A 232,245-nucleotide genomic window follows, 5' to 3' on the forward strand; every position below is an offset into this window, starting at 1 on the left:
AGAGAGAGAGAGAGAGAGAGAGAGTTTTAAAGTCAAACCGACCAAAGGGGGAGAGAGAGTTTTATGATCGGTAGTACTGTTATTAAAGCAGAATAATGACTTAGATTAACTGTAAATATATTAAAATATTTTAATTACCACTTGTTGGTTCGTCATTGGTTTAATTTCTATTCCACATTAATTTTCGTGTGCCGGTACGTGAATGGCTTAACGTTCATGTGATTGGCGTAGGTAACCAAGTGTTTCTAGTGCTCTACTTTCTTCATTAAAACCATCTTTCATGTTTAAATCATAAGTGTGTATTATATTGATTTAATCAATTTGAAGAAAATTAGAAACTAAAAAAAAGAAAACACTCAACTTGCTAATATGAAAAGGTGATTGTGAATAGCCACAAAAGGTATAGAACTACATTTTGTAGCGGATGCACTCGGGGATGTGAGGAGTTCATGCACTCGGTCAATACACAGCTGCCTGTAGTAAATCTTAACTTCAAAGGGCATATATATATATATATATATATATATATATATATATATATATATATATATATATATATATATATATATATATGACATAAAGCCTCGTTTCCTTTTAATGAAAAATATATACATCTCGTGGTATATCAAGTAAGAAATGATGTATTCACCTGAATAGCATCCATAAAGTTGAGGCGAAAGCGCATGAATATTTGTCTGATCGTCTGTTACATTAACTAAGTTTTGTGTATAATATCCGGCACATGAACAGATTCATTTTCACACACACACACACACACACATCTATATATATATATATATATATATATATATATATATATATATATATATATATATATATATACAGGTTGATTCCGTTTATTCGGATCTCATTGACAGAGAAATTCTATCAGCCAATAATGCTCATGTAAATCGAGGAGATCAACAACTTGAACAAAGAGTTCCGTCAGCGCCAAACGATTACGAGATTGCATTTGAACGCGGTAATCAAAGAAGCAGTTTGGAACATCCATATAGTAGAGTTTCCGTAGATTGTAGCCAATCAAACTGAGCGCAACGAGACGACAACTTAAGAGGGAAAACATGATTACTTTCTTCTTGCCTTAAATGAGGCTGCCGTGGAAAATGCTACAGAAGTAAGCGAAATAATAATGATCGAGGAAAATCACGACTATTTTGTTCCTGCACCACATGAACATGATGGGGAAGATGACACTGAAAGAAACGAAATGGGAATGGGAGAGAAAAATCACGACTACTTTACTCTTGAACGACATGAACATGATGGGGATTTGCACTGAAGAAAATAAACTAGGATCACGTCTGTTTTGTTCCTTAATCACACGAATATGATGGGGCAATGGAATAAGAAAGATGGAGTGAAATGATCATCGCGTCTTATTTAAAGGAACAAAAATAACCACAAAAAAATCCAAGCGCTAACTGTACTAATAGAGAGCATGAGAACTTTGTAGTTGAATCACATACATTGTACTTGAGATAAACCTGTTGTTAGGCAGTCTTAGACAAACATTACATACAATCAGAGATGTAGACACTTATTGTTACTACTACGGCTACTATTATTACTATTTTTAATTGTTATCGGTGCTAAATTGGTCGACCTTGAGTATCATAATGCTATCCACGTCGCAAACAATATTGAGGAAAATCTAAACCTCTGAAAACAAGAAACAAAACAATAAAAAGTGGAATAAATATGAATAGACAGCCATTGATTTGTGTATCTTACATATCCTGACTAATTAGATCAATTATGAATGCTTATGCTCATCTCCTTCAGTTAATTATGACATAGGAGAGAGAACTCATTTTTGTATCTTTTTTTAAATATCTGCAAGATCATAATTATGTGCTAATATATTGTATTCTGAGTTATTAATAATATTATGCAAAACTAAATTTTTCATAGTTAACTATGCTCAATTATTTTTAAACTTTCACTGGCATAGTAATCCTGGCTGTTTTCTTTGGTGCAAGTAGGTCTTTTTGTGTAGTGCTGCAATTTAATATTTATAGGTCTCCATTTGCAAGATAGGATTCATTGTATTGAACTCGGACTTTTCTTTACAACTTAGAAATTTGGAATAGGGTCAAATAATGTCTTAACGAATAATGCCTTATAATGTCATCAATAGTAATGTCCTATAATGTCATCATTAATAATGTCCTATGATGTCATCATTAATAATGTCCAATAATGTCATCATTAATAATATCATATAATATCATCATCAATAATGTCCTATAATGTCATCATTAATTATGTCCTATAATTTCATCATTAACAATGTCCAATAATGTCATCATTAATGTCATCATTAATAATATCCTATAAAGTCATCATTAATAATGTCCTATAATATCATCATTAATAATGTCCAATAATGTCATCATCAATAATTTCCTATAATGTCATCATTAATAATGTGCAATAATGTCATCATCAATAATTTCCTATAATGTCATCATTAATAATGTCCTATAATGTCATCATTAATAATTTCCTATAATGACAGCATTAATAATACCCTATAATATCATCATTAAAATGTCAATTAATGTCATCATTGTAACATTTAATTTTTCATAGCCCTCATTTAACCACATGGCTTTAACAAGATTTTAATTACAATTTGCAAACATTGCAATCAAGACCTTTCGATTCCAGAAGCTGCTTGTCCTAACTGCAACATTTTATTTCCAAATTAACCCGTATATTGATAGAACTTTATAATTTGTTTGTACAATGTTTTATTAGGTTAAGGGTGAAATATAAAAGTGTAGAATCTCTATACACTTTATGTTCGTTTTATACCTATTGATCATTAATTGCTTTACTACAGTAATATGTACATTACCTGTCATAATTTTCTGGTGTATATTTAGTTACATCATTTTATGGAATGTTACATTTTTGGAAGGTCCTACACATTGGAATAACATGAGACTATCTGAGGACAAGGGGAAATGTACAAACGTACACCTAATATCTAACACGAAATTAAGAGTGACCATCACCAACTCTACAAACCAGACAAAGTAGAATGTAATAGAAATAGATTAAAAATAAACGAATTTAAATCCCTTATAAATATGTTATGTATATTTAATCTGCATTGTTTGTTTGTAAGATATTTTATTGTTTATTTGAGATGCTGTGGGTTATATAAAGTTATATTTTGTGTATGACCTAGTGCAAAATCAAGTTCATTGTGTACCTGACCTGAATAAAATTTTCTTTCTTAAATTCAGTAAATGCGTACCTAATGTTTTCTCCTTTAGCATGGGTTAACTATTAGGATTATTATTTTTGCCAGAGTCAAGAACATTGTGTTTATTCTGTTCGTTATTATAATTTTAGAAATAGACATTAATTATAACTAAGATTTTATCTTGTAAACATTTGGAACCTTCCAGAATTAAATTTTAAATTATATAATATTTGTTTTAGAAAATGCTAATTGTGGCCTGAAGTAAAGTAGAGGTCTTACTTATCTAAAATTATTTATTCACGGTGTAAGATCTTAAGGAGAATCATTGTTGTGTCCAATATTTTGATCAGGCTAAAAGTTGTTTATTCGTGCTGTAAGATATTGAGGCAGACTCATTGTTGTGTCCACTACTAATTCGCTTAGGCTGGAATTTATTTATTCAAATTATTTATTTACTAGAAACACAAAGTGCGCATCATCTAAAATTATATTCTTGTAAAGAGACATTAACTGGGAATTATAGTGAAATTCAGCTAAGGATATATTCTTGGATTGTATTATTGCGATTAAACAAAAGACTGTTGTCACACCACTACACTATCGACCACCACAGGCACATCAACACGTCCATCGTTGGAGTTATTTATTTTGGATTATCCCGAAAGATTATTCAGAACTTTGAATATTAGGAATTGTGTTAGAAATTCTGGGATTAGTTGGGATTTAACTCTCACTACCGTAAGATCTTGCTACATTTTTCACATTTTACAAAGCTTGTTGCTTCTCACTCTTTTATATAACTTATTCTAAGATCACAGAGTCGTAGTTAATAAACTACCTTTCTCTTTCTCTCTACTTCCTTATTATGCCCTGTTTTGACACACACACACACACACACACACACAAACACACACACACACACACACACACACACACACACAGTGTTCACACCCACTTGCTGATTGTTTGGACTGCTTTATGAACTTGCAAATTTAGCTCCTCAAAATGCCTGAACACAACAGTTTTAAAGCGTTCGGAGCAGCATTCTAGGCTGCTAGGAACTTAAAGGGTGGCTGGAGGAGCAGCAGAGAGCGCGAACAGACTCTAACTGGTTCTCTCTCCGTTTCGCAAAATAAGCCTTCCTGGAAATCGCAAAAACAATTCGCGATTGTCTCAGTATCCGGTATAAGACAACCTTGTCAACGAACTTAATAAACTCTAATTGACTTACCCAGCCTATCTCTGATAAGTTTTTCTGATCGCGAAAAATCGCATCGATAGCGTCGGTGTCAAGTTGGAGGCAGTTTCCTCTCTGCTGTTATAAATTTATCCAAAAATTATATCAAGTCCGATTCGATATCTTGTTCTGGGATCATGTAAATTTATTGTTATATATCCGTGTGAAGTAGCTTGCGCTCGTGAAAAAAAAGTTTCTAAATTTATTTATATATATGTCACCGCCAAACCAAGTCTGATGAATATTTCGCAAGGTATGAGTATCGACTCCATTAAACACAACTATAATCACAACTATAATATTACAGTTATCTCTGATCACCATTGGTATTTGTGTGTATCGCTGAGTAACATAAATCACATCAGTGTTTTTATGTCTACCTCGAGAAAAAGTCCTAGCTGGATTTGATTGTTTGTCCAGCATCACATCATCATATCCAACCAAATTATTCATAAATCCGTCTAAATCATGAACAGTCGGCGCTTCATCAATATCAGTTATATATTATTATATATTCAATGACGTCATAACGCTCATTCAACTATTTTGCATTTTCATTAAAATCCTTTAGCATATCATAACATCTTTGGTCTACAGACGAAGCTACCAAATACAACTTATCCCATTTCAACCATCTCATTATCAAATTAAGTAACACTTGCGTCTTACCACTTCCAGATGGACCTATGCTAATCATTCGGATAGAATTTGGTAGCGCTGCATGATGCTTGACCGGTTCTCGTTTTCTTGTCGCTGAGAAATCAATTATATTCATGTTATATATAAAATAAGTATGGATCTATATTGTGTGAAATGTAGGACGCGTACCCCAACAGGTGATCTAACAACTATTACAACAAAAAGTAACAGATCAGCGGTTACGGGTAAATGTGAACGATGTGGTACAAAGAAATTTAAATTTATTTCCGCACTTTCAAAGTCAAATAATATTTTTAAAAAAACGAGGAGGTGATATTGCAGCAAAATTAACAAAGTTACCAGGGACTCCGTGGGCTAAATACCCAGGAGAAAAACACCTCCCAGGATATAATTATTGTGGCCCTGGAACCCGACTTGATATCAGACTTGACAACCAAGACCAACCAAAACTAGGTGAATATCCGATAAACGCTATTGATAAAGCGTGACATGCTCATGATGTAGCTTATAAAAGTAAAGATCTGCAGCACAGATACATATCAGATGTGAAATTAATTACGCGCTAAATTCCATTACGAATAAATCTGTGAAGGAATCATTGGCTAATTGGTTAGTAAGATCCGCAATGAAAGGTAAATTAGCGCTAGGTGCTGGTAATTAATTATAAATGGAATCGATTTATTATTCCCCAAGAGGATATTGGAAAGGTAGAGCAGCGATTAGTAAACTCGCCGAAGCAGCAAAAGTTACACGTGCCACCGCTGAAGCATGGTTAGCACGACAAGCAATATGGCAAATTTACCTACCACCGCCTAAACGAATTCACTTTGCACATTTTGATGTTGGAGTTCCTAATGAAGTTCATCAAGTTGATATATTATTTTTACCACATGATACTATACGCCTTAGCACGTATAAATACGCGTTAACTGTCGTTGATGTTGTAAGTAGATATAAGAAAGCAGAGCCGTTGTCAACAAAGACAGCAACTGAAGTTGCTTCTGCGTTTGAACGAATTTATCAACGTGGACACGTGCAATGGCCACAGCTGTTACAAGCTGATCCTGGTAAAGAATTTCAGGGTGCAGTATCATCGCTAATGAAGCAACATCACGTCACCATCAGACGAGGACATACTGCAATTCATCGTGATCAGGCAATTGTTGAACGATTTAATCGAACACTTGCTGAGCTGTTATTTGGATATCAGTACGCGAAGGAAATAACTCGAACAACTGCGTTGAAACCCGTTAATGCAATCAAAAACGTACGTATAACAATAAAACATCGTGATTTTTCAAAACAACCGGTGCTGGGCAATGTGAGTGTAAGATATTTATATGAACCTGGTGAACTTGAAGGTGGTAAAGAAAAAAAGAGCAACTGATCCTGTCTGGAGTATCACAACACACAATATATCTAACATAGTAAGATCCTCGGGTAGACCTGCAATCTACAGATAAGATTCAACTGCTCCTCAACGTGGATTTACACGTGAACAATTACAAGTAATTCCCGAAGACACACGAATACCACCGCGATCACTTAACTAGCACCCCTACGTCGATTACATTCAAGACAGGTCAGCATCACATTTTCTCGTGTATGACCGCGACTACTATCTTTTCTATCCACGGTAAATTGTCTTGAATCATTTTTCAGATACCGCCATAACATTAAGCAATTGCAACTCTCGCAGTGATTATTCTGCTGCTGTTTCAGCGTGTTAATAAATTCAGCATCGATATCAAATTACCGATTTTTTTTCGTCACTTTGTTTATAACCGGCTAATTTGTTTCTTATTATATCGTTGTCAATATCAGCATTAATGGTTTCTGACGCGTCCATGACAATTCTCCGCAACTGAGAAATTCTTCTGACTCGAGACACTGCGAGATAAACTAAATTTGACCATTCGATATAATCATCAACGATCCAAACAATTGTATCAGAGATAGTTAATCCTTGAGATGAGTGGATTGTCATCGCGTATCCTAGCGTCCACGGAGATTTGTCAGCGCGTATCGCATCCTCAACAACATTGACAGGAACCAAAACAATATCATTTAATACCTGATTCTGTTTCTAGGGTTGTCCTGGTATATCAACGTTGATATTCTGTAGTCGTGTATTGGCTGGTCTATAACACAATGGTACACGTAACACTGAGAATTTTTCTTTATGCGTTTCAAACTCCCGTTGAAGTGTGCCTCTGACTATCTTTTTACTTGCCATTATCAAATCGTTGGGTCTCCACCTTTCCCAAAAGTCGTTCAAAGAAGTTTCTGGAATTATTTTACGCACTATTTCACACTGAATTTTATTCGGTTGTAGTCTGTTTAATTTTTTTTTAACTCTTTTAATTCTTCATCAAGAGATCTGTGATCATCAGTTATCTCCGAGTAATAATCTACAAAATCCTTTAGCCAATGATGTGGAGATGGTCCAACAAACGGAGGTGGTTGACCATGATCGCCGCACATTATCACAGCTGTATTTATTGTTAATAACCAATCAGGAAATGTTTTTAATATTTCCAAAGACACCGTGCATATCTCGTCCCAAATAATGATTCCAGGAATATATTTCTCTCCCATTCGGCCAGAAGTCCATATGCCACCGCTGTATTTGAAAAAGCTGTGATAAGTACAAGAATTAACTCCTCGTTGTTTCATCTCCCTGGTAAGTCTATGTGTTGGTGTTAACACAATCATGACATCGTGTTTCTGCCGAAATAATTCGATCACTCGAGTCGTCTTACCAGAACACCCGGTCCGTTCAAATAGACTGTCTTGTGCAAGGATACTAGATCATACACGGATGGCGCCAACGACAATTTGATATCTGATCGCTGTGATAACTATCTTTAATCGTAACATCTGCGGATAAATCATAATCATGTAACGTTTCTTCTTGTATTCCCCACGAACCCCATGATGCATCAGTACTCGTAAAACGATCCAGTAATTCTAAATATTTTTTTTCAAGTAAAATGAATCCGTGGCAACTCTGACCGCGGTGTCGGGGAATCTATTTATCATCGATAATAAATTTATAGAAACATAAGCAAGCATTGATAATCTTAAATGAGTATATTGCGGAGATTCTCCATCAGTGTAACTAACAATTGTTCCTAACCTTTTTCCATTAGACAAGTAAACATCTTGTCGATCACAAAGTATATCTTTCGCTGTTGCATCAGCGACCACGAATTTATATTTGGCGGGATCCATAATCAGTCTTGCACAATGTCGTTGATGATCAAATGCAGCGCCTAGAGTAAACTTACTGATTATTCTTCTACCTAGATCTTTCGCGGTTCTTTCACTGTTACCAAGTTTAATCCTGAGAATATTAGGAGCATCATCAACGATGACATCAATAGGAGTATTTGGACATTCACGCTTATATTCTTCGATTACCTCATCGAGACTGATACGTTCCGGTGTTGGTAACCACACTTCTGTGTGTTTCCGATATGATATAATTGCCTCACTAACCGTCAACGATATTAATATTTTACTGTCAAGCATATATCGTAATAACACTATTGGCACCCAGCGTCGCTCCGAGAAATGTCTGCCAAGCCATACATAACAGCACGGATGAAGACCTTTAGCGAATTCGAAAGACAACACATGAGCGAATCCAGTAGATGAAAATCAGATAACGATCCGTTTATGGCAACTCTCGTCATCTCGTTCATGGGATGTCCAAATCTTTTAAAATACCTAGAGCATTCTCCATAACCAAGAAAACTGCCAGGATAACACGCGATCATGTCAACGGATATCATACCGTCACGCTCACACTTGGTATTCCACAAACCGCCATGCCCGTATTCGACACAACTAGCTTGAATATTCTCGAGAAATCGATTTCGTGTTGGTTTCCACAAATTTTTCTCTCTGGCAAAATGAGTCGCGACTGACGGAACTGTGAAACAATTTTTTTAATAATTGCTCGGTGTTTTCTGTTGAAATTTTCATTTCCTCGTGAAGAGATTCTTGACGATATAAATCCCCGTTGGGTTTTACAAATTGATCATAGTCTACTTCGGGAAGACTCTTAAATAACCACACCGATACAGGATCAGTTTTACTTAACGCGTGAATAAAATCAAACATGTTTTTCTCGGATATTTTCCGACGGGTAAAATCTTACAGTTCGATCTCGTGGAAATATTGTTACTGAGCTAGACCACGCGTGCGCATTATGATCAATAATTTCAATAGGAGCTCCTCGATTTATTCGGCGATCCATATAAAATCTCTCCGGTTAACGTTTGTACTCTCATTGGAAATTTGAATTTACCTGATAACTCGGCAACATTATTTATTGTAGCTCCGGTATCATTGACCGATTCAGCACACTTCGCTATTTTTTCACGTCGCTGATCAGTCAGACCATTTCCACGTTCGGCTACACAATTCAACTTTGAAAATCTCATTGGTGTAAAATCGTTAATGTTGGGTTTATCATTTAGCTGATAAATTCCATAAATAACCGCGATTATCCAGTGTCTCACCAATTGTACGCTGATGACACCCAAATATACAAATATAGCCACCCAAATGAAGTTGATGCTACCATCCAAGGTGTAGAGGTGCATTTCTGATGTGAAATCATGGATGACATGTAACAAGCTGCAGATGAATGATGATAAAACTGAGGCCATTCTGATCATAACACAAAGACTTCCTCATTCACATCCTTTACCTCAAACAATGACTATCAACAACACCAACATTAAATTCCCACAATCAGTACGAAACCTATGTGTTACTTTGGACAGTACTGTCACATTGCACCAACATGTCATGAACATATGCAAGGCTGCATATCTTGAGCTTAATTCGCATCATCTCAATTCGCAAATATCTTTCAGTTGATGCCACTAACACACTTGGTTTTTCATTAGTACTTTCAAGACTGGACTATTGTAACTCAATTCTGTCTGGTTCATCTCAATATCTGCTCCAGAAACTTCAGAAAGTTCAAAACACAGCTGCTCAGATCATACTTAGAGTACCACTATCAGAGCTCGCGTCCCCGCTGCTCTGTACCCTAAACTGGCTATCCATTCGATCCAGAATCAAACACAAAATTTGTTCTCTGTGCTACGTTTCACTGTCGGACTCTAGTCCAACATACCTATCCGACCTCACCCATGTGTACACACCAGCAAGATACTTACGCTCCTCTTCTGACAATCGTATACTCATTATTCCCACTGAAAAGAAAATCATATGGACAGCGTTCTTTTGCATTCCAGGGCCCAGCAACGTGGAATGAATTGCCCACTGAACTTAGACACAAAGACACAGTGATCACATTCAAGAGCTCTCTCAAAACTCACTTATTTCGACTGCAAGAAAACAAACTTAAAGACCGAATGTTTCCTACCTTAAATATTCTCAGCATGTTTTTTAATGTTTACTAATTTCATGGTGTTTGTTTTTGTAATCATATCATTATATATTTTATCTTATAGATGTTGTCTAATGTTGTAAAGCGCTTAGAGGTTCTAAAGATTATTCGCTATACAAAGTCCTCATTATTGTTATTGTTATTACAGGATATGCTCGCGAGTAATATGGTTTGTCAATACCATTCAGCGTTCCTGGCTTGGAAGTTTTACTTAACAAATCGTTTTTTCCACCAGCATGGACACTCATTGTAACAAATCTTGTGTAAATGAATTTTGTGGACAACATTCGCCTAGTGTAAAGAGAGGCAGTCTTGTTCCACAAAAGTGTTTAAGATGTGGTGTCGGAGTTAGAGGTAAAACACAGATTTGCGCGCTTTGTGGTAGTAAACGGTATAGAGAGTTAAAACGTTATTATGACAAGAAAAATAACACCCTTGACTCTGTCAAAGTCATCAATAAGGTTATAAGAACCTTGAAGACTATATAACCAGATTTAAAGATAAGTTATAATTTAGACAAATAATATGATATATAAAATGGAGGAAGAAGAATTTGTCAGGCATCCTATCATTAAGAATCATGAAGCATCTCGTGATGGTGTAGTAAGACACTGTCGGCTGAAGAAACCAGTTGGTGCTGTTGATAGTTCCGGTTATCTTAGATTTAGTGTTGATGTGAAGAAAAGGTATCTCTGTCATCGATTCGTATTTGAGGTTTATCACGGAGAGATCAAAGATGGTCTTGTGATCGATCATATTGACGGAAATAAATTTAATAATAATTTATTTAACCTTCATGCATTAGAAAGAGACCGATTAAATATGTCAATATTGAAACCGGCGAAGAGATAATATATCAATCAATGAACGCGACTGGCAAATATTTTGGTATTAACCCACGTTCAGTCCAACGTGTTGCAGAGAAAATAATCAAATTATCTTTTCATACCGGTTTGGAAACTGGATTTCGTTTTCTTATGTCTCAGTGGTGTTAGATAAAGATAACGGAGATAACTCCGCCCCGATTGTGTACAAGTCGATGATGGAGTTACCTCCCTTGATTTCAGAAGTTTGCGCAACACTCACTATTTTATATTATATATTATCCAGAAAATGAATAAATTTTCAAAGTAGAGCTAAATTCAAGTTGTATTAATTTTTAAAAGTAATTGTATTATTTTTTAAAATCCAAAAGTAATTGTATTATTTTCTTGCAATCCAAAAGAAACTATATAATAATTTCTGAATCATATATTAATAACAAGGCTCCGTGTCGCAGTGGTAGAGTGTCTAATTCTTGTTGTCGACGCAGGCGATATTTCAAGATTTTATATATAATTGGGGGTTCACCCCAAGCTCGAAACTGAACAGAAAAAAATTACACTCTCCCCACGTCGCCACCACGGCGTGGTGCTGTTTTTTCATCCCCGGGGTTGATTTCTGGGGGGAGTGTGCACATATATAATGAATTATGAAAATATCAATGATGTAATTTCTGCTATTAAAAAATTAGAACACGACGGTATAATTATATCCGATGAATTAAATCCTGAAAAACTTATTTCTGATTTTGAAACACTACAAGGGCGAAACCAGGGAGGAACATACATGCTGCCATCTCAGTATAGATTTATAAAGAAGATTCAGACGGCTATGTGTCAATCGCTGGCTACAATAGAAGAAGAGTGAGTGAAAGAATTTGTCAGTCTCTCTCGTGTAATCGAAAAAATTAGATCATAATTATCTTGTGAATATGAAGCAAAGAAGATAATTAATTCTCGCGTGGGGCAACTAAGAAAGTTTCTGTCTAATGAAAACGGAAGTTAGACATATTCGTGGTAATAAAAGTAAAAGTAGTAGGTCAGATTTCAGTAAAATATTATATTTTTTTGGCTTTTCACTAAGAATTGTTGGATTTACACGATTTTGACTACCTAAATACCCTTCCGAATTAACAAATCAGTTGATTTACACGATTTTGACTACCTTATTACTTTCCGAATTAACAAATCAGTCGATTTACACGATTTTGACTACCTAAATACCCTTCAGGAATGAAAAATTAGCATGATTTTCAGTAAAAAAATATATTTCTTATAATATTTTTGTACACCGACAGATTTTAGGAAAATATTATATATTTTTTCTCCACTGAAATGTTAGATTCACGCGATTTTGACTACCTAAATACCCTTCAGAATTAACAAATCAGTCTATTTACACGAATTTGACTACCTTATTACTTTCCGAATTAACAAATGAGCCTGATTTTCAGTAAAAAATAAATTTCTTGTGAAATTGTTGACTTTATCAAGAACGGAGAATTATTTCCTTGAAAATCATATATTTTCACGATTGTAATCGTAGATTTTTACGATTTCACAAGTAAATTAATATTTACAGTCTTATACCTCAAATCCAGCAAGTGGCCGGACTGGTCATTTAGCTTGAAATTTATTCTTTATAACAGACGAGTATGACATCGTAGATAGACCAGATTGATCGGTTCTTGTACAGAAATCAGAAATCAGAAATCCGGGTGGTTCTCTCGGTGTAAACGAATAAAGAATAAATCACTGCTGCGCTTGATTTGACATTGTTGTGTCCGTGCTGTAACTTCCATCAATTACATTACACACAAGATTGACCGCGACCACCTGTGTTATATTTACGATTTCCGGGGATACATGTCGTCCTTCTCCTTGTGGATTATTGTTGTATCGGAGAAATAGTTGTTTCTTTGTACCGTGTAAGTATATCAGAAAAGAACTCATCGATGATATCGTTGACTGATTTTTTGTATAACTCGGCTGCGTTATACCCGGGAAATTTAAATGTCGGTGGTTCAGCTTCTGTTATCGTATATACGTTTAAAAATTGTTGTTTGTGGTATATCTTAGGATTAATTGTTGTCCGAATTACTCGCTGGTGAATATATTCCATATCGGATACAAGCTGACTTAGTATTTCTATTTCTTTAATGATTTCGCTGTTTTCAGATTCTTGGAAGCTTTGACGTAGTCGCTGTAGTTGTCGCTTATGTTCTTGATTAATGATTTTAAAATACTCAATCATTTGTTCTAGGCGAATAAAATTAGAAAAACGTCCAGCGCGGGTAGTTCATAATCAAAATACCACGTCATATTGTCCTTATTGGTGAATCTAAAATCACTACCCAAAGTTGAAGTTTTTATGTTAATTAAATGTTGTTTGTACGATGGTGTAACATCGTGGTATGATTGTTTGTTCGTGGTAAAATTAGACTTCGCTGGTTCTGGTGTTGGTGTTACTTTAGGTGGAGCAACCTCAGGCCATGCTAACACTGTTCTGATCGATGACTGATATATATCAACGACGTAATCTGGTGCATTTATCTCGATGGCCGCGGATAGTTTTGGTTCATGAGCGGTTATTGCTATTTTGGGTTCTTTTTATCTGTGATTTTTTTATTCCACGCGCTAATTCCTCATTGATTTCTTCGAGTTGATAGCATCCGGTTGGTATTCCAACAACGTTCCAGTCGGGAGTACCATCTGGTCGGTTTTTATTTGCAAACACAAACGAATTATTCGCTGGTAATCCACCAAATAATTTTGATCTGATATTTGGCCAACTATGGTATGCTCGCAACTGTGCTAACGCGATCTCGCTTACCGGAATCGCAGTTGGAAAATTAATACTAAATTCAGGCTTGGTTGAGCTTACTGTTATCATTGTTGTTTTTGCCGGAGTTGTATATGCGGCTATCTGCTGAAGTAGTTCTGTCATTATTTATTTCTTCTTTTCTCAAATGGTGTTTTTCTCTCACTGCGTACGTATTTTAGGAAAGAACTCATCAATGATATCGTTGGTGGATTTTCTTAACTCCGTTGCCTTATACCCGGGAAGTTTAAAATTTGGTAGTTCAACTTCTGTTATCGAATACGCGTTTAAAATTCGTTGTTTGTGGTCCATCTTTTCAGTATTAATTACTGAATGAATTGCTCTCTGGTCAATATATTCCATGTCGGATACGAGTTGATTTAATATTTCAATTTGTTTAATGATTTCGATGCGATCAGAAATATATTCCTGAAAGCACTGCCGTAGTCGTCGTAGTTGTGTTTTATGTTGTTGATTAATTCCTGTAAAGAAACCAATAATTTCACTTAGAATAGTGATAACAAGATAAGATTCATCGGATTGTTTATAAAAACGCCAAAAAAAAAACCCCAAAAAAAACACGATCATTGCTGTATAATTCAAAATCACTACCCGACGTTACATTTTTTATATCGAGTAATCGTCGTTTGTAATACGGGTTAACATCGTGGTATGATTGATTGTCGGTGATGAAATCAAATCTTTTATGTTACGGCGTTTCAGACCCCTCCAACGATGACTGATCGTGGTCGGAGGAGTCTATCTCGATGACCAAAGTTGAAATTTCACGCTTGTTGTTGAAGCTTATTGATACTATTGTTCTTGATGGAGTCAGTTCTGTCATTATTTTTTTCTTCTTTTGAATGGTGGTTTATTACTTCATCGTATATCTTAACCATTAACGCGAATTCGGAATCTGATATTTGATCGTCGCTGAGGCTTGATGATAACAACGACGATAATTTCGAATATGCGCCCGTGGCTGTTTTTAATTTTACAACTGCGTCGTTGAGTTTTGTGCTCCTGCACGTGGATATCTTTTTCGCGATAATATTAAAAACACCTGCGATTGCAGCCGATGATGAAACGCATGTTGTTACTGCTATTGCAGTTGTTACTGGTGTCAGCGCTGATAATACTACCCGGGTGTACGCAACTAATAAACTATAGCATCCAACGCGATTACACGCCGCTTGTATTTTTTTTTAACTTTTGTTGTATACCGGTCAGTGATGGTTCTTAACTCTGACTGCCATTCCATTCGCGTACTTGACCGAATCTATATTGTTGAACATTCGTTGACGCTGCCATTATTATTTTACGCAGTAACCAATTGAGGTGTTTCAGCTACAAATTCTAGACACCACCAGTAAGATGTTGCGTTTAATTTCTTATCAGCTGCTTCCAGTATAAATGTTTCTTCGGTTCGGCTATTTAATATGAGAGACACAACCCCGGAAAACTTATCGGTTGAATGCCGCCAGGGATACGTTGTAAATATCTCAAATTTTGCAGCACTGAACACGGACAGTCTATACACACCAGTGACTGTTGCGGTATGTTTGATAGTATTATTTTGTTTTGACCGTATTGTGAATCCAGATGATACTGTGTATACGATTTAATTTTTCTAAAGTTTCTACGGAGATTTGTAAACATATTGACGTGAACATCATACTCGGCCCGCAACATGGATAATTTACCATCTACGGTGCTGTGGTTAACGTCAACATATTTTTTCGTCGCGGCATCGTCATCAGATGTTGCATCTGTTACGGCTACTATTTTATTTCGGTTCATGTTGAGTTCACCTGTCATTGTGTCACCGGTATTTTTTAAGCGATTAGCAACACTTCTTGCAATTTCATCTCTAATGGTTGTAAACGATATACTTGAATCCCTGATTTTTCCGCTGTCAGTAAACACAGGAATGTTATCCGTGACCGCACCGAGTACTCGTCAAACTATGTCATTCCATTTGATATTGCTGGTTTTTAGCTTGCCATATCGGTCCTGAAAAATAACAACCTCATTTGGGTCTATCCCGGACAATGTTAAAAGATTATCGATTTCATCTTTGGTCGCATAATTTGAGAAATCTACGTCGTCCCGTTTTTTACTTTGACTTGTGCTGAGAGATCTTCCGTAAATATCAACCATTATTATCATAGGGATTGTTTAAAATGTTAAATTTATCCGCAGTATACTCGTGCACGACTTTGTGAGGTGGTTTGGGTGATTTCGATAACTCTTCAAGTACATTAATTACTTCACGGCCACATATTGGTGGATCGGTTAATGTTTGTGTTGGTAGCGTTGAGTACCAAACTGGAATTTGAAATGGAGTACTTTGTAAGTATTTTAGAAATTCAACTGGCGGTGCTAACTGATATGAATCGAAATAAACAATTCCACGTGGATCAATCGCGTAAGCAACCCAATGAGTTCCTGGACCATCGCTGTTATCAAGATTGATAATTCCAGTTTCGCTGGTATTCGGCTGGCTCGGTAACTGATCTCGCATAAAAACACCTCTGAATTTTTTATATTTAATTGTTTAGCAGCATCGAGTAAATCAAAATTTGACATCTGTGCGAGACGCGCTGCGCCTGTTAAAAACGTTTTGGGTACCATGAGGGCGGAGTTCCTGGAAGTCTTAGACCCGCTCCGTATTGTTCAACTGGTAGTCTTAGATGACCCGGCTGAGGCATATTGGACCTTTTTGAGCGCCTTGGTGGTTTTTGTGTCCGTGGTGATCTTTTTTTTTTAAGCTTTCCTTGTGTAAAATTCCCCTTCCAGTTGCTTTCTTTAATGTCATTCCAGCAGCGGTTCCAACAGCACCTAACGCTGCTGATTTTGCGACTGCTGGTACAGCAGGAGCAATTAATGCTGGTATTGCTGCGAGAAGTGGAAATATACCACCGCTTTTAACCATGTCTTTGATGGCACTTGGTGCGAATCAAGTTGAACTCCGGTTTTCGCTTTTTGCGCCTTATTGAAATGTTTTAGTTGAGCTTTAGTCAACGATAACATGTTTGGACCACTACTAGCAATTTGATCTCGCTTTAATGTTATTTTTACTCAGCATACGCTCGCGGTTTTTGATTGTAATTTTTTCACCTCACCGGGAGTCAGAGTGACATTATCTAACATTTTTATTATAACACGGTTGGTCTAATTGTCTACATGCTTTACACTGGTGCATCAATAACTCTCATTCGTCCACCAACACCTTCAAGTAACATTGATTTGTCGCTGAGTATAACAGCAACCGCTCTGTAAAGACCATATTTAATTGGTGGACCATCTTCAATTTTAGGTAATGCATTTACGCGAGCTCGAAAATGTATATGAACGACAGATTGCTTAACTAAATCAAGATGTTCCAGCGAAAAGTAATAATTCGGGTACAGAGTTGTAAAATCTAACTGTGATATTTGCAAACCAGTATCAATATTTTGATCACGTCCCATAAATGTCATCAAACGATGATATACACGTGCTACATAATTTTGATCAAAATTCAATAATATATCTTCAGATGGTTGTTGATAGATTTCTTTCTTGATTGTTTACTCGCGCAACATCTTGAAGAGCAATGAAGATATGCCTTGGTGCAGAAACACCTTGCTGTGATGCTATATGCCATGTAAATAAACCCAAGATTTCACTTTGAACACTATCGGTCGTTGTTGTTAACCATGATAATATCGATTTACCGCCTTGATCCATAAAATAAAGTATCCGCTGTTCTTCAGCGTGTGATGGAGTCATTCCCGGCATCCAAAACGAAAGTTTAAATAATATTACTTTACCAGCAGTGCCATCTTCTCGCCAGATAGCACCATTATCTTCTTTTCGATGAAGAACAATTGTATGTTTGGCTCCAAAAATAACCTTTCTGACATTTCTGCAAAACCCAAAGATGTGGGACAATGGAATTACACATGAAATTCTTCTACGATTAGTTTTCAGCATTGATTGACGTATTCCAAAACCTAAATTGCAATTTGGATTAGCACCATGAACCAACGGCCACACATCGGCGTCAACGTTGTTGATATTGTTTCTTGGTCGTCTTATATTATGCGGTCTCCCATCAGGATAGTCAGCATTATCCTTGGCGAACATCGTAGTCGGACCAGCTGATCTAGTATAATCATCTGAATATCTTGCTAGACCATAATCGTTGTAGCAACGTCAACATTATCTTGGATTGTCTCAATTTCTTTTCCATCGATCATATATGTAGCACTTTTGAATAACGCCATGATGCCATCGTTAACAAAGCCAACTCTGACATCAGCTCCTTATTCTGTATTAGCGACAACGTCTGTTACAAGTTCACCTGTGACTTCAATAAATGCTTCAGCGGGCAAGAAATATCTATTTGTATCCTGAACTCGTAATTTGGCGATACTGCTTCATAAGAATAATACTGATAATCACGCACAGACTCATCCTTAAGTACTGGTGCATCCATGTCAAACGCTGTGTCTGATATACGCTTAAACATTTTATTATAATTTGTTATCGTCTAACACGAAGACCACTTCCTGATATCAGACTTGTATTTATTTGTTCAGCCCCTTGATTCATCAAGGCTGCTAGTTTTTGATTTGCGGCTTGATTTATTACTTTACTAACATTTGCGGGCATCACTTCAGTGCTTGGTAATTTCACTGGTTGTGGTTGGACCGCTTTCGGTCTGCGTATTAATCGTGCTAGTCTGTCCTTGATTGCCAAGAACGCTTTACTGACAACATTACCAACAGCAAAAGGAGCTTTATCACGAACAGCGTCAATAGCTTTCATTGATAATTGTTTTGTGATCGGTATTGCTTTGGGGGCTATCCTTCTGAATAAACCCTGAACAACATCACCGAGTCCATCTCCGTAAGTTGCTTAATAGGTTGGTAATCGCGAGTTTATCACCCTAACCGCTACAGGTCCACGATGAGCATTATGTATAATCATCTTATTTTTATTCATTTATATAATCGCGATAACAACTAGTCACTATGATACTCATCAACGATTTCATCAATGAGTTCCGGATAAACATTAACGTCCATGATACCGCCTTGAAATAATAGTCGAAAAATATCAGCTGCATCATTGGTTATTTCCGGAGAATTATTTCCAGCTCGTTTACCCCCAATCAGAATTTCTAACCGTTGCACGTCATCGAGAATATTATTAGGACAAGAAATAAGACCACTTCCCAAACCACTACCAGTAACACCAGTGTCAGGCTCATCGTAAAATTTTTCTTCTGTAGGTTCTCCATATTTACGAAATTCTTCCACCATTTCTTCTTCTTGCTGCTGTATTTTTTTCTGTCACCGTCCTCGTTTTTCTTTTTGTTCTCGCCTTTGTTCTTGTTTTTGTTTCTGTTCTTGCATCATTTCATATATTTATTTACTCCTGATAAATATGTGGTATAAAATATTTCTCGTTTGTTTATCCGATCAACATTTCGATTTTTTTTATACACCCAATCAATCCATGTATCACGACTTACACCTTTATCATATTTAGGTTTTAAAAAATTTATTCTTGAATCATAACTTTTAGCAGCAAACGCACCAAAATCGACTATGTCATCAGGTTTCATTGGTTGAATTCTTTTTATTGCTTGTATACCGCCTTCAGTAAATTTCTCCATAAAACCAGTCCCTTCTTTTCCCTCCTTTGGTTCTTCACCAGCAGCACCTTTAGGTTGAGGCGGTTGAGGTTGTGCGACGGTTATTTTAGTTGGAAGCTCCTGTAAAATTTGTTCTGTTCGTTTTAATACTGGAAGAATACCCTTCTTCCTCTACTCCTCATCCTTAACATCTCCCCATATGGCTTTTTCAGTAACCGCTGTAACAGGCTTAAATAATTGTTCAGTACCCGTAGCAAATTCAACTTGTGCTTCTTGACGTTCTTGAAGTTTTTGTCTTGCAGAACCACGAACAGGAAGAAATTTTTTGGTTGCTTCTAGTCGCTCTCGAGCTAAACTAGTGGTATATGCTTCTCCAATGTTTGCCATTATTGATATAATGATCATTTAATTTATAGCAGCAGAGAGGGTGCTGCCTCCAACTTGGCACCGACGCGATCACTGCGATTTTTCGCGATTAGAAAAACTTATCAGTTATAGTCTGGGTAAGTCAATTAGAGTTTATTAAGTTCGTTGACAAGGTTGTCTTATTCCGGATACCGAGAAAATCGCGATTTTTTTTGCGATTTCCAGGAAGGCTGATTTAGCAAACCGGAGAGTGAACCAATTAGAGTCTGTTCGCCCTCTCTGCTGCTGGAGGTGTCAATTTTGTCTCTGAGAGGAGAGTATGGGCGTTACAGGGGAACAGGATTTTATATATGTTTATAAGGGATGTAAAATGTATCGTTAATGCCCTATCTTTAAAGTCCTACTCTGTGTGGTCAGTACATGTATGTCTGTCGGTCAGTGGCATTGGTTAGCACGAGGAAGATTTAACATTACATTTCCCGTTAGATGCCAATGAGACCCACAGTTTATACTCCCGTTAGATACTAGTGTGCCATCTCCATGTTAAATTCTCATTAGAGGCTATATAGCCACACCACGTAAAATTCCCACTGAGACTAGAAAAGCTCCACCATGTTAAATTTCCACTGAGACTAAAAGTCCCATCACGTTAAATTTCCACTGAGACTGGAATGTCCGTCCATGTTAAATTCATACTGAAAATAGAAAGCCCCACCTCGTTAAACTAATACTAAGAATGCCCCACCACGTTAAATTAACACCGAGACTAGAAAGCCTCGCCATGTTGTATCCCCACTGAGACTATAAAGCCCCACCACGTTAAATTCCCACTGAGACTATAAAGCCCCACCACGTTAAATTCCCACTGAGACTAGAAAGCCCGACCATGTTAAATTCCAACTGAAGCCATGAGAAATACATTGTCAAATTCCAGTTAGAGGCTACAGTGTCAGTTTCTTTTTATATAAAAAATTAATCCTTCATTTTACTCTCTCTCTCTCTCTCTCTCTCTCTGTTTGACATAAAAGTCTATCGAAAGTGTACGATTCACAACTTCCATGTAATTCAAGTTTAGCCTTTTTTAAACTTTGAAAAGAGTCACTTTGCATTCTTTAGACCTATATAATTTATTTTCATTTTGTAATAAACTGACTACTGAAAAATCAAAGCTGCATCATAATGACATTAACATAACAACACAGTTTCTGCCCATATATTTATCAACCAAACAGACAGGGCAGTCACATGACACTGGAGATCTTTCTGACAACATTCGCTGACAGTTAAATGGTATAAACTGAAAATATTTCTCGTTGAACAGCCACAGTTTCACTCCTCACGTGAAATGTAGCAATGCAATGTAAATAGACGACAGTCCGCGCTGGCAAATCTTTAACATTTGTTAAAACTAATAAATGAAAGTTTACCTGACTTGATACTCGGTATTTTTGAAATACAACTAACTACAAGTGAGCATCCTAAATGTAGGTCAGTCAAAATTTCTAATACATCCCTCGAACTTCATACAGAATTTATGAAAGGAAAAATCTATGACTATTTTAGAATAGGATTTCACTTAGCCGCTATAAAGTCACACAGAAAGGAGGATAAAGTTAACTTCCCCTTGAAGCCATATTGACGAAAAAAATGAAGCCTAACGGTTAATTTCCGTTGGACACCATCAACCCACATACGATTTCAAAACAGAATTCCCGTTTGACGCAATAAACCAAAAGAAGTAGTGACCTAATTTTAATGTCCTCTTGTTGGAATAAAGACGATAAAATGAGGCATAATGTTAATTTGCCGCTTAGTGATACAACCCACAGATACTATTCAACACATGACTCCCGTTTGAAGCTATAAACCAACGAAGATGGCGGCCTGATGTTTTTTTCCCATTGTCTCCCGAGTGCCATTAAAAATTGGAGGCCTAAGTTTAATTTCTTATTGACCCTCAATCATTGTCTTATTCTATTATTTTTATTATAATAATTATTATTATTATTATTATTATTATTATTATTATTATTATTAAAATTATCATTGTTATTATTAGTAGTAAAGAAGTTACAGTAAGAACTATCACAGAGGTAACACTATTCAATACTTTGAAAAAGTCGGCCCAAGATCCTGTACAGTGATATTTGCACATTAAGGGAGATAATCGTTGTACAATATATGGGTTCTATTATATTGCTTATTTCCCATTATTCTTGTTCAGGGCATAAATATCAATTTTGATCAATTAAACCATTGAAAAAAATATACAAGTAGAATTTTCCAATTTGTATTAGCATACGGCGTATTTAGTCTCCGGTAAACTATATTTAAACCAAATAGTACATTTAAATTTCAATTATGAAAGCACTATGTACCTAATGTATACATTTTAAGTCATTTAATACATTAGGAGGTACCTATCGTCTTCATTTTAAGATTGCATGAAATGTCTTACAGTGCTCACAGTTTCATTACATGTAAATGTATAAATTATAAATGTGTGTATGTATATATGCTGAAAAGTGGCGTTAAGCCCACAACAACAATTACTGAATTCAAGAATATATTTAATGCAAGAGGCTCGCCGTTTGATTGATTTTAAAAATCAGTTGACAATGGCCCTAGCCATATTAGGTTATTATTGTTTGATATTGTTTAATTTGAAATTTCCATACAACAAAAATATATGATACAGATACAGTCATTTATATCATCAATGCAAGATCTTTATACATTTCTTATTTATACAGAGTGTCCAACAAATTCTCACAACTTTTAGTAGCTACTCTATTTGACTAAAATGACGGTGTAGTGTACCTCTTTTGTTACTTTGTAAATCAAACCCCCAAATCTGTTCTATTGCTCATGGATGATTTGTAGGTATGTGGTGAACTGTTCATTAAAATATACAATTTTGCTGAATGCAGACCTTTCTGGTACACTACTGCCTTCAGTTTAAGCCACTTACAGGTATTTGGTAACAGCCATATCTAGCGCGAAATTCAAAGTGGCCACATATCATCCGGTTGTGCTAATCCACATGGATTTATAAGTTGTCAAATGTAGGATTTGACCTGGAAATATTAAGTACACATCGCACAACCGAAGGTAACACACCAGTCGCGAGAAATATCGTAAGTGTATACCGAAGTGTGCATATGAGAATATTTGCAAATAGTTGCACATTTTAAAGTATAGGCGTATATCAGCCCTTAAGATTCCAGTACGGATCATGATCGGTGTGGGGCTGATTGACCAGCCTACTTTTTTGTTTTTGTCGTTTGTTGTTTTGGATTCAATGCCATTTCTCGGCGCAAGATGGGTTATACGTGGCTGCCAGTAGAACCTGTAAAGCCACCGATAAAAATCACCGACGTACGGGAAGCTACTGGCAAGCTTTATCACATACCAACATTCTAAAATTCCGTTACCGAAATCGACTGCAGATCAGCGAATCAAGTGTGCTAGCAATAATGGCAGGGGTAAGTACTACAAGGACCAAAAATGGTTCACCTCAAAACGTCTCCAGTTTTTGATATAAGCTGGATAAGTTGTAAAAATAGAGTTTAAGTTCACAAATTGATTAATGCTCCTTTACAAAATGTATATGGTTTATAATATTATCGAATAACTGCACATCTCTAAGACGGAGATGGATATTGTTTAGCGCCAAAAACGAAAAAAAAATATTTCTATATATTTAAAAAAGGTGCATACGAAATATCTGTCATAAGTGTTTAAGCTTATAAAAGTATGGTTTTATTTACTTAGACTTGGTGTATTTCTGACAAGTGTATACATTTTACATATATAAAAGCTAGAAGCTATGAGGTACCAATTATTTAGTGTGAAGATGTTGGATCTGTACAATTTTCATTTTGAGCCAAAGTCACTTTTCTGCCATTATTAGTGACAAATATCTTTCCCCATCAGTGTTTGAAAGATAATAAGCAAATAAGTTGATCTCTTGCTTTCAGTAGAGGAGCGGCCATTTTATTTTTAAAGGGGAAGTAAATAGATCTTTAAAGACCGAGTATAAGAGAATCCTAATCGTCTGAAGTCATATGGGTTTGTTTACACTTTTTCAAGAAGTCATTGCATGTTCTATTCAGTAGTGAAACTAATACAAGTTAGTTATTAAAATGTTATTAAATTAGAGTTATCCCTCCTTATAGTTCCTTAGTATTGTCACTGATCTTTGTGCATAGACCTTCTGGCGTCTGCCTTGTCTACGGCAAATATAATCATATCGCTACTGGACTTTGGACACAAAATTGCAATTCTGATGGAAAAGCACTAATTTTATGGAGTATAAGTGTGAAGGATCTTTCATAAGAGCGGTTTTCAAATTACATTGATATAATTATTTGGATAATTTCTAACTTTCGCGAACCTTGTCGTGCAAAACATGTACACACTGAGATCGTTATGTTTCATTTTAAAATTGGCACAAAAGTATGATTTTATTTATAAATGATGTTTTATTTGTGGACTGCTCTTATGTCCTTCACAGCAAATATGGCTTGCTATTGCTTTCGAGCTGTCCACACAAAACTTTATAGATAACCAAAGGCTTAATGTTTCAATTTTAATAACAGCTTGGATTGAGCTTCTTAGCTCTGTTTGCCTAAATGGCCAGTTTTCTAGGGATAAGGGTTTCCTGATCAGTACTCATCTCCTCCAGATGTGTTCTTTTCCTTTCTTCCCCTTAACAGTTTCTGTTTCGTGCGACCCCGGCCCTGAGGTCTTAAATTTTAATTTCTTGTTAAATTTGTATAGTTTTATATGTTATTGTGTTTCTAATGTGGGTTAAATGGGCTTAAAGAATCAAATATTTCTTCAGTTGTAATTTGTTTACTATCTGTTTTAGAGTGAGTGGTGGTGTATATGCATCGCTCTCTTTTTCTCTCTATCTACCGTTTTGTTTGGCTTTTGTTTGTTTATTTGTTGCTTGCTTTTTATGTTTTCTTTTTTGTATTGGATATATTAGTTATTCACATTCTCGTTATGTAGATTCTCGCATTATAGTCTATAGTTTCATTCTGGGTTTTAGGCACACTCTGTGACTGTCTTATGTGGCGGTCTGCTTTAGTCCTACTTCCTCTTGGGTTTGGGTACTTGTTTTTGTTCCTTTAAATGGTGGTGTTTCTCACGTAAGATATTGTTTCTGAATTTCTATTTCTTTATTGTTTCCTTTTCCTTACGTATTGCCCCTGTTTGTGTTTATTCCCTTAAGATATTGTTTCTGAATTTCTATTTCTTTATTGTTTCCTTTTCCTTACGTATTGCCCCTGTTTGTGTTTATTCCCTTTCTTGCTGTTGACGTTGCTGTACTTTATTTGTTTATGCAGGCACGCTGATTTCCTTTGTTTGTGATGTCATTTCTGGCTACTTACGTTGCTATACTTCTTGCTGTCTGCTGGATTCCTGTTTTTCTCCATGCGGTTGATGTTTTCTTTTGTTAGGGTACAATGTCTAGGGTCATGCATTGTTTGTCCATACTTGATGCGTTGGGGCCATCCATATATGACGTCTCGCATCGAGAGGGAAGTGTCCGACTTGTGTGACGATGTGTGATGATGGGAGGTAGGGGAGTTTTGAGAAATGTGACGTCACAAAACAACACCAGCGCCATCTACCTGAGACAATGTTGAGAGTAGAGAACTTTGAGAATTAAATTCATGAGATGAGATGTCTATAGTTTTATTCCTTAGATTTTAAGTGTTTTTCATATCCATCATCTTTCACTTTAGTATATGTTTCCAGAGGACAAAACATCTTTTTTTTGAAAATTGTTGGTGCCGGGGGTTCAAAGCTCTGTGGTATCATATAAGAGGGGGTCTAAATTAGTTTTATGACGCGATGTGACGAGGATGGAGGAGGGTACAGTATTCACCAAAATTGCATGACGTCAAATATAGTAGGCCACATTGTCTTTTAAATATGAAGCCATTAAATTTAGTCCGTGACCTACATGTGCTATGCTCATTTGGTACATATAGAGTGCGAGTTTCCTTTTCAAGATTTCTTCATCCCGTTTCCATATTGGCACTGTTTATTAAATTTCTTAGCCAACGAAACATATCAAGATTAGTAAACGTGTGCTTCAACTCTTTGAATCTGCGATAAAATTGAAACTGTAATGGTTTTACTACGAAATATTTGCATTTTTTGAAAATTCTCAATTTTAATTTATGTACACGTGATTATCTTTTGTATCTTATATGTTGTTACGTAAGGTTGTGCTCATAACAGGATGAGTAATAAGTGCACGTATTTTAATGTTTAATTTATTAACAAGATGTATATGCAATCTATATGCAGGTGACGTGTATATAAGATGGAATATTTGTTATGGACAAAGTGTATTGTACTAATGATGAATAATAACTTGCTTTCTTGTTTTGCACGCAGTGAAGGCCATTGCTAGTTTTGTACATAATATACGCCATTGCTAGTTTTGCATACAGTGTAGACCATTGCTAGTTTTATACACAGTGTACGCCATTGCTAGTTTTGTACACAGTGTACGCCGTTGCTAGTTTTGTACACAGTGTACGCCATTGCTAGTTTAGACATTGATGGCTAAGCTTCTCTGCTTATTATTAGATATGGTGTTGAATAAAAAAGCGGGGAGCGAGAGAGGATGATGAAGAGAATGACTTTAATTGTAGTTTTTCTAACTGTCATTGAATGCTTTAAAGTGCAAATGAAAAATGTACTGGTCTAAGGATCATTGATATTAATCAGTTGTTATGTATATGTGATTTCATTATATCTGATTTAATATATATTTATTTGAATTTAATTGTCTGTCAGTTTTTAAAAAATTTCTTCATCAAATAATATTGTAATGCAAATGTATTCACTAGAAATGATTCTTTTACAGAAAATAGTTTCACCTTGACTGTTATATTTATAGACACCAGGTGTTGATCCAGATCCTGACCTTGATTACAAATCTGTAGCAACCACGTAAATAAGTTTTATTTTAAAATGATTGGTTGATGTCGAGGTCATGATGGGACTCCGTGTTTAAGATGTAAACATTTTTTTGATATCTTTTATTTTTTAGAGTAAATTTATTGGTTTTCGTCAGGGCCACGCTTGGTAGAAGTGATCTTTAACAAGTACCTAATTTCTATAAGCTTCCAGAACATGATACGTAACTCCCTGTTTACGTTTTAAAAGTCGATATAACCTATGGTTTGGAGAATTATTCTCAGTAGAAGCTGGGCTGTTAAACTTGAAATTGTATGTTGTGCTGTTTGGAGTTATTTCAAATTACTTGGATTGGAGTTATTTCAAATTATTTGGATTCAGAAAATTTAATTCTTTTTTTCTGGAAAATACATGTTCTCTTAATCAAAGACAGTTTTCATAGAAATTTATTTTGGTTTCCAAAACTGGAGTGATAATTCTTGTTTCTACAAGGAACTATAGACTTCAAAACTACAGGTTAGACCATATGTCATCGTTTTCCATTTTGGATTCTTCGTCGGGATTCGAATTTGAAATCAGTAGAACATTTTGATATTAGGACTACTAAAATTTTATTCGTGGATTATTCCTGGATTATTTTTGGATTTGATTCTATAAAGCCGTAAGTTCATATTTGTTCTCCATTTTTACAAACTTTTTCCAGGCAAATAAATTATTGTATTTTTTCCTCACAGCTAGTTGTTTTCACTGTTTCTTGTGCTACTGTTTATTCGATCCTAAACATGTGACATAAGAAAATATGGTAACATTTGTATATTTGGGTAATTGTTCATATTCGCCACATTGTTTTATTTGCAGCATCCATTTTTATGGCCTTCTGCTGGCTTGTTTGCCAGACTAGATACTGTATTTATGCCTGGAGGTTAGACCAAACAGATTAAATTAACAATAAGTCAGTTTTTCTGTTTGTAGTGGTCCGGTAATTCTTTCTGTTTCCTTTTATAGTATGTCTTGTCATTGTCGGTTTACTTGAAGGATGGATCTTTCTTATGATCATGGTCGTGATTGTAGCACTCGGCATTATCATTCTGCTTGCCATTCTGAAAACAACTCTAAATATCATCAAGACGATTTTGCTTGCGTACAAATCCCTGTCAGTTACATGCTTTGCTGTGATATGGTATGGTTTGGATTGTTTTGAATATTATGCACAAGTCATACTATTCTTCAATTCATGTTCAAACCATGGATATATAAATGTATAAGATTTTCTTCGGACCGACAGGATTACAAAAAAAAAAAGAAATGATATTTAGTTCATTAATTAGTTTAGTTTAGAAATGACTTCTTTCATTGTCAAAACAATGTAACGTCTATCAATTTATTTTAATGCATTTGATTTCAATCACATTGGTCGTGAGATCAGTACAAATGAAAGCTGCTGAACTAAACTATTAATCTGCTTCACAAGTAGGCGATAATATTTCCTAAACGTATACTCTGATGTCTAACTGATAGATTCGAAAATGATATTTAATGGCACCCTGCCTGCAACAGTTGAAGATGAAACTGGTGGTATGGGGTAAAACACTAATAAATAAAGCCCTGATCATTTCGTAGCTAGTTTAATCTACCGAGCAATCGCGTCCTTAGAAACACCCCAAATATGATGTGATTGAAAGCTAATACGCGAGTTGTGATCATTAAAAAGTCTGAGGGAGTTAGCCTTATGTAAACATTCCTTCAGAGCCGACATAAGACAAAGTCTACCTAGTATGTATTCACAAAGACAAATTTCTTTTTAGTGTCTACTTGGTATTGTAGTTTGCATTTATGTTTTAAAAAGTGAATCACCTATTCTGATTTTAATATTAGTATCTGTAAGAAAAAATGTCCAGTATTTACCAGGTGTAGAGTTTGACATTGTGTACAGTTATCAATGCCAACAACATGACTTAAAATACTTAAAAGAAAAAGAACTCTTTGGATCAGCTCACCAAGTATGTTAAAACATATTTGCATCCCAAATGGAACTGTGTCTAGAAAAAGCGCGCTGAAAATGGAAGACCCATTTCATAAAAGGTGTCACACGAGACAGTGTATCCACTGGATATCAATTGTTGTAAGTAACAAATGTGGACAAGGGAGGGCGAACTGAATTTAAAGCATTATATCCCAACCATTCTTGGTACATTTCAGTAGATAATTGTAATACAATATGTACAGGTACTTTTTATTGAATTACACTGTTGTTTATCATAAAATGAAAGCCATTATTGCAAACAGGTCAACATTCGTTTTGACATTAGGTCAATAGGCGAATTCTTTACAATGAGTGCCCTGTCTCCATAGCAACCAAATGTAAGTCTAACAATAAGTCAGTTCATCTATTTGTACTGAGATATCTTTTCATCGTGTGTTTCTTAGGCTCATTGATTTTCTTTATCATCATAACGATGCTTGTGACACTCAAAACGTATACCTTTGTTCGTCATTCTGAAGCGTGAACGGTTCTAAATATTCAGTTAATTTTGCATGCATAAAATGACATTGCTGACGTTGCTGACGTGAGCAATAAAATAGTAAAGAAACACAATATAGTATACAAGCGGGGCACGAATTCGACGCATACATGTCAGTGAAATGATCCCCACTGATTTGAATTGAATGTAAATTTATTCAGTGTACTCAGTTTGAAACTGTGTTACAAAGAGACCTGTCTATTCAGCTTTGATTCAGCGATAGCAGTACGGTCTTACAGGTAGCTTGTGCGGTACATTGGTTACGGATTTCACGCATTTCTACTGATGGGCAGAGCATAGGCATTCAAGAAATGCCCTGATTTGAGAGCTAAGAAATGTTAATCTAACAATAAATCAGTTCATCTCTTTGCAGTGATCCCATATTTCGGTCTGTTACATTTACAAGATTTATCTTTTCACAATGTTTCCTTTGGCTTTTGAGTTTATCTAACATCACAGTGATGTTTCTGGCACTCAAAGGGTTCATCGTTCTGAAACTTGAGCGGCTAAATCTATCCAGTTAATTGTGCCGACGTAAGCAACAAAACAGCAAAGCGTGGCAATGTAGTATACAAATGGAACATACACTCAACCCATACATGTCAGTGAAATAATCAACAGGGGACTGAACTGTCTGTAATCTAATTCAATGAACTCCGTCTGAAACGGTTTGCATATTCAGCTATGGTTTGTCAACCAAAAGAATGATCAAGGTCGGAGTTAGCTGTAAAAGTAAGTTTATTCTTGTTACATCCAATATGATTTCCTAAATACTGGACCATTTTAGGACATATGTGTGCTGTCTGCTTCTATCCTCTGTATTATACATATTCAAACAATGATCACAATAAGAAAGTATTTTCTACTTTATTGAATATTTTGTTTACAGCAGTTACATACTTTATTTTCTGTTAAGGCGAAGAATGTGAATTTGTAAATAAATGATCTCTAGATGCTGTATGCTCTGATTTGTCATGAGAGAGAGAGCAAAGTCATCGTAAACTCCGGTTATGAATTAATTCGAATTTTTATTTCGTCCACTTTCCATAACGGACATAAAAAGCATCAGGGGAATTTGAAGAGGTTCACATATTCATTCACATTTCCACTTTCTTAAAGTTCACCCCAACGATGGGCCCCAAGTAGTCTAACGCGCTCGCCGTTACGGATCATTGCCATCTCACCTCTGTTTTGCGTGTGCTCTAGTTTCAGGTTCGGTCAATGTGGGTATGTGAGAAAGCTTGCCAGTAGCTTCTCGTGGGTCGGTGGTTCTTTCTGGGGTTTTCCCGGGTTCTTCCTCCACCATTTATACTGGCCGCCATGTATAGCCTATCTTGTGCTGAAATATGGCGTTAAAACCTACAACAACAACAACACCCCAACGCGATTGCCTCCATAACACAAATGGAGGTCTAAAAGCTGTATTATAATATGAATACTTAGTTGAGGTACGTACCTGTACTTTATTTATATGAAGGACGTACCTGTACTGTATTTATTTGAAGGACGTTTACTGTATTTATATGAAGGACTTAACTGTACTGTATGTATATGAAGGACGTAAAATGTGCTGTATTTATATGAAGACCGTACCTGTACTGTATTTATATGAAGGACGTACATGTACTGTATGTATATGAAGGACGTAAAATGTGCTGTATTTATATCAAGGCCGTACCTGTACTGTATTTATATGAAGGACGTACATGTACTGTGCTATATGTATTTAATTTACGCATGAACTTTATCCGTAAATGAAGGTTGGAGTTTGAGCCTTCCTGACTAATATAATGTTTTAAAAAAACGTAGACGTACGATATAATATGACGGCATGTGTTCTGCTCGACTCCCTTGATTTAGTGGCGATTTTCTCGAAGTCAGCTTGTGGAATTTTCTTTAAACTTTTTCTGCTGTTAGAAAGGGGCCTTATTTCGATAATGTATAAGAGGCGTTGAAATCAAAATCCTTTAAATAAGGGTTCCATGAGTACAAACAATTGCTACAGTGTATTATCATTTGCGTGTTTTTCATAGGCGGTACCCCGTAAGGTGCCCATTATTTCGTTGTTTGGTCTCCACGAAATTCGTCAGGACTTCTTTCGCAGATGGACTCTATCACCTAGAGATAAAATATCAGTGGAGGGTCCATGTCAAAAGTCTTTAAACTCGTCAACTGAGTTGCTGGATCGTCGTTTGGATCACCAGGTCGCCGATTGGGCCACTGAGTTGGTCGCAGAGGGTCGACAGGGTCGTGGAGTCGTCGACTGGGTCGTTGAGTCACCGACTATTCGCTGACAGGGTCGCTAAGTCGCCGACTGGGTCTCCGAGTGAGTCGCAGAATCGTCGACAGTATTGCCGACTGTGTCGCAGAGTCGCTGGTTGGGTCGCTGAGTAAGTCGCAGAGTCACCGACTGGGTCGTCTGTGAGTTGCAGAGTCATCGACTGGGTGTCCTGTGGTCGCCGGGTCGCCGACTGGGTCTCAGGAATGCCGACTGGGTCGCAGAGTCGTCGACTGGATCGCAGTGTCGCCGACTGTGTCGATGACTATGTCGCAGAGTCACTGACAGCTTCGCCAGCTTGGTCGCAGAGTAGCCGAATGGATCTAAAGACTTGGTCGCACAGTCGCCTGCAAGGTCGCAGAATCGATGACTGTGTCGCTGATTTGGACGCAGAGTCGCCGACTGGGCCCCCGAGTGAGTGCAGAATCGTAAACTGTGTTGCTGATTGTGTCGCCGGCAAGGTTGGGGTCGCGCGTCGTTACTCGATCAAGAACGACACACAGAGACGAACAGTACGAAATGATGAGACAAGAGATATCATCAGTTAAATATATATTGTCGCAAGATTTCCAAGTTTCTTGGACGAGCCTTGTAGCGTCTGTATCGTGGTGGACGAAAGTCCTTGCCCTTACACTTTTTAAATTCACCAGCCTGGCCCTTTCCTGTTCGGCGAACTACGACCAAGTGTGCATGCTCCGGCGTGTGGTTATACTGCTTCACTTGCAAGAGGACGTCTTTACACAATACCGCTTCATAACACACCACCGTCGCAGAAGCAAGTGGCACGTATATATATATATATATATATATATATATATATATATATATATATATATATATATATATATATATATATATATAATGGCGAAATCACGTTACCCAAACTAAGACGCAGGACGGCATTACAAAGCCCGCTAACATTTTAAAGTAAATATATACTTTAACTAAACTAAAATTAGCTTATCTGAAACGAAATTGACTTCTTGGATCGCCTCTACCTCGACATAAATCTAGATACCACCGGCGAAACGTTGAAAACAAAATCATCTAAGTAGTTGTCAAATTAAAAATGATTGATCCAATCGATCCACATTATGCATGTTTTGTTCATACCTAGTACACACAGGGTACCCCTTATTTCCCTGGTTGTTGTAGACGAAATTCGTCAGAACGGCCTTCGCGGGCGATTCTATCCCCTAGAGAGAAAATGCCAAAGAAGGATCCATTTCAAAACTCTTTCAAGAGGGTACGTAATATCTCAACTGTGTAGGTAAGATATACATTACGGCATACATTTTACCAATACCCCTTGATCTAGCCGAAAAGTTCTCGAAATTGACTTGTCGAATTTTCTTTACAATTTTCCAACTGTTGGAACATGTTCAAATCTAGATACCGCCGATGAAGCTTTGGAATAAAACTTCTCTAAATATGTGTCATATTAGTATAAATATTGATCGAGTCGATTCTAATTGTGAGTATTTTTCATACCCAGTACCCATAGGGTGGCCCTTCGCGGGTCGAGTCTGTCCCTTGACATAAATTCTCAAAGAAAGGTACATGTCAAAACTCTTTTAAGACGGGACTTAATAGCCTGGGTGTACGCAAGATACAGTCTCCGTACAACATGTGTTGTACTCAGTCCCCTCTGTATAGCAGCGAGTTTCTTCAAATTAACTCGATGAATGTTTTCTTCGAACTTCTCTACTGCTGTAACAGGTCCCTTGCTAGATACTTTCCAGTAGGCGTCAAAATAATTTATTGTTGCTCAAATAGATGTATATTATGCTTGTATTTCATACCCGGTATCCTTAGAATGCCCGTTATTTTAATGATTCCTCTCCGTGATATTCGTCAGGACTTGCTTCCTAGGTCCAATAGAGATGAAATGTCATTGAAGGGTCCATGTCGGAACTCTTTAAGGAGGGGAGGTAATGTCCCAACATTATACGTAAAATATAATCTTCTTACGGTATGTGTTCGACCCGAACCCCTTTATCTAGCCGCGAATTTCTCGAAATCGGCTAGACGATGAGTTTTGGAAACTTTACATTTTGCTAGGACGAGTCCCTCATTAGATACTTTCCAAGAGAAGTCGAAATCTATCTTATGATCAGGAGTACAATTAGTACAGATGATTGATCTATTAACATTTTCGTATTGTTCATACAAGATACCCATAGTGCGCCCTTATTGCGTCGTTTTCTCTCTACGAGAGGACGTCCTTCGTTTGGTGGACTTTATACACTAGGGTTAAAATATCAAAGAAGAGTCCAAGTAAAAACTGAATAAAGAGGGGACGTAATGGCTCAAATGGAAACGTAAGATATAATCTTACAGCATGTGTAGAGCTCTAATTGCTTTATCAAGCCTATTTTTTCTAGAAATAGGCTGGAAAAAGCGTTTTCTAATATTTCCTACTCTTAGAACGATCACTATTTTCGCAATCTCCTAGAGGCGTTGAACTCAAAATCCGCTAAGTAGGAGTACAATTAGTACAAACTATTGATACAATCTATTAACATTTGTATGATTTTTTACCCTGTATCCATTGCGCGCCCCTTATTTCGCTGATTACTGCCGACAAAGTTCGACCGATCGTCCATCGTGGGTGGAATCTATACACTAGAGATACAATATCAAAGAACGTTGTTTGTCAAAACTCTAAAATGGTCGACGCATTGCCAAAATATAAACGTAAGGTATCATCTTCTTACGGCATATATTGAACCAGACTTCCTTCACCTAGCCGCTGTTATCTCGAAATCGGCTCTAAGAATCTTTATAAAAGTTTTCATTTTGCTAGGACAGGTACCTATTTAGATACTCCCAAGAGATGCTGAAATCAAAATCCTCTAAGTAGGAGTACAATTAGTACAAATTATAGAAACAATCTATTAATACGTTCGTGTTGTTCATACTCGACACTCACTGGGAGCCCCTTATATCGCTCTTCCTTGTCAGGACTTCCTTCTTTTGTGGACTTTATCCTCTAGAGACAACATATCACTCGAACTCCTGTCTCTAGCCACGAAATCTCGAAATTGGCTCGAAGATTTTTCTTCAAACATTTCATACTGTTAGACCGGGTCCCGATTTAGATACTGTCCAAGAAACATTGAAAACAAAATCCTCTGGAGTACAATTATTAGACTATTGATACAATCAATTAACTTCTGCGTTTTTTCATGCATGATTCGTATAGCTAACTCCACGTTATATCGCTGACTCCTCTCGACGAAATTCGTCAGAACTTCCTTCGTGGATGTACTCTATCCCCTAGAGATAGAATATTATAGACGGGTCCATGTCAAAACTCTAAAGAGGGTACGTAATGACCCAATTGTTTTCATAAGAAACAATCTTCTTACGGTATGTGTTCTTCCCGACCTCGTTCATCTAGTCGCGAATGTCTTGAAATGAGCTCAACGAGTTTGCTTCAAATTTTTCGTACTGTAAGAACAGGTCCCTAACTAGATAATGTGAAAGAGGCGTCGAAATCAAAATCCTCTAAATAGAAACTCAATTAGTACAAATCATTGATACAAATATATTAAGAATTGAGATTTCTTTCATATCCAATGCCCACAGGACGCCAATTATTTCTATGTTTTCTCTCAACGAAATTCGTCAGGACTTCTATCGTGGATGGATTCTATCTTAGGAGATAATATATCGAAGAAAGGGCTCATGTTAAAGCTCTTAAGAGGGGACGTAATAGCCCAAATGAATACGCTAGATATCATCTTCTTACGGCATGTAATGTACCTGACCTCCTTCATCTAGTCGAAATTGGCTCGACGAAGTTTCTTTTAATTATTACTACTTTTAGAACGGATGACTAATTAGACGCTGTCCAAGAGAAGTTGAAATCAAAATCCTCTAAGTTGGACGGATGACTAATTCGACGCTCTCCAGGAGCAGTTGAAATCAAAATCCTCTAAGTTGGTGTACAATTAGTAAAAACTATATTTTACCACCTATTAATATTTGCTTGTTTTTCATACCCGGGACATATAAGGCGCAATTTAATTCGCTGTTTCCTCTTAACGAAATTCGTCAAGATATCCTTCTTAGGTGGACTCTATACCCTACAGATAGAATATCAAAGAAGGGTCCGTGTCAAAACAGTACAAAGCGGTGACGTAATGACCCAGTAGTAAACGTAAGATTTAATCTTTAGGCATGTGTTCTGCTCGACTTCTTTTATCCAGCCGTTAATTTCTTGAAATCGGCTCGACGAGTTTTCTTCAAAACTTTCTAACTGTTAGAACAGATTGCTAATTTGATACTGTTCAAGACACGTTGAAATCAAAATCCTCTAAGTTGGAGTACAATCAGTACAAACTAGTGATACAATCTATTAACGTTTGCATGTTTTTCATACCAGGTACTTATAACGTTCACCCCGATTTCGTTCCTATCTTTTGACGAATTCGTCAGGAGTCCCTTCGTGGATGGACTCTATTCCCTAGAGATCAAATATCAAAGAATGGTCCATGTCAGAACTCTTAATAGGGGACGTAATGTCCCAATAATATATGTATGATCTCATCTTCTGACGGCAAGTGTTGTATTCGACTTCCCCTATTTAGCCGAAAGTTTCTCAAAATCGTCTCGACGAGTTTTCTTCAAACTTTTCCTGCTGTTAGAAAGGTTCTCCGTTTAAATACCTATCAAGAGACATTGACATCAAAATCGTCTAAGTTGGAGTACTCTTACTACAAACTAGTGATATAATCTATTAACATTCGCGCGTATTTCATACACGGGAGATATAGGGCGCCCTTTATTGCGCTGTTTCCTTTCAAAGAAATACATCGATACTTCCGTCGTTGGTGGTCGCTATCCCCTAGAAATAAAATATGAAAGAGGGGTCCATATCGAAACTCAATGAAAAAGTAACTTAATGGCCCAGATGTAAACGTATGATATAATCTTACAGCATGTGTTCTGCTCAACTTCCTTTATCTAGCCGCTAGTTTCTTGAAATTGGCTCTACTTTGTTTTTCAACCCTTGATTACTAGAACGGGTCCCTAATTAAATACTGTCTGAGAGACGTTGAAATCAAAATCCTCCAAGTTGGATAACAATCAGTACAAATTAGTGATATAATATATTGTCATTTGAGTGGTTTTCATAACCGGTACCCATCGGACACCCCTTAACTGGTCGTTTCCTCTTGACGAAATTCATCAGGACCTCCATCGTGTATGGATCTATCCCACAGAGATAAAACATCAAAGACTGATCCATGTCAAAACTCTTAAGATGGGATGTAATAGCACAACTGATTAGATATAATGTAATCTTCTGACGGCATGTGTTGTGCTCGACCATTTCTCTCCGACTGCGTATTTCTCGAAATTGGATCGAAGAAATTTCTTTACACCTTTTCTACAGTATAACATTGAAATCAAAATCCTTCAAGTTGGAGCACAATCAGTACAAACTGGTGATACAGTCTATTAACATTTGCATAGTTTTCATTCCCAGTACCCTAGGGCGCCTCTTTTTTCGCTGTTTCCTTTCGACAAAATTCATCAGGACTTCCTTTGTGGGTGGTTTCGATTCCTGAGATATAAAATTTCAAAGAAGTGTCTATGTCAAAACTCAATGAAAAGGTGACGTAGTGTCCCAAATGTAACGTAATATATAATGGACTAAATCCCCTATAGATAAAATGTCAAAGAAGGGTATATATATCAAACTCTATAAAGAAGGGACTTGATGGCCCAAATATATCCCTAAAATACAATTTTCATATGGAATGTGTTGTACTCGACCACCTTTATGTTGCCGCGTCTTTCTCGAAATCGACGCGACAAATTTATTAATTTAATTTTTTTTACTTACTTTTAGCACGGGTACCTGACCATGTACTGTCCAACAGGCGTTGAAATCAAAATGCTCTAATTAGAGGTTCAATTAGTACAAACTCACGAATCAGTCTATTAATCTGTTTTTCATACCCGGTAACCATCGGACACCCTTTATATCGCGGTTTAATATCGACGAAATTCGTCAGGACTTCCATCCAGAGTTGAATCTTTCACCTAGAGATAAAATATCAAAGTAGGTTCCATGTCAAAACTGTATAAAGATATAATGTTCTTACGGCACGTGTCTTACGCGACCTCCATCTAGCCGTAGATTTCTCGAAATCGGATCGAGGAATTTTTAAAATAACTTTTTCTACCGGTAGAACGTGAACCTATTTAGATACTATGTAAGAGACGTTGAAATCAAAGTCTTCTTAACAGGTGTTCAGTTAGTATAAATTATCGATACAATCTATTAACACTTGCGTGTTGTTGTTTTTCTTTTTTTTTTTCGAGTGGTGGGAGGCGATGGTTAATACCAGGTACCCTTAGGTCATTGCTTATTTGGATATTTCCTCTCGACGAAATTCGTCTGGGCATTTTTCGTGGATGGACCTCTATCTTCTAGAGATAAAATGTCAGTACCCACGAATATAGTCCCAGTAGATTTTTAGATCATTTTTTCCTCTCATTTAGGTGGTGATACAAGGCATTCTTTGCATTGATTTAAAGGTAATTGTTTACTATTTATTATGATTTGGAAAGTTCAGTACTGAGAAACAAATGTAGAGACTATATATAGCGAAAATAATTGTTTTACCCGGGTCCAGTTGCAATACTCTCGCGTGCCTCAAATATTTAATCGCTAAAATGGCGAGACTACAGTCGCAGTATTTAAAGTGTAACTGTGACCAACTCATGAACTGCTAACATAGTGAGTACACAAATACTGGTTTGATAGTTGTCTTAGGAGTCCTGTGTTAAATGACCGCGAAATAATCCTTCTTAAAATGACAAGATTACGAAGAAATGCAATTATATTTATTTGATTAATTATTGTAATTTGCACATGATTTTTTCCATTGTATTAACAATACCATTTTGTGATTTTCCTTGATGCATTTGATTTTGCTGCCAGTCACACTAGATGTCAGAGTATTGGAATGAAAACCTGCCGAACTCAAACTATCCTCTTTTTTCATTCATAACTTACAATATTCCCTAAAAGGTACACTGATGACCAAAAAACATATTTGAAAATGATATTCAATAGCATCCTGCCTGCAAGAGATGAAAAGAGAAGTAGACCTGGTGTAGGGGTGATCAACTGATAAATCATGTTCTGAACGTTGCAAGTTTAGTATAGCAAGCAATCGAGACCTTAGAAACACCATTACAATGTAGTTCAAAAGATGTAGACAGGTCATGCAGATAACATGTTCTTATGGAGTTAGCCGTATATACAAACTTATAAAATGTTGTGATGATTACGATATCTACTGAAGTTAGTCCTGTACGATGTCTGCTGGAGTTATTCCTGTAAGATGTCTGCTGGAGTTAGTCCTGTACGATGTCTGCTGAAGTTATTCCTGTAGATGTCTGCTAGAGTTAGTCCTGTACGATGTCTGCTGGAGTTATTCCTGTACGATGTCTGCTGGAGTTAGTCATGTACAATGTCTGCTGGAGTTCGTCTTGTGTAAGCATTCCTTCAGAACTGTCACAATATGAAAGTCTACAATCTTATATGTAAGTACCAAGAAAATTTTAGACCTTGAGTCTACATAGTCTTGTAGTTTTAAGTACATCACATTTTATAATCTTAATATCAGTATTAGTAAGAAAACCATGTCTGATATTTATCAGGTGTAGCGCTTGACATTTCTCTGAAATTAGCAATGCCATCAATGTGACTGATTTAAGAGTCAAATCCTTTAGAGTTAAAAGACGCCTTTGGAAAAGCTCACTAAACGTGCATTATTAGATGCCTAGTGAAACAGTGTCAAGGAAAAATACTGATAATTCACAAAACGTTTCAAAAGGGAACATATCCACAATGGGGATCAATTCTAACAAGTCATAAAAGTGAACAACATTGAGGGGAGTGAATTTAAAGAACTAAATTCCAACCCATCTAAGGATAGTTCAGTAAAGAAATGTAACACAAGATTTATAAGTGCTTTGATTGTTGCTGATTATTATTTATTAACAGCTACTTTTGCAAATACGTCTATGTTTTTTATTGCTGGAGTCTTGCCATTATAAGGGTGGAATTTCTGAAACGTCGCTTGCGGTGCCTTGACTGCGGCGGGAGTCCCTGGCAAGATGAAAGCTTCCAATCTCATCTTGTCTAATGAGTGACTTCTGTAGACGTTCTGAGGCAAGAGCGGTATTTACTTTGTTTTGGAAATAATAAATGATTGAAGACTTATTAATCTCAGCAGTTTGGGAAATCAAGACTGATTCGTCCCGAGCACTGATCAAGCCTTGCCGTGTTCAAGTTTGTGAATCACATTTCCCAGCAGACTGAAAGGAGGAAAAATATAACCATAAAGCTTTGTTTAACTTGGCAGAAAAGCATCCACAGAAGGTATCATTATTGTTAATAGGTCCATTAGCTAGGTCTTATGTGACCTGTTTAGGCTCGAATAAACAGTAACACAAGAAAAAGTGAAAACAACAAGCTTTGAAAAATATAACAAATAGCTTATTTCCTTGGAAAAATATTGGAAAAATGAAAAAAATATGAGAACTTACGGTTTCCAGAATCAAATTAAAAAATAATAAAACAATAATCCACGAATAAAATTTTTGAAATCCTTATATTGAAATGTTCCAATGATTCCAAGTTCGAGTTTCGACAAAGAATCCAAGATGGAAGACGACGACGTATGCTGTAGCCTGTACTGTGTTGACGTCTACCGTTCCTTGTAGAAATATAATAATTAATCCTCTGGTCTTGGAAATCCAAATAAAATTTTCAATAAAAGTCCTTGTTTAAGAGTTCTGTATGAATACAATAATATTTCCATGGAAACGAATTAATCTTTTAGAGTCCAAGTAATCAGAAGAAGAATTAACATATAACTCAAAAACTAAAAATTAAATACTTCAATACTGGTCACAACAGGAAGATTACAACTTGACATCAAGTGTTTAAAGGCCCGGACTCTGATCTCTCTCTCTCTCTATCTTTCTCTCTCTCTCTCTCTCTCTCTCTCTCTCTCTCTCTCTCTCTCTCTAAACATCACTATTAATACTAACTATTTCGCTATTTCGGAAACGCCTAATTGCGAAATAGAGGATCACATGATCATGCTTACATGTAAAAGTCACATAGCTCCTGTATGTCCTTGATAAGAACCAATAATTTTACTCCGAGAAAATGTTGTTTACTTGACCCTGAATCAAGGTCAGGAACTAAGTCAAAAATAGAAACAAGTGTTTTTATTATTAGGTGTTTATGGAAAAATTCAGGTCAAACTGAACTTTCAGGAAAATATCAAATTCCTTTGAAACAAAATTATATTACATTGACATCTAAAGAAAATAAAAAGATTCCAAAACTCACAAGCAATCAAATCAAATCAAACACAAATTAAATCAAATATAAATTAAATCAAATATATGTAACAAAGGTTGAAATTTATTGAAGCATCACTTTAATAAGTGTATTAGATAAACTATACAGCGGTGTTCTACACACAGTATATATACACAGCATGAACAAACCTTTTTCTTGCTACTGTTATTTCTTTTTTCAATTTCGTTTTCTGTTCAGAAGGCTAATTTCTATCTTGGTTACATTTCTTATCAAGTAGGACTGGCATACTTTATCACTACAAACATTTAATGTTACTGTGTCTACGTTACAGCAGATTTACCCCCCTACAATAATAAATAGATCAGCTAGAGATAAGAAACGTCGCGAAGGCCGTTTAGCCAAATGAGATATGCAAATTATACCTGAGGATGCGTGCAAGATACTTTATAAGGAGTCGAAGATTAGACGGATTAATTAGACAGCTTAATTGGTAAACTAGAGAACTACCATTGATAAACTTTGTTACAATATGCTTATGATGGATAGTTTTAGGAGGATCTGGAATACATGGATGAACACATTAAACAAAACCAAGCAAACGAACAAGAAAAGAGTCTATTATTCGGTTAATTTCCGCAATCAGAATTTTAATGTTGAGGTCTACATTAATTTTGTTGTTATTTTTCTGCTGCTGTTACTGTAGTTAGTGAGTTAACAGCTCTTAGGCAATATATTTGTAACTAGCTGTAATATTGTATTTTACATGCTGAGTAAGGTTCCAAAAAATCCATGCAGAGTGCTGACAATAAGAGCACTGCATAGGCGTTGTATTTAGGTATTGGAAACAGTAATTAACTTAATGTCGGTACTTTGTTCTAACATGCTGTTATTATAACTGCTAAATATTGCAAAATAGTTACAAAAATAATTTCATTTTTAGGTGATCACCTTTTCACTGTTATTAATTGAAGGGCAAGTTTACAAAATATCACCTCACGGTCTATAGACTCTGCTTCTGGGACGGAGGGGGTACTCAGATCAAGACAGCACCACTTACTACTCCCAAAGGAAGGTCAAAATGTATTGATCTTTATCTTCACTGCGCGATTGTCCGTTAGTCTGCGTGCTCTGCTCTCGTGAGTTCGGCTTGTTCCGTATATGATCTACACACATCGACTGTGTCATGCTGTTGTGAGTTGCACATTTAATTTTTCGTATTGTTCGCATACGATTTTATTTTACAACTGACTTCATGGTAAGTGTTTGTTCATACACCTTTGTCACACTACTGTAAGTTAGCAGTACAATTTAAATTAGTCACATGTTGGTGTTCTTCTTGTTTCCCATTATGGGATAGTTAATATCCATATATATGTTTTATGTAGTGACTTATCTATATACAGCAATGTGGTTTTTCATTTATTTTGAAAAGAAAATCTATTCAAATAAGACTTGAACTGCACACTTTAACATCCGAAATCTTAGAGTTCTTCTATTAGATTACAGACCTCGTCTGCTAACATTCAGATTTCCTTCGTCCTGACCGACAATATTTGTCTGCTTTGCAGTGCTCTGCCCTTTCGCATTACACAAGCAATATCTCTTTAATACATTTTACTCCAGTAATAGCTCCGTACGCTTCCAACTAAAGGTCTCACTGGATAGTTTCTTATTTTGACAACCCACCCCTAACGTTTAAGGTAGAATGCATGAACCTAATTATCACAAGCCTAGCATTTATAAATTCACACATAAGCTAAATCTGTAATCTGGTTTAGATTTACTTTGAGTTAGACTTGGAAATGGGTTGGCTTGTTGGTGACTGCCTGTCATAGTTAGATGAGCATCGGAGATCAAATGCGTAACTTGGGCTGCAAATGAGCAGCCGACTTGGCTTACGTATTTACGTGTGTCTGCTACAGAGGTAAATATCTAAAAATCTAGATGGTTGAGGGGTGATGAAAAGTATGCTAATTTGTTATAGTACTAGTGAACGTTATTCATGCATAAGGCACATACTGATTCTTTTAGCTGCATTGTCACAGGAAAATATTTAAAATAGTTATATCTTTTCAAAAATGAATGTAAAATTTAGGGGTTGGTGGCAGTGTTGATTCAGTACAAAAACCACCAGTTGCATCAGCAATTAACCTGATTACTGCAGTCAAAATCTCAGATGTATGCTTTCTACAAAAATCATTAGTTTGTTTTTATTTGTAACTTCAGTGTAAAAATTTTCTGTAAATGGTGGGGGTGTGATTTGGATTTTTAACGTAGCTTTTAACACTTTTTCAGTCATATCGCTACGATGTCTGCAGTGTGGTAGTTTATAGTGATGTCTAGCACTGGGGCATCATGCCGCAGACATGTAGCATGATGTCCCACCCAGTCACATTATCCTGACACCTGGCCGACCAGCCATAACACTAACCTCTTAATGCTGTGCGCCAAGCGAGGCAGCTGTTAGTACCATTTTTATAAGTCTTTGGTATGACTCGGCCGGGGATCGAACCCACGACCTCCCGCATCCGAGGTGGACGCTCGAACCACTAAGCCACCGGAGCGGTTCTGTAATTGGTCATTGTTGGATGAAAATTCAGCAGAACAACTGTCCAGTGAGAGCTTAAGAACCAGTGTCATTTTTTTTTCGGTCTTGTCAAATGTCAGTCACTGTGCCAAAAATCATTTCCTTATTACCTCCATATCTTGAATCTGACATAGTTAGGTATTTCGAACATACACTTCATATAGATTTGATAGCACTTAATCATAGTAGAAGAAAGGAGTTAACTCAACAGTTTTAATATTACCAGGTATTGCTCCTGATCCATTCTCCTACTGAACAACAAAAGCCTTATAAGTTTCATGCAAGGTGGTTTAATTGTAGGATTTCGCATACGTATTCAGTTTATCAACATTTTCTGTACATACTTAGTATATTTTCCTAATTTTATGATGATTGCCTTAATTTAATGCTCTTACATCCATATCTACTCATGATCTAATGTTTCAATACATAAATTTCATCTTATTTACAGAAATTTAAGTTATAATGACCTATATATAAGAAGTTCAGGGTTTTATTTTCTTGTAGGTATCAAGGTGTATGGGAGCATTCCTGCCGAAGTGATATTGCTAACAGCAGGACAACATCATACATTTATGGGGAGTCAGACACACCTATTGTTGTGGAGCTTTCACAGGAACAAATATATCTGCACCAGTTTCATTGAAGTTTTTGGTGAGTTATGTTAAATGGATGTCCCTTTTTACATTGTGTTTTTTCTCCTCCCCTTTTTTCTTTGCCTGATTTTCTATTTGCTTTAGATTCGATTCTATGCAGGTGACAATCACTAGCAAAACAAACTTCTAAATAGCAGCAACGTCAACAACATTATGTGCCAGCCAGTATGAAAATGATTTAAAGGTGACCTTCTTAGTGTTCTTAAAATACATTATCCATGCATATTGTTTTATCAACAGATGGGATGATTCTGGGTATAGAATTTCATTGTTTAAGTTTCCCAACTGATGTGGTTTAGTTTACAAAGATTGGTCCATAAATTTGATGTTACCTGATGAGTTGCCTCCTTTCAGTCTACCTTGGATTTCTATATTCTATAATAGATTTGACCTTCTTCATGAAATCAGTGAGAGAGTTCTGGTCAGTTTATATATGCAGTGCATCGTTATTATTCTTTCAAGTACTTAGCATGTACATTCTGCAGTTATTTTACAAGAAATTCAGCTTGGCTTCTTTTACATCTTTTATTCACTACTATTTCAGATAGCATCAAGAGTTGTATTATTTGTGCTGTCAGATGTTTCTGATATCACCAGGCACTAACAAGACAGGGTGTATTAGATATGAAAAATGATGAAACTGACATAGTATAAGGAAATTGTATGTTTCAGAGGGGAAAGTAATACATGAAGTATGAAGCTGTCTCATAGCTGTTGCTCTGTTTGATAGCTTTTGGTCATCAATAAATTCAATAAATCATAGGAAACAAAAAATTTGAATTTTAAACTTCTTAAGGTTGCGTTTTATTTAGAATTGGCCAAAGTTATGAAAGTAAGAAGATATTCCTTTAATCAGACTGCTATTTGAATTCTTAAGGTCTCACTCGATAGTTTCATATTTTGACACCCCCTAATTTTTAAGGTAGAAGGCATGAACCTAATTATCACAAGACTAGCATTTATAAATTCACACACAAGTTAAATCTGTAATGTGGTTTAGATTGACTTTGAGTTAGGCTTGTAAATGGGTTGGCTTGTTGGTGACTGCCTGCCACAATTAGACGAGCATTGGATATCAAATGCGTAACTCGGGCTGCAAATGAGCAGCCAACATGGCTTACGTATTTACGTGTGTCTGCTACAGAGGTAAATATCTAAAAATCTAGATGGTTGAGGGGTGATGAAAAGTATGCTAATTTGTTATAGTACTAGTGAACTTTATTCATGCATAAGGCACATACTGATTCTTTTAGCTGCCTTGCCAATGGAAAATATTCAAAAAAGCTATTTCTTGTCAAAAATGAATGTACAATTTAGGGGTTGGTGGCAGTGTTGGTTAACCAGCAGTTGCATCAGGAATTTACCTGGTTACTGCAGTCAAAATCTCACATGTATTCTTTCTACAAAACTCATTTATTTGTATCTTCAGTGTAAAATTATTCTCATTTTTCTGTAATTGGTCATTATTGGATGAAAATTCACCAAACTGTCCAGTGAGACCTTAAGAACCTGTGTCATTTCTTCAGTCTTGTCAAATGTCATTCACTGTGCCATACATCATTTCCTTATTACCTCCATATCTTGAATCTGACATAGTTAGGTATTCCAAACATACACTTCATATAGATTTGATAGCACTTAATCATAGTAGAAGAAGGGAAGTAACTCAACAGTTTTAATATGACCAGGTATTGCTCCTGATCCATTCTCGTAATGAACAACAAAAGCTATCCTATCTGTACACAAGCTGAAATTTACATACGGTACAGATTTTCACTCGTTCGTATTTGAACTACCTCAGATGTTTATGCGATTTTACAGTCAATAACAAATACCGCCCATTTTTATCCATCGGCCTTGCATCTGTCGTGTCTAAGACAAAGAGAAGCAGATCAGTATTGACATTGGAACTCAACATTTTAACACAGGTAGAAAAGCATTATTTCACAGAATATAGATATATTGGATCTTATATGTGTGCTCTTTTTGAATGAAAAGTGTAATACAAGTTGGATAATTTGTAATGTTTGCTAGTTGTGGCGGGCAAAGTTTAAAATTCATCTACCAAGCTTAACGAATTTAATTTTAAGTTAACACAAGATACGACTTTATTTATTAAACGATTTAAATTTAAACCGGCTGCTAGACCCTTCGGCTTCTTATCTCCCCTATCTGTTTAGGCCAAGTTAATATACACGTATACCTATTAACATAGAGAAATCATTGGGTTAAGAAATTAGAGAGGGTTCATTTTACGAAACTAATGCTTGATGTCCTAAGGTTTCCTGAATGCTATACATCATAACCTCTGTTCCTAGATATGTGCCAATTACTCGGATTGAGACATCTTCCCAACACCGGCCCTCCATTATCAACAATTCTGTTATCCCTTTTCAATATTAACAGGTCATATTCCTTTAACTACTTCCTACTTCTACTGATTCCGCCGCCAGGAAATATAGTGCCTATATTCAAACTTTCCTCGAGAATTGATCACTGAAATGATGAGACTATATGGGTAAATTTGAGAAACAAGCAAAACGATGACATATTGCATTCATTGATACAGGTTTGGATAAATTGGTATTGCATTCTATTAAAATTCCTATCATAGTTTTGTTAATGTCTTAGAAGCCACATATACTTAGACAAGGAGTATCCAGCCCACGGGCTGCATGCGGCCATGTCTTTCACCTTGTGCAGCCAACGACCAGTAGACCGTCATTTTGAAAACTTGCATTTTAATTAATATGCAAAAGTAGTGATAAGGAACTGTTCTTGCTCATACTGCCCATGTTTTGGTTGAGAGCCACAAAAAGTTAGATGCTCTTGCTTAGATCATGGATATATACATGCATACATTCCTGCTTAGATCGACAGGATTGTGGACACTGATATTTATTTATTGAATCATTTCACTTCAGAAAGTCCTTCTTTCATTGTAATAACGATATAATTTCTGAATTCAATTTTACTGTGGGTTTGACCAAAAGGCGGATCTAATCCATCAGCATGTGCAGGATACCGCATTCACCTCCAACTGACAGTCGACAAGGAAAAGGTGACTAATAACTTCCTCAAATTAGCGTCCAAGGGAAATGTTACGAGAGAGAGAGAGAGAGAGAGAGAGAGAGAGAGAGCACACTGCGCGTTTTGATATTGTTAAATTGTTATCTAAAGTGACTACCTTGGTCAAGAATTAAATATAATGAAACGGTTAAAAATAACTTTTTGAGCTGGATGGTGTTTAGATAAGTCTGCATATATATTTTTAATATGCTCAAGACCGATAAGCAGGAAGAAGGGGTTGTTTTACTTACTGTTAATTCATATATAAACATTTGCATTTTTATGTAATTTTTCTGCCCAAACGTGCCACAGCCAGATAAACAGTGGCTGTTGGGGTTTTGACAAATGGTATAACCCGACTCTCGGGCCCTTCTAACCTACGATCAGTTTCCTCCTGTTCTAGAAGTGAAGTGTCAATCGGGCTCATTTGCCTGAGAAACTTCGATCGCACTGATCAAATGTGGCATTTTATTTTGAAGTTGTTGAAAGACTAATAAAGTATTAATATGTATCCCCATGTACCCTTACGAAGATTGTCTACTTTCCATAATTCTATTGAGAGGTGTAAACTTTATGTACAAAGCAAAGCATGTGACCTATGAATGGGGAACAGATTGTCTAATTTATCAATAATTTGTCATCACTTGACTTTATAATCGGTATACATCAATATGATATCATTTTGGTTAGTAGGTAAATTTCTACGGAATTCGCCACACGCCGTTGTTGGCGATAGTAATACTGTCTTGTATGTAGCTTGTCCCAGACTTTGTTTACGGATTTCGCGCATTTCTACAAATTGCCGAAACATAGTCAATAGGCGAATTCTTTCCAAGAAGTGCCCTGACTTTAAAGTAAATAAACGTTATTCTAACAACAAGTCATATCATCTCTTTATAGTGATCCCGTACTTATTTCTGTTCCATTTGCACGATTTATAGCTTGTTCCTTTGGCACATTGATTTCCTTTATCATCATAGCGATATTTCTTGGACTCAATACGTACACCTTTGTTCGTCTTTTTGAAACGTGAGAGGTTAAAATATCTAAGTACAGCATCAAACACGTCTGCAGACGAATATCAGGTACACAAAAGGTATGAATGACTCCAGAAATCGGAATGAAAATGAATGCTTAACATTTTACCTTATATACACCGTATATTACGAACGTACTTCGCAATAGACCCAATGTGACAGCATAAAGTACTGCTTTTGATAAATTAAGTATATTCATGTGACCTCACACAGCCAACGGAAAACCACATAATTTTCTCGAAACTTCCATACCTATTCAGTTACCGAGAAACTACGTCATAGGCGCCATTTTAAGTCTTATAATTACGATTATTATTCCTAATTGTCAACACGTACGTAATAATCTATTTATAAATCCTACGCAAGTTGCGTTCTTAACAGATTCAAATTACGTCCACAATTTATAACAACAAAAAAATAGTCTATACACATTACATCCATGAATAAGAATTATAAAAATCAAATAAATCATATACAGTAGAACCTGTCTTGAAAGACCACCCCTTCTGCCAACAGTTACTTTACTGACCTTTCTAACCATAAGCTACCTATGGTTAGAAAGGTCAGGAAAGTAACTGTTGCATAAAGCAAAAGTGTTAAGGTGCTAATGTTGTTTATCAATACCTTACACATACATTTAGCAAATCAGGTATGATACAAATAATCGGAAATGCTTTTATTAGTGTATAACTCACGAATGTGCTTATACGTTTCCACAAGAGCCTTGCAAAGATGTTGGCATTCTATAAATCTAATTCTTCTTATGCAGTAAGTCGCGTATTTTGGGAGAAATATTTAAATCCATTTTACCACTGAGTGAAGTGGTTTTCAAATCTCAGTTACATATAAAACTCTTAAAGTTAAAGTAGCATGGCAAGTAAAAAGAGGCAATAACAATGAAAGTAACATGATATACTAGGATCCCAATTCCAATGTGGCATAACGAAATGATTGTTTCTACAATGGTAGATATATACTTCTATGAATATTTAAACACATATTTATTGAAGGCAAATCGTAGAAATCGCTGGCTCTTCCTACATAATCATCAATGCTCATTCTGATCGTAACTTGAGAATGACGTTCTTTTTTTGTCCTGTTCGATTAAATAAAACACGGAATTATATTGCAATATTACCGTTGATTGGTTGAAACTTTTACTTTCAGCACTTTACATTGACTGTGGAAAAAGGACGTGAAGTTAGAGTGAAACTATTTTTGTGGCTGCCAGCATTAGTTTGCATATTTTTTCTACTATGTGTGTTTTTGGTGTTAGTCAATAATTAAGACAATCTTAAAGAAATATTTATTTTTATTCAAAAAAAGGTGTGATAGAATTATAGTAAAAAAATATAAGATTATATGTATCTGTTTTTTACTGTCCTTTTTATATGCAACTTTACAAAAGATGTACAACTTAAAAAGGAAATAGTTTAACTGTGAATGAATGTATATAATGTAAAGTATAGCTTTATCAGCAGATATTCAAGCTAGAAGTAAGGCTTCTAAAATCTTCAAGCTTCCAAGTCATGTATTCTGGTAAAAAAAACTTGTGGAGGAGAGAACTGCCATGGCTTTAGATTGGTAAGAATATTATTCATTGATAATTTTATTAGTATGCATGGATCGCGCTGCTGAAATGTATCATTTGTCCGAGATTTTTCCGTATGGCGGTGGAGTCATTTTGCCAATATATCCTCTTAAAAAATGACCATCTTTGATGATTCTGGCTTTTTCTATTTTATAAGCATTTTGGGCTATCTTCATTCTGCTTACAACGGGTGCTTGTCTTCGAAGTGTATTTGTGGTCCTTCGGCGGGCACATGAATATCCTATACTATTAGTGTAGATACGCTGGATTTAGTGAATATGTATGAGTATTCAATTGCAGACTGATATTATGAATCAAGCAGTATATGGCATGATAATTTGATCCCCGGTTTCACTTGTCAAGGATCGACATTTTAGATACATTTATGGCAATTGAAAAAGATTTGTTTACGTATCCTGATTTATTCGGCAATGTAATTGCTGATGAGCTGGATGCATATATTGACACCCAAAAACTGAGAAAAACACACAATGAAAGTCAAGTAAAATATCACAGTAGTATGTCCATCAATTAGTTCATAGTGAATGATCAAGTTCTTTGTGACATTTGATAGCTACTAAACAGCTGAGACAATTCCGATCGGTGATATCATCAATGCTGAATGTTAGTGTAGTGATGCAAAAGCAATGAGTGGAAAAGATTTGTTATTATTATTTAGTCTGTTTTATTTAGATCACATATCTGAATGGAGTCGAGCTTAGGGATGTCCCGAACGAATGTTGTTTAGTACGTTGTCTACATTCCAAGTATTTAATCAATGATATTTACAATACTTATTTTTCTCAGTGGAGTACATATTTACCAGCTCCTACTCGTCAAAACCAGATTGGAAACTTTCTTCAAAGTTAGTACAGGCCTATTGTGATGTACCAATACGACCGCTAAATAAAGCTTGAATTCAACCATACTATAAATGGAATGACAATTCAGCAGCCTTTGTGATGGCTCGATACACGTGCCAGTCGCAATCACCAGATATGGAGATATTTTGTTAACATGTGACATCACTTGGCAAACAATGATTATAGACATTTGTCGGAGGTACCTCATGTACAGTTAATATAGTGTATAATGGTTCTTGTCTTATTTAAATGTTTGCTTTTTTCAGATACGGTAACAGAGGAGAGTGGATCTTGCCATATGCCCGCATCCATTTCGGGCGTTTGCGCAAATTGAGTTGCAAACTGTTTCTAGATTTGTATTCTGGTGCACAGCTAATTGAAGAGACTGCGTATCAAATGACCAGAAAGAAATACGTGATGAGAGATCGTGATAGTGGTTTATATCTTCAAAAAGCTGTATAAACGTATCAAATTAGAAGCATGGAAACAGAATCCCTGAATTGGTTCAGATTTGCAAAATGCTTAGTTACAGTAGGAACTGACGTCCTCCACAGACTGCTGAAGTTCAATATTCAGACATGTTGTTTCAGTGAATATCATAAAGTGTGGCTGGATAAAGTCAACGTCCATGGTCGGTCTAATGATCTGAAGCTGTTGTGGGATTCATTTGACCAGCAATATAGGGGACTTGATGCTTCAAGTCAGCAGGTTCTTCAATCGCTCCTTGTCAAATGGAAAAGCAATTGTGGGCAAACAAAGATGGAAATAAGACAACAACTTTCAGTTCTGAAAGAATGGGAAGATGAATTACACGATTTTATGGCTAACAATACAAGCCAGCAGAATACAATAAATAAATGGTCTAGTGAAATACAAAGCCTTGCCGCATTGAATGCTTCCCTATGGTCGTTAATAAAACAATGGACTAAGGACTTTATCAACCTTTGTCAAGTGAATCAACTTGAGCTTGTGCGTCTCACAGAACGGCATCATGAACACGCAAACAGGTTTTTGGCAGATTTCCTAAAAGAGCTTGAATTTTGCATCAGACAATTGCCCGGGGAATTTGATACGGTTTTAAAGATATTTCAACAAAAGGAAGTGAAATTATTTCATGTTCTGCAAACAGAAGCACATGCCTTTTTTATTTCTTGGCAGCCAAAGATCGATCAGCTTTTAGATATGTGGATTACATTCACTGTGAGTAGTCCACATCAGCAGACCTTACACAATTTGGTGACAGATGTTAAGAACATTCTACCTAGGGTACACCAAATGTGCCAAACAGAGTTACAAAACATATCTCTAACATGGCACTCAGATCTAAAAAAAATGTTGTCGGAATGGAACAGTCAGTTGCTGCAAGTCGGTGCATCCACCGATGATTTGCAGGATCTAGTAAAGACATGGTACAGTGATCTTCAGGCGTTTCCTCTTGCATCTGATCAACAGATACGAGATTTTTTTGACACAAAGAGACATGATTTGCACAAATTGAAGTCACGCCAAATTATTACTAATCCACAATGGTCATTGTTGTATCCCACTCATGGTCACACTGATCTACAAACCTTAGATATAACGATTTTGTCCACTCTACACAGAAATGTTTTTCCAATCTGTCCACCTGAATATGGTTGGAGTGGTCAAGTATTTGAAACAGACCATTCATTGGGAGCAGATTTGATGAGACTGAGAAATTTTAGAAATGATTACTTTGGACATATTTCTGTTCCCACTCTGACAACCTGTGAGTTTGAGAAGCTGTGGACGATATTGGAGGCCAGTCTACAAAGACTTTCAACAGCTCTTGATGACGAATTCAAAGAAAATGTCAACCAGAAAATAGCTCAGTTAAAATCCTGTCCGTTTGATTCTACTGAAAACATAAAACTTCAACTTGAGCTCACGAAGCATATCCAAGGTGATATATTAGATTCAGTGGGAGAATGTCGCATTGATATCCAGACCATGCACAAGGAAGTTAAAAATTTGCCTCAAAAGGAGGCTTTCAAGGTGCAGATTGAGCCGATAAAAGGTAGTACCTCCTTTTAATTGTTCTAATATTTTCAAATGTGGTGTTTTAAATATGTTCCGAAGTTCGATGACAACTTATTTTAGTAATGCAAAAGTTTATAGACTTGTCAAGTTTATTTTTATTTAAATAAAGTCTTTCACATTAGATATTTGCAATGTTACTTGAAGTATGTGGTTGGTTTAAGTTGCTGTCACTTTCAACATTGATGGAAGTTTAACAAGGGAAGAAGTACCAATTCAAAAATACATTTATGAAATAAAATGATTTGAATCTCAATTTTGATTGAAATATCTAAAAACCACCATTTCGGAAAGCATATAGTCATGTTTATTCTCCCCTACTTGTGACGGAAGGAAGGAACAAGAGAATATATATCCAAGAATTATTGTTATGCAAAACATGGCAACACAAGACATTAAATCTACTAAGAGGACAAACAGTGTTATCCCAACACTGAACGGAGTTTTAAATTGCTATTAACTTGCAAGCAAATATGTATATCTAGAATCTATTTATGTAGTAGTACCATAAATCCCTTTCTTTTGGACTTTTATGAATTTGTCATTATCATGTTGGACTGAAAGTGAAAAGTTATATTTTGCTTTCAAATGGTAAAGTAAATGGTACTTAACCTGAATCTGTTACATATGACAATGATTTAGGTAGCTTTGTTGATTATATGATGTCCTGGTCCAACCAATTTGAAACATTCTCTGAACAATAATATAAGAAAATAACAATTCTGAAAGGTTAGAAGTTTAGTGTTTAAAATGAAAGTTTACTATACAGATATATTTCCACATTTTCTGTACTCTGTTGGGAGAACACTGTAATTCTTCTTTCATGTAGAAACTACACAGCTAAAAGAAAAGAGCAGGCATGATTGTTTTAAATGTTAAAGATAGTTTAACATTATCCCCATCTCTTCTCAAACTCTTTTTGGATGGATGTCAGTTAACGCAACATTATGTTTAATAATTTTGTGCCAGAGTAGCTTACTGCTTTTTATTTTGTACGGAAGAATGGCACAAGCGATATATGGTCAAGTTAAATCAGTTATTTATATATACTAAAACTTTCGACAGAGTATTTTAATAACTTTTGTGTTACGCCAGTGTATTATTATAAAACAAGTTGTAGCTTATGGTAAATAAATACCTAATGTCACATATTTTAAGAATTTGTACATCTGCAAATATTTTAATTTGTTAATGTCGTATTGGTGAATATGTGTACATGGCATCTTTGAAATATATCTGTGTTAACAGTGTTACCCGTGTATAAGTTATATGAACTTCTGTTATGTTTGTATTCTTTATACAATAGATGTTAACCTTGTAGATTTGTTTACTAATTACATGTATAATGTTTTAGTGGCAGGACCATGATAGAAACCGCATAACAGACAACTGTTTTGTGTTATCCACTGATTTTCTAGATAATAACATTGATCGAAATTTAGTCATGGTCTTGCTCCTTAAAACTAACGGTCAAAATTCATTTTAAAAATTTATTCAAAATGCATAATGCATTGAAATAAGATTGATAATTGTCATTATATATGTTTTTATTCAGCCAAATTTGAGTCGAAATACGAAATTCTGTAAAAAGTGGAGTATGATTCCTTCAGCAGTTTATAAAATTTGTAGAATGATTGATTAGTTCATACGTTACCAAATGGTATAAATGGAGAAGCAAACACACTATATACAGATTACTTATTTTTATTATTTATATGTTAGCTGCTTTGACAAAGTGCTATAAATTACAATCGCAGAGGGAGTTAAGAATACTGTTGATACCAATTATTGTGAATTATAACAATAAAATTTGTTTGTTCCTGACAAACAGCAAGCTTCCATAATAACGTTTTCACTGAGTTTCCTTACATGTTTGTCTTTGATCTAGTGCGTTCTTAAATGATAGCCTTAACAATACGGCATATTGTATCAAAATGTACTAGCAATCTAATCTTAATAATACAGTCTTGGATCGTCTGACATATTTGTTCATTTTCTTACAGAAAGGATGGAGCGTATGGAGAAATCGATAATTAAAGTTGAAAAATATATATCAAGTAAGCTTACAACTTTTCATAAAAAAATACTACTATATTTTCGTGCGATCTATTTTACACAAAACGTAGCCAGGAGAAAATATTGTCGAGGGGTTATATACAGAAGAGGGCAGAATAAGCTGAGATCATATTCAGCTCAGGATATTGTTATCAGTGACATATGGAATACTAATGTCAAACTCAACATATTTTCCTTCACCGCTGATTGACTGTGGTTTCACTGTGCAGTAAATAGAAGCATTAGAAATCGTCAATTTGTTTTAATAACCAGGTTCAAACTTTTTGGGATTTGGATTAGATTATTATTGCTTAATAAAAGTCTCCTTGGAATGACAAGTAAATAAAAAATACAGCTTTCATCGGTTTTTAAAACTTTACTCGTCATCAATTGAAAAGAAATACATTTGCTACAATGCACAATTTGATGATGTGCACCTTGCAGGAAAATCCTTGCACACGTGCAACTTATTAAGCAAAACAATATACATGCAAAAAATTTAACAGCATATCTTAGATTTTCCCTTTAATGCGTATTATCTCTGACATATATATATATATATATATATATATATATATATATATATATATATATATATATATATATATATATATATATATATATATATATATATAATTGTCTAAGGAAGATATAAGATATATACCTATGTAGCGTTTTTGCAAAAATTATATATTTTACTACCATTGATAATATACAGAATATAAAAGCTACATAAAATGACTTTACCCTTTGTGTAAAAATTAATAAACATCGGGAAAGGACATACACATTGTTAGGTCCGGACAGCGTGTGTTGCTCGCTACATTAAAACACAACGAGAGTGAATATTCTTTATGTCTACACGATTCCACTGTATGGGTCATTTATCAGCACTGACGACATGTAATATGTATAAGAGTTACACTATCATAGGATGGGACAGACTAGTATAAAGTTGTATCACTTAAGCTGAATTAATGTGTCTTCGGCAAAAAATGGATAATTGTCTCAATCAGTTTAATGTCAAATACAAATATATAACAGTTGAAATTGTCGGTTGTAAAATTAGTCGCATAATCTGACTCCTTCTTACACCTGTACACTGTGAATCTCTCATGTTGAATGTAGACTGTATTGCAATGTAGTCCTGTACCGTTAGTCACCGGAGAGAAATTATACAATGCTAGTGGGATGCATACAAAATATTATTAGTACCAAACTTAAGGTATACTATAATGTATGCAAGAGTGAGATGAAGAGTGCGATTGTAATTAATAAGAATATGTGAGAATTTACTAAGCAACTTGGGAAACACTTCAAGAATATATTTCCGAATTAGTCGGCGGAATTTAATATTCACATATAATTACATAAATAAAACATCAAATTTAGTTCCAAGTTTCAGTGAATTAAATATTTTAATCACACAGTTGATTTATTTAACACAACATGATAACTAATTATAACGAAATCCCAAAATATTTAGAAACTTAAGGAGTAAATAGAACTGCCGTTGTTTCCTCAGAGGGTTAAATAAACAATAGAAACTCGGAGAATATTAAAGTTGAGACATTATTTATTATACGTCATTGTACAAAGAAGTGTACGTTTATGATAAAAATGCAGAAAATACAGATAATCATGCATGTATATTACAGTAAATGTATACATTTAATATGAAGGAAGTACAGTATACAAAATTATTAGGAAGGTAGGAATATTATTTTCATTTTAATTTTTCCTGTAATTGGCACACAATTCTCAAACTGTCTCGACTGAGCAATGTCCAAGAGAATGAAATGCCTGGATGGCGAGAACAAAAGGACAGACAACTTATTGAATCATTTAAGGGATTTGATTGAAGGGTAACATACTGATCTTTATTGGTTTTGCAGAGTTGAAGAATAATATTTCCTGCTTCCATGTGATCAGCAGTTCTTTAAATAATCAGCTGTTTTCAATGTTAAATGCCCACATTTTAGCTGATATGATGTCGATGCTATGTTTTCATTTGCAGAGAAAAATTGTATTATTTGTGGGCAAATGGATTATATTAAAACCAAAGTTACACAAAGGGATATATCTTGTCATTTCACCTTTAAAAATAGGACTGATTCATCACGTATATATATATATTATGTGCCTTTCTAAAAAAATAATGGTTTGATTCTTGCATTGATTTGCTTGAATCATGTCATGGCATCTGTAGTCTTATTTGCACCATATAATTACTTCATACCACTATGATTTTTAATGCTAAACCATGCTACCGTACAACGATTTGTCTGCAACTGATTTTCTGCACTCGTGTTCACTAACTATAACACCTAAAGTATGTTTAAAAAGCGTTGCACGTGCAATTTAGAATCGAAAACCTGAACATCGATATACTAGCCAGGTCATTGTTTGTATGTGCAATTTAGAATGAAAACCTGAACTCAGATATACTAGCCAGCTCATTGTTTATATGTGGAATTTAGAAATGAAAACCTGAACACCGATATACTAGCCAGGTCATTGTTTGTATGTGCAATTTAGAATGAAAACCTGAACACCGATATACTATCCAGATCATTGTTTGTATGTGCAATTTAGAAATGAAAACCTGAACTCAGATATACTAGCCAGCTCATTGTTTATATGTGGAATTTAGAAATGAAAACCTGAACACCGATATACTAGCCAGGTCATTGTTTGTATGTGCAATTTAGAATGAAAACCTGAACACCGATATACTATCCAGATCATTGTTTGTATGTGCAAATTAGAATCGAAAACCTGAACTCAGATATACTAGCCAGCTCATTGTTTGTATGTGCTGTTTAGAAATAAAACCTGAACTCAGATATACTAGCCAGCTCATTGTTTGTATGTGTAATTTAGAATGAAGACCTTAATTCAGATATACTAGCCAGCTCATTGTTTGTATGTGCAGTTTAGAATGAAAACCTGACCTTAGATATACTAGCCAGCTCATTGTTTGTATGTGCAATTTAGAATGAAAACCTGACCTCAGATATACTAGCCAGCTCACTGTCTGTATGTGCAATTTAGAATCGAATGCCTTATCTCAGATATACTAGCCAGCTCATTGTTTGTATGTGCAACTTAGAATGAAAACCTGAACACCGATATACTAGCCAGCTCATTGTTTGTATGTGCAGTTTAGAAATAAAACCTGAACTCAGATATACTAGCCAGCTCATTGTTTGTATGTGCAATTTAGAATGAAAACTTGAACACCGATATACTAGCCAGCTCATTGTTTGTATGTGCAATTTAGAACGAAAACCTGAACACCGATATACTAGTCAGCTCATTGTTTATATGTGCAATTTAGAAATAAAACCTGAACACCTTATATACTAGCCAGCTCATTGTTTGTATGTGCAGTTTAGAATGAAAACTTGAACACCGATATACTAGCCAGATCATTGTTTGTATGTGCAATTTAGAACGAAAACCTGAACACCGATATACTAGTCAGCTCATTTTTTGTATGTGCAATTTAGAATGAAAACCCGAACACCGATATACTAGCCAGCTCATTGTTTGTATGTGCAGTTTAGAATGAAGACCTGAACTCAGATATACTAGCCAGCTCATTGTTTGGTTTAGACATGCATTAGGAGCAAAGGATATCTGAAGTACAGTAGGGTCATATAAACACGTACTGTTGTACAGTAGGGTCATCTAAATACGTACTGTTTGCAGAAACAGATGATGCATACAGAGAACGTATGCAATACACTTTTTTCATCATAACAGTTTTGAATCTATATACTGCGTTAATACGGTTATTTGCTCTTATTATATCTATTCATCCATCCATCCATCCATCTACCTATCTATCTATCTATCTATCTATCGTTTTCAGTAGCATATTAATTGAATGAAATGAGATGGTTATAAAGAATTAAATCTGACATAAGATCGTTTACAATACCTTTTGATATTATATATCATTTCCTTAGTTAAATCGTTAATTTTCTGACCTGCACTAGCATCTATCTATCTGTCTGTCTGTCGATCTATCTATCTATCTATCGTTCTCAGTAACATATATATATATATATATATATATATATATATATATATATATATATATATATATATATATATATATATATATATATATATATATATAGATTGCATTAAAAGATTGATACTTTACTATTTACAGGAACAATTATAGCTGTTATAATTATGGAAATTTTACTTGGGTTACAACCCTTATAAAATGTCAACGTTTGCATTGCTTTGGTATAAATATATTAGCTCTTCTCTTGCAGAGCCTAGTGATTGTTTGTCAAGGACTGAGATGCTGGATGGCATGGAGTGTATAATAGGTATGCTGTGTACCACATTCATGATTCGTTACGGTATATGATAAAATAGGTTCATAATGTATTCATTATAGTTGTACTATGGCGTGCCTACAGGATAGCCCTAAATTAATATTTTTTATTTTAATTGTGTCACATATGTGGTCATTCTCTTTCAGAAAGTATAAAAAGACTGGAGATCAGGATGACTCGCATTGAATCAAGTAAGTTTTCAGCTGTATATAAATGGATAATGCTATATTTATCATGGTCTCTCTTCAGTACTATGTAGGAACCACTTTTTAGAAAGGTTGACGCTTACACATCTGACCGGGTTACATAAAAGATGGCATCCACTATCAGTGACGTCTTAGTTTAACGTTGTTCAAGGAATGTTATGAGCGCCATGAACCCCATACACTCTGAATCAAAGACGAGGGGGGGGGGGTATGAATTTTAAGACGTTTATAACGTTGCGACCACCCTGATGAATTATTACATAATGAATATATCACATAATAAACCCAACATGTTTGGTCCAAATTTAGTCATTAGTGTGCTTTGAAAATTTAATAGGGGCCATTGCAGGCCATGCAGATGATTCTTAACAGACTGATAATTGTAGCATTACATACCTTGTGTTGAAATAAACCTTGGCAAACAACAAACGAATCAGCATTGTTTATTTAAAATCTAGCCTTCTCTTGGGTAGAGGGAACAATCATCTCTGATAACGATCCAAACACAGTACCTTATTTCTCTACTTGAGACATCATTTCATATATGGTGATCATAGCAGTTTATATATGCATTCTAACTTTTGAAGAGGGGACCCGAGTTAAATTTTCAATTAAATTCTAAACGATTTGAGAAGATGAAGTAGATGATTTTATAACTATTCATGAAACCCAGCAGAATCCATTTAAGAAACTGTCTGGTGAAATACAAAACCTTGGCACATTCAATGATTCCCTAAAATTAATTTAGCCACTTAGTATTGCATCGATATTCTTTGATATCCAATAGAGGCTCTTATCACACATTCAGCAAATGATGTGCACCACGATGCCAGACGAGTGCTTGACTTTTCTGCTGTATTGATATTAATTTTTAACTAATTCTTGCTCACGGGTTATACTTGTCATAGTTATGTACATCTAAACGACATTTTAGAAAAGATATCTTTCAGCACACATTACTAACGCTTAATGAAAAATGATTAGTCATCTGTCTTTACTTCATTCAGCCAGATATGAGCTTACAAAATGCTGGACTAAATGAAGTATAATCCGTTAGTGTGAAATACGAGTTCGTACAATAATTGTTTAGTTCATACGTAACATCAGGAATCCAAACACTAACCCTATGTTCATCAACGAACTACGATTGTATACTGAAATTTGCCTTCTTTCAAGTTTTTCCAGCACTCTTGCATTTTTAGGTTAAGGGTCAAGTAAAATGTTTGCATAGTAGTCCTGGAGGGCTTGGCAGCACTCTGTTATAGTACGCCACGTGAGTGAGTGACATCTGTTAAATGTTGCATGCAGACCTGTTTATCAAGACAGGATATCAATATTATAAGGCAGTATTTCTATTTTATTCATTTCATTGTTTTTTATTATGAGAAGAGTCAACACTGCTTGTTAATTACTTAATACCTAAATAGTTTATGACAACAAATCCTCTTTCAACCAGTGGAGGGACATTTCTTTTTTCTTTGGACATTTAAGCGATGTGACTAATAATAAACATATTTGTATCGGAAAATTATTTCATTTTCGATTCTGTTCGACATTTTCAGGTCAAAAGATAAACAGATGTAAATTAGAGAAAAGAATAGGTAAGTAAGCAGTTACGATTTATATGCTGCAGTCGGTATGAAAATATAAAGCAGCAGTATATGTACTAATAAGCTTGTTTATAATAAGCTGCTTAATTGTTTTCTTGATTCGTATATAAGGTTTATATCCTTGGGTTATGGGCAAATTGAGGACTTATTTCTGTACCCATATGTAGGACTAATCATCAGAATGATTCTAATTAAAATGAGAGCAAAAGATGCTACACTTCAATTGATGACAACTACACAAGTATGACAAGTACACTTCGATTAATGACAACTACTCAAGTATGACAACTACACAAGTATGACAACTACACAAGTATGACAAGTACACTTCGATTAATGTCAACTACACATGTATGACAACTTCACTTCGATTAATGACAACCAGACATGTATGACAACTACACTTCGATTAATGCCAACTACACATGTATAACAACTACACTCCGATTAATGACAACTACACATGTATGACAACTACGCAAGCAAAACTTTTTCAGTACATTCCGACGGTTTAGTTATATATTAATAAATTGTATGGATACGCAATGTTTTGGCTGTCAGTTTGTCGCCAGATTGCCACTTTGCGAACAATATATAAATTTGGCAAAATGTATATGAACTAGCTAAATAATTTCCTAATGAAAGCTTGTTGTCTACCAAGAGTCACTTACTGATTAGTGTACACACATGTACTAAAAAGGACAATAAAGGAAAATAAAAAACAGACATCGATTTCACTACCCAAAGTGTTTTACCATTCCAAAAAGAAGGAAAGAAAGAAACAAAATAATAATTAGTTTATTTCCGACCTTTTTTTCAATCATTCATGAATTGCACAAAACCACGAGAACCAAAGGGAGTAGTGCGATGTGCACGCAATAGCAATTCAGTCGCAGCTGAATCAGTTTTATGACTTTGTCGTTATATAGCAAAAAGTGATACATTCAGAGAGCAAATGATGAAAAGTTTGGTTCCATATTTCAACGTATAGATACAAGCTCTTCAGAAATGAGTTCTATACCTTAATTCTGTATTGTAAAGAAACCCTACTATGATAGTTTAAAACGCAACAGTCATTTTATTGTATGCAGACATTTGTTGGATTTTTCATCTGAATTATTTTGATGTTTAAATCAATATTTATGTTAATAATAGGAAAACAACAATATATCTCCTTAGGCATGCATATAATAGTGTAACCCTTATCTTTCAATAGAGAGTGCTTTCTATTGGTATTTTACAATTGGTGAGAGAGAGATTTCTTGTGTGTATAATATGTCATCGTGTTAAAACTTGCTAGTACAGGGTTTGGTGGCAATTATTTCTACCGCTCGACTTGAGGCAACAAAGGGTGACTGGCCATTTCAAAGTCTGCATGTACTACTTGAATAAAAACAAAGTAGCAACGTTATAAGAAAGGCTCTGCTCCACTATACCAACTTGAGTCCTATCTTGTGTCCATGTATGTCCACATTCATCTTTGCTAGCCATGGTTCCGATATGTTAGTCTATCTACACCTTGGCGGATCAATCAGAATATTCAGTACTTCGGGTCAGTGAATTTCATTGGGTATGGTGGAAAACCACACATGCAATGAAAATGAAGTTGTTCAAATTTGAACACCGTTCTACCGTGATCGAAAGGGGTGCACGTAATTGGAATGGACTCATTTAGCCAACGCTGATAAAGGCCAATGGTGTCTTATTCGTCAGGAAACTTGATTTGTTTCCAAAGACTATTTTGTCTAAGAATCATTTGGCTCAGTTGCTCTTTTTTGAAGATTTTCTCGATGGTGTGGTGCATATGCTTACTTATCTAGCTTTGAAACTTACATAAAAGCACGGGCAAGTGAGTTTTTGCTATGACCTCACGTGCTTAATGAATCCTCCAATAATGTACCATTTTCAAGATCTTCATCAAAAACCAACTATCCCGTTTAAATAAAAACTAGGCATCCAACGTCCTGGTATAAAGGACTCTTCTGTTTATGTCAATGATTCCCATATGCCATCCAACATTACTAAAAGTAGGAAAATATAGTAGATGGACACATCTTTATTTAAAAAGAGCTAACTCTCAACAGAACTTTACGGAAATCACCATCACAAAGAGGCCGTTTTAGATGGTAGAAATTTAATTTACTAAACATTGACAAACTTTGAGATGACTCTTCTCAAAGACCACTTACCGAAATGTGGCTTAATTTGAATTCCAGCATCCTGGCTTTCAATTTTATACAAATTCATACTGGCTGCTGATCATACGTTCAATAAGGCTGGCTAATTTAGGAATGAGAAATTTCTGTTTTACGGAGGATTTCGTTTTACTTGTTTGCCAGGGGTCATTTTTGAGATCAATGTAAATCCAAGAAGATTTGTTTAGGTGTGGGGTGGGGTGGGATGGGGTACGGTGGTCGGGTGATGCCGTGACTCTGATAACGGTTAGTAAAAAGCGAAGGCGTAAGATGATGTTGTTGATGTTTTGTTATCCATCAAAATATATCACTAATGACTGAAAGATAAAACCAGACAAATTAAAAAACAGTTAACTTTTTCCAGGTGAGATATCGGACCATATGTTTTGGCTATTTTGACTGGCCGAGTAGTGGTTACTTTCTCATTGAAGTAAGTTTCTGAAGCAATTAAATTTGAGAATAAGAAAGACGTGTAGTACTGCTTGTTTGGAGAAATATTTGTAATTTTGTGGATAATCTGTTTTATAAGTCAAACTATGCCGTTCTGCTACGTGAAAAAAGGTGACCGTGATCTTGATATTGACATAGGAAATAGGTTTTCATTTTTCTGGATAAATAAAACTTCCTATAAAAATGTCGGGAAATACTGAATTGGAAGAATTCATAGTGAAAGTTTTTTTTTTGGTGTTGAGAAAGTTACGATTCCTGGAAAAGCTTTACATTATCGGTGTCAATCTTACCAGTTATGGAGCATGAGGATATAAGTGTTTGGAATCGCACTGTGAAACCGCTTGGCACATTTGACAAATTATGTATCGAAAAGCCAATTATACAATTATCCAATGGAGTCCATGTCTGTGGCTGTCACCAAGACAGACAGAATTCCATATTCAAATATAGAGCCAGAATATTTGTAAATGTGTGACAGGATTGACAATTCAGCAGCATCAAGGTATGAAAAAGAGAAAGAAAGAAAGTGAAAAATTAAATTGCAGAAAAAAGAAAACAAAAGTAATTAAAGTGTCTATTGGAAACAGTGTTTCACTTTCAAAAGAAATGTCAATAGTTACAATGATAAAAAAGGATCACTGAGGCTTAGGATGAAAAGAAAGTGTTAGTGGGTTTCACTATCCCTTTAACCCCTTAATTGAGTGCTGTCCTAGACTCCTGGCCATTCAGATATATGGCCACTTCTTTCTTCCTATCCTTCCTAATTTAAAGATGACAAAATATTTCAGTGACATCACAAAACAAAATAGCTCAGCAGAATTAGACCAAAAAATTGGGAAGAGAGGTTCTATAGTTTAAATTTTTCCACACTAAAGCACATGCTACAATTGGCCATTATATATGGCTGCTTTGCCATATATATATATATATATATATATATATATATATATATATATATATATATATATATATATATATATATATATATCTTAAACCGACGTCGTCACATTAACAGGTGAAAAGAATATGATCAATTTCATCAGAAATCATCCAACCCTGAATGTCTTCCAATTTCTATACATTTTGCCACTTTATATGCCTACGGTTATACAAATAATTAAGAATATAATTTAACAACTTAATTTGCATTATAAAATAATACCTACAAACATCTCAGGAGAATATGACCCATTTTGACAGAGCATTGATGCGAGACAGTATTGGGAAAATTGTGCTGTTGTGACATACCAATATGGATACAAATACTAAAATTAGGGAAACCAAGAAACATTTTGATTTCTTAGAACATATGCAAGCCACGATAGTGGAAGACATTTCAGCAGAAACCATCCTTCTGTTCCAGGCTTCTTAACAAACATCTATTACATTTGGCTGAAAGATATTAGGCACAGATGTTGATAAAGTCATTGCCCCTTTATTAACCTGATATTGGATGTAATACACACACACACACACACACACACACACACACACACACACACACATATATATATATATATATATATATATATATATATATATATATATATATATATATATATATATATATATATATATATATATATATATATAAACTTGGCAACTATTGTGGTGTTATCAAAAGATGGGCATGTTAATACATTGCTATACCTCCACAGGTTTTATAGAAGTTATTTTCCCTCTTTTGGCTTGCTTCCGATCCAATTATGATAAAATCTTGGAGTTTCGAATTATTGCTCTGAAACCTGGTTCATTTATGCTCGTTACGTCAGAAGATGTACCTGTTATCAACTCATTAAACTTAAAAAAGTAAGCAATAAGCGGAAGGATAAATGAAACTCATTAATACTATAGCAACTTACTTTATATCGATGATGATGAATCTCCCAGCTGATTGCATCTAAATACTGTAGCAACTTACTTTATATCGATGATAATGAATCTGACAGTTGATTGCATCTAAATACTATAGCAACTTACTTTATATCAATGATGATGAATCTGCCAGATGATTGCATCTAAAATATACTACTTGTTGATCGTTCAAAGCTGAAATAAACCTTTAACTAAGTTGATGGTTGTCCAATATATCTCTATTCATGCAAGCTTCCAGAGTCCAAATAAAACAACTTTTCGTGGAGTTCTACTGGAGTAAGTTTCATCGTAAACGTTAAATAAACTAGGTGATCTTGTCATGGGAAAAACGGTTTAACAGAGGAGATATAGTGACCATAAGCAATAAGCGGAAGGATAAATGAAACTCATTAATACTATAGCAACTTACTTTATATCGATGATGATGAACCTCCCAGTTGACTGCATCTAAATACTGTAGCAACTTACTTTATATCGATGATAATGAATCTCCCAGTTGACTGCATCTAAATACTATCGCAACTTACTTTATATCGATGATGATGAATCTGTCAGTTGACTGCATCTAAATACTGTAGCAGCTTACTTTATATCGATGATAATGAATCTCCCAGTTGACTGCATCTAAATACTATCGCAACTTACTTTATATCGATGATAATGAATCTCCCAGTTGATTGCATCTAAATAATATAGCAACTTACTTTATATCGCTGATGATGAATCTGCCAGATGATTGCATCTAAAAGATACTACTTGTTGATCGTTCAAAGCTGAAATAAACCTTTAACTAAGTTGATGGTTGTCCAATATATCTCCATTCATTGTCTTGATCTTTAATAATCTTCAATCCAAATGCGATGGAGTCAATTTAGTACAACATGGAAGTATGATTATAGTGTGCTCTCTCGCTTCCTTAACAACAAACTTAACGTGGTATGATTTAGAAACTGTCATATAATTCATGAAAAAAATAATAACTTTAATAAAATATTCGAGAAATAGGAAAGAAAGCAAAATTATGGTTCGAATTTAACTCTGTCAATAATACCATTATTTGCCGGTGTTGGTGCTAACGAAATATGGTCAGTGTAGAGGAAAATAAGTAGTGTATACAATTTCTGAAATTTGTCACATTGATAGTAATAGACCGAGACCTTCCCTTACTCCTTATTTAAGTGTATTTCTAAAAGTGTTATTCTTATCCTCTAGAGAAAGATTAGTCTACGCCGATATAGATTTTAGAAGAAATTAATTATTATATAACCTGGTACTAGTGGCAAATTTTCGTAGTTTAGACCTATCCCGCAGTTATATTTTGGTTACCAGCTGCGTATGTGGTGTAAACAAGAACCTCAAGTATATGGGAGCTCTGCCGTGGTACATGTATACAAATATGAATTTTATACCTTTCATCTTCCACAATTGCGGGTTATCAAAAAAATAAAATAATTTATTCCACGACAAATTGTTTTACTGCAAATGATTTAACTGTCTTATTTTATCATATGCATTGACTAAATTCATTTTATGAAAACGGAACAAACAATTGCAGACATTATTGAAGTTCAGACCTATCTGAGCTTACAGATATATCGGAATAGAATATTTCGAAAATACTATATCTCGCGGAAATATTGTAAATTAAAGTTGCAGACGTATTTAAATGAGCAGACATATTGGAAGAAAGATAATGGCATTATAGAACGTGATAAAATATAGAAACTATCAGTTTAGTAAAATAGTTGAGAAGATATAGGACCAAACTGCTGCAGAGATAAATGAAAGTACAGATATATCTAAATAAAACCTTGAGAATATAATGGATCCCGCTGATTTATTGTATCAAAAAATGTTGCTGACATATCAAAACATGTATTGAAATATTGGAGCGCGTGGTTTATTGAAAGAAATAATTAAATACATACAGGAACATGTTAACATCTTGGAAGAAACTGATGCGGACATTATGGAATAAGTGGACATACAGGAATAAAAAGTTGTGGACTCAATCAAACGAGAGAAAATTTCGGAACAGTTGCGGACATAATGGAAGGAATAGACATACTAGAACAAACGTTGGGCACAAAAAGGGATTAAATCCTTGTCAATGATTCCCCACCCGTAAAAAAGTTATAATCATTTGCATATAAATCATAACTATCTAGTACAACAAATTAACAACAATTTCGACATCGATGACAATGATGTCGAGTAAAAAGCTGATTATAATTACCATTATTATTATTATTATTATTATTATTATTATTATTATTATTTTTTCGACTTGCAGCATGACATAACTATACATATTATATTGCATATATTTGACGATTTTGAAAATTTTTGTCTGTCTGATTACTCAAACAGATCTGATGAGGGCAAGAATAGAATCACATAAAAGGAACAATTCTGATGTCCACGTTAGAACCAGAGCACTTGCCCATGCCAGAGATATCCTGCTTAAAGAAAAACATCTTGTGCTGATGGGAAAACCAGGAGAAGGAAAGACTTATCTAGCTCTGTCTCTTGTAGCAGATCTTATCGAAATGGACAAAGAAATAGCACCTGTAGAGATCAATAATACGCAAGAGTGGGATGACATGGTTGATACAAGGCTACAGTTAATTGTCTTTCTAGATGATGTCCTAGGAAAATATGGAGTCTCTGAAACAGATCTTGATCGATGGAAAAAGATCTCAGAATTAATTCACCCAAGATTCAGCGGAAGCTCTATTTTCCTAATAGTTTGCATTAGGACTCAAATTGCGTCCTTTATCAAATTATCTCTTCGTAGAAACGAAGCCGTTTTTATGTTTAATTCCAATGTTGTCGATATCAGTGCTGAGCCACACCGTCTAACTAAAGCAGAAAGGGAGCAAATGCTGAAGAAATATGTCCCAAAATGTGTAGATAGAAACGAGACCTCTGCAACTGAAGATATCGTGGAAATGGAAAACGTAATCGGTTTTGCTCAGAACTGCAAAATAGCTGGCTCCATTCAAAATCTGTCAGTAGACTTGAAAGAAATCTTCTCAAACAACATGTTTCTTACTGAAGAGATCCAAGACATGTCAAAGAAAAGTCTCGAAATGTATACGTTTCTTGTACTGCTCATGTTATCTGGCGGATCTTTGTCTTTAGAAAATAAACAAAAGGAACTATATAATAAACTACAATCATTATTTGATTACTGTGGACTCAAAAAGTTGAATATTAAAGAATTGAAATATATTGGTCACTCACTTTGCGGTACACTACTTGAATACATAAAACAAAGAGAGACATTCAAGTTTCAACATGACTGCATCGAAACAGCAGTATTCGTGTCTTTTGGGAAAGACTACCCAGATGTAATACTAGAACATTGTTCTTTGAAACAATTGTCAAAAATGTGTTGCGTTGCAAATGAGCTTGACCGACTCGATGGTGAAGATTTCCTAAGATTCAAGATAATGATATGTGATGATAATTTTAGAGTTCTGTGCGAAAGATTCAATGAGGGCCTCGAATCCGGTGAAAGAGATTCGTTTAAAAGCATTGCAGAAGGACTCGTCTGGAAAAACCAGCATTTTGTAGATCATTTCTCAGATGCAATGACTCTCGGGGATAATGTTCTCAATTTTTTGTCCAAAACAGATACCGATGGGCACAGTCTACTGATCCACTTAGTCAATGCAAAGAGTACACTAGCCGTTAAAGGTATTATTAAAAAGATTTATCAGCGTTGCTTACAAGACCATGACGTTGCCGCCAGACAACTCCTGATAGCCACCACCAATGCCTGCCTTACAGAAGAAAAAACTATGTTGAATGATTTCATCAAGTTGCGAGGAAAGGTTGATGATTTTGTTATGCTAGCTGCTGCTTCAACGGGCAATGTTTCAGTCATGGAAATGCTTGTGCTTCAAGGAGGAAATATAAACGCTACAGTCAGTATAGGAAAAACAAACAAAAAGAATCTTTCAAATACTATCAAGAACTGCATCTCCCATCCCAAGATTTCACCGTATCATCATGATATTAACCTATTCCATATTGCCTGTCGCTACGGCCTGACGGATATGGTGAAGTATCTCATGAATAACTTCCCAGAACTTGTACACAGAAAAAGCAACCTGGGACGCACCGCTGTTCATTTTCTAGCATATGCAGAAAATGAAGATCTTATGAAGGCACTTAGTTCAGAACAAATAGACATTAATGATGGTATCATACAATTCCCAAAACATTCACGTTTAGACATTTCAGCGAGAGACAATGCCGGTATAAATGTACTGCACATAGCAGCCGCGAATGATAACCTGCCGATTGTTAAATATTTGATAGAAAACAATCCATCATTAACACTACAGAATGATAAGAATGGATGGACAGCAATGCACTATGCTGCCGCGGGAGGCAGTGTTCCTGTGATTGAGGCCCTAATACAGGCAGGGTTAGACATCAACGCAAGGACCAATGATGATAACCATGTACTGCACATAGCAGCATTGAATGATAACCTGCCAATAGTTAAATATTTCATCGAAAACATTCCATCATTAACACTACAGAATAATAGGGATGGATGGACAGCAATGCACTATGCTGCAAAGGGAGGCAGTGTTCCTGTGATTGAGGTCTTAATACAGGCAGGATTAGACATCAACGCAAAGACCAATGATGGTAACCACGTACTGCACATAGCAGCATGGAATGATAACCTACCAATAGTTAAATATTTCATCGAAAACAATCCATCATTAACACTACAGAATAATAGGAATGGATGTACAGCAATGCACTATGCTTCAGCGGGAGGCAATGTTCTTGTGATTGAGGCCCTAATACGGGCAGGGTTAGACATCAACGCAAGGACCAATGATGACAATCACGTACTGCACATAGCAGCATGGAATGATAACCTACCAATAGTTAAATATTTCATCGAAAACAATCCATCATTAACACTACAGAATAATAGGGATGGATGTACAGCGATGCACTTTGCTGCACATGGAGGCAGTGTCCCTGTGATTGAGGCCCTAATACAGGCAGGGTTAGACATCAACGCAAGGACCAATTTAGGTGCCCACGTATTGCACATAGCAGCATGGAATGATAACCTGCCAATAGTTAAATATTTCATCGAAAACAATCCATCATTAACACTACAGAAAGATAAGAATGGATGGACAGCAATGCACTATGCTGCAACGGGAGGCAGTGTTCCTGTGATTGAGGCCCTAATACAGGCAGGGTTAGACATCAACGCAAGGACCAATGATGATAACCACGTATTGCACATAGCAGCATTGAATGATAACCTGCGAATAGTTAAATATTTCATCGAAAACATTCCATCATTAACACTACAGAATGATAAGAATGGATGGACAGCAATGCACTATGCTGCAAAGGGAGGCAGTGTTCCTGTGATTGAGGCCCTAATGCAGGCAGGGTTAGACATCAACGCAAGGACCAATGATGATAGCCAAGTACTGCACATAGCAGCAGGGAAGGATAACCTGCCAATAGTTAAATATTTCATCGAAAACATTCCATCATTAACACTACAGAATGATAAGAATGGATGGACAGCAATGCACTATGCTGCAAAGGGAGGCAGTGTTCCTGTGATTGAGGCCCTAATACAGGCAGGGTTAGACATCAACGCAAGGACCAATGATGATAGCCAAGTACTGCACATAGCAGCAGGGAAGGATAACCTGCCAATAGTTAAATATTTCATCGAAAACATTCCATCATTAACACTACAGAATGATAAGAATGGATGGACAGCAATGCACTATGCTGCAAAGGGAGGCAGTGTTCCTGTGATTGAGGCCCTAATACAGGCAGGGTTAGACATCAACGCAAGGACCAATGATGATAGCCAAGTACTGCACATAGCAGCAGGGAAGGATAACCTGCCAATAGTTAAATATTTCATCGAAAACATTCCATCATTAACACTACAGAATGATAAGAATGGATGGACAGCAATGCACTATGCTGCAAAGGGAGGCAGTGTTCCTGTGATTGAGGCCCTAATACAGGCAGGGTTAGACATCAACGCAAGGACCAATGATGATAGCCAAGTACTGCACATAGCAGCAGGAAAGGATAACCTGCCAATAGTTAAATATTTCATCGAAAACATTCCATCATTAACACTACAGAATGATAAGAATGGATGGACAGCAATGCACTATGCTGCAAAGGGAGGCAGTGTTCCTGTGATTGAGGCCCTAATACAGGCAGGGTTAGACATCAACGCAAGGACCAGTGCAGGTGCCCACGTACTACACTTAGCAGCAGGGAATGATAACCTGCCGATAGTTAAATATTTGATCGAAATCAACATGCCGGTGATACTACAGAATGACAATGATGGACGGACAGCAATGCACTACGCTGCACAAGGAGGCAGTGTTTCTGTGATTGAGACTCTAATACAGGCAGGGTTGGACATCAACGCAAGGACCAATAATGGTGCCAACGTACTGCACATTGCCGCAGGGAATGATAACCTGCCGATAGTTGAATATGCGATCATTATGAACCCACAAATGATACTAGAGAAAGATAATGATGGATGGACAGCACTGGACTATGCTAACCAAGGAGATAATTTCCTAGTTCTTGAGACCCTTATACAAGCAGAGTTAGAGCTCATGCATTAAAATACTTGAAAATGGTAAATAGGATAAATGTAATATTTCATTTTCTCATTTAGGGCAACCGGCCGATACCTATACTCGTTAAGATGTTAAGACGAATCTATTTCAATCAAAGTAGGGGTAGATATCAAAATAGACATAAGCTGACTGTAATATCTGGCACACCGTTGAAGGAAGTATTAGTCATTCGAGATATAAGCGCTAGCATATGAAATAACCAATCTCAGCATATATAAGAAATGCCAGTAAACAAACAAGAACTGCTGAGCCCGAAGCCTGTATTTTTTTGGGATTATGTCAATGTTCAATTTCACGAAGACCTGTTTGTCTAAGAGTGCATTTTTATTTCAGAATTTGTAGTCTGTTGTTTTGATTTTTGCGATTCGATACAATATTATAATTCGCGACTTCATTAATACATAAACGCACAAAAAAATGGGGAAAGGAGTCATCATTTGGTTAAACGTTAATTTACTTTTAAATATCAAAATCTAATTGTTTCAGATGCAAGAAGAGAAATTATAAAAATACACAACACTATTACTTTCACGAAATATCAGAATCACGTTGCCAAATTCTGTACATTTTCAGTTTGAAGAAAGGGATACAAATGTAGTGGAAGTCCACTCAACTCTGGCATTCAACAAACTTACTGCAATCTAAGTTTTTCATTTTAAGCATTTCTAACCGAAAACAGAAACTTAATGACATCTTGCAATCTTGTCATGGAACATTTGATTCTATTTCCACTAGTCCAAATGATTGAGAACAATAGGTTGCCAATTTTGCATAAATTATGATAGCGTCAAATTATTGTTTCTATGGCAGTATAACGAATATCAATTCTGATTAAGACTTGCTTTTCAGATATTTTTCAACCAGATGGGTAACTAAGATATATATTAATGCCAGAGACATATTCTCATCTGTTTATTTAGATGTATATTATAACTCTCAGATGATGTATTCCCTACACGGAGCCATTAACATTTGCATAAGTATATTCAAATAAAAATTTAGCTATATTGACAGTACTTGAAACGTCTTTTGCAATATTGGAACCGGAACGTAGGAGGTACATTCGCACATGGCATGGTAATATACGTTAACTTTGCAAATTGTACAGAGACAAGACGGGATGGTTATGGGGATCGCTTGCAACGCTACTGAAAGGCACGAAGCAGTAAGGTAGTAGACGAAACTGTGCTCTGATCTAAGCGCGTTTTGTGTGTGTGTGTGTGTGTGTGTGTGACATTTGGATTTTTAACGTAGCTTTCACGATTTTGCAGGCATATCGCAACGATGTCGGCAGTATGGCAGTTTATAGTGATGTCTAGCACTGGGTCATCATGCCGGCGACATGTAGCATGATGTACCACCTAAACTAACCTGACACTAGGCCGACCAGTCATAACATTAACTCTTAATGCCGAGCGCCTCACGAGGCATCTGTTAGTACCATTTTCGAACACACGTCCTACCGCATCCGTTCTAACCACTAGGCCACCACAGCAGTCTAAGTGCATTTTGGTACTCGGATCAAGCGAGACTGTTCCAGCATAGATTTCATGACCCAAGACACGCCTTTGTTCAGGAGCGGAAAATCTTTTCTCAAACCAGACCAGAAAAATATTTATAAAAAAACAGTATTTCAAATAGAAACGCTCTCTATTTTAATTCTAAATAGAAAATAATGCGTTTCGTTACCTTTATTTATATAGTTCGTGGTCACAGTTATATGCGGTATCATGCATTGTGTTAAGTGATGCTCACATAGCTACTATCTTGTCACATTTCCATAGCCAAATGCAAGTACCACATACACTTTTGTCAGAAAATCGATATCACATGGCCACAGCCAAGTAGATACAAAGGTCAACCAATTATCCAAGTGAAACATGGTCATTATCAGCGCTACAATAATTGACAGGCCAGTTAACATAGTGTTACAAGCCTATGGTCCTTACTTGACCGAGTGGTTGTCAAACCCTGGCGCGATTCTCGCTAGAAGTCATTAGTTTACCCCAACTTTCCAAAGACTTCAATACAACTTCAGTTGTAAATTAGAAACGTGTCCATTCTATACCTTATTTTACTCTAATTAATGCAAGATTACAGATAAAACAACCTGCCAAATATCTATCAATCGCACACCTGCATGGTTTATCTTCATAATGTTTCCGTACCGCCAGCCGTTCACGCCTTAGAAAATATACGAGAATTCCCTAATACTGGGAACTATTTTAACTGCGCCACCTTGTTCCAGTCAATGTATGCTTTTCAGGCACATTTCGCCAGTATAACTGCACTACATTTGCCCCCATGGCGACATAAACGGTATCTGCGAAGTCCCTTCTTATTTATTCCTTTGTGTAATTTACCAGTTTCCTACCGTAAATACTGCCACTGCAGTCACACCATCAATGTACACCACTAGATTTGAATATGGACTATCTTACAACAGGGACATCCATTCGGTTTTGGCCTGAATTCACTACTAGTGAACCATGGCATCATGGAAAATCACTAACACTTCACTCCGTGACGTTTGCTACTACAATAGGAACAAAATAAATGATTGTCATTTGGAGTTCCTCAGTATAGACCGCTATATTGTCAAGATGATTATGACAAAAAGAAATGCCACACAGTTTTCAACTAGTAACCATCGGAACATACTATATGCAGAACACATATGTCTATTATATTTTCCACTTTACCTTGCAAAATATCTTTGTCTGTTATCACTTTCATGTAGCTTTATATAACAGCTTTGTCTATTATTATTTTCACTTTACATTACATCGAGGGTAACAGGTACAACCATATACGTTCACATAAATAATTGCTAGCTCCCATAGAGATGTGTGATGGAACAAATGTGATTCTTCTCCGTGTTCTCTATTCTCAAATAAACAAAAGCCTGTTTAATATTATTATCTAAATTATATAATTACACTCCACATACAGGCCAGTCGGGTTATTTAAGTTATATAAATATACTCCATACATAGGGCCAGTCGGGTTATCTAAATTATATACGTACACTCCACATACAGGGCTAGTCGGGTTACAAAAATTGTTTAAGTGCGCTCCACATACAGGGCCAGTCTAGTTATGTTAATTATGTTACTACACTCCACATACAGGGCCAGTCAGGCACTGATAGACATGATAGGCATCAACAAAATATGGTTCACAATTGCACTTAATGGTAGATATTACATGAACCTTTTCGTCGACTTCTTTGAAATCAAATAAACTACTTTGTCATATGCACTTTTTGACAAGGCAGTCCATATGATAGAAGTCCTGTAATTAAATTAATAATAATTAGGTTATATTAAATAGTTATATCACGTCAAAAATAAGATACAAGTTAATGAACAAAATCTTAAAACTAAATAAATTAATGAATGTTGTTATGAACAAGAAACTTGATAACCTTTAAAAGAAATCTCCATTTGAAAATTCCCTGTATATTGCAAGAACTTTTGCGCAAGTATCATTTCTATCTCTCAAGACTGACAGCTGATATAAAAAATGCAGGTCGACAACTACAGTTGTCTTCCAAAAAATGAATAAATTAATGAATTAAAAAATTAATGAATAACAAAGTAGTAAATGGATAGATATGTTCACCATTTATCAATTAAATGCATTCCATCTTATTATGTAAACTTTTATGATTTCAATCGCAAGAGAAACAACAATACTAATAGTAAATAATAATAACTATAATAGCAAGAAGAAGAAGAAGACATTTATATGTTGTTTGTTTGGGCTTTCGTGCATGAAATGTAAGGAAGAAATTGCATGCGGACAAATTTAATCTGAGATATGTAAATCATGGAAATTCGTAAATGACAGGAAAATCGGCTTTTTGTCCTATAACTGTTACCTTGTAGTCATTTAAAGTGATTACACGAAGTATTTATTGACTTATCTTAAATATACAATGTGATGAGAAAACCCAATTTCAACAGCTGGGAGACGTCTTAAAACGGTACCAGACGGTACGATAACGAAGGGATGATTGGGTTTCCGACACGGAAATGACCTATTGGAATAATAAAAGCGGAATGGAACTGTGCAGCAGAATGAAGAAAAAATACCTTATACGTACTGCATGAGCCACATTGTTTTGTAATACCTTATAGTTACTGCATGAATCACAGCGTTCTGTAAGACCTTATAAGTACTGCATGAACCACAGCGTTTTGTAAGACCTTATAGTTACTGCATGAACCACAGCGTTTTGTAAGACCTTATAATTACTGCATTGACCACAGCGTTTTGTAACTAATGATGTGCAGATGTGCATGTCTTAAAACATGAAAGTAATATTAGAAACATGATTGGAACATTTGTCAACTTATTTGAATGAATAGAAATGTTTGCTTAATTTCAATAGTCAAATATAAATTGTCACCTTTGAAGACATTTTTTTCTTCATAGAATTATGTGAAAAATATTTTCCATATAGAATGAATACATATGCATTCAAACATTAAGACCCATTATGCGCTCGTTTAGTCCGTTTTCTTTTTTGTGTTTTATTTGGTTTTGTTTCATAAATTGTACTAAAATATGAAATATACAGATTAAATAAAAAAATACTGATTTTCTATTCGCTGTTTAAGACAAAAAGTGCTCGAAAATTTATCAGGTATTCAGCATGATCATGTACTAAAACATTCATTACATTTCAGATTCCAATCGTAGTCATGGATATGTATATATATATATATATATATATATATATATATATATATATATATATATATATATATATATATATATATATATATATATATATATATATATATATAATTCCATTTAGAAATGTAACAACTAAGTTATTATATTGTATTTTTATGGGTGCTGGTATTCTTGTGAAATGTATTTGGTAAGTAAGAGCCAAACTATACATAATGAAGTCGAATTGTATACAGTAGCAGAGGTGCCAAACTATACATAATGAATTCGAACTGTGTACAGTAGCAGAGGTGCCAAACTATACATAATGAAGTCGAATTGTATACAGTAGCAGAGGTGGCAAATTATACACAATGAAGTCGAACTGTATACAATAGCAGAGGTGCCAAACTATACATAATGAAGTCGAATTGTATACAGTAGCAGAGGTGCCAAACTATACACAGTGAAGTCGAATTGTATACAGTAGCAGAGGTGCCAAACTATACATAATAAAGTCGAATTGTATACAGTAGCAGAGGTGCCAAACTATACATAATGAAGTCGAATTGTACACAGTAGCAAAGGTGCCAAACTATACACAGTGAAGTCGAATTGTATACAGTAGCAGAGGTGCCAAACTATACACAGTGAAGTCGAATTGTATACAGTAGCAGAGGTGCCAAACTATACACAATAAAGTCGAATTGTATACAGTAGCAGAGGTGCCAAACTATACACAATAAAGTCGAATTGTATAAAGTAGCAGAAGTGCCAAACTATACATAATGAAGTCGAATTGCATACAGTAGCAGAGGTGCCAAACTATACACAATAAAGTCGAATTGTATCCTGTAGCAGAGGTGCCAAACTATACACAACGAAGTCGAATTGTATACAGTAGCAGAGGTGCCAAACTATACACAGTGAAGTCGAATTGTATACAGTAGCAGAGGTGCCAAACTATACACAATAAAGTCGAATTGTATCCTGTAGCAGAGGTGCCAAACTATACACAATGAAGTCGAATTGTATACAGTAGCAGAGGTGCCAAACTATACACAATGAAGTCGAATTGTATACAGTAGCAGAGGCCGCTGTATAATATGCAATGTTGGTTATAATGAGCATTGTAATGCCGTGTTATAAATAATGCTCTTTACCAAGTGCATTGTATTGCATTATATTAAGTAATGCTGGTTATCTGTTGAATTATATTTCAGTGTAATAAATAAGGATGTTATTAGGTTACTGTGCTACACAATAATAATAATAATCAATAATGGTTATCAGGAATTTTGTATATCAGTTTAATTCGTATTGTTCGTTATTATGTGTATTGTACTGCAGTATAATATGCTGTGCTGGTTAGCACGTGTTTTGTATTGCAGTACAGTATGCAGTGCTAGTTATCAGGTGAATTGTATTGCATTGTAATTAAAAAAAATGATTATGAGGTTACTGTTCTGCATTATGATAAGCAATGCTGTCTATCAGGCGTATTCGAGCAAAATAAGCAGTGCTAGTTATCAGATGCATTGCATTGCAGTATAATATGCAATGTTGGCTATGAGATGAATTGGTTTGCAGTGTAATAAGCTATGAAAATCAGGTGTTTTGTATTGCATTAAAATAAGTAATGTTTGTTATCAGGTGTATGGTATTGCAGTATATAATGTATATTGCTAGTTATCATGTATATTGAATTGCCTTATAATCAGTAATGCTAGTTATCAGGTGTATTGTATTGCAGTAACGTTTTGCTGGTTATCAGGTGTATTGTACGGCAGTGTAATACACAATGCAGGTTATCATTTCTATTGTATGGTCTTGTCAATAAGATACATTTATTTAAATGCCTGGATTATGTACTGACTGGCATGAACACAAAGAAAGAACATAAAAACAAAGTATACAAAAATATGAAATATAAGCATTTTATATTTTGAAGAACGAAATGAAGAAGTTCCATGGATTGTTATATAATGTTGTTGAGGTGGTGCGGTGGCTCATTGTAGAATACAGAGAGGTATAATATGACTAGGATTATACTGCAAAGTAAAAATAAGGCCTAAATCACGGAAATGAATCTGCTTGTGGATGTTCTGGAAAAATCTAAAATCTCTTATTTTACAAAATATAGATAATGTATCACCGTTAGTAATGCCAATACATAATAAATTAAGGAATGACTGTTTCTTATTTAAATTCAGCAAAGTATGGATCCAAAAAACGTGCAAACTGGACGATCACCTAATCGGATCATACAAAGTTTGCACACCGTTTGTTTGGTTCATACTTCATTGAATTCAAAAAAGAAACAACCATTCCTTACAATGAAACTCAACATATTTTGAATTTCACTAATAACGCGCAGTAATACAGAACAGTGGAGAATCACACACACACACACACACACACACACACACACACACACATATATATATATATATATATATATATATATATATATATATATATATATATATATATATATATATATATAGAGAGAGAGAGAGAGAGAGAGAGAGAGAGAATTGCATTGTTTTTCTAAGCCACCCCCGCCACGCCCCACATCTAAGTTGAAGACGAGGTCACCACTTCAGTTGAAAAATGAAAATCTAAAGTAGCAGGATATAAATCACCTTTTACAAGACCGATTCGTTATTTTCAAGCAAAACACGATTTTGTTCTTCATTTTCATCAATATTTATGTCTCTATAAAAATCACCGTGCACAACGTTAATGGCATTTCCTACGTCATGTCTTCACATAAATATATGTAAGCAGACTATGTTTATTTATTCATTTGTAGCATTAACAAAGATATCTCATTTATTTGAAAAAAGAAGGTCAGGTACGATAACTGTACAAGCTTTTATACATTATCTAATATTATACCTACTGTCTAAAGAGTTTACATAGTGTGGTTAGATAGAGCGTTGGGTGAGTATCGCGAAAGTTGTGGGTTCGATCCAACATGTGATGACAAAATATTTTTTTTTTCCTCCAAATTTCCATACTAAAACAGTATGCAGATTTCATATAATAAAGTAATACATAAACACATTGATGAATTACACAAGGTACCGTCATGCATTCACATAAACATTTGTAAGTAGACGATGTTTATTTATTCATTTAAAGCTTATTTTACTTGTAGCATTTGCAAAGATATCTCAGCTATTTTGGAACAAATGTCCAGTATTTTTATCACAATTAAAATCCTAATGAGGAAGCCTGTGTTTGAGTGATCCATCATTTTAAATATAGTCCTCACTGAGTATTACGCACAGAAAAGTAGTGCAAGTAGGCGTCGCTTAAAGAAATTGGGTTCATACAAGTATGAACCCAAAAAATTCAGAAAAGACCATGACAATCAGATTGCTGTAAATCGTGATGACAAAAGAAAAACTTAATTATTCCATAAGGACTCCCCGTTAGTAATGCAAATATATAATTTACCCATCGGAAATTAATCTAACGTATAATAGACGAGTTTCAACAATACCTTTACCTTTTCTACTTTCATTTCAGTGAACGAAAACACGACTGAGATTTATATTGCAAAGGGAATATTTTCTCACATAAGCTTATTAATATGCTCACTCATACCATATACAGGAAGGAGATTGCGACACGAAATCCGTTTCTAAATGAATTTTAGAATTTTTCAATCTTGTATATAAAAGGTAGTAATTGTGTTTTTGAACAATACATTTATTCATATGTAAATATTTGTAATATGTTATGTTCCTTAAAAATAGAAGCATTAAACTGATTTATCCATGCACTCCCAAATTTTGAATAATCTAGTTCTGTATGAACGTAAGTGTGGTACTGTTTTCACAGCTGTAACTTTACACTCAATATCGATACAACAGTTTATTAATCACATAACAAAGCAATCAAACTGATTGATATTTGTATATAAAGGTATACATTGTATTTTTCTCTGCGAAATATTTTGTTTAAAGTAGTATAGTCCCTTTTATTATTCTCCGACATTTAAAAAATAACAGGTGGGGATTGTGGGACAATGCCAGGCCTGACACATGTCCATTTTCAATGCCGAACAATTCCTGATGTACCTATAATTTGTCTGGCAAATAGTTTGAATTCTCTTGCATGGCCCAAATTATACAGTTTCAAAACCAAACAATATATAACAAAGGTAAATACGGTTTCAAAATCATACATTTGATAATATAGACAAATTCAAAATTATGTATCGTTGATTTCTTTGTATAGATGGAAGTCTTCTACTTTGTTATCTAATTTGCTGTTTCTTTTTTATTATTATTTTATTTTTATACATTGTTTTATTTTTAATTTTTACCTAAACTCAATATAAACATTTTCTTTGACGATTTTATTTATATAAATATCGTTATTACTGTTTGACTAAATGGAAATATACATTGTGTCCTGAGCTAGAATTTATTTTCTTTCAATTATTAGAAAACTCAAGCAATCTAACAATTGTCACCTTAGACATTTGTGAATGTCAATATTTATTTGACATTATTTGTATTGTATTTCAATCCTATGTAAATAATTTTAGTTTTATATATATATATATATATATATATATATATATATATATATATATATATATATATATATATATATATATATATATATATATATATATATATATATGTTTATGTATGTTCAAATCATTTTCAGGTTCAAGTCTTTATATGTTATTTTTAAAGCCACGTGTATCTTTATCAACATTTGTTATATTTCAAGTTACATGTATGCAAATTAAATTTTAAAGTATATGACCGGGATACTTGCATAAATATAATTTCGAAAATGTTTTCAGGTTTAGTTGTACGGAGAGCAAGCTTCACGCTTGAACATGTGACATTGTTAAAATCTATATTGTATGTGTGTGTATTTGTGTGTGTAATCCTCTATTTGTACAGACGGATTTAACAAATGCAACAGTTGAACATTGTTATCAATCTCTAACATTTGTATATCTTGAGTAGAAGTAATTTGGACGGGTACACGCTGAAGCCAAAAATACATTGTTATATCTTGCGTAGACCGGGACACACTAAAGCCAAAAAATAGTTTTATATCTTGAGTAGAAGTACTTTGGACGGGTACACGCTGAAGGCAAAAATACATTTGTATATCTTGAGTAGACGGGTACACGCTGAAGCCAAAAATACATTTGTATATCTTAAGTAGAAGTGATTTGGACGGGTACACGATGAAGCCAAAAATACATTTGTATATCTTGAGAAGACGGGTACACGCTGAAGCCAAAAATACATTTGTATATCTTGAGTAGAAGTAATTTGGACGGGTACACGCTGAAGCCAAAAATACATTTGCATATCTTGATTATAAGCAATTTAGACGGGTACACGCTGAAGCCAAAAATATATTTGTATATTTTTCAACTAATGACCTTATTTTGAATTGAGACCGAATTCTTCAATATTCTGTGCATTTATACATTTGTTTTAAATGTATTTGAATAAACGACCCAGATCATGTAATGCATCCTACCCAGAATCATCAATTATATCTCCATTCGCTGAGTCGCTGAGATGCATGATATTGGTTGAATATATATATATATATATATATATATATATATATATATATATATATATATATATATATATATATATATATATATATATATATATATAGAGAGAGAGAGAGAGAGAGAGAGAGAGAGAGATTGATCTATTATATCTCCATTTTCCTGAGATACATGATATTGGAGAAATATATAGTTGTACAGAACACGGGAGATATATCAGCATGGTCAATCAGTACATAAATCGATTCCGCAACATGTTTATAATAAGATTTACATAAATGCATGGCAGATGTCACTGAGTCAGTCTAACCATGATACACGTAGTTTCTGGTCCAATGTATGAAGGTCACAAGATGATGTGCAACAATACTTCACAGGTCAACTAAGATATTATGACACTGAATTTACTCTTATGGGCGTGTTAAATTATTTATCAACATGGCACTTGGGTTAGAAACAAAATGTAAACAGGAAATATCACTGTATGACTAATGGAAACAAAATGTAAACAGGGAATATCACTGTATGACTAATGGAAACAAAATGTAAACAGGGAATATCACTATGACTAATGGAAACAAAATGTAAACAGGAAATATCACTGTATGACTAATGGAAACAAAATGTAAACAGGGAATATCACTGTATGACTAATGGAAACAAAATGTAAACAGGAAATATCACTGTATGACTAATGGAAACAAAATGTAAACAGGGAATATCACTGTATGACTAATGGAAACAAAATGTAAACCGGGAACATCACTATGTAATAATAATGAGGACTTTGTATAGCGCTTAATCTTTAGAAGCTCTAAGCGCTTTACAACTTTAGACAACACCTATAAGATAAGAAACATAATAATATTATTACAAAAACAAACAACAAACAACATGAAATTAGAAAAACATTAAAAAAAATAAAAAACATGCTGAGAATATTTCAGGTAGGAAACATTATTAGGTCTTTAAGTTTGCTCCTGCTGTCGAAATAGGTGAGTTTTGAGAGCCCTCTTGAATGTGATCACTGTGTCTTTGTGTCTAAGTTCAGTGGGCAATTCATTCCACGTTGCTGGGCCCTGGTATGCAAAAGAACACTGTCCATATGACTTTGTTTTCATACTTGGAATAATGAGTATACGATTGTCAAAAGAGGAGCGTAAGTATCTAGCTGGTATGTACACATGAGTGAGGTCAGATAGGTATGTTGGACTAGAGTCCGACAGTGAAATGTAGCACAGAAAACAAATTTTGTGTTTGATTCTGGATCGAATGGATAGCCAATACAGAGCAGCGGGTAGGTGTGCTCTGATCGTGGTAATCTAAGTATGATCCGAGCAGCTGTGTTTTGAATGAACACACAAGTGTTTTAGTGGCATCAACTGAAAGATATTTGCGAATTGAGCTGATGCGTCTCAGCTCAAGATATGCAGCCTTGCATATGTTCATGACATGTTGGTGCAATGTGAGAGTACTGTCCAGAGTAACACCTATGACTAACGGAATCAAAATGTAAACAAGCAATATCACTGTATGACTAATGGAAACAAAATGTAAACAGGGAACATCACTATATGACTAATGGAATCAAAATGTAAACAGGGAATATCACTGTATGACTAATGCAGATTTCTGTGGCCATATACATTTTGTCATAATGTTATTTTGGAACTTCCTGTGTTTGAATCCAGTGTGGGTTTTTATATAGGCATTGCAGAACTTCCTGTATTTGAATCTAGTGTGGATTTTTATATAGGCCTTGTAGAACTTCTGTGTTTGAATCCAGGGTTGATTTTTAATATAGGCCTTGTAGGACTTCATGTGTTTTGAATCCAGTGCTGATATTTATATGGGCTTTGTAGAACTTCCTGTGTTTGAATCCTGTGTGGATTTTTATATAGGCCTTGTGAGAACTTCCTGTGTTTGAATCCAGTGTGGATTTTTATATACTCCAGGCTGCAAGTGCGAATTACTGATTGATAAAGACGCTTTCTTATAGAAAACCCTTCCACTTAAATTTTAATACTCAGTTCTGCTACTAGGTACTGGACTGGAGCAATTTATTGCACATAACATATCGACAAGAGGGATCACATAGTTTGAAAGTATTCAGGGATACCTTTGCTTTAAGTCTCCAGTAAATCTACATATTTAGTGATTCCCGTATCTTGCAATTAATTTCTTCAATGATTGTACATTTTCAAATATACAAATGTAAGACTTAAGTACGAGCTAACTGCCCGTCTGTCGGTGTTGTGTCTTTCTGTCTATTATATATGTCCAACTGGTCAATTTCAAGATATATAAGAGAATGCCTCCATGACTCTTACTACACAAGATTCCAATGAAGAGGCAGCATCTATGGTGTGCTTCAGATTTATTGCGCAATAACGGGGTAATTTACCTTGACATGCTATCTTATAATATTGTAGCATTCATGTTGAAAATAATATTTAAGCAGTTTGAATATCAATATAGCTGTTGTACAATATTATTTTGTGTATAAATGTATTTGTCAATTTTCCTTTTTATTTAAATAGACACAGTAAACATATGCAATCAATCTTTATGTAATAAAACCTAGATGAAATTATAGTATCATAATTATCACAATTCCTCAACAATTTATGTTGAATTGATATGTTCCTTATGAATATTGTTGTAACCAGTAGATGTGTACTTTGAAATTATCTTTTAACACTTTTATAGCACGAAATATTAAAGGTAGCCATGAAGCATCTCTTGTTCTTGTCTCTGTCTATTCTTGTATTTCTCAGTAAAGAATATATTATAAATATCTCTCATTCAAGTTTATAGTCCTCATACTCACACTTTTGTAGAAAAAGAGATATCCATTTAATACCGTATGTGTCTGTGTTTGAAATATAGCAAACACTTCTACATAAGAGGGAACATTGGACATGTATATTAAAATATATAGCGCAAGATAACAAAGCTTATTCGATTTTATCTCGAATTTGGTTTTTTCTTGATGTATGTATGTATGCATACATACACACATACATACACACACGCATACATACATATATACATACATACATACATACACGCATACATACATACACACACACACATACATACATACATACATACATACATACATACATACACACATACACACATACATACATACATACGTACGTACGTACGTACGTACGTACGTACGTACATACATACATACATACATAACAGGTCTAAGTGCCATAAGGAATGTGTGGCCCATGGGTATAAATACATACAGGTCTGGGGGTCCGAGTGGCCGAGTGGTCTAACGCGCTTACTGTTCCTGATCACTGCCATCACACTTCTGTCTGCGTGGGTTCGAGCCTTGGGCTCGACTAATATGGGTACGTGAGAAAACTTGCCATTAGCTTCACGTGGGTAAGAGGTTCTTCCGCGGGTTTTCCCGGTGTTTTCCTCCACCAGTCATACTGGCCGTCATGTATAGCCTGTCTTGGGCTGAAAAATAACGTCTACTTTTTACTAAACGACAATGGTGCCGAGCTGACGTCCAAGATGGCCACCACAGCAGCGATAGGGAATTTTCTTTTCATTGAAACACCTCCTAAACGGAAAGTTTTATTAATATGGGTTTTTACCCAAAGATTTTTTTTTTATGAATTCAACTTGGTCCTAATTATAAATGCTGCTGATCTGTGATCTAAAATCTTTGCTACAGTGACCGGCTTGAAAATTTTGTTGTCACTGCTTCTGAAAGCATGATTATACCGTAATTGGGTTTTCGCTTGGAAACTTCTTATAAATGTTATGTTGATCTTAAATTAAAGTGCTGCTGATCTGATGTCCAATAAGTGGCCACCTTGAAAGTATTGTTCGTGTTACTCCTCTTAAAGGGAAATTGATTTTGACATGGGATTTTGGTCAGGATAGTTTTTACGGCTTCTACTTGGTCCTAAATAAAAGTGCTTAACTTCCAATATTGTCATCAGGGTGGCTATCTTGAAATTACTATATCATTCTGCAATGGGTTTTTCGTCAGAAAGGTTCTTACGTTGTATCCTTGGTCCTAAATGAAATTGACTAACCCTTAATACGGCCATCTTGGAGGCTATCTTGAAAGTATTATCTCTTCTCCCAAACGGAATGCTTTATGATCTATCAACATGAGGTGTTCACCATTCGACGTCTTATGAAACCTAGTTGGTCCTAAATGAAACAGGTGTCAGTTGTACATCCAATATGACTGATATTATGGCCGTTGTGAACATTTTCTTGTTACTACTCCACCTGAATGGATAATCATTATGACATTGGCTTTTGACCAAAGTAATTCTAATGATGATTGCTTTGTCCTTGATGAAAATGGTGTTCATCTGACCTACAATATGTCCACCACAGAATATAAATCGAAAATCTTGTTATTGCTGAAACAACTGTCAGATATGGTTTCAACACTCAGCAGTTAAAAGGAAGAAATGGTTTTATATCGAATTCCTGGACATCTGGTTTCGCTCAAAAGGGCAGCAGTTCCTTCAAAGTACCCTTGTTAAATTCTAAAAACATTGATATTATATCAAGCCTTATACTCTGCTGTAGGTTAGTTGCAGATGTTTATGCTACAAAATAAAACCTATCAATAAAGGCCAAGAAAGGGACCCAGAGAAACTTGTTACATTAAAGTGACCTTTATCTGCAGTATGAATTATAACTTAGTATCAAAATACGGGTTGTATACATTCTGGAGGCTGTTGTATAGAGACGATGGCTACAGGAGATCGACATCAAATATTCCATGTACTTTCTATGTTTCCAAGTCTTGCCCACATGACGGGGCTCTACAGGGGCCTATCGTGTCCAAGGCATCATCGAAGAAGACTGAGTTGTCCGACCTTATATCTGAAGGACGACAATCACCAAGACATCGATGACGTCTTCCTACTCGACAAACACTAGCCTTGTTACGTTTGAAGGAAATGTGAAGCTAGAACAGCCAGGTATTTTACAATCACACTGTTCATTTGAAATATTTTCAGCTGGCCCCTTGTCGTGTGTATGCAATATGTGGTCGGAGATATTTTCGAGTGGATCATCAGGAAGATACAACGCCATGTGTAGACGACTACTTTTATGAAGTAGATGTAGCAAAACATCGATAAATGTTCCATACATGGCTCTTTCGCAGTATATAGATTCAGTTTAAGTTAATCAAATGTTCTTGACTTCAAAGAATAGTACATATCACCATATCAGTTGAGAAAATTTAAATTTCTTGTTTCATGACAGTTGTTTGAAAGTTATTTAAATATTTACACACCCTAAATATATTTCTACGAGATATTGGATACGCAGATATACTGCCAGTTACGCTCTCACTTTTCTGACTTTCTCCTGTTGTGAAAAACTGATTCCATTAGCTTGTTTAAAATATGGAAAAATGATAATGATACACTCATGCAGGTTGTTTTCTATCTCGAAACGACGGTCAGAGAATATGGTGGCGCATGGCTCTAATTTTTCGGGGAGGCCCATTTATGCCAGAAAACAAATTGGACTGGCAGACTTACTTATCCATCTGGGAATATTCAAACCAATACTGTACCTAGAACGTATTGCACGGATACTATCTGAATGCTGTTTGGCTGTTAAATAGCTTTTGTTAGAGACCTCTCAGTAAAGATATTTGGAAACCCAGTTAAAGCCTATGACACAATTTACTGAATGACTTTCCTGCAAGAAAACATCACCATTGATTTAATTAAGAATGTTATACAGCTCTCAAATAGGGTTGAAATCTGTCCCTCAATTACACGTAAACTAATATCTACTTAAACAGCAGACATAAACGCATGCGTGTTAATACAGCTAATATGTCATCAGCAAGTGTCAGTGTTCTTCTAATCTGAGTAGAATGAGATCCTGAGGAAATGTTGCTTTCGTGCTTATATTTTTCATCCGTACACGGCTCAAAAACCGGAATGAAAGACATTTAGAGAGTGCAAACGGGAATGACGAAAATGAATCGCGTTTTTAACTATGAGTTGAAAACAAGTCGGTTAGGAATATATATATATATATATATATATATATATATATATATATATATATATATATATATATATATATATATATATATATATAGATATATATATATATATAAATAGAGAGAGAGAGAGAGAGAGAGAGAGAGAGAGCTGTCTCTTGAGATACCGATTGAACTTCCTTCAGCTTTTGACTGTTCGCATAAAAGCGAAAGGGCTCAATTTACAATTTGGTATTATTTATAATTTTCTATGACAACTCCAGACTTTATGATTTTGTGTAATGATTTTGCCTATTCTACGCAATGACACAAACAATGATAAACAACTGTCATCAAATTTAACATAAACGGGACAATATTCCATTAACTCATACCCGAAGTCAAGCGTCATTATTTTCGGGTGACTGAAGTGGTTGCTATAGCTATTCCACCGATTCACCAGCATTTAGCACACGGGTATTATTATTAAAGCTGGATCAACCTTGTCATTATATAAGGATAATTAGTTGTATCGTTCGTATGTCCGTCGTGTCCGATGATGACGCTCGTTGTGCTTCCCAGGGTGACTGTGCATGTGGCTTCTGAGTCATAAGATGGACGCATACAGAATTTACAGGGTGGGCATGGGAAGTCTGTAGACGTGATAGTCTGGGATGCTGCTGTTGTGCAGTTCTTCTCTCATGGCTGTGATGAGTGGGCGTTGGTCATATTCCACTTGTTCGACAGCCTTTGCGCCAGATAGACAGTGATATATAAATCCCTGTTATAGCGTGTTCCTTATGGATTGACAATCATTTCTATTACATATGTATAACCCGTATTATAATATTCCTTCCGTGTAGACAATCAGTTCTATTACATATGTATAACCCGTATTATAGCATTCCTTCCCTGTAAACAATCAGTTCTATTACATATGTATAACCTGTATTATAGTGTTCCTTCCGTGTAGACAATGAGTTCTATTACATATGTATAACCCGTATTATAATATTCATTCCTTGGAGACAATCAGTTCTAGTACATACGTATAATCCGTATTATAATATTCCTTCCGTGTAGACAAGCAGTTCTATTACATATGTATAACCCGTATTATAGTATTCCTTCCTTGGAGACAATGAGTTTTATTACATATGTTGAAGCAGACTGTAATGAGGTTTCTTAGCTAAACTCCTATTTTGTATTAGGACGAAAGCATGATTACCCCCACCAAGGTCCCCCCGTTAGTCTAACCAAATGCGAAAACAACTTTGTTGATGCTACAAAATCTACTTCATTTTTGATTACCGAGCTCTATGACCTATCACTGAAGCATCATCGTCTTTGCACAAAGTAGAGGTGGCTAAGTAATGCCCATTATAGTCTACAACTGCGGTTTTTACTTGAATCGGGATAAATCTATATTTATATTTCACACAAAATCACTATACCTAACATTCACACAAAATTCCAATCCACTATTAATAACTCGCTGTGATTTGCAAGTCAAACGTCTGACTGATAAAATGAATGCGCTATTAATAACTCGTTGGGATTTTACAAAGTCAGTAGTAACATTTATCACAACAGACGCTCTAAAGAGCTCTATGTCTGTGTTTCGTGTAGTTATATATCTCAGTTGTATATGTGTATCTGTAAGAGCTCGGTGGACGAAGTAGTAAGGTGGACGAAGTGGTAAGGTGTACAGACAAACATTGGATCGACATGTGGAGACGACTTTGTGAAAAACGCAACATTATCAAACACGACATCGTTTGATGCTATATTGTGTTATCAACGTTGACCCTTCTGTTATTTTGTGTACGCATGGCTGACTTGTAGATGAAGGCATTCCAAAAACATCCAAGGTTGCAAACTGCTCTACAATTTATTTTGTACCTTTTTCATCTAGTTTTATGGACGAAGGAAGGGCACCATTGCAAATGAATGGGATTGCCTCTACGTCATCTATCAATCAAGCAGCATTTTAGTGACATGACAGACTTGTAATCTAACTGCCATTGTTTAACAGATTATATCTTTGGCATGATCATTCCTGTTTATTCCACCAGATCACTTGCATATCGTATTGACCCACTCTGTAGCTTGATCTGGATGGACCGTGACATAAGGTCTAGCTTCCAGTTATCTTCTCTCTCTGCTCTTATGAAGTTAAAAAGGATCTTTACCATCATCATATATGTTGTCCAGAAGATGTTGTTATCCTGGTTTAACGATGATCAAACTTTTCCAAGAAGCTACATACATGCTTCTGTCGTAAGAAACTATCAAATGCAATCACTTTGTCTCTTGCATTATCGCTATATCCCCAATTATTTGCACAGACTTCTTCATCTCTATCTTCTATTATTTGCGGTTACTTCTTAACCTTTATCACATACTATTTCGCAGACTGCTTCATCTACTGGATTTATGAATGTCACCATCTCATTCAGGGCAGTGTTGTTGTTTTCACTAAGCTAGTCTTCGAACATATGCTGCCCAATGTGCCAAAGTACCTCACAGGTAAGTATATGCCCTCTTGCAGCCCTGTAGTAGTCTTTGCCATCCATAATGGTTTCACATGTATTAGGTCCCACAAACTCAGCTTCAGTAGTTATATCATCTAAACTAGAACTTTCAACATGTTGGCCCATCGCTTTCAGAAAAGCAATGCAGACATGTAACCCCTATACGGAATATAACATTTCCATATTTCTTTGGTGTTAGCCCACACCAACTCCTTACCTTGGCTGCAAAGCGGTTGATCTGTTGTAAAAAAAGAATACGTTTGCTCAGCATGTTTTCTTATGGACTCAAAATTGTTAGTTAATGTGGTCAATGTATCATACTCATCTGCAAGAGTTTGGAAAATTACTAACATTTTGGGCAGTTGTCATAAGCAGAGTAGCCGAGTTAATTACCTCATTATATGTACTGTTATGTATATTTGATTTAATTTATATCAGACTTAATTGTTTGCAAGTTTTAAAATCTTTTTATTTTGTTATTTCATTATATATCAAAATAATGTAGTTCTGTTTACTAGGAACTAGATACTTTTTCTAGTTTGACATTGACTTTCCATTTTTGAAAAAACAAGGCTGACCTGGTTCCCGAACTTAATTCAAAATTAGTAACAGTCACGTCAACAAGTTTTTTAAATTTTGTTTTTATTGTGGGAATAATAAGGCTGAGATCAAGGCTGCATTGGTTACGTGACCCTCGACTTAAATAGTTTTTGGTGAAGTAAGCAACTTGTTAAAATTGTTATTCTTAGAGTAAAATGATTGGTTTTTGTCAGGGCCATGTTGAGAGTACGTGATTTAAACATGATCACGTGACTCTCATACGGATACTCATTCTACGTCTCAAAATTACTGTATAACCATTGTTTTAGAGAAATAATCTCAGTCGGGCCTCTAAACACTGAGACATAAAGGTGTTTCTTTTGTTGTGTCATTTTGGGAATTACATTTTAATGTTTATTTGAATTATTTGGATTCTAAAAGATTAATTCGTTTCTCTGGAAATATTTTGAGTGCTCATGCAGAATTCTTGAACAAAGAAGTTTCATTAATTTCTTGTGTTTCTACAAGGTACTATAGACTTCAACACAGTACAGGATATAGCATATGTCATCGCCTTCCATCTTTGATTCTTCATCGGGACTTGAACTTAAAATCATTAGAACATTTTATTATTAGGACTTCTAAAATTTTATTCGTGGAATATTCTTGGATTATTTTTGGATTTGATTCTTAAAACCATAAGTAATTATATTTTTTTCTCATTTGTACAGTATTTTTCCAGGAAAAAAATAATAATTAAATACACTTTTCAAAGCTTGTTGTTTTCACTCTTTCTTGTGTTACTCTTTATTCGAGCTTGAACACGTAACAGTACCCACAAAGACTGAACAAGTTAATTGTCTCATTGTATGTACCACACCAAGATTAACCGAGTTAATTATATCATCATATGTACCCCACGTAAATTAACTTAGCTAATTACATCATTATATGTACATCACAAAGATTAACTGAGTTAATTACCTCATTATATGTACCTCACAAAGACTAACTGAGCTAATTACCTCGTTATATTTACCCCACAAAAATGAACCTATCTTATTACATCATTACATGTACCTCACAAAAATTTACCAAGTTAATTGCCTCATTATATCTACCTCACAAAGAATAACCTAGCTAATTACCTCATTATATGTACCCCACAAAGATCAACCGAGGTAATTACCTCATTATATGTACCCCACAAAGATTAACTGAGCTAATTACCTCATTATATGTACCCCACAAAGATTAGCCGAGTTAATTACCTCATTATATGTACCTAACAAAGATTAACTAAGTTAATTACCTCATTATATGTACCCCATAAAGATCAACCGAGTTAATTACCTCATTATATGTACCCCACAAAGATTAACCTAGTTATTACCTCATTATATGTACTCCGCAAAGCTTAACCGAGTTAAGTACCTTATTATATGTACCTTACAAATATTAACCGAGTTATTTACCTCATTATATGTACCTCACAAAGATTAACCGAGTTAATTGCCTCATTATATGTATCCCACAGGACCTCGCCATACGTCCACTTCGTCACGAGCAATTGTACACTTTATTGCCAAACGTTGAACTCATATTAATGGGATGTCGTCGATAGATTGTGAGGATTTTGCTTCAAGATGTTTATTCACATATAATTCCCTTAACTTTTGATGCTTCTCATAATACTTTTACATGAATTAATATGAAACTTAGACAATTCATTCATGTTACACTCACCAGACACCAATGACCTTAGGGTCAAGGTCACAATCATATAATTGTGAACTAAGGCTTGAGTAAATTTGCTTCTATTTCTAAACCTTTCATGGATTTTATTCATACCTGCAATGAATCATCATGAAACTATGGCAAGTAATTCTGGAAAATGCGTGGTGCTCCTTTGATCATGGGTTAAAAGGCCAAAGTCAATCATAGAACCTTTGCATTAGGGTTTTGATTAAAGTATATCAGTTTCCTTTTCTACAGTTTTTGATTGATTTTATTCACACTTGAAATGAATCATTTATAAAACTTGACTATTCACTCTGCAACACATTCTCTCAACCTTTTGTTCTTGACTTCGGGGTCAGATGTTTTAAAACAATTCATCGACCATGGGCTTGAGATGCAGGCCCTGACCCTTTTGTTATCATATGGACCACTCCCTGACTCAACAAGGTAAATGTACACTAACTTGTGATTGAATGGGATATTTTGTACACGACCTTCATATACAGGTAACCGCGAGACAGAAGTTCCGCAGAAGTTTTAAAATATCTCTTAACTATCGTACGACGCTCACTGAAACAATCGAATCCTATTGTAAATAAACTTTTCCTGTAGTAAATATTTTATTTCATTATCATAATTTGTCACACAAAAACTGATTGTCATCACTAAACTGAAAATATTTGCAATTGCAAGTTTGAAGTTTTGAGTTAACTTCATATTATAGTTAGTGAGATAACTTAAAGACTTAATAACGTCTTAAATTTCTTTTTTAAAAGAGCAAGAAAACAATGAAATCCCAACGGATTTGTCCGTCACTGGTGACACACTCGGGCTTATTTGGGTTTCACTTGCAACTTGCATGTCAAGCGATTATGAAGCTGTTGATTTTATCGTTAATATCCTGGTGCTTCCGTTTCCTGTTTATTAGGAATCAATTTGAATAAATGTAATACAGTCATAAGTATATGTCTCATTCGGATACGTTGTACAAAGGACATCGACAGACCCTAGCCAGAAAATAAGGCAGATGCTTCGGTATTGAGTTTTGACTTACAGAAATGGATATAACTTTTCGATTTCCACTAATGCTAGGTAAGTCTATCCCTTAGGCTCATGGTCAAAATAAAAAATATGCACGTATTTATTTCTCTGTATTTAATCGGTTTTAGAGTGAAAAACTTTATCAGTTAATTTGATTACTTAATTAATCACTCTGCATACAGTGAAAATATTTCCTAAAACGTAGGTGATGTTGCATATCAGTGGAAAATATGTAGTACAAATTGCAATAATTTAGTTTAGCACAATAACAAATTATTGGTTGTTTATGAAAGTCCTGACACCCACTGTATGGTGGCGGTTAAATTGACAGACTCTTTCTCTCTCTCTCTCTCTCTCTCTCTCTCTCTCTCTCTCTCTCTCTCTCTCTCTCTCTCTCTCTCTGTGTTGGGGAGGACGATTTACATGTTTTAAAGGATTAGGAATCAAAAACGTATCTCACGGTATCAGACTTTCAATTGGCCCTACTTTTCATCGCTTTTTCACTTCGTTTCCAAATTTAATATTCTTTTCTTCAAATCAAATCCACTACCGTTTTTAAATATCTAATTGCTTTTGACATATAAATTCGCTTGGTTTCGGAAATGGCTTTAAGTGAGGTGATAGATCGCTCCGCCTACCGAATCACGTGACACGACAACCTGCTAACCTCCGACAAGCATTCAGTATTTGGCCAAGAAAAATATTTCAATTTCATTGATGTGTTTGTGAAAAATGATTTGTATTATTCTTAAAAAAAATTGCCAAGTTGCATAAATTATACTGCAGTAGACAATATTTCTATTTCAATTTCATATAGTAATAACCTACGTGTTTTATTTCAGTAAATCATGAGAATCAATTTGAAAGCGGCTAGAGAACATATTGATATTAAAGGAAATTCACTTTGGAAAATGTTAATGCATTTAGCATGCAGTCTTATCTTATTAATATTAGCTGATTTATGCTTATGCTGCATTTGAGGTAAATGAATGAAAAATATTTAACAAAAAAAGTAAACAGTTACTGTTGTACATAATAATTTTAAAGTTCTGATCTGTTGGTGAGATAAAATTTTGATTAGTGAGGTTTGTTGACGTAAACGTGTAAATACATACTTAATATATCAAAATATTTATATCTGAAACCATTGTTTTTGTATTTCTTTATTATGAATTACACTTTTCATCCTCCACCCAGCTCAATGGCTGAAAATAAAGAATCACTCAAGTGTCTGTAAAATCGAGACAACAAAGCATTAATTTTGAGACACAAGAGCGTTAAAGAGTTCAATTTTAAACTTTAAAATAGTGTAATCTGAGAACTACATACAACAAAGCCCAAAATTAGGGGATTTTCAACCCAAAGTTTGTACACGTTCACTTTTACATATTTTTTTTCCTTTTCTGCCTTCTTATTGTTCGCTTCAAAATATCGAGGAGACATGCTTTTCTAACTGTTTTAATACCAAAGTCATTGTGTAATTGCCACCAATTGTGTCCTTGTTCAGCTGATCGTGCTGTAATTGCCACCAAATGTGTCCTTGTTCCGCTGAGCATGCGGGCTACCACTAGCTTTATCCATCTAAGGAGTAAATCTAACCCATCCATTTAGACAATATGGAAATAAACCGTCAGAACAACAAAAGTCCCATTGGCTCTTTTGCATCATTATCGACGAAAAATCGACGAACCGTTGCAACTTTTACTTACGATAAACAATTTATTATCGCGACAGTCTACTTGTTAGAGGAAAATGGCAGACGTAAACGATGGCTGGACGCGTGTCTAATTTACAGTCGCTGATTGGGTGACCAAACAGTGGTGATTGGTCGATTATCTTAGGCCCTGTCATTTTAATTTCACAGAGTAAAACCAACAAGTTTCACAATGTCATCTCGAGTGCAGGATTTTATTTAGCATCCTGCCCAGGAAGGAATAGTGTCTTTAAAGAAGGATAAGTTGCTGGATCTTGCCAAACATGATTTTATTTCAGACGTAAAAGCAGCGTTGCAAAAACAGAAAATAAAAAATATTTTGTACAATATTTGCTGAAAAAGAATATTGTTTGAAACACGTGCTTTGGGTTTAGCTAATAAGTCTCTTTCTCTGGCATTGAAATGAAGTTAAAGAACCGCAGTTAAAAAAATAAAATAGAAAAATTGGATTAAGAAAATTTCAGTTTCAGAAAGAAGTGACCAAAATAAAACATCAGAAACAGGAACGAGAAAGATAAATCCAAATTAAGAAAGACGAAGGAGAAACAGAAGAGAGGTAATTTCAAAAGCAAAGGAGAGAGAGAGAGAGAGAGAGAGAGAGACGAAGTCAAATAGATAGGAAAGGGAGAGGCAGAAAGAAAAAGAAGAGAAGGAAATACATATACAGAGAGAAAGAAAAGAGAAGAGACACAACTGGCAGGTATAAAGCACCCCAAGTTTAGGTTTTGATGTTACCAAAATATTAGGTTAGTACCCACTGTTAATGAAACAGACTTGGGACAATATTCTCTTTATTTTGAGAAAATTGCTGAAGATACAAAATAGCCAAGAGAGCATTGGACTTTATTATTCCAAAATGTACTTTTTGGCAAAGCTCGTGAAATCTATACTTCACTGTCAGTACAACAAAGTGTTAATTACGACGTAGGTAAGGAACGTATCGTGAAGGGTAATGGGTTGGTGCCCTAGGCATATCGACCAAGGTTTATGAATTGTAATAAAGAAACTGGGGAAACTTCTCTGGAATTTGCTACGGAAAAAGAACAAATAGCCTACTTAATAAATGGTGTTCAGCCAAGAAAGTTGATAAAGAATATAATAGCCTTCGACAACTCATATTAGTCGCAGTTCAAGGATTACATACATGGTGATGTGATCAAAACATATCTTGATGAGACAAGGTAGAAATATTCGAAGATGCTGCTCGTACAGCTGACGACTATTTCTTGACTCACAAAGTTCCATTTCTCAATAAGTTTTCCTCTCAGCAGGGTTTGATAAGAAACCATCTTAATCTCATGCAATATAAATAAGTTAGAGAAGTATGTTGATTGAGACAGCCAGGTTAATCATTCAGTAAATTTAGTTGTACTGGTCATGCACTTTGAGGATTTAAACGAAATTGCAATTGGACTGTAGTGACTGGTTTAACCAGTCATCGGACATCGGAAATATTAAAGTATCTGATCCGTTAACTTGCAAAGAGAATTACATTATTTATTTTAGCTTTATATACGTTGTTGATTTCGCTTCTTTCTGTTACTTAATTTAAGACCGTAGAGTCGTAACAATATGTTCTAGCCTTCATATAGTTTGTTTTGATCTCTCGGTGTTTTCGTTTCAATCTTTTAAGCAGTAGTTATATAACAACTTATTCTCTACCATTATACATTTGATAGTCTTGTTCATCTATTCCCTTCATAGTTTGTAAAGTGTGTCAACCTTCTGTTAACTGCAGTTTTAGGTAAGGGTTGGCTACCACAATGTTGAACTTGTTTATACCTGGAAAAATAATTCTTGTTGGATTGGAGTGAGCAGAGAAGGGATAAGAACTATGATTGGTTTAGCTAGTAAATCCCATGATTTTGTTTTAATATTCTGTCTTTATTTTCCTCATTTTCCCCAACTGTTTCGCAATTGACTTCATTAGCAGTATGGATGGTGATGGGGTCACCGGGGCTACTATTTGTTTTTTTTGTAGCTCTCTTTGCTCGTGGCAGACTGCAACAAGAAAGTGGGATAAGCCGTAAAAACATTTTTATACCGGGCAGTCAATTGACCTCATTAGCAGCATGGATGATGATGGGGTCACCTGGGCTACTAATTGTTTTTGTAACTTTCTTTGCGCGTGGCAGACTGCAACAAGTAAGTGGGATGAGCCGTAAAAACATTTTTATACCGGGCATACCCCCAGGACTCACTAGAAGTCTGACTCGTGTGCGCCCAAGCGTAGCAAAACAATAAAGGCTTCGTAATCAGTCAAAGTGAAATTAATTAGAAAATTACAATCTAAATAACTATGGTTGGAATAGCATGTGTAAGCGGCTTCATATGGGGAAGACATCACAGTACGTTTAACAATGCGTCGGAAAGTAATGTTGGATAAATGCTGACAGTGTGTGTGATGTGATTTTGATTTTTAACGTAGCTTTAACAATTTTTCAGTCATATCGCTACGATGTCTGCAATGTGGCAGTTTATGGTGATGTCTAGCACTGGGGCATCATGCCGCAGACATGTAGCATGATGTCCCACCCAGTCACATTATCCTGACACCAGGCCGACCAGTCCTAACACTAACCTCTTAATGCTAAAAGCCAAGCGAGGCAGCTGTTAGCACCATTTTTGTAAGTCTTTGGTATGACTTGCCCGGGGATCGAACCCACGACCTCCCGAATCCGAGGCGGATGCTCTAACCACTAGGCACCGGAGCGGTTAAATGCTGACAGAATCAGAAAGTGTGGAGGTTCTATTCCATTTGAAGTGTGTCACGTTGGTGTTCGTGGAACAATACAGTAATGTATCCTTCATGTAGGCCGATCACGATGATCGTCCTTCTGGTATGAGCGTTCCAAGCTAGACGCGGCTAATAAATATTCAGAAAAGTCATGCTAGAAATATCAGACCATGTGTATATAATACCACTATCATTACTCGATGAGTGAATACTCAATGAACTACAACGAAAATACATCTGCGCAGTATTCGACGATATCAGTAAGAAGAAAATGGAACTTGGAAATAATCATTCATGAAAAAAGGTACATGACAACATTACTGACGATGTGACGCAACATCGAAATGTTATGGCAGTGCTGTCCAACCCGCGAACCGCGGGCCGATTTTAAATGGCCCGCCAGAGCTCTAGCAGCTATATAGTCGTTGCTTTTCAGTTTTCTGCTGCGGCCTTCGGCTTCAAGAAAAGCATTTTTCAGTGGCCCATGGTGTCAAAAAGGTTTGACAGCACTGTGTTATGGGATTACCCTGCTGTTGATTCCAGACAACTTACCGTTGATCGTATTTATAATCAACAAGGTCATCGTCGTAGTAACCTCATCCTGACGTGTCTTGAGTGTAACCGACGTTGAGGATCGAAGCGTCTTTTGTGTTGGCACTCTGGGATAGCACATTGGGTGATTGCGACATTGTTGCTGCATACTTCCGCCGTGGACGTAAATGTGTATCTTCTTGCGTCCCTTCTGTCGCAATTCCACGAGTGGATTCTGGGGCTTCATCACAATAAATCTCCAGCGCATTGATGCAAAGCGTCACATGTGAAATTTTTTAAGGTCAAACTCCACATAGGATCAGTAGTTCTTGTTCTACCTTCTTGTTGTCCAGGTGTTTATAGATATCTCACCACAGCTCGCATGGTGCCTCCCAATATTGGTTAATTGTTACTGGCTGTGACAGGATTGTTAACTTGCCATACTGGTGTTTTTTATATTTTTAATAAAGCCACGGCGGATTTCATCGCGATCACAAGTGTAACTTCATTGTTCAACACGACTACCACTGCAGCAAGTTTTCCTGCCCATTCTCGTGAATGTGCGTTTCGTCGTATCAACATTTCCTGCGCATGTCCGAATAATCGTTTCGAAAGTGTACGGTTCAATCGTTCAGCGATTATTTGATCGTGATGAATGCCAGCATTCTCCTGGCGAATTTTAATTCCGTTATGTTTCATGAGCGCGGTTACTTCTCTGAGAAATTCTCGGTCTGGATCAACCTTTAGCAGATATGGACAACTTAATGGTCCATCAGAGTATATGAGCCTGAATGCGTCTGGGACGTCTGTGACCGTTTTCGATGTCAACCGTTCAGCTTCCTTGTATCATCTGGCTATATAGACGACTGGCAACGCGCATATGTATTTGCCGTCCTGTGGCAGAAACTAAATATTAGCCTGGTGAACATCGTTGGGTGCTCAGACGTCAAACCGCCCACGTGGATTTTTTTGATGCCGGGAAATAAATCTGCCATAATGCTTGTCGCGTCAACCAATAAGCGGCAACAATTTTTATGAATGTGAGCTGCAGTCTCTAATTTGCTGATGGCTGCATTGCCTTTCCAATAACTTTTTGGAACGTATTCAATCGATTCCATTGTTAGAGTCCAAGGACTCCAAATGCTAGTATTCCAAATGCTAGCATTTCAGTGTTCACACTACAATATTTATTAACACCCTGATTCACTGCCTCCTACCGCTAACTTTGCCCGCATTGTGGTTGATAGTAAAATTTGTGCAAGATAGTGTCGCGCTGTGGGTGAATTAATGTTATTTGAAGCCTCAATTAACAAACGATCAGCTATGTGTCGCTGAGTTAAATCACAATTACGATATGCAAGATTGTGTCAGTATCATGCGCGGTCTATCTTGTCGACTGGATTCTCACCACTGACTGAAAATTCTCTCGGATTTTGTCTGATATCCAGTCGATTCCTAGGTTTACAGTAATCATAACCCGGTAGATGTTTCTCTCCTGAGTACTTCGCCCATGGCGGTGATAGGGTCGCTTTTCCCAACATTAGTGTAATATCGTCACCGAACTTGGTTTTGATTGAAATATATATATATATATATATATATATATATATATATATATATATATATATATATATATATATATATATATATATATATATATATATATATATATATATATATATATATATATATATATATATATATATATATATATATATATATATATATATATATATATATATATTTGCGCGGCATCGCGCACACCCACCTATGTTTGCGCACCGTTTATTTCAGCAGATATATTTATCTTCCCATTTGGTGACTATATCCTCATCTACTGTGTCCGTGTACCTCTTGCATCGTAAACAATATAAACGTATAGGCATTTTGTTATCACAATGACAGCAGTTAATTCATTGTCCAGCGGCAAAGAACATTTACTACCCCGCGACGAGTTTCACACAGTTCCCTTTTCAGATTAAAAAAAGACCCAGCCAATAAAACACAATGAGCCCTACCCAATAGTGTACATGCGATAATTATAGGGCCGTCTGGTTGTGTTAAGCTTAAGTTATTATTCAACTTCGTAGTGAGAATGCTATGATGGGACAAGTTACACCTGGTTGAAACAACTGCAGACGACCAGAAGAGACTAGACTACAACGCGGCTGCCAAGAGAATCAGAGGCGACGATGTTGTTGAATTCAACAACGAAATCGAAGACCCATCTACCATCGACAAAATTGGTCATGTACGATGACGTAATGCTTGAGAAACAATCTAATCCAGCAGCAATATTTTCCAGGGGTAGACATACAAACACCAGCGTGATATATTTGACACAACGGTACACATATATTCCCAAAGTCATCTGGGACAATGCCAATATGTTTTGTTTGCGTTCAACGGAGTAGACTCACACACGCTTAGAAATATTCATGCTACGTTGTTTTCCAGAGTTATGGTTTTCATGGTACATTTCAAACATTTGTTCACGTAAAACAACCTCTTGTGGACACCCGCATGGGTTTGTTGCCATTTGGATTTCAACGCCAATTCGATATCGGATTAGCATTGATAGAATGTACGTGTAATTGCCATCGCTTTAAATATGTTCTTGCAATATAATGAATAGAACACAACGATTAGCGGGGAAGCGTCTGTCAACTTTACAATACTATTACCAGCACACAGTGATTTTCAAATAAACATTTGCCCCATTGATGAAACCAACAAAGGAAATTAGCGCGCCAACAGGAGCAACCACATGGACAATACATCGTATTCTTGGACAGCACTGAAGCTATCCGGGGCGCCATCACAGTCATGCCGGAACAAATCAGAGAACCATTTGTGGCAACGCATCGCGTACAAGTGCGGCTTAGGAAGTACGTGAAGAAGTCAGTGATATAGCTAACAATTCTGCGTATGTCGAACCGCCAGGGTATGAATCAGAATTACAAACGGTGGTACACTTTTTAAAGAATGCCCGTCAGATAATGTCTTGAAAACTCAGCCAAGTTTGTCACTAGTGAGTATGACCACAAAGATAAGCATTTACTGAAGCAAAAAACTCCCATATCAAAGTGAGACTCATTCACATGGGTTTATCGAGAATCTAACAGTCTCAGTAAGCAAATGATGATGACCCTATCTGGAAAGAATTTGCACGAGAAGGAGGGTTTGACTGAACCTCTAGCTGTAAAATCTACTACAAATCTAAAACTGAGACTAAAACATCGAGCGAGGCCGTTCCTATGGAAACAATGGGGAACGACTATGATTACACACTAAAGACACAGTGGTAACCCGATAACGTTATGAGCCTAGATGATCGATTTGAAACGATTTCCACGATGTCATCAACGAAGAATGGCAATCTGATAGCGTCTGTGCATGAACGGGATCATGGACCCACATATACACCCGGTTGATCATCGAGGTGGTCGACGAAGCATAAATCACTGAAATGGCGATTAATCGCCACAATTACACTTATGTGTTAGCGGTATAAATAATGGATTCCACAGTGACTTACAACAGAATAATTTCACAATTTGATAGAATAATTGCAGATACCACTTCGAGTACCACCATGATGGTGTCAGTGCCGACAGCGAGGTAGGAATTTGATGCTGTTTTTCCCAACGTGATTATGGCGACGTCCGAAAACACTTGAGATGGGATGGTTGAGCTGTGTACGTGTATTATAATTGGCCCAAAATTAGATTGACGCCATTTAGTGGGCTACCAGCCAATAACACACTTATTTTTTTCAGACGGAAAATGCGAACAGGCGGCGAAGGAATCGCTGCTCATGCTTAGCCCACCAAAACAATTCCCGACGGCTCTTACGAAATCAAGTGAGTAAATGGTGAATTTTACGGCGTATAAGCGCAATAACAGTACGATATAACAAAATTGCAATTACCGTGCACGAGCCGACTTCATAGATGGGCCATCGAGATAAAATCTCAGGGGTACGGCGTTGACGTAGGAGCGTCTTTCATCAAGACCATGCTCTGGTGGCCAGGAGGTGCAACTGGGGAACTAAAGGTGGATAATTCTCCATATAGCAATATTTTTTATCGGGTGGTGGTGGTATAGCTCGCCAGAAATATATTTTGCATAGGTTTTCCGTGAATGTGTTTGAGGGCGATTTAATCATGGTTGTACCCACTCAGCAGGTGTTTCTGCGATGTCACAACAGCATTCCTTCCCGAGTGAGATTTACACTAAAAGATCAAGTTGTTCTTTTGCTTGATTTACTAGAGAAACACTTGCCGTTAGTTTGTATATCAGCGTTGTGTATATCTGATTCAATTTATATCTTATGTAATTGAGCAGCAGAGACGGTGGACAAGCTCTAATTGGTTCACTCGTATTTTCGCAAAATAGGCCTTCCTGGAAAATCGCAAAATAAACCCATAAAAACCCGATATCCAGCGTAAGACAACCCTGTCAAAGACGAGTTGGCTTACCCGCCTATCGCTGATAGGTTTGTCTAATCGCGATACATCGAAGAAAAATGCGCGATCGTGTCGGTGCCAAGTTGAGAGTTCGCCCTCTCTGCTGATACTAATTAAATGATCATTATATGAATAATGACTAACATTGGAGAAGCATATACCACTAGATTAGCTTGAAAGCGACCAGAAGCAATCAAAAAATTTCTTCCTGTTCGTGATTCTGTAAGACAAAACCTTCAAGAACGTCAGCAAGCACAAGTTGAATTTGCTATGGGTACAGAACAGTTATTTAAACCCATTACAACAGCTACTGAAAAAGTTGCAGCGACTACTGAAAGAGCTATATGGGGAGATATTAAGGATGAGGAGGAGAGGAAGAGGGGTATTCTTCCAGTATTAAAACAAACCGCTGAGCAGACTGAAAAAATAGCAGCGAGAACTAAAAAAACAAAAAAATATTATGAGAACTTCCAACTGATATAGCTGCAGCTCAACCTCTACCCGTCGATGAAGAAATACTTGAAGGTATTGGTAAGATTCGTACTGAAATCGCCGGTTTGAAAGGGGGGGGCAGCGCCTGAACCCCAACCAGTAAAAGAAAATGTTGAACTGATTGCAAAATTTAACGATGTTATTGAGCAACTTAAAGAAATCAAGGAAGAGAAATTACCCGCTGAAACATTAGCGAGTCTAAATCGAAAAAAATCAAATTTTAAAACCAAAATATGCTACCGTAAACGATAACAATTTTATAAAATGGGTATATCGCGTGTATTACGACAAAAAACAAGCCAGAGATGATGATCCAATTTTTGTGAATTTTGTAGTGGAAATGCAAAGACTTTATAAAGAACACGCACCACCACCTCCCTGTTCACCGCCCAAGCAAGAGTCTTATCAACTTCCTCCACCTCTGCAACAAATAGAACTACAGAAATCTCAACCCGAACCTCAACCGCAACCCCAACCGCGACCTAAGTCTTCCAAATTACCAGCACAACCTGCATTGATGTTTACCGATGGAGGTCTTAATATTATTTCTTCTGCTAGCGAGAGTAAATTAGCCGATATTGCTGTGCGTGAATATAATTCTAGAGAAAATTACTTAAAGCCTGAATTTGCTGAAAGAGTAAAATATGAAAGATGGATTCCTGCATTATATTTTGCCTCCAAAAATTTACTGGTTAATAAGGACGATCCAGAGTATAAAGATTTTATACAAGATGTAGACGACGCAAGACTACTAACGAGACGAGAAGGGATATAACAAATTACACAAAAACGATCTCTAGAAAAGGGAGCAACCGGAAGTGGTTTTATTGGCTGTCCTGATAATATATTCAATGACGTGCAACGGTTAGAAGTTTTCATAGGAGGAAAACGAGCTTGAAATAACTCACCAGAAATAATTAATGAAGCAGCTGATATCTGTCGACGATTATTTCAAGGCGGTATCATGGACATTAATGTTTATCGGGAACTCATTTATGAAATCGTTGATGACTATCATAGTGACTAGTTGTTATTGCGATTAGATAAATGAATAACAAATAAGATGATTATACATAATGCTCATCGTGGACCCGTAGCGGTTAGGGTGATAAACTCGCGATTACCAACCTATAAAGCAACTTACGGAGATGGACTCGGTGATGTTGTTCAGGGTTTATTCAGAAGGATAGCTCCTAAAGCAGTACCGATCGCAAAACAATTATCAATGAAAGCTATTGACGTTGTTCGTGATAAAGCTTCTGGTGCTATTGGTAATGTTGCCAGTAAAGCGTTCTTGGCAGAGTCAAGGACATACTAGCACGATTAATACACAGACCACTACAGCCAGTCAAATTACCAAGCACTGAAGTGATGCCCGCGAATGTCAGTAAAGTAACAAATCAAGCCGCAAATCAAAAACTAGCAGCGCTGATAAATCAAGGAGCTGAACAAATAAATACGAGTCTGATATCAGGAAGTGGTCTTCGTTTTAGAAGATAACAAATTATAACAAAATGTTTAAACGTACATCTGACCCAGCGTTTGACATGGATGCACCAGTGCTCAATGATGAGTCCGTGCGTGATTATCAGTATTATTCTTATGAAGCACGACAGCCAAATCAACGTGGACGAATTGAATTACAAGTTCAGGATACAAGTAGATATTTCTTGCCCGCTGAAGCATTTATTGAAGTCGAAGGTGAACTTGTAACAAGCGTTATCGCTAATACAGAATTCTGAGCCAATGTCAGAGTTGGCTTTGTTAATAATGGCATCATGGCGTTATTAAAAAGTGCCATATACATGATCGATGGAAAAGAAATTGTGACAATCCAAGATAATGTTGACGTTGCTACAAAGATTATAGGCCTAGCAAGATATCAGATGATTAAACTACATCAGCTGGTCCGACTATGATGTTCGCCAAGGATAATTCTGACTATCCCGATGGGAGACCTGATATTGTAAGAATTCCAAGAAACTTTGCCAACAACGCTGACGCTGATGTATGGCCGGTGGTTCATAGCAATCCAGATTACAACTTAGGATTCAGAACACGTCAATTAATGCTGAAAACTAATCGTAGAAGATTTTCATGTGCAATCCCACTGTCCCATATATTTGGATTTTGTAGAAATGTCCAAGAAGGTTATTTTTGGAGATAAACATACAGTTGTACTTGTGAGAAAAGGTGATGATAATGATGCTATGTGGCGAGAAAATGGCGCTGCTGATGGTAAAGTAATATTATTTAAACTCTCATTGTGGATTCCGGTAATGACTCCATTGCTCGCTGAAGAACATCGGCTACTTTCTTTTATGGATCAAGGCGGTAAATCAATATTATCGTGGGTAACAACAACTACCGATAGTGTTCAAAGTGCCATCGACGGTACATTTACATGGCATATGGCATCACAGCAGGGTGTTTCTGCGCCAAGACATATCTTTGTTGCTTTTCAAGATGTTGCGCGAGTAAACAATCAAGAAGGAAATCCAATGGCATTTAACAAATTGGTGTCTCTGAAGTATCTTTAAGAATAAACGGACATCAACAACCATCTGAATATATATTATTGAATTTTGATCAAAATTATGTAGCACCTGCATATCATCGTTTGATCAATTTATGGGACGTGATCAAAATATTGATACTGGTTTGCAAATTTCACAGTTAGATTTTACATCGTTGTATCCGAATTATTACTTTTCGCTGGAATATCTTGATATAGTTAAGCAATCTGTCGTTGATATACATTTTCGAGCTAGCGTAAACACAGGTGGTGGTGTTAATTACAGAGCAATTGCTGTTATACTCAGCGATAAAACAATGTTACTTGAAGGTGTTGGTGGACGAATGAGAGTCGTTGATGCACCAGTGGAAAACATGTAGACAATTAGACCAACCGCGTTTATCATAAAAATGTCATACAGTCACGTTAATGTCACTCTGACTCCTGGCAGGCGAAAAAATTACATTCGAAAAACGCGAGCGCGGGGGCAACGATAACACTAAAGCAAGATCAAATTGCTAATGGTGGCCCAAACAAGTTATCCTTGACTAAAACTCAACTAAAACATTTCAATAAAGCGAAGCAAGCAAAAAACGGAGTTCAACTTGATTTCGCTCCAAGAGCTATCAGCGACATGATTAAAACCGGTGGTATATTTCCACTTCTCGCAGCAATACCAGCGTTGATAGGTGCTGATGTACCAGCCGTTGCAAAAGCAGCCGCGTTAGGAGCTGTCGGAACCGGTGCTGGAATGGCATTGAGGAAAGCAACTGGGAAGGGAATTTTACACAAGGAAAGCTAAAAAAATGATCATCACGGACACAAAAACCAACAAGGCGTCCAAAAAATTCCAATATGCCTCAACCGGGTCATCTAAAATTACCCGTGGAACACTACGGGGCGGGTCTAAGACTTCCAGGAACTCCGCCCTCATGGTACCCAAAACGGTTTTGAAAACCAGCGGTTTTACACCGATGTCAAATTTTGATTTATTCGATCTTGCTAAACAATAAAATATAAAAAATGTCAGAGTTTTTTATGCGAGATCAGTTACCGAGCCAACCAAATAATCCAGAAACTGGAATTATTAATCTCGATAACAGCGATGGTCCAGGAACTCATTGGGTTGCTTACGTGATACATCCACGTGGAATTGTTTATTTCGATTCGTACGGGTTAGCACCGCCAGTTGAATTTCTAAAATACGTACAAAACACTTCCGCTCCCATTCCAGTCTGGTATTTAACACTACTAATACAAACATTAACCGATCGACCAATATACGGCCGTGAAGTAATTAATGTTCTTGACGCGTTATCAAAATCAACCAAACCACCTCACAAAATCGTGCACGAGTATACCGCGGAACAATTTAACATTTTAAATAATCCCTAAAGAATAATGGTAGATATTTACGGAAGATCTCGTGATCATATCAGGCGTAAAAAATGCGACGACGTAGATTTATCAAAATATGCGACCAAAGATGAGATTGATAATCTTTTAAACCTGTCCGAGATACACCCAGGTGAGGTTGTTATTTTTCAGGACCGGCATGGCAAGCTAAAAACCAGCAATATCGGATGGAATGATATAGTTCGCAGGGTTCTTGGGGCTACCTCGGATAACAGCCCTGTGTTTACTGACGGCGGTAGAATCAGAGACTAGAGTATATCAGTTGCAACTCTCAGAGACGATATGCAAAAATTTGTAGCGGATCGCTTATAAAAGACCGGTGACGCAATGACAGGTGAACTCAGCATGAATGGAAATAAAATAGTGGTTTTAAGAGATCCAACATCCGACGAAGATGCCGCGACAAAAAAGTATGTTGACGTTAACTACAGCACCGTTGACGGTAAATTAACCACGTTGCGGGGCGAGTATGACGTTCACGTAAACGCGTTTACAAATCTCCGTAGAAACTTTAGAAAAAGTAACGAAACCGCAGAGGAAATCTTTGGTACCCCATTGAGCGTTAACGCAAAACTCTCTGATACAAAAAAAACATTGGACACGATCAAGAAAACACTCGAAGATGTCGTCAGTGGAATTCCTGAGATCGTTAACAAAATTAGTCTGATTAAAATCTCACCTGGAGTTACACCCGGGCATATTAACAACATAGTATACACGGTATCATCTGGATTCGCATAATACCATCAAATATACCGCAACAGTCACTGGTGTGTATAGACTGTCTGTGTTCAGTGCTGCAAAATTCGAGATATTTACAACGTATCCATGGCGGCATTCCACCGACAAGTTTTTCGGGGTTGTGTCTATCATATTAAATAACGGAAACGAAGAAACATTTATACTGGAAGCAGCCGATAAGAAATTAACCGCAACATCTTACTGGTGGCGTCTAGAATTTGTAGCTGAAACACCTCAATTAGTTACCGCGTAAAATGATAATGGCATTGGCAAAAACGGAGTCAACGACAACATTAAATGTCCAACAATATAGATACGATCAAGTATGCGAATGGCAATCAGAGTTAAAAACCATCATCGACAAATACACAACAAAAGTAGAAAATTATAAGCAACGAACAGTTATTCTTGACGTTGCAGTATACTCGGTATCCGCGTTAGTTGCATCCATCGGAGTAGTATTATCAGCGCTGACCCCGGTAACAACTGCAGTATCAGTAACAATATACGTTTCATCATCAGCGGCACTTGCAGGTGTTTTTAATATAATCGCGAAAAAGATATCCACGTGCACGAGCATAAAATTGCACGATTATGTCACGCGGCTAAACACAGCAACAGCAGCTAATTAAAAATTATCGTCGCTATCATCAAGCCTCAACGATGAAAAAATATCAGATTCCGAATTCGCGTTAATGGTTAAGACATACGCAGACTGCAAGCAGTCCGAGTCCCACCATTTGAAAACAACGAAAATGAATAATGACAGAATTACTTCAGCAGATAGCCGCAAATATAACTCCAGTAAGGACCACAATGATAACAGTGAGCTCAACCAAGCCTGAATTCAGTATTAATTTTCAAACTGCGATTCCGGCAAGCGAGATCGCGCTGGCACAGTTGCGAGTATATCACAGTTGGCCCAATATCAGATCAAAATCATTTGGTGGATTACCAGCGAATAATTCGTTTGTGTTTGCAAATAAATATAAATCAGATGGTACACCCGACTGGAACGTTGTTGGAATACCAACCGGGAGCTATCAAATCGAAGAAATCAATGAGGAATTACAACGTCGAATAAAAAATATCACCGGGAAAGAATCCAAAATAGCAATAACAACTCATGAACCAATGCTGTCTTCTGCAATTGAGATAAACTCTCCTGACTACGCCGTGGATATATATCAGAGTTCGATCAGAACAGTGTTAGGATGGCCTGAAATCTCACCGCCGGAAATACCGATACCACCTGAACCGAAAAAGTCTGATTATACCACGTTTGATAAAAATTATAATACAAATATTGAACATTCTATCATTCGACTCATATTCTCTGGCCCAAGATTTGATTTAATATTCACGGATGGGTTTGAGTTTAAAATTCATGATAACTTGATAGTAGGCAATTACCTAGTGGGTTTTACGAAACCTACGAAGCGGCTAGAATACCAGCATGGATCTATCACGGAGAGCTTTATACGGTACCTATTATGGAAGAAATACTAACCGATGTGGAACTCAAGTACAAGATAGCTCGAAATGGACTACATAAGTATTTCACGATGATTCCACAAGATCGTGAAGAAATCATTTCCACGTTAAGTTTTTTAAATCAGCTCATGCTACGTTACGAACTCATCATTCAGACAAGGGGTAATGTGCACTAAGGATGATAAAGCTAAGCAATTTTTTCTCGATCATTACAATATTAAAAGAGGATCTGCTAAATTTTAAATTTCTTACTGATCGTTCAGACGCATTTAAAAAGTCCATAGATAATATAATCGATAATTACTTTTTTGAAATACTTACACGGTACAAAGAAACACTGCCGGCGGCAACTATTCTCTGACACAATAGTCTAACTTTCGTTTTCGATCGCTTCACGACCTGACACGAGTATTAATTATCTTCTTTGCTTCATATTCAAGAGATAATTCCGATCTAACTTTTTCAATTGCACGAGACAACGAAACAAATTCCTTTATTCGCGTTTCTTCTACTGTGGCTAGTGACTGACACATAGTCGTCTGAATCTTCTTTATAAATCTATATTGTGATGGCAGAATATATCTTCCTTCATGTTTAGCTTGCTGCAGTTTTTCAAAATCAGAAAGAATGTTTTCAGGATTTAGTTCATCGGTCATATGTATTTATACAATAGACGGTTCGCCACATTTTTTAATAGCAACATCATTGATATTTTCGTAATTCATTATTATATATACCGAATATTATATGTTTAAAAGAAAAATATTTTAGACCAAAACTAAATAGTAACTATGATGAGCGGTCACCATTTCATGGGTCCGTGCTGTTTATTTTGGGAGCGAAATGCATTCGTGTACACCCCCCCAAGATCAAATCGCGGGGTAGTGCAAATGACGCACTCACCACGTATTTGACGTGATGAGGGAGATGTACACGAGCTGATGGCGCCCCCACTATATATAAAAATCCTATAAAATGGTACAGTCGATAATTTGCCTGTTACGAGATTCGAAACTCTGACTTCTGAACAAGAATCAGCTGCTTTACCACTGTGCCATGGCTCTAATCTACTGGTATATGATTTAAAAATTATTATGTAGTTAACCGTTTACAGACAGTTAACAATTTTCAGCTGAATTTTATTTCTGAATACACAAATTCAAGTTTGTACCCAATAAGTCAGATTTGATAATATATATACCCGAAAAAAACCAAATATATTGTCTGTGATAAAACTATTATTTATCGTAAATAAACGATTACGCCTACCTGTACTGACAATCCTTGATAAAATCTACAGGAAGTAATTGCATACTTCCGTGTTAATCTTACAGGTAAAACAGAGAATTATTTACCCGTACAAGCGTGTATACAATAGACGGTTCGCCACAAACCCTGTTTCGATTGCAAAAAGATAATAGAACTTGAAATTTATTTATTTTCTGTATAATATATTACCTGTAAAATTGTAATGACGTGTATTGCGCAATCTTCTGAAATCAAGGTAGGTAACTCCATCATTGACTTTTACACGATGGCGGCAAAGTTATTCCGTTATCTGTATCTAGCACCAATGGAATATAAGAGAACGAAATCCAATTTCCAAACCGGTATGAAAACGACGATTTAATTATATTTTCTGCAACACGTTGGACCGAACATGGATGAATACCAAAATGTCTGCCAGCTGCATACATTGATTGAGATATTATTTCCTCGCCGCTTTCTACATTGACAGATTTAATCGCTCTCTTTCCGACCAGTATTTCCCCGTGCAGAATTCTCACTCTGTGTGATAGCTTGAAGATTCTGTCCAGAATTATTAAGTTTATTTCTGTCAATATGATCGATTACAAGACCGTATTTGATCTCCGCGTAAAAAGCCTCGAATACAAACCTGTGATTTTATTAAGGTTTATTTCCATTAGCAGTAAACACGAGATAACCAGAATTATTAACTACACCAACTTGTTTCTTTAGCCGACAATGTCTAATTACCCCATCACGATTTTCTTCATAATCCTTGACGGTAGGATGTCTGAAAAATTCTTTTTGCTCCATTATATACAATGTATTTGTCTAAATCATAATTTGTCTGAGAACTTATTTAAATAATCATCTTCACGTTTTATAACGCTGTCACTGTCATTATCTTTCTTGTCATACTATCTTTTAAGTTCCCTGTATCGCTTACACCACAACGAGCACATAACTGTGTCTTTCCCCAGACTCCGACACCACATCGGAGACATGGTATTGGTCCTAAACTACCATTACGAACACACTGTGAATGTTGCCCGCATAATTCTTTTACACATGATTTGCCACATAGAGTTACAGATCGTATCATAAGCCGTTTACACTGATTCATTATATGACAGACTAACCCCTGACTCGCGGAGGCTACCTCTGACTGATCTGATTGATATTATCAGGGATGCCAAAAAAGAATTTCGTGATGATGAAGCATCTCACGTGTGGTCTACATTCAAAATTATACGCATGGACGAAGTCACTGATGCTACAATGAACGATACACTAGCGAAAGCAATTATCGATTTCCCCAATCAGAAACACCTTCTCAGAATAAAGTTTATTGAGCAAGCAGATTTCGATACGTGGATTATCCGTGACAAACGTGATCCTGTCCTTGCTAATGGAAAAACCGCGGTGTTAAGTAAGATTCCAAACCAGGAATGTTAACTGGGATTAATGGACCATATTACGCTCGATTGTATCCCGTGACAGCGGTTGTTTATGGAATTTATCAACTAAATGATAGTCCTAACATTAATGATCTTGCCCCGATGAGATTTTCATCGTTGAATTGTGTAGCCGAGCGAGTAATAGAACATTTTAAAAATGCGAAGGGTGGAAACGGTTTAACTGATCTGCGACGTTAAAAAATAGCGAAGTGGGCCAAGCAGGTCAAAGATACCGGAGCGACAATAAATGATGTCGCCGAGTTATTAAGTAAATTAAAATTTACAATAACTGTAAAACCGTTAACGGGAGAGGTTTTATATGAATCAGCGAATAAGGGAAATGGAACAGACAATTGAAATTATTGATCATAACGCTCACGCGTGGACCTCCGCGGTAACAATATTTCCACGAGATCGTAACGTGAGAATTTACTCCCCAGAAGGTACGTTTGACTTTATTAAACAGATAAGTAAAAGCTATCCCGTGCCAGTGTGGTTGTTTAAGAGTTCCGAGGATGAAAAATATGATCAATTTGTAAGACCCAACGGTGATTTATGTCGTAAAGAACCTCTCCAACTCGCAATGAGAAAACTCGTGGAAAGATATTCAGAAAGTACTGAGGAATTATTAACTAATTGTTTTACAGTTCCGTCAGTTGCTCGGGATGGGTAAGTGTGCTGGTTATTTTAAAGGATTCAGACATCCTACAAACGAGATGACACGAGTGGCGATTAATGGTCCATTACCCGATTTTGACCTTACAGGATTCGCTCGTGTAGTGTCGTTTGAATTTGCTAAGAATCTTCATCCGTGTGGTTATGTTTGGTTTGGTAGACACTTCTCGGAGCGACGCTGGGCACCAATAGTGTTATTAAGATATATGCTTGACAATCGCGTATTAATGTCTTTGACGGTCAGTGAAGCAATTATATCATATCGGACGCAGATCTCGGTTTGGTTACCAACACTGGAGCGTATCCGTGTAGATAAGGTCATCGAAGAATATAAGCGGGAATGTCCAAATACTCATGTTGATGTCATCGTCGATAATGCTCCTAATATTCCCAGCAACAATGAAAAAACCGCAAAAGATCTCAGTAGAACAATAATTGGTAAATTTACTCAGGGTGGTGCATATGATCATAAACGGCATCACTCACGATTGATTATGGATGATTTTGAATTAGATTTTATAATTGATGATGCCGCTGCGAGAAATATATTTTGTAATCGGGAAGACGCTTACTTGTCTGATGGAACACGGTTGGGCACAATTGTTAGTTACACTGATGGAGAATCTCCTCAGTATACACATCTAAGATCTTCAATGCTCGCTTATGTTTCTATAAATTTGCTATCGATGGTAAATAGATTTCCTGACGCTGCAGTTAGAGTTGCAACGGATTCATTTTACTTGAATAAAAAATATTCAGAATTACTGGCTCGTTTCACAAGCACTGATGAATCATGGAGTTCGTGAAGAATAAAAAAGGAAATGTTACATTGTTATTGTGAATCCGCAAATGTTGCGGTTAAAGATAATTATCGCAGCGATCAGATATCAGAATTCTCGTCGGAGCCATCCGTGTATGATCCAGTATCCAGACACAAAACGGTTTATTTGAACAGACCGGGAGTTCTGGTAAGACAACTCGAGTAATCGAATTATTTCGACAGAAACACGATGATATAATTGTGCTAACACCAACACACATACTTGCCAACACACATACTTATCACGGTCTGAAAATTAATGTGCGGCGATCACGGCCAACCACCACCGTTTGTTGGACCATCTCCACACGATTGGTTGAAGAATTTTGTTGATTATTACTCGGAGATAACTGATGATCACAGATCTCTTGATGCAGAATTAAAGGAATTAAAAAAAAATTAATCAGATTACAACCGAACAAAATTCAATGTGAAATAGCGCGTAAAATAATTTCAGAAACTTCTATGAACGAATTTCTACAAACATGGAGACCAAACGATTTGATAGAGGCAAGTAGAAAGACAGAGACACACTACAACAGCGGTTGTTTCAGTTACATAAAGAAAACTTTCCAACGTTGCCAGTGCCGCTGTGTTATCGACCAGCTGATACGCGACGGCAGAATATTGACGTTGATATACCAGGACAGACCGAATTAATCAAACAGAATCTCGTATTAAATGATATTGTCGCAGTTGATGTCAGTGTTATTGAAGATGCTCTCCGTGGACGCTAGGATACGCAATGACGATTCACTCATCTCAATGATTAACTATTACTGATACAGTTGTTTGGATCGTTGATAATCGTATCGAATGGTCGAACTTAGTTTATCTTGCAGTGTCTCGAGTTAGAAAAATATCTCAACTGCGGAGAATCGTCTTGGACGAGTCAGTGATCAACGATGATATTGACAACGATATAATAAGAAAAAAATTGGCTGGTTATAAACAAAGTGACAAAAATAAAAATAAACGCGATTTTGATCTTGACGTTGAATTTATCAATGCGCTGAAACAACGGCAGAATAATCACTGTGCAAGTTGTAATTGTATAATGTTATTTTAGTACTCGAGTAATAATCCAAGACAATTTACCGTAGATAGAAAAGATAACAGCCGTGGTCATACACGAGCAAATATGATGCTGACCTGTCTTGAATGTAATTGACGTAGGGGTGCTAGTTAAGTGATCGCGGTGGTAATTATGTGTCTTCGGGAATTACTTGTAATTGTTCACGTGTAAATCCACGTTGAGGAACAGTTGAATCAAGTCTGTAGATTGCGGGTCTACCCGTGGATCTTGTTATGTTAGATATCTTGTGTGTGGTAATACTCCAAATAGGATCAGTCGCTCTTTTTTTACCACCTTCAAGTTCACCGGGCTCATATAAATATCTTACAGTGTCATTGCCCAGCACTGGCTGTGTTGAAAAATCACGTCGTTGTACGGGTATATGTTTTTTTGTGAATGCGCTAATAGGTTTCATGTTGGTTGTTCGAGTAATCTCATTATTTAACGCGGTTATCACATTTGGTAATCATGCAGCCCATTCGCGAGATCTCTTGTCTTGAATGAATTCCTTCGCGTATTGATATCCAAATAACCGCTCAGCAAGTGTTCGATTAAATCGTTCAACAATTGCCTGATCGCGATGAATTGCAGTATGTCCTCGTCTGATGGTGACGTTCTGTTGTTTCATCAGCGATGTTACTGCACCTTGAAATTCTTTGCCAGGATCAGCTTGTAACAGCTGTGGTCATTGTAGACCACCTCGTTGATAAATTCGTTTAAACACGGAAGCTACCTCAGATGCTGTCTTTGTTGACAACGGTTCTGCTTCTTTGTAACTACTTGCAACGTCAACTACAGTTAGCGCGTACTTGTATGTTATTTAACGTCGTTGGATTTTAACGGTATCATGTGGTAGAAATAATATATCAGCTTGATGAACTTCATTAGGAACTCCAACATCAAAATGTGCAAAGTGAATTTGTTTAGGCGGTGGTAGGTAAATTTGCCATATTGCCTGTTCGGATAACCACTTTTTAGCAGCAACATGTGTAACTTTTGCTGCTTCAGCGAGTTTACTAATCGCTGCGTTACCTTTCCAATATCCTCTTGGGGAATAATAAATCGATTCCATTATAAATAATTACCAGCGCCTAGCGTTAATTTACCTTTCATCGCGGATCTTACAAACCAATTAGCAAAGGATTCCTTGAAGAATTTATTCGTAATGGAATTTAGCGCGTGAATTAATTTTACATCTGCTATGTGACTGTGCTGCAAAGCTTTACTTTTGTAAGCTACACCATGAGCATGTCACGCTTTATCAATAGCGTTTATTCGGGTTCCAGGACCATAGTAATTATATCCTGGAAGATGTTTTTCTCCTGGGTATTTAGCCCACGGAGCTCCCGGTAATTTTGTTAATGTTGCTGCAATATCACCTCCTCGTTTTTTTAATAGTATTATTTGACTTTGACTGTGAGGGAATAAATTTAAATTTCTTTGTACCGCATCGTTGACACTTACCCGTAACCGCTGATCTATTATTTTTTTGTTGTAATGGTTGTTAGATCACCTGTTGGGGTACGTGTCCTGCATTTCACACAATATAAATCCATATTCTTTTTATATATTTCTATAACATAGAAATCACTGACTTTTCTGCAACAAGAAAACAAGAACTAGTCAAGCATCATGCTTCGCTACCAAATTCTGTTCGTATGATTATGATTATCATAGGTCCATCTGGAAGTGGCAAAACATAAGTGCTACTCAGTTTGATAATGAAGTGGATGAAGTGGGATAAGTTGTATTTGGTAGCGCCATCAGTTGATGATTAGCGATGCTACGATGTACTTAAAGATTTTAATGGAAATGCAAAATCGTTATATGAGCGCGGTGACGATATTGTTGAATTTATCACTGATATCGATGAAGCGCCAAGTATTGATGATATTGATGGGTTTATTAACAATTTAGTCGTGTACGATGATTTAATGTTGGATACGCAATCAAATAATGCTAGAATATTTTCCAGAGGCAGGCACAAACACACTGATGTGATTTATGTAACCCAGCGGTATACACAAATACCAAAATTGATCAGAGATAATTGTAATATTCTTGCTGTGTTTAATGGAGATGATATTCACACGTTACGAACTATTCATCAGACCTGGTGTAGCGGTGATATGGACATAATTAAGTTTAGAAATTTATTTAGTCAGGCTCATTCAACCCCGCATGGATTTATAATAATACATTTACATGATCCTCGAGCACGATATCGAGTCGGCCTTGATATGATTTTTGGATAATAGCAGCAGAGAGGGCGAACTCTCAACTTGACACCGACACGATCGCGTATTTTTCTTCGATGTATCGTGATTAGAAAAACCTATCAGCGATAGGCGGGTAAGCCAATTCGTCGTTGACAGGGTTGTCTTACGCTGGATATCACGGTTTTTTTGGGGGGTGGGGGGGTTGTTGAGATTTTCCAGGAAGGCCTATTTTGCGAAAATACGAGTGAACCATTTAGAGCTTGTCCACCCTCTCTGCTGCTAATTGTTTATAGGTTTTAAAATCTTTCCATTTTTTAAGTTTGATTATATGTCAAAAATGTAGTTCTGTTTACTAGGAACTCAAACTTTTTCCAGAAAATAGTTTGACCTTGACTGTTCATTTCTGTAAAGATAAGGCTGACTTGGTTCCCGATCTTAATTCAAATTTAGTAACAGTCACGTCAGCAAGTTATTTATTTCATTGATTTTTTTATGGGAGTATTAAGAGTGAGATCGTTGCTGTATTGGATACGTGACCCTAGGATTGTAAAAAGTTTTAGTGAAGTAAACAACTTTTTTCTCGGAGTAAAATTATTGGTTCTTATCAAGGTCATACTGGGACTACGTGATTTGTATATGTAACATTATCACGTGATCCTCTATTTCGTAATTCAGGTATTTCCAAAATTGCGCATTAAGTTAGTTTTATTAATAAGTCATACTTAGAGAGAATTTGGTCAGTCTGGGCTTAAAAACGCTAGATGTCAACTCGTTTTCTTCTGTTGAAGCTAGTTTTCGATTTATATATTAATTTTTCTTCAAATTATTTGGAAATATACATGTGTTCATACAGAATTCTTGAACAATATCATTTCTTAAAAATTTTATTTGGATTTCCAAAGCCGGAGGATTTTTTTATTGTGTTTTACAAGGAACTGTAGAAAACCACACCGTACCGGATACAGCATACGTCATCGCCTTCCATCTTGGATTCTTCGTTGGGACTCGAACTTGAAATCATTACAACATTGCATTATTAGGACTTAAATTTTATTCGTGGATTATTCTTGGATTATTTTTGGATTTGATTCTTAGAATCTTAAGTTCTTATTTTTTTTCTTCATTTCTACAGTATTTTTCCAGGGAAATGAATTATTTGTTAAACTTTTCAAAGCTTGTTGTTTTCACTCTTTCTTGTGTTGCTGTTTATTCGAGTCTAAACACGTAACATAAGATCAGTGACACAGCTGCGTAATGGTTCATGACAATTAGTCGCTGCTGGTGACTGAATAAACAATGATGATCGTAAACGATTACGCAGCCACCATTGTCAGGGTAGTAAATTCATACTTGTCTGTGTATTAAATTTATTACGGAGATGAGCTTAGCAATCTTGTTTAAGCGTTAGTAGAATTGCTCCAGTGGCTGGGGAACATGTAACTTCATTGGTCATAATGAATATGTGAGAAGACAATTGGGGCTGTCTGGGATCATCGATACTATTCTCCTGATGAACGTGTACCATATGAACGGAGCCGAATATAATTCCAATTTCAGGATAAAAGCATGTTATTATTACGTTTATTGAAGTCGAAGGATCTCTCGTGAAGCAAGATGGTAATCCATACACCAATGGGTAACGTAGTGGTTTTGCTAACAAGGGTGTGATGGCGTTATTTAACATCGCCCGACACAGCATAGACGGCAAGGAAATCGAAGCATGTCTGGACAACGTTGTCTTGGCAACGATAATACTTGGACTCGCACGATACTCAGATGATTGCCTTATCTGATGTCCTCCAAGGACATCACATATAATGCTGATGATCGCCCGTATAATATTCGAATGCCCAGAAATAATGCTAACAATGTCGATGCAGATGTCTGGGTGCAGTCCATGACACTAATACAGCATTCAACGTGGGATTCGTAGCACATCCATTACAAATTAACACTCAGTATCAATTTAGTTTGTTATTCTACTGTCACATGTTTACTGATTTTGCAGGTGTGCTAGAAAAGTTATTTATGTGGCTAAACACGAAGTTGTCCTGACGCGACGTGGTACTGACGATGAGTAAATTTGGCACGCTGAAGGTGGTGATGCAGGCGCAACTCCAGCGCTATAAGGAAGGGTTACACTGGCAAAATTGTCGTTGTTGATTCACATCGTTTCAAGAAATACGACAGCTGAACTTGCAGATAAAAATCCCAATGGTGTTGACCTCCTTAATGTGACTGAGGTATCGCTGAGACTAAACAGGCATCAAGAACCATTCGAATAAGTCCTCGTATACTTTGAGCAGAACCATATCGCATGATCATACCCTAGACTAACGGGTTTCATAGGACGCAACCAGAATATTGAAACAGGACTCCAGATATCTCAGAAGAACTTCACAACGGGGTACCCAATTTATTACTTTTCCCTGGAACATCTGGATTTATTCAGACAGTACGTGGTTGACATGCACCTTGCAACGCCTCTAACTGAGAGACAGATGATTCATTACCACGTGGAACGCAAATCACGTCATGAATGGAAACTGATATTCGGGCTAGTTGCAAACCACTGACTCATCAAATAACTGTGCCTCAAATACGGCTCGTTTCGGCCATAAAAACGTTGAATTATGTAAGAAGCAGCATACAGCCGGACATTGGGTTACTTAGTAATCTAAAGACATACTTTGATCTGTAACTTCCACGCGTAGTTGCATCTGGACCGGGGATGTGGAAGGAAATAAAATGAGACGAGTATTTTCACTGTTTACCTGAACACAATGGCGTTTATCGAGTTACATTACACAGTGAGACAAAATTGATCGTTAGAGTCCAGCAATTTTTTTTCCAGCGATTTAAGACGTCGTCAATTTATAATGTTAACTTGTTTCTCATAGTGTTCTTCCCTTTCAGCTCGAATTTCGTCTAAGATATAAGCAAGTGTAACTTATTCTTTCAAGTCTATGTAGGTCTCAGATAGAGATGATTCATGAGGCGGTTTACAACAATCGTTGTTTTTTAGCTGTTGTGTCTTATCAAACGTTTCTACTGTGTAATCCGCGATAAGATTTTGAAGAAGAATATTGTACCTATCCTCGAGTTTTAATATCTCGCAGAGCTGATAGTATATTATCTCAACGTATAGGATTGTATGAAATTTATTTATTAAAATTATTTCTCAAAAGGATATAGTAAAGCGCCGATACTTTATTAATGACATACTATGATTACAGACACACATGAAAAATTTGACTGTTGCACGATTCCGGTATACAAATGTTTTCACGACACGCCCCACTTTTTGTTGCCATCTTCCGCGCCCAAGGAGATTAAAAATAGTAGACCATGGTGTCCCCTCCCAGCTGCTTCTTTAAGACCTGCGGCGTTAATCTACAGATGTTTGTCTATTGACAGTAATGCCTTACGAGTTATCAACAAGATATCGCAAGTGGACAGAACGAAGATCAAATTTCTAATACATTTTCTCATTCCAATGTTAAGTAGGTAAACAAAATTGAATACAGCTCTCTAAATATTTCACATGAAAAATGTCAAATTTTTCAAGCATTATTATTTTTTGTGGGGTTGTCAAATATTTCTCCACACTATGTAAAACATATTCGTTAGTTTTGTACCAATACCTTCAGCTGCAATTTTTTGACTGACCTGTAAAATATGGTACGTCTTTGATAGATATACAATAGCCCTTAGACTCAATATGTTTTTCAACGCTATTTGTATAGACCATTGAAAGCACTGGTCATAATTTGAACCATTCTATTTATGAAAGGCTACGAACATTTGTCCTAAATAAATGTTTCAATGATCAGCAGGGTATTTTCGATACCTAATCTCTCTTGTTTGTTGGGGACATAGCGAATATCAAGGTCATTCGTTTACTTGTTTGTTGGGGACATAGCGAATATCAAGGTCATTCGTTTAATTGCTTGAAAGTTTCACGCATCCACATTGTTAATTGTATCATCTCTACTTTCAAATGCATGAAACAGCTTGTTTAGTTCATCAACTAAATAATCTAATAAACCCAAAGTCAAACGTCTGCTGCATATTTTGTTTACAAAGTAGTTCCTGGATGTACAAACACGTGTCGTGAAGCCGTTTATAGTATGGAAAAATTGTATGATTTTGAAATGATGAAGTTAACTGAAAATGTTTTTAGCATACAATAAAAAATGAAAACATTAAGTGATAAACTTTGATATGTTTTGTTGATCTCCGATTATCAAAATTTCATGGTTTTTCTTCATATTTTGCATCATCAATATTTTAAAATTAAAATTATCTTGTCATTTAGAGTTTACAAGTTATTTCTTTGCAGGTACTATTTGCTATTCTACTTGTATTACTGATTGTACTCAGCACCGTCATGTGCTGTTTGACTGCTGTTACTCTTTTCCTTTGGAAATTCAATTCGTTTCAAGTTGTTTATCTGTTATTGAAATAATGTTGAATGGCAAGAGGTGGCATAAGCGATTTTAGTATTGTATGTGAACATTCTGCTTACGATAAACATGATTACGGTGAACATTTAGACGATGCTTCAGCTGCTTAGGATTTGAATTCTATTGATTTATTTAATCAAGCGATTGAAACTCAAACAGCTCTTGTATCCGAGTCTTTAATAGCTGAATATTTAACACAAACGAAACACGATATCAGGTAAGATAACGTAACTTTAAAAATTGAGGGAAAGCACTATAACACCAATGTGTAAGATGGGATTTTATATAGAGGTCTCTAAAACTGATCTTGAAAGACATATACAGGTAAATCTATAGCTGTGAAAGAGATGGACAAAGCTGTCCCCAATCTATGGTACGGACAAAATAAGGAAATGTATAGGCAGAACATGATGGAAAATAAAGCCAAGCCAATCGAGTCCAACAGCAGACTGAACATCTTTCAGCTGCAAACAAAATAGTCAGTGATCTGCTGTCGTTAAATGCGCCTGGAGATCTATGTTGTTTGTAGTACTGGTTACTCCAAAGAAGCTGCATAGACCCACATATGTCGGTACGTTGTGATACGGCAGATGTTGGTCTTTACAGTCTACAGTTGGACTCGATTGGGATTGGCTTATAAGCGAGTACATGCAATAGCGTAATATTATGCTATCTTCTTACCTTTCAGTTTTCATCGTGCTTTCAAGCCTTATGATGCATGTAGGACTCGGAAAAAAAACGTACGTGTTTTATTCTATAATCATATGTATGTATGTATGTATGTATGTGTGTATGTATGTAGGTATGTATGTATGTATGTATGCATATTTAATCTGCATCATTTTTTCATCATTATGTGTTATGTTTAAATTGTATTTTGAGATTGGCATTGTATAACATCACGTTCACTGTGCACCTGACCAGTAACTTTCAATTTTGAAAACAAATAATATAGAGCTAAGACTTTATCTATGAGTGTGGTCATATATTAAGATCATTATCAATAGAAGTAAATGTTTTTTTGTTTGGGCCTGGGTCTAGAGTATTGTTATTCTCGATGGATTAACCTGCTGTATCTGATGTTTACCGGGGGCCTGGGGTGGCCGAGTGGTCTAAAGCGCTCTCCGTTACGGATCACTGCCATCTCACCTATGTCTGCGTGGGTTCTAGTCTCGGATTCAGCCAATGTGGATATGTGAGAAAGCTTGCCAGTAGCTTCTCGTGGGTCGGTGGTTCTTTCCGGGGTTTTCCCGGGTTCTTCCTCCACCATTAATACTGGCCGCCATGTATAGCCTATCGTGTGCTGAAAAATGGCGTTAAACCCCACAACAACAACAACAACAACAATAACTAATGTTTACCACATTCTTTATTATGACTTTAGTAATATATTTTGTCTTCTTGACGACCCAGACTGTTCTAGAATGGAAAATTCCTTTAAGTGACGTTGTTATCAGAAAATGGTAATTGTGACAGGGGTCAGATAGAGGGTTTTATAATCTTGTTTACTTAAAAAATTGCTCATTGCGTCGATAACATCCGAAGCAAAAATCTTTAGTATTGTTGTGTTCAGTTTTTGTTTGGGTGGAACTATTTATTCAGATTATGATTTTCAGTAATTACAAAGTGCTCAATAATATTTTGGATAGAAAAATTAATTTGTAATTGTAGTGAATTCAGACAAGGACATATTGGATTATATTACTGTGATTAAATGAAAGACTGCTAGTACATTATCACACTTCAGGTCACTGATACATTAGTACATTCAAGACTAAAGGCACATGAACACGATCAGAGCTGGATCTTATTTCGAACTCCATTGGAATGTAATTAGAACTTTATTTGTTAAGACTGGTGATAGAACTATTCGAATTAATTGGAATTTAATTTGCAATACTGTAAATTCTTCTTAAAGTTTACGCTGTCTTCTAAGGAAATACAGTTTTTGTTGAATTTTACAAAACATGATGGTTTTCGTTCTTTTCTGTTAATTAGTTTAAAACCACAGTCTTTATAGAGGAGCCCCGAGTGGCCGAGTGATCTAAAGTGCTCACCGTCCCGGATTACTGCCATCTCACCTCTGTCTGCGTGGGTTTGAGTCCAAGGCTCGACTAGCGTGGATACATGGGAAAGCCTGTCAGTAGCTTCTCGTGGGTCGGTGGTTTTTCCCTGGGTTTTCCAGGGTTCTTCCTCCACCAGTTATACTGGCCGCCATGTATAGCCTATCTTGTGCTGAAAAATGGCGTTAAACCCTAGAACAGCAACAACAACAACAGTCTTTATAGTATGTATGTATGTATGTATGTATGTATGTATGTATGTATGTATGTATTGATGGATGGATGGATGGAAAACTTTGTGGAAATAAAGAAGAGTGCATCCAACAGCAATGGACCATAAATCTACAAAATAGTTATGTAAAATGCTGGCAGTCAAACTAATGAAACAATTCAGTATTTTTTCTGTACATAAAATTCGCTTAAAAACCTGGATGATTCAGTGCATGGTGTAAAAATGGATAGTCGCTCAATTAATTAAGTTTTCGCATTTTTAAATCCATAATGCTGTCTGTTGTTTAAATCAGCATAGGTACAAACAAATGGGAGAGTGAGAGAATACTATAGATACTATTCAGTTCCATGTCAAATTTGGTTGAGCTCTGACAACCTCTTTTAAAAATATGATGCGAAAACCAAAAGTGTGGAAGATCGGCAGTCAGGACCACAACATCGTAAACAATAATTTATGAACCTGGAAATACAACTATTTCAAGTACCTCATTAATATAAAGTTCTACGACAAATTTACTTAAAATCCAATACCTTTTAGTAAATTTAGGATTGATAGTTAGGAAAATTTTCATCAAGGGCCATAATATACGTCAGTGATGATAGAGAACACTAAAATTATGTCTCTTCGATACAAAGACGCGTGCCAAATTTAGCAAACATTTAATAATTCATAGTAAAATCATGCTGCTATATCAAAGTTAGCAGGAGTGGGGTGGGGTCAAAAAGACATCTGGTGGTCATACAGGAAATCCTATTTTGAATTTGTCCATAGCGTTAATATGAGGGAGACTCAATAGTGTCAAGGGAGTTGATATGATTAAAAGGTTTTATATTGTCGAAATTGTTTATAGGGTCAAAAGGGTTTATAGATCAGAAGGGGTGATGGGCTTAAAGGGGAAAGGGTAAGGGTATTAAGGTTACGTTGAAAACATACACAAAACACATAAAGACACAGACATAAATTACAAACACATTCGGCAAGAGTGAAAGAGGATCTTTTCGAGGCATATGATTTTTTTTCTCCCTGACCTCAAGTTTTTCCATCATCTCCTTAGTATGTCTAGAAACTTAGCTTTCTTCTTTCCATCATCAGGCATCTAGTCGGGATATCCATTCTTCCTAAAGTTTTTTTTGGACCTTGATCTAGTTTTCATGTATGAGCTGGCAAAGTCTTGTTGTTTCTTCTCATTCTCTTTTTCCTTTCTCTCCTTATATCACATGACCTTCACCTTCTCCTTGCCTCTTCCATATCTTCTTTGATCATGATCTTTGGTGAACACATTCTCATTCGGTTTAACTTATACTACTAGGCCTCTGCTTGGTCCAGTAGCTGCTCTACGTCCGTCATGATGGCGGCCACGTCTTGCAATGTTTCTGTGATAGTTTCCTTTTGTTGCCTGGGCAATGAATTGTAAGACTGACTGACTGATCTTGAATTTCTGACGTGTTCGTCCATTCGGACATGTACGTCAACCTGACACGTGTGAACGAGTCACCACCCGACAGGAAGTCGCCCCTTATTTGCATGGACAATTGGGTTGAGGATCAATTTTCTCACCACCAACCTCCCACACATACTCTTTTGGGGGAATAAATGGTACGCACCACATACTCGATTTATTCGTCGACCAAGAATTGAGCCACTGCTGGAAGCTTTGATATCTGCACTGCAGACTAGATGGAGTCTGTACTGCAGTTGCAGAAGGAAGGAAAAGGGCCCGAAAAGGAAGGCAAAGACGACTACCTTTGCCACAAAGCGCAATGGACGCAAAATAAAGATCAAATTCTGCCTACTTATGACTAATAACTATACATAACAGCCAATAATGTGTATATTATGTATCATGATTCTAATCCATTACGTTACAAACTTTCTTTACTATTCTCTTTCAAGTTTGAATTTGGAGTTGAAAGTGTACATCAATCCCCAAAATTTAAACCAATCTTTGAGCAAAGTTACTCATTTTAATTTGCTTTCACGCGGCTCACCTAACAGCCCGCCCGGCAGCAGCTAGTCCGTTATAAAATTGAAACTAGCCATATTAGACTGTTTTCGGAAACTATGGGGCAGAAAGTTTTAATTAGGTAATAAGGTATGAAATTTGGACTTGAACATTTTGGAAGAGTGCAATTTGACTCATAAATATGTGCTAGGAATAACACTAGCGACAACCTGGGTGGAATCCTTGTATACCTCCAAGACCGTGATAGTCACCAGTTGGGTTCGAATACACTCGGACAATAGCAAGATGTGTTTAATTTGTACTGGTGAAGTATCTTTGTTTTAATATATCTCAATCAGTCAATACAAGATCACTAAGTAAAAATATGTCTCAAAAATTAATTCTAAATAAAGGCAAATGTACTAGAACGGGGTTCAGTTCGGAAACCAACTGACTCAATAAACTATTAGGGATTATTACTAGCGACATCACCCACACTTTCCCCAAACACCTACCCCAGCTACGCGAACTAATGTCGGGCATTTCGATTTAAGACTAACATGGACAGCAGTTTGGGTTAAAAGCCTTGAAGTCAATGCTAGTGTACCATCACCAGTACATCACAGTCACCACTGATTAACAAAACGAGAGGGCCAGCATCTACACCAGTAATAATTGACCAGGGCATCACCATATACCTGAATATTCACTCTAAAGTCTGGACGACACACTAACATCAACACCTAGGTGATCTATGGGAGGAGAAATCAACTAGCAAACCCGCAACCAACGGGAGAGAACAAACGGGGGAGAACGTTGTATCCCTGCACTGGGTCTAACATCAGGTAAAAGAAAAGTACCCCTCCAAATCGAAATCACACCCAGAGAGGATGCCTTGCCAAAGGGTACCACACAAAATACTGGATAAGGTTCACAAAAGCAGACAAACGAAACAGAATTAGGGACCATAAAACAAATGCCAATAAATCCATGAAAACTAGGAGTCGCCACACCAGCGTATACATCTTGCGCAAAAATAATGAAGGGAAACTGAGGAAACATCACCCGCAGCAAAAGGAACACACATGACATCAGGAGTCAATGACATCAAAGGGGAACCAAATCCTACGGGAATCCAACAAGCAAAGAAAATATACCATAAAAATTCCTAGCTGACAAACTCCAGGACGATCTAAAGTATCAACAAATAGCCCCATGATGATAGAGGATATTTTAAGATTAACCTCATTGGAATGCAGGAAAATATTGACTACATCACCAGAAACAAATCCACTCACTCCACCAGTCATACCATGGAAAGGCAAACAATCAGCCAAAGGGGAACCTAAATCTAAAACATACAAAGGCCATATAAGGAAGGACAACAAAAAGGAACTAAACTAAACAGGAACCACAGAAGAACACAAGAGAATATTAAATATACCCCTCCAAGACAAACTCACCCCCAACAACAGCTATAACAGGCAAAGGAAAATAACCAGTCAAAGGAAAACAAAACTAGAAAAGTCAAACGCGAGACAAAGAAGGACCACGGCAAAGAATCATGCCGATCAGTAACCAACAGTGCAAATAATGTTGGACCAACAGAAAATAACACAGATCGGCCAGCAATCCACAAAGAAAACACGAACATTCGTACCACGAGAACCCTACACAAACAGAAATTTCACCCCAAGGAGCTTACTCTTTACATCAGAGCAAATGCCCTCAAATACCAAGCATAAATGGCAGGAGAATCATGTCGGTGGTAACCAAATTGTACAAGGGAAAAATAAAACTTTTAAGATCAAAACCCACTTACAGAATCATGAGGTGCGATACCAGCCAACAAGTTGCTAAATTTATGGAAATTACAGGATAGGACATGAAACACCTCCATACATCCCAAAAAGAGAATACAATCAAGCTAACAATGCAACACCCAACAACACCAGCAACCACTAAACCCCAACCAACATGCAATAAATTGACTAAGGCTCAAAAGAATGATGCAGAAGAAGGACAACACCCAACTCCCAAGCGAACTGAGATGGAGTCCTTAAACTATCACAAAATTATATAATTCCTGTCCAACAAACCTGCCAGCATTTTGGACAAATATTTCCAAATTAAACTCACAGATTTAGGAACTTAGACAGAAACTCGAGAACAAATTCATTTCTGGCAGCTGAACTGCAGGGATATTATTAAAAACATCCCCGAATTGATTATTAGACTCAAAAGAGAAACTAAGAAATCACACATAATCTGCATCCACGAAACACATTAACACAGACAAAAAATGCATCCCCAAAATTCCAAACTATTCAACAAGATAGCTACAAAGTATATTTAATGGGAAAAAGGGCGGGGGGCTGGCAATTTTTGTAAGTGGCTCCGTCTTTGATGTGGCAGTAGGGAACCCTAAACCACCACTCGACCCATATGAAACAATTCAATACCAGTCAATCATCGCACACACAGGAAGAACAGAACTAACACTGTTCAACGTCTATGACCATGGAGGAAAAAATGTAGACACATTCCATACAATGATAGGTGACATCGACGACAACGTCAACATCTGGGGAGACTACAGACCACAGAGCGAACAGTGTGGAGGAAATCACTTGGGCAAAATATGAAGAAATATCGAAGGTGTATCACGCAAGCAAATCTAGTATTATTGAACAATGGAGCCCGTACTAGAATAAACCATGAAAATGGAATGACATCAGCCATAGATCCACCTCTGTGAACTTCCCAAATAGCTGAAATAGTAGACAAGGAAGAAAACCAAGATGGCGATGTCACAAGCCTGATTGGATTGCATTTCGAACTATATACACGTGCATGGTGTTATGTATAGTTAATTTAATTGTTTGTCTATTAGTTTTAAATCTCATTTTTTATTCCATTACAAGCTATTGTAATGTAACGTTGTTTACTGGATTTGACCTTGTCCAGAATTGAGTTCAGTTCTGTTTGAAGTTTGAATTTTTTAAATTTTTATTTTATTTTATTGATGTAAAGAACTAATAATGAAACATTGTATCTATTTCCTGACCTTGTTCCGAAATCAGTGACAGTTTAGGCAAACAAGGTTTTTAAATGTTTTTTTTAAATTATCTTTGTCAGAGTAAGAATCATTAAGTTGAGTCAAGGTCATACCTGGACTACGTGTCATTAAGCATGTGTCAATTAATAAACAAATTTCTATTTTTTCCAGAAGGATGAACTTTTGAACCCCATCTGGGAATCTGTTTACGTCTTAATTAGGTGTATAACAGATGTTCTGATAGACGTTCTATCAGTCGGGCAACCACATTTGGCACGTTAAGTTTTATTATGTTGTGACCAGTTGGGCTCAATTTTATTTTCTTCAAATTATTGAATTCAAGTGATTTTTTCCCTGGAATTACCAAAGTGCTCTGATCAGTTTTTGGACAAAGACATTCACTGGAATATGTACGGAATAAAAACTGGAATAATATTTTCTTTGATTGAACAATAGACTTTTGACACATTAGATCAACGTTGACTATTCCACACGCAATCTCCTTTCATAGGGATTTGAACTGAGATTCACTTAGAACTTTTCATTAAAATGACTTGTGTTTTTTAATTCTTGGATTATTTTTGGATTTAATTCGTAAAACCATAAGTTCATGTTTTCCTCATTTTTCAGTTTGTAGTCTAGGGAAATAAAATATTAGGTAAATTATTAATTAAATTTTACAAAGCTTGTTGTCTTTCACTATTTTTTGTTACTCATTTTAAGATCGTAGACTCGTAACAATAGCCAGAGAGCAACTGCATGAAGACAATACAGATACATTCAATCATAACATTGCCGAAGCCCTCTCCATGGAGGATGTTTGAAAATTAACAAAACAGGGGTGGGTGACATCTGCAAAACGATCGGTCCAATGGTGGAACGAAGAATGCAACCAAGCAACAAAGGAAAAGAAGAAAGCATTAAAGAAGTTTAGTCGCTCCAAGGTCTGACAGGAATAAGATTTTTCAAATTACAAAGTAAAAGAAAAACTGACCAGAATGTTTGTCATCGCCGCTAAACAGAAAACCTGGTCAGAATTCTGCTGATCCCTAAACTTTAAGCAAATGCAAAACAGGTGTAGGATATAATCAAATCCATTTGAGAGAAATCATCACACTCCACCCCCGAAATCTCAGGGGTCATCACCAACAAGGAAAAAGCGAACAAATTATCCACAAACTTCGCAGGGATGAGTGGTATCTCAAATCACTAAACTACCTTCAAGAATCATTTAAAGAATCGAAGTTCTCCAACCTTTGTACCAACATGAAAGTTAATGTAGCCCACTGAACGTCGCATTCACCTTATACGAGTAGAAAAGAACATTCAAAGGGGGAAAAAACTATATATATATATATATATATATATATATATATATATATATATATATATATATATATATATATATATATATATATATATACATACATCCCCGAAAAAATGGAGTTAGTAATATTGGATCTGATCAACGCTGCCTGGAGAACCAGAGAAATCCCAAACGCTTGGAAACAATATATATTCATCCCCATCTCAAAACGAGGCAAAATCCATCAGATCGCAATTCATATAGGCCTATTTTCCTAACAAACAACATCTGAAAAATTTTGGAGATAGTGATTAACGAAAGGCTAAAGCACCATCTTGAAAGTAACATCTTGATATCCCAAAATCAAAGCGGCTTTCGCAGCAAACACGTCAACGTTAGAACAATTGATTAAGATAGAATCGAATATCAAATTGGCTGTAATAGAAAGAGAAAATGTGACACAAACCTTATCGCTGTCTTCCTCAACATCCAAAAGGCATATCATCAAATATGGTCTATGGGTTTAATGGCGAAATTAAACCACTACGGACCAACAGGCCGCATTCATAAGTCGATATAAAACTTTCTCACCGGTCGTAAAATCAAATCTGGAATAGGGGATGAACTCTCGCAGACCTTCGAACTGGAGAATGGCACATTAAGGAAGTCTTCTGAACCCTACGCTGCTTAATATCATGATTAACAACCTGAAACAGTCTATAAATCCAATCCAACTATCACAGTTCTTCCACGACAGCGGTATTTGGAGAGCGGGAAATCCGTCCAGCAAAACTGGCATGGGTGAGCTTCAACGGGGTCTAGATAGAATTGGTCGGTGGGTTGACAAATGGAACTTGAGAATTTCCCTTGGAACAACTATACGGGTCGTATTTGTACCAAAAACACGACAACCTAGGGAATATCCAACACTATTCCTAACCAACATACACGTTAAATTTGAGAAGGTGCCAAATTTTTAGGTATGCTTTTTGATGAGCACCCATTATGGAATAAATATATAACATGTGTAATCAGGATCTGAACCTCCTCATGGACCTCAAAGAGACCAGTTGAGGGGCGGATTAGGACACCTTGCTGACCTTTTTATCGGTCTTTAATTAGATCAAACCTGGCTATGGTTGTCAAGCCTATTAAAGAAACTGGACAGCATTCAATACAGTAACAAAGCTTTAGGTTTACATACAGGCACTCTGAGAACCACATCTAGGGAAGTCCTTCAAATATTAGTATGCGAACCATGAAGAGAAGACCTACTCCTGAGGTATGCGGCCAGAATATCAATTCATGAAATGGCGCGTCCCACTAGGCCTGTACATGCAATTGGTACCTACACATATGGTGAGATGAAGATATATGAACTCACAACCAGTCTTTGGATAGATAGAATCCATGTTGAACATGGAAAAATTCCCCGACTATCTCCATGGGTGTGTAAGACCCCAACAATATACTTAGATGCAATATCAAACGGAAACAGACAAGAACATCCACTGGAACTAAGAGCAAACACTCTTTCGTAAATAAACACGATGTACTAAGAGTACACCAAAATGTACACAGATGGTTCGAAATCATCTTAAACATAACTACTGCTGAGTTCGTGATTCATGGAGGGGAGATACGGTCCTGGACTGGAGATTGCCGGATGGCTGTTTCATTTTCTCAGTAGAAGTTTGGGCAAAAGAAACCCTTATATGGATTCAATAATGCACACTCAGCGTATTAAAATCCATAGAATCGGTAAAATCACCAGCTGGGAAGACTTCTTACAAGAAGCAATCTTATACTTAGGAATTTAGAACAGAGGCACTGCACAGCCTAATTTATATAGGTACCATCCCACATAGATATCCCTGGTAATTAAAACAAAACGGCCAAAGAAGCGAAGTCCAGACTTAATGAACAAAGTCCTATTCAACTTGAATATATTGCTCAGGAAGTCTATAGTTTTATTCGACAACAGAATCAACGACAAATGGCAAATAGAATGGGACAGCAGTCCTATTGGTCGTAAGCAGTACTCAATTCAACCACTAATTTGCAGAAATATCAAGTACCTCAAACTAGCTAATTCAATGGAATGGAAAACACTCAACAGAGCCAAAACAAGAATCATATTGTTAGTTGGATGTTTGGGAAAATACTTGCCAAACAATGTTACATGGGGTATTAACTGCTCATACTGCCCAGTGCCAGAATGTCTACAACATGTCGTCAATATAGTACAAACACGCCACAAAGTACAAAGAACGAAATTACAGGCTACATTCAAAGCAATAGGAACACCAAGCGCATATCCATAAATCATGAAACTAAGTTACAGGAACGTCCATACGATATCCAAGAATATCATGAATTTCTTATAGGAAATTGGAAAATCAGGAAAAATATAACCAATCGCACACCCTATCCACATAAACACTGGCATCCACTTCATCAACCTTCACTTACACTTACCTATGTATGTAACTAACGTGGGAAGGAAAATTACACAACACAAACCCTGATATAAACGTGAGGCAAAGAGAAATAATCGACTGAGGGACGGCACAAATGGGAGTGCTGTCGCTAGAGCATGGCTACGCTTTGTGCGTATCGAACTCCTTGCTGCCCTTGATCAGAACAAGGGCTAAACCACTTCAATAAGTACACTTCGAATATTAATTCAATGAACTAAGTAATATAACCTATAATTAGATGACAAATCACTTTACACAAACATATTAGGACAGCTCTATCTTCTAAAACAACTCAAACCGCTATAATCTCTACCTCGCTACATTTTCGAATAGTGCAATTCTAAACCCGATTGAGACAAATTAACCCCATCATCCAAATGTGTACAAGGTAATCGTAACTTGAACCACCAGGCCCAGTCGTTAAATACATCGATTTGATTACTAACCTCTCATAATATAGTATCAGCCGTCCCCAAATAGCATACGTATAAGGTGGTCCGAAACCCAAGACTATCTGGCCAAGCTGCACAATAAGTCAACAGCAATAAACCGAATTAAGAATATTAAGGCCCCAAACCTATTAACATAAAAGGTGGTAAATCTCAATACCAGCAGCCCCTCCCCCCCACACCCCCGGCACAAGGCGGGATACAAAATTAAACCTTATTTGGACCAAAGGAACAGGGCTCACAATGATTACCAATGACCCAAAACCGGTCCATAAATTATAGAACTTATAAGGTGCTTATAGGCCGAAAATCATCATACCCAGCCGCAGAAGGTGGCAATCTTTGGACCTAACCAAAACTCAAACGCCAGTTGAAGAGCAATGTTTACGAAATTATTATAACCATCAATTACTGTTCTCCTTCCCTATGTTTTCTCTACTTCCTCTAACGCCACAGAAATTTCACTATTCTAAATTCCGGCAAGACACCACATTTAACTTTCGGAATATCTGGGAAACAAAATTACACTCTGGATAATAGTTGCCTTTAATATGACGTGCGGTGGATCCGTTGCCCCCTCTCCACCCTTTCCTTGGCCGGATATGGTAATTAAACATTGTGCTGTGCACTCATCAATGAGCACATGAGTGAAGCTCTAATTCCCTCCCGCGTGATAAATTAAGTAGACCACGGTGTGCACATTAATGAGTCCTGCATGCAAAAATGGGATAATGCGATTTAAATCCTAAGATCAGTCAGTCAGTCCAGTCAGTCAGTCGTATCATTATTCGTCCAACAGAGAAGAATGACAGCAAAAAAACCTTTGTAATACAGAAAAGTTGCAGGAAGAGGTAGACATTGTGGTGAACATTGATAAGCTATAAGAGCAAGTTTAGTCTCAATGATACACCCTAAGCCGAGTGAGTAGGAAAGCGACTGCTCTACAAAGAGCTATGAACATGATCAAACAAGTTATCGAAGAAGAAAAGGAGAAGATAAAGGTCATATGGAATAAGGGGAGAATGGAAAAGGAGAATGAGAGGAAACAACAATATTTCCAACACATAAATTAAAACCGGATCACGGTAACGGAAAAATTGGTGCTAAAACCTTTGTAAAAGACGATAAAGGAATATTGAAAATCAAACCAGCAATCCATGATAAAGTTTTTATGTGAAAGTTAATGTTGGGAAGGCTGTCGGCCATGGTCTAGAACTCTTGTAAGTGACGAAAAAAGAAGTTGGTAGTCAAACTCATTCGAGGTCCATTAAGTATGTAGCTGCAAGTTGTATGTGACTGGGATAAAAAAGTTCTTCGATAAAGTTGACCTGCAGAAAATAAAGATAAGTTGTCTTTGGTTTGGAAACTTTAATGGGAATGATTGATAACCTGTCAGTGTTAAAACATTCTGAAGATGATGTATAGGAAAGGTGAAAATCCAACTGATGCTAAATTTGTTTAAATTCTAACCATTTCGGTTATAGTTATCTTGCAGAAACAAAGGTGAGGAAGCATGGGAATCACGGGCAATGCCTAAGCTAAAAATGTGTTAGTCGACTGAGATTTTAAAGTCATTTTAGCTGCTGAGAAAAGCTGGTTGAAATCCAATTATCCCCAGTAAAATTACTTTGTGAAAACCAAATTGCTATCTGCAGGCCGGACTGATGGACTGACGGACATACAACGTGGTTGTTCTAGTGATCCGTCAACTGCGCCCAGTGGGACGCAAATTACACTTGTTGACATGGATCTGCATGTCTTTAGCTTCGTGAATGGTATGTTTGTACAATATCTATTGCTAAACGACTTGAAAAATCTAAAATCATGTATATATATATATATATATATATATATATATATATATATATATATATATATATATATATATATATATATATATATATATATATATATATCATTGTGTGTGTGTATATATAAATTGATCCGCAAAATCTTTAATGAAAATATTCCGTTCATTTCGTTTGATAAGATAGTAAACACATATTTGATATTTTCTCTCTACGTGATTTCTCAATTGCAGTCAAAGTACAGGGAAGACGTCAACTACGACTAAGAGTGAGTTCTTTTATTTGAGTGGACATTCTTTCGATCATGAACTAAAATCTTGATGATCCGAACATATTATTCGGACTCGAAGCAACTTACTTCGGATAATACTTTTTAAACATTTCTTGGGAAACTTTAACTCCCAAACCATTAAATACCACAATGAGTTTGAATGATCGATTTTATTTTATTCGCGTGTTAGTTATTTTTCGTGGGAAAATGAAATAGTATCAAATACATATTCTGTCCGCACATTTGTCTAAATATTTTAATATGTCATGTTAGTTCCTTCGTCTGACCGTGCTTACACACACATACATCACTAATAACCGTATTCCTTATAAACGGAACTTCGTCTACAGTCTGTGTTAGAGTGATGATATTTAGTGTGCTGTTTATGGAAGATGAGTAGATGGCAACGAAGATTTATTATTCTGGATGCATACCACTACACTAACACCCAAGGAGGAAGAGGTGATGGTAAAAGGTAATATTTTCATAAGTAATATGAACTTCTACTTATAAGCGGAGCTTCACGTTCACTGATTGTAGGAGGGGAATCATATTAGACATACTCCAGCAGGATTTGTCCATAACAAAAATGTTTCGAATTTACAATGCAGCTAATGAGATCAGTGGTTGTGGTGGGATATGCGTGGGTTTCTGCTATTGGTTTTGGTGGTGATATGTGTGTGCATGTGGTTTTAGTAAAATAATATACATCAATGTCATCATAAATGTGCACATTTTGTATCCCAGGCCCATTCCACTCATCTCATCTCAGGACTCCCCTCTTCCTTCCCAATCCCAGGATTGCTTCCAGGATACGAAACATCGTTTTTACCTGCTCACCCTACTCATTTTCCGAATATGATCCCTCTCGTTCAATCTGTGTAGATGGAGTTTATGTTACAATCGATGGACGGTCGCATGAATGTGACTTACGGACTGACAGACGTACGGAAGGACATTTTCACAATATATCCGCGAAGTGATGATATAAGAAGGGTACTATATTGATGATGGTTTCCATCTTGGTCGTTTTGTTTTTGTTTTTGGTTGCCAATGAAATGAAATAAACAAATAAGTATCCAACTTGAAAATTAAATCTTACAGATATCGTTTCAGATCTGACCGCATTCTCATTAAATATAGTTAGCTTGAGAAACTACTCAAATCAGAGTTTTATTCCTCTGTAAGGCCTTTATATTGTGAAATTTAGGTCAATATCTCAATGTCAAGTCCTGAAAAGCCAGTTTGTTTGAAAACGTAGGTTTGATCTAATTATTCTACCGTTGTTTAAAAAAAATAATCGGTGTGCAAGGATGGGTAGTTTTACTTAATATCAAGTTGTTTTATGAAAGAAGAACATCGTTAATGTTCAAATATAGATAATATTTAATAGTAAATATGGTGAAAACAATAATACTATCGTTCCATGGTAATAACTTCAAAGTAAACTATTTGTTGTTCTAGGGAACGGAGAGACGACAGACCATGCATCAAAAAGTACAGACGAAACTACGACTAATATGCAAACTCCCAATGGAACAATAATCAAGGCAAAGATTCCAAGTTCGATTTCTCCTGCAAGTAAACATAATAAACACGCAAACCAAGAAGGTAACGTTATTGTACAAAATAATAATAATAATGTTACTTTTGGGGGAATGAATAGGGTTGTTTTGTCGGATGAAGACGCAAATTGTATTGAGAATTATTATCATTGAATGATACTTGGTCATTGTGGTCGTATTCATTCTCGATTCTCTTTTCTTTCGCTTCTTTTGCTTCTAATGTCGTCTGCATGTTATCGCAGTGCATGTTTTACATGCATGGCATTATTTTCATTTCAAGTGCATCAGAGACAGGAGAGTTTATTCTATACCTGCAGCATCGTCGACGTCGACGGTGCTGTCCGCAGTGTATACACATTTTATTATTCTGTAATTACCTACATCATTAGGCATCATTGTATAGCAGTACATGCATCAGTCCGAACGACACTAGAAATTAGGTAAGAACAATCTACTTTTTTTACATTTATGAACATTTTGTTTACAGCTTAGCTCATGTATTATAGTTTTGACTTTTTGATATAGCTTTACCTTGGCATGGCATTGTTATATAACTTGGTCAGACCACCATAGCATTTCATTTCGAACCATTGCATGGGAACATACATCAATGATGCCCAGTTCTCATGGGATAGTTATTGACAGATCTGGACTACTTTAAAAACATTTAATTACATTTTTAAAATCGATTACCAATCACAGGAACGTTTTGTAGACCACTCATTTTCTAAAGAAAACTCACCCCATCTTTGTTGCTAGTCCATAATGTTATTTCTGAGCTGGATCAATGATATGTAAATAAGAATTCAAAAAACAGTGAAGTTCTCAGATCGCAATATAAGCTGTTTATTATGCTTTGAGCAAACAATTTATTGAAATTTGTATACCCACATAACTAACACAAATCAATATAGTTTTAGGTGCAACAGCTTCAGCGAGATGATAAAATTCTTCATGATTGCCATATAATAGAGGCAATACCATTTTCGAAAGGTGGCGTACGTTTGTTTGCATGTTAGGTAGTGTAAAATGATGATAAACACTTGTTGTTTGGTTTCAAAATAACTTAGGAAATATTATTATTGATTTGTCGATTTTAAATAAAAAACAGATATATCGTAGCAGTTTAGAAAAGACGAAGATTTAAAGCTTACATTCAATGATTATAACATTAACTTAAACATCATAACTTATCATACTAATACTGTTAAAATAGTCCGGTATGAAGTAATATTGTTAAAACAGTACAATGTGAAGTCAGATTGTTAAAATAATGCGGTATGGAGTAAGATTGTTAAAACAGTAGCGTATGAAGTAAGATTGTTGAAACAATGTTGTGTGTTGTAAGATTGCTAACACAGTGCGATATGAGATTAGATTGTTAAAACAGTACGGTATGAAATAAGATTGTTAAAAGAGTACGGTATGAAGTAAGATTGTTAGAACAGTACGTTATGAAGTAAGATTGTTAAAACAGTGCGGTATGAAATAAGATTGTTAGAACAGTAAGGTTTGAAGTAAGATTGTTAGAACAGTGCGGTATGAAGTAAGATTGTTAGAACAGTACGGTATGAAGTAAGATTGTTAAAACATTACGGTATGAAATAAGATTGTTAGAACAGTAAGGTATGAAGTAAGATTGTTAGAACACTACGGTATGAAGTAAGATTGTTAGAACAGTACGGTATGAAGTAAGATTGTTAGAACAGTACGGTATGAAGTAAGATTGTTAGAACAGTACGGTATGAAATAAGATTGTTAGAACAGTACGGTATGAAATAAGATTGTTCAAAGAGTCCTGTATGAAGTAAGATTGTTAGAACAGTACGTTATGAAGTAAGATTGTTAAAACATTACGGTATGAAGTAAGATTGTTAGAACAGTATGGTATGAAGTAGTAATGCCTTGTGTAATTGATGTGTGCAAATAAAAAATTGTAATTGCCTAAATTAAGAGTAAAAATCGAAAATTCTTTCAACTTTGCTTGGTCTGCCTACAATGATACGATACAAACAGATTTAATTATGAAGCATGAAGTTTGATTCGAATAAACAGCACATGACAACTCAGTATTTCAGAAAATGTTTTGTAATCACTATTATAAATTAATCGTTTTTAATCAACTAATAATCGTTTTACCTAAATATGAAATCATGCACACGATTTAAAGTATTTAAGAAACATTGCACATTGCTTAACATAAAGTTAATAATTGGATCTGCTGTTGGCTTGGCGATAACGCATAAAGAAAAATTGTCAAGTGTAATACATTTTCTGGATGGTTTTGTACCCGTTTTAAAATGCCCGATAAAGAAAAACATTTAAGACATTTTCTAACGTTAATGAAAATCACGTTTCTTACATAAGTATAAACATATTCTGGGGACAAATTAAGCGTCACAAAATAAAATAATTTTTTGAAAGAATGGTTAAATGAGCAATATACCTACACTTTTTACATGCAATATAAAAGTAACATACTTATATTGAGGTATATATTAATCACGTGAATGAGAAGTGGCAGACAGAATAGTATAGAGATGGTTTCAACTGCATCTTGACATGGGCTGAACAAATTGAAACAAGAAAGGAAGGTTACATGTACCATGCTTTCAGAGACGCATTCAAAATATGTACTTACCGCGGACCGGCAGAATCTCAGGTGTTGCACAGTTCCTTGGCAGACAAAGCAAGATCATAAAGTAAAAAACAGTATTTATTTTTAATACTATTCGTTGCATAAGCTGCTGTAGCTTACTTTTTGAAATAATCTATTAACCTGTATGTCTGTCAGATGCTTTGTTTACACCTTTATCCCAAACGATAGGTTACAAATCCGCTTGTGCTAAAATAGGTAAAATAATATTTTCAGGCAAGAAGGAAACCCTCTATCCAGCTGTTTTCAAATGTCAGCCTATCTCACTACCAATAAGTGTTGGCAGTGCTGCTGTTGCTTTGTTAGCTAATTCTAACAAATAATTATAATTTTTCTTAAAATGTTTTCCGAATTTTATCAACGAATAAAACGTCTTTGTCTCCAAAATTACCATTACCACTATTAGCTCCATTTCCAGCATCTGCGTGACCTTTTAAATAAATTGCATAGATAAATCAATTAATGATATAATGACTGTTTTCGCTGTATCTTTAGCAGCTATTGTTATTTTCAAACAGTTACCTTCAGCATTTCACTTAATTATTATGTTTCCTAACCTTCAATTGATATTTTATAAGCGTTGTCTCTAAATTGTTTAGATGTCCAGCGAATTGCGTTCTGTTTTTCTCCTCCGAACTTCCTAACTGTTCTTTTTTAGGTATAATATGTGCAAATGAAGAATTTTATATGTGTCTCTTTTCGGCAGTCATTTTCGTGGGGGCGTATTAGCCATACTGTCGATAATCCACGAAAATAGGTTCCAAAACAGAACAGTGAACCATTGTTATTTAATAATCTATTTTCTTTAGTGAAAGAGTTCCAGGATAAGAATTAAATACATGTTTCTCGAAGGGAGCTGGACCTCTTTTTTGTATATTTGTTTCAGATCAATCTGATTGGAGGTCCAACATCGGCCTATATCGAACTTTGTCCTTTAACCATACTGTAAATCACTAGGAGGTGAATTTAATTAGATCATACAATCACGAGATGTATAATATTACGCTACATAAGGCTGACATTGATCTGAAGTTTTGATTTGTGCTCTGCAACATATTAGCATGTGTGTTTTTTAAATCCATCCATATTCAGTGACGATCAGTGAAACAATTTTCAGTCATTTAATTATTAAATTCTGTATCCAGATTGTATCAAGAGCTTTAACAGAATATATAAAACAACAGTAAATATTTTTATTAAAGCTTTGATAGTAAAAATGTGTCATGATTAGTGTTGTCTGAAGTAGGCAACTAAAAGTTTTCATCTATCAACTTTGAACAGTTATTCATCTTTCGTCTGTTATAATTGTGTGCGTGTTTTTAAATACTTGATATTAATCAGATTTTGCTAATATCAGGGAATTTTACTTTAGCTGATATTAAGCAGACACACACACACACACACACACACACACACACACACACACACATATATATATATATATATATATATATATATATATATATATATATATATATATATATATATATATATATAGTGTATGAAAAGTTTTCATTGTTTGATATTCAGCAGATCTTTTAATACATATACAGAAATTTTCCATTAGCTGATATTTAGCAGATTTTCAATATATGAAGGATTTTTTTTTATTTCTCTTAAATGACATTTTATTTCTCTTAAATAACTTACAGAGAGAAAGATAAAGCTAAATTGCCAGATGCAATCAATTCCTTAGCAATCAAATAAATGCCATGTTTATATATATATATATATATATATATATATATATATATATATATATATATATATATATATATATATATAATTTCTCAACTTTAATGTTCCAGTTATTACTCCGTTGTGATTGGAAAGTTAGTATGATTATTGCTATTATTATTATTATTATTATTATTATTATTAACATTATTATCATTGTTATTATTATTATTATTATTATTATTATTATTATTATTTTTAGATGACAGAAGCAAAATAGATTTAACTCTGGCCGTCGCCTTGGTCATAATAGCATTTTGTTTCGGTGTGATTGTGATGGCAGTAATTCTTTGTTGCATTCCACAAAAATGGAGGAGGTATACTTTATCAAAACTTCTATTAAACATGATATACTTCTATATATTAATCAATTCGAAGTAGACTTCACAAATGTATGTATGTATGTATGTATGTATGTATGTATGTATGTATGTATGTATGCATGTATGTATGTATGCATGTATGTATCTATGCATGTATTTATGTGTGTATGTATGTATGTATGTAGTATGTATGTACGTATGTATGTATGTATGTTTGTGTGTATCTATGCATGTATGTATGTATGTATGTATGTATGTACGCACGCACGCATGCATGCATGCATGTATGTATGTATGTATGTATGTATGTATGTATGTATGTATGTATGCATTCGTGCATGTATGGATGAATGCATGTATGTATGTATGAAAGAAGACGCGTATTAGTTTTCACTCGGAGATTGAAATCATTGCCAATATAGTCTTTTAATAAGCAAACTCTTTTCATAAACCTTTTAAGTAAAACAACAACAACTCCTATAAATCAAAATGGTTGTTCGAGAACTATGTTGGCTCAGCTATGTTTGCTTTTCGAAGAGGTTTAGATATATGTGATCACGTAAGACTGACTTGTACTCGTGAAATATTAGTGAAGTATTCATGTGAGTAGTTGGAGACAAGGAGAGAGAGAGAGAGAGAGAGAGAGAGAGAGAAACAAACACAGTCAAAGGACAAACACATATACAGACAAACAGATGAACAATTATCGCTGTTAACCACCACATTACACATGCGTTATTTTGCTGCAGGAATAACTTGTGTTGGATTTTATTTTTAGCCGCGTTCCAGGTCAACGTACACATAACGCTAGTAAATCATTTACAGAAAGATCAGACGCCGTTCTTCTGATGTCAGACATTAATATACAGACGGTAAGATTGTCACGCTCACTCACATATGTGCATGAAAGCAAACATAGACACACACACACATCTGTATGTTTCTCTCTGTGTCTCTGTCTGTCTGTCCGTCTTCCTCTCTCTCTCTCTCTCTCTCTCTCTCTCTCTCTCTCTCTCTCTCTCTATATATATATATATATATATATATATATATATATATAACACAGTGCATTTAAAGTGTTGTAATAAAACAAATTGATATCCCAGTACTATTGGTATATCAAATTGTGATCCGCCCATGGCGCAATAATACGCATATATAATCATTATCGCAACACTGTTCTATTGATTCTAGGTCAATGATGAATTTCCATACATTAATCATTAATGACGTATGCAAATAGCGATTAAACGTGTTAATAATCCCTGTTTTCTAAATGAATTTAATATGTTCTGTTCACCCCTCCCCTCTCATGCATAAAGGAAAATAACTACGCAGAAATCTGGAATGAGTCAGAAAAGGTTTTTGGGTTGGATGAAAACATTGAAATTGAACTTAACTAAGTCACCTACAAGAATATGGTTCGTTGTAATGGTATGTGTGCACCTTCCTTGTGATTTTTCTACAGTGTTTATATAATCAATGATTCAAAGTTGCAAAACCTGTCGACATTATCCGGTAAATTTATTGGTTACGTGGTACACATACTGTGATGTATTTAATGTTTGGTTGTTGTTGTTGTTTTAAACCTATTATAATGCTCTAAAAACGTATTAATTAAATATGAAAATGTCCAAGAGGCCCCTCTTCTCTCTCTCTCTCTCTCTCTGTACCATCGTAGCAAGATACGGGCGAAAATCTAAGAAAAGAAGAGGGCAGAGTGCTTTCGCTTGTTTCATTCCAGGTTGTCTCTGGACATATGAGTTATGGTAAAAGTTACGTTAAACCGAGCAAAGGATGAGAGAGAGAGAGAGAGAGAGAGAGAGAGAATTTTAAAGTCAAACCGAGCAAAGGGGGAGAGAGAGTTTTATGATCGATAGTACTGTTATTAAAGCAGAATAATGACTTAGATCAACTGTAAATATATTAAAATATTTTAATTACCTCTTGTTGGTTCGTCATTGGCTTAATTTCTATTCCACATTAATTTTCGTGTGCCGGTACGTGAATGGCTTAACGTACATGTGATTGGCGTAGGTAACCAAATGTTTCTAGCGCTCTACTTTCTTCATTTAAACCATCTTTCATGTTTAAATCGTAAGTGTGTATTATATTGATTTAATCAATTTGAAGAAAATTAGAAACTAAAAAATGTAAACACGGCTTGCTAATATGAAAAGGTGATTGTGAATAGCCACAAAAGGCATGGAACTACATTTGGTAGCGGATGCACTCGGGGATGTGAGGAGTTCATGTACTCGGTCAATACACAGCTGCCTGTAGTAAATCTTAACTTCAAAGGGCATATATATATATATATATATATATATATATATATATATATATATATATATATATATATATATATGCATGTGATATAAAGCCTCGTTTTCTTTTAATGAAAAATGTATACATCTCGTGGTATATCATGTAAAAGAATGATGTATTCACCTGAATAGCATCCATAAAGTTGAGGCGAAAGCGCATGAATATTTTTCTGATCGTCTGTTAAGTTAACTAATTTTTGTATATAATATCCGGCACATGAACAGATTCATTTTCACACACACACACACATAGACACACACACACACACAGATACACACACATATCTATCTATCTACCTTTATATATATATATATATATATATATATATATATATATATATATATATATATATATATATATATATATATATATATATATATATATATATATATACATATATATATAGGTTGATTCCGTTTATTCGGATCTCATTGACCGAGAAATTCTATCAGCCAATAACGCTCATGTAAATCGAGGAGCCGAGCAACCTGAACGAAGAGTTCCGTCAGCGCCAAGCGATTACGAGATTGCATTTGAACGAGGTAATCAAAGAAGCAGTTTGGAACATCCATATAGTAGAGTTTCCGTAGATAGTAACGTATATCCGATTGCAGCCAATCAAACTGAGCGCAACGAGACGAACACTGAAGAGGGCAAACATGATTACTTTCTTCTTGCATTAAATGCGGCTGACGGGGAAAATGCTACAGAGGGAAGCGAAACAATAATGATCGAGGAAAATCACGACTATTTTGTTCATGCACCACATGAACATGATGGGGAAGATGACACTGAAAGAAACGACATGGGAATGGGAAAGAAAAATCACGACTACTTTACTCTTGCACGACATGATGGGGAAATTGCACTGAAGAAAATAAACTAGGATCACGTCTGTTTTGTTCCTTAATCATACGATGGGGCAATGGAATAAGAAAGATGGAGTGAAATGATCATCACGTCTTATTTGAAGAAAAAAAAAAAAAAAAAAAAAAAAAAAAAACGCTAGCTGTACTAATAGAGAACATGAGTACTCTGTAGTTGAATCACATACATTGCACTGGAGACAAACCTGTTGTTAGGCAGTGTTAGACAAACATTACATACAATTGTTACTACTACGGCTACTATTATTACTATTTTTAATTGTTAACGGTGCTAAATTGGTCGACCTTCAGTATCATAATGCTATCCACGTCTCAAACAATATTGAGGAAAATCTGAACCTCTAAAAACAATAAACAAAACAATAAAAACTGGAATAAGTATGGATAGACAGCCATTAATTTGTGCACCTTACATATCCTGACTAATTAGATCAATTATGAATGCTTATACTCATCTCCTTCAGTTAATTATGACATAGGAGAGAGAACTCATTTTTGTATCTTTTTTTTAAATATCTGCAAGATCATAATTATGTGCTAACATATTATATTCTGAATTATTAATAATATTATGCAAAACTAAATTTTTCATAGTTAACTTTGCTCAATTATTTTTAAACTTTCACTGGCATAGAAATCCTGACTGTTTTCTTTGGTGCAAGTAGTTCTTTTTGTGTAGTGTTGCAATTTAATATCTATAGGTCTCCATTTGCAAGATAGGATTCATTGTATTGAACTCGGACTTTTCTTTACAACTTAGAAATCTGGAATAGGGTCAAATAATGTCTTCACGAATAATGCCTTATAATGTCATCAATAGTAATGTCCTATAATGTCATCATTAATAATGTCCTATAATGTCTTCATTAATAATGTCCAATAATGTCATCATTAATAATATCATATAATATCATCATCAATAATGTCCAATGATGTCATCATTAATAATGTCCAATAATGTCATCATTAATAATTTCCTATAATGTCTTCATTAATAATGTCCTATAATGTCATCATCAATAATGTCCTATGATGTCATCATTAATAATGTCCTATAATGTCATCATTAATAATATCCTATGATGTCATCATTAATATTGTCCTATAATGTCATCATTAATAATGTCCTATAATATCATCATTAATAATACCCTATAATGTCATCATCAATAATGTCCTATAATGTCATCATCAATAATGTCTAATAGTGTCATCATTAATAATATCATATAATATCAGCATCAATAATGTCCTATAATGTCATCATCAATAATGTCTAATAGTGTCATCATTAATAATATCATATAATATCAGCATCAATAATGTCCTATAATGTCATCATTAATAACGTCCAATAATGTCATCATTAATATTGTCCTATAATGTCATCATTAATAATGTCCTATAATGTCATCATTAATAACGTCCAATAATGTCATCATTAATAATGTCCTATAATGTCATCATTAATAATGTCCTATAATGTCATCATTAATAACGTCCAATAATGTCATCATTAATAATGTCCTATAATGTCATCATTAATAATGTCCTATAATGTTATCATTAACAATACCCTATAATATCATCATCAATAATGTCCTATAATGTCATCATCAGTAATGTCCTATATTGTAATCATCAATAATGTCCTATAATGTCATCATCAATAATTAATGTCATCATTGTAACATTACATTTTTCATAGCGCTCATTTAACCACATGGCTTTAACAAGATTTTATTTACAATTTGGAAACATTGTAATCAAGACCTTTCGATTCCAGAAGCTGCTTGTCCTAATTGCAACATTTTATTTCCAAATTAATCCGTGTATTGATAAAACTTTATAATTTGTTTGTACAATGTTTTATTAGGTTAAGGGTGAAATATAAAAGTGCAGAATCTCTATTCACTTTATGTTCGTTTTATACCTATTGTTCATTAATTGCTTTACTACAGTAATATCTACATTACCTGTCATAATTTTCTGGTGTATGTTTAGTTACATCATTTTATGGAATGTTACATTTTTGGAAGGTCCTACACATTGGAATAACATGAGACTATCTGAGGACAAGGGGAAATGTACAAACGTACACCTAATATCTAACTCGAAATTAGGAGTGACCATCAGCAACTCTTCACACCACACAAAGTAGAATGCAATAGAAACGAGATTAAAAATAAACGATTTTAAATCTCTTATAAATATATTAGGTATATTTAATTTGCATTGTTTGTTTGTAAGATATTTTATTGTTTGCTTACTGAGATGCTGTGGGTTATGTAAAGTTATATTTTGTGTATGACTTAGTCCAAAATCAAGTTTATTGTGTACCTGACCTGAATAATCTTTTCTTTTTTAGAATTCAGTAAATGAGTACCTAATGTTTTCTCCTTTAGCATGGGTTAACTATTAGGATTATTATCTTTGCCTGAGTCAATGACATTGTGTTTATCCTGTTCGTTATTATAATTTTAGAAATAGACATTAATTATAACTAAGATTTTATCTTGTAAACATTTGGAACCTTCCAGAATTAAATTTTAAATTAGATAATATTTATTTTAGAAAATGCCTGAGATAATGTAGAGGTCTAGCTTATCTAAAATTATTTATTCACAGTGTAAGATCTTAAGGAGTATCATTGTTGTCCAATATTTTGATAAGGCTAAAATTTGTTTTTTCGTGCTGTAAGATATTGAGGTAGACTCATTGTTGTGTCCACTAGTTCGCTTAGGCTGGAATTTATTTATTCAAATTATTTATTTACTAGAAACACAAAGTGCGCATCATCTAAAATTATATTCTTGTAAAGAGACATTAACTGGGAATTATAGTGAAATTCAGCTAAGGATATATTCTTGGATTCTATTATTGCGAGTAAACAAAAGACTCTTGTCACACCACTACGATATCGACCACCACAGGCACATCAACACTTCCAGCGTTGGGGTTATTTATTTTGGATTACGCCGAAAGTTTATTGAGAACTTTAAATATTAGGAATTGTGTTATAAATTCTGGGATTAGTTGGTATTTAACTCTCAATACCGTAAGATCTTGCTAAATGTTTCAAATTTTACAAAGCTTGTTGCTTCTCACTCTTTTATATTACTTATTCTAAGATCACAGAGTCGTAATTAATAAACCACCTTTCCCTTTCTTGCTACGTCCCTAGTATGCCCTGTTTTGAGACACACACACACACACACACACAGTGTTCAGACCCACGTGCTGTTTGTTTGGACTGCTTTATGAACTTGCAAATTTAGCTCCTCAAAATGCCTGAACACAAAAGTTTTAAAGCGTTCGGAGCAGCATTCTAGGCTTCTAGGAACTTAAAGGGAGGCTGGAGGTGTCAGTTTTGTCTCTGAGAGGAGGGCATGGGCGTTACAGGCGAACATGATTTTACATATGTTTATAAGGGATGTAAAATTTATCTTTAATGCCCTATCTTTAAAGTTCTACTCTGTGTGGTCAGTAGATGAATGGCTGTCGGTCAGAGTCATTGGTTAGCATGAGGAAGGTTTAACATTACATTTCCCGTTAGATGCCAATGAGACCCACATTTTATACTCCCGTTAGATACTAGTGTGCCATCTCCATGTTAAATTCTCATCAGAGGATATATAGCCACACCACGTAAAATTCCCACTGAGACTAGAAAAGCTCCACCATGTTAAATTCCCACTGAGACTAGAAAGTCCCATCACGTTAAATTTCCACTGAGAATGGAAAGTTCGTCCATATTAAATTCATACTGAAAATAGAAAGCCCCACCTCGTTAAACTAACACTAAGAATGCCCCACCATGTTAAATTAACACTGAGACTAGAAAGCCTCGCCATGTTGTATCCCCACTGAGACTATAAAGCCCCACCACGTTAAATTCCCACTGAGACTAGAAAGCCCGACCATGTTAAATTCCAACTGAAGCCAGGAGAAATACATTGTCAAATTCCAGTTAGGGGCTACAGTATCAGTTTCTTTTTATATAAAAAAAATTGATCCTTGATTTTACCCTCTCTCTCTTTTGTTCTTTCTCTCTCACTCTGTTTGGCATAAAAGTCTATCGACAGTGTACGATTCACAACTTCGATGTAATTCAAGTTTAGCCTTTTTTAAACTTTGAAGAGAGTCACTTTGCATTCTTTAGGCCTATATAATTTATTTTCATTTTGTAATAAACTGACTACTGAAAAATCAAAGCTGCATCATAATTTGACATTAACCTAACAAGACAGTTTCTGCCCATATATTTATCAACCAAACAGACAGGGCAGTCACATGACACTGGAGATCTTTCTGACAACATTCACTGACAGTTAACTGGTAAAAGTTGAAAATAGTTCTCGTCCAACAGCCACAGTTTCACTCCTCACATGAAATGTAGCAATGGAATGTAAATAGACGTAAGTCGGTGCTGGCAAATCTTTAACATTTGTTAAAACTGATAAATGAAAGTTTACCTGACTTGATACTCAGTATTTTTGAAATACAGCTAACTGCAAGTGAGCATCCTAAATGTAGGTCAGCCAAAATTTCTAATACATCCCTCGAAATTCATACAGAATTTATGAAAGGAAAAATCTATGACTATTTTAGAATAGGATTTCATTTAGCCGCTATAAAGTCACACAGAAAGGAGGATAATGTTAACTTCCCCATGAAGCCATATTGACGAAAAAAATGAAGCCTAACGGTTAATTTCCGTTGGACACCATCAACCCACATACGATTCAAAACAGAATTCCCGTTTGACGCAATAAACCAAAAGAAGTAGTGACCTAATTTTAATGTCCTCTTGTTGGAATAAAGCCGATAAAATGAGGCATAAGGTTAATTTGCCGCTTAGTGATACAACCCACAGATACTATTCAACACAGGACTCCCGTTTGAAGCTATAAACCAACGAAGATGGCGGCCTGATGTTTTTCTCCCATTGTCTCCCGAGTGCCATTAAAACTGGCGGCCTAAGTTTAATTTCTTATTGACCCTCAAGCATTGTCTTTTTCTATTATTATTATTATTATTATTATTATTATTAAAATTATTATTATTATTATTAGTAGTAGTAGTAGTAAAGAAGTTACAGTAAGAACTATCACAGAGGTAACACTATTCAATACTTTGAAAAAGTCGGCCCAAGATCCTGTACAGTGATATTTGCATATTAAGGGAGATAATCGTTGTACAATATATGGGTTCTATTATATTGCTTATTTCCCATTATTCTTGTCCAGGGCATAAATATCAAAATTTTGATCAATTAAACCATTAAAAAAAATATACAAGTAGAATTTTCCAATTTGTATTAGCATACGGCGTATTTAGTCTCCGGTAAACTATATTTAAATCAAATAGTACATTTAAATTTCAATTATGAAAGCATTATGTACCTAATATATACATTTTAAGTCATTTAATACATTAGGAGGTACCTATCGTCTTCATTTTAAGATTGCATGAAATGCCTCACAGTGCTCACAGTTTCATTACATGTAAATGTATAAATTGTCAATGTGTGTATGTATATATGCTGAAAAATGGCGTTAAGCCCACAACAGCAATTACTAAATTCAAAAACATATTTAATGCAAGAGGCTCGCCGTTTGATTGATTTTAAAAATCAGTTGACAATAGCCCTAGCCATATTAGGTTATTATTGTTTGATATTGTTTGATTTGAAATTTCCATACAACAAAACTATATGATACAGATACAGTCATTTATATCATTAATGCAAGATCTTTATACATTTCTTTTTTATATCGAGTGTCCAACAAATTCTAACAACTTTTAGATGCTACTCTATTTGACTAAAATGACTGTGTAGTGTACGTCTTTTGTTACTCCGATAAATCAAACCCCCAAATCTGTTCTATTGCTCATAGATGACTTGTGGCTATGTTGTCAACTGTTCATTAAAATATACAATTTTGCTGAATGCGGATCTTTCTGGTACACTACTGCGTACAGCTTAAGCCACTTACAGGTATTTGGTAACAGCCATATCTAGCGCGAAATTCGAAGTGGCCACATATCATGGGGTTGTGCTAATCCACATGGATTTATAAGTTGTCAAATGTACGATTTGACCTGGAAATATTAAGTATACATCGCACAACCGAAGGTAACACACCAGCCGCGAGAAATATCGTAAGTGTACACCGAGGTGTGCATATGAGACTGTCTGAAAATAGTTGCACATTTTAAATTATAGGCAATATCAGCCCTTAAGATTTCAGTACGGATCATGATCGGTGTGGGGCTGATTTACCGGCCTACTTTTTTGTTTGTCGTTTGTTCTTTTGGATTCAATGCCATTTCTCTGCGCAAAATGGGTTATACATGGCTGCCATTAGAACCTGTAAAGCCACCGATAAAAATCACCGACGTACGGGAAGCTACTGGCAAGCTTTATCACATACCAACATTCTTAAATGCCGTTACCGAAATCGAACCCGAGACTGCAGATCAGTGAATAAAGTGTGCTACCAATAATGGCAGGGGTAAGTACTACAAGGATCAAAAATGGTTCACCTCAAAACGTCTTCAGTTTTTGATATAAGCTGGATAAGTTGTAAAAATAGAGTTTAAGTTCACAAATTTATTAATGCTCCTTTACAAAAAGTATATGGTTCATAATATTATCGCATAACTGCACATCTCTAAGACGCCATGATTTATAATTTGTTTCATAATTCGTTATTACGTGCTAAAACTGAATATATAGGGTTTTACGCGTATTAGTCACTTGGGGTAGAGGTGGATATTGTTTAGCGCCAAAAACGAAAAAAAAATATTTCTATATATTTAAAAAAAAGGTGCATACGAAATATCTGTCATAAGTGTTTAAGCTTATAAAAGTATCGTTTTATTTACTTAGACTTGGTGTATTTCTGACAAGTGTATATATTTTACAGATATAAAAGCTAGAAGCTCTGAGGTACCAATTATTTAGTGTGAAGATGCTGGATGTGTACAATTTTCATTTTGAGCCAAAATAAATTTTCTGCCGTTATTAGCGATAAATATTATTCCCCATCAATGTTTGAAAGATAATAAGCAAATAAGTTGATATATTTTTTTCAGTAGAGGAACGGCCATTTTATTTTTAAAGGGGAAGTAAATAGATCTTTAAAGACCGAGTATAAGAGAAACCTAATCTTCTGAAGTCATATGGCATGGTATGGGTTTGTTTACGCTTTTTAAAGAAGTCATTGCATGTTTTATTCAGTAGTGAAACTGATACAAGTTAGTTATTAAAATGTTATTAAATTAGAGTTATCCCCCCTTATAGTTCCTTCGTATTGTCACTGATCTTTGTGCATACACCTTCTGGCGTCTGCCTTGTTTAAGGCAAATATAATCAAATCGTTACTGGCCATTGAACAAATAATTGCAATTCTGATGGAAAAGCACTAATTTTATTTCGTATAAGTGTGAAGGATCTTTCATGAGTGTGCCTTTCAAATTACATTGAGATAATTATTTGGATAATTTCTCACGTTTGCGAACCTTGTCGTGCAAACAATGTACACACTGAGATGAGTAAGTTTCATAATAAAATTGGCACAAAAGTATGATTTTATTTATAAATGATGTTTCATTTGTGGACTGCACTTATGTTCTTCCCAGCAAATATGGCATGCTATTGCTTTCGAGCTGTCCACACAACACTTTATAAATAACCAAAGGCTTAATGTTTCAATTTTAATAACAGCTTAGGAGGGTACAAAATTCAGCAAAATTGTATGACGTCATATATAGATGGCCACATTGTCATTGAAATATGGAGCCATTAAATTTAGTCCGTGACCTACATGTGCTATGCTCATTTGGTACATACCATTATTTACAGTGCGAGTTTCCTTTTCATGATTTCTTTATCCCGTTTCCATATTGGCAATGTTTATTAAATTTTTTAGCCAACGAAACATATCAAGATTAGTAAACGTGTGCTTCAACTCTTTGAATCTGTGATAAAATTGAAACTGTAATGGTTTTACTGTGAAATATTTGCATTTTTGAAAATTCTCAATTTTAATTTATGTACACGTGATTATCGTGTGTATCTTATACGTTGTTACGTAAGGTTGTGCTCATAACAGGATGGGTAATAAGTGCATATATTTGAATGTTTAATTTATAAACAAGACATATATTGATTATGTATGCAGGTGACGTGTATATAAGATGGAATATTTGTTATGGACAAAGTTTATTGTACAACTTGCTTTCTTGATTTGCAAAGTGTACGCCATTGCTAGTTTTGTACACAGTGTACGCCATTGCTAGTTTTGTACACAGTGTACGCCATTGCTAGTTTTGTGCACAGTGTACGCCATTGCTAGTTTAGACATTGTTGGCGAAGCTTCTCTGCTTATTATTAGGTACGGTGTTGACTAAAGAAGCGGGGAGCGAGAGAGGATGATGAAGAGAATGATTTAAATTGTAGTTTTTCTAACTGTCACTGAATGCTTTAAAGTACAAATGAAAAATGTATTGGTCTAAGGATCATTGATATTAATCAATTGTTATGTATATTTGATTTCATTATATCTGATTTAATATATATTTATTTCAATTTAACTGTTTGTCAGTTTTAAAATAAAATTTCATTACATGATATTGTAATGTAAATTTATTCACTAGAGATGACACTTTTTTCAGAAAATAGTTTGACCTTGACTGTTCGTTTTATAAACACTAGGTGTTGATCTAAATCCTGACCTTGATTCCAGACTTGTAGCAACCACGTAAACAAGTTTTATTTTAATTTTAAAATGATTCGTTGTTGTCGAGTTCATAATGGAAGTTCGTGTTTAAGATGTAAAGATTTTTTTATATTGGTTTTCGACAAGGCCACACTAGGTAGAGATGATCTTTAACAAGTACCTAATTTCTATAAGCTTCCAGAGCATGATCACCTGACTCACTAATTACGTTTCAAAGTCGATATAACCTATGATTTGGAGACTTATTCTCAGTAGAAGCTAGGCTGTTAAACTGGAAGTTGTATGTTGTGCTGTTTGGAGTTATTTCAAATTACTTGGACTGGAGTTATTTCAAATTATTTGGATTCACAAAGATTTATTAATTTTTCCTTGAAAATACATGTGCTCATGTGAGACTCTTAATCAAAGACAGTTCTTATAGGAAATTTATTTTGATTTCCAAAACCGGAGTGATAATTCTTGTTTCTACAAGGAACTATAGACTTCAAAACTGCAGGTTACAGCATACGTCATCGTCTTACATCTTGGATTTTTCGTCGAGATTCGAACTTGAAATCAATAGCACATTGTGTTATTAGGACTACTAAAATTTTAATCTTGGGTTATTCTTGGATTACTTTTGGATTTGATTCTATAAAACCGTAAGTTCATATTTTTGTCTCCATTTTTACAGAATGTTTCCAGGGAAATAAATTATTGTATTTTTGTTTCTCAAAGCTTGTTGTTTTCACTATTTCGTGTGTTACTGTTCATTCGAGCCTAAACAGGTGACATAAGACAATGTGGTACAGTTTGTATATTTGGGTAATTGTTCATATTCGCCGCAGTGTTTTCTTCGCAACATCCATTTTGGCCTTCTGCTGGCTTGGTTACCAGACTAGGTACTGTATTTATGCCGGGAGGTTAGACCAAACAGATTAAATGAACAGTTTTTCAGTTTGTAGTGGTCCGGTAATTCTTTCTGTTTCCTTTTATAGTATGTCTTGTCATTGTGGGTTTACTTGAAGGATGAATCTTTCTTATCATCATGGTCATGATTGTCGCAATTGGCATGATCATTCTGCTAGCCATTCTGAAAACAACTCTAAATACCAGCCAGTCGATTTTGCTTGCGTACAAATCCCTGTCAGTTACCTGCTTTGCTGTGATATGGTGTGGTGCGGATTGTTTTGAATAGTATGCCCAAGTCATACTATTCTTCAATTCATGTTCAAACCATGGATATATAAATGTACAAGGTTTTCCTCGGACCGACAGGATTAAAAAAAAATGCAGTGATATTTAGTTCACTAATTATTTTTTAGTTTAGAAATTACTTCTTTCATTGACAAAACAATATAACTTCTTTAAATTTGTTTTAATGCATTTGATTTCAGTCTCACTGGGCGTGAGATCAGTAAAATTCAAAGCTGCTGAACTAAAACTATTAATCTGCTTCACAGGTAGGCGAAAATATTTCCTAGACGTACACTCTGATGTCTAACCGACAGATTCGAATATGATATTCAATGGCACCCTGCCTTCAACAGTTGAAGATAAAGCTGGTGGTATGGGGTAAAACACTAATAAATAAAACCCTGATTGTTTCGTAGCTAGTTTAATCTACCAAGCAATCGCGTCCTTAGAAACACCCCAAATATGACGTGATTGAAAGCTAATACACGGTTTGTGATCATTACATGGTCTGAGGGAGTTAGCCTTATGTAAACATTCCTACAGAGTCCACATAAGACAAAGTCTACCTAGTATGTATTCACTAAGACAAATTTCTTCTTAGTGTCTACTTGGTCTTGTAGTTTGCTTTTTTTAACAAAAGAAACTTGAATCACCTATTCTGATTTTAATATTAGTATCTGTAACAAAAAATGCCCAATATATACCAGGTGTAGAATTTGACATTATGTACAGTTACCAATGTCAACAACATGACTTAAAATACTTAAAATAAAAAGAACTCTTTGTATCAGCTCACCGAGTATGTTAAATGTTAAAACATATTTGCATCCCAAATGGAAATGTATCTAGAAAATGCAGGCTGAAAATGGAAGACCCATTTCATAAAATGTTTCACACCGGAGTATGTATCCACTGGATATCAATTGTTGTAAGTAACAAACGTAGACAAGGCAGGGCGAACTGAATTTAAAGCATTATATCCCAACCATTCTTGGTACATTTCAGTAGATAATTGTAATGCAATAGTTACAGGTGCTTTTTATTGAATTACACTGTTGTTTATCATACAATGAAAGCCATTATTGCAAATACGTCAACATTCTTTTGTGACATTGTCAATTCGCGAATTCTTTGCAATGAATGCCCTGTCTCCATAGCAACCATATGTAAGTCTAACAATAAGTCAGTTCATCTATTTGTACTGAGATATCTTTTCATCGTTAGGCTCATTGATTTTCTTTATCATCATAACGATGCTTGTTTTGACACTCAAAACGTATACCTTTGTTCGTCATTCTGAAGCGTGAACGGTTCTAAAATATTCAGTTAATTTTGCATGCATAAAATGACATTGCTGACGTTGCTGACGTGAGCAATAAAAGAGTAAAGAAACACAATATAGTATACAAGCGGGGCACGAATTCGACACATACATGTCAGTGAAATGATCCCCACTGATCTGAATTGAATGTAAATTTATTCAGTTTACTCAGTTTGAAACTGGGTTACAAAAGAGAAATGTCCATTCAGTATTGATTCAGCGATAGCAATACGGTCTTAAAGGTAGCTTGTGCGGTACATTGGTAACGGATTCCATGCATTTCTACTGATGGGCAGAGCACAGGCATTCAAGAAATGTTAATCTAACAATAAGTCAGTTCATCTCTTTGCAGTGATCCCATAATTCTGTATGTTCCATTTATATGATTTATTTTTTCACAATGTTTCCTTTGGCTTTTGAGCTTTTATAACATCACAGCGTTATTTGTGGCACTCAAAAGGTTCGTCGTTCTGAAACTTGAGCGGCTAAATCTATCCAGTTAATTGTGCCGACGTAAGCAACAAAAGAGGAAAGCGTGGCAATATATAGTATACAAAAGGAACATACATTCAACCCAAACATGTCAGTAAAATAATCCACACAGGACTGAATTGACTGTCAACTAATTCAATGTACTCCGTCTGAAACGGTTGGTGTTATACGAGGGGCTTGCATATTCAGCTATGGGTTGTCAGCCAAAAGAATGATCAAGGTCGGAGTTAACTGTAAAGTAAGTTTATTCTTGTTACATCCAGTATGATTTCCTAAATATTGGACCATTTTAGGACTTATGTGTGCTGTCTGCTTCTATCCTCTGTATTATACATGTTCAAACAATGATCACAATACGAAAGTATTTTCTACTTTATTGAATATTTTGTTTATAGCAGTTACATACTTTATTTTCTGTTAAGGCGAAGAATTTGAATTTGTAAATAAATGGTCTCTAGATGTTGTATGCTCTGATTTGTCATGAGAGAGCAAAGTCATCGTAAATGCCGGTTATAAATTAATTCGAATTTTTATTTCGTCCACTTTCCATAACGGACGTTAAAAGCATCAGGGGCATTTGATGAGGTTCACATATTCATTCACATTTCATTGCCATCTCACCTCTGTCTACGTGGGTTCTAGTTTCAGGTTCGGCCAATGTGGGTATGTGAGAAAGCTTGCCAGTAGCTTCTCGTGGGTCGGTGGTTCTTTCTGGGGTTTTCCCGGGTTCTTCCTCCACCATTTATACTGGCCGCCATGTATAGCCTATCTTGTGCTGAAATATGGCGTTAAAACCTACAGCAACAACAACACCGCAACGATTGCCTCCATAACACAAATGGGGGTCTAGAAGCAGTATTATAATATGAATACTTAATTGAGGAAATACCTGTACTGTATTTATATGAAGGTCGTACCTGTACTGTATTTATATGAAGGACTTACCTGTACTGTATGTATATGAAGGACGTAAAATGTGATGTATTTATATCAAGGCCGTACCTGTACTGTATTTATATGAAGGACGTACATGTACTGTGCTATATGTATTTAATTTACGCATGAATTTTATCCGTAAATGAAGGTTGGAGTTTGAGCCTTCCTAATGTAATTTTAAAAAATATAAACGTACGATATAATCTTACGGCATGTGTTCTGCTCGACTTCCTTGATTTAGTGGCGATTTTCTCCAAATCGGCTTGATGAATTTTCTTTAAACTTATTCTGCTGTTAGAAAGGGGCCTTATTTCGTTATTGTATAAGAGGCGTTGAAATCAAAATCCTCTAAGGGTTCCATGAGTACAAGCCATTTATGCAGTTTATTAACTTTTGCGTGTTTTGCATAGGCGGTACCCAATAAGGAAACCTTATTTCGTTGTTTGGTCTCCACGAAATTCGTCAGGACTTCCTTCGTAGATGGACTATATCTCCTAGAAATAAAATATCAGTGAAGGGTCCATGTCAAAACTCTTTAAACTCGTCAACTGAGTTGCTGGATCGTCGAGTGGATCGTCGTCTGGATCACCAGGTCGCCGACTGGGCCGCTGTCTTGGTCTCAGCGGGCCGACAGGGTCGTGGATTCGTGGGTCGCTGAGTCACCGACTATTCACTAACATGGTCGCTGAGTCGCCGACTGGGTCTCCGACTGAGTCGCAGAATCATCGACAGTGTTGCTGACTGTGTCGTAGAGTCGCTGGTTGGGTCGTTGAGTGAGTTGCAGAATCACCGACTTGGTCGTCTGTGAGTGGCAGAATCGCCGGGTCGCCGACTGGGTCGCCGACTGGGTCTGATGAATGCCGACTGGTCGCAGAGTCGTCGACTGGATCGCAGTGTCGCCGACTGTGTCAATGACTATGTCGCAGAGTCACCGACAGCTTCGACAGCTTGGTCGCAGAGTAGCCGAATGGGACTAAAGACTTGGTCGCATAGTCGCCTAATGGGTCGCAGAGATAATGATTATGTCGCTAAACGGAGATTCGCCGACTGGGTCCCCGAGTGAATGCAGAGTCGTAAGCTGTGTTGCTGACTTGGTCGCAGAGTCACCGACTGTGTAGATTGTGTCGATGGCAAGGTTGTGCCGCGCGTCGTTACTCGATCAAGAACGACACAGAGAGAGACGACCAGTGCGAAATGATGAGACAAGAGATATCATCAGTTAAAATATATATTGTCGCAAGATTTCCAAGTTTCTTGGACGAGCATTGTAGCGTCTGTATCCTGGTGGACGAAAGTCCTTGTCCCTACACTTTTTAAATCCACCAGCCTGGCCTTTTCCTGTTCGGCGAACTATGACCAAATGTGCTTGCTCCGGTGTGTGGTTATACTGCTTCACTTGCAAGAGGACGGCTTTACACAATACCGCTTCATAACACACCACCATCGCAACAACAATTGGCAGGTATATATATCCAGGAGGAATCTCGTGACCCAAACAAAGAAGCTAGACGGCATTACAAAGCCCGCTAACATTTTTAAGTAAACATATACTTTAACGAAACTAAAATTAGCTTTTATGAAACGAAATTGACTTCGTGGAACGCCTCTACCTCGACACAAATCTGGATACCACCGACGAAATGTTGAAAACAAAATATTCTAAGTAGTTGTCAAAATAAAAATGATTGATCCAATCGATCCACATTACGGATGTTTTTTCATACCCAGTACCCATAGGGTACCCCTTATTTCCCTGATGGTTGTGGACGAAATTCGTCAGAACGGCCTTCGCGGGTCGATTCTATCCCTTAGAGATAAAATGCCGAAGAAGGATCCATTTCAAAACTCTTTACAAAGGGTACGTAATATCTCAACTGTGTAGGTAAGATATACATTACGGCATGCATTGTACCCACACTCCTTGATCTTGCCGATAAGTTCTAGAAATCGGCTTGACGAATTTTCTTTACAATTTTCCAACTGTTTGTACACTTACAAATCTAGATACCGACGACGAGGCGTTGGAATAAAATTTCTCTAAATATGTGACATATTAGTACAAATATTGATCCAATCGAATCTAACTGTGCGTATTTTTCCTACCCAGTACCCATAGTCTATTCCTTGACATAAATTCTCAAAGAAAGGTACATGTCAAAACTCTTTTAAGACGGGACGTGATAGCCATGGGTGTACGCAAGATACACTCTCCGCGCAACATGTGTTGTACTCAATCCCCTCTATATATCAGCGAGTTTCTTCAAATTGGCTCGGTGAATGTTTTCTTCAAACTTCTCTACTGCTGGAACACATCCCTTGCTAGATACTTTCCTGGAGGCGTCAAAACTCTCTAAGTCTGTGTTGAATTTATTATATAATTATAATTATAATTTATTATTGCGCAAATCGATCTATATTATGCGTGTATTTCATACCCGGTACCCTTAGGATGCTCTTGATTTTGATGATTCCTCTCCGTGACATTCGTCAGGACTTGCTTCCTAGGTCCAATAGAGATGAAATGGATTGAAGGGTCCATGTCGAAACTCTTTAAGGAGGGAAGGTAATGTCCCAACATTATACGTAAGATATCTTCTTACGGTATGTGTTCGACCCGAACCCCTTTATCTAGCCGCGAATTTCTCGAAATCGGATAGACGAATATTTTTTGAAAATTTTTATATCGCAAAGACGGGTCCCTCATTAGATACTCTCCCAGAGATGTCGAAATCTATGTTATGGTCAGGAGTACAATTAGTACAATGACTGATCTATTGACATTTTCGTATTGTTCATACAAGAGACACATAGTGCGCCCTTATTGCGCTCTAGGAGACGACGTCCTTCGTTTGGTGGACTTTATACTCTAGGGTTAAAATATCAAAGAAGGGTCCATGTAAAAACTGAATAAAGAGGGGACGTAATGGCTCAAATGGAAACGTAAGATATAATTTACAGCAGGTGTAGAGCTCTACTTGCTTTATCTAGCCAATGTTTTCTTGAAATAGGCTGGAAAAAGTGTCTTCTAGTGTTTCTTATTGTCAGAGCGATCACTACTTTCGCAATGTCCTAGAGACGTTGAAATCAACATTCGTTAAGAAGGAGTACAATTAGTACAACCTATTAATACAATCTATTAACATTTGCATGATTTTTTTTACCCTGTATCCATTGCGCGCCCCTTATTTCGCTGATTACTGTCGAAAAAGTTCGACTGATCTTCCATCGTGGGTGGAATCTATACACTGGAGATACAATACCAAAGAAGTTCTATGTCAAAAACTCTAGAATGGTCGACGCATTGCCAAAATGTAAACGTAAGGTATCATCTTCTTACTGCATGTACTGAACGAGACCTGCTTCACCTAGCCGCTGTTATCTCGAAATCGGCTCGAGGAATCTTTATGAAAGTTTTCATATTGCTAGGACGGGTACCTATTTAGATACTATCCAAGAGACGCTGAAATCAAATTCCTCTAAGTAGGAGTACAATTAGTACAAATTATTGAAACAATCTATTAATACGTTCGTGTTGTTCATTCTCGACACTCATTGGGCGCCCTTTATATCGTTGTTTCCTGTCGACAATATTCGTCAGGACTTCCTTCTTTGGTGGACTTTATCCTCTAGAGACAACATATCACTAGAACTTCTGTCTCTAGCCACGAAATCTCGAAATCTGCTCGACGACTTTTCTTCAAACAGTTTCATACTGTTAGACCGTGTCCCGATTTAGGTACTGTCCAAGAAACATTGAAAACAAAATCCTCTGGAGTACAATTATTAGATTCTTGATACAATCAATTAACTTTTGCATTTTTTTTTCATACATGGTTCGTATAGCCCACTCCACCTTATATCACCGACTGCTCTCGACGAAATTCGTCAGAACTACCATCGTAGATGTACTCTATCCCGTAGAGATAGAATATTATAGACGGGTCCATGTCAAAACTCTAAAGAGGGTACGTAATGACCCATTTGTGTTCATAAGATATCATCTTCTTACGGTATGTGTTCTTCCCGACCTTATTCATGTAGTCGCGAATTTCTTGAAATGAGCTCAACGAATTTGCTTCAAAATTTTCGTACTGTAAGAACGGGACGCAAACTAGATAATGTCAAAGAGGCGTCGAAATCGAAATCCTCTAAATATATTCCTAATTAGTAAAAATCGTTGATACAAATGTATTAAGAATTGAGATTTCTTTAATATCCTATGCACAGACGAAATTCGTCAGAACTTCCATCGTGGATAGATTCTATCTTTTAGAGATAACATATCGAAGAAAGGGCTCATTTCAGTGCTCTTAAGAGGGAACGTAATAGCCCAAATGAATACGCTAGATATAATCTTCTTACGGCATGTACTGTACTCGACCTCCTTCATCTAGTCGAAATTGAAGCTGAAATCAAAATCTTCTAAGTTGGAGTACAACTTCATTTTACCATCTATTAATATTTGCGTGTTTTTCATACCAGGGACATAAAAGGCGCCATTTAATTCGCTCTTTCCTCTCGACGAAATTCGTCAAGATATCCTTCGTAGGCGGACTCTATACCCTACATATAGAATATCAAAGAAGGGTCTGTGTCAAAACAGTACAAAGAGGTGACGTAATGACCCAGTAGTAAACGGAAGATTTAATCTTTAGGCATGTGTTCTGCTCGACTTCTTTTATCTAGCCGTTAAGATTTTTAAATCAACTCGACCAGTTTTCTTCAAAACTTTCTAAGTGTTAGAACAGGTCGTTAGTTTGATACTGTCCAAGAGACGTTGAAATCAAAATCCTCTAAGCTGGAGTACAATCAGTACAAACTAGTGATACAATTTATTAACGTAAGCGTGTTTTTCATACCAGGTACTTACAACGTTCGCCCGTTATTTCGTTTCTATGTCTTGACGAATTCGTCAGGAGTCCCTTCGTGGATGGACTCTATCCCCTAGAGATCAAATATCAAAGAATGGTCCATGTCATAACTCCTAAGAGGGGACGTAATGACCCAACAATATATGTATGATCTCATCTTCTGACGGCAAGCGTTGTATTCGACTTCCCCTATTTAGCCGGAAAATGTCTCGAAATCGGCTTGACGAATTTTCTTTAAACTTTTCCTACTGTTGGAACGGGTCCCCGTTTAAATACCTATCAAGAGACGCTGAAATCAAAATCGTCTAAGTTGGAGTACTCTTAGTACAAACTAGTGATATAATCTATTAACATTTGCGCGTATTTCATACACGTGACATACAGGGCGCCCCTTATTGCGCTGTTTCCTCTCAACGAAATACATCGGGACTTCCGTCGTTGGTGGTCGCAATCCCCATGAAATAAAATATCAAGGAAGGGTCCATATCGAAACTCAATGAAAAGGTAATTTACTGGCCCAGATGTAAACGTAAGATATAATCTTACAGCATGTGTTCTGCTCAACTTCCTTTATCTAGTCGCTAGTTTCTTGAAATTGGCTCTACTTTTTTTTCAACCCTTGATTACTAGAACGGGTCCCTAATTAGATACTGTCTGAGAGACGTTGAAATAAAAATCCTCCAAGTTGGAGAACAATCAGTACAAACTAGTGATACAATCTATTATCATTTGCGTGGTTTTCATAACCGGTACCCATCGCACACCCCTTAACTGGTAGTTTCCTCTTGACGAAATTCGTCAGGACCTTCATCGTGGATGGATCTATCCCCTAGAGATAAAACATCAAAGACTGGTCCATTTCAAAACTCTTAAGACGTGATGTAATAGCCCAACTGATTAGATATGATGTCATCTTCTGACGGCATGTTGTTGTCGACAATTTTTCTCCAATTGCGTATTTCTCGAAATAGGCTCGAAGAAGTTTCTTTACACCTTTTCTACAGTATAACGTTGAAATCAAAATCCTCCAAGTTGGAGCACAATCAATACAAACTAGTGATACAATCTATTAACATTTGCGTGGTTTTCATTCCCAGTACCCTAGGGCGCCCCTTTTTCGCTGTTTCCTTTCGACAAAATTCATCATTACTTCCTTTGTGGGTTGAAGTATCCCCGAGATATAAAATGTCAAAGAAGTGTCTATGACAAAACTCAATGAAAAGGTGACATAGTGTCACAAATGTAACGTAAGATATAATGGACTAAATACCACTATAGATAAACTGTCAAAGAAGGGTATATGTCAAACTCTATAAAGTAGGGACTTGATGGCCCAAATATATCCCTAAAATACAATTTTCATACGGAATATGTTGTACTCGACCGCATTTATGTTGCCGCGACTTTCTCGAAATCGACGCGACAAATTTATTTATTTAAATCTTTTTACTTACTTTTAGCACGGGTGCCTAACCAGGTACTGTCCAACAGGCGTTGAAATCAAAATGCTCTAATTAGTGGTTCAGTTAGTACAAACTCTTGAATCAGTATATTAATCTTTGCGCGTTTTTCATACCCGGTAACAATCGGACACCCCTTATATCGCGGTTTAATATCGACGAAATTCGTCAGGACTTCCTTCCAGAGTTGACTCTATCCCCTAGAGATAAAATATCAAAGAAGGTTCCATGTCAAAACTGTATACAGATATAATGTTCTTACGGCATGAGCCTTACGCGACCTCCATCTGTCCGTAGATTTCTCGAAATCGGATCGCGAATATTTTAAAAAGCATTTTCTACCGTTCGAACGTGAACCTATTTCGATACTATATACGAGACGTTGAAATCAAAGTCTTCTTAACAGGTGTTCAGTTAGTACAAATTATCGATACAATCTATTAACATTTGGGTGTTGTTGTCGGTGTTTTTTTTTTTTTCGGGTGATGGGAGGTGATGGTTAATACCTGGTACCTACAGAGCGTTGCTTATTTCGATGTTTCCTCTCGACGAAATTCTTCAGGACATATTTCGTGGATGGACCTCTATCTCCTAGAGACAAAATGTCAGTACCCACGAATATAGTCCCAGTCGATTTTTAGAGCATTTGTTCCTTTCATTTAGGTGGTGATACAAGGCATTCTTTGCAATGATAAAAAGGTAATTGTTTACTATTTATTATAATTTGGACGCAGTGGATAGTTCAGTACTGAGAAACAAATTTAGAGACTATATATAGCGAAAATAATTGTTTTACCCGGTCCAGTTGCCCCAGTGTGCCCCATATATTGAATCGCTAAAATGGCGAGACTACAATTGCAGTATTTAAAGTGTAACTGTGACCAACTCATGAACTGCTGACATAGTGAGTACATAAATACTGGTTTGATAGTTGTCTTAGGAGTCCTGTGTTAAATGACCGCGAAATAATCCTTCTTAAGATGACAAGATTACGAAGAAATGCAATTATATTTATTTGATTAATTATTGTAATTTGCAAATTATTTTTTCCATTGTATTAACAATATCATTTTGTGATTTTCCCTGATGCATTTGAATTTGCTGCCATTCACAGTAGATGTCAGAGTGTTGGAATGAAAAACTGCCGAACTCAAACTATCCTCTTTGCTTCATTCATAATTTATAATATTCCCTAAAAGGTACACTGATGACCAAAATACATATTTCAAAATGATATTCAATGACATCCTGCCTTCAAGAGATGAAAAGAGAAGTATTCCTGGTGTATGGGGTGAATAACTGATAAATCATGTTCTGAACGTTGCAAGTTTAGTATAGCGAGTAATCAAGACCTTAGAAACACCATTACAATGTAGTTCAAAACATGTACACAGGTCTTGCAGATAACATGTTCTGATGGAGTTAGCCGTATATACAAACTTATAAAATGTTGTGATGATTACGATATCTGCTGGAGTTAGTCCTGTGCGATGTCTGCTGGAGTTATTCCTGTAAGATGTCTGCTGGAGTTAGTACTTTACAATGTCTGCTGGAGTTATTCCTGTAAGATGTCTGCTGGAGTTAGTACTTTACAATGTCTGCTGGAGTTAGTCCTGTGTAAGCATTCCTTCAAAACTGTCACAGTACGAAAGTCTACAATCTTATATGCAAGCAACAAGAAATATTTCGACTTAGAGTCTGCATTGGCTTGTAGTTTTAAGTACATCACGTATTATAATCTTAATATCAGTATTAGTAAGAAAATCATGTCTGATATTGATCAGGTGTAGCGCTTGACATTTCTGTGAAATTAGCAATGCCATCAATGGGACTGATTTGAAAGCCAAATCCTTTACTATTAAAAGACGCCTTTGGAAAAGCTCACTAAACATGCAATATTAGATGCCTAGTGAAACAGTGTCTAGGAAAAACACTGATAATTCATAAAACGTTTCAAAAGAGAACATATCCACAGTGGGGATCAATTCTAACAAGTCATAAAAGTGAACAACATTGAGGGGAGTGAATTTAAAGAACTAAATTCCAACCCCTCTAATAATAGTTCAGTAAGGAAATGTAACACAAGATTTATAAGTGCTTTGATTGTTGCTGATTATTATTTAATAACAGCTACTTTTGAAAATACGTCTATGTTTTTTATTGCTGGAGTCTTGCCATTATAAGGGTGGAATTTCTGAAACGTCGCTTGAGGTGCCTTGACTGCGGCGGGAGTCCTTGGCAAGATGAAAGCTTCCAATCTCATCTTGTCTAATGAGTGACTTCTGTAGACGTTCTGAGGCAAGAGCGGTATTTACTTTGTTTTGGAAATAATAAATGATTGAAGACATATTAATCTCAGCAGTTTGGGAAACCAAGACTAAGTCGTCCCGAGCACTGATCAAGCCTTGCCGTGTTCAAGTTTGTGAATCACATTCCCCAGCAGACTGAAAGGAGGAATATTATAGCCATAAAACTTTGTTTAACTTGGCAGAAAAGCATCCACAGAAGGTATCATTATTGTTAATGGGTCCATTAGCTAGGTCTTATGTGACCTGTTTAGGCTCGAATATACAGTAACACAAGAAAAAGTGAAAACAGCAAGCTTTGAAAAATCTAACAAATAACTTATTTTCTTGGAAAAATATTGGAAAAATGAAGAAAAAATATGAGAACTTACGGTTTCCAGAATCAAATCCAAAAATAATACAAGAATAATCCACGAATAAAATTTTTGAAGTCCTGATATTGAAATGTTCCAATGATTCAAAGTTCGAGTCCCGACAATGAATCCACGATGGAAGACGATGACGTATGATGTAGCGTTACTGTGTTGACGTGTAGCGTTCCTTGTAGAAATATAATAATTAATCCTCTGGTCTTGGAAATCCAAATAAAATTTTCAAGAAAAGTCCTTGTTCAAGAGTTCTGTATGAATACAATAATATTTCCATAGAGACGAATTAATCTTTTAGAGTCCAAGTAATCAGAAGAAGAATTAACATATAACTCAATAACTAAAATACTAAGTACTTCAATACTTGTCACAACAGAAGATTACAACTTGACATCAAGTGTTTAAAAGCCCGGACTCTAATCTCTCTCTCTCTCTCTCTCTCTCTCTCTCTCTCAACATCACTATTAATACTAAGTATTTCGCTATCTCGGAAACGCTTAAGTGCGAAATAGAGGATCACATGATCATGCTTACATGTAAAAGTCACATAGCTCCTGTATGTCCTTGATAAGAACCAATAATTTTACTCCGAGAAAATGTTGTTTACATGACCATGAATCAAGGCCAGGAACTAAGTCAAAAAGAGAAACAAGTGTTTTTATTATTAGGTGTTTATGGAAAAATTCAGATCAAACTGAATATTGAGGAAAATATCAAATTCCTTTTAAGCAAAATTATATTACATTGACATGTAAAGAAAATAAAAAAGATTCCAAAACTCACAAGCAATCAAATCAAATCAAACACAAATTAAATCAAATATAAATTAAATCAAATATATGTAACAAAGGTTGAAAATTAATGAAGCATCAGTTTAATAGGTGTATTAGATAAACTATTCAGCGGTGTTCTACACACAATAGATACTTTGCACATGACGTCATAGATTTTTTAAAGTATTTTCTTTTAAATAACTGTCAGCCATCTTCCGGGTCATTTTCCATAGCAAATGTATTGCAAACATTATCTCCAATAAAAATGGAATGATTTCAAGACACCTGTGTATTTAAAAAGTATAGTTTTGTAAATAAACAATATTATAGGCATAGTAAATCGTTTATGTATAGCCATATCTCATAATACAGTATGCGATAACTTCCGTTCCTTTAAAAAATGTCGAAGGGTCATTTTGACCCAAAATATGGAAGACGCCTTTTACAACGAGCTAAACTTGAACAGAAGTGAAAACCGTGAAAATACACTTGCAGCCTTGGCAGATGATTAATAATATATATATATATATATATATATATATATATATATATATATATATATATATATATATATATATATATATATATATAGAGAGAGAGAGAGAGAGAGAGAGAGAGAGAGAGAGAGAGACAGAGAGAGAGAGAGAGAGAGAGCTGGCCTAGGAGTCTTCATAGATGGACAATGCATGTTGTCACGTGATATGTATCTAAGGTAGATATTGCTAGATAAACGGTGTAGTTTATAGTGTATTATTTTGTCAATGTATTTGTATATGTGTTAGGAGAGAGAGAGAGAGAGAGAGAGAGAGAAAATCTCTGTCAAAGCTTCAGGTGCACGTAAATACATTTGTTGTTCTAATGGATCGGAATGAATTATTGTGGTATGATTTATTCTGTGTAACATGTGACGATAATTCCTTTATAATCGTCCCACTCCTTTTTTCGCGATAGAAATATTAGCCTTCTTGTTGGTTTATTTGGCAGTCTACTTACTGAATTCACGCAATACAGGTATCATACCAAATTTATTTTCTTACTTTCTTACAAATAACCTAATAGACCTTTGCAACTTTCAGCATATTGCAAGTTACCTTAGGAGATATAATCATGCAAGTTCCTCATGGGTTGTCCTACCCGTTTTGCCTATTAATGCGGTAAAAGGTCTTTAGCAAGCATAGCGGAGCATAGTCATTAGGCAAATTCTTTTTCGAATTAACGCCGGGACCTTAGGGCAACCAAATATTTCTCTAACACTGAGTGTGGTAGTCTCTCCGTAGCGATCCAGTAATTCTTTCTGTTCCCTTGACATACTATTTATATTTTCGTCAAGGCAATGAAAAGTGATGTGATAAGCGATACAGCATAAAAGGGGCCACATATTCAATGCATACATCAGTAAAATGCTACAAACGAATATGAACTGAATAAATTAATCCAGTGTACTCGGGTTGAAACGATATGTGTTACACGAGGGGCCTGCCTATTTAGCTATGATATGCCAGCCAAAAGAATGACCGTCGTCGGAGTTAGTAAGCTGATATTTGTTACATCCAACATGTAATCGGTAATATGTAAAGTGGCAAACTAGAACGCCTACTATTCTAAATCACTAGTAATTAGAAACAGTACAATAAGTAACTTAAATGATTGTACTGCATTTGTTAGGTATCTGGCCTATGCTTACTTAGGAAAACGACTTCCAACATTATTTATCCCATTTTTGGTCACAAAGAGGAACCCACATTTAGAAGTTTGGTTGAAAAATACAACACCGTTTCAGACACCTACTGAACCCCCCGAGCCAAATACCAGAATATCCCTTCCCTCATACCACCCTGTACCCCGCACCATCCCTCCAACTCGATTCAATTTTATAAAGGGTTTATCTCTGCGCAAAATAATGCAAAATGCGAAGAATGAGCATTAACAAACCTTTTTATTGCTATTGTTATTTCATTTTTCAATTTCGATTTTTGTTGTGAATACAAATTTCTAGCTTGGTTACATTTCTTATCAAGTAGGACTGGCATATCGTATCACTACAAACACTTAATGTTACTTTGTCTACGTTACAGCAGATTTACCCCCCCCCATAATAAATTTGATCAGCTAGAGATAAGAAACGTCGCGAAGGCCGTTTAGCCAAATCAGATATGCAAATGATACCAGAGGATGCGTGCAAGATACTTTCTAAGGAGTCAAAGATTAGACGGATTAATTAGACAGCTTAATTTTTAAACTAGAGAACTACCATTGATAAACTTTGTTACAATATGCTTATGATGAATAGTTTCAGGAAGATCTGGAATAAATGGATGAACACATTAAAAAAATACCAAGCAAACGAACAAGAAAAGAGTCTATTATTCGGTTAATTTCCGCAATCAGAATTTTGATGTTGAGGTCTACATTATTTTTTGTTGTCTTTTTTTCTGCTGCTGTTACTGTAGTTAGTGAGTTAACAGCTCTTAGGCAATATATTTATAACTAGTTGTAATGTTGTATTTTACATGCTGAGTAAGGTTCCAAATAATCCATGCAGAGTGCGGACAATAAGAGCACTGCATAGGCGTTGTAATTAGGTAGTGGAAACGGTAATTAACTTAATGTCGGTACTTGGTTATAACATGCTATTATTATAACTGCTAAATATTGCAAAATAGTTACAAAAATAATTTCATTTTTAGGTGATCACCTTTTCACTGTTATTAATTGAAGGGCAAGTTTACAAAATATCACCTCACGGTCTATAGACTCTGCTTCTGGGACGGAGGGGGTACTCAAATCAAGACAGCACCACTAACTACTCCCAAGGGAAGGTCAAAATGTATTGATCTTTATCTTCACTGCGCGATTATCCGTTAGTCTGCGTGCTCTGCTCTCGTGAGTTCGGCTTGTTCCGCATATGATCTACACACATCGACCGTGTCATGCTGTTGTAAGTTGCACATTTAATTTTTCGTATTGTTCGCATACGATTTTATTTTACATCTGACTTCATGGTAAGTGTTTGTTCAGACACCTTTATCACACTACTGTAAGTTAACAGTACAATTCAAATTTGTCACATGGTGTGTTTCATCTTGTTTCCCATTATGGGGGAGTTAATATCCATATATATGTTTTATGTAGTGACTTATCTATATAGAGCAATGTGGTTTTTAATTTTTTATAACAAAAAATCTATTCGAATAAGACTCGAACTGCACACTTTAACATCCGAAATCTTAAGAGTTCTTCTGTTAGATTGCAGACCTCGTCTGCTAACATTCAGATTTTCTTCGTCCTGACCGACAATATTTGTCTGCTTTGCAGGGCTCTGCGCTTTTGCATTACACAAGCAATATCTCTTTAATACATTTTACTCCAGTATTACCTCCATACGCTTCCAACTAAAGGTCTCACTGGTTAGTTTCGTATTTTGACACACACCCCAACTTTCAAATTAGAATGCATGAACCTAATTATCACAAGCCTAGCATTTATAAATTCACACATAAGCTAAATATGTAATGTGGTTTAGATTTACTTTGAGTTAGGCTTGGAAATGGGTTGGCTTGTTGGTGACTGCCTGTCACAGTTAGATGAGCATTGGAGATGAAATGCTTAAATTTGGCTGCAAATGATCAGCCGACTTTGCTTACGTATTTACGTGTGTCTGCTACAGAGGTAAATATCTAAAAATCTAGATGGTTGAGGGGTGATGAAAAGTATGCTAATTTGTTATAGTACTAGTGAACTTTATTCATGCATAAGGCACATAATGATTCTTTTAGCTGCCATGTCACAAGAAAATATTCAAAATAGCTATTTCTTGTCAAATATGAATGAAAATTTAGGGGTTGGTGCCAGTGTTGGTTCAGTACAAAAACCACCAGTTGCATCAGGAATGAACCTGATTACTGCAGTCAAAATCTCACATGTATGCTTTCTACAAAAATCTTTAGTTTGTTTTTATTTGTATCTTCAGTGTAATATTATTCTCATTTTTCAGTAATTGGTGGGTGTGGTATTTTTATTTTTAACACTTTTTTCAGTCAAATCGCTACGATGTCTGCAGTGTGGCAGTTTATAGTGATGTCTAGCACTGGGGCATCACTGGGGCATCATGCCGCAGACATGTAGCATGATGTCCCACCCAATCACATTATCCTGACACAGGCCGACCAGTCCTAACACTAACCTCTTAATGCTGAGCGCCAACCGAGGCAGCTGTTAGTACCATTTTTATAAGTCTTTGGTATCACTCGACCGGGGATCGAACCCACGACCTCCCGCATCCGAGGCGGACGCTCGAACCACTACGCCACCGGAGCGGTTCTGTAATTGGTCATTGTTGGATGAAAATTCACCAGATAAACTGTCCAGTGAGACCTTAAGAACCGGTGTCATATTTTCATTCTTGTCAAACGTCATTCACTGTGCCATAAATCATTTCCTTATTACCTCCATATATTGAATCTGACATAGTTAGGTATTCCAAACATACACTTCATATATATTTGATAGCACTTAATCATAGTAGAAGAAAGGAGTTAACTCAACAGTTTTAATATTACCAGGTATTGTTCCTGATCCATTCTCCTAATGAACAATGAAAGCCTTATAAGTTTCACGCAAGGTAGTTTAATTGTAGTATTTCATATAAGTATTCAGTTTATCATCATTTTCATTACATATTTAGTATATTTTCCTAATTGTTTGATGATTGCCTTAATTTAATGCTCTTACATCCATATCTACTCATGGTGTAATGTTTCAATAGATAGATTTCATCTTATTTATAGAAATTGAAGTTATAATGACCTATATAAAAGAGGTTCAGGGTTTTATTTTCTTGTAGGTATCAAGGTGTATGGGAGCACACCTGCCGAAGTGATATTGCTAACAGCTGGACAACATCTACACTTTATTGGGAGTGAGACACGCCCATTGTTGTGGAGCTTTCACAGGAACAAATATATCTGCACCAGTTTCATTGAAGTTTTTGGTGAGTTATGTTAAATGGATGTCCCTTTTTACATTGTGTTTATTCTCCTCCCCTTTTTTCTTTGCCTGATTTTCTGTTTGCTTTAGATTCGATTCTATGCAGGTGACAATCACTAGCAAAACAAACTTCTAAATAGCAGCAACTTCAACAACATTATGTGCCGGCCAGTATGAGAATGATTTAGAGGTGTCCTTCTTAGTGTTCTTAAAATACATTATCCTTGCATATTGTTTTATCAACAGATGGGATGAAACTGGGTATAGAATTTCATTGTTTAAGTTTCCCAACTGATGTGGTTCAGTTTACAAAGATTGGTCCATACATTTGATGTTACCTGATGAGTTGCCTGCTTACAGTCTACCTTGGATTTCTCTATTCTAGAATAGATTTGACATTCTTTATGAAATCAGTGAGAGAGTTCTTGTCAGTTTATATATGCAGTGCATCGTTATTATACTTTCAAGTACTTAGCATGTACATTCTGCAGTTATTTTACAAGAAATTCAGCTTGGCTTCTTTTACATCTTTTATTCACTACTATTTCAGATTACATGAAGAGTTGTACTATTTGTGCTCTCAGATATCTCTGATATCACCAGGCACTAACAAGACAGGGTGTATTAGCTATGAAAAATGATGAAACTGACATATTATACGGAAATTGTATGTTTCAGAGGGGAAAGTAATACATGAAGTATGAAGCTGTCTCATAGCTGTTGCTCTGTTTGATAGCTTTTAGTCATTGATACATTCAATAAATCATACGAAACAAAAATGTTGAATTTTAGACTTCTTAAGGTTGCATTCTATTTAGAATTGGCCAAAGTTTTGAAAGTAAGAAGATTTTCCATTAATCAGACTGCTATTTGAATTCTTAAGGTCTCACTGGATAGTTTCGTATTTTGACACCCACCCACCCCCCACCACCCATTTTTAAGGTAGAAGGCATGAACCTAATTATCACAAGCCTAGCATTTATAAATTCACACATAAGCTAAATATGTAATGTGTTTTAGATTTACTTTGAGTTAGTCTTAGAAACTGGTTAGCTTGTTGGTGACTGCCCGTCACAATTACATGAGTATTGGAGATCAAATGCATAACATGGGCTTCAAATGAGCAGCCGACTTGGCTGATGTATTTACGTGTGTCTGCTACAGAGGTAAAGATGTAAAAATCTAGATGGTTGAGGGGTGATGAAAAGTATGCTAAGTTGATATAGTACATGTAAACATTATACATACATAAGGCACATACTGATTCTTTTAGCTACCTTGTCACAAGAAAAATATTCAAAATATCTATTTCTTGTCAAAAATGAATGTAAAATTTAGGGGTTGGTGGCAGTGTTGGTTCAGTACAAAAACCACCAGTTGCATCAGGAATTAACCTGATTACTGCAGTCAATATCTCACTTGTATGCTTTCTACAAAACTCATTAGTTTGTTTTTATTTGTATCTTCAGTGTAAAATTATTCTCATTTTTCTATAATTGGTCATTGTTGGATGAAAATTCACGAGATAAACTGTCCAGTGAGACCTTAAGAACCTGTGTCATTTTTTCAGTCTTGTCAAATGTTATTCACTGTGCCAGAAATAATTTCCTTATTACCTACATATCTTGAATCTGACAGAGTTAGGTATTCCAAACATACACTTCATGTAGCTTTGATTGCACTTAATCATAGTAGAAGAAGGGAGTTAACAGTTTTAATATTACCAGGTATTGCTCCTAATCGTGATCCTGATCCATTCTCCTAATGAACAACAAAAGCTATCCTATCTGTACACAAGCTGTACACAAGCTGCAATTTACATACGGTACAGATTTTCACTCGTTCGTATTTGAACTACCTCAGATGTTTATGCGATTTTACAGTCAATAGCAAATACCGCCTATTTTTCTCCATCAGCTTTGCATCTGTCGTGTCTAAGAAAAAAAGAAGTCGATCAGTATTGACTTTGGAACCCAACATTTTAACACAGGTAGAAAAGTATTATTTCATAGGACATATATATATATTGGATCTTATATATGTGCTCTCTTTGAATGAAAAGTTTAATACAAGTTGGATAATTTGTAATGTTTGCTAGTTGTGGTGGGCAGAGTTTAAAATTCATCTACTGAGCTTAACGAATTTAATTTTAAGTTAACACAAAATGCGACTTTATTTATCAAACGATTTAAATTTAAACCGGCTGCTAGACCCTTCGGCTTCTTACCTCCCTTATCTGTTTAGGCCAAGTTACTATACACGTATACATATAAACATACAGAGAAATCCTTGTGTTAAGAAATAAGAGAGGGTTCATTTTACGAAACTAACCCTTGATGTCCTAAAGTGTCCTGAATCCTATACATCATAACGTCTGTTCCTAGAAATGTGCCAATTACTCGGATTGAGAGATATCTTCCCACCACCGGCTCTCCATTATCAACAATTCTGTTATCCCGTTTCAATATTAACAGGTCATATTCCTTTAACTACTTCCTAATTCTACTGATTCCGCCGCCAGGAAATATAGTGCCTATATTCTAAAGTTCCTCGAGAATTAATCACTGAAAGGATGAGACCATATGGGTAAATTTGAGAAACAAGCAAAACGATGATATGCTTCATTCATTGATACAGGTTTGGAAAAATTGACATTGCATTATATTAAAATTCCTATCAAAGTTTTGTTATAGTTTCTTAGAAATCACATATACTTAGACAAGGAGTATCCAGCCAACGGGCTGCATGCGGCCTAGTCCTTCACCTTATGCAGCCAGCGACCAGTAGACCGTCATTTTGAAAATTTGCATTTTAATTAATATGCAAAAGTAGTGATAAGGACCTGTTCTTGCTCACACTGCCCATGTTTTGGTTGAGAGCCACAAAAAGTTAGATGCCTTGGCTTAGATCATGAATATATACATGCATACATTCCTGCTTAGATAGACAGGATTGTGGACACTGATATTTATTTATTGAATCATTTCACTTCAGAAAGTCCTTATTCCATTGTAATAACGATATAATTTCTGCATTCAATTTTACTATGGGTTTGACCAAAAGGCGGATCTAATCCATCAGCATGTGTAGGTGTGACACATTCAACTCCAACTTACATTCGACGAGGAAAAGAGAACTAGTAACTTCCTCTTCACAGCTTTGAGTCCTGGGGAAATGTTACGAGAGAGAGAGAGAGAGAACTGCGCGTTTTTATATTGTTAAATTGTTATCTAAACTGGCTACCTTGGTCGAGAATTAAATATAATGAAACGGTTAAAACTAACTTTTTGAGCTCGATGGTGTTTAGATAAGGCTGCATATATAATTTTAATATTTTCCGGACCGATAAGCAGGAAGAAGGGGTTGCTTTAGTTACTGTTAATTCATATAGAAATAGTTGCATTTTTATGTAATTTTTCTGCCCAAACGTGCCACATAGAAGTATGTCAGACATAGGAGGTTGCGTAAAAATTCTTCTTGGTTTAACGCAGAATGTAATTCTAAAAGAAAACAATATTCTGTGTTCCAAAATATTTATAGAAGCCGTGAGATAAAGTCATACGTATCCTAAAAACACGCTCAACCTTTAAAAAAAATCATATTAATCTATGTGGGGCTAATTTGTTAGTATTAGTTGCGCGATTAAAAACTGCGAAATCATATTGGCGGATGCTAAAATGATGCGGTACAAAACAATTAACTGAAACAACTATTTACCAGCTTACAGCTTGATCACAAGTAAACATTAATATTATTGAGAATCCTTATTTTCGTGCTGATGACGATAGCACTGAATTTTCGAATGAATTTTGTAAGGTATGATCTGGAATTTTAAATTAGATATAGTTAAGAAGAGATAAGTCAAACAATTAGAAAACTGAAACACAGTAAAAGTAACGGACCCAATAAGCTGATAAATAAAAGTTTGATTCATGACAATGATATATATATATATATATATATATATATATATATATATATATATATATATATATATATATATATATTTCCTTTGTTATAAAGTCTGTGCCTAATTTCCCCAGCCGAATTCCTACGTAATATGTATTCCATAGCTTTGGTTATAACGTTACAACATTTAATTGGTTAATCGGTTATGGCGTTCGATTTGTGTGGTCCACCTGATAAAATAACTCAATTAGACATTTTTTTTATCAACTGACGCGCTAAAGCCAGATAAACAATGGCTGTTGGGGTTTTAACAAATCGTATAGCCCGACTCTCGGGCCCTTCTAACCTACGATCAGATTCCTCCTGTTCTATAAGTGAAGTGTCAAACGTCTCATTTTATGTTCAAGTTGTTGAAAGACTAATAAAGTATTAATATGTATCCCCGTGTACCCTTACGAAGATTGTCTACTTTCCATAATTCTACTGAGAGGTGTAAACTTTATGTACAAAGCAAAGCATGTGACCTATGAATGGGGAACAGATTGTCTTTTTTATCAATAATTTGTCATCACTTGACTTTAACATCGGTATAAATCAATATGATATCGTTTTGGTTAGTAGGTAAATTTCTACGGAATTCGCCACACGCCGTTGTTGGCGATAGTAATACTGCTTTGTATGTAGCTTGTGTCACACGTTGTTTACGGATTTCGCGCATTTCTACAAATTGCCGAAGCACAGTCAATAGGCGAACTCTTTACAAGAAGTGCCCTAACAACAAGTCAGATCATCTCCTTATAGTGATCCCGTACTTATTTCTGTTCCATTTGCATGATTTATAGCTTGTTCCTTTGGCACAATGATTTCCTTTACCATCAGAGCGATATTTCTTGGACTCAATACGTATACCTTTGTTCGTCTTTTTGAAACGTGAGAGGTTAAAATATCTAAGTACAGCATAAAACACGTCTGCAGACTAATATCAGGTACACAAAAGGTGTGAATGACTCCAAAAGTCGGAATGAAAATGAATGCTTTATTTTTTTCCTTATATACACCGTATATTACGAACATACTTCGCAATAGACCCTATGTGACAGCATAAAGCACTGCTTTTGATAAACTAAGTATATTCATGTGGCCTCGCACAGCCAACGGAAAACCACATAATTTTCTCGAAACTTCCATACCCCATCAGTTACCGAGAAACTACGCCATAGGCGCCATTTTAAGTTTTATTATTACGATTATTATTCCTAAGTGTCAACACGTACGTAATGATCTATTTATAAATCCTACGCAAGTTGCGTTCTTAACAGATTCAAATTACATACACAATTTATAACAAAAAAAAAAATAGTCTATGCACATTACAGCCATGAATAAGTATTATAAAAATTATATTAATCATATACAGTAGAACCTGTGTTGAAAGACCACCCCTTTTGCCAAACGATAATGGTCTCTAAAGACAGGTGGTCTCTCACAACAGGTAATAACACTATATAACCAGTAAATCTGTGCAAGGAGAACCAGGTTTCTCGAGTTAGGTGGTCTTTCATGGCAGTGGTCTCACAACACAGGTTTTAGTGTACCAGGAATTACAAAAATATAGATATATATAAAACACATTGATAAGGATTTGCCATTTATTAATCAAAGACTTAACTGTCAGCGAGGTTTGTCAAGGACTGTTGTGTACAGGAATCATTTAACTATTGATCTAATATATGAATGAATATCTTGTTGCCACCTGTAAAGCGGAGTACTTTTTTCACCCCGAGAACAAAACTAGGGAATAAAATGACAAAATAAATCTATTATTTAGCTTACTTACAGAAGTAAAAAAAAATATGTTCACTAGGCTACCACATTGCATTATGTATAAGAATCGATTTATCTACATCTGCGTTTTTGCTTTTGTGGCGTCCTTGACAAGAAAGGTGTAAAAAGTCCATGACCAATTCTTTTCTAATGTTTATTGTCACTAAATGCTATTTGTAGGAAGAAAATTTTTCACAGATTACTTTAATTGATTTCAATGAATCATTGAACTTCCTAGAGAGAACACAGTGCGAATAGAGCTTGTTTTCGCCCTATCCATTTCAATAAAAATAACTTTGTAAAGATGTTTTTAAAACATGCCTTGATGTACGTTTTAACTCATCAAGTTGACCTAACTAATTGAAAAGATGCAGTAATTGCTAAGTATTTATAGTTAGCATACAAAGATGGAAGTTCTTTACGTTAAGAGTGGTAGTTTACGGAACAGCTACTTATGGTTAGAAAGGTCAGTAAGTAACGGTTGCATAGAGCAAAAGTGTTAAGGTGCTAATGTTGTTTATTAATATCTTACACATGCAATTAGTCAATGAGGTATGATACAAATAATCAAAAATGCTTTTATTAGTGTAGGATTTACGTATGTGCTTATACGTTTCAACAAGAGCCTTGCAAAGATGTTGGTATTCTACAAATCTAACACTTTATATGCAATAAGTCGCGTATTTTGGGAGAAATATTTAAATCCATATTACCATTAAGTGAAGTGATTTTCAAATGTCAGTTACATATTGCACTCTTAAAGTTAAATTAGCATGGCAAGCAAAAATAGGCAATAACAATGAAAGCAATATGATATACTAGGATCCCAATTCCAATGTGGCATAACGAGATTATTGTTGCTACAATAGTAGATATATACTTCTATGGATATTTAAACACATATTTACTGAAGGCAAATCGTAGAAATCACTGGCTCTTCCTACATAATCATCAATGCTCATTCTGATCGTAACTTGAGAATGACGTTCTTATTTGTCCTGCTCGATTAAATAAAACACGGAATCATACCGCAATATTACCTTTGATTGGTTGAAAATGTTACTTTCAGTACTTTACAGGGACTGTGGGAAAAGGATGTGAAGTTAGAGTGAAACTATTTTTGTGTCTGCCAGCATTAGTTTGCATATTTTTTCTGCTATGTGTGTTTTTGGTGTTAGTCAATAATTAAGAAAATCTTAAAGAATTTTTTTTTTTTATAAAAAAGGTATGATAGAATTATAGTAAAAAAATTATAAGATTATATGTATCTGTTTTTTACTGTTCTTTTTTATATGCAACTTTACACAAGATGTACAACTTTAAAAGGAAATAGTTTAACTGTGAATGAATGTATTTAATGTAAAGTACATTTTTATCAGCAGATATTCAAGCTAGAAGTAAGACTTCTAAAATCTTCAAGCTTCCAAGTCATGTATTCTGGTAAACAAACTTGTGGAGGAGAGATCTGCCATGGCTTTAGATTGGTAAAAATATTATTCATTGATAATTTTATTAGTATGCATGGATCGCGCTGCTGAAATGTATCATTTGTCCGAGATTTTTCTGCTTGGCGGTGGAGTCATTTTCCAATATATCTTCTTAAAAAGTGTCCATCTTTGATGATTCTGGCTTTTTCTATTTTATAAGCATTTTGGGCTATCTTCTTTCTGCTTACAACGGGTGCATGTCTTCGAAGTGTATTTGTGGTCCTTCGGCGGGCATATGAATATCCTATACTATTAGTCTAAATACGCTGGATTTAGTGAATATGTATGAGTATTCAATTGCAGACTGATATTATGAATCAAGCAGTATATGACATGATAATTTGATCCCCGGTTTCACTTGTCAAGGATCGACATTTTAGATACATTTATGGCACTTGAAAACGATTTGTTTACGTGGCATGATTTATTCGGCAATGTAATTGCTGATGAACTGAATGCATATATTGACACCCAAAACCTGAGAAAAACACACAATGAAAGTTAAGTAAAATGTCACAGTAGTATGTCCATCAATTAGTTCATAGTGAATGATCAAGTTCTTTGTGCCATTTGATAGCTACTAAACAGCTGAGACAATTCAGATCGGTGATATCATCAATACTGAATGTTAATATAGTGATTGGAAAAGATTTGTTATTAGTATTTATTCTGTTTCATTTAGATCACATATCTGAATGGGGTCGAGCTTGGGGATGTCCCGAACCAATGTTGTTTAGTACGTTGTCTACATTCCAAGTATTTAATCAATGATATTTACAATATTTATCTTTCTCAATGGAGTACATATTTAGAAGCTCCTACTCGTCAAAACCAGATTGGAAACTTTAGTTAGTAAAGGCCTATTGTGATGTACCAATACGACAGTTAAATAAAGCTTGAATTCAACCAAGCTATAAATGGAATGACAATTCAGCAGCCTTTGTGATGTCTCGATACACGCGCCAGTCGCAATCGCCAGATATGGAGATATTTTGTCAACATGTGACATCTCTTGGCAAACAATGATTATAGACATTTGTCGGAGGTACCTCATGTACAGTTAATATAGTGGAAATGGTTCTTGTCTTATTTAAATGTTTACTTTTTTTCAGATACAGTAACAGAGAAGACTGGATCTTGCCATATGACCGCATCCATTTCGAGCGTTTACGCAGATGGAGTTGCAAACTGTTTCTAGATTTGTATTCTGGTACACAGTTAATTGAAGAGACTGAGTATCAAATGACCAGAAAGAAATACGTGATGAGAGATCGTGATAGTGGTTTATCTCTTTAGAAAGCTGCATAAACGTATCAAATTAGAGGCATGGAAACAGAATCCCTGAATTGGTTCAGATTTGCAAAATGCTTAGTTACAGTAGGAACTGAAGTCCTCCACAGACTGCTGAAGTTTAATATTCAGACATGTTGTTTCAGTGAATATAATAAATTGTGGCTGGATAAAGTCAACGTCCATGGTCGGTCTAATGATCTGAAGCTGTTGTGGGATTCATTTGACCAGCAATATAGGGGACTTGATGCTTCAAGTCAGCAGGTTCTTCAATCGCTCCTTGTCAAATGGAAAAGCAGTTGTGGGCGAACAGATATGGAAATAAGACAACAACTTTCAGTTCTAAAAGAATGGGAAGATGAATTACACGATTTTATGACTAAAAATGCAACCCAGCAGAATACATTAAATAAATGGTCTAGTGAAATACAAAGCCTTGCCGCGTTGAATGCTTCCCTATGGTCGTTAATAAAACAGTGGACTAAGGACTTTATCAACCTTTGTCAGGTGGATCAGCTGGAGCTTGTGCGTCTCACAGGACGGCATCATGAACACGCAAATAGGTTTATTGCAGCTTTCCTGAAAGAGCTTAAATTTTGCATCAGACAATCGCCCGGGCAATCTGATATGGTTTTAAAGATATTTCAACAAAAGGAAGTGAATTTATTGCATGTTCGGCAAACAGAAGCACAGGCCTTTTTTATTTCTTGGCAGCCAAAGATCGATCAGCTTTTAGATATGTGGATTACATTCACTCTGAGTAGTCCACATCAGCAGATCTTACACAGTTTGGTGACAGATGTTAAGAACATTCTACCTAGGGTACACCAAATGTGCCAAACAGAGTTACAAAAAATATCTTTGACATGGCACTCAAATCTAAAAAAGATGTTTTCTGAATGGGACAGTCAGTTGCTGCAAGTACGTGCATCCACCGGCGATATGCATGATCTAGCAAAGACATGGTACAGTGATCTTCAGGCTTTTCCTCCTGCATCTGATCAACAGATAAGAGATTTTTTTGACTCAAAGAGACCTGATTTGCAAAAATTGAAGTCACGCCAAATTATTACTATTCCACAATGGCCATTGTTGTATCCCACTCATGGTCACATTGATCTACAAAACTTAGATATAACGATTTTGTCCACTCTACACAGAAATGTTTTTCCAATTTGTCCACCTGAATATGGTTGGAGTGGTCAAGTATTTGAAACAGACCATTCATTGGGGGCAGATTTGATGAGACTGAGAAATCTTAGAAATGATTGCTTTGGACATATTCCTGTTCCCACTCTGACAACCTGTGAGTTTGAGAAGCTGTGGACGATATTGGAGGCCAGTCTACAAAGACTTTCAACAGCTCTTGATGACGAATTCAAAGAAGATGTCAACCGGAAAATAGCTCAGTTAAAAACATGTCCGTTTGATTCTACTGAAAACATGAAACTTCAACTTGAACTCACGAAGCATATCCAAGATGCAGTGGGAGAATGTCGCATTGATATCCAGACCATGCACGAGGAAGTTAAACATTTCAAGGTGCAGATTGAGCCGATAAAAGGTATTATCTCCTTTTAATTGTTCTAATATTTTCAAATGCGGTGTTTTAAATATATTCTAAAGTTCGATGACAACTTGTTTTAGTAATACAAAAGTTAATAGTAGACTTGTCCAGTTTATTTTTATTTAAATAAAGTCTTTTACATTAGATATTTGCAATGTTACTTGAAGTACGTAGTTGGTTTAAGTTGCTGTCACTTTCAACATTGATGCAAATGTAACAAATGAAGAAGTACCAATTCAAAAATACATTTATGAATTAAATTGATTTGAACCTCAATTTTGATTGAAACATCTTAAAAACGCTATTTCGGAAAGAATATAGGAATGTTTATTCACACCTACTTGTGATGGAAGGAAGGAACAAGAGAATATACATCCAAGAATTAGTGTCATGCAAAACATGGCAGCACAAGACATTAAATGTACTAAGAGGACAAACAGTGTTTTCCCAACACTGAACGGAGTTTGAAATTGATATTAACTTGCAAGCAAATATGTATATCTAGAATCTATTTATGTAGTAGTACCATAAATCCCTTTCTTTTGGACTTACATGAATGTTGTCTATATCATGTTGGACTGAAAGTGAAAAGTTATATATTGCTTTCAAATGGTAAAGTAAATGGTGCTTAGCCTGAATCTGTTACATATGACAAAGATTTAGGTAGCTTTATTGATAATATGTTGTCCTGGTCCAACCACTTTGAAGCATTCTCTGAACAATAATATAAGAAAATAACAATTCTGAAAGGTTAGAAGTTTAGTGTTTAAAATGAAAGTTTACTATACAGATATATTTCCACATTTTCTATACTGTGTAGGAGAACACTGTAATTCTTCTTTCATGTAGAAACTACACAGCTAACAGAAAAGTGCAGGCATGATTGTTTTAAATGTTAAAGATATTTTAACATTATCCCCATCTCTTCTGTGTAGGGAGAACACTGTTTTGGGTGGATGTCAGTTAAGGAAACATTAAGTTTAATAATTTTGTGCCAGAATAGCTTACTGCTTTTAGTTTTGTACGGAAGAATGGTCGAACTCTATCAGTTATTTACATATACCAAAAGTTTTGACAGAGTATTTTAATAACTTTTGTGTTACGCCAGTGTATTATTATAAAACAAGTTGTAGCGTATGGTAAATAAATACCTAATGTCATATATTTTAAAAATTTGTACATGTGCAGATATTTTAAAATGTTAATGTCGTATTGCTGAATATTTGTACATGGTATCTTTGAAATATATCTGTGTTAACAGTGCTACCCGTGTATAAGTTCTATGAAGTTCTGTTATGTTTGTATTCTTTATACAATAGATGTTAACCTTGTAAATTTGTTTACTAATTACATGTATAATGTTTTAGTGGCAGGACCATGATCTAAACCGGATACCAGACAACTGTTTTGTGTTATCCACTGATTTTCTAGATAATAACATTGATCGAAAGTTTTGTCATGTTCTTGCTCTTTAAAGCTATCGGTCAAAATTCATTTTTAAACTTTATTCAAAATGCATAATGCATTTTATTATTTATATGTTAGCTGCTTTGACAAAGTGCTATAAATTACATTCGCAAAGGGAGTAAAGAATACCGTTTATACCAATTACAGTAAATTATAACAATAAAATTTGTATGTTCCTGACAAACAGCAAGCATCCATAATAACGTTTTCACTGAGTTTCCTTGCTTGTGTTTCTTTTATCTAGAGCGTTCTTAAATGAAACCCTTAATAATACGGCATACGTGTTGTATTAAAATGTACTGGCAATGTAGTCTTAATAATGCAGTCTTGGATCGTCTGACATATTTGTTCATTTTCTTACAGAAATGATGGGGCGTATGGAGAAATCGATAATTAGAGTTGAAAAATATTTATCAAGTAAGCGTACAATTTTCCATAAAAGGATACTACTATATTTTCGTACTATCTTTGTTACACAAAACGTAGCCAGGAGAAAATATTGTCGAGGGGTTATATACAGAAGAGGGCAGAATAAGCTGAGTTCATATTCAGCTCAGAAGATTGTTATCAGTGACATATGGAATATAGATGCCAAACTCAACACATTTTTCCTTCACCGCTGATTGACTGTGGTTTCACTGTGCAGTAGACAAAAACATTAGAAATCGTCAATTTGTTTTAATAACCAGGTTCAAACTTTTTGGGATTTGTATTGGATTATTATTGCTTAATAAAAGTCTCCTTGGAATGACAAGTAAATAAAAAATACAGCTTTCATTAGTTTTTATAACTTTACTCGTCATCAATTGAAAAGAAATACGTTTGCTACAATGCACAATTTGATGATGTGCACCTTGCAGGAAAATCCTTGCACATGTGCAACTTATTAAACAAAACATTATACATGAAACATTTTTAACAGCATACCTTAGATTTTCCCTTTAATGCGTATTATCTCTGACATATATATATATATATATATATATATATATATATATATATATATATATATATATATATATATATATATATAATTGTCTAACGAAGATATATACCTATGTAGCGTTTCTGCAAAAATTATATATTTTACTACCATTGATAATATACAGAATTTAAAAAGCTACATAAAATTATTTCACCACTTGTGTAAACTAATAAACATCGGGAAAGCACATGCACAATGTTAAGTCCCCGGTCAGTGCGTGTTGCTCGCTACATTAAAACACAACGAGAGTGAATATTCTTTCTGTCTACACGATTCCACTGTATGGGTCATTGACTACATGTAATATTTATAAGAGTTACACTGTCATAGGATGGGACAGACTAGTATAAAGTTGTATCGACATGAATGGAAATGGAACTCAATACACTTAAGCTGAATTAATGTGTCTTCGGCAAAAAATGGATAATTTACTCAATCAGTTTAATGTCAAACACAAATATATAACAGTTGAAATTGTCGGTTGTAAAATTAGTTGCATAATCGAACTAGTTCTTACACCAATACAGAGTGGATCTTTCATGTTGAATGTAGAATGTATTGCAATATAGTCCTGTACCGTTAGTCAAGGGAGAGAAATGATATTATACTAATGGGATGCATACAAATTATTATTAGTCGAAAACATAAGGTATAATATTGTGTATGCAAGAGTGAGATTGTAATTAATACGAATATGTGAGAATTTACTAAGCAACTTGGAAAACACTTCAAAGAATATATTTCCGAATTCGTTGGCGGAATTTAATATTCACTCTTAATTAAATAAATAAAACATCAAATTTAGTTCCAAGTTTCAGTGAATCAAATATTTTAATCACACAGTTGATTTATTTAACACAACATGATAACTAATTATAACGAAATGCCAAAATATTCACAAACTTAAGGAGCAATTAGCACTGCCGTTGTGTTTCCTCAGAGGGTTAAATAAACAATAGAAACTCATAGAACATATTAAAGTTGAGATATGATTTTTCATACGAAATTGTACAAGAAGTGTACATTTATGATAAAAATGCAGAAAATACAGATAATCATGAATGTTTATTACAGGAAATGTATACATTTAATATAATTATTGAAATTGCTTGTTTAGCGCTAGGGTGTCAATATTTGTAGTAATATTTGTAGTAATCAATGTCCCTAGATTCGTCAAGTTGTTGTCTGGTTTTAATGCCATTTTTCAGCACACAATACATGGTGGCCAGTATTAACGGTGGAGGAAGAACCCTGGAAAAAACCCGGAAAGAACCACCGACCCACGAGAAGCTACTGGCAAGCTTTCTCACATACCCACATTGGCTGAATCCGAGACTCGAACCCACGCAGACAGAGGTGAGATGGCAGTGATCCGTAAAGCAGAGCGCTTAAGAGCACTCGGCCACTCGGGGCCCCAGATTCGTCAAGCATAGGGAGTTTAATGTACATTCTCGTATAATAATGTATATATAAGTATATAGTCTTAAGAGTAATTCTCCTTAGGCCAGTGCTTGGAGTAATGCTACATTACTCCATTATATAGATATAATTTAACAGAGCCAAGGTATCTTGGGACAAAATAATGTATATATCTAAGTTTCGAGAGTGTCTGCACGTTCTAGTGCCGTATATGAACTGATACCAAAAATATCATTTATGGTGCTATGGAGGTGGCCGTGGTAGTATGGGCACTGGAACGTGCAGGCAGGCGATAGTTGCCTTATCTCGCATAAAGAGATCATAGGTTCGATACCAAGCAGAAGCCCAGTACGGAGCGAATTATTGAAATTGCTTGTTTAGCGCTAGGGTGTCAATATTTGTAGTAATATTTGTAGTAATCAATGTCCCTAGATTCGTCAAGCATATGGAGTTTAATATACATCCTCGTATAATATATATATATATATATATATATATATATATATATATATATATATATATATATATATATATATATATATATATAGTCTTAAGAGTAGTTCTCCTTAGGCCAGTGCCTTGAGTAATGCTACATTATCCCTTATATAAATAAAACATAAAATATGTTTAAAAAGAGTTGCACGTGCAATTTAGAATAAAAAACCTGAACACCGATATACTAGCCTACTCATTGTTTGTATGTGCAATTTAGAATGAAAACCTGAACACCGATATACTAGCCTGCTCATTGTTTGCATGTGCAATTTAGAATGAAAACCTGAACACAGATATACTAGCCTACTCATTGTTTGTATGTGCAATTTAGAATGAAAACCTGAACACCGATATACTAGCCAGCTCATTGTTTGTATGTGCAATTTAGAATAAAAACTTGAACACCGATATACTAGCCAGCTCATTGTTTGTATGTGCAATTTAGAATCGAAAACTTGAACACCGATATGCTAGCCAGCTCATTGTTTGTATGTGCAATTTAGAATGAAAACCTGAACTCAGGTATACATTCCAGCTCATTGTTTGTATGTACAATTTAGAATGAAAATCTGAACTCAAATATACCAGCCAGCTCATTGTTTGTCTGTACAATTTAGAATGAAAACCTGAACACAGATATACTAGCCAGCTCATTGTTTGTATGTGCAATTTAGAATGAAAACCTGAATTCAAATATACTAGCCAGCTCATTGTTTGTATGTGCAATTTAGAATCAAAACCTGAACACCGATATACTAGCCTGCTCACTGTTTGGTTTAGACATGCATGATGAGCAAAGAATATCTGAAGTAGGGTCATCTAAACACGTACTGTTTTACAGTAGTGTCATCTAAACACGTAATGTTGTACAGTAGGGTCATATAAACACGTAGTGTTGTACAATAGGGTCATCTAAACACGTACTTTTGTACAGTAGGGTCATCTAAACACGTACTGTTGTACAGCAGGATTATCTAAACACGTACTGTTTGCAGAACAGATGAAAAATACAGAGAACGTATGTAATACACTTTTTCATCATAACAGTTTTGAATCTATAGACTGTGATAATACGGTTACTTGGTCTTATTATATATATATATATATATATATATATATATATATATATATATATATATATATATATATATATATATATATATATATATATAAAACCTCGTGCTTTTGTTATCTATAAATAGTTGTTGAAAATCATGAAACCTGAACTCAGATATACTAGCCAGCTCATTATTTGTATGTGCAATTTAGAATGAAAACCAGAACGTCGATATACTAGCCAGCTCATTGTTTGTATGTGCAATTTAGAATGAAAACCTGAACACCGATATACTAGCCAGCTCATTGTTTGTATGTACAATTTAGAATCGAAAACCTGAACTCAGATATACTAGCCAGCTCATTGTTTGTATGTACAATTTAGAATCGAACACCTGAACTCAGATATACTAGCCAGCTCATTGTTTGTATGTGCAATTTAGAATGAAAACCTGAACACCGATATACTAGCCAGCTCATTGTTTGTATGTGCAATTTAGAATGAAAACCTGAACATCGATATACTAGCCAGCTCATTGTTTGTATGTGCAATTTAGAATCGAAAACCTAAACTCAGATATACTAGCCAGCTCATTGTTTGTATGTACAATTTAGAATCGAACACCTGAAATTAGATATACTAGCCTGCTCATTGTTTGTATGTGCAATTTAGAATGAAAACCTGAACACCGATATACTAGCCAGCTCATTGTTTGTATGTGCAATTTAGAATGAAAACCAGAACGTCGATATACTAGCCAGCTCATTGTTTGTAGGTACAATTTAGAATCGAAAACCTGAACACCGATATACTAGCTAGCTCATTGCTTGTATGTACAATTTAGAATCGAAAACCTGAACTCAGATGTACTAGCCAGCTCATCGTTTGTATGTACAATTTAGAATCGAACACCTGAACTCAGATATACTAGCCTGCTCATTGTTTGTATGTGCAATTTAGAATGAAAACCCGAACACCGATATACTAGCCAGCTCATTGTTTGTATGTGCAATTTAGAATGAAAACCTGAACATCGATATACTAGCCAGCTCATTGTTTGTATGTGCAATTTAGAATCGAAAACCTAAACTCAGATATACTAGCTAGCTCATTGTTTGTATGTACAATTTAGAATCGAACACCTGAAATCAGATATACTAGCCAGCTCATTGTTTGTATGTACAATTTAGAATCGAAAACCTGAACTCAGATATACTAGCCAGCTCATTGTTTGGTTTAGACATGCATGAGGAGCAAAGAATATCTGAAGTACACTAGGGTCATCTAAACACGTTCTGTTTGCAGAAACAGATGAAGCATGCAGAGAACGTATGCAATACACCTTTTTTATCACAACAGTTTTGAATTTATAGACTGCGTTAATACGGTTACTTGGTCTTATTTTATGAATATATACATACATAAATTATATATATATATATATATATATATATATATATATATATATATATATATATATATATATATATATACAGAACCTCGTGCTTTTGCTATCTATTAATAGTGGTTGAAAATCATGAAAGTCATCTCCTCACGCAGATTTAGTTTAAGAATGATCCTTTAAAATTAATTAAATAAAATGAGATGGTTATAATGAATAAAATCTTACATAAAATCGTTTACAATACCATTTGATATTATATGTCATTTCCTAAGTTAAATCGTTAATTTTGTAACCTCCACTAGCATCTATCGGTCTATCTATCTATTTATCTATTTATCGCTCTCAGTAGCATATTAATATAGATTGTATTAAAATATTGATACTTTACTATTTACAGGAACAATTATGGCTGTTATAATTATGGAAATTTTACTTGGGTTACAACCGTTATAAAATGACAACGTTTGCATTGTTTTGGTATAAATATATTTGCTCTTCTCTTGCAGAGCCTAGTGATTGTTTGTCAAGGAGTGAGATGCTGGATGGCATGGAGTGTATAATAGTTATGTTATGTACCACATTTATGATTCGTTACCGGTATATGATAAACTAGGTTCATAATCTATTCATTATAGTTGTAATATGGCATGCCTACAGGATAGCCCTAAATTAATATTTGTATTTTAGTCGTGTCAAATCTTTGGTCATTCTGTTTCAGAAAGTTTAAAAAGACTGGAGATCAGGATGACTCGCATTGAATCAAGTAAGTATGCAGCTGTATATAAATGGATAAGGCTATGTTTATCATGGTCTCTCTTCAGTGCTATGTAGGAACTACTTTTATAAAGGTTGACGCTTACACATCTGCCCAGGTAACATAAATCATGGCCTACACTATCAGTGACGTCTTAGTTTAACGTTGTGCAAGGAATGTTATGAGCGCCGTGAACCCCATACACTCTGAATCAAAGACGAGGGGTGTATGCATTTTAAGACGGTTACAACATTGCGTCCACCGTGAAGAATTATTACATAATAAATATATCACATCATAAACCCAACACGTTTGGTTCAAATTTTGTCGTTAGCGAGCTTTGAAAATTTCATAGCGGCCATTGTAGACTATGCAGATTATTCTTAATGAACCAACAATGAATCAGCCTTGTTTATTCAAAATCTAGCCTTCTCTCGGGTAGAGGGGACATCTTCGCTGAAGACGATCCAAACACAGCATCCCATTTCTCTACACAAGACATCATTTCATATATGGTGATCATATTAGTTTATATTTACATTATAACTTTTGAAGAGGGGCACCGATTTGCCGAGTGGTCTAAAGCGCTCACGGTTACGGATCATTGCCATCTCACCTTTGTCTGCGTGGGTTCGAGTCTCGGGCTTGGCCAGTCTGAGTACGTGAGAAAGCTTGCCAGTAGCTTCTCGTGGGTAAGTTGTTCTTCCCGGGTTTTTCCCGGGTTCATCCTCCACCGTTTATACTGGCCGCCATGTGTAGCCTATCTTGTGCTGAATAATGGCGTTAAACCCTTATAATAACAACAATAACAACAACTTTTGAACATCTACACCATATTATTTTCCCGAATTGTGTTATTGACAGTCACCATGTTCCTTAATTCCTGCTTGCAGGTCACTTGATTTTGTTTTAACATTGTTGGAGGTTTCATGCCCTACTATAATAATTTGCAACAACAGTAATATGTTTTATATCTTGAAAATGAAACTTTGTATCCCTAGATGTTTGCTTAATGCTGTAAATTGCTTTTTATTGCCGCTTTGAAATACTTATGTGCAGTTCTATTTCAGCTTTTATTACTCTAGCGATCTTTGAAATATAGAAAATAAAAAAGCTTTTTTTTATGATGAAGTAATACAAGATGTCCCTTTCGAGTTAATTGATGATTTTATAACTATTCATGCAACCTATCAGCATCCATTTTAAGAAATTGACTGGTGAAATACAAAACCTTGGCCATTAAATGATTCACTAAATTTGTATTATTCACTTAGTCTTGCATCGATATTCTTTGATAACCAATAGAGGCTCTTATCACACATTCAGCCAATGATGTGCACCACGATGCCAGATGAGTGCTTGTCTTTTTCTTCTGTATTGATATTAATTTTGAATAATTCATCCTCACGCGTATTACTTGTCATAGTAATGTACATCTGAACGACATTTTAGAAAAAAATCTTTCAACACATAATACTAACACTTAATGACAAAGGATTATTCATCTGTCTTTGCTTCATTCAGCCAGATATGAGCGTACAAAATGCTGTACAAAATGAAGTATAATCCGATGGCGTGTAATAAGAGTTTGTACAATGATTAGTTCGTACGTAACATCGGGAATCCCCAAAATTACCCTATGTTTATTAACGAACTGCATTTTATGATAGAATTTACATTCTTTCAAGTTCTTTCAGCACTCTTGTATTATTAAGTTAAGGGTCAAGCAAAATGTTTGCATAGTAGTCCTGGAGGGCTTGACAGCTCTCTGTTTAAAGTATGTCACGTGCGTGAGTGACATCTGTTAAATGTTGCATGCAAATCGATTTATCGAGACAGGATATCAATATTATAAGGCAGAATGTGACAGGATATTTCCATTTTATTTATTTCATTGTTCTTTCTGTCTTTATTATCTATTAGAAGAGGCAACACTGCATATATTCGCTTGCTAATTACTTTATACCCAAATAGTTTATGACAAGAAATCCTCGTTCAACCATTCTTAGTGGAGGGACATTTCTTCTTTCTTTGGACATGTAAGCGAGTGCTGACTTATAATAAGCATATTGGTATCGGAAAATTATTTAATTTCCGATTCTGTTCGACATTTTCAGGTCAGAAGATAAACAGATGTAAATTAGAGGAAAGAATAGGTAAGTAAACAGTTACGATTTATATTCTGCAGTCGGTATGAAAATATAAAGCAGCAGTATATGTTATTTATAAGGTTATTTATGAAAGGTTGCCTAATTGTTTTCTTGATTCGTATATAAGCTTTATGTCCTTGGGTTATGGGCAAATTGAGGACTAATTGCTGTACCCATATGCAGGACTAATCATGGGGATGATTCTAATTAGAATGAGAGCAAAAGATGATATTCTTCGATTGATGACAACTACACAAGTATGACAACTACACTTCGATTAATGACAACTACACAAGTATGACAACTACACAAGAATGGCAACTAAACTTCGATTAATGACAGCTACACAAGTATGACAACTATACTTCGATTAATGACAACTACACAAGTATGACAACTACACAAGTATGACAACTATACTTCGATTAATGACAACTACACAAGTATGAAAACTAAACTTCGATTAATGACAACTACACAAGTATGCCAACTAAACTTCGATTAATGACAATTACACAAATATGACAACTACACTTCGATTAATGACAACTACACAAATATGACAACTACACTTCGATTAATGACAACTACACAAGTATGACAACTACACAATCAAAACTTTTTCAGTACATTTCGACGATTTAGGTATATATTAATAAATTGTATGGATACGCAGTGTTTCGACTGTCTGTCTGTCGCCAGATTCGCACTTTGCGAAAAATATATAAATTTGGCAAAATGTATATGAACTAGGCTAAATAATTTCCTAATGAAAGCTTGTTGTCTACCAAGAGTCACTTACTGATTAGTGTACACACATGTAATAAAAAGGACAAGAGGAAAATAAAAAACAGATATCGACTTCACTACCCAAAGTCACACTTGAAATAACCAACTGACTGTTTTAAACCTAACGGTATATAAAATTGAAACTCTGATGATCGTGTTTATGACACGCTAGAAATTTGGTGGTGAAGTGATATCAACAACGTGTTTTACCCTTCCAAAAAGAAGAAAAGAAAGAAACAAAATAATAATTAGTTTATATCCGACCTTTTGTTTTCAATCATCCATGAATACTTGAATAAAAACAAAGAAGCAACGGTTCAAGAAAGGCTCTGCTCCACTATACCAACTTGAGTCATATCTTGTGTGCAGTTATGTCCACAATCATCATTACTAGCCAAGGTTCCGATATGTTAGTCTATCTACACCTTGGCGGATCAATCAGAATATCCAGTATCCAGTACTTCGGGTCAGTGAATTTTATTGGGTATGGTGGAAAGCCACACATGCAATGAAAATGAAGTTGTTCAAATTTGAACACCGTTCTACCGTGATCGAAAGGGGTACACACACTCGAAATGGACTCATAAATAAGCGATTTTAAACTGCCAGGCCGTATTTAATTTTGGTTCTCCAGAAAACCCACATAGTTTATTTTAGTTTAAACATTATGTTTATGCATCATCTTGTCTCTTGTATATATCTTTTATCATTGCTTGACATAGATAAATTGATTTTTGCGTAGCAGACAGAGCTGGATGGATGATATTAATATCCTGTATGTTATTTTTATTATTGAAAATTCATTTGGATATGGAATTTGCTGAGTTTAAAAAATGAACTACCTTCAGATCTTGGTAAATGTAACCTTTGTCATAAATTTCACCAAACGCTCCTACCGTTCACAACCAGATGGAAATCCTGGAGATTCTTATTTCATATTTGTTTATTATTATTTAGCCTCCACTGATAAAGGCCAGTGGTGTCTTATTCGTCAGGAAACTTGATTTGTTTCTAAAGGCTATTTTGTCACAGAATCATTTGGCTCAGTTGCTCTTTTTTGAAGATTTTCACGATGGTGTGGTGCATGTGCTTATTTATCTAGCTTTTAAACTTACATAAAAGCAAGGGCAAGTGAGCTTTTGCTATGACCTCACGTGCGTAATGAGTCCACCAATAATGTGCCATTTTCAAGATCTTCATCAAAACCACCTAACCCGTTTTTTTTTTTTTTAAATAGGCAGGTATACCTAAATAAAACCTTGAGAATATAATGGAACCCGCGGATTTATTGGATCAAAAATTTTGCTGACATATTAAAACATGTATTGAAATATTGGAGCGCGTGGCGTAATGAAATAATTAAATACATACAGGAACATGCTCACATCTTGGAAGAAATTAAACGAGAGAAAATTTTGGAACAGTTGCGGGCGTAATGGAAGGAATAGACATACTAGAACAAACGTTGGGCACATAAAGGAATTAAATCCTTGTCAAAAATTCCCCACCCCTAAAAAGTTATAACCATTTGCATATAAATCATAACTATCTAGTACAACAAATCAATCAACATTAACAACAATTTCGACATCGATGCCAGTGATGTCAAATATGAAACTGATTCTGATTACCATTATTATTATTATTATTATTATTATTATTTCGACTTGCAGCATGACAAAACTATACATATTATATTGCATATACGCAGCTCTTTGACGATTCTGAAAATGTTTATCTAACTACTCAAACAGATCTGATGAGGGCAAGAATAGAATCACATAAAAGGAACAATTCTGATGTCCACGTTAGAACCAGAGCACTTGCCCATGCCAGCGATATCCTGCTGAAAGAAAAACATATTGTGCTGAAGGGAAAACCAGGAGAAGGAAAGACTTATCTAGCTCTGTCTCTTGTAGCAGATCTCATCGCAATGGACAAGGAAATAGCACCTGTAGAGATCAATAATACGCAAGAGTGGGATGAAATGGTTGATACAAGACTACAGTTAGTTGTCTTTCTAGATGATGTCCTTGGAAAATATGGAGTCTCTGAAACAGAGCTTGATCGATGGAAAAAGATCTCAGAATTAATTCATCCAAGATTCAGCGGAAGCTCTATTTTCCTAATAGTTTGCATTAGGACTCAAATTGCGTCCTTTATCAAATTATCTCTTCGTAGAAACGAAGCCGTTTTTATGTTTAATTCCGATGTTGTCGATATCAGTGCTGAGCCACACCGTCTAACAAAAGCAGAAAGGGAGCAAATGTTGAAGAAATATGTCCCAAAATGTGTAGATAGAAACGAGACCTCTGCAACTAAAGATATCGTGGAAATGGAAAACGTAATTGGTTTTGCTCAGAACTGCAAAATAGCTGGCTCCATTCAAAATATATCAGTAGACTTGAAAGAAATCTTCTCAAACAACATGTTTCTCACTGAGGAGATCCAAGACATGTCGAGGAAAAGTCTCCAAATTTATACATTTCTTGTACTGCTCATGTTATCTGGCGGATCTTTGTCTTTAGAAAATAAACAAAAGGAACTAAATAATAAACTAAAATCATTATCTGACTACTGTGGACTCAAAAAGTTGAATATTAAAGAATTGAAAGATATTGGTCAGTCACTTTGCGGTACACTACTCGAATACATCAAACAAAGAGAGACATTCAAGTTTCAACATGACTGCATCGAAACAGCAGTATTCGTTTCTTTTGGGAAAGACTACCCAGATATAATACTAGAACATTGTTCTTTGAAACAATTGTCTAAAATGTGTTGCGTTGCAAATCAGATTGACCGACTCGATGGTGAAGATTTCCTAAGATTCAAGATATTGATATGTGATTATAATGTTAGAGTTCTGTGCGAAAGATTCAATGAGGGCCTCGAATCCGGTGAAAGAGATTCATTTAAAAGCATTGCAGAAGGACTCGTCTGGAAAAACCAGCATTTTGTAGATCATTTCTCAGATACAATGATTCTCGGGGATAATGTTCTCAATTTCTTGTCCAAAACAGATACCGATGGGCACAGTCTACTGATTCACTTAGTCAATGCAAAGAGCACACTAGCTGTAAAAGGTATTATTAAAAAGATTTATCAGTACAGCTTACAAGACCACGACGTTGCCGCCAGACAACTCCTGATAGCCACCACCAATGCCTGTCTTACGGAAGACAGAACTATGTTGAATGATTTCATCAAATTACGAGGAAAGGTTGATGATTTTGTTATGCTAGCTGCTGCTTCAACGGGCAATGTTTCAGTCATGGAAATGCTTGTGCTTCAAAGAGGAAATATAAACGCTACAATCAGTATAGGAAAAACAAACACAAAGGATCTTTCAGATACTATAAAGAACTGCATCTCCCATCCCAAGATTTCACCGTATCATCATGACATTAACCTATTCCATATTGCCTGTCGCTACGGTCTGACGGATATGGTGAAGTATCTTATACATAACTTCCCAGAACTTGTACACAGAACAAGCAATCTGGGACGAACAGCTCTTCATTTTCTAGCATATGCAGAAAATGAAAAACTTATGAAGGCACTTAGTGCAGAACAGATCGACATTAATGATTGTATCATACAATTCCCAAAACATTCACGGTTAGACATTTCAGCGAGAGACAATGCTGGTAAAAATGTACTGCACATAGCAGCCGCGAATGATAACCTGCCGATTGTTAAATATTTGATAGAAAACAATCCATCATTAACACTACAGAATGATAAGAATGGATGGACAGCAATACACTATGCTGCACATGGAGGCAGTGTTCCTGTGATTGAGGCCCTAATACAGGCAGGCTTAGACATCAACGCAAGGATTAGTGTAGGCGCCAACATATTGCACATAGCAGGATGGAATGATAACCTGCTGATGGTTAAATATTTGATCGAAAACAATCCATCATTAACACTACAGAATGATAAGAATGGATGGACAGCAATACACTATGCTGCACATGGAGGCAGTGTTCTTGTGATTGAGGCCCTAATAAAGGCAGGGTTAGACATCAACGCAAGGACCAATGATGATAGCCAAGTACTGCATATAGCAGCAAGGATGGAAAATCTGCCGATAGTTAAATATTTGATCGAAAACAATCCATCATTAACACTACAGAATGATAAGGATGGATGGACAGCAATACACTATGCTGCACATGGAGGCAGTGTTCCTGTGATTGAGGCCCTAGTACAGGCAGGGTTAGACATCAACGCAAGGACCAATATAGGCGCCAACGTATTGCACATAGCAGCATGGAATGATAACCTGCCGATAGTTAAATATCTGATCGAAAACAATCCATCATTAACACTACAGAATGATAAGGATGGATGGACAGCAATGCACTATGCTGCAGATGGAGGCAGTGCTGCATTGATTGAGGCCCTAATAAAGGCAGGGTTAGATATCAACGCAAGGACCAATGATGATAGCCAAGTACTGCATATAGCAGCAAGGATGGAAAATCTGCCGATAGTTAAATATTTGATCGAAAACAATCCATCATTAACACTACAGAATGATAAGGATGGATGGACAGCAATACACTATGCTGCACATGGAGGCAGTGTTCCTGTGATTGAGGCCCTAGTACAGGCAGGGTTAGACATCAATGCAAGGACCAATCATGATAGCAACGTTCTGTGCATAGCGGCAAGGAATGATAACCTGCCGATAGTTAAGTATTTGATTGAAACAAATCCATCATTAACACTACAGAATTCTAAGAATGGATGGACAGCAATGCACTTTGCTGCACAAGGAGGCAGTGTTCCTGTGATTGAGGACCTAATACAGGCAGGGTTAGACATCAACGCAAGGACCAATGTAGGCGCCAACGTATTGCACATATCGGCATGGAATGATAACCTGCCGATAGTTAAATATTTGATCGAAAACAATCCATCATTAACACTACAGAATGATAAGGATGGATGGACAGCAATACACTATGCTGCACATGGAGGCAGTGTTCCTGTGATTGAGGCCCTAATACAGGCAGGCTTAGACATCAACGCAAGGACCAATGATGATAGCCAAGTACTGCACATAGCAGCAAGGAAGGATAACCTGCCGATAGTTAAATATTTGATCGAAAACAATCCATCATTAACACTACAGAATGATAAGGATGGATGGACAGCAATACACTATGCTGCACATGGAGGCAGTGTTCCTGTGACTGAGGCCCTAATACAGGCAGGCTTAGACATCAACGCAAGGACCAATCATGATAGCCAAGTACTGTACATAGCAGCAAGGAAGGATAACCTGCCGATAGTTAAATATTTGATCGAAAACAATCCATCATTAACACTACAGAATGATAAGGATGGATGGACAGCAATACACTATGCTGCACATGGAGGCAGTGTTCCTGTGATTGAGGCCCTAGTACAGGTAGGGTTAGACATCAACGCAAGGACCAATATAGGCGCCAACGTATTGCACATAGCAGCATGGAATGATAACCTGCCGATAGTTAAATATCTGATCGAAAACAATCCATCATTAACACTACAGAATGATAAGGATGGATGGACAGCAATGCACTATGCTGCAGATGGAGGCAGTGCTGCATTGATTGAGGCCCTAATAAAGGCAGGGTTAGATATCAACGCAAGGACCAATCATGATAGCCAAGTACTGCATATAGCAGCAAGGATGGAAAATCTGCCGATAGTTAAATATTTGATCGAAAACAATCCATCATTAACACTACAGAATGATAAGGATGGATGGACAGCAATACACTATGCTGCACATGGAGGCAGTGTTCCTGTGATTGAGGCCCTAGTACAGGCAGGGTTAGACATCAATGCAAGGACCAATCATGATAGCAACGTTCTGCGCATAGCGGCAAGGAATGATAACCTGCCGATAGTTAAGTATTTGATTGAAACAAATCCATCATTAACACTACAGAATTCTAAGAATGGATGGACAGCAATGCACTTTGCTGCACAAGGAGGCAGTGTTCCTGTGATTGAGGACCTAATACAGGCAGGGTTAGACATCAACGCAAGGACCAATGTAGGCGCCAACGTATTGCACATATCGGCATGGAATGATAACCTGCCGATAGTTAAATATTTGATCGAAAACAATCCATCATTAACACTACAGAATGATAAGGATGGATGGACCGCAATACACTATGCTGCACAAGGAGGCAGTGTTCCTGTGATTGAGGCCCTAATACAGGCAGGCTTAGACATCAACGCAAGGACCAATGATGATAGCCAAGTACTGCACATAGCAGCAAGGAAGGATAACCTGCCGATAGTTAAATATTTGATCGAAAACAATCCATCATTAACACTACAGAATGATAAGGATGGATGGACAGCAATACACTATGCTGCACATGGAGGCAGTGTTCCTGTGACTGAGGCCCTAATACAGGCAGGCTTAGACATCAACGCAAGGACCAATCATGATAGCCAAGTACTGTACATAGCAGCAAGGAAGGATAACCTGCCGATAGTTAAATATTTGATCGAAAACAATCCATCATTAACACTACAGAATAATAAGGATGGATGGACAGCAATACACTATGCTGCACATGGAGGCAGTGTTCCTGGGATTGAGGCCCTAATAAAGGCAGGGTTAGACATCAACGCAAGGACCAATATAGGCGCCAACGTATTGCACATAGCAGCATGGAATGATAACCTGCCGATAGTTAAATATCTGATCGAAAACAATCCATCATTAACACTACAGAATGATAAGGATGGATGGACAGCAATGCACTATGCTGCAGATGGAGGCAGTGCTGCATTGATTGAGGCCCTAATAAAGGCAGGGTTAGATATCAACGCAAGGACCAATGATGATAGCCAAGTACTGCATATAGCAGCAAGGATGGAAAATCTGCCGATAGTTAAATATTTGATCGAAAACAATCCATCATTAACACTACAGAATGATAAGGATGGATGGACAGCAATACACTATGCTGCACATGGAGGCAGTGTTCCTGTGATTGAGGCCCTAGTACAGGCAGGGTTAGACATCAATGCAAGGACCAATCATGATAGCAACGTTCTGCGCATAGCGGCAAGGAATGATAACCTGCCGATAGTTAAGTATTTGATCGAAACAAATCCATCATTAACACTACAGAATTCTAAGAATGGATGGACAGCAATGCACTTTGCTGCACAAGGAGGCAGTGTTCCTGTGATTGAGGACCTAATACAGGCAGGGTTAGACATCAACGCAAGGACCAATGTAGGCGCCAACGTATTGCACATATCGGCATGGAATGATAACCTGCCGATAGTTAAATATTTGATCGAAAACAATCCATCATTAACACTACAGAATGATAAGGATGGATGGACCGCAATACACTATGCTGCACAAGGAGGCAGTGTTCCTGTGATTGAGGCCCTAATACAGGCAGGCTTAGACATCAACGTAAGGACCAATGATGATAGCCAAGTACTGCACATAGCAGCAAGGAAGGATAACCTGACGATAGTTAAATATTTGATCGAAAACAATCCATCATTAACACTACAGAATGATAAGGATGGATGGACAGCAATACACTATGCTGCACATGGAGGCAGTGTTCCTGTGATTGAGGCCCTAATAAAGGCAGGGTTAGACATCAACGCAAGGACTAATGCAGGTGCCGACGTACTACACATAGCAGCAGCGAATGATAACCTGCCGATAGTTAAATATTTGATCGAAATCAACTTACCAATGATACTGCAGAATGACAATGATGGACGGACAGCATTGCACTACGCTGCACAAGGAGGCAGTGTTACTGTGATTGAGACCCTAATACAGGAAGGATTAAACATTAATGCAAGGACCAATAATGGTGCCAACGTACTGCACATTGCAGCAGGGAATGATAACCTGCCAATAGTTGAATATGCGATCATTATGAACCCACACATGATACTAGAGAAAGATAATGATGGATGGACTGCACTGGACTATGCTGACCAAGGAGACGATTCCCTAGTGCTTGAGACCCTTATACAAGCAGAGTTAGAACTCATGCATTAAAATAAATACTTGTAAAGGGTAAGTAGTATAAATGAAATATGTCATTTTCTCATTTAGAGCAACTGGCCGACACCTATACTCGTTAAGATGTTAAGACGAATCTATTTCAATCAAAGTTGGGGTAGATATCAACGATTAGACGTATGCTGACTGTAATATGTGGCACATCGTTGAAGTAAGCATTAGTCATTCGAGATATAAGCGTTAGTATATGAAATAACCCATCTCACCTTATATAAGAAATGCCAGTAAACAAACAAGAACTGCTGAGCCTGAAGCCTATATTTTTTTGGACTATGGCAATGTTCAATTTCAAGAAGACCTGTTTGACTAAGAGTGCATTTTTATTCCAGAATTTGTAGTCTTTTGTTTTGGTTTTTGCGATTCGATCCAATATTATAATTCGCGACTTCATTAATACACAAACGCACAAAAAGTTGGGGAAAGGAGTCATCATTTGATTAAACGCTAATTTACTTTAAAATATCAAAATCTAATTATTTCAGATGCAAGAAGAGAAATTATAAAAATACACAACACTATTACTTTCACGAAATATCAGAATCACGTTGCCAAGTTCTTTACATTTTCAGTTTGAAGAAAGGGAGAAAAATGCAGTGGAAGTCTCACTCAACTCTGGCATTCATCAAACTTACTGCAATCTAAGTTCTTCATTTTAAGTATTTCTAACCGAAAACAGAAGTTTAATGACATCTTTCAATCTGGTCATGGAACATTTGATTCTATTTCCGTTAGTTCCAAATGATTGAGAACAACAGGTTGCCAATTTTGCATAAATTATAATAGCGTCAAATTACTGTTTCCATGGCAGTATAGCAAATATTAATTCTGATTAAGACTTGCTTTTCAGATATTTTTCAACCAGATGGGTAACTAAAATATCTATTAATGCCAGAGACATATTCTCGTCTGTTTATTTAGATGTATATTATAACTCTCAGATGACGTATTCCCTACACGGAGCCATTAACATTTGCATAAGTATGTTCAAATAAAAATTTAGCTATATTGACAGTACTTGAAACGTCTTTTGCAATATTGGAACCGGAACGTAGGAGGTACGTTCGCACATGGTATGGTAATATACGTTAACTTTGCAAATTGTACAGAGACAAGACGGGATGGTTATGGGGATCGCTTGCAACGCTACTGAAAGGCACGAAGCAGTAAGGTAGCAGACGAAATTGTGCTCTGATCTAAGCGCGTTGTGTGTGTGTGTGTGTGTGTGTGTGTGTGTGTGTGTGTGTAATATATGGATTTTTAACGTAGCTTTAATGATTTTGCAGGCATATCGCAACGATGTCGGCAGTGTGTCAGTTTTTAGTAATGTCTAGCACTGGGGCATCATGCCGGAGACATTTAGCATGATGTCTCACCCACATTATCCTGACACTAGGCCGACCAGTCCCAACACTAACCTCTTAATGCTGAACGCCTAGCGAGGCATCTGTTAGTACCATCTTCGAAACCACGTCCTACCGCATCAGAGGCGGACGCTCTAACCACTAGGCCAACAGAGCAGTCTGAGTGCATTTTGGCACACGGATCAAGCGAGACTGTTCCAGCATAGATTTCATGACCCTTTGTTCAGGAGCGGAAAATCATTTCTCAAACCGGACCAGAACAATATTTATAAAAATAACGGTATTGGTAATATAAAACTACCTATTTTATATTCTAAATAGAAAATAATGCGTTTCGTTACCTTTATTTGTATAGCTTGTGGTCAAAATTATATGTGGTATCATGCACTGTGTCAAGTGATGCTCACATGGCTGCTATACTGTCACGTTTCCATAGCCAAGTGCAAGTACCATATACACTTGTGTCAGAAAACCGATATCACACGATCACAGTCAAGTAGATACAAAGATCAACCAATGCTCCAAGTGAAACAGGGTCATTATCAGAGCTACAATAATTGACAGGTCAGTTAACATAGGAATAAAATGAGTGTAATTTGGAGTTTCTCAGTATAGACCGTTATAGTGTCAAGATGATTATGACAAAAAGAAATGCCACACACTTTTCAACTAGTAACCATCGGAACATACTATATGCAGAACACATATGTCTATTATTGTTTTCCACTTTACCGTATAAAATATCTTTGTCTGTTACCACGTTCATGTAGCCTTATATAACAGATTTGTCTATTATTATTTTCACTTTACATTACATCGATGGTAACAGGTAAAAACCATATACGTTCAAATAAGTAATTGCTAGTTTCCATAGAGGGGCATGATGAAACAAATGTGATTCTTGTCCATGTTCTTATTCTCAAATAAACATTTAATATTATTATCTAAATTATATAACTACACTACACAATGCATGCCAGTCGGGTTATCTAAATTATATAAATATACTCCACATACAGGGCCAGTCTGGTTATGTTAATTATGTCACTACACTCCACATACAGGGTCAGTCAGGCGCTCATAGACGGGATAGGAATCAACAAAGTGGGGTTTAAAAACGCACCCTTATTGGTAGATCTTACACGAACCATTTTATCATCTTCTTTGAAATCAAATAAACTACCATGTCATATGCACCTTTTGACAAGGTAGTCCATAAGTTAGAAGCCGTGTAATTAAATTATTAATAATTAGGCTATATTAAATATTTATATCATGTCATAAATAGGATACATATTAATCAACAAAATTTTAAAACTAAATAAATTAATGAATGTTAGTATGAACGAGAAACTTCCTATCCTTTAAAAGAAATATCCATTTGAAAATTCCCTGTATATCACAAGACTTTTTCTGCAAGTATATTTATCGCTCAAGACTGAAGCTGATGTCTGAAATGCACCCACACTTATCTTCTAAAATATGAAATAATTAATTAAAAAATTAATGAATAACAAAGTAGAAAATGGATAGATATGTTCACCATTTCTCTATTAATTGCATTCCTTGTTATTATGTAATTTTTTATGATTTCAATCGCAAGAGAAACAATAATAGTAATAATAATAATAATAATAATAACTATAATGGCCAGAAGAAGAAGAAGAAGAAGAAGACATTTATATGCTGTTTGTTTGGGCTTTCGTGCATGAAATGTAAGGAAGAAATTGTATGCTGACAAATTCAATCTGAGACATGGAAATTATGGAAATTCTTAAATGACAGGAAATCGGCTTTTTGTCTTCTAATTGTTTACCTTGTAGTCATTTAAAGTGATTACACGAAGTATTTATTGACTTATCTTAAATATACAATTTGATGAGAAAACCCAATTTCAACAGCTGGGAGACATTTTAAAACGGTACGAAACGGTATGATAACGAAAGTATGATTGATTTCCGACACGGAAATGACCTATTGGAATGATAAAAACGTAATGGAACTGTGCAGCAGAATGAAGAAAAAAGACCTTATAAGTACTGCATGAACCACAGCGTTTTGTAAGACCTTATAAGTACTGCATGAACCACAGCGTTTTGTAAGACCTTATAATTACTGCATGAACCACAGCGTTTTGTAAGACCTTATAAGTACTGCATGAACCACAGCGTTTTGTAAGACCTTATAAACACTGCATGAACCACAGTGTTTTGTAAGACCTTATAAGTACTGCATTAACCACAGTGTATTGTAAGACCTTATAATTACTGCATGAACCACTGCGTTTTGTAAGACCTTATAATTACTGCATGAACCACAGTGTTTTGTAAGACCTTATAATTACTGCATGAACCACAGCGTTTTGTAAGACCTTATAATTACTGCATGAACCACATTGTTTTGTAAGACCTTATAAGTACTGCATTAACCACAGTGTTTTGTAAGACCTTATAATTACTGCATGAACCACATCGTTTTGTAATTAATGATGTGTAGATGTGTATGTCTTAAAACATAAAAGTAATATTAGAAACATGATTGGAACACTTGTCAACTTATTTTTGAATGAATAGAAATGTTTGCTTAATTTCAATTGTCAAATATAAATTGTCACTTTTGTAAACAGTTTTTTTTTTAATAGAATTATGTGAAAAATATTTTCCATATAGAATGAATACATATGCATTCAAACATTAAGAACCATTATGCGTTCGTTTACTCCGTTTTCTTTTTTTTGTTTTTTATTTGGTTTTGTTTCATAAATTGTACTAAAATATGAAACATACAGATTAAATAAAAAAATAAAATACTGATTTTCTATTCACTGTATAAGACAAAAAGTGCTCGAAAATTTATTTTCTTTACAATCATCTTGTCCGTCCTCTTTTCTTAATGTTGTATTTAGTAATCAGGTATTCAGCATGATCATGTACTAAAACATTCATTACATTTCATATTCCAATGGTAATCATGGGTATATATACAATTCCATTTAGAAAAAGTAACAAATAAGTTATTGCATTGTATTTTGACGGGTGCTAGTATTCTTGTGAAATGTATTTGGAAAGTAAGAGCCAAAATATACATGATGAAGTCAAATTGTATACAGTAGCAGAGGTGCCAAAATATACAAAATGAATTCGAATTGTACACAGTAGCAGAGGTGCCAAACTATACATAATGAAGTCGAATTGTATACAGTAGCAGAGGTGCCAAACTATACACAATGAATTCGAATTGTACACAGTAGCAGAGGTGCCAAACTATACATAATGAAGTCGAATTGTACACAGTAGCAGAGGTGCCAAACTATACACAATGAATTCGAATTGTACACAGTAGCAGAGGTGCCAAACTATACACAATGAAATCGAATTGTATACAGTAGCAGAGGTGCCAAACTATACACAATGAAGTCGAATTGTACACAGTAGCAGAGGTGCCAAACTATACACAATGAAGTCGAATTGTATACAGTAGCAGAGGTGCCAAACTATGCACAATGAAGTCGAATTGTACACAGTAGCAGAGGTTCAAGAGTCATGTGGTGGGAACTATAACGGCGTTTTCAATATCGTATTGAACAAATCAATATAAACAATACTTGTAATCTAGAACCATACTAAACAGAAACATTCACTGAATTTAAAACGAAAATACTTGAATGACAAAGTCGCCAACGGTTTATGTTAAACTTGATTACCTGGATGAAAATTTGTGCAACATGTAAATATCTTTTCAATCTTCATTTATGTTTGTAAAAGTAAAATGCTACTTGACAATTTGTGTAATGTATCATACATAGTTTATATATTTTTATAACTACATTTTCCAATTGTAGTCTTTTCAAGATTACGATGGATTGGGTCTGCTGGTTTCAACGTTTGTATATGTTTGTTTTTTTCTTTGTGATATAACATGAATCACGGATGTTTGTCTCATTTGCAATGAACCAAATAACCTCCTGGAACATGCAAAATTATTTGGTTATATCACTAAATTCGTTAAGTCCGTATGTGTATCGAGTTGATGCAAATTCTCTTTATAGTAACTGTAATTAACTTATAACATTGCTTGTAATATCCGTGGTTTACTGTGTATTGTGCCGCTGTAAAATATGCAATGTTGGTTATGATGAGCATTGTAATGCCGTGTTATAAGTAATACTTTTTACCAATTGCATTGTATTGCATTATTAAGTAATGCTGGTTATCAGGTGAATTGTATTTCAGTGTAATAAATAAGGATGTCATTAGGTTATTGTGTTACATAATAATAATAATCAATAATGGTCACCAGAAATATTGTATTGCAGTATAATATGTATTGTTCTCTATTAGGTGTATTGGATTACAGTATCGTATGCAATGCTGGTTATCAGGTGTATTGTATTGCAGTATAGTATGCAATGCTGGTTATCAGGTATATTGTATTGCAGTATAATACGTATTGTTGATTATCAGGTGTACTGTATTGCAGTATAGTATGCAATGCTGGTTATCAGGTGTATTGTATTGCAGTATAGTATGCAATGCTGGTTATCAGATGTATTGTATTGCAGTATAGTATGCAATGCTGGTTATCAGGTATATTGTATTGCAGTATAGTATGCAATGCTGGTTATCAGGTGTATTGTATTGCAGTACAGTATGCAATGCTGGTTATCAGGTGAATTGTATTGCATTGATTATGAGGTTTTTGTTCTGCATTATGATAAGCAATGCTGTCTATTAGGCGTATTCGAGCATAATAAGCAGTGCTGGTTATCAGATGTATTGCATTGCAGTATAATATGCAATGTTGGTTATGAGATGAATTGGTTTGCAGTGTAATAAACTATGAAAATCAGGTGTTTGGTATCGCATTAAAATAAATATATTGCTAGCTATCATGTATATTGAATTGCATTATAATCAATAGTGCTGGTTATCAGGTGCATAGAATTGCATTATAATCAATAATGCTGGTTATCATGTGTATTCTACGGTAGTGTAATGCACAATGCAGGTTATCATTTATATTGTATCGTCTTGTCAATAAAATACATTTACTTAAAATGCCTGGATTATGCACTGACTGGCGTGAACACAACGAGATAACATCAAAAGAAAGTATACAAAAATATGAAATAAAAGCATTGTATACTTTGAAGAACGAAATGAAAAAGTTCCATGGATTGTTATATAATGTTGGTGTGGTGGGTTGGTGGCTCAATGTAGAATACAGAGAGGTATAATATGACCAGTATTTGAATGCAAAGTAAAAATAAATCATGTAATGTAAATGAATCTGCTTGTGGGTGTTACGAATGTCTGAAAATTAAAAAGAAAGCATACAAAAATAGAAAAATTAAGGATGGATGAAAAAAATTAAATTCAGCAAAGTATAGACAAAAAAAAATCAATTGCAAACTTAATCATTACCTAATCGGATCATACAAAGTTTGCACACCGTTTGTTTGGTTCATTTTTCGTTAAATTTAAAAAAGAAAAAGACATTCCTTATAATGAAATTCAACATCTTTTGAATTTCATCAATAACGCGCAGTAATGCAAAACAGTGCAGAATCACACACACACACACACACACACACGCGTATATATATATATATATATATATATATATATATATATATATATATATATATATAGAGAGAGAGAGAGAGAGAGAGAGAGAGAGAGAATTGCATTGTTTTTCTAAGCCCCGCCCGTCACGCCCACATCTAAGTTAAACACGATGCCACCACTTCAGTTAAAAAATGAAAATCTATAGTAGCAGGATATAAATCATCGTTCACAAGATCGTTTCGTTATTTTCAAGCAAAACACGATTTTGTTGTTCATCTTCATCAATATTTAGGTCTAAATAGAACTCACCGTGCATAACGTTAATGGCATTTCCCACGTCGTGTCTTCACATAAATATATGTAAGCAGACGATGTTTATTTATTCATTTGTAGCATTAGCAAAGATATCTTATTTATTTTAAAAAGAAGGTCAGGTACGATGACTGTACAAGCTTTTATACGTAGTCTAATACCTACTGTCTAAAGAGTTTACATATTTCGGTTAGATAGAGCGTTCGGCTAGCATCACGAAAGTTGTAGGTTCATTACAACATGTGATCACAAAATATTTTTTCTTCTAGTTTATTTTATTCTACAAAGCAAATTTCTAATTTCCATCTTGAAACAGATTACAGATTTCATATGATAAAGTAATATATAAACACACTGATAAATTACGCAAGGTACCGTCATGCATTCGCATCCACATATGTAAGTAGACGCTGTTTATTTATTCATTTAAAGATTATTTTACTTGCAGCATATGCAAAGATATATCAGTTATTTTGAAAAAATGATCATAATTAAAATCTTAATGAAAAAGCCTGTGTTTGAGTTTTCCTTCATTTTAAATATAGTCCTCACTGAGTATTATACACAGAAAAGTAGTGCAGGTAGGCGTGGCTTAGAAAAATTGGGTTCATACAGGTATGAACTAAACTTTTTTAGAAAAGACCATGGCAATTAGATTGCAGTAAATCGTGATGACAAAAAAAAAAAATGAATTTTTCCATAATGACTCCCTGTTAGCAATGCAAATATATAATTTACCCATCGGAGTTTCAACAACACCGTTACGTTTTGTACTTGCGTTTCAATGAACGAAAACAACGACTAAAATTTATATTGCAAATGAAGTATTTTCTCACATTTGCTTATATATATATATATATATATATATATATATATATATATATATATATATATATATATACGCTCACTTATTCCATATACAGAAAGGAGTTTGCGACATGAAATCCGTTTCTTAACAAATTTTAGAATTTTTCAATCTTGTACTTAAAAGGTAGTAATTGTGTTTTTAAACAATGCATTGATTCATATGTAAATATTTGCAATATGTTATGTTCATTAAAATACAAGCATTAAACTGATTTATCCATGTACTCCCAAATTTTTTATAATCTAGTTCTATGTGAATGTAAGTACGGTACAGTTTTCACTAATGTAACTTTACACTCAGTATCGATACAATAGTTTATTGTACAACAAAGAAATCAAACTGATTTTGTATTTGTATATAAAAGTATACATTTGTATATAAAAGTATACATTGTATTCTTCTCTGCGAAATGTTTTGTTTCACGTATTATCGTTCCTTGCATTATTATCCGACGTTTAAAAAAAAGAACAGGTGGCGATTGTGGGACAATGCCATGCCTGACACGCGTCCAATTTCAATGCCGAACAACGCATGATGTACCGTTCAAGACAGAATCCTGAAACCATGTAGTATGGTTTATGGGAGATGTGCACAACGATTTATACATTATGAAATAGCCTCATAGGATTGACCTCGGGCTAGGAGGTCTTTATCAACAACAACTTTATTAAAATGTTTAAAAAGATCTTCCAAATAAAGATCATTTTGTGTCTGGGAATTCATGTGTGAGATGACTGACTGTATTCCCAACACTTGTAAGAGGGCTGTGTGTGGAATGGAATCCCTGATCACACGGTCGGGGCACACATTTGTAGTCCATGGGTCGCAACTTTGAAGTTATTTAGTTTCTGACCATGTAACTATAAACTTAGTTTGTTTAAACTGATGAATATATATATATATATATATATATATATATATATATATATATATATATATATATATATATATATATATATATATATATATATATATGTGTGTGTGTGTGTGTGTGTGTGTGTGTATGTATGTATACGTATATGCAGCTGACTTTGTTGTATAGGTCTAGTCATGTCCCAAAGATTTAAACTCTCAGCATAACATCGAAACTAATTAGATCACTCCCTTCGACAACACATGCGATTGCCTGCCATGAAACATATTTATATCTGCAACTGACATTCATCCCGAAGTCCATTTCTAATCGCTATGGACTGAGCACCTGGGTTGTAAAATGGAAAATTATTGAACTCCCACGATACGACGATATATATCTATCTATACTTATTGGTAATAACACAATGAATCCTCAAATTAAGGTTTTTCCAACTGTTGGGGACTGGAGACAAGGGGCATCGTTTTTTCGGGGGGGGGGGGGGCAAACTTGGTGTGCGGTATGGGACGAAGCGTATCGGTTCACACACATTTATTGTAGAATCACTCTAAATCAAAAACACTTTATTCAATGTAATATCATCCTAATGTTACATAATCATCATGTGATCGTTGTCGCTGCTTACTGTAAATGGCAAAACACACCTAGTGCCTCTTTAACAAATCAAATGCAATTCATTGGCTATAGCTGCAGAAAATATTTGCTTTGTTTTAACAGGACAATAACGCAATAGGGCTTTTAGTTTTAGCTACGTAATTTTTCTGGCAAATAGTTTGAATTTTCTTGCATGACCCAAATTATGCAGTTTCAAAACCAAACAATATATAACAAAGGCAAATACGGTTTCAGAATCATACATTTGATAATATAGGCAATTTAAAAATTATGTATCGTTGGTTTCTTTGCATTGATGGAAGATTTCAACTTTGTTTATCTAATTTGTTGTTTCGTTTTTATTATTATTTTATTTTTATATATTGTTTTATTTTTTTATTTTTGTCTAAACTCATTATGAACATTTACTTTGACGATATTGTTTATATTAATATCGTTATTACTGTTTGACTTAATTGAAATATACATTGTGTCTTGAGCTAGATATCGTTTTCTTTCAATTATTAGAAAACTCAAATAATCTAACAATTATCACCTTAGACATTGTCAATGTAAATACTTATATGATATTGTTTGTATTGTATTTCAATCCTATGCAAATACTTATATATATATATATATATATATATATATATATATATATATATATATATATATATATATAGAGAGAGAGAGAGAGAGAGAGAGAGAGAGAGTTGTACAAAATTATATTTATATTCAAATCAAGTTCAAGTCTTTATATGTTAATTTTACAGCCACGTGTATCTTTATCAACATTTGTTATATTTCAAGTTACATGTTTGCAAATTCAATTTTAAAATATATGACCGTGATACTTGCATAAATGCAATTTTGAAAATGTTTTCAGGCATAATTGTACGTAGAGCAAGCTTCATGACTGAACATATGACAATGGTTATAGTCTATATTGTATGTGTGTTTATTTGTGTGTGTAATCCCATATTTGTACAGACGGATTTAACAAATGCAACAGTTGAACTTTGTTATCGATCTCTAACATTTGTCAAATAGCTAAATTCCTCTTGTAAAAAAATAATAAATGAATAGAAACTTGGACCGCCATTACGCTAAAAGGCATTCGATACCTATTTCACTAACTTGCGATGTCAGAGATCATTTGTATTAAAAAGATCTTGAGTAGAAGTAATTTGGACGGGGACAACTTAAAGCCAAAAGTACATTTGTATATTTTTCAACTGATGACCTTATTTTGAATTGAGACCGAATTCTTCAATATTCTGTGGATTTATACATGCATTTCTGATGCATTTGAATAAACGAACCAGAGAATGTAATGTATCCTAATATATATATATATATATATATATATATATATATATATATATATATATATATATATATATATATAGAGAGAGAGAGAGAGAGAGAGAGAGAGAGAGAGAGAGAGAGAGAGAGAGTGTCCTAAAGTACAGCACGGTACATGGATCTCAATACATTTGGAGAAATAGCTCAGCATGATCAATTAGTACATAAATCGATTAATTCCGCAACATCTTTATAATAAGATTTACATAAATGCATATCAGATGTAAATGAGTCAGTCTAACCATGATACACGTAGTTTCTGGTCCAGTGTGTGATGGTCACAAGATGATGTGCAACAACACTTCACAGGTCAACTAAGTTATTATGACACTGAATTTACTCTTATGGGCGAGTTAAATTATTTATCAACAGGGCACCTGGGTCAGAAACAAAATGTAAACAGGGAATATCACTGTATGACTAATGGAAACAAAATGTAAACAGGAAACATCACTATATGACTAATGGAATCAAAATGTAAACAGGGAATATCACTGTATGACTAATGCAGATTTCTGTAGCCATATACATTTTGTCATAATGTTATTTTGGAACTTCCTGTGTTTATATATATATATATATATATATATAGAGAGAGAGAGAGAGAGAGAGAGAGAGAGAGAGAGAGAGAGAGAGAGAGATGGGTAGATAGTCCTAAAGTACATCACGAAATAGGATCACAATAAACTTGGAGAAATATATCGTTGTACAGCACACGGAAGATATATCAGCATGGTCAATCAGTACATAAATCGATTAATTCCGCAACATGTTTATAATAAGATTTACATAAATGCATGGCAGATGTCAATGAGTCAGTCTAACCATGATACACGTAGTTTCTGGTCCAATGTGTGATGGTCACAAGATGATGTGCAACAATACTTCACAGGTCAACTAAGATATTATGACACTGAATTTAACTCTTATGGGCGAGTTAAATTATTTATCAACAGGGCACTTGGGTTAGAAGCAAAATGTAAACAGGGAATATCATTGTATGACTAATGCAGATTTCTGGAGTCAGATACATTTTGTCATAATGTTGTCTTGGAACTTCCTGTGTTTGAATCAAGTGTGGGTTTTTGTATATGCCTTGTAGAACTTTCTGTGTTTGAATCAAGTGTGGATTTTTATATAGGCCTTGTAGAACTTCCTGTGTTTGAATCCAGTGTGGATTTTTATAAACTCCAGGCTGCTAGTGCGAATTACTCATTGATAAAGACGCTTTCTTATAGAAAACCCTTCCACTTAAATTTTAATACTCAGTTCTGCTACTAGGTACTGGACTGGAGCCATTTATTGCACATAACATATCGACAAGAGGGATCACATAGTTTGAAAGTATTCAGGGATACCTTTGCTTTAAGTCTCCAGTAAATCTACATATTTAGTGATCCACGTATCTTGCAATTAATTTCTTCAATGATTGTACATTTTCAAAAATACAAATGTAAGACAAGTATAAACTAACTGCCCGTTTGTCGGTGTTGTGTTTTTCTGTCTATTATATATGTCGAACTTGTATAAATGTAGTTGTCAATTTTCAGTTTCATTTAAATAGACACAGTAAAGATGTTCCATCAATATTCATGTAATAAAACATAAATGAAATTAGAATATAATATTTATCACAATTCCTCAACAATTTATATTGAATAGATATATTCCTTATAATTATTTTTGTAACCAATAGCTGTGTACTTTGAAATTATCTTTCAAAACTTTTATAGCGCGAAATATTAAAGGTAACCATTAAACATCTCATGTTCTTGTCTCTGTCCATCCCTGTCGTTCAATATATAAAAATATTAAAAATATCTCTTTCAGGTTTATAATCCCCATCCTCACACATTTGTAGAAAAAGAGATGTCCATTTAATACCGTATGTGTCTGTGTGTATATTGCAAACACTTCTACAGAAGAGGGGAACATTGGACTTGCAAATGAAAATATATAACGCAAGATCGCAAAGCGTTGTTGTTTTTCTCTTCTTCTCGAAATAGTTATGTTTTCTTGATTTTAGGTCGAAGTTGAAACGTTTAAGTATCTATTCAAAAGGTGGAGAAAAATATCCTTACGAAGCAACATTTCCTTGAAACACTACTTCCTTTTATCCCTCTGTCCATTCGTCCATTTATTTATCCACCCCACCGTGTATTCACCGATCCGTCCATCCATATATATCCAAATTACGGATTATCGATATAGCTTGTTATTTTCAGTGTTAACACAATGGGTGTACTATATAATTTTCTAATTTCTATAGACATCGAACAAATTTTAATACAGAATCAGTATTTAAAATTAAACAGCTTATTTCATGCGATCCATACGATTGGATGTATGTAGCGTATTGTTTAGAGAGTTGAAAGCAGCATGGTGAAACTGACCAAAAAGAAATAGCGCCTTAAACATTTCGACATACATACATACATACATACATACATAACTTTCCTGGAAGACAACATCACCAATGTATTAAATACATAATGTTATACAGCTCTCAAATAAGGTTGAAAACTGTCCCTCAATTGCACCTAAACTGTGAAATCTACTTAAACGCTTGCGTGTTAATACAGCTAAAATGTCATCAGCAAGTGTCAGTTTTCTTCTAATCGGAGTAGAATCAAATGCTGAGGACGTGTTGGTTCCGTGCTTATGTTTTTTATCCGTACACGGCTCAAAACCGGAATGATAGACATTTAGAGAGTGCAAACGGGGATGGACGAAAAGGTATCTCGTCTTACTATGAGTTGAAAACAAGTCGCCTAGGCTATATATATATATATATATATATATATATATATATATATATATATATAGAGAGAGAGAGAGAGAGAGAGAGAGAGAGAGAGAGAGAAAGCTGTCTCTTGAGACAACCATTCAACTTTCTTCAGCTTTTGACTGTTCACATAATAATGAAAGGGCTCAATTTACACTTTGTTATTATTTTTTATAATTTTCTATGATATCTCCAGACTTTATGATTTTATGTAAGTATTTTCCCTACTATTCAAAACAACACAAACAATGATAAACAACTGTTATCAAATTTAACATAAACGGGACAATATTCCATTAGCTCATACCCGAAGTCAAGCGTCATAACATTCGTGTGATTTAAATGCTTGCTATACCTATTCGACCGATTCACCAGCATTTAGCACACGGGTATTATTATTGAAGCTGGATCAACCTTGTCATTATATTAGGATAATTAGTTGTATCGTTCGTATGTCCGTCGTGTCCGATGATGACACTAGTTGTGCTGCCCATGGTAAGTACGAACGTGGCTTCTGAGTCGTAAGATGGACGCCTACAGGATGTTACAGGTTAGGCATGGGAATTCTGTAGACGTGATAGTCTGGGATGCTGCTGTTGTGCAGTTTTTCTCTCATGGATGTGAGGAGTTGGCGGCGATCATATTCCACTTGTTCGACAGCCTATGCACCAGACAGACCGTGATATATAAATCCCTGTTTGTAGCGTGTTCCTTATGGATGGGCAATCATTTCTATTACATATATATAACCCGTATTATAGTATTCCTTCCGTGTAGACAATGAGTTCTATTACATATGTATAACCTGTATTATAGTATTCCTTCCGTGTAGACAATGAGTTCTATTACCTGTTTTGAAGTAGACTATAATGAGCTTTCTTAGCCAAATCCTATTTTGTATTAAGATGAAAGCATGAATACCCCCCAGCGTCCGCCTCGGATGCGGGAGGTCGTGGGTTCAATCGCTGGTCGAGTCACACCAAAGACTTTAAAAAAATGGTACTAACAGCTGCCTCGCTTGACGCTCAGCATTAAGAAGTAGTGTTAGGGCTGGTCGGCCTGATGTCAGGATAATGTGACTGGGTGGAACATCATGCTACATGTCTGTGGCATTATGCACCAGTGCTAGACATCACTATAAACTGTCACATTGCAGACATCGTAGCGATATGACTGAAAAATTGTTAAAGCTACGTTAAAAATCCAAATCACACACACACACACACATACACACACACACGCACACACACACATGAATATCCCCACCCAGGCCCCTTGTTAGTCTAAACAAATGCGAAAACAACGTTGTTGATGCTACAAAATCTATTTCATTATTGATTAACTAGCTCTATGACGTAACATTGAAGTATCATCGTCGTCACAAAATAGGGTTGTCTAACAAACTCCCATTATATTCTACTACTGTGGCTTTTACTTGAATCGGGAGAATTCTATATTTATATTTCACACAAAATTACTATACCTAACATTCACACAAAATTCCAATCCACTAATAAAACCTCGCTGCGATTTGCAGGTCAAACGTGTGACTAATAAAATGAATGCGCTAGTAATAACTCGCAGGGATTTTACACAAAAGTCATTAGTTACATATATCACAACAGACGCTCTAAAGATCCGTGTCTGTGTTTCGTGTAGTTATATATCTAAATTGTATATGTGTATCTGTAAGAGATCGGTGTACGAAGTGGTAAGGTGTACATACAAACGTTGGATCGACAAGTGGAAACGACTTTTTGAGTTCGACTCCAGAAAAACGCGATAAAGATATTGTCGTCATTCCGCGACGGATGCTATTGTAATGGGGAAGCAAGATATATTTAAACAGGTAATTGTAAAAATTTTAATAAAAATCTAATGCCATGTGCAACTCACCTGGCTACACCGTACCTCAAAAAGGGTGTCAATTTTAAAGCACCCGGGATTCGCATAGGGGTGTGCTTGATTACAAACTCTTTCGTGCTCGGCGATCCAACAATTGCAGAATTGAAAAAGAAAAATTAAAAAATAGAAATATAACAATTACATAAGATTTAAGAGATATCCAACGTCATTCAATCTGGTCGTCAGGTACTTCCTTTTGCTATTTTTTGTCAGTATGGTGGCTCGTACTGTGATTTTTATTTCACTGTACCTAACATAAATTTTACAGGAATCGCTAACGATTTACTGTAATAACCAATCTAGAAAGTCCACCTTGCTAAATTCAATACTTTCATACCTTTTATATCCAACCGCAGCTACGACCACTATGGCTGATGTAGATTTAACAAATTACATAAAACAATATGGGGATAAAATGATTGGAAACCTAAGAATGTCAGGTCAGTGACTGCGAGATCTTGAGACAACATATCCACCAATCAATCCAGATAACTGACAAGCAGTAAGCTTTGCACAACTTAGTGTGGTCAGTAATGGTAAGTTATCTTTATGGGGTTGAAAGATGACTGGAAATGTCAATATGAGTTATATAAAAAAGATTGTAAGACTTGTCAAGCATCAGATCGAAACCTTGGAAAACGCTGCTCGTGCTGCTGATGAGTATTCTTTAACTCATAAAGTTCCTTTTGTAAATAAGACTTCCACTCAACAGTCTTCTGGCAGAAAAGTATTTCAGCCTAATGCAAGCCCTTCCATATCTCAGACTGGCACAACTTCTAAACATCAAACTTGAGACAAGCTTGACTCAAGATCCTTGTCTCTTCCTACGTGTACCTATTGTAAGAAGAAAGTACACGTTATTTATGATTGTTACAAATTGAAAAATAGGCATCAAAATCATAACAGACCTATTCGAAATGCTCTTACTTCTAAGAGGTCAAGGTCACGGTCATGTATTGAAAGTAATACATTTGTTGGGTCTAATAAATCCCATTCTGATTTTATTATGGAGAATTATGAACCATTCATATCGAATGGTTCTATATCACTCGTGAGTGATTTGGACAATGCTATCCCTATTAAAATTTTAAGGGACACAGGAGCTTCTCGGAGTCTTTTATTCTCAGTTACTTTGCCTTTTTCTGAGAAGTCTTCTTCTAATGAGAGTGTTCTTATTCAGGCCTTGTTAATGTTCCTCTCCATTGTGTAAATGTGTATCAGACGTAGTCTCAGGACCCGTGACAGTCGGCACAGTGTCTCTTTTACCCGCTGAGGGCATTCCTTTTTTGCGAGGCAACGACCTGGCTGGGGACAAGGTTGTGGTTAATCCACTTGTAACTGATAAGTCTTCCTTGGATCATTAAGTCGATCCAATTGAAAAAGAATTCCCTGATTTATTCCCAGCTTGTGCAATTACCAGAGCTATGGCAACAAAAGCTCTTGAGAATGATGTTGATAAGGAAAGCATTCCTTTAGCTGACACATGTATTGGTCAGGCTTTTGATGAGGTCACTTTCACTCCTTGTTTGGATTAATCGGAAGGTATTGATCACAGTGATCCTCTTTAAACTATTCATTCTCTTTATTCTAATCAGGGTGATAAACGACAATCACTTGTCGTCGAACAGGGAAAAGATCCTGAGATCTCCTGTTTGTCTCAAAGGGCCATTAGTTAAACCGAAGCCACTGATGTTCCTGTCTGATGTTTCATTAAAAATAGAATTCTTTTGAGAAAATGGAGACCATCCCAAGTACCTGCTGGTGATGAGTGGTCAGTGAACTATGAAATTGAAGTTCCAAAACTTTACAGACAGGAAATACTTAGTGTGGCCCATGAAACTCTTTTGACTGGTCATTTAGGGATAAATAAGACTTATCAGAAGATCTTGACTCACTTCTATTGACCAAAAATCAAAAGTGATATTGGGAAATGCTGTAGATTTTGTTATACTTGTCAAATGGTAGGAAAACCCAATCAGAAGATACCTAAGGCTCATCTACAAACTATTCATGCCTTTGGCGAACCAATTAGTAGAATTATGGTAGATTGTGTTGGTTCCTTACCTAAGACCAAGTCAGGTAACCAATACCTGCTGACCATTATGTGTGCGTCGACAAGGTTTCCAGAGGCAATTCCTTTGAGGAATATTAAATCTAAAACAATAATAAAAGCTTTGATAAAGTTTTTTTTTTAACTCAGTTAGCCTTCCCAAATATGTCCAGTCTGATCAAGGCTCAGATTTCATGTTTGTAATTTTCCACCAAGTTATGTACGTATTAGGCAACCAACAATTAAAATCTTCCGCCTATCACCCTGAAAGCCAAGGAGCATTAGAAAGATTTCATCAGACTTTGAAAAATATGATTGGATCATATTGTTTTGATACGGCTAAAGATTAGGATGAAGGCATTCATTTACCATTGTTTGCTGTTAGGGAATCAGTTCAAGAATCTTTAGGATTCAGTCCCTTTGAACCGGTTTCTGGGCACACTGTGCGAGGACCATTAAAGTTGTTGAAAGAGAAATTTCTTTCTAATGTAGATACTGAAATTAATCTTCTTGATTATGTTTCCAACTTTAAGTACAAGTTATTAAAGGCATGTGAGGTTGCAAGAACAAATCTGCACTCTACTGAATCAAAAATGAAGTGAAGTTATGATAAAAACTCGAAGGAAAGGAGTTTTCAGCCTGATGACAGAGTCCCGTCTCTCTTGCCCATTGCACAAAATCCTCTTCAGGCCATGTATTATAGTCCTTACACAGTTGATAGGAAATAAATGATTAAATTACATCATAAATACTCCTTGGAGGTGAAAACAAAAACAACTCTGCCACATAAACATGCTAAAAGAGTATATTGAAAGAGATACCCAGGTTAAACTTGCAATTAATTTAGTTGTACCTGTTCCACACAGTGAAGATTGGAGTGAAGGAATATCATCGGATTCTATTGACATTAGAGTGACAAATCTTCGAAATTCAGAAATTATGAAAAATCTGGACCAGAAACTATCACAATTGCAAGTGCAAGAAAAGATGAACTTAAACAGTTATTATATCAATAGGAAAACTTATTTCCAGATGTTCCTACAAGAAAAAAATTCCATAGCGTTGAAATTGTAAATTCCAAACCTGTGAAACAACATTCGTTCAGTATGAACCCTCTCAAACAGGACTACTTGAAAAAAGAAATTCAGTATTTGCTGGAGAATTATTTTATAGAGCCCAGTAAAAGTGACTGGAGTTCACCATGCATACTTGTTCCAAAACCAGATAAAACTTTCCGTATGTGCACTAATTATAGAAAGGTGAATAGTGTAACAAAAACAGATTTATTTTCATTACCAAGAATCGATGAGTGTCTGATAAGATCGGAAGTGCCAAGTATGTCATCAGATTTGACCTTCTGAAAGGATTTTGGCAAATTCCACTAACGGAAAGAGCAAAGGAAATTTCCGCATTCGGGACTCTAGATGGACTTAATCAATATAAAGTAATGCCGTTTGGGGTGAGAGGATCGCCAAGTACTTTACAACGTCTCATCAATATGATTACCCCTGGTCTAGACAATTGTGATACTTACATCGAAGATGTCATCATCTACAACGACACCTGGAAAGAACATTTAGCAACAATTCGGAAATTCTTTGACAGACTCACAAATGCAAGTTTGATAATTAATTTATCCAAAAGTGAGTTCTGCTAGTGTAACCTTTCTAGGACATATCGTGGGACATGGACAAGTTAAACCTATAGATGCTAAGGTCAAGACTATATCTGAATTTCCTGTGCCTGTAAAAAAATGCAACTGATGCGCGTTTTAGGTGTGGCCGGATAATATTGGAAATTTTGTGCCATTTTTTCTATAATTGCTGAACCCCTGACAAATTTCTTGAGTAAGAAAAACAAGTTCCTTTGGGCTGAAAAATGTCAGGAGGCGTGTGATAAGTTAAAAGCCATACTTAAAAGCGTGCCAAATCTTACAGTTCCAAATTTCAGCCAATCATTTCAATTGTCTGTTGATGCAAGTGATATTGGGGTTGGAACAGACACAAATTGTATTGATCATCCAGCGTGTTTATTTTCTACGAAATTAAATAAGTACCAAAGAAATTATTCAAGAATCGAGAAGGTATGTTTGACTTTGATATTAGCATTTCAACATTTTGAAGTTTACATTAGTTCAGCTCCTTCTTCGATTATTGTGTTTAGTGACCACATTTACATTCACCGTTCCGGTGGCCTAGTAGTTAGAGCGTCCACCTCGGATGCGGGAGGTCGTGGGTTCGATCCCCGGTCGAGTCATACGAAAGACTTACAAAAATGGTACTAACAGCTACCTCGCTTGGCGCTCAGCATTAAGAGGTTAGTGTTAGGACTGGTCGGCCTGGTGTCAGGATAATGTGACTGGGTGGGACATCATGCTACATGTCTGCGGCATGAGGTCCAAGTGCTAGACATCACTATAAACTGTCACACTGCAGAAATCGTAGGGATATGACTAAAAAATTATTAAACCTATGTTAAAAATCCAAATCACACACACACACCCTTTACATTCATCTGCAAGATGAAAAAGAAAAATCAAAGTCTTCTAAGGTGGAGTTTGTTGTTACAGGAATATCATATTCATATCAGGCACATGAAGGGTAAAGATAATTTAATAGCAGATGCACTTTTTCGTGTATAACAATGTATTATTTCATGTACACTGTGTGTAATTTATGAGTTGTCTTTAACCTCATGTTAATTAATCTATTGTAAAAAGATAGCTTTATCATATGAATCTTTATTTTTCTTTATGGGGAAGTGTTACGTATATTTTATTTAATTTATATTTGATTTTATTTAATTGTTTGCAAGTTTTGAAATGTTTTATTTTTAATTTAATTATATTTCAGAATAATGTAGTTCATCTTTACAAGGAACTGATATTTTTCAGAAAAAAGTTTGACCTTGACTCTTCAGTTGTAAACACCTAATGCTGACATAGTTCCCGACCGTTATTTAAAAATCAGTGAGACAAGTAAACAACTTTTTATTTTTATCCTATTCGTAGAGTTATTGGTTTTTGTCAAGGTCATATTGGGACTACGTGCTTTTATACGTAAATGCTTCTCGAAATTTTGGAAAGTTGACCCTCATCTGGGAATTGGTTTTGCGTTTCGAGTTACCGTATAATCATTGTTTATAGAGATATCTCTCAGTCTGGGCATAAAACACTTGGTGCCAATGTGTTCGTTTGTTTGTGACCAGTTTGGCTAATTATATTTTAATGTTTATTCGAATTATTTGGATTTTAAAGGATAATTTTTCCCCTGGAAATATCTGAGTGCTCATATAGAATTCTTGGACAAAGACATTTCATTAATTCAAACACCGGATTATTGTTTGTGAACAACACAGATCTGTAGATCGTACAACACCACAAAGGAAACAATAAACGTCATCGCCTTCCATCTTGGATTCTTCGTCGGGAATCAAACTTGAATTCATTTGAACGTTTAATTACTAAGACTTCTAAAATGTAATTCGTGGATTATTCTTGGATTATTTTTGGATTTGATTCTTAAAACCGTAACTTCTTCTTTTTTCATTTCTACAGCGATTTTTTTCTCAGGGAAATAAATTATTAGTTAAATTTTTCAAAGCTTGTTGTTTTCACTCTTTCTTTTGTTACTGTTTTTTCGATCCTAAATACATAATATAAAACATGTGCGTAAAAATAATTTCATAAATACTTATTACAAATGCTTTAATTTAAAAACGAGACAATGAGGAAAAAAAGCCAAAAGAAAAAAGAGGTATGAGGAGAGAAAAATTAACACCCTATGTCACAGATACAGGAAAAGATCTAAGAATTAGTTGGAATCGAACCGTTTTGCAATTTTAATATTTTTTCTTTTGCCAAACATATAATTTGATGATTAAGGGAAGTCATTGATTCAGCAATATAATTTACATAAACCGAGAATAATAAAGGGCCTAATACAGAACCGTGAGATACTCCTCCATTTAATTTTCTAACACTAGATAATGAATCTTAAATAACTTTCCAGTGAGAATCCAGATTGTTACGTATAGACAAAAATATTGGCATTAACAGTTTTCATTATGACTGAGATAAGTCTATCGTTGAATACCAGACTTTTATCACCTTTGTAACAGACAGGTACAATGTTAGCTAAGTCCCATGAACAAAGGTATTCTTCTATAGAGACCTATTGAACAGGTAGCACCGAACTATCTAGTGGCCGAGTATCTGGTGGGAAATGGTGTCGGGACCGCTTACCCTATCGACATCTCAACACTACCTTTATATGATAGGACAGCGAATTTGCATAATTACATGAGAGTACAATCATCAGCCAAGGGACTAGCGTAGCTGTAAAAGCGTGCAATCATTGGACTGGGGACTAATATAACTGTATGCGTACAATCATCGGTCAGGGGACTAGTATAGTTATGTAAGCGTACAATCATTGGACTGAGGACTAGCATAGCTATGTAGGCGTACAATCATTGGACTGGGGACTAATATAATTATGTAAACGTACGATCACCGGTCAGGGGACTAGTATAACTATGTAAACATATAATAAACGGTCAGGGGACTAATATATTTATGTAAACGTATAATCACCGGTCAGGGGACTAGAATAACTATGTAAGCGTGCAATCATTGGACTGGGGACCAGTATAACTATGTAATTTTTAACATTGTCACCGAACTAGACAGAGACTTCGATGATGCTTAACTTTTTTCCTTGGAAATTTATTAAAATTAGGACTGTTTTGTTTGAAAAATTGGTAAATGAGATATTTTGACTAATTTTCATATAGGTTGTCACAAGATTGTTTATTCTGAGACAGACCTTCAAACATTACTATCCTTGTCAAGCGTTTTGAAGCCTAATATCTCCTAGTTTGGTTATATTCTCTATCTACTTTCTAGATATTAATTATGAAACAAAATATTCACCTTGACATAAAATAATGTACCAATTACATTGGAAAACATTATCTACATGACTGCGAAGATGCGTCCTTGGTAAAATGTCTGTTTAGATTCTGTTTTGTGTTGTTTAGTTTTGTTTTTAAAGTTTGGTAAACGATACACATGCCTTGGATAATTCCAGTTGTAAAATGGTTCTTTAATTATTCCGGCAGGAAATACTGAAAAAGAGATGTGATATATATATATATATATATATATATATATATATATATATATATATACAATCTTATAGTTATATTTTCTCTGAAGCTTATCATACATAAGTACCAACTGCTTAGTCAAGTTTTTTTTTTTTTTGGGGGGGGGAATATTTAACAGTAATTTTGTTCTTGGATATTTAATTTTGAACAAAATGCACATTAAATTCTAATATTCTATGAGCCATGAGAAATATTTTTTATAGACAAACAACAACTTGCCTGTTGCATATTGCCCATTGTGATAGTAAGCATTCACCTCGGCTGGAATAATGGGCCATCTGAAAATATTTAGAGAAGCATCGATAGATCAATAGTTGGTGAAGTTACGAATGATACAATAGTTTGTATTCATTGAAAGGTAAGGAAATTCAGCAAATGTGTAATTCTGATTAGAGTGCTGTATAATATATAAACTTGACACTGCACTCAATTATCCTCGTCAGTCTCATGGCATCTTCCGTATAAGGCTCATCTGATACAGCTTTGTGTTTCAGAGACTGATTCCCGGAGTATATTCTACATAAATCTCATCTAATACAGCTTTGTATTTCAAAGACTAATTCCCGAAGTTTCTTCTACATAAATATATTCTAATACAGCGTCGTATTTCAGAGCCTGATTCTCGAAGTATCTTCTAGATATATTTCATCTAATACAGCGTTATATTTCAGAGATTGATTCCCGAAGTATCTTCTACATAAATCTCATCTAATACAGCTTTGTATTTCAAAGACTGATTCCCAGAAGTTTCTTCTACATAAATATATTCTAATACAGCTTTGTATCTCAAAGACTGATTTCCGAAGTATCTTCTACATAAATATTTTCTAATACAGCTTTGTATTTCAGAGAATGATTCTCAAAGCATCTTCTACATAAATCTCATCTAATACAGCTTTGTATTTCAGAGACTGATTCCCGGTGTATCTTTTACATACGGCTCATCTGATTTCAGAGATTGATTCTCGAATTATCTTCTACCTACGGCTAAATTGATACTGAGATAAATGATTCCGAAATATCCTCTGTACAAATCCCAAATGATACAGAGAGGTATTTATGACAAAAATTCTCGTAGCATGCGCTGCTACAGAACGGTATTTAGTGAATACAATTTACACATATTGTCACCAGTTCTACTCAATCTAAGCTTTCTTTTACTAAAAGCAAAGACAGAAGCCTAAATAGCTAACAAATACTCAGCAAAATCTCCACTGGATGTTTTAAGCTTACGATAAGTTTTCTGATTGCAATCTTGTGAAAAGAAAAGGCAGTGAATACACCTTCTCACAACTGAGAGAGAGAGAGAGAGAGAGAGAGAGAGAGAGAGAGAGAGAGAGATTGCTGGGCTGATAATATTAGCCTAACATCTTAAGAACTATAATCGTTGAAATCTGACAATATTTTCTCTTCTTATATATGTTGTCAGTTTATATCTATTACTTACGAGCATTTCACTTAATCGTTGTCAAATGCCATGTGATTTTTGGATCCCCCTTTTAATACCTCCAGAGAATTCCAATATCTTACAAACAGATGATGTCCCAATGTCATGAAACCGTACATACTCGGATGTCCACAATCTTTCCATGAACTGAAAAACATTTAATGTGGAGACATAATTGCTGATATAGCAAATGAGAAATAGGAATGAAAAATTTCGCATACTTCTTTTCGGCTTTCTTGATCAGAAGTCGGAGCTGTATGATGGCCAATGCTTTTTGAGATCTTATAATATTTCATATAGGTCATCAGGACGAACGTCAAACTGTGCGGTATATAAAGCGTAACATGACATGTATACAAAAGAAGAATGTATACCCCTATTTCAAGCTATCACTTTTACCACAAGGCAGCTATTAAAAATGACCTATTTATGGGTGCTACTGATAACTGGGAATGTTCTTGTAACTTCGAAAGACCTTTATGGATATATTTGCTCAAAACATAACACCACAATACCAATGTAATTAAAGTATTGTATGTGCTTTGTATGCGTCAATTAACCTCGTTATTTCATACAACAATCAAGATCATAAGGATATGTATTGACAAGACTAATTAGTATAGTACCATAAAGAGATTGTTGTTGTTGTTCTAGGGTTTAACGCCATTTTTCAGCACAAGATAGGCCATATATGGCGGCCAGTATAACTGGTGGAGGAAGAACCCTGGAAAACCCAGGAAAGAACCACCGACCCACGAGAAGCTACTGGCAGGCTTTCCCACGTACCCACGCTAGCCGAGCCTTGGACTCGAACATACGCAGACAGAGGTGAGATGGCAGTGATCCGGAACGGTGAGCGCTTTAGACCACTCGGCCACTCGGGGCCCCCCATAAAGAGATAGAATGTTTCATGTAACAGGTACATGAAGGTATGCATATTGAAAATATACCTTCCACCTCGGCATGTATCATATATTAAATTAGTATACTAAAGTCTCTCTTCTTTTCTTTTTAAAAGAGCTTTTTATGCATAAAATGTTGTCAAGGGAAAATGTAAACATATCTTACGAAACGTCCATACTAAAGTATATATCACATAAAATCGTTTACAACCTATGGTGTTTTATCTTTGTATTTAATTCATATATAAAAACATAATACTTAACTAAACTTCAACTCTATATAAAACAATTAAAAATGTTTTTATTTCACTCTTCAGAATTAATTTTCGTGAAAACAAATGTGTGAGTGACTTTAAGAATAAGAGTCTTTAATGACTGAAAAACAATAGAAACAGTTATTTATCAGAGATAATAATATTTTGAAATCAAACATACACCATAATAATATTCAATAAATTGATACATACATCAAACTAATTCAGCCAAAATAATATATGCCTCAATAATATTCATTAAAATTATAATATCTTAATAGTATTCAGTGCAATGATAAATACGTCAGAAAAGTATTCATTGAAATGATACATAACTCAGAATAGTAGTCAGTACAATGATAATACCTCAACAGTGTTCAGTACAATGATACATACCTCAATAGTATTCACTACACTGATACATAAATCAGAAAAGTATTCATTGAAATGATACATACCACAGAATAGTATTCAGTACAATGATACATACCTCAGAATAGTATTTAGCACAATGATACATACCTCAATAGTATTCAGTACAATGATACATACCTCAATAGTATTCAGTACAATGATACATAAATCAGAAAAGTATTCATTGAAATGATACATACCTCAGAATAGTATTCAGTCAAATAGGTGTCGTTTTTATGTCGTCTGGGTAGCCTGTCATTTTAGTCATTGCCATAAGCTGGAAAATTGATGCAATAAATCACCTATGGATATTTCTTCTAAATTTTACTCTTTCCATACGAAGTATTTTTCATATGCAAATGTTTATTTATTTAATATCAAAATCTATTTCTCCCACAAAAAGACGATATAAATACTTAGCTTGGAACAAATTGAAAAAGTATTCAATTCTCGATAACCCTCATATCGATTAAATTTTGAAGTTAACAATATCTATAGATGAACATGAAATATTACGATTGATTAGGATCCTTATGATAAAACTAATTACGGTTTATAAATTTATGAAATTTCTTCCTTGTGATAAAACTATTTACGGTTTATAAATTTATGAAAGTTCTTTCTTATGATAAAACTAATTAAGGTTTATAAATTTATGAAATTTCTTCCTAATGATAAAATTAATTACGGTTTATAAATTTATGAAATTCCTTCCTTATGATAAAACTAATTACAGTGTATAAATTTATGAAATTTCTTCCTTGTGATAAAACTATTTACGGTTTATAAATTTATGAAAGTTCTTTCTTATGATAAAACTAATTAAGGTTTATAAATTTATGAAATTTCTTCCTAATGATAAAATTAATTACGGTTTATAAATTTATGAAATTCCTTCCTTATGATAAAATTAATTACGGTTTATAAATTTATTAAATTCCTTCGAGAACCTGAATGTGTACAGAAATAGCTGAATAATTAAAAGGGAATTCCATGACAGAGAAAACAGGGTCGATTAAATCCAAAGATTTACGTTATGAGAGAGAGAGAGAGAGAGAGAGAGAAAGAGAGTATAACCGTTTAAATCCTATGACTATTTAAAGCGTGCGATTCATCTTCAGGAGCAAGCATTAAAATTAAATAAACACTATCATAATACTCATATTTTTAGCTTACTACCTTTAATAGAGCCTTGGGCTTTTGTAGAGTCATCCATCCACCCATTTTCCTTCACCATATTCATAAATGTACTTTGAAGATACTTGATTATATCCAGTACCTGTCGAAAGAACATTCAAAGAGAATAATACCATTAGCAAAATAGATAAAGTAAGACTCGTGCTTACATTACCAGAAAGTAAATTAAACTCGTCAACAATATATTAAACATTGTTTAAAGTCGAATCATTTGAAAAACTTTTCTAAGTAGATAATTATTATATACCTTCCGTAAAGACAGAAAAACAGGAGGTGGCGGGCTCGTAGTTTATGTCAGAAATGGCATTGCAGCAGAACGATGTGAAGATCCTGAATTTAATTAAACAGATCTGTTTTGATACAGATTTCTCCATAATATTTCATGCCCCTTTTTATTGTTTTCACATACAGGCCACCTACATCCTGTGTAAATTAGAATGCATATTTCGAATTAGAAATTGAAAAGGTTCAAGTTGATGACAGTGAATAATAATAATACATTCTTGCTGATATAAACAAGGGTGTACAAGCTAGATTAATTTTGTTAAACGTTTTGGAATGGCCAAATTAATTAAGGAACCCAAAAGAATAACGGTAAATTCAAAACGGGCTATTGATTATATTTATACTAACACTCCAGAAAATGTTGCTGTAGTATTTACAGTACCCCTCAGATCGAACTGATTGATCACTATGCCATTCTTTCTACACTAAAAACAAGCAACAACAGTAAGGAAAAGCATGTCCGCAAATTAATTTCTTAAGGGGCTTTTTAAAACATCTAAAAACAAAAAGATTCTGTTTAACTTGGAACAGATTCCAAGTGATACTAGGGACATATTTGAAGACAAAGATAATATCTTAGATAAACGGAAGATTTGTTTTAAAATGTAGTCAATCAACATGTACATTTCAAAATACCTAGGATAAAGTATGATCATCAACCAGCTGGATTACTCCAGAAATAGTGAATGCTGTTAAAACAAGAGACTACGTGAAAGCTTCAGGTGTGAACTAAAAGACACATGACCAAAAATTTCTTGATGGAAATAAGAATAATCTTGAAACTGTTTGGAGACAATCTGATGACTTAGGAACTGGAGAATCCAAAAACAAAAATGGTATTCCATCTTTGAATATTGATGGTGTACGACTGCAAGCATGAGCCTGTAAAATATTATTAAATGGGCAAAAAACTGGAATTATTATATATGCAATGGATACTTTAAATGTCAGACCTTTCCAAGAAAAGCTTCCCTTAAAGAATGCCAAGGCAATATATAACATTTATGTTAGGTCTGCCGCAGTATACTTGAGACATACTTTTAAATGCATAGAAACAAACAGCAGCCTTCCAAACGTTCGATCCATGACAGACAAAATAGTTCCAATTCCAAAACTGAAATTTTCAGCACTCTGGGATCATTATATGGAATAATCTCCCAAAAGAAATGTATGCTGCTACGTTGACCTTTAACATTGAATAGTGACATCTGTTAGTGTCTTTACAATTTACATTAGATGTTAACTCGCCTGTAATTTGTGTATATATATATATATATATATATATATATATATATATATATATATATATATATATATATATATATATATACATGTATGTATATGAATGTGTGTATATATACATGAATGTGAGTACGAATGTCTGAGATTGGTAGTGAATGTACTCTGTATATATTTGTACATATGGCCTTAAGGTGATTAGTTCTACTTTTTAACTAATTGATTACTGTAATTAAATAAAGTTATTATTATTATTATTATTATTATTATTCGACTGGATGTATCTGTTCGAATACGACAGCACTTAGCTCCCATAATAGATCATACAAGATACAAGATAAATTATTTTTAGAAAAATAAAATATGCACGCATACATGCAGGACCGTAGAGAGCGATCACGGGCCCTGAGGTAATAAACACCCGGGCCTCTCCTAGTTCTTGTTCAAACAAAAATGTTTTTTTATCAAATAAAAAAGTGAAGCTTGGCCCGGGCCTCCTTACGGGCTCGGGGATATATCCCCGGTTATACCCCTCACCTCTTGTCGGCCCTTCATACATACTTATATAAATGCATACGTACAAACAGACAGATAGACAGACTGTTGACAAAGATGCATGATATCCGGGATATTTGTGTTTCAAGCAATAAAATATACGAAAGGTAATAAATAGATGAATTTTTACATATTTCCTTCGCTTTTCCTTTTCACAAAACGTCGATATTGATGTACCCGTTCATATTAGCTTTAGCTGAATCCTGGCAATAAACATGAAGGAGGCTCATTGTCTTGCCGGGGGAAGAGAGGCAAAAAAAATCTTTTACTAGGACCATGGTGGACTCGATTAATTTTAGGGCATTTTAGGAATTTGTCAACATATAGAATCGTCGTAGGATAAATCATTCGCTCACCATCCACCACTACCCTTCGGCGGTTTATATGTTTCAATCCTACAATCGCAAAACACATGAAGTTTAGTGAACTCAATGTTTCACGCTGATTAATTTACTCACGTCCTCTCTATGTCTGCCGCCAAAGTGATTGTCGATAACAGACGGCTTACGGCCTGTCCAGTGTAAGATCTGGTCATCTTGGTGCAGATCTTCCATCTTGATTGCAATTACTTTTGACCAGACACAACCTGCAGCAAAACAAAATGTCTCAAGATGGCGCGGTAGGGAACGAAACCTTTTTTGCATGGCTGGGGGATGAAATAATGGATTCTAGAAATATTAACTAATTTGTCACTGACACCAAACATGTAGACTCAGTTTGCTGGATTGTTTTACACAGAACTTGGTCTTAAAATAGTTTTAAATCAAGACATTTGGGTATAAATCTAGAAAGAAAGCACAATATAAGAACACAGTGCTATTATATGATCGAAAATCATTATGAAAATGGCATAACATTTTCAACTATGATAACTTTTCAAAGTCCATGAAGGCTACCTAAACTTTAGACTCATTTGCTTAAATAATTTCAGTACTTACCAATATTTTCTTAACGTAAAACATAGAGTAACTAGTTACTGTCAACGCAGACAGACTTCATAGTATTGTAGGCATTTGATGTGACTATTGACATTTTGAAACAAAATTATGGGAAAGACATCGAGTGCATAAAGTGGACTAT

General features: G+C 35.5%; 5 protein-coding genes across 7 annotated transcripts in view; all 5 read left to right on the forward strand.

The window, feature by feature from the left end:
* Positions 1-2,813, forward strand: part of LOC149781885 (uncharacterized) — a 52,649-nt gene extending 49,836 nt beyond the window's left edge. Inside the window, exon 7 of one of the 2 annotated variants that reach the window (XM_089936077.1) lies at positions 847-2,813. In XM_089936077.1, coding sequence (XP_089792203.1) covers positions 847-1,050 — 204 coding nt within the window. In that variant the 3' untranslated portion in view covers positions 1,051-2,813. The remainder of the gene's footprint in view (positions 1-846) is intronic. The other variant, XM_089936078.1, reaches the window with a different exon arrangement.
* A 27,454-nt stretch (positions 2,814-30,267) lies between these two features.
* Positions 30,268-72,605, forward strand: LOC149781886 (uncharacterized). The gene is made up of 8 exons (XM_089935024.1): positions 30,268-30,417; positions 44,422-44,568; positions 51,397-53,168; positions 55,192-55,245; positions 59,536-59,592; positions 59,748-59,792; positions 61,370-61,408; positions 68,308-72,605. The coding sequence occupies exons 3-8, from the start codon at positions 51,611-51,613 to the stop codon at positions 72,603-72,605; spliced, it is 6,051 nt and encodes a 2,016-aa protein (XP_089791150.1). The 5' UTR covers positions 30,268-30,417; positions 44,422-44,568; positions 51,397-51,610.
* A 22,061-nt stretch (positions 72,606-94,666) lies between these two features.
* LOC149781887 (uncharacterized) lies at positions 94,667-147,813 on the forward strand. Of its 2 annotated transcripts, XM_089936079.1 has the most exons (7): positions 94,667-94,776; positions 123,483-123,534; positions 136,366-136,400; positions 137,868-138,014; positions 142,564-142,678; positions 143,463-143,556; positions 145,419-147,813. In XM_089936079.1, the coding sequence occupies exons 1-7, from the start codon at positions 94,743-94,745 to the stop codon at positions 145,896-145,898; spliced, it is 957 nt and encodes a 318-aa protein (XP_089792205.1). In that variant the 5' UTR covers positions 94,667-94,742; the 3' UTR covers positions 145,899-147,813. The 2 variants fall into 2 exon arrangements, with proteins under 2 accessions (XP_089792205.1, XP_089792206.1); XM_089936080.1 differs by lacking the exons at positions 94,667-94,776; positions 123,483-123,534; positions 136,366-136,400 and adding an exon at positions 136,417-136,878.
* Positions 147,814-182,730: 34,917 nt separating this feature from the next.
* On the forward strand, positions 182,731-185,516 carry LOC149781888 (uncharacterized). The gene is made up of 2 exons (XM_089934796.1): positions 182,731-183,409; positions 185,243-185,516. The coding sequence occupies exons 1-2, from the start codon at positions 182,734-182,736 to the stop codon at positions 185,500-185,502; spliced, it is 936 nt and encodes a 311-aa protein (XP_089790922.1). The 5' UTR covers positions 182,731-182,733; the 3' UTR covers positions 185,503-185,516.
* A 10,176-nt stretch (positions 185,517-195,692) lies between these two features.
* On the forward strand, positions 195,693-214,783 carry LOC149781889 (uncharacterized). The gene has a single exon (XM_089935025.1). The coding sequence runs from the start codon at positions 195,693-195,695 to the stop codon at positions 201,993-201,995; it is 6,303 nt and encodes a 2,100-aa protein (XP_089791151.1). The 3' UTR covers positions 201,996-214,783.
* The last annotated feature ends 17,462 nt before the right edge of the window (positions 214,784-232,245 follow it).

This window comes from Sinohyriopsis cumingii, chromosome 15 (genome assembly GCF_028554795.1).
Source record: "Sinohyriopsis cumingii isolate HCF-2022 chromosome 15, ASM2855479v2, whole genome shotgun sequence".
Taxonomy (NCBI): Eukaryota; Metazoa; Mollusca; class Bivalvia; order Unionida; family Unionidae; genus Sinohyriopsis; species Sinohyriopsis cumingii.

What these genes read in the sequence shown, in the direction of transcription:
- LOC149781887 (XM_089936079.1), top strand. Translation starts at nt 94,743, where the DNA reads ATGGATATAACTTTTCGATTTCCACTAATGCTAG. An exon ending in GACGTCAACTACGACTAAGA is followed by an intron (nt 136,401 to 137,867) that starts GTGAGTTCTTTT and finishes TTGTTGTTCTAG; the next exon opens with GGAACGGAGAGACGACAGAC. An exon ending in TAAACACGCAAACCAAGAAG is followed by an intron (nt 138,015 to 142,563) that starts GTAACGTTATTG and finishes TATTATTTTTAG; the next exon opens with ATGACAGAAGCAAAATAGAT.
- LOC149781889 (XM_089935025.1), top strand. Translation starts at nt 195,693, where the DNA reads ATGAGGGCAAGAATAGAATCACATAAAAGGAACAATTCTGATGTCCAC.
- LOC149781886 (XM_089935024.1), top strand. Translation starts at nt 51,611, where the DNA reads ATGGAAACAGAATCCCTGAATTGGTTCAGATTTGCAAAATGCTTAGTT. An exon ending in AGTTGAAAAATATATATCAA is followed by an intron (nt 55,246 to 59,535) that starts GTAAGCTTACAA and finishes CTTCTCTTGCAG; the next exon opens with AGCCTAGTGATTGTTTGTCA. An exon ending in TGGCATGGAGTGTATAATAG is followed by an intron (nt 59,593 to 59,747) that starts GTATGCTGTGTA and finishes ATTCTCTTTCAG; the next exon opens with AAAGTATAAAAAGACTGGAG.
- LOC149781888 (XM_089934796.1), top strand. Translation starts at nt 182,734, where the DNA reads ATGTTTTCTGAATGGGACAGTCAGTTGCTGCAAGTACGTGCATCCACC. An exon ending in GCAGATTGAGCCGATAAAAG is followed by an intron (nt 183,410 to 185,242) that starts GTATTATCTCCT and finishes ATTTTCTTACAG; the next exon opens with AAATGATGGGGCGTATGGAG.